The following is a 288,358-nucleotide window of genomic DNA, read 5'->3' on the forward strand; positions in this document are numbered from 1 at the left end:
AACCACCAAAGAACACCGGTATCCACGATCTAGTATTCAAGTCCGTGTAAAAATGACTGGCTTTACTAGGACTTGAACGCTGGAATTCTCGACTTCCAAATCAACTGATTTGGGAAGACGCGTTCACCACTAGATCAACCCGGTGGGTTTAAATATGTATCTAGTTATGTTTATTTTGTCTGGCTTAGGTAATTTTCTTCAATTTCATTTATTTTATTAATAAGACATTTAATTTGTATAGACATTCCCTGTTCTTTGCAAATATGGCTTGTTTTTGGTAAATATTTATTTAAGGTGGATGACAGTCAACATATCTAGTTGGTTAAATAGAACCAACAAAAATTATTTTTGGAAAATATTAAAAAAAAAATTATTATTTAGTAATATTCTTATAATCTTATATATAATTATTATAATAAATGATGTTCCAGGATAACAATTCCGATTATAAACACTGGTTAAAGAATAAGGTAAAATACTAAATAAGTGTAGTTAATAAATTGGTTTTGAGTATAGAAAAATATTAAGAAGTTCAGTTTACCAGCTTTAATTTTTCCAAAAGTTCTTGGGTACAGTATCATACTTTGTAGATGCTGATTTACTGTACTCATTGGTCAGCCTGATAAATGATTTTTCTTAATTTCTAATGGTATCTATATAAACAGTCTATATAACCAGGTGTTTTTTTTTTTACAGACAGCTGATTCTTTGCTTCTAAAACACCCATAAATAAAGGAAACGTAACAGATGGACAGATTATTTTAATTTTTTCAACCTAATATTTTTAATTTAGCCTTTATTTTTAATACTTATTTGTTTTTAATTTTATATCATTACTGACGTCTTATATTTCCTAAATTGTGCATTTTTAAAAAAATCTGAGATTGTTTGTTTCTTTGTTTCAACGTGGTCTTATATAATCCTCTAATAACAAAATTTATTTACCTTTTAAATGTATAAATATTTCTATATATATATATATATATATATATATTTTTTTTATCAACAATTAGAATCTTACAGTGGTAACTCATGGTAAAAAATCATTATAGTCTATTACACAATTAATAACAAAGAAATACCTCACAGAAACTGATAACATTGTGTTTTTTTATATAATCCATGTAAAAGTATAATTTGCTGATCCTACATACGTCTTATTTAAATAAGGCTCAGTACAAAAAAAAAAATTCTACAATGTTTACAATAGACCTAGATGAAAAAGAACCTATACAATAAGTAGAAAAAATTGTTACAGGTGGAATGAATAAATCCATTCACTTCATACTTTTGCTAATACAGCTGGTTTTTTGTAATATTGATGTAAAAGTTTGGAATAAATGTCTTCTTACTCTAGCAAAAAGAGTTTGGTAAGAAAGAAAATTATTAAAAAAATAGCACAAATTTTAATTTATCAGTTGTAGTAAGTGGATTCTAGCCCCTGCACATCATTACTTCATCATAATAGCTTTTTTTTTTAATTTTTTTTTGTTACTTCTATTGTCTGCATTGAGTTTTTATTTTCATGTTCAGACACATTTTTTAAATATAACATTACACAATTTTCCAGCTCTTAACTCTAATAATTAAGTAAAACTGAGTAATACTTCCTAGATTAAATTCCTCAATGTAAATCATATGTAATGTTGAACTTCTCACCCCATCATTATAATCTTCTATCATTTCACATATAGAAACAGACAAATTCTTGTGCGCTGTGATTATATAAATGCATTAAAGCATACACTTTTAATTTCAGACATACACACTTCTGTGATCTCAACAGATGATTGCACGTATATCAGTTTCTGTTGCCATTTCTGCAATTTAGGAATCGCGAGCAATGAACAAACTGATGAAGCCGCTCTAGAAGGCTTGTTCTTAGCCAACCTTCATGAAGCGGAATGACTGTTTTGATTATATGTATTTTGTAAAAAATTGGATGAGAACAGTGTAGCACAATGAGTGGATGACCATTGTAGGTAATAAGCTTGATCATATTTTATTTATATCATATTTCGGCGGAAGTAGTCAGAATGAGATGATAGTTGTGAAGAAGTAATCCCTTGCTGTCTTTGTTAAAGACACACAAAATTGACACATAGACTTGTATGATTTCTTCTATAAAGACAACCTTCTTTATTCTGTAAATATATTGATGATTTACATATGTAATCTTGTTTTTTTTGTTACTTGTTTTAACAACTGTATACTATGCAATTGTATTTTCTAAGTCAAGGATTTAACATCCATTTAGCTTTCAGAATTTCTTTGTTTGTGATTAACCTTTTTTTAACTGCTATATTAATTAATTGCAGTATTTTAAATGCATCCCACTTTACAAAGGGACGAATAATTAATGTATTTGCTTCATATGTTTTGTTCTATATTTTTGTTACTTCTGTTCTTTGTGGCTTTTCCTAAAACATTTTATTAATGAAATTCAGAGTTTGACTAAGTGTGATATTTTGTTCGTTTTGTTTATCACACTATAATAATCTATTACCTTAAAGAAAAAAATACATTAATTTGTAACGGATAACTTTTTTCTATTATTTTATATTTCCCAAATTCTGAAAACATTTAGAGAAAGTAAAAATAAATTAATTAATGAAAAACTAACTGCACAGCTGTAATTACATATTTATTTCCCGGCTAATATAGCTAGGGAGGTATGATTGAAAAGTCTTAAGACTTAGTTTATAATTTCAAAATGGCAGTACTTAAAGGCTATTGTTGATGTGTTAATACTAAATATTAACTTTAGAAATGTATAGCAATTAGTTTATTAAATGAGGCTTTGGCATTTGTCATTTATTCCTTAAATTTTCAGGGTGCTAAAAAATCATTCAAGATATGGAACTATCAAGAAGCAATGGATGCAGTTTACCATCTTACAAGGGACCCGCTATTTAATTGAATAGGAAATTTCACTTAGTACAGCTATTTTAATTTAAATTGTATCTTTTCATTAGTACCTATACAACATATGATTCTTCAACATTGATTCTATGAAGTTTCTAGAAGGCTTTCAGATTTTAGAAACAATGCTAAGCCTTGTAGGTAAATCGCATACACTTCACAGCCATAACCAGGCAACACCTGAAGTTCACATCATAAGACAGTATGTATAAGAAGGGATCTATGGCAGCAGAATCAATAAGATTTTCAATCGGCACTTATAAACAACAATCCATTACTTCTCCTCGTTAATTATAAATACTGAACCAAAAAAATTATAATGAAATCAGTAAGAATAGATGATTCAGTATTAATGGATTACATAGCTAATTTCCTAAGATTCCAATATCTTCTACGTGATCTTGATTATGAACATCTCGGCTACCAAAAAATATGTGCCAGAATGATTACATAACTACTGTATTTTTGCCTTGTAAAACGTCATGGGGAAAAGCCTTGAATTTCACAGTCTATGTAAATGAGAAATAACGAAATTTTTTATCATATTACTAATAATGAAAAACAGATCTCTGTGTAGAGTGTCAGATCAAATGTTGGGTATTGTAGTGGACACAGAATCTGGATGAGATATGTCTAGAGGTATGGAGTTTGCATATGCTTTTACAGCGATTTAATACCACTCAAACGGTTTTGATACAGGTTTAATCTTTTAGTTGAGTAGTAATCAAATCTATATAAAAATATCACATAAAATTTCCAAAGTTTAGATTTGTACAAAATTGGTTTTATTTATGAAATTACACAATAAAAATTTACAAAGATACAAATGCTGAGAGATATAAGTAAAAGAAATAAATAAAAAGGTATCAATTCTACAGTACATCACAAAACATAATAAGAAAATTATCAAATATATCAAAAAATGATAAACTGAAATAATGGTACTATCAAAAGTCAACATATTTTAACAATTCATAAATATGTAATCAAAATATCACCAACTACATAGCGATTGATGTTTAAATTGCTAATCGGGGTTGCGAAAATCATCACTGTTGTTCAAAACAAAATAAAGTTAATTATGCCGCTGTAAATTAATTTCCTTCCTTTCACTGAACAAGTTAATTTAAACTTAAAGAACCAAATTTCGTATGACATAAACAGCTTCATTATCACAACCACAAATTAGCCTAGTGTGATTGACATCGAGGCTATTTATCGGTTGACTAATTACAGGCATTAATGAGAATACTTCCATGCGATGCTTAGCAGCATCACTACTCAACCAAGGATTTTCTTCGGCTAGCAAAGACAGATCTGTAACAAACAATACATTGTAAGATTCAGATATATCCAATGTTGTAACATGATATTCACATGCCATGTTTTGATTATAATATTAATCATAACACACACATGATGAACTGGCTCATTACGTATAGGCTATCAACATTTTATCCTTCATGCCTTTAAATTTTCAAGGTATTAATTCTCGATATGTACTGGATGTAAAAAACACAATTTACTGTTTCATATGCATACAAATTAATAAGTTGAATTCACTTACTATATATTAATTTATGGTGTTTGGAATTTATTTACAATATTCTTAACCGAATTTAAGTATTAAATTATATTCAGATAAAGTTTATTTAACTTGTGAATTAATATAATCGAGAATGGATTCTGAGAACTTCTTATAATTTAAAAATTTAGGTCATGGCCAGAAAACCAACTGTGGATTCCCATTTGATTATAAGACTGAAAAAGGTAGCTCACAGTTATATTTAGGAATAGCATTGTAGAGAACATAATAAAGCTTTAGAGTATCTCTGACATAAATTCCAGTATTAATAGAAATGAAATTCCACACACCAACTAGAAATAAATGCATCGATAATGAGATGATTCCTCTAAAACTACATAAACACTCACCTTCCTCCTGATAAATGGGCCAAGGTGCTTCACTATACTAAAAGCAAACAAAGGTTCGTATGCAAGCAGCAATAATATATTTTTATAAAGTTACTGCTCAGAAGAAAATTAATTCAGCTATTTAATTTAATCCCCGATTAAATCAAATATTTCTTCTCCGGCCTACCGATCAATTACACTTGGCAACTTCCTATACATTCTGAAGGCAACAAAATAAAATCAATTTACACCTAGTTTTTAACTTTAATTCTTGAAAGTTATTTGAGAAAACTCTATAGAGCTCTCTAGCCTCATCAGAGAACTCTATTATTGATAATATAAGCAGATTGCGTTCTTCATTGACACTATCATTCCAATTTTGTCAATAATGTGGGCATTCAGTGTATTAACATTTAATGTAGGCATTCAGTGTATTAACATTTCATTGAAAGAATCTGTCAGTAAAAGTATATGTTTGCAGCATAGCTTTATATGGAAGTGAAACTTGCACGATCAGAGTACCTGAGAAGAAAGTATTAGAAACTTTTGAAGTGCGGTGCTATAGGAGAATGTTAAAAATCAGATGGGTGGATAAAGTGACAAATGAAGAGGTGTTGTGGTAAACTGATGAAGAAAGAAGCACTTGGAAAAATATAGTTAAATAGTTAAAAGAAGAGAGACTTATAGGCCACATATTAAGGCATCCTGGAATAGTCGCTTTAATATTGGAGGGACAGGTAGGGGGGAAAAATTGTGCAGGCAGTCAACGTTTGGAACATGTAACACAAATTGTTAGGGATGTAGGATGTAGGGAGTATACTGAAATGAAGTGACTGGTAATAGTATGGAATCTTGGAAAGCTGCATCAAACCAGTAAAATTATTGAAAACAAAAAAAAAGAATTAGTAAAAATGAGTCCATTAGAGGAGAAATAAAAAATCAGATCTGACAGTGCTGCAATAAACAGGAAATAATAGAAATTTGTTTTTTTATAATCTTTTGTGTAGCCAAAAAGAGCAGAATTAAAAAAAATGCTTTTAAATTCATACTAAAGGCTGATACTAAATCAAACTTCTTATGAAATGAAGTCATTCAAATATGCACAACCAATAAAACATTTTTTTTATAAAGTGAAAGTAGTGCTTTTCAGTAAGGTTAAACATAAATCAAATCGTATTATCAACTATCACAGACATTTCTTAATCATGAAATATGCAATGAGAAGAGCACAAATCATGAGTTTAGCACAGATGCAAGATTTATCTAAGTGTAATTATTTGTCACTATAGTTTAATGAATCTAATGACTTAATAGACAGTACAAATATGTGATTTCATCAGAATTATATATACGTTTTTCCTGACAAGAGAAGAACTGCTAATAGTTACAGTAGTAAAAGGCCAGATGAGAGATCAAGCTATTTATAATGTTTTGATTAGTTTTGGTTTAATAAGCAATGGAACATTTTCAAATAAATAAGTTAGTGTCCATGATGACAGACAGAGCAACTGCTTATGTTGAAAATAAAATAGGCTTCATTACAGAACAGACAGGTGTCAAAGATGCACTGCTTTTACAGCATGCCACTCTGTAAAATCATCAAAGTGCTGTTTTCAAAAACATTTTCAAACTTGGTTGTAATCTCATAAGCCGCATCAAAAATTCTGAACTCAATTTAAGTTATACACACACAAAGAATGTTTTACCTTTACCTTCAGAATGCAGAGATGAACATAAGGGATATAGAACATAGTAATGAGTTAGAAAATCAGCAGTGGTTATTGAAAGTAAATTCCTGTGTGATATAAAAAAAATAATCAAAAAAAGTAAATATGTATCTGAGGAATGAATCTTCTTAGGAACTTACACAGTAGAACTTGGCAGTAAAACGTTAATTCAGAACAGTTGAATGAGGTTTTGATAAGAAATTTTCATTTGAGGATATGCAACTTAAAATCAGACTTGCTTTAAAACAGCAGTGCTTAGTCAAAAGAGATTGTTATTTTGCTCTACGGAAAGTTGCTGAAATAATGTGGAGAGTTGGCAGTTCAGTTCAGATGCAGAACTCATACTGTTAACATGATACATAATCAATAGATTCAACCAGAACAATTACAGATTTTAATTTATACAACTCAGTTACATTTAATTATGTTAATTATTAAAAATTCAGTTTAGTTAATAAGCAGTGATTGACCATTAATAAAGGTTAATATTCAATAGCGATAAGATAATGTTAAATAAAGTTTTATGCAACTGAACTTAGTGAGATTCATTTGTTCCCCAACATAGATCTAAGTAAAATTAAGAAGAATAGATCTAAGAAGATCTGTTACAATATAAAGCAATGGGTAATTTAGGAAAACTTAAAAACATTAAAAGATTGACATTGACTGAAATAAAATGAACAACTCATTGCGATACTAAAGTGTCATGCATAACAAAACACCCAAAATAATTAACACATGTTTCAGAAACATAAAAATGTGAGCAAAATCTTATTTCTCATTTATTTAGTGATATGTTTGTTTATTTTATTTTTATCTACAGTGATTTTTCAGTCCTGTTACCTAATTGTTAATGTCTGGTGATTTTTTTCTAAGAAAGGGAAATTTTGTTTTGTGACATGAAGTTGGTAGCGCTACTCAACCGGTATAGATGCAGCAGTGCGAGTTGATTCTCCTTGAGCTGTGTAAACTTTTGTGCCGTTTCCATTCGTGCTACAAATAGAATGTCTTTTACCATACAACAACGAGTTTTCATTCTTGAACAATATTTTGCTACGAAATCATACGCGAGTGTAAAAGAATCATTTCAAATTAAATTTGTTGGTGTTCCTCTGCCAGAAAAAATGTCAGTTTCTAGACTAGCAAACCGATTTTGAGAGACAGGTAGTGTTTGTGACAGAAAACGTAGTGGTCAACTGACTCGCTTGACAGATAACATTTTAGAGAATGTGAAAACAAGATTGTTCAATTCTCCACGGAAAAGTTTATGAAAACTTTCCACGCAAATCGGTTTGTCATATTTGAGTGTTCAGAAAGCCGCTAAAAAATTGAAATTGTATCTGTATCGCGTATGATTAGTCCAAGAGCTTCAGCCTCCAGATTTAAACAACCGATTGTAATATTCCCGTTAGTTTAGGTCTCTTGTAAACGATAACGGAATTGAATTTTTAAACACAGTGTTCTTTAGTGATGAAGCTTGGATCCATCTCGATGGTTATGTGAACAGTCAAAACTGTTGAATTTGGGAGGTTGAAAATCCTAACGCTTTACAAAACAAATCTTTGCATCCTGAAAAAATTGGTGTGCGATATCTCGTCATCATATAGTCGGACCCATATTCTTTGAAGAGACAGTAAATGATGAAGTATACAGGAATATTGTGTGCCAATTTGCCTCACTCCTGGAACTCAAGAACAGTATTACTGGTTTCAGCAAGACGGCGCTACATGCCACACGTCTCGAGAAACCGTGGATTTTCTGCAAGAGTTCTTTGATGATCGAATAATAAGCAAGGACTTATGGCCTCCAAGGTCCCAGACCTCACATCTCCCGACTACTTTTTGTGGGGCTATATTAAGTCCGAGGCCTTCAAAAACAATCCTCACACTATTGATGAACTTAAAGTCAATATTACAGACTTAATCACGAATATTTCCAATGCGACTCTTAAAAAGGTTTCTGCTAATATGCTGAAAAGAGTCCGTGCGTGTATAACCGCAAGGGGTGGGCATTTTGAGCATATTCTTTAACAATTATGTAAGTAATAGCTTTTTATTAAATCTCTTTTGTAAGTAACAAATATGTTTTTTATTCCACCTAAATTTCCCTTTCTTAAATTACATTTAAAATTGGGTAACAGGTCTAAAAAATCACTTTGTATAATCTAACAATTTCTTTAATTTTGTACCTATTTGTATATATAATATCTAGAATTGATAATTCAAATAGCCGTTACTGGTTGACAAACATTTTCACAAAAATAAAGAAGAAAGTACTTCTTAATCCTAAAGGGTCTAACCATCCACGTCTTACATTATAACTAATCAATGATTTTAAATTCACTTCACAGTGCTGATATATAAGTAGAGAACAAATAAGCAGACAGAAGTAGAAGATTTGGTGAACTTTTTAAAATATGAGCAAGGAGCTACAATTGTTAGAAAAGATTTTCTTTCTTTCTAAGAAACCTCCAGATAAAGATCTAAAAATAAACAAAATGCAAAAACCAAATATAGTTTTAAAAAGGAATGATCAATAATAAAAAAATTAAGTAAAAAAATATCATTTAAATGTATAGCTGAACAGAAATTATTTTTTTATCTAACTGTATTCATATAATCTTTATTTGTAGTTTTACTTATTAGTAAGTAGTTCAGTAAAATGATTTAAAATATTTACCATTGTTGTGGCTGCATTTAACCCTGCTCATTTTGGCCAAAACATGAATTCAAAATATATTTTGTGTCAAATCAATTCTGTGTATGTAATACTGATTTCATTGGTTTTTATCTAATATATATTGTGAATGAACAATAATGTATTCTTATATAAAGAAAAAAAAAACACTGGTAATTTATAATTACTAATAAATAGTAAAACAATAAATAAAAATTTGGTATAAATTAATGATAAAAATAGTATAAATAATAATGAATTTGCCTCTATTTAACTTTGATTTCACCTAAATTTTTCATGCGTTTTTGTTAGTTGTACAAGTTAAATTATGAATGAATTAAGACTGTATTTCTTATATACAATAAGAGAGAGCATTTGACATTTTCAATGTAATTTACACACTCTATTGCATTTATTTTCTCTGTCTTCCCATTTGTGTTTTTTCAATAAAAATCTATAACTTAAGAATGTACTGAGATATTTTAATGAAATCTGATGTACATGTACCATACAACATCTACAGATTAAGTTTGAAAGCTTTACCTTTGAAAATTCCAAGATGACAACAACTTAACTTAAATGGTTAAAATGCACTGAAGAATGTTTCAAGATACTTTTTTAATCTATATAATTTCATACATTCTCGTGTAACAGCAGCCTTATATATCTGTGGTGTAAAACATTTCTGCAGTATTTAAATTTGTTTTCTAGAATGCTATATGCTGAAACAGTAGAGGATTGCTCCACCAGGATTGTTTGGAAAGATTTTAGCTTGACAGAGAGATTGTGCAAGTATGATGAAATGAGTGTGATATTGTTAAGTATCAGCCTTTAGATGGTGTGTTGCAAAGTTTCAGATGCAAACATTTAGTAGCTTGTTTATGTCAATTGTAAAGTATATAAGTTTTGAAATTTTCTGAAAAATGGATAAAATTCATGTTCAAACTATTATAAAATACTTTGTTTTCAGGTTTAACCCCAACAAACATACAAAAAGAATTAGATTTTAGTATAAAGAATTCACCTCTTTGTTTTCAATGGTAAAAATGACTGATGAATTTAAATGCGGTTACACCTCCACTTGATATGATGAACACTCAGGACACCCAAAAACTGCATTGCGAAACGAAATTGTCACAAAAATCTACAATGTTCTATTAAATGATTATAAACTAAAGTAAATGAACTTGCTGACAGCATAAACAATGTCCACTACATTTCACATGATTTTTTGGGTTTGAAAAAGATTTCTTCTCAATGGGTGCCACATCTGTTAATAGCCGAACAAAAACGCATTTGACTGAATGCTTCTTGAGAGTGTTTAGACTTATTCAAATTCAATTCTGCTGAATTTCTTCAATGTTTTACAACAGTACATTAAACACCGATTCACCATTACATGCCAGAGACTAAACAGCAGTTCAACAGTCGGTCGGAGCAGGTGAAAGTGCACCAATGAAAGTGAAAACAGTTCCATCTGTAGGAAGTCACGGCTATGGTTTTTTGGGATTGTTATACTGTACTGCACATAGGCTACCTGGAAAAAGGCACGATCATCACCCAGGAGTATTACGCTTTATTACTGGATCAACTGAACGTCTATTAGCTAACGATCGGCTAAATGTCAACATCTGGCCAAAAAGAAATCGCTCTTTCACCATGATGATAAGCCCGCACACCGGTCTCAAGTTGTTGCAAAACTCCATACCTACATTTTGAAGTCCTTCCACATGCGCATCGCTGGATTTGCTGTCCCAGTGATTACTTCCTCTTCCTGAACCTGAAGAAATGGCTTGATGAACAAAAATTCACTTCACTTCAATTGATTAGGTCAAGCAGAGAGAACTGCTTATTATGCACAGACAAATCACATAATACTGCGGGTATTAAATAGTTGGGAAGATGATGTATATGTATCAAATTGCCAGGTGACTAAGTTAAAAATTTTTAAAATTCCTGAAAAATCTTGTTTTCTTTTAGACTGAGAACTTCTGAACCACCCTCGTAGTTGACACCTATACCATCCACCCGTTAAGAAAATGCATTGATCGTTTAGAAGAGTTTCTTAATTCTAAACGCTGTCAAACTTGTAAATGAAATTTTGTAGGTAAAATAGCATACAACAGAATCTGTAACTAATTCTGAATGGAATTATAAACTAACAATTAAGACATAAGTGGCCATCATTGACATTCAATGCTGAATATCTTCAACTCCTACAAAATTTGTCAAAAATATGTCATCAGAGTGGATTAAAATATTCATCGTGTTTACAGTTAAGTAATTTAAAAAAATTAAAGCTCTAACATGTAATATGTATACAAGAATGGAGAGGCAGACCAGATAGTGCTTTAAATCAATGTTGCTTTTATGAAAAATTGTGAATGGAGAATTAGATCCCAACACGGTATTATTTTAACATGAAGAAGCGTAGTTTCATCTGTCTGGTAACATAAATTCCCAGAATGATGAAAATAATGGAACAGTGTGGTGTTTCTAGAAATTATACAGTGCCTTAACTGAATTTAAAGACTGAATGGTAACTTAATCACACAGTCTTTAATGAATACTACATATAATTAATTAACAATGAATACAATTCGTGTTACTTTCAGAAAGATGCAAAATATCATGTCATATATTGCTGGCATAAAATTATTGGGATTTTACAATTGAACAAACTGTGAATTTGAAAATTTGGTCAATGCTTTCACATGATTTGTCTATGTAATTTTAATCTCTGGCATTATTTAAAAATGACAGCTCAATTCTGTTTTATATATTTCAATGTTTGCCTTGTTCTATAGTTTTTACTTAATACACCTGCCTCTATTACCAAATTAACCAAATTTGGACCATCAACCTGATTTATCTCTACAAAATTCTGCTACAAATTTATTTTTCTCCTGTTTGTCTTAAGAACTCATTTAAAATGTTACTGACCAAGCTACTTTTGAAAGGACATAAGTTTCATCAGTGTTAAATGCGTAAATGACTTTTAAATAAATCAACATTACCGGATCCAGAACTAATTGCTGAAGATCTAGTAACAGAAGCTGTATTCCAGTGCCATACTTCTCCGCTTACTGAACAAGTAAATACATGTTCAGGCCGATCAGGATGAAACTGCAACTCGCTGACTGCAAATAAAAATAAAATATAATTTTGTTTTAATATTTTTAAATAATTTTTTATCCATACAGACAACAGAAATATACAATAAACATTATCAAAAATAAAAATAAAATACCTAAGTCACATCGACTGTAAAAAAATTAACAAGGGAAAAAATTTAATCCTCAAGTTAATTAAAATTTTAAGGCTGGTAAACACTTTCATTCAATTCCACTGTAGTAACAATTTTTTTTTAATCCGTAACATGATAAAAGAGGAGAAAGGTAATTGATATTTAGGAGACACAGAAATACATTGGAGCCAAATAAACATACATTTATTAATAATATAATAAAGATATAAATAACTTCCGTAAAATTTCCTGTAATTGTTTCATTTCCATACTACACAACAGTATAATGCTGACATTTTTTTAAAGGCGATGTTTTTACAATTTTTTTGTTATTTGCAGTCTTTCACATGCCATTTTCCAAGTCTCGCTATCACTCCAAGCATCCATATCCAATCCTCTTCTACTCATTGATTCCATCAAGCCCTCAGCAGACGTCCATGCCTTCATCTCTCATCAGGTACCCACTCCAACAATTTTCGATGACACTGGTATGGCTGTGTTCTACGTACATGTTCATTCCATCTCAATCTTCTCACCTCTATATCCTCCAAAACAGTACTCATCACTGGAACCCTCTAAATTTCCCATCCGAAATTCTAATTTCTTCATTCTGAATATGTTGTAATCACGATATTCCCACACTTCTTTGCAAAACATCTATTTCCACCACCTCCTTATCACTCTTCCTCAACTCCCATTTTTCTGCGCCATACAGCAATACATTCTGAACTACCGAGTTGAATATCCAACTTCATCTTCATCTTTCCGTCCTTTTGCAAAACAGAACACCATACCGAGTTGCACTTCTTCACAGTCAAATGAGCCTGAGCTAAACTCCTACGTATATCAGCCTTACTTGTTCTATCCTTAGACACAATAGCTCCTATATATTTAAAATCTTCTACACCTTTAACCCCTTTACCGGTATTTGACGGAATATTTCAACATAGCTGATGTGCACAATTAGAGCCTTTGTCAGAATATTTTGATGTCAACTTTTTATCCGGTTTTAATTCACTATCGTTTTATATACATTTTTTTTATTAGTAGTCTTCAATGATAGATAGCACTAGCTTTTAGTTTTTAGCAGTGTACAATGAGTATCTGTGATTGTAATTAGCTGACCCGACTGTAATAGTGAGCTGTTTACTTACGATGGACTGTGAGCACTATCATTTGTTATTATATCGCAAAATTCTATAAATATATTAGTGTATAAGTGAATAATTGTGTAAATATTTTGTATAAATGTGTGAATATTGCTTGTTTGTATATGCTTTATATATATTTTTATGTAATTTGTTTGTGGTAAACCATTTTTATTATAACAATTAATAATGGCATCTATATCAAAACATGTTGACATTGTAGATCTAATGACCAGTTGGAATCTGATTAGGATAGTGACGGTAGTGATAGTTTTGATGCTGTTTATGATGATACAGGGTTACTACTAACTCAGCCTGATAATGATGATTTTATTGATCGTAATCAAGAAGTTTGTGCAGGCGATTCAGGTATACTTAATGTAACAAATATTGAATGGGTAAATTACCATGAATGACATTCTTACTGTAGGCCTTCCAATTTCATAGGACAATCTGGAATAAATGTTATTCCCAATCCAATGATATTTTAATTGTTTATAACTGATGAACTGGTACACATGATCACAAATCTTATTAACATTTATGCAGAAAATTTCATTACAAATAAAGATTTAAAACAGCACTTGGGATTCCAAGGCTGGAAACCAGCGAACAGGTCTGAAATATTTCTATAATTGCAGTACATATTATGCATGGGCTTATCTGGAAACCAGAGGCAGATAAATATTACATAAAGAACCACTATTTTCAATTCCAGGATTTCCTGCTGTTTTACCACACAGACATTTGAAACTTTTATCCCAATCTTTGCATTTTACTAATAATGTTACACCCCAAACAAATAGTTAAAAAGTTACATAAAATCAAACCGGTTCTGAATTATGAAAACAATAAAATTTCAGCTAGTTACACTCCACAAAGAGATGCTGTAAATGAAAGCCTTTTATTAAGGAAAAGTCAATTGAGCTTTGTACAATTTATAAGAATTAAGTGCGCTAGATTTGGAATAAAAATTTATATTTTGTCTGAATCTTCATCAGGCTGTATTTATAAACTTCTTGTATATACTGGAAATGAAATAGAAATAATAATAAAAATTATGGGCACACTACAAATGCTGTGATTACTTTGATGACAGATCTACTTCACAAAGGATACTGTGTGTATTTGGACAACTTTTATTGTAACCCAGAACTAACTATTGCCCTAAAAGATAAGGACACAAATCTGGTGGGGACTGTTAGAAGAAATAGAAGGGTGTTCCTAAACATTTTGTAAACCAAAAAAAGTGAAATGATAGCATTGGATGAAAAATTGGAAAAGTTATGTTTTTAAAATGGTGTGGTAAAAGAGAGGTGTTGTGTTTGCCAACTGTTCATGAAGTTTCTCCAGATGAAATAAAGAGGAAAGGTAAAGATGTCACTGTTCCATTAGTTATAAACAACTATAATATATACATGCGAGGAGTCAACAAAATGGACCAGATGCTTGGCACATACCCTCTTGAACATAAGTGGCAGAAAGTACGGTACAAGAAGGAATTCAAACTCCTAAATATGTATGTACTCAACATTGTATTTCAATGTGTGTGTAATTATGAATGCAAATATGTTGTATAGTAAGTGTAGAGGAAAACTAACATCACTAAATTTAGAGAGGCTTTAGTTAAAGCTATGGTTGATAAAAATTTTATTGAGAAACCAAAAAAAGGAAGGCCATCTGTTGCAGAAGACCCATTAAGGTTACAGGAACGACACTTTCCTCAATACGTACCAACTAATGGAAAGAAACTGGATGCCTCGAGAAGATGTGTAGTGTATACTTTCAATGAAAAAAGTGTGACAAAAGATATCAGTGTACAGAGTGTGACGTAGGTCTGTGTGCAGCACCCTGCTTTAAAATATTTCACATGCAAAAATATTAAAATTTATAATTTGTATAAAAACTATAATTTTTCCTTAGTAACATGTACGGATATTTACAATCTCATCAATATCATGTTCAGATAAATAAGTTTTTTTATAATAGTAATAAAATACAATTTTCATGCAAAAAATTGTTTTTAAATTACATATTAGGTCATTATTAGTCAATATACATACATTAAAGCAAAATAAAAAAAGATTAAGCAAGATAATATGCATTTCTGTGAAAAAAAGAAACTGTTAAAGGGCTAATAAATACTGCCACTGACATTTAAATCTTCCACTTCTCCCCACAACATATATCTGGTTTTGTCAAAAATTATTCAATACTGTGAAATGTTGATACTATTTAAAAATTCTCTAGAATATACAACTGATAATTATAATAAAAAAAATTTCTAAATCTTTATTAAACCACCACAGTCTAACTTTAACAGTACTACTTTTAAACAGTACTTTTTTACTTTAAACAGTACTACTTTTTTAACAAATTTCTAAAATTCTTACACCCAAAACTTTTTACTGCACTTCCTATTAAAATAAAATTAGCAAGTTCAAACAATTCTTTAAAAAAATACTGAAAGACTGGCTTTAATCATACGGACAAATGAAAAAAAATGTTTACGATTGTACATGTTTATGTATACATGCATTTCTTTCTCCTTTTTTTTTGTTTATATGGAACTTACTTTTGTTTGTCATTCACAATTGCTTTTGTGTACTTGCAAGTACAAAAGCTTAGATATAAAAGAACAGGTACACAAAATTTAGGAGTATTTTTATTTTTAATTCACTATATAACTCAACACTTGTGCATGGAAATATGAAATTGAAATCTTGTAGCATGCAAAAAATGCCATGCTTACCAAGAACCAAACCTGGGGCCTTCTGGATGAAAGACTGTGGTGCTATCACTCTTCCATTAAGGTTGGTAATTATAACACGATTTTTTCTTTAGCTATGATTGTCTTATTTATGAATGAGCTCAAACACAGTATTTTTTTTTTATTGTTGATTTCTGTTAACATAAAAAAAATATGCAATATTCATTTTTTAGAAAGTTTTTGAATTAGTAATTTTTTTTCTAATTTAAGATGAATGTTTATGAAATCAGTTGAAAAACAGACTGCAATTCTATATTACATATGTTAAATATTGTAAAAAAAGTTATAATACATAATAGATAAAAAATCAATTGGATCATCAAGAAGAAAATCATTCATAAAATGCGGATGGAATCCTTCCACTACAGCTTGAACAATGACAGATTACTAACACTCTGTCTGCACATCTTCAAGCAGAAAGATTAAAGATCAAGCAGACGATAAGTAACGGTTCATTCATATTCAGAAAATTATTTTTTCTTTACTACCTCTACATAGTCTGTAATTGTTTTATTAAAAATTACATTCAGAGTTATTTTTCATTATATTTTTATTTATTATGCTGATGAAAAGAAGTAAATATTTAAAATAAGAATCAGTTAAGTAATCTTTCAGTTTAAAATTAAAAAGCTTTTTGAATCCATGTATTCATCATTATAAAATATTTTATTATCAGATAATTAACACCATTACTGCCACAAGTAAAATCTGATCGTTTGTAACTACTAACTGAATAAAATATTGATTATAGTTAAGCTATTAAAATAGATGCATTAATTTACATATCAATTAAAATTTATCATTAATGAACTTGAACATTTAGAAAAAAATATTATACTTACAGATATAAATAAAGCACATGCATGAATGACAGGTAAGTTTTGAACAAGATTAAATTTATTTAATAAGATGAAAAGCTTATTATGTAAATTGTTAAGTTTCCTATCAGCTTTCCACTTTGGTTTTCATGAATGGATTGAAATATGGATTATCATATTTTAAGTTATAATCTTTATTTCAGATTTTAAATAAAAAATTTCAAATGTGTCAGTTTTACGAAGAAACATTTTATAATATTTAGTCCATGTATATTGATAAAATAAAAGAAAAAGATAATAATGTACCATTTTTATTAGTCAGGTCAGCAACTGAAAGAATATCATACTCTTTCAAAGGAACATGTTAGTAGTTTCAAATCTGGGAGAGGAGAGCCACCAAGAGTTTTTGTAAGCAATTCAGACCAATTTTCAGAAGCTGTGATAGCGATGTTATGTATCAATTATATAAAAGCTTTTGATCAGAAAAAGAATTGCTAGGTTTATTAGACTGTTGGCTATTTTGAGAGAAAAATATTATACTTTAAAAGTGTTGAAAAAACTTTCTGGTGGAAGAAAACTTATAACTGAATATTTATAATGAAGAAATCATAATTATATCTGTGAGGAATAATTTTCTTCATGAGATTCCACATAAATTTAGTCATTTTCAAACCAAATAATTTTAGCTTAAATTAATGTTTTTTAAACAGTATTTTAAGAACTATGTAAACAGTACTTTACGTGACGGATTATGAGAGAATATTTTTTTGGAAATAATCTGAAGAAACTTTTTACTTTTTCCCTGTTTAGCCTCTGGGAATCACTGTCAGGTATTACTTCAGAGGATGAATGAGGATGATATATATGACTGTAAGTGAAGTGCAGTCTTGTACAGTCTCAGGTTGACGATTCTGAGATGTGCGGTTAATTGAAATCCAACCACCAAAGAACACCGGTATCCACGATCTAGTATTCAAATCCACATAAAAGTACTTAATCAGTAATCTTTAGTAATCCTCTCTTTAAGCAATCCTTAGAAAACAACTGATTATTGACTACCTTATAAAACAACTGTTATCACTAGATATTAAAATACTTTCTTTTCTTTTTTATTATTTAATATTTTATTCTCAATCCGTTTCAATAATGTATTTTTTATACTTCCTTACATGATTTAAATCAGATTTATTTTTTCTTGAGCAAGCTGCTGTACTGAAGAATGACCAACCAGTTTCTTGGGTCAGGTCATCCTTAAACGTTAACCAACGTAAGATGTTCGTTCACTCACACTGCTATAATCTCTTACAGTGAGCAAACAATAAAATGTTTCTGAGCCGCTCATAACTAATTTCTCTTGAATATTTTTATTCATTTTCAGGTGAAATATCATTCTATTTGTTCAATGGTTTTAGATATCTGCTAGGAGGCGATGTGAAATCTTAATTTAAGACATTCATTGTTCTAATCTTGAAGTGTTTCATTCTACCTACAAATGCGCACTTGTTTAGCATTGTTTTACAGAAATTTAAATGTCCATACATTATTTAGAAGTTATATTTATTAACTAATTTTCCTGATTTCAAAAATTTTATACTGCACATGGCTCCAGTTATACATTAATACAAATACATATATCTTAAACAGAACTGAACAATTCGTTAACAAAGTAAACCAAAAATTCTTGAATAAAACAATTATTTATTTTTTAAAAATTACATAAGGGACATGAACAAAGGTAAAAACAGTTAAGAGGCTAATAATAGATAAGCGATAGTAATTACATGAAAATTGAATAAAAAACTGCTGATGGAAGTTTAAGGGAAAACTTTCTGCAGAGACATACCAGCTTGTGTGTGTGCTGACAACAGTGTCACTGGAAATGTGTTCTGTCGTAGATCCCATACAGTCAATGCACCATCTTCACCACCAGCAAGAACCAAATGACGTTGTGTAGGATGATGAGCAACACAACTGGCACCGATCTAAACGAGATCATGCATATAAGAAAGGTGCAATCGCAGATGCATTTGACATAATGTATAATTATAATCTATTAACAAATATAAGAAGCCGGGTAGAAAACCCAGGTCACTGTGAAGCATAAAATACACTCATCAAGGGCAAAATCGATACCACTATCAACTTACTGGAATTATTTTGTGCGATTGGATCGAAAAAGTATCAAAAAGTTATATGAAGAACTTAATTCTAATGAGAATATAAAAATGACTTCTACTTATTGTTTTAAAAATAACCTAGTCAGAATTTGACCAAAGCAGTTGAAGCCCTTGACTACCAGTACTCGTGGTTCACCTAAAATAAGTGTTACAGTTCAATAGTTTGGCTTAGTGCTATTCAAAATCCAACTTGTAATGATTCTGAAAATCCTTTTATGATCATGAATTATCTATCTATTTATGATTAAACCTTAAATAATAGTAAAAATAATGATGCAGAAATGGTGATTACTAAAATGTTGAGCATTACTTTGTTAAAATTAATTAATTTTAACAAAGCTTAATGCTTTTTTTATTGTTTACATTTTTTGTGCTTTTTTAAAGATTTCTGCTTCTTCAGAATGGTAATTGTTTTAAATTTAAAAAAAAATCTTAATACATTTTAAGTAATGTATCTGTTATCAAAGCAAAAAGAAAAAATATACAAATAAAAGAGATGTTTGTGAAAGTGTTTAAGCTGTTTATTAACAATAAGTAGAACATACAGATAGGTATTTAAATACTAAAAGTTATTACGATAATTTTTATGATACCAAACAAATGTTTAAGAAAATGCATATTAAACTGATTCTACAACATTTTCTGTTGTAGACTTAATATTCAAGGGTACTTAACCTTATGCAATTAAGGTATTAGACATTATTTTTATTATCAATACACCAGAGTTTATTCACACAAGTGTGGAATTCAAGATATTTATGAAACAATACTCGATTTGTGAACACAGGCTGGACTTGTTTTTTTGAAAAAAAAATCTGTAATGTACAATGCAGCATTGAAGGCATCAAATGGGTCTTGGAGTACACCTACAATATTGTGATGTCTCCTGGGACTTTTGATCACATTACTCTAGATTAAAAAGTAAGATATACAAGAAAGAATACCTTTTTGTTAATTTAACATTTGTATAAAATAAGTAAAAAAGAAAGTTTGTATAAAATAAACTGATTCTCCTTATTTTAAGGAGTTCATATCACAAAATGACATCAATATAATATTATTTGTTATTTATAATAATTAATAAGTTGAGTTCCAAATTTCAGAGTAACACTATTTGTTCATGTAATTTTTACTGAACTACTGAATTTTAAAACTGAAGAGTAGTAGTTCATGGATTTTTGTATCTGCATGTGTCCCAGATAAATATGAAACATAAATCATGTATAGTATATTTAATTACAAATACATAAATCGTGTAGAGGTATTTATATTTCACATTTATTAAATTTGATCGAAGCTAAATTTATTCTTTTAAATAATTACAGGCTGATGCTGACACTGTAAAGATTTAATTATTTTTTGATGAGAGAAAACTTAACAACATGGAAGTAATAGCATAACTGACCGGTAATCAGGATAAATTAAAGCTAGCTCAATCTTTTCTCCAAATTGTTTGCTGCTTTTTAGTTACATAAAGGATAATACTGTAGTTCAAAATCATTATTTTTGATGTCTGGTATCTGAACCGATGGATTATGGCTAAAATAAGACCGATTAATTTAGTGTACACTGTACTTTATCATGAGAACTACAAATCATAAAAGACAGAAATGCAGATACAAGGCATATTAATAAAGCAAGGGTCGTCAGCTTATATTTAAATATTAGTGGGTTTCATGAATATAGGGCCATCTATCGACTACTTATGAAGCAATTGCAGTTATTTTGATGAGTAGTTGTTTGCCTGCCGGTGAATGAAGATTGTAGAGTCTGCGACAATTGTTTCTCCCGCCATCTGTGAAGTGCGCACTATGATTCAATTTTTGTGCGAAAAAGGATCTTTAGCTTCTGAAATTCATTGGGAGTTGGGCCTAGTGTAATGACTTACAGTAATGAGTGAAGGTAAGGTTAGACAATGATGTTGAGATTTTAAAAATGGCCGCACAAATGTGCATGATAAATAGCAGAGTGGAAGGCCCAGTATTCAGGCCAATGAAATCGTTGAACAAGTGAACCAAAAACTGCAATGCGGTTGGCAACTGATGATTAGTGCTCTGGCTGATGAATTTCCACATGTTGGACACACCTCTGTCTAGACAATTGTCACAAAAAAGATCAGATCATAAATTGTATGCAAGATAGGTACCAAAAATGCTTACTGACCAATACAAAGAGCAAAGAATATGAAGTGGATGGAGCTATTGACAAGATGGAGATGATTTGTTTTTCTTCATTGTTACAGGCGATGAGACATGAAATCCTACACCAACGTAGAATCAAAACAACAGTCAATGCAGTGGTGCCATTCAAGCGTCCAAAAACTTGAACCTTTTTCGTATTCGAGTTGAAAAATGTTGACTACCATTTTTTGGGACAAAAAGGGTGTCATTTGGTTGATTTCATGGAACGTGAATCAACAATTACAGCTGATGTGTACTGAGAAACGTTCACCAAACTGAGACATACGATCCAAAATCAACAACACGGGAAACTGTCGTCCAGTGTAATCCTCTTTCATAACAACACGCGTCCTCACACTGCTGCCTTAACCAAGAAGAAAATTCAAGATTTTTGTTAGGGACTTTTTGACCACCCTACATATAGTCTTGACTTTGAATCTAGCGACTACTTTCTCTTCTTGCATTTGAAAAAGTGGCTTGGTGGACAACAGTTTGAAAACAACGAGGAACTCAAATACTGCCACTGTCAACTGGTTCAGTTCCCAGATGGCAAACTTCTATGTAGAGAAGTTAAAGAAACTGGTGCAGCATCACGAAAAGTGCTTAGAACTGAATGGCAATTATATGGAAAAGTGAAGTAGATATGTAGTAAACTAAAACTGTACGTAAAAGCCTTTCTCGTGAGTTAAATTTTGTTTAATGACAAAATGGTCCTTACTTTACTAATATACAATAGAAAATAAGATCATACAATAATGATTATACAATATTAAGATCATACAATAGAAAATAATAACATAATCTTAATTTTTATAATGCTTTTTTTAAATAAATTTATTTTATTACAACCTCAGACATGGTTTTATATTATCTTAAAAAAGAAGATAAATTAGTAAAATGTACATACAAAAAATGTCAGACTCTTACACCACTAGATATAGATAATAATAATAACATATGTCAAACCTGTTCACCAGACAGCATGAATGTAGAAATAGGTTTATTGTTGGCACTACGTAAATCCCATACTTTCATATGACCCCTAAGATTACCAGTCAGTAACTCATTATGTTTTAGAAAACAAGTACATCTCAGAGAACAGCTATCTGCATCATCTATAAAAATAAAATTTAAAAAACAATTTAATAACCGCACAAATCAACTAAAACAGCAGATCATACTGTTATTATACATGGAATTAAATGCTATATACTTCAATATTTGAAACAAATAACAAATTTATATCTTATGGATATAAATTTTGTGCCAGAAATTGTTTGGATGGCTTAGAAATCTCAAGTTATTTGAAAATGTACATAACCTGAACACATCAGAAAAATGTTTTTTCCAGAAATATTTTGGGAGCATGTTGTGAAGTGATTACAGTAAAATATACATGAAATGAAGAGCAGCATGATTCTATCATGAAGTCAGACTATCATTTTGGTATAAAGTTCCTCTAAACGCAAACAGATAACATTGCTAAGAAGTGTATAATCCATTCATACAGTTTATCAGAGATAGACTGCAATTAAATGTAACAGGGTCAGCTGTACCACACATTTAATGTTCTAAACCTAGGGTACCAAGATGAAATCAGAACTTTTAAGTTTACATCAGGCACACTAATAATCAAATGATACTGATTTGTTAAAATTAAATACATCAAGGAATAAAGATAGCAATTATAGAATTTGAAATAAATTTCATATAAATAATTTAAATCCCATGCAAGACTCCATGCGCGAGTTGCAGTGCAATCCCTGGCAGCTCGCGAAGTCATGTTACCGGCCAAAGCCATTGCACGTGCTGTCCAGTGTGCGGGTTTGGTGGTCGTGACCACACTTTAACATCAGTGGCGACTTACCAGGCTTTCGTGGATACTCTGTTTCCAGATGCTCCGGAAGGTGAAGCAGAAGTCTGCGTTACGGCAAGTGAGACACCATTCCCTGGTGTACGTGCTCTGGAACCCGTAGTTTCTCGAATGGCACTGAGAAAGACACCGGGGATTGACCAACTTGACCCGGATATTTTCTATCATCTGCTGCCTGTCACAAAAGAGCTGCTTTGCTTGGCAGACTGTTCCCAGGGTGCCTAAACTGGGGTTGCTTTCCGACTTGTTAGAAGGTGGCTTTGGTGAGGGTGCACTTAAATCAGGAAAGGATCTGAGTGAGGTCAGCAGTTATCGACCCATCAGCCTCTTGCCGGTAACCGGCAAGTAGCTTGAAAGGCTGGTTGTGGAACAGCTCTGGAAAAACATCGATACGAACTCATTTCTAAATCAAGGCCATTATGGCTTCATGAAAGGGGTTGGCTCTGAGGATTGCATCTTAAATGCTCTTGCAGTTGTGGAAAGCGCCGACTGTAAATATGTTTTGGCAATTTTTATTGATATAGAGGCAGCATTTCCTTCCTTGTAATGTTCTCGTAGCCCTGCAGGTCGTAGTACGTGATCACTTGTCGAATTGCACGGCTCTGTTTAAGGATGCACACCTAGTTGTGACAAAGTCCGTCACCAGGGGAAGCCCGGAGGGTTCCATTCTCGGTCCCTTGCTATGGAACCTGGTATTTGACGGATTTTTGGGACTGAAATTCCCGGAAGGAGTCGAGCAGGCGACTTTGTCAACCGCAGAGGACTGGATGGACATTCAAAATTTAAGGATTTCTGTGCCCAAGACGAAGTTTATACTTCTCAAGGGTGCAGACAAATTATAATACAGTCGTAGCCCCCGTATTAAGTATAAAGGCTGTGTAATCGGCCGAGTTCGAATTCATAAGTATCTAGGTGTTTAGTTCGATGAGAAGTTGCTGTTTAGCAACAACGTTAGGCAACGCTGTTAGACAACGTGCGGCGGACGCTGTCTCTGTGATGCACAAGCTTTGGAGGATTGCTCAAAAAGGATTACAGACTGTCGGGCCATCATTTGTACATGGTGTACCAAGGTGTCTTCGAAAGTATGACCTCTTACGCGGCGTCCTTTTGGGCGCATAGTTTGAAAAGAAATCGAGCACTTACTTAAAATTTATGAAGTGCCCAGCGCAGAGTCTGGTATTTTTAAAACAACCTCCTACGAGGCTACTACTGTATTGGGAAAGGTTCTCCCAATCAATTTAGTGGTGAAAGTTCAGGCAGCCATGTGGAAATTGCGAAGAGGCAAGGAGACCAAGGTATTTGGCATGTGGTTTTGAGCCGGGTCAGTACCGGAGCGGAACGGTGATCTCAATGCACCGGTTCTAAATTTCAAACAGTTGGCATTCAGACAACAGGGGCGTGACAGGAAATTACTGTCTTTTTAATGTCTGTCTGTTAGGTAAGCTCACTAGGAGCTATTAGATTATTGGTCGCTAAAGTATTTTTGAGGCACAGTAGCCGTTTTTGGCATGGACATTTGGCCATATGCTCTAGGGCGACCGAATGGGGTGGTGGCGGGAGAAATGTCAGTTAACCAATTATGCGAAATGAGAATCTTTAGTTACAATTCAATGTGTGTTCTGTAAGATTTAACTGTGATCTTCTAATTAACAATAATATTTATTGATGGCACAATCAGTCTAAAACTATCGGATGTCTGTGTAAAGAGGAAAGTACAGGGCAACCAAGGATGTCTGAAGGAAATGTAGAATATGTCAGTGCATTTGTCCTCATAGTCCTAGTAAGTCTATCAGGAAGGCTGGCCATAATTAGCAAATCTGTTGAAGACAGGGTTTTTACAGCTATTTTAGGCTTTGAAGCTGACCGACTACACTGTGTGTGTGTGACTTTGTGATTAAAATGTTGCAACATTAAGACTTTCTTCATCATATTGTCATTAATGAGTCAATATATCGTCTTAGTGGAAACCTTAATGTACATAATGCCCATAACTATGGGTCAGAAAATTCCCATAACTTTTATAATGTGAAAAGGATTTTCCAGAGTTAAATATTTTCTGTGCAATATCCCAGACAGCAAGTTCATGAACAATTTATTTTAGCTGAAGTAACATACACGACTTTTTCCTCAATTGCATGTCCATCATTTGGCAATAAAATGGTGCGCCTACCTGCTGGCATAACTCTGTATGGAATTGGTTGAAAGACTTTTTTCCTCAACAACTGGATCAGTCAGTATGGACCTGATGATACAGCTAGTTTGTGGTGGATTCCAAGGTCACTTGATCGGGCTCCATATGATTTTTCCCTTTGGAATTATATGAAGGATCTTGTGTATATAGCTCTGCAGCCTACTGATCTACCAGATTTGAGGCACAGGATTGAAGCAGTTTCCATTTCTCTAAATACACTGGTTAAAGTACGGAATGATTGCTGCAATCAGTTGGATATGTGTGCCACATGATGAGAGATGTTCACATTGAACACTTGAAGGAAAAAACTGTAAGAGTTAATTTTTCATTTTATTTGAGATTCTTTACTGTAAGTCAAAGTTAAGAGATAATTAAATAGCTTCAAAATCCTGATGTCCTTTTTTGCACAATCTGTAACTATGAATACATATGTAATTAATAATTAAATCATACTGCTAAAGCTGTCAGATCTTAAGAAACAAAAACTTATTTTTATAATCAAGTTTTGCTCGACTCTTAAAATGGAAATAATCAATCAGTAGTTAACATCTCATCTTGTTAAATTTTTGTTAATATAACTGACTATTACTCAAAAGTTTTGTTTTATTTCTGTTTAAAAGAACTGGTACAATAATTTTTTTAAAGCATTTTCATTTTTATTATAATCTGTCATAATTTTTTAATTTTAAGATGCTGTAGTGTATTCCGCATAACTTTACTAATTGCATGCTGAAAACACAATCACGAAATTTATGATTAAAAAGATTGTGCTGTGCTTTAATTTATCCTACATTTTCAGCTTTATTATCTTGATTTTATCTTTCAGATTTTTTTATTGTTATAATAAAATTAACCCACCTTCACTCACTTTAAATCAGACTACTAAAGCTGTTGTTGCTTTAGTTGCTGATCTTTTCTTTCTTTCTTTCTTTTTTTTAGGTCTGCTGAAAAATATTTGTATCTATCTTGAAGGAATTGCATCTACAAAATTGCAAAAGGAATTGCTTCTTTTAAATTTTATAAAACACTGTTTTTTTTTTTTTTTGTTTTACTAAGACACAAAAGGATCTGACTGCCAAGTATTTTCTATCTGGAAATATATTCTATCTGTGAATGGTTTTCTTCTACTTCTTTTTATTGCTATTTAAAGCTCATGACAATTACATTATTTATCTAGTTTTATAAATCACTAAATCAATCAAAAGAACAATAAGTGTTGTTCAATAATTAAAGAAAAAAATGCTCATTGAAAAATGTTTATTTATTCAATGACAATGAAACTTAATGCTTTTAAACACAATTCCTGGCTATATCTAAGCACTTGTCTAGATGTCTTGATTCCAGTAGTAAAGAATCGTTCACTTCACTTATGAAACAGTCTTAAGTTGTTCAGTATTGCTGAACCAAGCACCACGTAAAGCTCACTGAACTGGTCTAATGGTTAACTCGTCATCACAAACCAGCTGATTTTGAAGTCAAGCGTTCTAAGGTTCAAATCCTAGTAAAGTTACTTTGAATACTAAATTGTAGATACCCGTGTTTTTTGGTGGTTGGGTTTCAATTAACCACATGTTTCAGGAGCGGTCAATCTGAGACTGTAAAAGACTACACTTCATTTACATTCATACACATCATCCTCTGAAGTAATACCTTATGGTGGTTCTGGAGGCTAAAAAGAAAAAGAAAAAGTGCCACGCAAAAATTCTTTGAGAGGACCAAACAAAAAACTCTGATGGTTACAAAATGGAAAAGTAAGGTGGATGCGGCAACATTTCCTAACCCCGTTTCTGAATAACTTTCAATGTCTTGAATGGCATGGAGGTGGGAGTTATCATGCAGATGAATTACATATTTTGAGAGAGAAACAGGATGTTTCCTTCTTATTGTGGGTTTCACTTTATTTTCTAGCGCATCACAATAGTACTCACTGATCGGTTTGCTTGGCATTTCTCCCGCCACCACCTCATTCAGTCGCCCTAAAGCATAAGACCAAATGTCTGTGCCATAAATGGTTACTGAGCTCGAAACAGTTTAGCAACCAGTGTCCTAACTAGCTCCTAGAACTAACCTAAAAGCATGAGCGGAATAAGCAAGGTACCATACAACACTTACTTGCATATCCCACCGCCCATTTGTCATATTCTAAAATGTGTAGGCTCACCGCATCGACTACTAAAATATATGATACCAAATAATAAATAATCTATCTTGTCAAAGAAAGCAATTCGCTGCCACGCCTAGGTCGCTGAATGTCAGCAAGTACCTGTCCACAATTACAGCACTTGGAGCCTTAATCTGACTGGAAGCCAGCCATATCTCTCGGTTAGCCTAATGTTGTTGCTAAACATCAACTTCTCATCAAACAAAACACCTAGATACTTATGAACTCGAACTCGGCTGATTACACAGCCTTTATACTTAATGTGGGGGTTATGACTGTTTGATAATTTGTCTGCACCCTTGAGAAGCATGTACTTCGTCTTAGGCTTAGGCACAGAAATCCTTAAATTTTGCTATTTGCATTTTGCTTAAATTGGTTAATCCCAGTGCCTTTCTCAGTGCCATTCGAGAAACCACTCGGCTTATATCTACATGTTCCACAGCCAGGGAATGGTGGAAGGCAATGTAAACTATTATCAATATTAAGACAAAAATATCAACGCTGTCTTCTGCTTCACCCTCTGGAGCATCTGGAAACAGAGTTATAGGAACACCTGGTAAGTCGCCACAGATGTTAAAGTGTGGTCTCGTCCGCCAAACCTGCATCGAACACTAGTCAGCACGTGCAATGGCTTTGGCCAGTAACATGACTTCGCAAGCTGCCAGGAGCTGCGCTGCGACTCGCGCATGGAGTCTTCCCAAAACTTGAATTTGGCTTCCTTGATGGTATGAATGTATTCATTACGGGCGTGTCGGTAGATCCGCGGACCCTCAGCATGCATGTCATCAACGATAACCCCCGTTAGGGGGCGACGCTTGTATCTTCTCCTAGCGGACCTAACTCTTGCGCACAGCACGCTAAGGTCAGAAGACCACCACTTTTTCCCGGGTTTCCGCCTGCGTTTAATAGACGGCTCCCCGGAAGCAGCGGTGATGACAGCTCCAGGCACTCTCCGGTCAGCAGACTGGCCACTACCTATGGGTCCGTCCATTGGCCTCGGCCGCCGTAGGAGCCTCGGCCAATCGCAACCCTATCACAGACAGTCTTGATGGCCCGGCTGAATTGTTCAGCCAAGTACTCACTGACGATCGTATGAGTATGTAGTTCTTTCATATAATTGTAATAAATTAGGCCTTTATAGTTTCAAAATATATTAGCATTTCTTTACCAACAGATGAGTAGGTGTTAGATCCCTTAATGTGGACCATAAAACCTTAGGTAGGTTTTTCAGCGAGTATGAACTGTATATGCATAGGTGATGAATTGAAACTATGCCTTGTTTCATATTGAATTATTATTTATTTCTTGTCGTCTTGAAATTTCGATAACATATAATTGAACATCTAACATATAACGTAACATACATAATTGAACTTAATATGCAAGTACACAAATAAAATAAGCATCCATCCAGACTGAATATACAACACAACCGCTCTGGGTCAGATTCGGCGCCAAATAAATAGAAGTCGCTATATCATAATGACTACTCCCTCCTTGCGGTATTGACGTAGGACATTGTACGACCATAGCTTACCGGAGAGTTCTAGCCCTTGCTAGGTAGCAGCAGCCGACGGCAAAAGTGGAACGTAACAGTAGGTTATGAATTATTTCTTGGGAAGCAAACTCAGAGTTTCATTCCACACTTTGACGTTTAGATACCAGCTCAAAATGAAGAATCCAGGTTTCATCACAAATTATTATACGATCTAAAACAGCATTACCTTCTATTAAAAACCTCTATTTAGCTTGCTTACAAATGTGAACTCAAATGTTTTTTTAATTTTGAGTCTTGAAACTCACCTTGAACAAGTTCTGCAGTAATTCAGCCTATCATAGATAGTGGAATGGACAGTGCCAATACTGACACCACAAATTTCAGCAATTTCCCACATTTTATGTGCCCGTCCTTGCAAATAAGATCATTAATGTGAATTTGCAGAGTATCAGCCAAAACTTCCACTGATTTTCTACTATAATGAAAATTGGTGACTCTTGCTTTGCCTGATTTAAAATGTTCAATTTACTTATAAAAATTCCATTGTTAATGTACTTTTTACCAAACTGTTTTAATATCCACGAGCAAATTTGTATCGGTTTAACACCTTCAGAAAAAAAATCTTATCACAGTACACAGTTCTACTACGGTACAATAAAATAAACAGAAGAGAAGTTATAATAATGGAAATTCTTTTCAAACATCTTCAAGGGTAAGTCAATTATTATCCACAATTTTGTTATATTTTTGTTTATCTTGGTAGTACTCTTGTGTTGCGTAGATGACGCATGCGTGGTTTAATTGTTGTTATGTCTGTGCAGATTTGATGCTGCTAGGTTAGTTCCATTATCGCTGCTCTGCCGTTAACCATGGCTGCTCCGCTTTCTGTTTGCACCAAAGAAGAACAACGTTCAGTGAACCGTTTTTGTGGTCGGAAGGTGTATCAGGGGCTGAAATTAATCGAAGACTTTCGGTACAGTACGGGAAGAGTATGTTGCCGTTACCAAGTGTCTACGAATGGATTGAAAGATTAAAAAATGGTCGTACAAGTGTTATACACGACGAAGGAGCCGGACAACCGTTTACCGCCACAGATGAGGAAAACATTGAGCGTGCACGTGACATTGTTTTCTTAGACAGACAAGTAACTATCGATGAAGTGGCACATCATCTGCAAATTAGTCACGGTTCTGCCTATGAAATCATCCACAACAGACTTGGGTTTCATAAAGTCTGTGCAAGATGGGTCCCAAAACAACTAACACAGTCATATAAACAAACGCGCTTGGACATCTGCCAAAAACATTTGGATCGCGATGATAACGAACGGGACATCTTCCTAGACAGCATCCATCACTGGTGATGGAACACGGATCCATCGTTTAGCCGGAGAGTAAACGGCAGAATATGAAATGGAAATATCCAAATTCGCCCTGCAAAAAAAAGTTCAAGACCCAACCGTCTGCAGGAAAACTGATCCTTACGGTTTTTTGGGACTCACAAGGCCCAGTACTGGAAATTATGAGGAAATGGGCATGACAATAAAAAGTGCACGTTACAGTGAGACGCTTACTGCCTGCAATTTGAAGCAAACGCCGAGGACTGCTGTCGAAAGGTCTGTGTTGTTACACGACAATGCCCATCCATATACTGCTGCCCACACTGCTGAAACACTCCAGAAACTCAACTTTGAACTACTGGCTTATCCTCCGTAGTCCTGATCTTGCCCCTTCTGACTACCACTTCTTTGGTCCACTCAAAGAGGCATTAAAGGGCCGTCGATTTATCTCGGATGAAACAGTGAATGAAGCGGTGCATTCCTAGCTCGCAGCTCAACCTTCTTTTATGAGGGCATCAGGAAGCTTGTGCAACGATGGACCAGGTGCGTTGAAATACAAAGGGACTATGTTGAAAAATGATGTACATGTACGTTTCCTATTTGTATTGCAATAAAATTTATAACTACAATGCGGGTAATAATTGACTTACCCTCGTATTATTTTCTATTTTTCTTTAATTATTGAATGACTCAAATAAGAAAAGTTTATATGTAATTTAAAATTAAATGGCAGTTTTGTAAGATCTCATTATGATGTTGAATATAATGCTCAAAATATAAAATAACTGCAGATAGCAAAGCAAGAAACGTAGAAAATAACACTATAAGAGTTGTTGTTCTGTTTATATTTATATTAAGTACTATAACTCATCATTAATTTCACAAGTGCTCCTGAAGCAATTATACATCTAGTTTGATCGATTTCAGTTTTCACTAATAAGCCAAGATTTTCACTATCCTTCCTTAACATCAATAAATAACAAATCATTTCAATTCTAACTGTAATTAGCTTAAATAAAAAGGCTGAAATAATCAATTATTAAAATGTATAAATTTAAGGGTCATTTTTACAGGACTGCCAAAAAAAGAGTGTAATGTATTTGTAGTGTAATGTATATTTGTTCCGCTGCAGCAGTTCCAACGGCTGAACTGATTATTATGTAAGCCTGCTTTGGAATCCTTACGTTACAGGGAGTATCATAAGTTATAAAATTTTTAATTTCTAATATTTATCTCTGTACAAATAATGCAGAATGTAACAACATTGCAAAGCCAATGATGCAATAACAATAAAAACTGAGACCGATTGCAGACAAAGACTCAAAGAATTACATGTCATATTGTGATCATTTTGTTCCTGATGTTCAAAATTTAAAATGAATGATCGTTAAAAATGCTCCCTTAAGTAATGTAGTGGTTGAAGATCAAACATCTCAAACTACGATTGAAATTTTAGGTAAAGTGCTGTCAGGGTTGAGCGCTCAAGATCAACCATCATTTTGCACAATAATGTATAAGTACTAGGGAAGACTAAGAGTGACTTTCTAAGTAAGCATAAGCAGAACATGTTATCTAACAAACTACACGGTTCAAAAGGAGTTAATCACATTTTGATTTGTTCCCAGAGTTAAAAGAACTAATACTTGAATAATATTTTTTCCCTGATAAGTTTTCTGGAGCAGTTACCTGAGCCGAACAAAAGCGGTACCTCACTGGAATGCAAATATTCTGAAATGTTGGGTAGTAGTCAATAAGCAGGAGGTTGAGTATATAGATTGTAAAGTGATATTACCTGAAATAAGATATTCTTGCACATAAAAAAAATAATTAAATTTAATGTCACCCATACCTTTAACCAAGTTCCAACAACAGTTCTCTCTTCCAAATATCCTATCGATTATCACCTTTAATGATGAAATGTTTCACAATTTTCCAGTACATTATAATAATTAGATTACTAGAATTAATTATTACACGAGATATACCAGAATTATTAAATAATTATATAACTAATGTTACAGCTAAACAGATAAAAAAAAGAAAAAAAAAGAAAAGAGAAAAACAATTAACCTATGACTCTTAACAGCTTTTCATGATGTAATGAAAGCAAACTGATACGTCCATCTTCTCCTATTGTTGCAACATCTTCTTCAAAAGTAGCCAACCCGGTACAAGAGCTCTTATCACCAGAGCTGTAAATAAAATAAAAACACCAATTATTTTAAAAATTTGGCACAAGAAATAAAATAATTGTTAAACAAATTTTTAAATGCGCATCGACTAAATTTCAAAACTATTAAAAGAGAAAATGGATGAAACTAACCGGACAATAGATCTAAAAACATTAAGTTTTTATAAGATTAGTTGCAGTAACTAATAGACTAATAGACGCAGTGTCTATGAATCATGAAACCTTGCCGACGGTGAGGTGGCTTAAGTGCTCAGCGGTACAGAATAGCTGGATTGAAAGTGGAACTATATTGGAGCGGTATCTGTTGAGATCCAGACTAAGCAATGATTCCTGAAAGAGGGATGCAGCTCTTTCAGTTGCTGTAAAAGACTTAAAATGGCCATATCAACATCACTCAGTCTTCTGAGTACTGCGCAGCTGAAAGCAATATTTTTATTCCAAGAAAATGTAGCTCTCTGCATTTAATGTAACAAAGATGGAGGCACCTTCCTCGGTAAAATATTCTGGAGGTAAACTAATTCCTTGCTTGGATCTCCTGGTGAGGATTGCTAAGGAAGGGGTCAATAGAAAATTAAAAAATCATCCTATGAGTTGGAGCGTAGAATCTTAGAAGCCTAAAAAACATCGGTAGTTTAGAAAATTTAAAGAGGGAAATGGGTAGGTTAAATGTAGATGTAGCAAGAGTTAGCGAGGTTCGGTGGGAAGAGGAAAACGACTTTTGGTCAGGTGATTTTAGAGTAATTAATTCTGTGTCAAATAAAGGGTTGGCAGGAATAGGTTTTGTAATGAACAAGAAGATAGGGAAGAGAGCAGGGTATTTCAAAAAGCATAACGATAGCATCACTGTAATCTTGATAAAATCAAAACCTAAGCTGACAACAATTGTTAACGTCTATATGCCTACAAGTTCCCATGATGGCAATGAGGTAGAGTATGTATATGAAGAAATTGACAAAGCAATTAAACACTGAAAATTTAATAATAGTTTGAGAATGGAGTTCTAGCAATTTCGATTGCAACTGAGTGTTATCATCTTTATATACATTAAATTCTTTGATGAAATACGCTTTTATAATTTTATAGCATTTTTTATGGAAATCAGTAGAGATCCAACAAGCTAAATTAAAATTAATTTCTCCCTTAAAAAAGTTCCAGAAATGACTAGTGGATTTGTGCCCTTTGAAACGATTTTGTATAATTATTTTGTTCGCAATTTTGAAATTCTTTCACATCATTATTACATAAATTTGTAGCGTTAAAAAAACCCGTATTCGTATCGATAATTAACTTGAAATCACCAAAAATACCGTATGAAAAGTTATCTTTGATCACTTAACATATATTAACTAGATTCGTTTTATAAAATTTCTAAAATAAAATAATTTTTAACATCAATAAAATGTTGGTTTTAATATGTTACTTCTTTTATATATAAATTTATAAGAATTTCTAATATTTTCGATAAACTGAATAGCTTAAATTATAACTTAAGTTTAAAGAGACAAAAAATGGGGAATCGATTGCATCAATAGAAGGTTTTGGGAAAATATTTTTACAACGATTTAATGGTCTTACACAATCAGATTTGAATGAAATTAATAATTATAAAGAAGTTTATATAGTATATAAGGGGTTAAAGAAAATGAAGAACGGTCATAGTTATCACGATGTAGAATTTAAACGCGGTATTGATGTTAAAGAAATTAAAGAAAAAAATGAATAAACCAAAACCACTTCTCCCCTCACCAACTGATGGTGAAATTGATATATATATATATATATATATATATAGATAGTAGGACGCGGGAATTGGATGATAGATTGACAGGTCATTTACAAAAACATCAAGATATGTGAGAACAACAGAGTTTGTTGGAACAAGATTTAAAAATTTCAGATTACGATTCAAATATACTAAATTAATTTAGTTTAGCGATTAATATAATAAATACCTTCGCTTTCATAGAAAATCCATTAAAAATTCATAAACATCTATATGATTTTTATCGCTAACATTCCAAGATTGGTTTAATAAAGAACCACCTAATGCTTGTTTTTCATTTGGAATTTCAATACACAATAAAAAATCAGAAACAGAAATGTATTTTTTAGTTTGTATTTCAATTCAAAATACTGTTCAATTAAATCTTGAAAAGCACTATCAATAGACGATCGATTGTCAACAAAAAGTTGCATTTTTTCCAACTTGGAATCTTTAAAAATCCCTCTTGGGGAAGCCTTGAAAATAATCTTTTTTATATATTCACAGTTTAATATTAAATTTCACTGGAAGAGTACTTCTTATATAACATTTAATATCATTTTGTATGTTATCTAAAATTGTAATTAAATTGTATTCGTTAGGTAAATTTTTATAACAGAATACTATAAAACGGTTAGACGAGCTAGAATCGTTTGATAACTTAACTTGTTCGAATTCCATAGTTTTTTTACTCACAGATTAACATTTATTTTTAAAAAAATAATACTTTATTTAAGTTATGAATAACAAAGTCACTATTTAGATAATTCAATTTTATATTGATAATTAGCTTAAAATCAGTGAAAATACCATACGAATAGTTATCTTTTATTTGTTCGTAAGATATATAGATTAATATGCTACTGCGCATGCATAGAAAAACTGAAATTTACATTAAGTAGAGATCAATGATCAATGCTGTTGTAATAGCTATCTAAACCAATACAAAAAACAACTAATTTAATGAATGCTTGACAGTTGCTGCGGGGAATCCCATGACGACATAGACAGTCTAGTTTGTTGTAATAAAATACATTTATAACAAACTATGAATTGTGATTTAGAAGCTGTTTGATCATTAAATTTACTGTAATTTGCGGCTTTATATGAAATTATTTATTTTCGCAAATCTGAAAGACCATATACAATAAAGAATCATTAAGTGGAAAAATTATGTTTGCACCCCGTTTTCTCTGAAAGTAATGATGACCGATTGATGCAGAACCTCATCATAGTTTTTCTTAAATTTACAAGATGAAGGAGTAGATTTATTGAAAAATTCAAAGTGAAAAGTGGTTTGAGGTGAATTGACACATGTGAATTTTGCTCGCACTAGTATGTCAAGAACAGTAGCACCTAAACACATGGGGCTAGGGTCTATCGTTCCCTAGGGGATCGCAAAGTTACCTTTTGGTTTAGCCTTTCAAAATCGCATCAGAATTGGTGTAGGATGCACCGATTTCGAGATATGCCATTTTTTTTAATATTTATCATGTGATGAGAAAAGTTGATAAAAACAAACAATGATTTTGAAGTTTGAACCATAAATAATGATCATTGTATACATAAATAATGATGAATGATATAACACTTTATCACTGAAAGTAATAACCTACATCATCATCATCATACATTTAAAATTAATCACGATGTTTGCAGTTAAAACATACGTTTTACTACGCATTTTTCAGTAAATCAACTATTTCATCATGTAAATTTAACGTGAACACATATTCATCATTGAAAGTAGCTGTTCTTTAATGTATCAAATAACCCGTGAAAAGAGACCCTCAGGCTCTGCCTCAATTTCATTGTTGGTTCTTCGTTGTAATTTTGGAGGCATCTCAAACCGGTGTTTTACCATATATTCTGCAGTAAATCCACTCTTTCAGTGTGAAAATTTGATTAAAAATATGAAGTAATCATGGAAAACAGACCCTAAGGTTCTCCCTCAATTTGCTTGCCAGGAATCAAAGGTCGAATTAAAGCAGAACTCGAAGTTTCTATACTACTTGCGAGTTTTTCCTCTTCCGGACTTCAAAAAACACCTCAAAGGACACCATTTTGGAACAGTAGAAAACATTTAAAAAATGTAATCAAAAATCTTAAGAATATTCAGATTTCTGAGTTAGTTCCAAACATTGCTATGAAGAGTGGGAAAATCTTTCAAAGCATTGTGTGGCTTCCCAAGGGAACTATTTTGAAAGCGATAGAGTCCATGTGTAACTGGATTGTAAATAAAAAGTTTTTCTGAACCAGTCTCATTACTTTATTTACCGAGCACATATAAAAATTTGTTAAAATTAATTAAAAATTGTTTCTTACTATAATTTTTTTATTATGACATTTCCTTTGAAGACTTCTTCAATCGGTTTTTTCATAAATTCATTAATTCAAAAAATGAATTAAAACTTTAAAACTGTGGTTTTGTTATTTCAGTCATTCAAATAAAAGAATCATTCTGTTGATAGTATTATAATTTACAGGTAGATAATGGAATACGCCGGCCTCTGTGGCGTGAGTGGTAGTGTCTTGACCATTCATACAGAGGTTCCGGATTTGAATCCCAGTCAGGCATGGCATTTTCACATGCTACATTTGTCATTCATTTCATCCTCTGAAGCAATATCTAAAGGTGGTCCCAGAAGTTAAAAAAATAAGATAATGTAATACAGTGTCATGACAGTATACTGCAATACCGTCAGAATAATTATTTTATTTCAATAACTGAAACTATATTTGTAGAATCTATATATTTCTGCAACTTAAAAATTCTTATTATATTTTTTAACTAATTTAAAACATATAATCCTGAAATGAAGAGGTTTCTGTTAAAATATTCAATGCAGATCACAAAAAAGGAAATACATGAAACAATTTTTAATTAATTTTAACAATATAACATACTGCTTCTAAGATGCAATTAAAATGATTTACTGACACATATGCAGAGTAATTCAAAATTGCACAATATTTAGGACATTAATATAAGCCAAAGGTCTTATAAACATAATGTCTAGAAATGCTGTGTTTAGGAATTATAGCTAACAAATATTTCACACTGATTTTAACTCCAAGAGTAAAACAAAGCCATAATAAAATTCTTGGACCCCAAATTAAGGGTCAAATTTGGTGGTTTAATCTGTTTTTTGATCTGAAAAATTGAAATAAAACAAATTCTAGAACTGTATCTTTTAGAAATTTTCAGTATTGCAAGGAACAAAAAATTATAAATGAAAACAATTTTTTTTTCTTTTTAGGTTTGCCATAAATTAACTTAGTTTATATTATTCAATTATTGAAAAACAGCCTTTCCTAAAATAAATTTAATCTTATAGTAATAAACAAAAGAAAACATTTTAAAATGTTAAAAAATCCAATATTATTGTCAACTAGTATGACATAAAGTTTTTTATTTTATGACATTTGCAACAGTTTACTGCAGCGGGACCTTTTCAGCACACTATATAAATTAAATGACAAATAATGAATATTTTATGAGGCCTTGTAACCGATGAACAATCTTATTTAATCTCAAATAAAAACAGAAAACATATAAATAAATCATGCAATGTACACTTACCTAAAAAAATGTAAATCATCCCAACGAACAATATTTTTAAAATGAGTATTTGGGGCTCGAGTCTTATCAACAACTTCTAACAATTGAACAAAACCTGATGAAGATGACACAAGAAATTTGCTTGCCGTCACAAACTGAAATGAAAAATTACTGTAAAGTAACAATGAAAAACACCTTTATAACAAGTAATTAAAAATTTGATCTTGAAAATTTACCACACAACTATCCATACATTTTTTTTATTGCATTTATAAAGAAGTTCCTTATGCTATTCTAAACACTTAAAAAATAATAAAACCAAAATTAAAAAAAAAAGTTACTTTTCAAGAAATAATGGTCAGTACGATCACAACAAATCAACTAACGGTGTGTTCATTGAATGACGTCATGATATATACTTAGTGTAATGAAAAATAAGGCTTAAGATGCATATTTCTTATCTAACGTAGTAAACTGTACAAAACTTTAAAATGTTGCAAGAAATGCTTTCATTTTGATAGCAATTTTGTCAAACATTGGACAGCAGAAATGGAAATTTAACTTGGTAAGGAACTTCAGTAATATTTTTATTTAAAATTCTAATATGATTGTTACTGCAAAAAAAAAAATTGTGATAATTACCTTAATTTCTGTGACATCTCCTTCATGTGGGTGTTTGTAAATCACTCTGGGATAAATATCTGATTCATCTTCTTCTTCTAGACCAGTCAGTGGTGGATATAACCATAAGATCAGCTTATTTTCCTAGGAAAAAAGATAAAAAAATGTAAAATTTAAAACTGTATAATAATCATTAATTAAATATATTTTTTTTCCACGATAGTCGGCGTGAAAATTATATAAAACAATTTTGCCTTAATGTCAAACCAAATTATTTTATATTGACGTGTATTAAACTTACATCACAACATTTTCATTTTCTCTTGCTCTTAGTTGACTATTTTCAGTGAATGATGGTGCCATTTTACACTAAATAGATTGGGTTAATCCATTTGAAGTGTCCCAAAAAAAACATAAGCTGGTTGCTTGACCAATTCAAAAAAATGTAAACTTACCCGCTTTCAGGATATTATAACTATTGTTTTTTACTTTTTTATTTAAGCAGTTTACCTGTTTTGTTATGGTGCGCATACCTACTTTTGTGACTGTAAGGGTTTATGAAAAAAATCATAACTAAAATACTATTGGTATTCTAAGGATGAAACAAAAAGTAATTTAATCATGTTTTCTCAAGGTAAAAGATTGGTCCAGTGGTTTATTGGAGCATTTATTTAGTGAGTTGAAACTGTATAGCTTTTAACGGGTTTTTCATGATTTTTGAGGTTATAACTATTTTATTAGTACAGTACACAAGAAACGTTTTTATTTGCCATAAACATCTATAAAAACACTACAAGTTGTGCAAATTTGAGATTTTTATCATCAGCCCCATCAGATTTATTTGAAGCTAAAATCTGAATTTAAAAAAAAATGTAGTGTTCAAAAATTCATAAAACTTTAGGAGTAAGTATATAACCATTAATATTATTTGTGATAAAAGCACTAACATATACCAAGATATAAAAAAAATAATTCAAACTGATAATTCAAAAAAATTATAAAAAGTGAAATTTCACATTTTTCATTTTCAAATTTATTGGTAATTTTCTCATAGAAAGAAGAGAGACAGGTAACATGAACATCTGAAGACAGGTAAATAAATACTGGATCATTTTTTACCTTGAGAAAATAGGAATAAATTGCTTTTTGTTTCATCCTTCCAGGACCAATAGGTTTTTAGTTATGATTTTTTTTCATAAACCCTTACAATCACAAAAATGGGTGTGCACACTGTAAAAATGGCCGCCACGAGAAAACTGCTTAAATAAAAATTAAAAAAAATAGTTTTAAGAAAACTATTATAACTATATAACAGACACGTAGGAAACAAGTGGGCAGTTAAAACTATTTTTGAATTGGTCAAGCAACCACACTTTGATCACTTCAAATGGATTGACCCACTGGTCAACAAAATTTAATTTTTTGTTTATTAAATGGGAGTGAATGGCTGATTCTTATAGTATTTTTTATGCTGATTTTATATATGTTAATAGATTTTTCTATCAGGCTCACATTTTTTGTAACTGAAATTTCTTTTGAAACAAAAAGTGTATGGTGAACGTAATGAAAATACATTACATGCATTTTGTACTCACCTAAAATCTATTTCTTTTGGAATTTCTGCTGTAATTTATTGTAGGTAAATCCCTTTTTTAGATTCCAACAACAGTCAGCTAACATTTTTCCTGGTATCGTGTTTACATTGTAGATATCTCCTGGTGAAAGCGTTCTCCATTTTCATAATTGATAGCGCTGAGACTGTTAGGGTAAAAATTGAATGTGAATGTAAGAAATGGATTTTGAGTGACATGTTACAATCAAAGTTCTTTGTGGTTTTGAAGCAGCTCACTCACAAGTTCTCTGTAGTACTGGCCTTATGGTTTCCAAGGAAGTTGTTTACCACATTTTGAAATGATTTCCATGCAGCAACCTCCAATTTATTCAAACATTCTTCAAATACAAGATCACTCATTAATCTTCTTATCTGTGGTCAAAGAAATATACCTTCCTTTAGTTTAGCATCGCCTATATTAGGGAATTTGTTTTTTAGAAACTAAAACCCTGCACCAATACAATCCATTGTTTTAACAAAATCTTTGAATAAACCTAGTTCAATGTGTAGTGGCGGAAGATAAACTTTTTCTGGTTTCACTAATGCCTGACAAACAACACTCTTCTCTCCTGCAGTCAGTACCTCTCTCTATGGCCGTTGCTCTTTCCTGTAATGGTTTTTCCTATCCTGATGTCTAACTCGCACAAAAAGCAACAGAACTTAACATGCATCCAAGTCCATATTGAAAAAAATGTATTAATTTTAATCTGTGAATCATAAATTTAATGTGGATCAGGATCGCTTATGATGTGAATAAAATGGAAATGTCTGTCAATGTCAGTTTTAAATTATTTTAATTTGAGATTTTTTGGGGCAAATTCAAAGAAATTTTTTTATGTGTCAATTATTCCACTGAAATTAACTTTAATTAATGCAAAGCAATCCCGCAAGTTAAATGTTTTCACTATTTTAAGACAGTCCGCAACCAACCAGCGACATTATTAGAAACTTGTTGAGAACGTCAGTTACCGGTTATCCATAAAAATTTGTGATGCTTTTTCGCTTGAACATAAAGTTGCGGTCCTTAATTTGAGAAATTTATTTGTTAATAAACTGCAATTAATTGATTTGGGCAGGCGTTTATTTACGTTCACGTGAATAAGAAAAACTGCCAGAAATTATGTTAAAGGTATTCTAAATGAAAAAATATATAACCAGAATTTTCAATACTAACTTTGTCATCCCAGCTTCCAGTTATGAAAGTTTCAGAATCCAACCCTAATTCAGGTTTCCATCGAACTTTATTAACTTTCTGAGACACAAAAGTTCCGTGTAAATTTACTCCCATTTCTTTTAATACTGTTCACCACAACATAACCTCAATTCCTTTCGATCACAACTGTCTCCCGCCTTCCGATAGTATCGGGAATGCGCTAGTTTAACGTTCAATCTCGATTGAACGAATAAACGTTTTTCGGTCTTACCGACAAACCTGCCGGGTTGGTCCAGTGGAAAACTCGTCATCGCAATCAACTGATTTCGAAGTCGAGAGTTCTAAGGCTCAAATCCTAGTAAAGACTTTTATTCTGATTCAAATGCAAGATCGTGGATACCGGTGTTCTTTGGTTGGGTTTCAATCAACCTCACACCTCAGTTATGGTTGAAATTTTTTTCTGTTTAGAAATCACAGTTAGGTATTACTTCAGAGGATGATATGTATGAGTGTAATTGAAGAGTAGACTTGTACAGTCTCAGGTCGATCATTTCTGAGATGTGTGGTTAATTGAAACCACCAAAGAACACTGGTATCCACGATCTAGTATTCAAATCCGCATAAGAGTAACTGCCTTTACCAGGATTTGAACCTAAGAACTTTTGATTTCGAAATCAGCTGATTTGCGACGACGATAACGAGTTAACCACTAGACTAGCCCGCTGGGCTAGTTATGCTCGACCTGAGACTTCATTTACATTCACACACATCATCCTCTGAAGTAATACCTTATGGTGGTTGTAGAGTAAAACAGAAAAAGAGCGAGGGGGTATTTACATGCAAAACGATTATCAGCCACTAGTAGTTAACCGAGTTAATCTGCGTGAGATTTCATACTCATCAACTTTGCACAAACTTTACTAATTCTTCCATTACATGGATAACAAGAAAGCTGAAATTTGGCGTGGCTATTTTCGAGGAGATTTATGGAAAGATTAAGAAAAATTATTATTAACAATACCGTAGGCTAAAATTAAATTAAGGTTACGAAGATTTGGCCAAGACTAGAAGAGCTGTAATGATGAAACCTGTTTTTTTTTTTTCATTTGAAGTGAAAATTTTTGTTTTACTCTCAAGGAAGTAGAAAGGAAATAAACTACTTATACTGTTTTCAGTTAGCTTATAGAGAGAAGAATAAACAAACGTTGTTTTTGTGAGCGAATTCATCATGATTATGCAGTCACATCCCTTGCGTCACTACCGATTCACAACATGGCCATATCTATATACAACTCCATAATCATTTGATCTATTCTTATGATCATCTTTGGTTCTCATGTTCAATTTTTGTGTTTTTGTTACTGATTTATTTACCCTAATGATATTTAAAGTTAAAATAATATAATTTTTTAAGTTTACTGGAATGTGAGTGTAGTGCATTCCTAGATCTGTGTCTGTACCACTTGAGTCATGTCATTATTTTCACACCATGTCTGATACTGATGAAGGATGCAGAAAAAGGCCCACAATTTCCACTTATGTTAGCAGTTTATTAACGTTATCTGAAATCAATGTTGTTGGATTATTCCATACTTCACTTTCATGAGCATTTAAAATAATGTGTTTTTCTACACAACTTAAGTGGAAATTGTGCTGCTTCAAAAAGAGTGATTTCTGAAGAGGACGAACTTAAGGTGGTATAAAAGATTCATCCTGACCCAGTAGGGGAAGATCTTGTGATGATCTCCATTGCCACACCACTTCCTCCATTTCTAGTCCTGATGGGCTTTATTGGACGTTATCTTTTAGACCCCTCTAAATCATAATATATCACATTAATCAGTTTGGCCTCAATCATGTCTAGTGATGCAAATGCCTCTGTAGACGTTTCCATCAGTGTGTTTATTCAATTTTATATCGCCTTCATATCAAACTTCTTCTAACCTCCCACCTACTTTAAGTTATAACCCTCTCAACTAACTGATTTGCAGAAGTGCGATTCCCACACCTTTCTTTAACACTGAAACATTCATCCAAAAACCATTCCCCTATCCAATTTTCATACTAAGAGTGTACTATCAAACATTTATTCATTATCTCTACTAAAAAAATTCAAATACACTTAAACAAGCATTGTCATAGTTGATTGCAACAAAAATTTTATCCTACAAATGCCTAATTCATTCAAATCCTTCTGATTGTCAAGACAATCAACAAATTTAATAAAATGCTAACAGAAACGTACACTAACTCTCTCTGATCCTGTCTGTTTTCGGAAGCTAGGTCAATGCCTTCACCCTCCTACACTGCAGCTCCATCACAGAATTCTTAATATCTTCCCAACTATATTCCACTCCCTTAAAATCCCAGCAACTAATATTCATTCTCTTTCGGTTTTTCAATTAACTTGCAAATCTAAATCAGAATTGATCCTTGCAAGTTCTCTAACCATTTTAGTATGTTCAGCTTCCTTGTTCTGGGTCACTGTTTATTTTGGCTTCTGAAATTAATTTTACAAGGTGTTTTCAGCTTCTTTTAGTGCAAAAAAATCATACTTAGGTGTCACCTGAAAAGGTAGTTTAATAAACTTATTATTTTATTCACTTTTTTCAATTTCTTCATTGTGAAATATGCTATCATTTTTTTTCTGCTTAGCAGATGATTTCATATCAGGTGTTTTGCAGTCTGCTCACTATCATCAGTTGGTATAGAACAATCCAAAAGATAAATCCATTCAATACCACTTTTTAAAAGAAGTTAATTTTATTATCAGTAATTTCTGAAGGGAACATTTGTTTGCATCATCCATCTGGTTCTGAATGCAAGCACAGATGTAGACTCTGCAAGAGTAAGATAGCATGATTCAGTCTTAGTAAAATTGAAGGAATATATTCAGTATTAGCTTCTTTCATACTTCAAACTGACTGTCTTGTTTTAAAAATAATTAACTGTTTCAGTAACTGTATTGATTTCTTAATCTTCTAAATGTAACTTTGGACTATTTCATCTGGTTGCAATATCGTAATGTGATTAAATTACTGTTAATTATAATTTTTATATATAACACTACCCACTATTATGTTTACTCATTAAATAAATTTAGAGCTGAAACATTTTAAGAAAAACAAATCATGAATAATTAATTATATTAGCAATAATGAAAATATAAAATGCAGTCGAGGCAGGAGTGTTTATTTTTCACAGAATTCATATCCAAAAATAGTAAAAGTATGATTCCTATGTGGCTAGAAATGCCAGCAGAAACAGATGTGTGTATTCATCTGCTGAGAACATAGAAGAGTGTTCATCTGAAATTAAAGGTGTATTCTTTAAGCACATTTAAGTAATCATAGCACTCAAGAATTTGTCGGTGTTTATATCTGGAATGATGAAAGACCATTAGGATGAGGTGAAAAGTTGAACAGTACGTATGATTTACATCCAATGAATCTGATTTAAAAAGTATTACTCTGACTTAATTATTTGGATTATGAGCTGGAAAAATTGTGCCAATGTTATGTTTAAAAATATGTCAACTTAAAAAAAAATAATCAAGGGAGGCAATGGAAGTAATAAAAAACGATTAAAAACTATTATGAGTCATAAAGAACAGTTAGCATTGTATGGAGGATGGAATTCACTCAGTACAAACTGATAAATTAGTAATCAAATTTGTGTGTTTTTTTTAAAAATAATTTTCATTCTTAAAGACTTTACTCAGGAACAAAGACATTTATTACAAATTTTTATTACATCTTTCTTTCTTAAAGTAGCTAAACATCTATCTAGCTATATTTTAGCTAAAGTATGAAAATGAATGGATTAATGATGCTGCATTCTATCCATAACACTATTTTTCTACCTACTGCAGATTTTTTCTTTCTAGGTCGATAGCAAACATTCTAAAAACGTTTTTTTTTAGCTGAGCCTTGTATAAATATGACTTCAGCGGCATCAACAAATTATGCTTTACATGGATCTTATAAAAAAAAAAACTTTAACAGCTTCTGTGAATATTTCTTTGTTATTACTTGTGTAGTAGACTATAGTCGGAAGGTGTATCAGGGGCTGGAATTCATCAAAGACTTTCGGTACAGTACGGGAACAGTGTGTTGCTGCAAAGGACTGTATACGAATGGATTGAAAAATTTTAAAATGGTCACACAAGTGTTACGCATGACGAAGGAGCTGGACGCCACAAATGAGGAAAACATTGAGCGTGCACGTGACAGGGTTTTCTTAGACAGACGAGTAACTATCGATGAAGTGGCACATCATCTGCAAATTAGTCACGGTTCTGCCTACGGAATCATCCACAACAGACTTGGGTTTCATAAAGTCTGTGCAAGATGGGTCCCAAAACAACTCACACAGTTGCATTAACAAATGTGCTTGGACATCGGCCAAAAATATTTGGATTGTGATGGTAACGAACGATAGTATCTTCCTAGACAGAATCATCACTGGTGATGAAACACAGATCCATCGTTACTAGCCGGAGAGTAAACGGCAGAATATGGAATGGAAACATCCAAATTCGCCCTGCAAAAAAAAAGTTCAAGACCCAACCGTCCGCAGGAAAACTGATGCTTATGGTTTTTTGGGACTCACAAGGCCCAGTACTGGAAATTATGAGAAAATGGGCATGGCAATAAACAGTGTGCGTCACAGTGAGACGCTTATTGCCAAGCTGAAGCCTGCAATTCGAAGCAAACGCCGAGGACTGCTGTCGAAAGGTCTGTGTTGTTACACGACAATGCCCATCCACATACTGCTGAAATGCTCCAGAAACTCAACTTTGAAGTACTGGCTCATCCTCCGTATAGTCCTGATCTTGTCCCTTCTGACTACCACTTGTTTGGTCCACTCAAAGAGGCATTAAAGGGCCGTCGATTTATCTTGGACGAAACAGTGAAAGAAGCGGTGCATTCCTGGCTTGCAGCTCAACCTTCTTTTATGAGGGCATCAGGAAGCTTGTGCAACGATGGACCAAGTGCGTTGAAATGCAAGGGGACTATGTTGAAAAATGATGTATGTGTAAGTTTCCTATTTGTATTGCAATCAAAATTATAACTACATTGCGGATAATAACTGACTTACCCTCGTATGTAAGATTTCAATGTGTAATAAAACTAGTTCACATAGACGCTGACTGATTCTCTGTATACATAATTTAATTCTAAATATACCTTCACTTCAAGTTTTGCTATGTCCCATGTATTTTTGACTCAAAATATTTATATTATAGCATACAACCTTTTGATTTATAAAAATTAATTAGGTTTATTCATAATATTTGAAGATTTCATTTATTTATTACCAAAGCTAATTCAAGAGAGATGTATCAGGTTTTATTTTATTCCCAGAAGTGAATACTAGTCAAAATTTTAAAAAAATATTTCATATAATACAGTAATTATTTTAAATTTTATGTAATTTAATACTTCTCAAATTTTTATTAAAATTATTCCAGTTATTTAAATACAAAAAAAACTTCTCCCTGCAAACAGGGTAAGTTCTATTTGAAAATAAAAGTTTCTGTGAAATTGTTAACAATTCTATTGCTTTAATTTTTATACCTTGAGATTTTTTTTCTAAAACCCATCCTCAAGGCAATCAAAAAAGATATACCAATAGAAGGGTGTAAGAAAACTTTCTGTGAATGTTGATTCAAATCTTATTTTTATACACATTGGTACATTTTACAAAAAAGCATTCTGAGCATGTAAATAAAAAAATGTTTTATCAAAACTGGGAAGAGGTTTAATTTTTTGTCCTATAATATTTAATTTATTTTCTTTGTAAGTTAAAAGTAAATTCGATGGGTGTAAATACCAAATATTTCAAGTGAAAAGTCGCAAAGATTACAAAGATTTCAATCATGCAAATTACTATATTATAAGTTCATTCTACAAATTTGATTAAAACAGGTTGTGCGGTTAAGTATATAAATCTCTATTCTGATCGGTGAATACAACACATCAGCAGTCGGTAGATATGCTAACCCCCCAACATTTGCCTGGATTAATCAAGGAAAAGAGAGATGAAACCTTGACCAAAACGTGTATAAAAAAATACACAATTAATAAAAAATAAGTGTGATTAAATCCATATTAAGTATTTAAAATATAAACACATGAAATAATCTATTTGCCAATCTTCATGGTGGAGTAGTCACATCTTGTTCTTTTATCCGGAGGTCCTGGGTTCAAGGCATAGCATTTTGAACATATTACAAAAATTCATTATCATCCATCAGTAATTATAAGTCGGCATAAGCCTGTTGTTACTGTACAAATAAACAAATAATATTAAGGCAGATTCATGAAGATAGAAAATATAAAAAAAAACTACAAAATAATTCTGTATTCAGGTATTAAAGGGATTTTTACAACATATTTTTACATATACACTGAATGAGATGCAGAAAATTAACAGTTTTTTTTTAACAAGTATTATTTAGAGATTCATTGACAGAGTAATATTGTTTCTAAAAAAAGAAAATCTTTTAATTGTTTTTTAAATAATGTTCATGCCATATCCCTGCATAACAGAAAAACAGGAATAATCTAAATAAACAAAAAAATTGATGCTAAAATCCTTTCACTTTTAGTGTGTGTAAGAAGAAACTAATTGGCAACCATTAAAAAAAGTCAATAGTTGACTTTTTTTTGTTACCATGTTTAGTTTTACCCTATAATCAAGATTCTGAAGAGTTACACAAAATACTAGCATCTAGTATTGGAAGGGGAGGAAAGAGGATAAAATTGGGCTTTTAAAATATCTCATAAATTATTAATGTCAAAAAAAGTTTTTAGATTTTCTTTAAAACTTATAGATAAAAAATAAAACTTTATTGTTGACAATAAGAAGCAGCTGAATTATTACAGTTTTAAGCTTTTCCATTGTTTTACTTGCTTTCTATGAAAAAGTGTTCCTATGCTAACCTTTTTTGATTACCTTTACAACTAAATTTCTAAATAAGACAAAAAAAAACTTGAAACAGAAGTTTTAGAAAGATAATTTTCCAAAACTTAACAGTTTATGCACAAATAAAATAAGTAAAACAAAAGTTGATAACATTAATATACATAAAAAACTCAGAAAAAACAGATCATAGATTAAAAAAAACCCGGATACAGTATATCCTACTTGCATTGCAAACTTAACAAGTAATTATATTTGGAATATAATCACCAAACAAATTCGATACCCCTTGAATATATAAACTTCTTTCTTTTCTGTATAGTGTTCGGAACCATCTAAGATTCAGGAGATGATATGTATGAGTGTAGTCTTGTATAGTCTCAGGTCAACCATTCCTGAGATGTGTTGGTTGATTGAAACCCAACTATCAAAGAACACTGGTATCCACGGTCTAGTATCCAAATCCGTATAAAAGTAACTAACTGCCTTAATCAGAATTTGAATGTTGGAATTCTCGACTTCAAAATCAGCTGATTTTTGAAGATCCGCACAGTATTTTATGTATGTCAGATGGGATGTAATTTCAAACAAAGATCATTGAACAATTGAAAGCCCTCCATATCAACAAAAAGCCAACAGTTAGTATCTAAACATCTCATAGATAAAAATCACAATCCAAAACCTTCTTATTCTACATATATACAAAAAAAAAGATTTTATCTTAATGAACTCAAACATTACCAAATAACACATACGCACTATAATTACGAAGTTAGTGAACAAACAGTTCAATTGCGTCATGGCTACAGTCAAAATATATGTCTGTCTAGTTAAAGATCTGCTAGCAGTAATATCAGGTGATAGCAATGTGAGAAAAGTATTACACTCACTGAAGATGGTCACAAAAAGGAAAAGTAGGTTATTAAAATTCCTACAGAATAAAATTCATCTATGTTTGTTATTGTAGAAGTTTATAAATAATTTTTATGTATACATAATATACTATATCATATATATCGACTTCACATTAATTAATATAAAAAAATAGAAATCCTACAGCTACACATTTTTTTCCTGCAGTAAGTATATTTTTTGCATAATACTATTGAGGTGTTAAACATTTAACTGCTTAATGTTATTCAGTTTTTAAATGTTTTATATTTGAAGCTTGAAAAGTTTCTATGATGAAAGTTTTATAGTAAAATGTCTATATTACATTAGTTATTTATGGTTTAAATAATAATACAAAACACATTTTTATCTCTATAATGGTGAATGGTTTTACTTGGAAAATACTTTTACAAGCCTTTAAAGATTCACTTTAAGATCTGTTTGTCAAAAATTAATAATCTCTGAAATATCTTCATATTTTACAATAAGTTATATAATTCTACGTATGCAGAAAATATGGGTATTGCAAATATATATATATATATATATATATATATATATATTAAAATTTGAATACCTAGATTTAGTAATTTCCTCTGGGCCTTAATGCTTAATATGCATACTTATGAAAATAGGATGAACTTTTTATGTTGCAATAAATAAATGTTACAAAACAGTTAATATAAATTTCCTTTTATAGCAATTTAATACATATTCAAAAAAATGATAATGTCATGAACGTCAAAACTGCTTCTGTGATAACCTGATTAAATATTAATTAAATTTATTATTTAATCATTAATTTTTATTTGTATAAATAACAGGATGTAAGGTTTGTATACTTACTTATTATATATGAGTATGCCAATGTTACTCTAAATCAGCTGATTTGTAAATTCCTTGTTTTTTCATCTCTTATTTAATTTGCTCTTGGGTAAACAGTGCTTTGGATTAGTTTATTTCTGTAACTTGTATGTATATATTATGTAGTTTACGAGGAAATTTTGTACATAAAACTAATCTGTTGAACATTAGTGCCAATGACTGTTCTCGAGATATCATTAGATATATCTATTTTATACTTTACATTATTAATATAGAAGACGTGCATGTTTCTAGGGACAAACATTGGTCTTCCTACCATTCAAAAAGGACTTGTCTGAATAACACAAACACACACACACACACAAAACCAAGGGTAGAGCTGCTATATGATAAATACATACAGAAACATATTTCTGTTAAAATGAAAAAAAAAATTATGTATCCTTACCTTATTAAATAATTTCATTAACGATAAAATTGTTGCATAATTGAATAAAAACATAAGCACTTACCTTACATGCATTCATACAGATACAAAGATAGTTGATATACATGGAAAATGGAATGTAGGCGTAAAGTATAAACGACAATGAAAAAGAAAATTTTAATTTGTATACAAATTACCTAATTTACAAATGAAACTATAAAATATAAACTGATAAATACAATGTATTCTCGATACTAAATTATCAGATGACATCAAAACTGTTTTGCTATATAGTCCATGAACAAACACAGACATACACACAACTAATTTCTAATGTAACTTATAGCTAACGTTTTAAAATACCATAACCGCCTTTATAGTATTATTTTTAAAGGTAGGTCGCCATATTGAATAAATTTTTTTAACAACATCAGATGCATTAGCTGTAAAAAAATACATTTCAGTTACAAATATGCGATACAAAAATTTAAACAATAAAAATGTATATTAATGTTATCTAAATCCATAAATTACAAAATAAGTAAAATATCAAGTGAAAAATAAGACCGATTATTTAATACTGTAACTAATGGCAATTCAAATGATAATTATGGAATAATGTAGCGTATTATTTTAAGATCTGGTGTCAACATATAATAAGTTGTATATAAATGTGACAAAATTTAACTTATACTTCACAGTTAATCATAACATATTTCAATTTTCAACTGATTTAAGAAGTCTAACTACGGTAACTGTGTGCAAATAATTTCTTACAAATGACATAAGTTGACATGGAAGTCAAAGTCAAAGTTATGAATGTACATTACAGTTGATAAAAAAAAAAAATACTATATTTTAAAAAGCCTTTCTGAGAGTTTTGCTAGTAAAGTTTTTGTTGTATTACCCATATGTGTATTCAATTTCAGATATTCAACATCTATATCTGTTTACTCTGTTATCACGTAGAATAATATAATAGCAGCATGGACTTCAAAAGAAAGTGAAAATTTCACAATAGCTGTTCAAAAAAATATTCAATGGATAATTGTAATCATTTAAATTTAAATATCCAGAAAATTTTTGCATTGTGTTTCTCAGGTAGATGCAACACTACTGAACGTATGAATAGAATTCCCATTAATGATAATAATAGTATCGAGCGATATAAAAAGTACTTCACGACTTTAAAAGGATACAAAAAATTATTGAGACAACTTACACATTTCGTTTAGATCTTATTTCATAGAAAAACATATCAAGTTTTTCACCCGATATTCACCTTGGTTCAATATGGCTTCCATTTGTAACGCTACATACAATCCACCTGAAGTCGATTTCATTCCAGACTGTAGACAGCAAGTTGGGCGTTACCTCTGCAGCAACAGCATTAATTCGAAGTCTTAGCTCAACAAGATTGGCAGGCAAAGACAGTACATATACCTGATCTTTAATGAAACCCTACAAGAAAAAATCTAGCAGGGGTCAGATCTGGGGAGTGAGGTGACCGTGCTACTGGACCTTCACAATCAATCCGCTGACCTGGGAGTTTGATTATCAAGAAAATCTTGGACTTCTAGGTGGTAGTCAGGTAGGGCCCCCATTTTGCTGATAGTAATGGCATCCATTTCAGGGATAGTCTAACTGAAGAATTAGAAAATTTTTAAGCGTGTCCAAATAAAATATACCATTACAGGTTTTGTTTGCTTAGTGCACAAAAAATATTGATCTTAGGGCTACCACAAAGGAGGGTCCCTAGTGTACTCTTTATGAAAATTATGTTGAACTGCAATTGCTGACTGCAAATTGTGAAACCAAAACCACAGCGAGCATATACTGCACCAGTAAATGCATCTATTTTTAACTACACTGATGACAGTGTAGATGGCTAAATACAGTACTAATAAACTATGCGAGTTGACGTTTGATGTGTTTTGTTATGAAATGAGACCTCAATCGAATCTATAAGTTATCTAAATAGGTTTTATATGCTTTTAAAATGGAGAAATCATTTTTTAATCACCTGGTATTTCTGTTGCCCATAAAGGAAAATTTCTCTGTTTCATTAGATAATAAATCCCTTGGGATGATCAAATTAATTTCATTTGCAGTAATATCAAAACATATGATTTGTTTTGAAGTGCCTTGATAAGAAAAGGCCTCTATGCTTCTATTGCTATTTTCAACAAATGCAAAAAATCTTGAAGCAGATTGAAAAATCTTCAAACCAATTTATTTTAAATGTTTCCTTTACAGAAATGTTATTACTCTGTCAATGGATTTTTAAATAATAATAATAACATCAGCATCAGCAACAACAACAAAACCCTAATTTATCTGGAACCCATTCAACCTTTACTATAAATATGTGCTCAAAATAATTCTAATTCTCAATAGTGGCTTCCCTGTAATATGAATTATTTTGTATCAATTTTTTATGTTTAATACATTTACCTTAACATTATTTCATACGTTTGTATTTGTTTAAATAAATAATATGAATAAATAAATTTATTTTTATATCTACAATTTATCTTATAATGACATGAACTACATACTGTTTTATTATGTACCGATCAGAATAAAAGACTTATTTACAGAGTTAATAACAGATGAGTTGCTATTGCAAAATGGCCTGAAGTTATCAGCATAAAATATAATGCATTAAATAAAATGTTTTTTATTTTGAACCTTTTTCTTTCTTTTTCCTGTTTAGCCTCCGGTAACTACCGTTCAGATAATTCTTCAGAGGATGAATGAGGATGATATGTATGAGTGTAAATGAAGTGTAGTCTTGTACACTCTCAGTTCGACCATTCCTGAGATGTGTGGTTAATTGAAACCCAACCACCAAAGAACACCGGTTTCCACGATCTATTATTCAAATCCGTGTAAAAATAACTGGCTTTACTAGGACTTGAACGCTGTAACTCTCGACTTCCAAATCAGCTGATTTGGGAAGACGCGTTAACCACTAGACCAACCCGGTGGGTTTTTTATTTTGAACCTGAAAATAATTATGATACTACATAAATACAGTTCTATCAGCTGAGGAAAGTCAACACTATAGTCATGCTTCATCCACAGTAATTAGTGTATAAATTAATTGTAATTAAATAATTTTTTTTTTCAATTTTATTGAAACTGGAACTTTTCATTAATATTTTTTTACTAAAAAACCTACATTTATAATACAAGTAGTAATTTCTAGCCTTTTCTTATATCTTGTCTTCAAATTCAATTATTAGCCTAAAATTTTTATATAAAATGATCTACACTTTTCCTGTACAACCATCAAAAACTTGAACGTAAAAAAAAATTATAAACCATCAAAATTATGAACTGCTAAAATTTTCTTTTCTTATAAATGAAGTTATTAATAAAGTTAATAAATTCAAAGGACTAAAATATTATATCAATAATATTGTTAATGTCAATTAATATTGTTAATTAATAACCATATACATTAATTAATGTAATAACCATGTGCTGATTGTAATATTTAATTTTAATCTTTTAATATTTAAATCCCTACTATACTAATAACTTTATACATCATTGCTGATGAATCTAAAACTAAAAACTTTACTTTCCAATAACTGTAATAAAATTGAAAGTCGTCTCATTTTATCAAAAATAATTTTCCATTAACTCCAAGATATCATTTCATCATAGAAATTTGTAATCTAAAAACTAAAGAAAAAATATTTCTTTTATACTTTAACTAATATGAGTAGGATTTTTTTGCAGCAAGGGATATTGATCCTTAATTTATTCAAGCACTTGTTCACATACGCACACACTTTCACTTACTAACATAGCAAAGGTGGTCCAACCATATATATTTGAAAAATGTTATGTCTCATAAATATGAGACAGAAATTTAATACCTATCATTTAAATTTTATAAAATACTATTTTCTTTTTAAACGTGCTCCTCATTTTCTAAAAACAAAAAATACAAGCAACTGTGTAATAGGGGATCCAATAAAATCATCTCGTAAATCCTTTCATCAATTTTGATTTTTCCATCCTGTCAATTTGTTAGTTTTCCAGTACATGATCCACAGTTAGGCTTGTATTGGTAAATGTATAGTTTCATGACATATTATAACAATTTCAAGAAAATCTGGCTGTTCCCTAATTTTTGCAGGATGTTACGGTAGATTTTTTGCCATTCTTCTTTTGTTCATATGTAAGCACTAACTGCATCATTTTCACACATACCTTATGTTAAATTTTTCATGAAAGATTTATCTAACCAGATCTTTAAGGAATATTTACCTTATCATTTTGAAGCTAAGACGTGAATATTTTTCATCATTTCATTGTCTTTGTAAATATTTTCTTCAGTTTTTTTGGAATGTTCACATGACCTGGATATTAATTTTTTCAGTATTTTTTTTTTTTTAATGACACTAAATCTCTTAACTATCAGGATAATTTGATAAGCTACCCTTAACAAACAGGAATAGCATGTTATGTATTGTATTTAACACAAAAATTAAAACAAAATTTAATTCTATTTTCACTATAGAATATAAAATCATTTTCTGATAGAATGCCAGTAATAACCCCTTACAAAACAGTTAATGACAGACTTAAAAATTTCACGGTCAAAACTTTCTCCCTGTCTTGTATCTGTTTTGCCATACGTGTAAAATAGAATTCAACATTTCATTACACACTTCTGCTATGTAATACACAGGTGTACATTGATAACAAAAATCAATTAATTTTCAACATTTTCATAATGTAGTTATAAAAATTTAGTAATTACACAAGTGTATGAAGAGATTCATTTTCTGATGAAAGCTAATAGAGAACATTTGCACCATTATTTATTTATTTATTTTTTTTTTGTAAATTATTAATTCAACACAAGCTTTACGCTTTTCCAAGGGGATTTGAAGTAGAAATGTTGAATAAATTTCCTGTGGCAAGTAAAAAATTCCATGCGATTTTCTTTTTCCTGTTTAGCCTCCAGTAATTATCTTTCAGATAACACTTCAGAGGATGAATGAGGAAGATATGTATGAGTGTAAAAGAAGTCTTGTACAGTCTCAGTTCAACTATTCCTGAGATGTGTGGTTAATTGCAACCCAACCACCAAAGAACACCGGTATCCACAATCTAGTATTCAAATCCATGTAAAAATAACTGACTTTACTAGGACTTGAACGCTGGAACTCTTGACTTCCAAATCAGCTGATTTGGGAAGACTCGTTTACCACTAGACCAAGCTGGTGGGTACCATGTGATCTGGATTTTCTGTTCTCACCCTTCACCAAAGAAATTTTCAGTACTGAACCATTTTGATCAGCTCCAGCAACAATCGAGGGTGATTATGTTTTGCATCAACTAAGACTGAATAATAATTTGTTAATATATTTCATCATGTAAATTACATGCACCAAAGATGAGAAAAAACATTAATAACATAAAACAAAGCATAAAAACAAAGTGACAAAAGTATTATAACTTTTGTCTATCACATCTTTTTAAACAAAACATAAAAACAAAATGACAAAAGTATTATAGCTTTTGTCTATCACATCTTTTTATTGTAATGAACTCAAGGCCATTAAGGTAGGAGAAGAGCTTATTGTATTCCTCAGTTGTGATTGGTATTATCAAAGTATACTACCTTACTTACTTACAGCTTCTAAAAATATGCATTACTTTAAAATGATAATCCAGATTGACATTCACTGGATAAAACATACAATTTTATAATAAAAACGGCTTCAGAAACCATCAACAATTCATTTTATAAAACTATCACTGGATCAATAGAATAAGCTATTGTTACCTGTATATGTTTCATTAATTGGATCTGTACTATAAGTGAAAGGCTGTTCAACTTGTTCAAATATGTCTTTTGCTATTACAGTCTGATTGAAATGTATGCCGCTGATTAAAGTTTTCTTCATGTAATTGAAAAACAGTTCCCAACGAGGATAATAATAATGGTGTATTAGACCTGAAAAATTAAAAAAAAAAACTGGTATTGGTAGAATGTGACAGAATAAATTTAAATGTCACAAATCAGATTGTAACATATGCTTTTTTACATAAAATCTAAGAATAGAAATAATAAAATGAATATCATAAATAAATCAGAATGAACTATTTAAATATTCAACCAGGGTGAATGTACAATTTTAAATGTCTTTATATGTTACAGGGAGGAAATCCCTATGGATGAATTAAAGTCTTGGGTTGCGGGAAAAATTGTTAACTACCCTGATGGATAGAATGTTCTTTCTCATTACTGACCTCTTTTTCTTATCCTTGATCTCTTCTTTTCCTTTATTGGTCCTGTGAGTATGGATCTAATGACCCTGTTAGCTTTTCCACAGGAGGATGACAGGGTCTGGTGTTACTGCCTGATGTAGAGCTCTGGTTTGAGTGTATCCCTGGAGTTATCCAGTAAGGGGAACTGCTGAGACTCAAGGACTCTAATTCCTATCTACTATCTGCACCCACAAGAATTAAATAAAATAATATTTTATTTTAAGAAATTTTTTGAACATAACAATTTTTTTTTGAGTTTTGATTCATGTAACTACAGGAATATCAAGAAATTCAGCTTCAAAATATTTTATTCATAAAATATGAGGTGTGTGAGAAACGTAAAGAGATTGGTAACACTGCGAGAGATCTGGCAATGCTGTGTCTACCAGTCTGTGCTAGACCGGTTTGTTCATCTCTTCCACACGCTCAGTACGAGTTTCAACTCTGTTCAGCCAACACATTATTTTTGACAGTGCCATCAGTGAAGTTGTGTTTTATGAAAATGGAGCATTGGAATTTTGAGCAACGTTGTGCAATCAAGTTTTGTGTTAAACTTGAGGAATCCGCGAGTGTGACCTTTGAAAAGTTGAAACAGGCCTATGGGGAACATTGCTTATCATGAGCACAAGTTTTCCGCTGGCACAAATCATTTTTGGAAGGCCGAGAACACGTTGAAAATCAACCTCGCTCAGGGAGCCCTTCAACTTCAAAATCTGATGAGAATGTTGAGCGTGTGAGGGTTCTTGTGAGATCAGACCATCGTTTAACAATAAGGATAATGAGTGAACAGTTAAATTTAAACACTTTCACTGTATATCAAATTTTGACAGACGATTTGGACATACGAAAGATTTGTGCAAAATCGGTGCTGAAAAACCTCACAACAGAACAGAAGGACAATCGAAGAAACGTGTTCGTTGATCTTGAGAGATTGACAATGATCAAGAATTCTTCAATTGTGTAATCACAGGTGATGAATCCTGAATATTTGAGTACGATCCTGAAACAAAGTGGCAAAGCGAAGACTGACACACTCCGTCATCTCCTCGACCGAAAAAATGTCGAATGAGCAAATCAAACATCAAAACCGTGTTGATTTGCTTTTTTGACAGTAGGGGTATCATGCATAAAGAATTTGTTTTTCCAGGACAAACTGTCAACCAAGTGCTTTACAAAGGTGTCCTTGAAAGCCTCAGGAAAAGAGTGATTTGCATGAGACCAAACATTGCAGATAAGTGGATGCTTCATCATGACAATGCCCCATGTCACACAGCCATTTCCATCATGGAAATTTTGACCTCATAACACATTCCTACGGTTCCTCAACTTCCCTATTCACCTGATTTGAGTTTTCCTTTTCCCAAAATTGAAACGTATCTTAAAAGGACGTCATTTTGGAACTCTGGAGAACATTCAAAAGACTAGTTAAAAGCCCTACCGGTTGAAGCCTTCCAGCGCTGTTACCAGGAGTGGGAATGACTCTGCCGGTGTATAGCTGCCCAAGGAAACTACCTTGAAAGGGATAATATTGTTGTTTGAAAAAAATAAAAACCTTGGTAAGTAAAAAGTCAGTCTCATTACTTTTCTTACACACCTCGTACACTTTTCTACTTACCAGCCCACTGCTTATTAGCATAATCCTTAATTTCTCCATTTGGTCCCCACATTGTCACTTGATTACGAGCATTTTTTTCATATAATTCAGATTCCTATGAAGCAGAAAAAATTACGTCAAATAAGAATTCATTCCATTTTAACAAATATTGTGGTTTAAGAAATAATAAAAGATACAGAAATATTCTTTAACTGGTTTAATGCTTCAATTTATTAGCACGCTGTATTATGTTAAGTATAAATATAAATCAAATAAGTAACTTTGCTGCTGATGTTTTACTAATAAGTTGGCACGTAATTAATTTTTAGTTGTTTTTGCAAAATGGTAAGGCAATGATGTTACATGGTATGAATGAGGAGTTTCTTACATACATGTAAAAGATATCACAGTAATATGTTTCCCTAAGACTTACTGAATCAGTTTCCTTTAAATTAATTTCCCCATTTTCTTTAAATGAGAGTCAAAAGGATAACGGAACCTGTCTTTTTAATAGGAAAATAATCAATAAAAATTTTTTTTTTCTTCTATGATCTCTTTTCACACTCACTCTGAACATTTCTATATGAAACGTAACATGTAAGAATCTTTGCAAACACTCAACATACTTAACTGCTGCCAGTCTAATCAGAAACATAATTACTGTTTCCTTCAGTTCTAACAGAATATATTCCACCTGAGAAATTTTCAAACTTCATGAAAGGGTAGAAATCAACAGCGATTAAGTCCAGGTTAAGGTAGAGGTTAAAAGTTTTCTATTTAAGATTTCAAGTACAATACATCTCCCTGACCTTTGTTAAGGAATTGTATTATTTGGCCAGTAATGTAAAGCAGGTTTTATAAGGAAGAATGGTAATGCCAAATGTCAATAATTTTCTTTTGTGATTCTGAACTGCCCACTGTAAATGTTTTTTGCATTTCACATGCGTGTTCGTTTCCTTTTGTCACAAACTTAATAAGCAATGGACCATTTAGGTCCCAGAGGACTGTTATCATGACTCTGGATCAAGTACACTTAAATTTCTTGGGTTTTGATCATGAAAAAAAGATTATGTCATTCCATCGATCGATGTTTGGTTATCAATATAGCATAGTAAACCCGACTTTACCCCTGTGACGTGATTAGAAATTAATTTCCTTCCTTTTTGTATCGGTTGAAAAAAAATTAGTGCAACATTCATTCATTTTCATGGTGTCAAATTTACGACACTGATTCTGACTGATCAATTCATTAACATAATGTAGCAAATTATCTGTAATAACAGATCATGGTAAATTCTTCCTCTCTACATTAAATTTTTAACACCATCATCGGGGATGGTTGATTCATCCATATCATCATAAACTTCTGTAATCTGTCAATGAATTTCAAGTAGTGTATTTTTATAGTAAGCTATGATAACTAATCGCTTCATATTCTGCATAATGTTCTATTTTACTGATAATTTTTAAAAGAATAAAACAACATAAACTTCTGAAGCAATGAAATTCATGAAGAATCACAAACAGGTTACTTTGATTGAGCTGAGCATGCAGAAGTCAAGATCACTGACCTGCATGGTAGTGATACATGAACAGGTGTTACTTTCCGTCAATCCTCATGGTATTTTTTATTTTATTGTACTAGTAGTACAGTTTCTTAGCCATAAAATATTTATATGGGTTTTCGTTACTAAGAATAAGTAGTTTAAAAAAATATATATATATTCTGATAAAAGTTTGCGTAAAAATAAAAATAATTAGTTTATATAATAATGTTCACACATTTTCATTGTTAGCTTGCTATAAATAAAAAAAAGAAGAGAATAACAAGGTAGGTGATAAAAATTAACATTACTGTCTAACAAATACCAAATTAAAAAAATGTGAATTATAATTACAAAAAAAAAGAGAAAGAAGAAAGCCATATATGATCTCTGATAGGGGAAGTGATTCTGTAGTTCAGATATAGCAACAGTGATTCACAAACGTAAATAATATAACATTTTTTACAACCTAACACATACCCATTATCTTTCATAAGGAGTTTAATAATCATTTGTTAAAATTCAAAATTTCTTAAATCTACAGACATATTAAAACCGTATTTATAATTTTAATTTATAATGTTTAGTCATTTTATTTTTCTTACACTACCACATTTGAATAATTATTTCTCAAAAGAATTTTTAGCAATTAAATTTAAATTAGTTTTTTGTATTAATTTATAAATTATCAAATTTATTTTTATTACTTTTATAAACAGACTTGACCTTTAATTTATGACTGGTCAATCTATGAAGCCTTATTATAATAATTTCCATTAAGATTTATAATAACTGGTTTATTTGGAATGCTAATAAGGAAAAGATTATGTGCTGCTGGCTATTTACACCTGTTTGCAATAGTATTATGACATATTGTTTTTATTACTTTGCATTACCCAAAACCTTTCATATGGAAGGTGTAAAAATTGGGTAAACAGAGGTAATGAAGACAGTATGTTGTAATAATACAGTGTACGTAAACACCTATGTAATACCAGTGTATGTAAACAGGTGGACATAAATAAAGATAAAGCATAAATGTACATGCTCTTGCATACCAGCACTGCTTTCATTTTTTATGTATTTTACTTATGCTTCAGAATATGCCTCATTATTTTATAAGTTCAATAGTAGAGATTAAATTTGTTGTTGGTATGCGTTTGCATCATGGAGTATAGCGTGCAATTATTATTATTTTTAAATTATAACTATTATTTGTAACTTTTGTTGAAAAATTACTTGCACAATTAGAATAATTAACATAACTTAATAAGCATGTAGAATTTTTGTAATATAGTAGCAAAAAAAAATGAATCATTTCTTCAAAAAATGTAAAAAAGGTTTAAAAAAAAAATATTAAATTTTCGAACTAAGAAAATCTGTTAAAGTAGTTGAAATAGCCACAAAAAGTAAATTGCCATATTTTACATTAAATACTATTAAAAATGGGACAAATATTTGATAGAATTAAGAATTGCTATATTAATGTTGTTACAAAATAAGAACAAGTGAAATTTGTTATACTGGAAATAAAATTTTATTAGTTTCCTTCTGTAAAAGTGCTACCTATATTTCATACGTTGAAATAGCAGTTAGGTAAAACTGAAGAAGCCTGTTTTTGTTTGAAAAGTATTGATTGGTTAATTTAAAAGAAAGCAAAGTACTGTTTTGTAAATCTGGATGACAGTAGAATACCAGATGAAACTGTAAATGTAGATGCTTTCACTACAAAAAAAATACGAGGTATATCTCTGAAGTAAAGACAGCTGGGAAATTTCTCTCCTTAAGGTTGGCAAATCTGTGTCATTCACGGCCACGCTAGTAATGTACACACGGCATTGTTATGTGCTAAGTTGTCGCGTAGTAGTATTTTTGATTACATGTTTGTTACTATGTTACAAAATAAACAGGAAAATCGATGTTGCTGCCGACTGTGAAATATGTGGAATCATACTTTTTTAAACCATCAAAACATTAAGCCGGCTGAAATTCATAGGCAGTTGTTTGCTGTATACAGTGATAATGTAATGAATGAAAGAAATATCTGAAAATGATGTGAAAGGTTTAGAAATAACAGAATTAATGTGCACGATGAAGAACATTTGGGGAGGCTCTTGGTAATCACCAAGGACTTGTTGAAACGCGTCGATGATGAAAAGATCTTCGCTCAACGATTTCTGATCTGGCCCTTCTTTTTCCTGATGTTTCAAGAGCTGTTATTGGTCGCATTGTTCATGACCATTTAGACTTCAAAAAGGTTTGTGCACATTGGGTGCCACACATCTTAATGGAATGTCACATAAAAATTTGAATGAACTTTGAAATTTTTGATGTGCTACATAGAAAAAGCTATGAGTTCCTTAATTCAATTGTTACCGACGATGAAACATAGATTTTATATTACACGCCAGAGAGAAAACAGCAGTCAAGTGAATGGCGTCATTGTCAATCACCAAACAGACCGATGAAGATCAAGCCACAGCCATTTAGACGCAAACTGATGGCCACAGTCTTTTGGGATCAGTTTGGCATACTGCTGATTGATTTCATGCCATGTGGAATGACTATAAATGCAGAAACCTACTGCGAAACTCTACCTAAGTTATGGCATGTCATTCAAAATCGGTGACGTGGGCGGCTGACCAACTGCATCGTCCTGCTGCACATGTTGTGGAATTTACTGTGAACATTTGGATGGGAAATTTACGATCATTCACCATATAGTCTGGACAGCTCCTTCTGATTACCATTTGTTTGGGAAATAAAAAGAATTTTCGGGTGATAAGCAATTCGTGGGTGACGATGAACTTAAAAATGCTGTTAATCAGTGCCTAAATGGAGTGGCAGCAGAAGAATATGACGAGGGTATATTGAAGCCGGTGTATTATTACGATTAATGTCTTTAATTCATGTGGTGATTATAGAGAGAAGTAGTACAAGGTATGTATTTTAAGAGAAATAAAAAATATTTATAAAGTTTTCAGAATAATTTTTTTTACAATGAAACAGTCTTTACTTTAGAGATAACCTCTTGTATATACTAACATAAAACCAAAAGCACTGGAGGAAAGGTTTAAACTCATTTGATAATAAATGTTAATGCTAAATGTCTCTACTTTCAACTTATGCCATTGTAGATGTGTACAGAAAAACAAGGAAATGGCCTACCTATTTTCGGTGCTGTGAAAGATGATGTAGAATCCTCTACCCAAAGTCAAGTCTGCAACAACAGGGTTGTACTGTGTTAAGGGAACAATTTACTTCTACCTGATTAATGATCACTCACCAAAACACAATTCAATGATTAGCAGAGATCCACACTATTTTCACAATTATTTGTAATTAATGGTAAATATATTTTTCTACTTTTATAACTGTTTTTCACGCATAATATTGTCACAGAACATTGTAAAACATGCATATTTAAGAAATCCATTTTTCAAACGTTTTTATTTCATACTCCACTCGATAGGTTTCAACAATTTTGAATATTCAGTTCATAGAAAATGGCATTCATAGTGAGCCTTTGTTTCTTGTAATATGATTACACATCCAATATTATTACAAAATCATTTGTAATGATTCATTTGATAAATTCAACACAGCGTTTCTGCAGTCACAGGGCACAAACAAATATGTATAGCAACTAATCTTAATTGCTGAAAAAAGAAAAACCTAACAGAAAATGTAGATTATAATAATATAAAAAAAGGACTGTCAGATCATTGTTTGGAGTCCATATCTATGAATCATCTAGACTGATATTTAGAAAACTGAAAATGTTAAATTAACTGTGTTTTATATTAGGAATTACAAAATTTGCTTAACAAAATAGTCACTCTTAAAAAAAAATAACAATGTCCACCTTTATCAAACCAGATAAAAATTTTGCATACAAGAGTGACATTATACTTCCACTGCCATTTTTAATAAATTTCTAAATCATTTAAACAATCTTCCAGCCAATTTATTCAATATAAAATTAAAAAATTTTCATTTTACAGAATTTTCATTTTATTTTATTAATGATTTTTTTAAGCAGTACTAATTAAAAAATTTAAAAACAAAAAATCTTGAATTTTTTTCCATCTTTATTCAACATGTACGTAAATTATTCAAATCATTTTCATTAACGCTTTCTGAATTGTGATTTATTTTATAGTTAATTTTTATATTTAAAATCTTCATGCAAAAACCTTACTGCAATTTTATGCGCTTGTATTTTAAATAATTTATTTGTACTTTTACCACATCATTTTTTATTTTACAATTAATTGTGCATTTTAATGTGCTGTTTTGCCAAAAACGTTTCCAGGGAGTCCCTCAAGCCACTCAAGCAAATGCTGTAGCAGTTTTTTTTTACGTGTGGTGTAGCATATCTATACATTTCTGATGTGTTCTATGTAATGTATTTATTATGCGCCGGTCAGAATAAAAGATTTATTTATTTATTTTTTCAGAATTATTTCATTTTCTCTTTAGCAATAAAAACTAGTTTTATTACATTTATAATACAATAGAATAAGATTATGTTGATATCACATTTGGCAGTAAACATGTTAATTTGCAGTTGATATAAAATATCTACAACAATAATCTATCACTTGGTAATAATATTTTTACAAATCTGTACTGTTTAATTTGAATTCTAGTTCATCTTTGTTGTTGATAAATTTCACATTAACTGATTCAGTGAATATATATGACCTTGCACCATTTTCAAAAATCTTCCAAATTTTCTTCAATTTCCAGCCACTGAACAATAAATTTATAAACTATATAGATCAGAAATTTTTCATAATTGAAATTAGAACACTTCTCAATTTAGTTTAGCAATTCAAACTTTGTTAGATTAATAAATGGTGTTCTCAGAGCCACTTACAAATATACTTCCTTTCGTAGTATACCTTGGTTTAGCCCCTTTTTATGTATTATGACAACACTTTTTCTCTAATTCTGTTTAGTGTGATAAATATATCAGAAACCAAATGAAAATAAACTTACAGAAATAAGTCAGAACACTTTAAAAATGCGTACAAATAAAAATTAATATTACATGAACAACACAATACAGAATGACAATACAAAAAGTTCATTTCACGCTTGCAATATCGATTCAGCAGCAATTTGAAAATCACAATTAAAACAAAAATTAAGTATAAAATATATGAATATACAAACAGATGTTGTTGTTGCGATAGATTTTGCTGACTCAATCCACGGTTTAAGTAGAAATCCTTCATTTGAAGAAAGAAGTTCCTCCATACTTTTTAGTAATGATAAAAATGTCTGACATTCTTCCCTGTAAGATAAAACAGATTGTATACAGAAGTATTCCATTTCATCCTTAAAACATAAAATTATCAATTAATTGAACCAATATATCTGGCTGTACTGAATAAAGACACTTTGAATGACAAAGACATTTATACTCAATAACTTACAAATTAAATAATAAATGTCCACACTCAAAATAGTATTAAAATCAAAATGTACTGCACTAATGTATTATGTTTGTAATGTATTATACGTACATACAAAGAAATCAAAGTAACTTGTAATAATCCATGAAAATATGCAGTACAATCTATAAACTAGTTTGCTAATCTTCAAACTGATGAACTGTCGATTTGTGATCGACAGTTCAAACTGAATCGTGACTAACGATTTACTTTCAAATTAAGCAAAAATTTTTTCTTTTAGAGCTAACTGTGCTTTTGGAGATCTGCATAATTAGCTCTGAAAAAAATTTTCTGGAAGAAAAATTATACATAATCTGAAAGCAATTCTAAATAATTTTTTTAATAATTACTATTTTTGTGTTAAAATTACTTATACAAAAAGGAAATAGTATGATGAGGGACTAATATTGCTTTTTCCATTAATTTATAAACATTATGATAAACACCGAGTAATATTCTAATTAAAATTTGCTAGAAGATGGTTAATTCAACTCAAAATACAATTTTACAAAAAGAAGCCACAACACTGACAAAATAACTGTTATGCTGTTAACATATGAAGACCAGAGGCATCCTCCTGTTGTATAATTATCCCAACAAATACTGCAATAAAAAGATTACAATACTCCATTTGAATTCAACCACTTTTGAGAGTAAATTTAATGGAACAGGAAAAATTGGCAACAACAGGAAAAATTTCAATAATAATAGATTATTATTATTAATAATTTCAAAAGATTATTAATCATAATAATAATAAATTATTATTATTAATAATCCCAAAAGACTATTAATCTTAGCAATGGTATATTATTAATAATTTATCAATTTCATCATCATATATATATATCTGTTGATCAGCATGATGTAATCAAACATCTTTTAATACAAATGTTGAAAAATATTAAAAATTACTTGCTTTCTAAAGTTGTGAATTGTGTTTCCAAAATTATCTTTTTGGCTATTTACACATCTATCATAAAGAAAAATATTTTTATTTGTTAAAAAAATATATCATATATTAGGCTGTATAAATTTATATATTCAAGAATGATAACAAAACTTACAAACATTCTTTGACATTTTTATTCATAAAATTGTGAATGATTTTCAGATAAGATTCATCAAGCAATAACTGCAGCGACTGTCGAGATAAATCAACAATATCATATAGCATAGTGTATGGCATATTCTCATTTTTTGGCCACATTTCCAGGGTTTTAATGCATTCATCCCAGGCAAACATCACATCGTTTGCGTCATACCATAACTGAAAATGCAAATTTATATGTAATTATATACTTATCATGTAAAATTAAATTCAGTAATAACATTTTTAAAGAAAATGAAATAAGAGATGTAAAAGTTTGAAAATATCAGTTTACCAGAATTAAGATCGGTCAAGTTTTCAAACTGTTAAATTATTTACCTCGTATCTCATAAAGATATGAGATACCCTCGTATCTCATAAAGATATGAGATACCCTCGTATCTCATAAAGATATGAGATACCCTCGTATCTCATAAAGATATGAGATACCCTCGTATCTCATAAAGATACGAGGGTATCTCATAAAGATACGTGAGATACGTGTTTAAAGGTAGAAAAATAAAATGAATAACAGATGGTAAAAAGATTTAACAAATTTTATTTGAAACTGAAGCTATTGTATGCATTTTATGATTAATAAATTACTGCTATTATTTTTTTAACAATAAAATAAAGCACTCAAATACTCACAACTATCCAAATTATAAAAATATATCCTCTCATTAATATTATATTTGTAAGCAGTATTATTACTATTATTAGTGAAAAAATTAATAATAATATTTCTATTATAACTGACATTAATTCTTTCATCAATATAATAAATCAGTTAAGAAAATAAAAAGAATTTTATATATAAACAATTATTAAAACATCAAACAAAAAAGTTATTTTGTTTTTTATTCAAATATTACCTAGTTAACAAATGAGTATTGTATGAAAAGTATTGGATATAAACACCCTGTAACTTCTGATGTGTGCTTGCTTTGGGGGGGGGGGGGCTGGATCTTTCAGGGAAAGATCCAAATAAGTATCCAGAGTAGTAATATTGATTTCTACCCATAGATTTGGCGTGTATGATATATCTGAGTGGCAAATACTTGCCTAATGCAGTTACACCAGTTGCTAAAAATAAATACCCGCTACTTAATTAGAAATATCCAGCAGTAAGGGACAAATACCCAGACTCTGTGATAAGCAGGGGGAAAAACATCCCTCGACACACCTGTAATCCGATCTGACCTAACACAATATGAATCTACCAGGACACAATTACATCAGACCAGGCAAGCCTGGTCCTACATAATTCATGCAGTCCGTTGTCCATAGACAATGGATGATCAGATTGAGCTTGAACATGATCTTACATATCAGAGAGCTATGGCCCACCATCAAATACACTCAGAGCTAAACAAGCTAACTGTGATTTTTCTGGAGATTTCTACTGGACTGGGTATTGACATAGTCTCATTGAGGCAGCACATCTGTCAGCTAAATACTCAGTCGAGTCAGCTGCTGGAGTACTACATCATAGAATGTCAAGAAGCCACACTGCAGATATGAAATTAGGTAATAAGACTCCTGTGAAAGTAATAAGATGGAGAGTAAGACTGAAATGCCAAGGGACTGCAATGGTACTCTATATCACAATTCAGACAGACAAACTGGTGTTTAACCGTCAACAGATTTCTATAGACCTGTAGATACTGATTTAAACAAATATATGGGAAGGTGCAATAGATAATTTAGCAGCTCTTCTGAGGGTACTGGTGTATAAGCAATAAGATCAGTTTGTTAACATGCCTCTGACATATATTCCTGCAGATACTGTTTCTTGGTATTTGTCACCTGTTCAATCTAAGAACCTTCCATCTACCCTTTGTTGCTTGCATTGCACAAATAATAAACTAAATGGTGAACAGTTCTTATCAGTAGCAGCAGGGTATGGAATAACCCACCGGATCGGTCTAATGGTGAACTCGTCATTGCAAATCTGGCTGATTTTGAAGTTGATAGTTCTAAGGTTCAAATCCTAGTAAAGGTTTCATATGTAATAGTATTTAGTATTAAATCAGTATCCGTGATTTAATACTAAATCACGGATACTGGTGTTTTTTGTGATAGAGTTGAAACCTGGATCACAGATATACTATTCAGATATTCCACGTTCCTTTGGAAATCAATTACCACTAAATCAGTATTATGTACAGCATTATAACAATGAGACAGGGAAAGAGACATTACTGAAATAATGCTTTCATTATTTTAGTAATGAAATATATTCAAATTATGGAACAAAGACAATAACTCCATATACAACGTAGTAAAAAACAACCATTATGGTCATCAACTTCAGTACAGATCAAAACCCAGTACCACTTCTGTTCCAGTTAGCAGGATTCGGGACAGGACTATGGAAAAAAAAGACGGAATAGCTAATAACCAAATACTGATTTTATTTAAAGAATTAGACTATCATGGGTGTATCTTGGATAAAAGATGAAATTATAATAGAAATGTTTAATGTAAAAAGACAGACTGATACAGGGAGGCACAACCAATCATATATTACATAGATTTTGAAAGTGGTCAAAATTTAGTATTAGGAAAATATGATAGATTACCATTAAGATTAACTGTAAAAAAGAAGAAACTGGTTCTACATACCGCTTAACAGAGAATTATTTATTTGGAGAAGAAATATAGTAATGAAACAAGAAATAGAACAAAAGAATGGAAAAGAAATGGGAATGGAAAAAAAACAATCCGTTTCCCAGCTATAGGACATGGTTATTCTTATAAGCCCGCTGATATAAATATTTATAATGTATTAATACCAGAAGCTACAGCTACGGTAGCAAGTGGTATGAATAAAAATTGTGCAAAAATTAACTCAGAAAATGGTGCAAATGGTAAAATAGATACATTTAATAGTGTAGTTAGAAACAGAAGTAGTCATCCTGATATAGTTACAGGACAACCCAAAGTACCAGACGAAACAGGGTATACAAAATTCATAAATAAAATTAGAATAAGTACATTATTACATTTAATACACCACTTAAAGCCGGACTCCCGTAACTTAGAAACAAAAGAGACACCAAGAAAAATATTTAATTTACCAAAAATATAAAAATCAGATGATATAATTACATATATATTATGTGTACCATATAAAGCAGATGCAGATAAATTTCTAATATATATGACAATTACTATAAACCTTTGTTATAAGCAATGGTTTGGTTATAACTGTAATACAGTTCTGTCTAAAACACATAAATGAACCAAAAAAAGAAATTATGAGAGGAGAATTATATAGGAAGAGGATTATAATAAAAATATTAAAAAAATGATTAATAAATATATTTTTTAAAAAATACCACTGACAATAAGCAACTTTAAAAACAATACCCCAACACCTGTACCTAAGGAAAACAGCCATCGGCATATCCCACACGTGCTATACACATGGTTTCACCAACATTATCTGCTTAACTCCGTTAAAATAAATAGAGCTGCAAAAACAAGCAAATGCCAGTACGATGACCAACAACCAAGTAATGGACTGCATGTTATATACAACTGTGAACATGGAGAAATTGTCTGTAATTGTATATACTGTGGCAATAACGATGAACAGCATATTGGATGGTTTACTCCATTAAGCGATTTCAAGAAATAAGCAATAGAAACCTACAAAAAAACCAGGAAATCATACAACTGGTGGGAAGATCAACTGTATACAAAATTTAAAGAAGACATTGAATAACAAGACAAGAACTGAAGAAGAACAACAGTTTGTTTCAAAGGATGTCAGACTTCCGGGAGCTTAACAAACCACGGGCATGACTGAACCAAATAGAAGAAAAAGAAAACTAACCATCAATCACCAACAAGAACAGGACAAAGATCTTTACTGCAGCAAGAAGATATGCAATTCTTCTGAAACTGAAACAAAATGAACGACCATTGAATTGAACAAATAAAAGATAACTGAGTTGCTACAGTCATCGATTCACATCTGCTGTGGAAACTAGATTCCGTTTTCCCATTGTTGGTGGAGAGGAACGGGCAAGTTGTCTGCTTGATGCTTGCCAATACCAGTTTGCAGATTACACGAAAAACATCACAAATATAATTTTGACATTAATATTTTATAATAATTATAATGTATACAGCCTTATATTATGCCGAGGTGCCTTAGTTGTTCATTGAACTTCATGGCTGCAATGTCTCTTCTAATTTCCAGTGGGTCTACACCAGTTTGCAGTTCCATTGCACCTATTGGATTGGTCCTGGTTAAGGATCGCAGAGCTTGAGTTTGGATTTTATTTAGTTTTCCCAAGTTGGTGCTAGATGATGCTGAGATAAGCTTACTTCCATACTCCAAGTCTGACGTAAGTTGTGTAAGTTTGAGTTAGAACACTTTTGGTGGCTCCCCATTTGGTTCCAACTAATCGCTTTAGCAAGCCAAGCTGCTTGCTTCCGTTGTACACTAACTGGTCAACATGTTTTTGTCCACTTAAGCTTCCTATCATACTCCTAAGTATGTAGCTGCTTTTGTTTCCTTTAAGGATCTCCTATTATTTACTAAAAACAGCTATTCAAATTTCTTAGTAGACAGGGTGAAAAGTTGAAATTCCGATTTATCAGTGTTAACTATTAGCTCGTTCTCAAAAACCCATTTGGATAATCTTACCAGGGCTTGATTTAATGCTGATTCCAGATCTTCTATGTTACTACTAGTAGCCCAGATTATCACATTGTCAGCATAGAGTAGAGTTTGAATGCCAGGGATAGACTGAACCGCTGTGAGTATATCGTTAATCATTAGGTTAATCAAAGTTGGACTGATTACTGAGCTTTGTGGTAATCCCTGCTTTGTCTGTTTAAAGGATGACACAGCCTCATTATATTCTACTGTTATGTAACTTTGATCTAGGAAGGAGCGGCTTGCTTTATACATATTTCCCTAAATTCCAAGGGGCTGCAACTTGCTAAGAAGTCTTCTTATTCAGACCCTGTCAAAGGCAGTGTGAAAGTCAATAAACGTTTCCAATGTGCTTTGCTGTCTTTGAAAGCCGTCCTTTATCTCTTGAGTCAGTCTGGATACCTGCTCAACAGCATTTCTATGTTTTCTGAATCCTGATTGCCGGTCAGACAGAATCTGGTTGTTTCCTATTTCCACCTGAAGTCTAGTAAGTAGCATTTTTTCATACACGTGAAAACACATCAAGTGAAAACATGTTTGTAAGTGAAATGGACCACAAACTTGCTGGCAGATCTGGTTCTTTATATTTTTTGGGGATAGGAATCACCTCTGCTTTGCATAATTCACAGGCATGGTGCTTTTTCCAAATGTTACTGAGAAATTTCAGGATGCTTGCGCGAGCTTTATCCCTGAGGTGTGTTAAAAATTCAGCTCTGATTCCATCTGGACCTGGACTTTTCCCGACATTTCTTTTGGGATGGGAGATTCTGAAACTCTTTCAAGGCTGAAAGAGTTTTATACCCACGGTATTTTTATGTCTTATATAATACACAAAAAGCACAATTAATATTATTATCTATGAAGCATGTTGAAAGCCCAAAATAAAAATGATTAGAAATTATTCCTAATAAAGTTTGAACAAATATAATATGTAATATTTTTTACTGACGCTAATTCAAATACATTTCATTTATTAATATAATTTTAAATTAAACAAATTGAATTATGCAGCAGTCTTACAGTAAAAATGCCAAATAATTGTTCAACTACAATATAAGTAGAAAAATAGCTTATTAAAATCCAGAAAAGAAATTTTTAAAAAGTTTAAAAATATTCAACCATTTAAAGATAATACTCATTACTTTAACATAAATTCAATCTGTACATTTTTTGGTATCTTAGATTTTTTGGATGCTAATGGACACAATTTAGATAAAAGGTCCCTTAGTTTTCACATGTTTTCAAAACATAACATTTTTTAGTTATTAATTCAGAACAGCTATTCTGAATTAATATATACATAAAAATTTTATCATAATATAGATTTGACTACGACAGGAAACAGATTAATTTTTAATGCCTTTCTCGTCTTAAGGAAATCTTGCACATGAAATATTGTAACATAAGAATTGATAATCATGTAACCTGATATATTCCTACAATAGAATTATATTTCTTTAATAGATAATTTATGAGCAAAATCCTAAATTTATTCTTTTTATTACCCTCATGTCAAATTGTGCAAAGTAACATTTGTATATGACTGTTATTAATACCAGAAGGGCATCAATGAGCCAAAAATCTTGATATTATTAAACAAAATTTACAGTTTGACAATGAAAGACCAGCAAGACTGTTAACATGCAGTACTATAAAATAATTCTCTCTTTAATTTTTACAAAGTGGTTTAGCACAAGTCTCTTTCCTGATCCAGGATTTCTTGGCTGAACACAAAATTCCCTACATATGCTAGGTTCGTTATTCTCAAGACACAGCACCTTGTGACTTTTTATTATTCCCCATGCTAAAGATATTGCTGAAAGGGTCCTAATTTGAAAGCTTAGAAAGACATAGAGAAGAATGTGATAGCATAGCTGATCGTTATGCAAAAAAGAGGATTCCCAAAAATGTTTTCAGAGATTGACAAGTCACTGAGTTAGGTGAATGGAATCTTAGAGGACTATTCTTTTGGAGGTTTTTAGAACTGGAAGCCAACAAATAAGCTACATTTTTTTTATCTGTCTAAGGTTATACATTCATTAACAGGTTACAAATCTTGTTCACAATCCACATAGGCAGGGTGAACTACAATGATTATACATTGCTGTTAATCCATTGTTAATACGATACATTGACATACTCATGAAGGGGTACTTTTACCTCACAGGCTAACAGAAAAGAACACACAAATTAGTGTTACTAAAGCAGAGATGTATTACATTCTAAGATCACTAAAAATTACTGAACATTTTCATTAAATTAATATAAATGGCAAAGTCCAACTTACATCTTGTTTAAGGTACAAATCAGGTGCATGAACAAAAATATACTTTCCGTGTTGTTGCACATTCCCTCTGTAATTATAAACACTTTTCTGAAAAATAAAAATTCTTAAAATTACTGGTAATAATTATTGTCAATATAAGTAGAATAAATATTAAATAAAGTGGATTAATCTGGCTTTAAGTTATGAATGTAGCAAGGACATTTATAAAGCTTTCTGACCAAAATCATGAAAATAAAGATGGTCAAAAAATAAATTTGATTTAATTTTGTAATAACAAACTGAAAAAAATTTATTTTAAAGTACAATTTTTCAAACTTGTCATGATATTTTTAGTAACTCATTTGACCGTCTGTTTTTTCACGTAGTTGATGCTATGATGGTACAGAGCGGTTTTATATGTTCATTACATTGTTGAAGCAACATTCCATTATTTAAAAATCCAAACATACTTAATAAATACAATTTTAAAAAAATCAATATTCTGTAACTTAAAATTTAACATTTTTAGCAAATCAGCAAACCTCTACACAAAGTGATCAACTATTTCAAGCAGAAGATCACTAATTGCATTGGATATTCAACCTAATATTTCCACTCACATCCATAAATACAAACAATGCATCATACAATCTACAAAATAACAGAATACAAGACATACTATTTTTAGATATTAGTTTCAACTCACCTTTAACAGCTGCCAAAATTTCTTAGCATGGGAACTATTCTGGCCGTAACGTCTAATAGAATAATTATCAAACCTAAAATTGACAAAGTTAAGTCATTTTAAAACTAGTAACTCTGAAAATATGAAATTTACTTAAGTTAATCTTTGGTCAGTGCAAACTTTATTTTGATCAAATCAGAAATTATAAGATATTAAAGGATATTTTCTAACAATGAAGTATAAAAAAAGTAAAGAAAATGCAATAAAAACACAAAATAAATAATTAAATAAAAAGTTGCCTTTAATTTTGATAACAATGAAATTTCAATTTATAATAAGGGCAAATTGCTTATCTGACAAAATTATGCTCATATATTTATAAAAAAAATATTCAAACATTAATTCAGAGAGAATATCTCAACACCTCTGTTGGATGAAAAGCTTGTAGAAAGTTCTATCCATGTTTATGTCGTAGATGTATTTTTTGTACCCTTAACAGTCAATTGATCTGGCTGAATGGTTTGCATTTCATTTGAATACTTCTACAGGCTGCATAATCCTGGTTGTTCCTTTAGGAAGAATGAACCTGTTCTTGGGTTTGTCTTTAATCATTCTTATCATCCATCCCTTTTCCTTTACCTTAATATTTTCTGCTCTATGCTTGGTTGTTTGATAATAGGCAGTGCTCTGCCAGCTCCATGCTGAGAGTCCTAGAACCTGTAGAGTTGTACATCCTTAGTGCGAGGAAATGCTTGTATATCCAGGGACTCTTTTCTGTTGGTGGTTGCATACTAACCTAATGTCTAATGATTTAAGTGCCTATTAGCTAATTCCAGGCATCTTTCATCTAAAATACAAAAAAGTACTTGTCGCTTAATATCCCTAGATTTCTAGGCCAGATTAATTAGAAGCAGTCAATAGAATGGTGGCTGGGATATAGAAACCTTGTGCTGTACATGCACATACAATATTGACTACTGTAAATCCAATTTTTGTGTTTTGACAGTTTCTAGTATTAGTTTTACTATTTATGACTGCCATTACATTTTAAAGCATAGTATTTAATTTATTCATTATTACTATTTAATTAATTTCTAGATACATTCAATACTTTTCTTTGTAAGCGAAACACATGCTTTGAGTTAACATTATTATGATAGAATATTCTTTATCAAGAGTTGAACATTGCCTAGCTGGGATGCTGAATAACAAGTGGTAAGTACTAGTTATCAAATTATTTGAGTAAATTGACCTCGTGATTGAATAAAAAACATTTTATTCATATTTAGATCTCAGATCCTTTTAAAAATGTGTGTTCTTCAGTACTTTTAAATTTTGGAGAATTAAAATTTTATTTTCTAAACTTTCTCACTTTAACTAATAAACTGTTTACATAGAGTGAGAAAAAGGTTATACAATCCTGAATTCATAAATCTACATATGAAGTGAAAAATTAGCTTTTATGTTGGCACTATTGGGTGGGTTGGTAATACTTGACCTTGTACTCCCCTATTCTGTCTGTCAGTACATTTGTGCAATATAAAGACTATCACGTGTTTCACAGTCTCAACATGCATTAGTCTTGAAAGTTATTTTAAAACTATGACTACTTTAAGTGCCATGAAGACTTTGCTGTAGCTTTTTCTCTATCAAACATACCCAATAAATCAACAATTTCACATATAATCGTTAGTTTTAGAGAAACGATAGAGAAAGAAATTTTAGTGAAAGAATTGTAAGAACCCGATCAGTACAAAACTCAATTATTACAAATGGTTTATGCATTTTATTTGCAGCAATATTCAGATCTTGGATAACATTTTCTTTAGTGACTAGGTGTTGTTTTATCCAAGTGGCTACATAAACAGCCAAAACAACTGTTGGTATTGGATTGCAGAGAACCCTCACATTTTCCACGAGAATACATAACATTCAGGAATGATCGAAGTTTGGTACATGATTTCTTCGAATAGAGACCCAATTTTTTTTTTTAGTGGGTCCAATATTTTTCAAGGAAACGGTAACATCTGAAACATACCAGCATATTATGACTAAATTCATAGCACTGCTAGAAGAATAAGATTGTTGGTTGCAGCAACAAATTCAACACAATCCAAACAGTGAATAATACAATGTTACTGCTACATGAACATGAGTTCTACTTATGCACAATGCACATGAGCTGCTGCATGCACAATGGTACATGAGTTCTTTGGGGAGAAGTCATTTCTTGTGGTCTATGGCCACCTAGGTTACCAGATTTATCTCCCATGAATTTTTTCTTTGGGTTGTTCATAAAAACGTGTTCATAAATATAATCCTCACAAAACTGATCACCTAAAATGGAACATTGAAGACAAAATATTAAATATCACTGGTGCAACCATTAAAAATGTGGCTGCTAAAGTGAAGAAACCTGTTGATGCAATGCACATTTATTATAACAAAATTACTATAAGTTTTGAACTTATTTAATATTTATTGGATCGAGTCAAAACATGAGCTAAAAAAAGTTAATGAAGTATATAAAAATTGTATTAAGAAAATAAATTTTTAGTTTTGTGTGTGAATTTTCAAATGCACACAAAAATTCAGAAATAATTTTTTCCAAATAAAATTTCTTAGAGCTTAAACAGTAAAATTAAGCAATAGCTAATAAAAATAATTTTTACCAACTGTCAAGTTCAGCAGGTTTTTTGCGCCATGACATTTCATTCATTAAGTCATACATTACATAGTTTTGGTTGATCCCTTCTGGAGTCAATCCTGTACCAATCATTGTTGAATTGATCATATTTCTTGCTTTGAATGGACCCTGAAAAATAAATAATGATTAATAAACAGAAAAAACATTTTTATTTTATTATTATATTACGTAAGATTCTGATGAATAAGTAACTAATAAAACTGAATAACTGGACTAATGCCCAGTTCCTGAGTTTAATTTTGGCCAAAAATTCTAATATGGGTAAATTTTTGCCTGCGCAGGTATTATTTTTTGGACAAATTGATATAAAAAAGTCGTTATCATTAGTTAAGAAGTAATTTACAAAATGGTCACATAAATGACAAAAAATTTGAATAACTTAAAATATTGCGATTTAAATAGATTTCTGTCTATACACTGAATATATTTATAAAAGGATTGGCCATGCAGCCAAAGCTTCCGGAACTTTTTCAAATAATGGAAAACTAACAGTCTACAGTAGCATGCAAATTAATCCAAACACAAGCAAAAAACAGTTTTTAACACCAGAACTGTACAAAAAAAGGGTCATATGAGCCAAAGCACATGCTAACTGGACCAAAAAAGATTGGATAAATGTTAAGTTTTCCAAGTCAGATTTTTATGTTCAGAAGCAAAGGGTTTCACATGTTAGAAAAGTATAAGATGAAAACATGCATCACCAGCTCATATCCAACAATCAGTTAAACATCCCTAGAAATTCAGTGGGGAAGAGAGACCAACATTCCACCGCATAAACTACTTTTAATGGCTCAAAAATGAAAAGACGCAGTAGAAAAATCACTAACTTCAATGAAACAGACAAAAATCACAGACTTTTAAATGAAAAATAATAAAATCCATTTTTAGAATGTAAATATCAATCCAGTAATAAAAGCATTGTTTGTACACTAAAAGAAAGAGTTTCAGCAATTATTTCAACTTCCAAAACTCCCCTAGATACCAAATTCTGAACCCTCGATAATCCAAATTTTTCGTAATCTGAACAGTCAAGGATTTTTATTAGTTTGGATTAACCAGGGACATCTGCATATATAAATATTTTTTTAAATAATTTTTATTTTTATTTTAATTTATTTCTACAATAAAATAGTATGAAAAACAATGCTACTTTATTTAATAAAATTAATCCTTTTTAGTCTATAAGCATTTTTATACACATGGAAAAAGCCAGGTGACACTGCAAGGTATCAAGATAGATTATATCATGGTTAAGCAAAGATTTAGAAATAAACTCATCAAATGCAAAACTTACCCTGGAGGAGACATTGATAGCGACCATAATTTAGTGATAATGAAATGTAGATTGGGGTTTAAAAACCTGAAGAAAAGGTGTCAGATGAATCCGTTTAATTTAGAGAAGCTTGAGGAAGAAGAGGTAAAGAAGATTTTTGAGGGGGACATCGCAAGAGGTCTGAGTAAAAAAGATAAGATAGAAAATGTAGAAGATGTATGGGAGAATGTTTAAAAGGAAATTCTTAAATCAGCAGAAGCGAACTTAGGCGGAACAAACAGGGAGAAAACCTTGGATTTCAGATGATGTATTGCAACTGATGGATGAACGTAAAAAATATAATAATGCTAGTGATGAAGAAAGTAGAAGGAACTATCGACAATTAAGAAATAATATAAACAGGAAGTGCAAACTAGCGAAAGAAGAGAGGATTAAAGAAATGTGTTCAGAAGTGAACATTGGTAAAATAGACGAAGCATACAGGAAAGTTAAGGAAAATTTTGGCAAACATAAATTAAAATCTAATAATGTGTTAAACAAAGATGGCACACCAATTTATAATACAAAAGGCAAAGTTGATAGATGGGTGAAATATACTGAAGATTTATACGGAGGAAATGAATTAGAAAATGGTGTTATAGAGGAAGAAGAAGAAGTCAAAGAGGATGAAAGGGGAGAAACAATACAGAGATCTGAATTTAAGAGAGCATTAAAAGATTTGAATGGCAGAAAGGCTGCTGGAATGAATGGAATACCTGTAAAATTACTGCACAGTGCAGGTGAGGAAGCAATTAATAGATTATACAAACTGGTGTGTAATATTACACACCAGGGGATGTTCCATCTGAAAAAGAGTGTTATAGTCATGATACCAAAGAAAGCAGGAGCAGATAAATGTGAAGAATACAGAACAATTAGCTTAACTAGCCATGCGTCAAAAATCTTAACTAGAGTTCTGTACAGAATTGAGTGGAGAGTGGAAGTGTTAGGAGAAGACCAATTTGGTTTAAGGAAAAGTATAGGGACAAGGGAAGCAATTTTAGGCTTCAGATTAATAGTACAAGGAAGATTAAAGAAAAACAAACCAACATAATTGGCATATATAGACCTAGAAAAGGCATTTGATAACGTAGACTAAAATAAAATGTTCAGCATTTTAAAAAAATTAGGGTTCAAATGCAGAAGTAGAAGAACAATTGCTAACATTTACAGGAACCAAACAGCAACAGTAATAATTGAAGAACATCAGAAAGAAGCCGTAATAAGAAAGAGAGTCCAACAAGGATGTTCCCTATCACCGTTATTTTTTAATCTTAACATAGAACTAGCAGAATGATGTTAAAGAACAATTTAGATCCGCAGTAACAGTACAAGGTGAAAAGATAAAGATGCTACGATTGGCTGATGATATAGTAATTCTAGCTGAGAGTAAAAAGGATTTAGAAGGAACAATGAATGGCATGGAAGAAGTCCTATGCAAGAACCACTGTATGAAAATAAACAAAAACAAAACGAAAGTAATGAAATATAGTAGAAATAACAAAGATGGACCACTGAATGTAAAAATAGGAAGAAAAAAGATTATGGAGGGAGAAGAATTTTGTTATTTGGGAAGTGTAATTACTAAAGATGGACAAAGCAGGAGCGATATAATATGCCAAATAGCACAGGCGAAACGAGCCTTCAGTCAGAATTGTAATTTGTTTACATCAAAAATTAATTTAAATGTCAGGAAATGATTTTTGAAAGTATATGTTTGGAGCATAGCTTTATATGGTAGTGAAACTTGAGACGATCGGAGTACCTGAGAAGAAAAGATTAAAAGCTTTTGAAATGCGGTGCTATAGGAAAATGTTAAAAATCAGATGGCTGGATAAAGTGAAAAATGAAGAGGTGTTGCGGCAAATCGATGTAGAAAGAAGCATTTGGAAAAATATAGTTAAAAGAAGAGACAGACTAATAGGCCACATATTAAGGCATCCTGGAATAGTCACTTTAATATTGAAGGTACAGGTAGAAGAAAAAAATTGTGCAGTCAGGCAACGTTTGTAATATGTAAAACAAATTGTTGGGGATGTAGGACGTAGGCGGTGTACCAGAATGAAACAACTAGCACTAGATAGGGAATCTTGGAGAGCTGCATCAAACCAGTCAAATGCCTGAAGACAAAAAAAAGATTTTTAAATATTTATACTCCTGAACTACTGGTAAATTGTTTTTTTACGATTTAACTTTCTCCAAAATAAATATGTTTCTTTTTTTTTTGATTTTAGACCATATTAAAACAAAAATGCTATTAATTACAGTTAAAATTTTATTTAAATTTCATTGCAATTTATAATAATTTCAACCCCCAATATCTCAATAAATACTGGACCGGTTTTCATCATTCAAATTTTATTGTGTTTGGAATTTTCTGTAGATTAATTTACTCTCCTTCATTTTTCTCTATGTTTAATAATTTTTTTTTTTTAAATTTGGCAGTATTATAAAGTAAGTTGTTTTAATTAGATTATATTATTAACATTTTTTTATTTTTTATTTTCATATTAATGTTTAGGTTAATGTTGAAGGCATCAGCTATAACCCTCTGTGGTATGGATCACTGATAAGAATTAAATTTTATACTTTATAGTAATCTACTGTCAGCATATTACATCATCCAAAAAAGGGCTTTTTAATAGATTTTATTTAATTTATTTCTACCCATTTAAAAAAAATATAATTTCTATTTTAAATATGAGAATTTCATTTCTAATATTTTCACTAGTCCTCCAAATTCCTGGGCCTTTTTCAATTAGTTGGATATCAGCCATCATGAGTTGTGCCTTGGCCACAATAGGATAAAGGAATGTAGTTGGTTCCTGCTCTAGATATCATGTAAATAAGTAATGTGTCCAGAATCAGCCAACAGGCCTTCTCTGGTCCTATCTTCAATGACAGAAAAATATCTTTTTTATAAACCTTTTAAAGTATATTCTTTATAAATGTGCTTTTTTAATGTATAAAAGGACTGAACCCAGGTTATCTGTTTTATTTTTGTTATTTATTTTTAAATAAAATTAAAACTGTTAAACTATCAAAATTCATTACAATTTTTTGAAATAAATTAAATATAAATAACGTAATTTTTTTCAATTTTATCACCCCTAGATTTCTTACAGTACCAATAATCTCAGAGGCCAAAGCCCACATCCTTTTAAATTTTTCATAAAATTTCTTTTTTATTGAAACAAAGTGGGGTATTCTAATATTTAATCACATTAATATTAGTCTGAATGGATTGACTCGCCTTATATTCTTACATTTTTGTTTTAACTTATATTTCACTTTATCGGTTTATTTAATATAACAATAGTATTTGTATATATATATATATATTTTGAAAAAATAACACAACCACCAAAACACAAAAACAGGAAAACATAAAAAACTAATACCAATAGCTGACTTTTGCGGGATCCTGCAATCATCAGTTGGTACACATGTCTATAATTACATTAAACAAAAAAATAAATAAAAACTTAAAACATTCAGAAAACATTAACACACTAACAACCACAAAATTTGTAATAGCACAGTGATTGGGTTTTTCTGTTACTGTATTGTGGTGGTAGCATTTTTATTTTTTGACTTAATTAGCACAGCGGTCATACAGGTCAATATGTTGATGAATTATTTGAATTTTCAAAAAAAATATATACACTGTCAAATATAAAAAACATGTACACTGCACTGTCAAATAAGTACTGGGAATTGTTAAATAAACGCACAATTTTTATTTATTCACCATATTTACTTTGTTTTTCAAAGTAGGTCCTGTTTGATACAACACACATATACCAGTGTTTTTTCCAGTCTTCCAAACACTTTTTATAGGTGCTTACCATGTCCTTCAGCTCCTTTCACGTATTTTGATTTATGGCTTCAATTGAGTCAAAACGGGTACCCCAGAGTGACAATTTTAGCTTCATGAACAGACAGAAATCACACGGGGACAGATCTGGTAAATATGGTGGTTGATTGATGTTATTTATTGAATTTTTTATCTTAAATTCAGTCACAATTTTCGCTCTATGCGATGGCACACTATCATCAAGTAAAATTTACGAATTTTTCTTCTATAAATCTGGCTGTTTGTAATGGATTTTCTCACGTAAACACTTCAATATGGCCAAATAGTATTCTTTATTGACTGTCTGCCCCTCTGGAATGAATTTGTGATGCACCAAACCACAAATATAGAAGAAAACAATGAGCATCACCTGGACTTTTGAATGACTTTGATATGGTTTTTTCGGTTTTGGCTCGTCTTTGGTCTTCCATTCTGATTGTAGACTTGTTTGCATGTCAAACCCGTAGACCCATGTCTCATCACCAATTATGATGTGTTCCATGAATATCGGATCAGAACTAGCACAGTCCAGCATGTCTAAAGAGGCCTGCTCACAGTAGGGGAGACTACTGTACCTTGGACCGCTTTTTCATATTTATCTTTTACACTTCACTGTAATGCGAAATGTGTCATTTTAGTTGCTTCTAGTAGTTTTTCAGCTCTTTTTTTACATCATGAAATGCAGTTTTTTTACAAATGTCTAACTACAAATATTTTTTTAGTTATTGTAAATTTGAAGCATAATGAACCATTGGACTAACGTGTACCTTGGACTAATGTGTTGTACCCTGGGTAAAATTAAGAAATAGGTTTTTTAACAAGAAATAAATGGATTTAAAGTCATATTTTTAGTATTTTATTGTAGCAATACACTTTCAAACTAAATATGGCAAAAAAGAAACACAATATCTTTAATCGCTTTAAAGCTGTAACTACAAGTGATTGATAAACAAAGGCCAATACTTTGGTAAAAAAAAAACTAAATAGTTACGTTATAATCTTCATTTGCAAAAATCACATATATAACATTTCTACTCACATCCTTCTGACCTGTGCAAAGAGAATGGGTTCATCGACCACAAGAGGTTCAGTTACACCATTTCTACCCACTTTGATCACTTGCCTTTAAAGAGCAACAATACAAATACTCTTTATCACAACTATCTTCATTACTGGTTGACACAAGAGATAGTTCACTTAATGAAGATAGTTCTGAATCAGATAACTCAACTAATCTTTTTCTGGGGCTTTTTTTAAGCTTTGTTTGTATGTCTCTTCTCATTGATTTTTTGAAATGACTGTCATAAATTTTTTGTAACTTTTTTAACTTGTCCCACAGCTTTTATGTACTTTTGTTTATTTGCATTCTGTTCTTTAATTGCATTTTTTCTGGTGAATCTGTTGCAATCATTTTTCCCGGTTTTCTTCTTTGCTTCCTCTTTTTATCCTCTTCAGCCCTAAGGTGAGGTTGAATTTCTTCAGGTGTGACAAATGTCTTTACTTCATGATTATTGTGGGTGTTGTACAAATACCACCAGAAAATCCAGGTACTGAGTTAGTTTTGTGATTGAAGTTGAAACAGAACAAGAAACCAAAGAAGCTGCTGATCCAGTATTCAAAGATACAGATTGCTCAGGAGCTGAAAAAAAAGAAGATGAACTGGAAGCTAAAGAAGTATAACATCCAGATTCCTCAGAAGTAGAAGAGCAAGGGGCTGAAGAATTAGAACAAAGGGTTGAAGAAGTAAAAGATGCCATGGGCTGAAGTATCTAAGGGCCTATCAGTTACGTAGGAGCACAAGAATTCATCAGTAAAAACTGATTCATTGAGGGGAAATATTCCATTTTACAGAATCAGACAAAACATTGTTTGAAGTAAATGCTCAAGGATATGCTATTCCTAACATCTTACAATTCTGTAGATGTCAAAAGTCTTCCCTTAGGTTATTTAGAAGCCACGCTTCGAGAGCTTTTTTTTTCTTTTCCTGTTTAGCCTCCGGTAACTACCGTTCAGATAATACTTCAGAGGATGAATGAGGATGATATGTATGAGTGTAAATGAAGTGTAGTCTTGTACATTCTCAGTTCGACCATTCCTGAGATGTGTGGTTAATTGAAACCCAACCACCAAAGAAGACCGGTATCCACGATCTAGTATTCAAATCCGAGTAAAAATAACTGGCTTTACTAGAAGTTGAACGCTGGAACTCTCGACTTCCAAATCAGCTGATTTGGGAAGACGCGTTTACCACTAGACCAACCCGGTGGGTTGCTTCGAGAGCTTGGTTATAATTTGTCTTCAATGGACAGTAAACAGAAATGTCTAAAGGCTGTAATTTATGCGAGGTATGAGGAGGGAAAGTTACCATCACAATACCTGTACCAGATGCCTTATCAAGGGTCTCATGAGATAGGTGGGTTTCATGACTGTCAAGTATTAATAACAGTCTATCTTCTTTTGAACATTTCATTGAGACTATAAAATAGTCCAAAAACTTGACGAATGATTTTTCATTGGACTATGCTGATGAGTTAGCACTATCAATGCATCCCATAGGGTCACCGATCAGCATTCTCTCTTTAAAATGAACTTGAAGAAAAATAAGCATGGGAGGCAACAAATTGCCAATTACATTCACCACAGCAATCATTGTAACCAGGAATCCCTTTTCTATCGATGTAGCACTGCCTACCTGTTTTATCCCTTTAGGAGCTGCTATTTTTGACTGTCTTTGGACAGTGCTTAAACCTGTTTCATCCAGATTCTAAATTTTGTCAGGTGGGATTGGACCATATCTCCTGTGCACTTCCTTAATGTTTTCAAAAAAATAGTTCAACATTAGTCTTGTTGAAGTTTGTCATGTGGCTGTTGGCTTCCGGATAGATAGTTGTTCTGGATGCCTTTTAAGAAAGTCTCTCATTCACTCCTCACCTGTAATCTCTTCTTTCTCCCATATGTTAGGTACTTTTTTATCATTAGCTTTCGCAAATTTAAAAGCTAAAATTTGTACACCCTCTTTTGTTAAACTTTATTGCATTTTAGCAACATTATTAATATAGGCTTGCCTCCTATCCAATAGGAAACACTTGTTTAACTGCATAATTGACTGAATATTGATACTCAACATTTCCTATATTTTTAAACTTTATTAAATGTAGTGTGTACCTACTAATTTTATATACCTTTGCTGCTTCTCGGTATGTCATTTTCTTTCTGAATCACCTGTACTGATAGCCTTAAGTGCTTTTTTAAATTTTCTCCATTTACTGGCTTCTGCTTCATTCCTATTTTGCTTCTCGACATGTTTGAATGCAGTCTGAATACCTAAAATAAAATATTATGTTGTAACGTCTTGTACCATAAGCCACCGGCCCAAGGTACATGGCTCCAAGGTACACGAGGGTTCCATTGCTAACAAATATGGCTGCTTCGATAAAACTCCTTAACCAATGAACAAAACAAAGTAACTATTTTACTCATTGAAAAGCAGGCTGTGTACAGGTTCTGCAACTAAGAATCCTTGCATGCAAACTAAGGCGAGAATTTCATACAATTCCAACTTTAAAAATTTACTTTCAACACTCAAAAACAACTATTTACTACTACACGCACAAAACACAGCAGACGCTAGTTTTCCACACTGTGCCAACTGCATACATTGTAATGAAGGTAAGGGTTACTGAAGATCCTGCTAGGTAGCAGCACAATCCAGAAATTCCAAAAGGCTCAGGGTACACCATGGTCTTGGTAAAACATCCTCCCTTACTGTTTTTAAAGAAAATTGAGGTCTTTTGGAACAAGCCATGTGACGACACATCTTATGCCCAAAATATCCACTAAAATTGAATGAACAACTTGTGAGAGATGTTATGGTCACAAGCTATTTCTCTTAAGCTGGAATGACGACTATTGAGCACAATTTCTTTCATATTTTTTGTTTTCATCAGTTAAAGAGGTCAAAGGTCATCCAAAACAAAGCATGTCTTCGACAATCTCTCGGCCTTCCTTGAATGTTTTGTATAAAACGTGTTTTTGATAAAACTAATTCACCATAAGCCTTTTCTAACATTTTTAGCGACTGAAAATTCTGTTTGCAACAAAAAATTTAAAGCAAGCTCTTTGTTCAATAATTTTCTTCATTGTAAAAATCGTGATGCACTACTGAAGTGAACTGATTCGACCAGTTGGTGTAAACAAACTGGTAGCCAAATTGTACTTGTTTTGGGCACTGTAATTAAGTATAATGCTACCATCTTACGGAATAAAAGATTTTAAAAAAATCATTAGCGCGGCCCTTTTAAAATACAAATTGTCGGTACTTTTCTGACAGAAGTATATTAAATTCTATTAATACCTACAAAAAAAAAAGCTTATTGGATAGGCCACATCTTAAGACATGACTGAATTCAAAAAGTAATAAATAATTGAAGAAAAGATTGCCAGTGTGAGAAGAAGAAGGATAGGAATGTTGGATGATTTGAAAAGGAGACAAGGATACTATAATTTAAAAGAAAAAGGTCAGGACAGACCATTGTGGAGAATGCTGTTTCTTGATACCTGTAAATAGACAGTTCCACTAAAGAAGAAGAAGAAACCACCTAGTACAGAATTAAATTTACCAAGAAAGTACTTTTGCGGGATACCGCATCCTCAATCAAGAGGATTATCATAGGATTTTGAGGAGAGTAAATTAGTGCATGACATCACTTATACACATAAAGTTTTAATATGAAACAGTATGTTGATGACCTGGTAATAAACAATGAACATCTAATAATATTAAAGAAATTAAATTCTTATAATGAAAATTTAGAATTTACATTTTAATAAATAATAACAGAATGTTAAATTACTTAGAAGTCAATATAAAAATAAACAAGGACAACCAATTTGAAATATCAGTATATACAAACCCTACTCTAATAATATAATAATTCATAAAAAATCAAACCACCCTGGTCTTATAAAATTATCATTTATACAAATAAGATTAATAAAGCAATCGAATACACACATAACAAAGAAAGTTAAATAATTAAACATCAACATTTTCAACATATAGCAGTTGAAAATGGATCTGATACTATTTTAATTAATAATATTTATAAAAAAGAACTATCAAAACACACTAACAAAGTAGTAACTACCTAATAACCAATACATAAGACACAAGAGTGAAAACATGTATATAAAGTATTATTCACTAATAATATCACTGAAAACATTACTAAAACTTACAATAATGAAATATTTAAACCAGCATACATACCTAATAACTACATAATAAAATATTTTAAAAAATAAATAAATAATATGTTGAATTTATAAAATTAAATGTAATGACTGTGATGGTATTTATAAAGAAAAACGAATAGATCTTTTAAAACTAGGTTTCTTGAACATTATGGAAGTTACAAAAATAATATATTAGGTTTATGTAGTATGACAGACCATCTAATAAACAGTAAACATTCCATTTCTAATATTAACACAGATTTAGAAATTAATAAAGATGACATAAAATTAAATATATTAGATAAATATAAAGCGTATAAATTCAAACAAAAATTCAGTTTGATAAACCAGCAGACAGTGTTTGAGGGAGACAATCTTGTAAACTGCAACAAGGTAGTAAACCTCGTGTAATAAAATATATAATTTCAATTATTTTAGTATTTCTATGTTTAATTTTTATTATGCAGTAACTGGATTATTTCAATCATGACTGATTGAAATAGTGCAGGATACTGCAAAAGTAATTCCACGGCAAAATTAAGATATGTCTTATCTCAATATTCTATACTAGGTGCTTTATATTAATAGAATTTAACAGTAGATTAGAATAATATGAATCTTAAAAAGATTAATTCCAGTAAAATAATATATTATTTTAAAATTAAAAACAAATATTTAAATCTACCAGATACAGTTCAAATAAAAGATAAGAACATTCACCTATCATAGTGCTTTCATTGCTTTACTCCATCTTCAGCAGACAAATTTTATAAATTACACACAATTATAAATTAAAATTTAAAAAAAATCATATACTAGTGTCATAATTAAAAAACTTCTTATACCTGCTACGGTAAGATAATTAATCTTAACATGGTAAATCTTACCGAGAATGTATATCATATCAATGTGATTTAAAATAATCATTAAACTTGTAATATAAAAGATAAAAATTATTGACAAACAGAAGTAGAGATTTGTTATTTTAATGTAGAGGTTATATATTTTGTGGTCCTTTGTTACTTTGGGTACACTATAAATTGCATAAAATTTGTATTTTTCTACACTGTAGCAAAGAATAATTTTAAGCAAGAAACTGTCACTTTACTCATTACACTATTAATTTTTATGGATTTTTTAAAATTTTATATAAACAATTTTTCTAAGTTCTATTGTCATTATACCTTAATACCTACTACTGCTTTCCTAAAATTTACATACCCATATATACATATGAAGAAAAATTCCTTCTTCAATACAGAAACAGTCTTAAACAACAGTCTAACAACTATGTTGTTTTATCAAAATTTGTTTTTTTTACAAAAAAAAAAAATAATCTCATTTTGGAATAATTACAACTCCACTAATCTCTATGGAAGAGTGATAGCATCTCTTATTTGAAAGGTTTTGAGTTCAAATCTAGGTCAGACTTGACAATTTACACATACTATAAAATTCAACTATAATTGGGTATAGTACTACAGTTATTTAAAAGAATATATAAATAAAATAACTTATTTTAGTAAAATCATCTTCTCTTTTCTTCTATGTAGTTTTTGCATGTTTTATGATTTTCCATGCAGAAATAATGTTGCAGTTCTAAAACATTTCACCACTTTTTAAACATGAAAGCCACTCATACACTTGAGTTTTTCTCATAACAGTATTTTTTTAACATCAAAATTTTTCAGCATCAAAATAGTTTCTGCGGCATTTTTTCCATGCACGAAGCAACACTCCACAAATGCACACTGTTCATTAAAATCTGCCATGATTCTTAAAAACAAGAAGCAGGTGAAACAGCTTTTACAAAAATTAATAGAGGTCAGACAAACCTTTCCAAATTGGCAGATTTACTCGAAAAAAGTTGTTGCTTGATACTCTCTAGCTGGAGAACTATGTACCACAGAAACTCCGCCCAGTGCAATGTAATTCTGGTTATTTTTGGATACCCCTAACTAATATATTAAGTGCCATGTAAATTAGTGGATGACTTTGCCATGTTTTTGTTATCAAAATAAATTGTACAAAAATTTTAATTACACTATTAGATTTATCAATAACATATATAAAATAAAAAACACATAAGTGTAATTTTGCATTTTATTTTCACAGTGTGAAGTATAAAATACATCCTTTTTAAAAGATTTTGGAAAAGTAAAATTTAAACAACTATAAAAAAATAGCTGATGGTGATAAAAAAATTGATTGAATTGAAATTATTCTAAAATGTTGGTCATCTTACTCTTTACTCACTTTTCTGCAAAGTATCAGCTAGATTAAATAGTTTTTAAAGCATCAATAATGCTTATACAAAAGAAGCACATTCCAGGATCTGATGGGCATTTTGTAATAAATTTGGTCTACCATTTAAATTATCAATGTAAAACAACTTTGACTACAACAGTCTGAAACTGAAATAAAATGATGAAGTATAATAGATTTGAAAGTATTTTATGAATTAAAAATGTGTATGTGAAATGGCAGTTCTCTCATTCAAATAGTCTGGTTGCAATTCATTACATAGCTGCAATTAATTTGTTTGCAAATTTGTTAACTGAAACTGTGGTGTACCAGAATAAAAGAACTGCCATTCCAAGTGCGTCATTTAATTCATAAAGTGGTTTCATATCTACGTCCATCATACAACTCCCATTTTATTTTGATTCCAAATTTTTATAGACAAATTTGTGTTGCAATGATGATTCCAGTGATACCAATTTCATTGCAAAATGGCCATAAAATTTGGAATGTGCTTCTTTTTTCTACAAAATATTATCATGGGCATTTTAAAAACTGTTTAATTGAACTGATATTTGGCAGTGATAAATATTTTACACGAACAAGTTAGATATCAAAAACTATGCTTTTTTTCTATTTTCACATCAACAAAAATAAAACAGAAAATGACATGTAAGTATTGTTTTATATATTTTACACAGAAAAGATTGACGCATTTTAAGGAGTAATTAATTTTTATCTACAATTTTTTTTGATAACACACTAACATGACAAAGCCATCTGCTAAATTATTAAAGATTCTTAGTACTGAAGAAACCCATTTAATTTTCAGTCTAAAGTGATTAAGATGAATTTTTAGAACTAAACTTAATCTTAGTTTGTCAGATTTTCTTGATTTATAAATACGAATATTACGTTTAAGATGAAATAACTGTTCAAAAATAGTTTGTTTAATTCCCATTACAAATAAATTCATTATATGTCTGTAAGTGGTATGGTGATACCACATAAATAAGAAAAGAAAAAGCTTGTATTAATGATCTGAATGGATTTTACCTCATTAACTTGCGTAACAGTTCCATGCATACCAAGTGTGCCACCAAAATTGTGTAACATACACCAGATAAAAGGCTGACCAAAATATGAATCTAATCTGCTGTACTGTGGATTCAATTCTCCCTGTAGATCCAGCACAACCATCTTACCCTAAAAAAGTGCAATAAGAAAATAATGCAATTGCTACAGTACAACTCCATTAATCAAGTTCACTCACTAGGCCTTACTTGCAAGATTAATTTAACACACTACGATGATCGGTTAAGAAACAAATAATAGGAGTGGTTCCTGAGCAATGTTTTATTTCTTTGGGGATGATTCATATATGTAATCATATAACTAAATTCATGAATGCTAGTTTTTAAAATATGAAGGTGATCCAGTAAGAAAACACAATTTGCACATAATTGCTATGGAGATCTCTTACCCAGTTTATAGTTGGTGTTCTTACTACTCTGAGAGTCATGTGTCTTGATATATTTCTTTATGAATAATACATAGATAAAATGAATCCTACTGCACAAAATCCTGCTGATTGTGAAGTATGAAGTGTTATTTGATTCTTTAAAGCTCATAAGCGAGACTTACCAATATTGACCATCAGCAAAATAACAAGATTGCTAATACAATATGAATTTAATGTGAAAAAAGTAGTCTGAAAAGTTTTGTTTATTCATTGTTAAATGCTTGGAAGGCAGATGCGTAACTCCTGATGTACTCTATACTTTTCCCCCAAATTTTTATCGATCTATTCTTGGTGAAATTTATGTTAATGTGTGGGTTACAAGATATCAGAAGAATGGGGTCAGTGCTGCTGTTTTTGCAGTGATATCATGCAGATAAAGATGATTTTCTCAAATCAGACAGTAACACATGATAAGACTGGATATCTCATTTCCTCAAAGAGCAAGCATCAGTTGTTTGAATGGACTCTGTGTGGTGGAGTAGTACCATTTCTGCCTTTCATCCAAGTGGTATTTGAGGATTTGAGGGGGCTCAAAAATCCCCTGGTTAGGGGTATTTGAGTCCAGTCAGCCAAGTCTGACCGGGTCCAAACATGTATCAGTTTTGGCAACTTTTACGTGCTATATAAATTCATCTCTCATCAGTAGCTACAACTGGACCAGTAATTGCTAAGATGAAATAAAAAATATAGGATCTTCTTAGTTGAAAATACATGATGATATTTTGTGACTAAGGTAATACCAAAAGGCACCAAAATAAATGCTGGCCAGCATTGTGAGACGCTTGAAAGATAAGGCAAACCATCCGAATATGGAAAGTTTCTTGCAGCATTATTCTTTATAACAATGCCTGTCTTCATGCTGAAATTTCATTCAACCCAAGCTGTCAAGTGATTTTCTGTGAGAGGTTTTTGATCATCCACCTTATATAGTGTGGATCTTACGTTGAGTGATTATCACCATTTTACTAGGTGGAAAATAATTTATCAATGATGATGTTGGATTGCAACTTGCCATCAACAATCAATTAAATGGAAACTGGTGGTGGACAACAAGAGGACCTTGAACCTGATAAATAGATATGATATATACTTATATGTAGATAATTATGTAAAGAAACAGATAAAATATACTGTGTGTCTAAAAACATGAAATCTTTTTTAAACTTATTAAAGCTAAATAGTCTTAAATTTCTCTGCATTACCGTTATGGGAAAAGTTATACCAACATTTAATTACAGGTATGAAAAGGAAGCCCATTAATTTTATATGAATTTCATCAAAGATTATTGAATGCTTCATGTAAAAACACTTGATCAACTACTATAAGAAATAGACTTACAAACCTTTTGTACGCACCCATTTCTGTTTCTATGCGCATCTTCTATTATAAAGTTATTAGAATATCTTTTTAAATTAATTACTGAATCTTTGAAGATAAATCTCCTTTGTCATTAGTACTTGGTGACTGATGTAGCCTCACATAACTTATTTAATAGTGAACATGTAGCAGTACTGGTTGTGAATTTTCTGCAGTAATGGAGGTGCTTATGATGCGCCAAAAATACCTGGTCTGTTTTTTCTTTCTAAAATGTATGACGACATTGAATTTTTTCCCAAAATCTTTGCTTTATGCAGATGATACTGCTTCAGTATCAACTCATTTACCTACTGTTGAAATTAATAGAATTCAAAGACTTTCTGTGGAGATTAAGTTAGAAATAGAAATTATTGTAATTACGTACAAATAGGAATTTATTATGAGATAAGATTAGAAAGTTTTTTATATAAAAAGAATAGGAATAGGAATAGGAAAGTATGATTCAATTTAGCCATAAAATGTGGCATCAATTAATTCTGTGTTAAAAAGAGTTCAGATATAACTGTGGTGCACTTGACAGATGTAACTGGCTTTATTAACACATCTTAGTGCCATATTCTTTAAAGTACATCTTGAATAAGCACTGAATCTAAAGTATTAAAATATGATGAGTTGTTTCAATGGACTACTATCGAATTTTTGTTATTGTTTTCTTTATGATATCACAGTTAATTGCTTTATAACGTTTTTTACATCATTGTTCATTATAACTAAAATTTAAGAATGACGACGATGTAATGACAAAGACATTTCTTTATCGGCGAATTCTGTTTCATTACTCTATTAAGAAATACATTTATTATAGATAATCAGTAAAATAGAGTGGATGCAATGTATATTATTTAAAATATAAACATTTATGTAAAAAGATAAACAAAATATAATAAACAGACAATAAAGTGCCATATAATAAACTCACATAAGGAACAGAAGTCAAAAAAGCTTCAGCTCTCTTTTTTGTCCAAAATAAAGCATTATGACGAAATAACCATCCTTGAAGCAACCTGAAAAACATATAATGTAAAATTTTATCTTTAGTTAATTCAGCTTGGACAGTTAAATATAAAATTCATAAATATTAAAAAATTTATAACAACTGCTTTTTGAATCTGAGAAATAGACAAGTAAGTAGGTTTCTATATTATTAAATTTAAATTAAACATGTGAATGCCAGTACAGAGATAAGACTTTTGAAAATATAAAATACATCATCTTAAAACAACATACAGTTATCAGGCTAGTTAAAAAATTACAACAAATTTCCAGACAAAATAATGGGTTGTCATATATTTTTTTAGTCAGTACTTCATCTAACTACAAACTTTATTTTTCTTGTTTTAATTTTGGATAAATTACCTGACAATCTGAAAGATCTTTCTCACAACAGATTTATTTAAAGTTAAGATAAAAAACTTTTCATTATCTGAAACATTACTCTATTAATGAATTTTTTAATAATACTAATCTATATATATAAAAATGAATGAATGATTGTCTGTCTGTATGTCTCTTATACCTTCCTAAACCGTTCATCCGATAGCGATGAAACTTTGGGGACTAGTTGGATGCATGCCAGGAAAGGTTTCTGAATTAGTTTGGACCCGCTAGTTTGGCGCTGGCGTCGAGATATTTTGAAAAATTGTATTTATGGTCCGATTTGGCTCATATTCAGAATACATGTTATTTACATGGAAAAAATTATCTCTGCAAAAAATGAACCCGCTAGATGGCGCTGGGGTTGAGATATTTAGAAAAATTATATTTATGGACCGATTTGGTTCATATTCAGAATATGAATATTAGTTACGTGAAAATAAATATTTTTGCAAAAACTATACCGCTAGGTGGGGCCGGTGTCGAGATACTTATGAGACAAACAAACAAATATACAAACAGACTTTTTTATTCTATATATATATATAAAAGGCATGTTCGTATGTGTGTCCGCTAAAGACCAAAAAACTAATGGACCAATTTATGCACGGGCAAAAGGGAAAAAGGTGGAAAGAGAAAAGAGGAAAATGGGAAAGGGTAAAAAGGAAACTGGGAGAGGGGAGAGGGAGAAGGTTGAAAGGGAGAAGTTGGAAAAGGGGAAGGAGAATAAGTGAAAGGTAAAATTTGTGAAATTCAGTTTTTTAATTTTTTTATCAAATTTTCAATTGTGTTCATTTAAACTCTCTCTCTCTCTCACTCTCTCTCTCTCTCTCTCTCTCTATATATATATATATATATATATATATATATATATAGCAATAGCGAAGCATTGCCGGGTCTGTTAGTTAGATATAAATTTAAATTTTCTTAATATTACTTAAATGAAGGGTAATCTTTTAATGCATAACTTGACTAATATCTTCAAAATTATTATTTTTATTTTGTATAGATTCCATTTTATTTATCATCTTTATAAAGTTGTATAACCACTTCTCTTCTTTTAAGTTAATTCTGGACTAGTACCTCTTCACAGTATAGCACACCTACCATTTCTTAATGTTATAAAAAAATTACATGTATACAAAGAATTAAAACAGTAACTATTAACTAAATTTTCAGTTAAAATTTACTGTATCATATAAATTTAGTATACTATGGTTATATTTAATGTATAAACAAATAAAATCATGTTTTTCTGAGTGCTGCATTGTAGCAAAAGGCAATCTGAACTTGTAGCTTCTACAGCAAAAAGAATAACATAAAAAAACCAATTCACATCTTAAGCAAGATGCTTAATAAAAGGATTACTCTGATGTAGTGAAACAAGTGAATTTTCACTAATGCCATTCAAATAGGAAATAATTTAAACAAAAAAACAATAACTGACTCTAAAAAAAATTAGCTTGGACTTGATTTATAACTGCAAGTTTATATAAGTTAAAAAAAAAAAAAATTAATAAACTGATTATTTAAAAAACAAAAATGGATCAAAGAGAATAAAAAAAAATTGAAGTAAGATGCCTTGCTTAAAAAAAAAATACAAGTTATTAACAAAAAAAGAAATAAGCTGACCCTTGGAACCCACCAATACCAAATAATAGAAAATCTTCCTACTAAAAATATAAATCATTCCTAATCGGATGATTTTAATTTTTTTGCATCGGTTTAATTTTTTGTTTAATTTATTATTTCTTTATTCTTATTCTTTTTACTTATATTAATCTTTTTATAATAGTTTTTTTTTTTGACAGTAGTTTATTTATTTTTTAATCTTTTGGTTACCCATACGGGCAATCTGTTTCCTACAATAGAAACAGAAATATCTTAGCTCACACCAGCGAGATGACAATGTGCTCTTGTTCCCGCCCTATATGCGAGCGTAATAGCAAACACATTAATGAAGTTAAAGTATACAGACATTGATAGTATCATCACAATGCATATTCTATTTTAATCATCGACTGGAATAAAGGAAAATTTAACTTGAAAAGAGGTTTCTTACCACACTGCATTTTCATCAGCAGATGACATGGCTTTATAAATACTCTGTCCCACAGAACGGAGATACTTTAAATCACCAGAAGATGGTGTCATTTCATTAAATGAGTCACAGTTATAAATATGATCTGTGCCAAACTGTGATATATACTGAAAGAAATAAATACGTCATGAGTACACAATTTCACTCATAGGCGCTAAAGTGAAAATTGTAAAAGTGATATTCAAATCAAATTAATTCTATGATAGGCATTTTGTATTACGCATTTAGACTTAATAATTACTTAAAGAGACTAATCTCTTTATTACAAAAAAATCCTGATTCTCAATTTCCTAATTTAACAACCAACATTTTCATTTCCTTGTACAACCATGAGCGTTTAATAGTTGTACGCGGCCTAGTTTTTTAATCTGTAACAATCTTCTTTTTTCTTTTTCCAATTTGTCTTAAAAATACTTTATTTAACCTTTTATTCTAAATTAAAATTGAATTAAAAAAAAGGTTACCGACTCATTATGAATGTCTTTTTTTTAGCAAATATGTGAAACTAGTTAACCCTATTTGGCAAATAAGACTGATTTTTGAGGATTCTTTTTTGCGTACAGGAAGTTTCCTCTCATTTTCTAACGGTCCTATTACAAGTTGACTGGTTTTAGTACAAGATTTTTTTTTTTTTAAATGAAAATGTCATTATCTATATAAACAATTTAAAGATACTTTAAAATTTTGTTATCATTATTGGTTAGTATTGCATTTTTACACCGTAATGATACAAATCCTGAAATCATTCTGATATTCTAAGAATTTTCAATATTAATTTCAAAATTAATATTAAATATTTTTCTATTATTATCAATTTAAAAGGTAAATTTTAATCCACTATAATAGTAATTATAAGAAGTAATATATAGGGAATATAATACATATAGGAAATAATATGATATGCAGTATAAAGGAACCCACATCTAACAAAACTACTCTATACATAGATCTTCAAATCAGCCGTTGTCACACAAAATAAGTACTTACACAAACAAGGTAAATAGAGTAATTAATTATACAAAGTATAATGAAAATAAAAATAAATTAAACAAAGAAATAGGTAATAAAACAAATTGCCATATATAATGGTTATGATAACTCTTTAGTAGTTAATATATATAATAAACAAATGTTAAAAATACTCATTTAATACCATTAAACAGCACCCAGAAAGTTAACAATGTATATCTAAAATAAGTAGGTACTGATAAAATAGTTGAACATATTGCAAAAGTTTATGATAATAATAAATTTAAACCTGCATCCCAGACAAACAACCACATAATAAAACACCTAATAAGTAAAACATAATGATTCATCTTATATTAATTTGAGTGGTATTTATAAAACTGAATGTAATGATTGCGCCCATATTTATATAGGAAAGGTCTCACTACTAGATCCTTTAAGGCTAGATTCTTGGAACATTTTAAAAACTATAAAAAAAGTAAACTAGGTTTTTCTAATATATCTGATCATCTGATTAAGACCAAACATACAATATCTGATATTAGGACAAATTTAAATATACTGGAAATTAAAAAAAATATAATATGAATATAAATAATAAGGGATTCGATATTTTAGAAAGATACTACATATACATAAATATGAAAATAATTTAAATATGATCAACTTTCTGACAAAATATGGGGATGACAGTATTTTGAAAGCTTCAGTAGATGTCACCACCACCTACTTTGATAATGAAATATAATTTAATATATTTCAATCAGTATAGTAAAGTAAATTCAGTTAAATGGACAACATGCATAATTGTTTTAATTAAAATTATTTTTATTTGATTTTATGCCTTGATGTCATATTTTTGCAATGTAAAAATTTTTACAATTTAATTTTTAATGTTAATTTTAATTAAGTTTTCATATATAACATTTTTTTTTTTTAATTTAACTGAATAAAAGTTTAAATTTTTAAAAGAAAAAGATTAAAAGATTTAAAATTTTAAATAAAATAAATAAATGCATGATAAGTTATTATATTTTATGAAGTTTGGAATGTAATTTGAAATGAATATATAAATATGTTATGCAGCTGATGATGCAAGTAAATCGCAAAAGTGCACCTGCATATATAGTGGAATGTAAGTCATCCTACTTAATTTATTCTGTACTTTTGTTGATCTAATAAAATAAATAAATATATTTGTATATAGTACAAAGGAGTATGATTCTTAAAAGAATTGATTTAAAAAAAAAAAGAAAAAAGTTATATAATATAAACCAAAACTGTAATTTTAAATGTAACTCCAGTTTTCAGTCATTAAGTAATTTTACGCCAAGAAAAATAAAAGATTCCTTAGAATTTGAATAGTTCTAAATGTTTGTACATCGGTAAAGCATTGTTACCGATGAGATACAGCGAGTATCTTTAATTAAAATAGTTTTCTTATTCCGTTTTGTTTTTACAATTATAGGAAAATTTCTGCACACGATTAATATTACTGGTGCACTTATAATCTGCCTGTAATTGTAATTTTTCCACTGGAAAATAAATTACTGAAAACTAGTTTAATTTTTGAAAGGAAATATTTTTTTCAGTATCAAAAAATGGCTATGGTATATATTTATATAAATATATTTTTTATAAATTGGTTTGGTACATATGAAAAAATTTCAGCTGCAAAGTTAGTAAGTAAAATCTTACAGCTAATCAAAGATGTAAACTTCTTTTGTGGGACAAACTGTAACATGAAACTTTGAAAGTGTCATTGTTTTAAACAAATTAACATTCTCAAATACGCTCCAAAACATAAAGAAGGTATACTTTTTACAATAATGGTGGATATAAACTGTAACAGAATCAGTCTTTTATCATTTACTCCTAGGAGCACAAAATCTTTAGTGGAATTAATTAACATGCAAAACCTAATATCACAGTTTAGTGGAAAATTTTATATTGTCTTTAAAAAAAACATATATATATATATATATATTTTTTTTTTCTATAATATTTTCTAATATATATATATATATATATATAGTAGAACATCACCTAGTGTTTTATAAAAGAAAAATAATCTAGTAATAATGATATCACTTACTTCATTTAAGAACAGTTTTCCAATGGTTTTGAACAACGGGTCCTCAGGAGATAAAAAATATGGGCTAAAAGCAACAAACAATAAGCACAATTGCACACATAATGAGATAAACATGTATATACTGCATAATGCAATTTTACAAATTAATTCCTTTTATTTGGGCTTATGGTACGGGTAGAGTTCATGGAGAATATCTGACATGTAAAGACAAATGCAGCTTAAACTACAAACATTAAATAAAATATTTCTGTAATATATTTAAATACACTACATATTATTTATTATTTTAGCGGCTACACAAAAGGGAAGTAATAGCATGCACAAAGATTCATAAAAAAAAGTTAATTTTTTTGGCTGAAGCAGCTTAAACAAAATATAGAAACAAATCTTTGTATCACATATTATTTACATGCTGCACATCTTGTAAATATTTTCAAATGACTTAATTTTAAGTATGTAATATACAGGTCTAATGAAAGCGCTTTAATGAATGATTTGATGTGATCAAAATAAAATTTTGATGAATTCAATAAAAAGTACATTTATTTTTATTTATTATTTTAATACCCGGTGTTACATAGTTACACAGTACAGTAGCACCACTGACACTGTGTCAACAGTCTCTGCAGAGATGCCAAGGCATCTGTAGGTAGTCATGTGTACAAACAAAAATAATACAAGAAAAATATTCAATGAAATAAAAAACTTTAAAAAAAATATCATCGATAATAGTCTCCTATGTATTCATCATTGTGAAATATCCTTAATTCAAGTTCATTCATTTTATAATCTTTTCTAATTTTTTTTTTTAATTTCTTGATGCTAGACTTTTAGTTTCAAGAGGCAGTTTATTAACACAAACGATATATTTATGATTTCTTCTACAAAATTTTTTATACAATCTCAATAATTGAATAGATTTACATTTTATATTAGATAAATTACAAGTACTTATATGGTTTAGGGCTATTTCATTGTAATGATGACACAAAGATTCTAATTTATATTTTTAAAATAAATTAAGCGGTTATTTAATATTTTTATTTGATTTTTTGGAATTTTTACTATTTTGTTATGTATACATTTTAATTGTTTCATCTGACTTTTATTAGCAGATGGCCATGCAATTATACCATTGCTAACAATACTGAAATAATAGGTTCCACACATAAAAGTAAAGAAATTTTGAATAGTCTAGATGCAAGGGTAGGGTGAAAAATTCCAGGCCTGGATAAGAAAACAACATTTTTCTCGGTAAATTTTGATTTATTTTTCAACACAGTCACCATTAAGATCTGTACACTGAGCTCAGCATTCCTCCATAAGAACACTTCAGTTTGGTACATCAATTTATCCAACTCCTTAAAATAACCATTTATAGTGGAAAAAACTTCAATGTTCGTAGAAAATATATTCTCTTCAAGCCATTTTTTTAGGTTAGGAAACAAGTGATAGTGATTGGGAGCCGGTTAAGATGAATATGTAGGGTGTTGGAGCAATTTTTACCTTAATTCATTAATTTTCGCCACTGAAATGACAAGTGTGAGGTGGACCATTATCTTTATGGAAAAGCATTTTTTTGCCAATGCAGTTGTTTTTACTTAATTTCACTGCCAAGATTCTGCAATAGGGTCACATAATATTCGCCATTTACTCTTTTTACTGAAAAATCATTTTTGCTTTCTTTGGAGCAGATTGACCTTTTTCAACCCATTGTTTTGTCTTGGGAGTGTAGTGATGAACCTAAGTCGCATCACCTCATTCTCCTAAATTGTGCCAAAAGAGACAAGTGCTTGAAATGTTTTTTTGGCATTGTGCTTGTTCAGGCCCAAATGTTCATGCTAAATTTTTGCACTTGATATGCCGACACTCTTCTAACAGCCCACCTGGTTGATGTTATGGTGAATTTGTCATTGCAAATCAGCTATTCAAAGTCAAGAGTTCTAAGTTTCAAATCCTAGTAAAGGCAGTTACTTTTATACGGATTTGAATACCAGATTGCTGATACTGATGTGGTTTGGTTTCAATTAACCACACATCTCAGGAATGGTCGATTTGAGACTGTACAAAACTATACTTCATTTACATTGATACAAATCATCCTCTGATGTAATACCTTATGGTAGCTCTGGAGCCTAAACAGAAAAAAAAGATTCTCCTAACTCGTCAACTGTCAGTCGTCGATCTGCCAAAACATATCATGTTTTCTATCATTCTGATGTAGTCACTTCAGAAGGGCATCAATTGCATGGTTATTGCTAGTGCATGTTCGACCCATTTTTAACTCTGTGACCCAGTGTTTAACTGTTGTATTTGATGGAGAAGAGTCTTGCAATGTCGTATCTTCTTTAGTTTCCTTTGCACTTGAGCTATTCAGAAAACAGTATTTAATTATTGCATAAATTTCTAGATTTTCCATTTTCAAAAAAAAAAAAAACATCCTAATTCTTCACTTTTATAGACTGTAAATGCTATACTAACTGATGCAATGAAAATCTTATAGTTAACTAATGAAGAATGGAATCATGCGATGCCATTCGATGCGAGTTCTGAGCCTCTGTGCGAGGCCCAGAACTCACATCATCTCATTGTTGTAGTCTTGTAGCCGACACCTCAATCTGCATGAAAATACCAACACCACCACTTTCCCTACTATCGACAAGATAGTCATATCTCTCACAGGTATAGCCTCTGAGTGTTACCGCATCTTGTTGTAATGGACGCGTTTCTTGTAAGCATATTATTAATGGTTAATGTGCACGCATCAACCTCTAATGTTCATAAAGGTAGTTAGATACAGAAATACAGATAAATATATGTGAAAAAATTAGTTGTAGGCAATTCAATTTTTCAAATTTTTTGTTTTAAAAACCTCCTTGCTCTGTGGTCAGACGGTTCCTCTACCATACCATCCAGTAGACACAGTGATGGAGGAGGAGAATTAGAAAAATGGGAAGTTGCAGACATCCCAGAGGAGGTGGTTGTGTGGGCTCCCTTAACAGGGAGCTTATTTTCTGGCTTACCACCAGCTGTATTTACTCCTCTTTGCAAGGGTAAAACTTTAGGGACAGGAACTTTCGGAGGGTCCCACTAATGTTAGTTTCACTAGCTGTAACTACTGACAGAAATAGTTGCAGGAAGTGAAACACCCTGGTCAGGTAACACCTGAACAAGCTTTTTCAGCTCATTGCAGAATCTGCACTGTTGGTTGCCTGCATTTACAGGAGCTTTATTTGATGTCATAGCGGCGAAAGAGACATTTGTTTTAACGAGGTTCTGAGAGCTGCATATCTTTTTATATTCTCTTTGGGCAGCTGGGAAAGAAATCTTTTGCTCGGTACAGATTTTTAGGACTGCCTTCTCTTCTTTAAAAGTTGGGCAATCTCGAGATCGAGCTGAATGTGTTCCACCACAGTTAACACATTTTTCTTCTTCCAGGCAGTTGGTGTCATTGTGACCTTCCTTTGCACATCGAGTGCAAACTGCAGGTTTGGAACAAGAAGTTGTGTTTTGACCATACCCTTGGCATTGGAAACATTGTCATGGGTTGGGAATGAAAGGTTGCCCCTGAACCGACAGATAACCCACTTTAATCTTCTCTGGTGGTACCAGAAGATTAAACATTAATATAAGGGAAGGTGTAGGTTTTTCCACTCCGTTCTGTCATTTCTTTATTCTTTTCACCTTCACAACTTCCTGGCTACGAAGTTCATAAGCAATTGCATTTATATCCATCTCCACAAGATTACGGCAAAAAATTACTTCCCAGCTGGTATTTAGCATCTTATGGCATATTGTACTTATGTTTATGCTGCCCATATTCCTGAGACGTAACAGGGAGTGACTCAGCTCATCATTAAAAGTTTCAGAATCGTCTCGTCTCATAGTTTTCTGATATTCTTTGGAGAACCAATAGAACCAGTTACACATTTGTTAATCAGGTAAGGCGAGACCTTTTGAAGGGAGTAACCCTCCTGACTATTCTGAAGAATAACAAAATAAATATTCTTATATTTTTAAATTGATTCTTTAGAATTCAGGACTCTCTTCTGCAGTAATATTATCCTTGTCAGAAAAAGCTGACCACGGTCTTTTCACTGGACTAAAATTGGAGGGTTTTTCAGATGGGCCACCAACCGCCATAGAAATTAATTGTGGACTTGAAATTTTGGTCCCACGAGTACCGGCGATATAACAGACCCCTCCTGCATAATGCATGCGTACTGGAGCTAGAAATAAATACAACTGGGTTTGCCTAGGTGCCTAGAGGACATCATTCGAGACTCATTATGTAGAGCCATTCACTCATCAACATGACAGTTTCCACCTTGGTTTACAGTTGCATTTTGTAAGATGTCACAACACCATTGAGTGTAAATGTAAGAAGAAGCAGTGTAGGATGTTGCTGTGTAGTTGTGTAGGGTGTATGTTGTAATTTGTGTAGCGTTCTTAATGTAGCGTATGTATATAGGGTAAAGTGTTCTGCAGCTCTGGGTGTAGTCAAAAGAAAGGCTGCAGAGGCTAAGGACATGGGGATGCCAACCCCCAAAGTGTTAAAGAGTAAAACTTCCTGTTGGGGATAAAAGAAGAACTGGTATCAATTTGTTTCTATTTTAAAATCATGAGTTACAAAATTTTTTTTACACTAAGCAAAATTCTGAAACGTTTTTAATAATATAAAGAAAAATAGAAGACAAAGGAAAAAGAACAAAGTTGTAATGATGCTTTACTCAGAACAGGTGTTTTAAGAGAACACTGTTAATTGTATCTACTTGTATTATGTTATTATTTTTATTATTTTAGAGCTGAAGTTTATCAGTTCATTTTCTGCAATTATATTTTTTTTCTATTACTTATATTAATAATATGATAAAGAAAACATACCAGCAGTATTTGTCAGAAAAATGGTTCCATTTTGGTAACGGTTCAAGAGTTGAATTAGGAAACAATCTGGAACAAAATAAAATAAACAAAAAATAATTATTAATAACTTCAACAAGACTTTGTTAACAGTTTTATTATTATATTTCATTAAAAATGTTATCAGCCAAAGGAATGTTTAAAAAGCACAAAATTAAGTAACATTGGTAGGTGTTATTTTAATTAACAAAGGGACATTACTATTGTTGTGTGTTCGCAACTCGATCAGGATACTGGGAAATTGACAATTGAAAATGTCAATTGTATAATTACAATTTATTAGTTAGTTTAAAAACATAAATAAAATAGGACAAATCAATAATAACAATGAGAATAAAAATAATAAACGACTCACAATAATAATAAAAATAATAACAATAATGGCAACAGCAAACAATAATAATAATAAACAAATAATCATAGTAATAAACAGTGATTACATACAAAACAGAACTTAAAGTAATCAACAGGATTTATTTACAGGTAGTTAAATATTGAAACCAGAATTCAGTCCCATTGACAAAAGACATTAGAATGACAGCTAATCTTAACACTTTTAACCACTAGTCTTGTATTAACAGCAATAGTACAACAGATAAGACAAGTATAAAGTTCTTCCACTGCAAATACCTTTGCTGTTCACAAATAAAACTACCCTAACAATTTATGAATGAAATTGAGTGCATTAACTCTTTCACTTACTGTTGAGGTAACAGTAACTCACTAAACTATTTCTTGTTTTCATTTGCTGTCCACAGTGGAATTACTTGTGACATCGCCTTAATTGTGTCGAACGTGTATGCACTACAAATTCACTCCTTCACTGACTCACCTAACTCCTCGCAGGATACTCTCTCACAGAACTCACATCTTGCAGACCGATTTCAACTCGTCTTTCCTGACGAGAGACATCTTCCTAAAGAGAGTAGGGATATAAATACTCCTATTGTCTTTACTTGCAAGACCAACTTGAAGCATGAGAATAATCATCCGCCCTCACATTTTTCCCATGAGATTCCAACTCTGGTCCAGTAACCCTTCTGTTGGAACAACATCTGTTTAGGTGTGTCAGCGAGCAGTATTACAGAGGACAACTGTTAAACGGACCTGTTAGCTTTACTAAAAGGGTTTCTTTTAGCCCCTTTCTGGATTCCTCCCATCATTATATTTTCTACTACTTTCTTCTTAATTGCCAGTAATCTGTTACTCAGGCCTATTATACCAGTCTCGTTAAAGTATCATAAAAAAGAACCCTACATTTAACTACATTAAAATAGATTTGTATTAGATGTATATATTTGAATAAATATGACATTATTGTATCAATATAACATCTGAATTGATAATTTTTCTTATCTTAAGTGATAAAAAATCATATGGAAACATCAATTGGTAAACTACATAACATGAAAATTATGCTATTTATATTTGTAATAGTAATGCCCAAAATCATGAACACATAAATAACTAAGAAATAAAAAATAAAATCTAAATTAAATACAACAAACTTGAATTATATTATTATTGAGGAAAATTTAAAACTCAAAATCACATCCAGCAACAACAATAAGTTCAAATAATAAAAAACAAAATATAATAAAAAATACGCCATGCTACCATACATCAATAAGCACAAAAATCTACCATTTCATTTTCCTGAAAGAAGGTTACAAATTTGCTTACAAAATATATAAGACCACACTAAACACTACACAGCCACCACACCAACAATACAGTGAACCCCAGAGTATAGAAATTAAACTGAACTGACTATATTAAGAACAATATAGGGCATCCACACTGCAACCACAGATATTAAAGCTATAGACAAAATAAGAATTGACTTTGTAAATTACAAAGTTTTGACAAATGACAAACATATGATCTCACACTAAGATATTACACATCTGAAATAGATGTCTGTTGTTACCATAGGATCTAATTCTGATATGCAACATGTAAAAGTCATTAACTTAACATAAGATCAATATGAAATTTACAACCATTAAGCTTTGCAACAACATACAAGTACTAACTAGTAGGCACAAAAAAGATTAAATATACTATTTGATTATATAGAAGATCTCCTAAACATTTTTTAAACAAACATCTCTGAAGAAGAAACTGCATATTTCATGTAGATGCCACTAACATGCATGAAAAAAGTTCCTATAAACATACATTCAAAAACATTTTCTTTCACATCAACCTGATTCTTTATGTGTTTGCAGTTTAACTGTAACTGATCAGTAAAGAAAGAAGAATTGTAAATTACAAAAGTGCTACAACAATAAATATAAATATAATAAAATAGTGTATAAGTAAACAAAATTGAAAAAGATTTGTTAACTAATCTGTTTCCAGGTTGAATTTTGATTAAATATTTATTAATCATGATAAATATTTTTATCACAACATATATTTCATATAATTATAATTATATGAAATGTATAATTTGCTTCTAATAAACACAATAATAATCAATACTGTCAGTGATTAACACTGATATATTAAGACTGAATATTACTACTTTAATTGTAATAGTAAATTAAATGCAGATATACTAAAGAAACCGTTGCTAAAAACAAGCACAACAAATTGATTACAGTAAACTTTGCAATTTTTACCATATCCAAGTCTATGCTTTCAACTTTCACCATATCCAACAGGTCAATACGTACAATTTCAATTTGTAACCTAAACTGATACATTATCCATTACACATCTAATCACCATAATGTAAATACTGAGCTTATTTCACATGTTAAATCATCCGGTACTAGTTCTCTTGTCAGTTGATCACTGCAATAGAAATATCAATGGAGTTACAATTTGTGAAATGTACAACATGAGGCAAATTTGAAAAAGAGAAGTTATTTTTAATGCTATCAAAACTTGTGCATGTACACAAGTACAAGCTCATAGAAATACAAGCATTTGTGCGCGCGCGCGCACACACACATTCAAAATATTAACTGTATATGAAACTTTACATCAAGTACAAAAATATACAAATACATACACTTCAAGGGTATGAAATTGATACATATCAATTAAAAAAATATATATTAAATGAATAAATACAATGTAGATCAGATATAATATTTAACTGATTACTAAAGATGTCCACCTTTAGGTCAGTCAGAAACCTTTAATTGACCCAAAATGGCACAAAACAACAGGACCATAACATTAATAAGGAGCCATATAATCGATTAAAAAAATCTGGAAACATGTTTTCATTCACCTAGAAAGTGAGATTTAGTTTTTTTTTTCAAAAAAGTAAAAATGCACATATTATTTTAAGTAAATACAAAATGTTTACAGTGAAGAATTCTACTGTTCAACATACCTTTTAAATGATCTTGGGACTTGACCAGCAAATGCTGGTAATACTGGAGTTATACCAATATTACGCATCTGATCTAAAATTTGAATCTGTAAGTTTATTGATCGGTCATGCCATGAAGAACTTAAAGGACCTCCCCATCCTCTCATGTTACCCATTCGACCCCTATAACAGAATTAAATATTAAATTTCAAATATTAATTAAAAAATTTGTAAAAACTCAAACAAACACAATAACATCAGAGTACCTCTCCTAAGAAGTCAACGTATAAATTCCTCAACACATTAATAAAGTTACATGCCTGTACTAATGGGTTGTTAGACTTGTTGCAGGTTATGTTTCAAAATCTGTTATCTACTTTGATTACAGTAAGGTGAAGAAAGTTGACTTTTTTGAGGTAAAGTGTAAATCAGGTGTAATTTATTGATCGCTGTGATAATTCATTATCTTAATGTTTTCTTTGAACAAGAGTATGATATCAAATTGATTCCAGTACGACAAACTGTGTGGACGTACTCATTATGTAATATTTGAATATTTTTTAAAGTATTGTTAAAAGAAACTGGAAATTGTTGAATCCATTGGTAGGACTGATTGAGAGTAGCGAGTATGTAAATATATTAATACAGTACATAGATTATGTCAGAAATGAGAGGATTTATTAATCCATGTGCAAAATAAGGAACTGTCCCAGCATCTGCCTAAATGCATCGAAATAAATCATGATAAAATCTTGATGAAAGCAGGATCACAAAATACATAAATATATTCATATTTATTAAAAAAGAATCAATATTTATGACCATAGAAGCTCCGATTACAGTAAGGGAAATTTTTAGAATAACCCATAGCAAAGTATAATCACTTCAGAAATCCTTTTGGTGTCACAGGTGCCCTGAAGCCAGTATCTTTTTTTATGATCACATTTACAATTTTTTTTTGCATTAATAAATTAAATGTTTCCCTCTGCATTTTATAAAAATTCTAAATTTTTCAAAGTTCAGTTCTTAATGTGAGCACACCCTTCTCATTTGTATTCACTCTCTGATACAAATGCAACCAAAAGCACCATTATGTGCTGATATAATTTTTTATATTTATCGAATGTAAATATATATGCCAATGCTTCATAGCCATGAGGTCATCAACATTTTCCGATACAGACAACACAAGAACCACGTTGCTGTCGTGTTACTATCAGATCAGTCTATGTTGCTTGGGTAGATTTTGTCTTAGAATGATTCATGTAGTACAGTATCCTAATAATTTCTTGTATAGGTATTAAATCAGAAACTGAAGGACACACATGTGTAGTATGCTCAACCTTAATTTTATGAATAAGTAATTTTAAATTCTTTAAGTATAAATTATTTTCAAGTATGTTTAACATACTGAAATATTTAGATAGTTTGTATGTGATGACTGCAATTTACATGATAAGGAAGTTAATTAGCGGTCTTGTTTGTATCTGCTAAAAATACAAACTGAACTGTGCTTTTAATCTACGTATAAATACGTTTTCTGCATATGGAAGTGCTGGCTTTTGTAATTATATGTTTTTGTAACTTATTAAACCTTTATTTATTAAAAAATTAAATGTTATAGAACCTCTTAAAGTTCACAGAAAAAAGGTCTCATTATTTTTGGAAATAGGAATTGATTATGTGTTAATTTATATTATTTGAAATTTCCAAGTACTAACACTGGATAAATAAGTATAATTATATAATAAATTTATTTTCAATTTACCATGAAAAAAATGCAGGTCCAGTGAAATATGCATCAATTTCAGTAGTTTTCATCCCCATTTTAACATAAACCCGTCGCCATATTTCTTCTTGGCCATTAAATGCTAATGCTAAATTGATACCATTTAACGCCATCCAATCTATTTCACGTCTCCAACGATCAAATGACCACCAAACAAAACTATACGATGTTGTACAAACATTCTGATAATATCGAAACCTGAAAAATAGTCAATAAAAGTTAAAGTGGTTAATTGAATCGTGTTAAATTAGAAAATAATAAAAAAGGATGACTTATTATATTGCAAAGGCCAACAACAGAAGAAAAATGATAATACCAAATTACTACAGATATTTTACCAACAAATATTATATACACATATAGCCTATTTTTCTAACAATATATGTTCTTTTATTTAAAAAATATATATATAAATCCCTACGCAAATATAGTTTAGAGCTATCATAATGGATAAAAGGGGGAGAAAATACAGATAAAATACGCTAGACTGACTGAAACAACAAAAAGTCATAAATGAGGTACAATTACGTAGCAGGTTAAAAACGAAAAAAAACATAATGCAATCTCTTCAACATCTTTCATTAGGAGTCACATAATTATTGCTAAGACTTCCTGCAACAATTCAACAAATAGAAACTACTTATTTATCTAAAAATTTAATGTTTTCAACAGAAAAAATACCCTTTCCATAATGTTCTATTTCTATACATACCTTGGACTGCTTTTGAGTTGACAATGATGATGTCAATCAAAATTATTAACCGATGATAAATCAGTGTTAACATCATGGAAACTTCATACAAAATGTAAAAGAATTATGAAAAATTCATTTTTATAGAATTCTTAATAGATTGCATACACCAGACCACACACCATACATCATATGCAATATGGGTACCGTCATGTACTCATGTCCTTAATTGAACAGCTGGCAAAATTTCAAACCATTCCATTGGCAACAGCACTTTACTACATATCGAGCAATGAATATCATCAAGTTTCACATTTCTTTTATTTAAAAAAATCGATAACAGACTCATAATAATCAGTCATAATTCGGTCCCAGTGTCTTCAATCGACTTCAAAATTTTAAATATATAGAATGAGAAATATATTGTTTATCTCATTACAGTATTAGCGTTCACTAAAAACATGAGGAAAATTAGGAGACCCGTATGAAGTAACGACTAGAGCACTGTTTATATGTTGCACAAATGGTACTTACTTTCTGATGTCTACTTAGCTACTCACTTTGAAGTGAATATCCCTTATTGTAATTCAATTATTTGGAGCACTTCTATTATATTATATTACTATTACTATTACTATAATATAGTAAATATATTATAAATATAAATGTGGGCATAATTTTAGGATCAGACTTTGTAACCTTTCTCCAAAATAACAACTTTAACAGTCGGATTGAGCCTGTACAAGGTACACCTGGATATATCTGGAACAAATAGGAGAATTTTGTCTGGTAAACTGAATCTAAGCAAACTTCACAGCTTCATTTTTCATCAAATTACACCTCATTAGATCACATGTATTGTTGTAACTCAGGACCTAGTCCCACCACAGGTGATCCCTTGACAGTCAACCATGAAAGGTCTTTTGAGAAATACTCTGGCTGAACCCAGCAATACAAGATCAGAGAAGGCAGCATTTGAATATGGTGGGCTGCTGCCACTTAGAAGATAAAATGCAATTGGAAGCACTGGAATGCCCTAACACCACTCACACACACACACACACACACACACACACACACACACACACACACACACACACACACACACACACACACACACACACACACACACACACACACACACACACACACACACACACACACGTGCATGCACAAATAAGAAAAATACAAGGTCCAAAATCAAACCGAAGCATCGACTACATTACCTCACATATTGTAAACTCACTCATTCAGACTGGTAAACTAAAAATAATAACTAGCCTAATTGACCAACACGAAATTCTCATCATGGGTCTAAGAAACACAAACCAGGACACCATGGAGCCTCAAGGAAATAGGCTCTCAAAGGTATATCTGGGAAGAGAGTGATGAAAAATGTTCAACAGTTTGGAACAGGGTTTTTAGTCAGCCTCAAAATAATAAACTCCATATAAGAATTCAAGTTATATTTCCCAAGAACACTCACCCTAAAAACATCTAATAAAATCTACACTATAATAAACGCCCACGCACTCACTTAATTCTCCAAAAGACCATAAAGAAACAGAAAAGTTATGGGATCTACTTGACTCTACTATAAAAAACATCCCCAAAAACCAAATTAAACAATTAATCAGAGACATTAATGCTCAACTAGGCAGAGAAAAGAAGAAACTGTGACATATTGGAAAATGGCCTGCCCAAAAGAAATTTAAAAAAATGGGCAGATACTTGTCAATCTCTGCAGAAAACACAACCTAATCTCGAAATCCACATATTTCAAGAGTAAACCTCAAAAGCTGTAAACACCCCAACTACACTAAAGGAGAATGGTAACTAGACCATGTCTTCATGGACAAACACCATCACAAGGAGATCTATAACATAAAAGTCCTCTGGGAGTAGACAAAGGCTCAAATCACTATGTAGTCAAAACTAAAATTAATTTACTTCCCAAAGAAAGCAACAAAACCAAGCCCCTAAAACTGAGAGAAAAATGGATCCTACCCGACTAATCAAGAATGAAAATTATCACAAAGCAACTGAAAAAATTACAATCACGGATAAACTCGAAGATCTAGTCAACAATCTTAAACAAATTGCAGAAAAATTAGCCCCAATAAAATCACGTAAAAGATATCGATTCTGGAAGAGCAAATGTAAATAAACAGTGGAAAAAAGACAAAGCATGGCTATTTCATCAACCCCAAAAATCAGAAACAGTCTTCAAAAATCTAGTAAAACTAAAAAAAGAAACCACTCAAACCCTAAGGAGAATAAAAAGACAACACAATAAAGACACATTGAAGTCAACAGAAATAAGAAGAAACAAAGTCGATAAAGCTAAAAAATTAACCTGGTACACTTGCAATAAAAAATCCCCATCAATAAATGCAAAAATAAGACACTATAAAACAGTTACAATACCAGAAGCCACATATGCAGCAGAAACACTCTTTCACCTGAAAGAACAATCAAAGACACACAGACTCCAGAAAATCTAAAGAATTGGAAGAAACTGCATCAATAACAAGTACCAGAAAGATGGGCAGCGTGGGTTGTGCCCAACAAAGAATAAGAACCCATCACTGATACCATGCATAAGAGGAGACTAGGATTCTTTGGACATATCCTGAAGAAGCAAGATTCAAGACTTCTGAAACAGCTAGTACAGAACAGTCTCAACTTGAAAAACACCAAGACAGGATGCAGATGGAGCAGAGAAATAAGAGTGGATCTGAAGGACTGAAGTAAATCAGCCTTACACCAATAGACACCACAGATAAGGTAAAAATAAACAAGAAAAATCAAGATCAAAAACACTCACTTCACACTTAACAAGAAAAAACTCACAACATGAACATTTTCAACACTAGAAAGGTGCACAAAGATCAGAACGTATGAAAAAGTACTGGGAGGACTGCAAGGTCGAAACAGTCCCATCAAAGACACTTAAGTGGATTGACTTTAGTCAATCCATTGAATGGATTGACTAAAGTGATCCTATGCGGTCATAAAAGATAATAATAATAATAAATATATATATACATGTATAATATAGTAAATTTCTATAATATAAATGTTATTATATTACTGTTGTACTGGAGCACTGCTTACAAGTTGCTCAAACAGTAGCTACTTTCAGATCTCTAATTACCTCCTCATACTCGTATTTAAGTGTATATCCTTTGTTATAATTCAATTATTTAAATGTAATAATATTGTGCCTTAAGTACAATTAATGAAATTTATATTATTCAAATAAATATAAAAATAGACATGTATAAAAACAAAAAGATTGTCAATTACTTAATTTAATTCGTTTAAAAGAAAGATAGTAAGGAATATGTATATTTTTAGTACATAATATTATAAATATGACATGTAGTACTTACAACATAATGTTATAAATATTTTACAACATTTATTCCATGTCTTTCAGATTATCAGTATTTAAAAATTTGATGTCATAACAGCCAACAACACAAGTAACTAAGCCATTTATGTGAACAGCTGTTTTGTGTTCAGCATGTGCATCCTGGAGGAACAGTTACATTATCGGCTTATATTAGCAGTTATCAACAATATCAGCTTCTTAATAACTAATGAAGCATTGTTGTTGACATAGATGAGGTTTATCAAAGATGAGAAAATATATCAAGAACTATTATTCGCTAGAAATTTAGAAACATGCAAAGGGAGAAAGATATATAATACCCTGGAAACATTTTGCGATGAAAAGGAAATTCTTTTGAAGAACATTATGTCAATTGCTATTGATAGCGCTCCAACTATGACAGGACGTCACAAAGGCTTAATAGCATACTTCAAAAATAAAGTTCTAGATGTGCTTGCTGTACATTGTGACATTCATCGCCAACATTTAGTTGCAAGAAACTTGAGTGAACGCCTGCATACATCGCTGCAATATGTTATCAGAACAGTTAATAAAATCAGAAGCAACTTGCTAAATGACGGATTATTTAGTCAACCTTGCGTTGCCGATGATGAATATTTCAACAGCTTGCTGTTTCACACAGAAGTGTGCCGGCTATCAAAAGGTACTTGTCTGACTTGATTTTACGATCTGTTTGATTTTGAGATAGAGTTCCTGAAAAACAAAGAACAGAGTTGTGCAACGATCTTATTACATCGAAGAATGATACTGCGTATTTGAAAGACTTATATAAATTATTTAATGATGTTAATCTCCGGGCTTCAAGGCGACAACTTGAACTTGATTAAAACAAAAAACGTTACTGCTTTGGTAGTCAAACTGCTATTACATAAGAAATATTGGCAGATGTGAATTTAATACTTCCTTAATTTATCAGCAGTATCCTTCACCAACGACGACTTGCTTGTTTACTCCTAACACTTGGAGAACCTCCACGGTGATTTCAAAGAACGATTCCTGAATATTTTATACATGGACATACCAAACTAGATGTTGGATCCATTTTTAAATGTTAAACACAGCAGAATCATCCCAGTTAGAAGAAGAACTTATAGAGCTGACAACAAATGAAGGAATAAAAATAAAATTCACGAATGGCTACCAAGAATTTTGGTTGCGAAAGCCAATCCTGCAACTGTACCCTGGATTACGGTCAATTGTTCAATGATTTCTGATAGCATTACTAGCGTCATATTTGTCTGAACGTGGATTTGGCTGCACGTTCCCAAACACAGCGACTTCGGCTGTTTTTAAGTAAATTTGAGCATAATATTAACAAACTTCTCCTCTATGAATCATGAGACCTTGCCGTTGGTGAGGGGGCTTGAGTGCTCAGGGATACAGAGTAGCTGGACCGAAGGTGCAACCATATCGGAGAGGTATCTGTTGAGAGCCAGACTAAGGAATGATTCCTGAAAGAGGGCAGCAGCTCTTTCAGTAGTTATTAGGGGCGTGAGTCAGGACGACTTAAACGGCCGTATCAACATCACTCAGTCCTCTGAGTACTGCGCAGCTGAAAGCAATGGAAAACTACAGCTGCTTTTTTTCCAAGAAAATGTGGCTCTCTGCATTTTCACATAGCAATAATGGAGGCGCCTTCCTTGGTAAAATATTCCGGAGGTAAAATAGTCCCCCGTTCGGATCTCCGGGTGGGGACTACTAAGGAAGGGGTCACCAGAAAATTAAAAAATAACATTCTACGAGTCGGAGCGTGGAATGTTAGAAGCTTGAAAAAGGTTGGTAGGCTAGAAAATTTAAAAAGGGAAATGGGTAGGACAAATGTGGATATAGTAGGAATTAGTGAGGTTCGGTGGGAAGAGGAAGGCGACTTTTGGTCAGGTGATTTTAGAGTAATTAACTCAGCGTCAAATAATGGGCAGGCAGGAGTAGGTTTCGTGATGAACAAGAAGATAGGGAGGAGAGTGGAGTATTTCAAAACGCATAGCGATAGAATCATTGTAATAAGGATAAAATCAAAACTTAAACCGACAACGATTGTTAACATCTATATGCCTACAAGCGCCCATGATGATGATGAGGTAGAGTGTGTATACGAAGAGATTGATGAAGCAATTAAACACGTAAAAGGAGATGAAAATTTAATAATAGTTGGAGATTGGAATGCAAGCATTGGAGAAGGCAAGAAAGGAAATATAGTGGGTGAATACGGGCTGGGCAAAAGGAATGAAAGAGGGGACCGACTTATAGAGTTTTGCACGAAGTATAATTTAGTAATTGCAAACACCCAATTTAAAAATCATAATAGAAGAATATACACTTGGAAAAAGCCAGGCGATACTGCAAGGTATAAGATAGATTATATCATGGTTAAGCAAAGATTTAGAAATAAACTCGTTGACTGCAAAACTTACCCTGGAGCAGACATTGATAGCGACCATAATTTGGTGATAATGAAATGTAGATTGGGGTTTAAAAACCTGAAGAAAAGGTGTCAGATGAATCGGTGGAATTTAGAGAAGCTTGAGGAAGAGGAGGTAAAGAAGATTTTTGAGGAGGACATCGCAAGAGGTCTGAGTAAAAAGAAAAGAATGGGAGAATGTTAAAAAGGAAATTCTTAAATCAGCAGAAGCAAACTTAGGCGGAATAAAGAGAACTGGTAGAAAACCTTGGGTTTCAGACGATATATTGCAGCTGATGGATGAACGTAGAAAATATAAGAATGCTAGTGATGAAGAAAGTAAAAGAAACTATCGGCAATTAAGAAATGCTATAAACAGGAAGTGGAAACTGGTGAAAGAAGAGTGGATTAAAGAAAAGTGTTCAGAAGTGGAAAGAGAGATGAACATTGGTAAAATAGACGGAGCATACAGGAAAGTTAAGGAAAATTTTGGGGTACATAAATTAAAATCTAATAATGTGTTAAACAAAGATGGTACACCAATATATAATACGAAAGGTAAAGTCGATAGATGGGTGGAATATATTGAAGAGTTATACGGTGGAAATGAATTAGAAAATGGTGTTATAGAGGAAGAAGAGGAAGTTGAGGAGGATGAAATGGGAGAAACAATACTGAGATCTGAATTTAAGAGAGCATTAAAAGATTTAAATGGCAGAAAGGCTCCTGGAATAGACGGAATACCTGTAGAATTACTGCGCAGTGCAGGTGAGGAAGCGATTGATAGATTATACAAACTGGTGTGTAATATTTATGAAAAAGGGGAATTTCCGTCAGACTTCAAAAAAAGTGTTATAGTTATGATACCAAAGAAAGCAGGGGCAGAAAAATGTGAAGAATATAGAACAATTAGTTTAACTAGTCATGCATCAAAAATCTTAACTAGAATTTTATACAGAAGAATTGAGAGGAGAGTGGAAGAAGTGTTAGGAGAAGACCAATTTGGTTTCAGGAAAAGTATAGGGACAAGGGAAGCAATTTTAGGCCTCAGATTAATAGTAGAAGAAAGATTAAAGAAAAACAAACCAACATACTTGGCGTTTATAGACCTAGAAAAGGCTTTCGATAACATAGATTGGAATAAAATGTTCAGCATTTTAAAAAAATTAGGGTTCAAATACAGAGATAGAAGAACAATTGCTAACATGTACAGGAACCAAACAGCAACAATAACAATTGAAGAACATAAGAAAGAAGCCCTGATAAGAAAGGGAGTCCGACAAGGATGTTCCCTATCTCCGTTACTTTTTAATCTTTACATGGAACTAGCAGTTAATGATGTTAAAAAACAATTTAGATTCGGAGTAACAGTACAAGGTGAAAAGATAAAGATGCTACGATTTGCTGATGATATAGTAATTCTAGCCGAGAGTAAAAAGGATTTAGAAGAAACAATGAACGGCATAGATGAAGTCCTACGCAAGAACTATTGCATGAAAATAAACAAGAACAAAACAAAAGTAATGAAATGTAGTAGAAATAACAAAGATGGACCACTGAATGTGAAAATAGGAGGAGAAAAGATTATGGAGGTAGAAGAATTTTGTTATTTGGGAAGTAAAATTACTAAAGATGGACGAAGCAGGAGCGATATAAAATGCCGAATAGCACAAGCTAAACGAGCCTTCAGTAAGAAATATAATTTGTTTACATCAAAAATGAATTTAAATGTCAGGAAAAGATTTTTGAAAGTGTATGTTTGGAGTGTCGCTTTATACGGAAGTGAAACTTGGACAATCAGAGTATCTGAGAAGAAAAGATTAGAAGCTTTTGAAATGTGGTGCTATAGGAGAATGTTAAAAATCAGATGGGTGGATAAAGTGACAAATGAAGAGGTATTGCGGCAAATAGATGAAGAAAGAAGCATTTGGAAAAATATAGTTAAAAGAAGAGACAGACTTATAGGCCACATACTAAGGCATCCTGGAATAGTCGCTTTAATATTGGAAGGACAGGTAGAAGGGAAAAATTGTGTAGGCAGGCCACGCTTGGAGTATGTAAAACAAATTGTTAGGGATGTAGGATGTAGAAGGGTATACTGAAATGAAACGACTAGCACTAGATAGGGAATCTTGGAGAGCTGCATCAAACCAGTCAAATGACTGAAGACAAAAAAAAAAAAAAAAAAAATTAAAATGTAATAATGTGTTAAACAAAGATGGTACACCAATATATAATACGAAAGGTAAAGTCGATAGATGGGTGGAATATTTTGAAGAGTTATATGGAGGAAATGAATTAGAAAATGGTGTTATAGAGGAAGAAGAGGAAGTTGAGGAGGATGAAATGGGAGAAACAATACTGAGATCTGAATTTAAGAGAGCATTAAAAGATTTAAATGGCAGAAAGGCTCCTGGAATAGACGGAATACCTGTAGAATTACTGCGCAGTGCAGGTGAGGAAGCGATTGATAGATTATACAAACTGGTGTGTAATATTTATGAAAAAGGGGAATTTCCGTCAGACTTCAAAAAAAGTGTTATAGTTATGATACCAAAGAAAGCAGGGGCAGAAAAATGTGAAGAATATAGAACAATTAGTTTAACTAGTCATGCATCAAAAATCTTAACTAGAATTTTATACAGAAGAATTGAGAGGAGAGTGGAAGAAGTGTTAGGAGAAGACCAATTTGGTTTCAGGAAAAGTATAGGGACAAGGGAAGCAATTTTAGGCCTCAGATTAATAGTAGAAGAAAGATTAATGAAAAACAAACCAACATACTTGGCGTTTATAGACCTAGAAAAGGCTTTCGATAACATAGATTGGAATAAAATGTTCAGCATTTTAAAAAAATTAGGGTTCAAATACAGAGATAGAAGAACAATTGCTAACATGTACAGGAACCAAACAGCAACAATAACAATTGAAGAACATAAGAAAGAAGCCCTGCTAAGAAAGGGAGTCCGACAAGGATGTTCCCTATCTCCGTTACTTTTTAATCTTTACATGGAACTAGCAGTTAATGATGTTAAAGAACAATTTAGATTCGGAGTAACAGTACAAGGTGAAAAGATAAAGATGCTACGATTTGCTGATGATATAGTAATTCTAGCCGAGAGTAAAAAGGATTTAGAAGAAACAATGAACGGCATAGATGAAGTCCTACGCAAGAACTATTGCATGAAAATAAACAAGAACAAAACAAAAGTAATGAAATGTAGTAGAAATAACAAAGATGGACCACTGAATGTGAAAATAGGAGGAGAAAAGATTATGGAGGTAGAAGAATTTTGTTATTTGGGAAGTAAAATTACTAAAGATGGACGAAGCAGGAGCGATATAAAATGCCGAATAGCACAAGCTAAACGAGCCTTCAGTAAGAAATATAATTTGTTTACATCAAAAATGAATTTAAATGTCAGGAAAAGATTTTTGAAAGTGTATGTTTGGAGTGTCGCTTTATACGGAAGTGAAACTTGGACAATCGGAGTATCTGAGAAGAAAAGATTAGAAGCTTTTGAAATGTGGTGCTATAGGAGAATGTTAAAAATCAGATGGGTGGATAAAGTGACAAATGAAGAGGTATTGCGGCAAATAGATGAAGAAAGAAGCATTTGGAAAAATATAGTTAAAAGAAGAGACAGACTTATAGGCCACATACTAAGGCATCCTGGAATAGTCGCTTTAATATTGGAAGGACAGGTAGAAGGGAAAAATTGTGTAGGCAGGCCACGCTTGGAGTATGTAAAACAAATTGTTAGGGATGTAGGATGTAGAGGGTATACTGAAATGAAACGACTAGCACTAGATAGGGAATCTTGGAGAGCTGCATCAAACCAGTCAAATGACTGAAGACAAAAAAAAAAAAAAAAATTAACAAACTAGTTAAAGCACATCAGATTCATCTTTCACATTAATGTAGTGTAATTTTTCAATTGAAAGCTTTGTTGTTTTTAATTATTGTATCGTTATACTGAATATGCTATCGCTATTGTTATATAACTATATATACATTTTTTTTTTGTTTAACCTCCAGGACCACAATTAGGTATTACTTCAGAGCCTGAGAAGAATGACTTGTAGCATGTGAAAATGCCATGCCTGACTTGACCTCCAGATGATACAATTGTATTATTTTTAAACAATTTTAATACTACTACTTCCAAATATGATTAAATATTGCCTATTGCTTATTTTTTCACTGTGAACATCATCTTTATTTTAAAACTTATGATAAAAAAGGTATAATTTTAATTTTTAACCAGATATTGAAAGAAAATGCAGTTCTTAAACAGTTGCAAGTTTTATAAGAATTGAAGATTTCCATTAAAAAAAAAGTTTGTCACCATATTGAAAAACAACAGATTCCATAAATGGTAGTAGGGTGTTTTTAACGCAATCAAAATTGAGGAAAAGTTCCCCATTTAAAGTTCTTCAAAGCTTTTCTAGTTTACAAATCCCAATGGCACCATACTTTTTTTTATTTAACCTCCAGGACCACCATTAGGTTTTACTTCAGAGGATGAGATGAATGATTTGTAGGAAGTGTGAAAATGCCATGCCTGATCGGTATGGTGGCATACTTAAAATGAATCATGTATAAATGCAGGAAGTAGTTCAAAAAGCTTATTTTACTTGTTTGATTACTACATTTTTTCAACATACACTTGAAAAATTAATTCCACTTCTACCTTTCTGTGTTCGGGTAATAATTAACCATTGTAGAAGATTACAATTAAATCCGTCAAAGATTTTATTCAAACCTTTCAATTTGTCACATTGCAAGAGGCATACACATCTGTGTTTCTGGTAGACTGATAGGTTAGAAAAGAATTAATAATGTGAAAATCAAAAATATAATAATACTTTTAGCACAGGTTTCACAGCCTGATAAGAAGTGGAGAGGGTAGGTGTTATATTTGACAGAATTCTACATTCATTTTTTTGTTTTTGTTGATATTACAATAATTGATAATTTTCTTTACATCGATTGACATAGAACACTGAGCTAGCTAGTACACCTCAAGTGTCCTAATGTTAATTCAGACCGTTCCATACAATTTAAAAAAACATTTAACTTCAAATATGCGATTTGAAATTAAATACAGAAATCATAATCGTTACTGAAAGTAATTTAAGTAAAAAAAAGAAAAGAAAACAATAATCATAATAATTCCTATTCAGGTTTGATAGAATGATTGCAATCAGTAAAGGTCTCATTTCAGACTGGCTTGAAATAAAGTGATAATATAGTATCAAAGAGATCAACAGAAAGAGAAAATAAAACAATAAGATATGAATGAAAAAACATACCAAATGAGAACTTTATTAAGAGAATAACATCATAAGTTGTTGATAATAAAATGCGGTTAAATACTGAAGTAATTAGTGAATTGTCCTACCTGTCATTTGCAGTCACAGTTTTATTAACATCTGGTAACACATCAGGAAGTTTTAACTGATCACCACTCCACGATACATGGCAATTACAATAATACTTCAAATAGTGATGGAAACCCCATGCTGCAGCGACACCAGTAGATGCTCTGATCTTAACAGATTCTGATTCATCAGTTTTAAGAATCTGACAAAAGTAATCATTCCAATGGTTAAAATAAAATATATATTTTAAATGGTATATAAATTATGTGAAAATTATTCTCATTATGAACTTTCAATAATCACTATACACTCTTAACAATGTTAAATATTACACTAAAAACTACAAAACAAAGGATAAAAGCGTACAACACAGAAGGTCACAAATAGATTTATTAAAATTTCTAAAATGAACTTTTTTAATTCAAAATTTAGCTTAGCATTCTATTTGTATAAAATGTTGTACAATTATTTTTTAACGTCTCATTATTATATTAAAAAAAAAGGAATTGTACAATGATTTTTTTAGGTCACATGGTACTTTGTATCTTCCCAAAGTTAAATATGCTATATTCATGTTCCTTTTCTCAGCTCCCTATTAGCCTACAACCTCGAATTTTTGCATATGTCCTTTTGGATCTTTTCTAATGCTGCTGACTTTTTTCCAGACACATAATTAGAAAATCCATCTGTACAAACAACTTTTGTTAATCTTTCCTTTAGGATCACAAATTTTGTTTACTGTCAAAATTTCAGACATCTATCTTGAACCAATCCTGAGAAAAAAAACATTTGTATTGAAAAAATCAATTTTTCAGAAAATTGAGTTTAAACAAAGTATGCGTTTTATAACTTGCCATACTGCTAAAACACTTCTGCTCCATATGATGGATTATCTGCATCCTCCTCTTCATCAGCAGTAGTTTTCTTCGATTAAATTTGCTTTTTTGCTTTCTTTATTTATATAGACATCTTGTGTTTCCCTTTTTGCATCTAAAAGAAGTAAATTGTCAAGTTCCTTCAACGCTTTTCTAGTGTTTACTCCGGGATTCAAAACAAAAGTTTTTGTAACACTCTAACACGCCCAGCATTAAAACTTATAAATCATGCATTCCAAATGAGAAACTTGTCAGTCCAACAAATACCGTTTTAGAGATATGCATCCACGTGATATGCCATGTTAGGGTTTTGTATCGGTCCATGCAAACATTTTACTAACAGCTATAGATCAGCCAAACTTTTGAATACTGGTTTGATTAATGTAGCTACTATTTGAGGTATGGAGTTTTTGTGTGAATATGGTTTTCCTTGTATTTCGGCTTTTCTATATTTATACCGACTTTGAACCCCAGTCAAGGGTTACGTGCTGGGTTTTTGTCGGTTGATGTAAGGTGAAAGTATATCTCGCCTAAATAGCCCGCTTCATCTGATCTACACTGGAGAGATTTTACCTGAGAGCATTACCATAATATGACTAAGTTGTTTATTTCTTTGTCTGGCAATCTACCTTTACCTGTAATTTTTTTCCTGACAATATAACATATTTTATTTTCAGAACATAACTTTCTCAGCAGGGACTCCATCCTCTTTTGAATGTGGCCTTTTTCTTATGTTAAAGAGTTGGAGGAACCCCATGTACGGGTGCCAAAGCAGTGTCGAACTTGCTAACAGGTTCTACAAGATGATATTAGGTGCATATGTATTCCTGCACGCTAGTGACTAAACCTCTATCTCTGGCTATCCCCTTCCTGGTACAGCTGGTGTGCATTTCATCAGGAAAGGGGTAAAATGCCCATACACAAAATCAAACAACACGCACTGAGTCACATACATGAAGATCACATAAGGCAAAAGTGCAACACACACACGCAACGCAACACAACTTATCAGCAACCACAAACTACACACATCACATGTCACATCCACCTCCTTAACAACCGATCAAAACTTACTTCAGCAAACAACAGTAACACATGAATCGCACACCACGTGCAGACACACACTCAGCCACTGACATACAACATACCACTTAACCACAGGTCACAATCAGATTCATAAGAGTAGTGTCCACAACCTCATCACGGCCAGGCGATCCCCACATGTGCGGGGAACCTCCCTAAATGTTCAGCCAAGAGCCTGTTCTCCCAAACGACCTCTGGCGACCCCTTCTTCGCCTGTCCCTGCACGACTCCTCCCAGGCATACAGCTCCTGCATTACTTTCCTGGCCAACATTGCTACGGGTGTCCAATTATTTGCACTTTCAGGCATTATTCGTTGCACTTCCCCAGGTGAAAACATATCCCTTTTGGCTACTGCATGCAACGCTTCACTCCTATGATCCTTGAATCTGGGACAGCTGAAAAAAACATTGTATGCTGTTTCATCCACACTCTCACAAACCAAACAACATGGGGAGTAGTCAAGTCCAAACCTATAAAGGTACTCTCTAAACCTCCCATGGCCTGCCAGAAACTGTGCAAGACAGTTATCCAGCAAGCCATGGGTACACCCGCACCAACCCTCTAGGTCCCTGAACATGCGGTACATCCATCGACTCTTCTCACTACCATCCCACTGTCTCTGCCATTTTGTCCACTCTTCCATGATGGAACTGGCCAATCTCCTTTTTTCAGCGGGTGTTACAGCACCTTGTTCTTTTATCCTCTTCCTACGAAGAATTTCAAAGTTTACCGGTAATATTTCCGCTCAGACGTCCGCAGCCTCGCGGGAAACCGTGCCGTGCGGTACGCTGCTGTGATTCGGAGACAGCTCCTTCTTTTTATCGTTCGACAGCACCCCTATATTTACCGTATTTAGTGACTCTTCGCCAGACTTCAGCACCATATAGTAGTACAGAGGACTCGAGGCCAGACAGCAGTCTCCTAGTCTGCTGGCTGGGTCCACCGCTATTTGGTGGCAAACAAGCTATTAGCCGCCTCACCTTTTCTGCCTTTTGTCATGTCACGTCATCATAACATGAGTGCCAAAGCGTAACCTCGCATCCACGAGGATTCAAGGCTTTCGGAGGGTCTCCCTTCTCTATACGCGCTCAACCGGCCCGTCCGTCGCCTCGCAGTTGAGTTTGCGGCCGTTGAGATAAGAAAGGATTATCCTTCGAAGGTATGGGGGAACTCTCCTGTTCACCAGCTAGGTCCAGATGGTACCGTGGGTCACGCAATTAAAAGCGTTGCGTACATCCAACGCCACGAGCACCCATAACTTCTTTTCACGAGTTGTTCTTCTCGCTATACCCACAACATCCGTCACCGCATTTAAGGCCGACCTCCCTCTACGAAATCCAGATTGTTTGTTCGAAAGCCCTCCTGCGTCCTCTATAGATCTAGACAACGTCTGTTGCAGTGTGCGTTCGAATACCTTAAGATATTGTATCAATCATTGCCAGAGGTCTATAAAAGGACGGCAGCACCGGATCCCCCCCTGGCTTAGGGACCAGTATCAGGCACTACCGCCTCCATCTCTGGGGGGTACACTCTTTCTACTAAACAATTGTTATACACCCTCAAAAAGGCACCGGGATCAGCCTCGGCCGCCACTTGCCCAACTGTTGCCCGGTCCCGGCGCCTTATCCAGTGGGATCCGTTTAACTGCAGCCACTAACTCCTCTTCCGTGTGAAGCGGTGGGAGATTCGCATCTTCTTCCATCTCCTCCAAAGTTCCATCCCCGTGTGGGAACCGTCCATCTATTATATTCTGGACCTCACCGGAGTCCAGGGTCAAAGGGTCTCTGGCTCTCAATACCCTTTTAATAACGGTCTGATACGGTGTCTTTAACAACGGTCCTAGATACATTCTAATTTTTGTATTCTTTCAGTGTCATTTGGAGCTGCTTCAACCACAGACGCAAAGCCGTTGCTGTCTCCATCTCCAAGATAAAATTAAAAAAATTCACAATCAAAAACAGGAAAAAATCAAAATTTCTTCCTTGAAAAAACTTTTCAAATCTATTTTTGTATCGAATAAATTTTTTTAGTCGTTTCAACATTTATTTCTTATAATTAAATATATATATTTAAACTAAAATCGTCAAAATTCCAAAATCGATTTTTTGGAATTTTGAGTACCATGTGACCTTAATTTAACGTTTTAACTTAATATGGCAAGTGTGTTGTTTGAAGCATGTATTATAACATAAATGTTATGATAACATGTTTGAAACGTATTGTTTCTCCCCGATAAAAAATCTGATGTGGACACCAGATGATGACTTCCTTGTAGGCCTGTTAAATTACGTATACACGTTTTTTTAAAATGAAAAGTACATAAGATTTTGTTTCATTAATAACTTCTGATATTTTGTATTTTTTTTTATTGTTATTATTGAATTATTATTTATCGTAAAATATTTTTTACAATCAGAGGTTAATAATTATTAATAAATCAATATATTTAAATTAAAAAAAAGAAAAACAGATGAAATCTGATTCGAACCGATGTGCCTTTCCCTTCTACGATCCAAAAATTTCATTAAATAAAATTTCATTTGGCTAAAACTCTGGAACCGATGAATATAAGTACCACTTATGATTAAACGTAATAAGCTCTCGATGAGGGCCTATTACAGAAGTTACGAAAAAGTCCAAATCAAAATCGTTTGGATTTTGGGCTTTTTTTGAAAACTTTTGGTCCAATAGATTGCACTCAAAAGAGGAGGTGCACAAGTAGATGTTACAAGTCCTGTATCCAAAATTTCAACATCCTACTTCTAATCGTTTTTGAGTTATGCGAAATACAAACGTACGTACATAAATACATACGTACGAACAGAAGTCACGCCGAACTAGTCAAAATGGATGTAGGGGTGGTCAAAATGGATATTTCTGTTGAAATCTGAAAAACTAAATTTTTCCCCATCGCAATACTTACTTCGTACACGAAAATAAAAAAGACTTTTTTAAAATAAACCGGCAAAGTACCGCGTGACTTTACCGGCTATGCCAGTCAATTATAACTTTCATTAAAGTAATGAAAAAAAACCGCATCTCATTTTTGTTCTGAAGTAAAATACAGATGGCAAAGGTACTTTAATTTTAACTGCCCTGTAAATTATGAAGAAAAATAAAAAAAAAAAAATTAAAATTAAGAGTTACAATTAAAAAACAAATTTTTTTTTTAGGAGGAGAATAAATTTTAACAAATATTTTTCTAAAAATATTCACGTATAGGTTACGCTTAACAAATTCGCTTAAGTAAAAAGTTTTCTTTAAATCTAACACCACACAAAATAAGAAATTTCAATCTTAAACGATCGAGACTGTAACATGATCTTACATTTAAAGACAGAGTCTCAGTCTTTAAACATTTCAATATCTCGACACAAAATGAGTAAAAATCCAAAAACTGCGACGCTACATTAAAAACCTCACAATTTGTCATAAAACCTTTTAATTTCCATATTTACGTGAATCAATACGTCGCTTAGATCGGGAGATTGCAGCATTAAAAACAACAAGAGTGGCTGAGAAACAGCCACTTTTGTGGCTGTTATTAAGCGGAATATTTCGGTTCGGAAAAATCGTAGAGACAAAAAAAAAGAAGCTAAAGCTAAAGTCTTAAGCTTTTAAACGATTTTAATGCAATTTACTGAAAAAATTTCGTTCGTGGTGAAAAGGGCTACATCTTGCAAGTGGATCTTGAGTATCCACAATAATTGCACGATCGTCACAAGGATTACCCTCTCGCACCAGAACGATTAGTACCGACCTATGATATGCTGTCCCTCTATTTGAAGGACATTAAGAGATGTCCCGTAAAGAAATTAATGACAACATTGTACGACAAGGAACGATACGTTTTACATTACAGAAATTCAAAGTTGTACACTCGACTAGGACTGAAAGTGAAAAACGTTCACAGAGTTCTGGAATTCTCCCGGTCGCCTTGGTTGAAACCGTACATCGACTTCAATACTGAAAAGCGTACACAAGCACTAAACAGTTTTGAAAAGAACGTTTTTAAGTCGATGAACAACGCGGTATACGGCAAATCCTTGGAAAACATACGAAACAGAATAGACTTCCAACCGATCACTAGCGAACGTAAACTGGATAAGGTGATAGCAAAACCGAGAGTTAAGGCTTGGTACATCTATAACAAGAATGTCGTCGGGGATATTCCTCAATCGTCCGATCTACCGTATTGGACATTAGCAAAACGATCATGTACGAATTCCACTATGACTACATGGTGGAAAAGTACGATGATAACATCAAGCTTCTAATGACCGATGCGGATAGTCTGATGTATCATATCGTGACCGATAAAGTTTACGACGATATCCTTCACGATATAGATAGGTTTGATACTTCAGACTACTCCCGCGAACACATGTGCTATAGTAATACCAATAAGAAACGACTTGGTAAATTTAAGGACGAGATGAATGGAAGAGCTATTGTGAGTTTGTCGGTCTTCGTGCTACGATGTATAACATTCTCGAATTCGACAAGAAGGAGAAGAATATTGCAAAGGGTATTCCTAGAGTATCAATTGCAAACGATCTTAGACACGATCTGTACAAAAAGTCTTTTTAATGATTCCGTTACGTACACAAGCGCGTACGGAATCATAAGCACTTTGCACAATATATTTTCTATTAACAAGTCAAAGAAATCACTTTCGCCTTATGACGATAAACGTTACATATTAGAAAATAAAATCAAAACGGTTCCATACGGGCATTACAGTATAAACAAAAGGAAACGTAAACTCCCACCCAAAAATGACAACATCACTCCGCAAAAGAGACGAAGAACCGTAAACGAAGTGCTCATAGCCCTCGGTCGTGACTATTGTAGTCCAAGAACCGTAAACGAAACCCTAGTAGCCCATGACCGTGACTATTGTTAACTTTTTTATCGTGCGAATATATTGCCTTTCTTAAAAACCATTATGTATTACTATAACTAAAAAAAAATTACGTATGTAATATAAAATAAATCATTGTATTGTATTATATTTTGTGTTATTTTTTCTGAAGTATAAAACCCTACATACCTCCTCATAAAACTTCTGAGCATTAATACTCTAAATTCCATTGTTCTGATAAAAAATTTAAAATAAATTCGGTTAATACTCTGGTATTGTTATGCCGAAATTCTATTAATAATTGATAGTAATCTTCTTTGAATAAAAAAGCTGCACCAGGTGGTGATGGTGATACCCTAAATAGAAAACGTAAATTTTCCAAGATTGTATTTAACCCCCCCCCTCCCACAACACTCCCGACTTTACCCAATCGACACTTAATTTTTACTCCCATTCCCGAAAAAATATTACATAATATCCATACTTAAAAAAAATACATAATAACCACAATTTAAACAAATATTACATACCTTTCTAGTAGTGTATAAATAGGAGTACGGCGTCAGTTTTGCTCTCCCCTTCCGCGGGGAGCGCTAGTGTCGCGTCCGCCATGTTGGTTTTTCCCTGTGGGAATTTCCCTTTTCCCTGAGCGGGATGTTTGAAATTCTGCAGGGTAGCCAACTTTGGTAATGTGTGTTCGCTTTGAATATTATTTATAATTAATTCCAAGGTTTGTACTGCTGATGATCAGCTGTTGTGTACCGGTCGGTTTGAATTAAATAAATAAATAATATTTAAAGTGAGAAAAAAACCAGATCGGCTAGGGATTGAACCTAGACACGGCTGACTGACTGACGCCTTAGACCACTCGGCTGCGGCGGCTTCCCTGTGCGGATAGTGAAATAAGTTGTATATAAGTCGCGGTCGACGACGGCGGCGGGCAGACAAGCGACCATCTTGCGACGTCACACCTGGCGCGCAATACGGTATGCCATCGTTTGACTGCGAGTGTGTGTGTTTGAAATAAACGTGTTTTAAGATATTCACCATATTGTCATAGAGTGCGATGACTGGGCGTGCGTGCGTCCACGGAGACAGACATCTTTACCGTGCACGATCCAACGCTCAACTGAATAAATGACGAAATGATTTTAGTTTAGGTGAAGTATTTTTTTTGTCACCTGCAATGCTGTCCACCAATCACAATGTCTGAAACCCAGTACGCACCTCCTCAACCTGTGATTTATAAAATCGCATCAAACCAGTTCACACTGGTGAACAACCGACCGAGTCGGATTAAAATGGATAATTAAAGAAAACGGTTACATTTTTTTAAATCAGTTCCTTTTACGTGTATATATAAAGTCTAAATACGTAATAACTCCTTTTTAATTTACTTTAAATATGACATTATAGTATGATATAAAAAAATGTTAAACAAATTAAAAGAAATGAAATATTTAATAATATAAAATAAAAAAATTATTAAAATATAAAAATGAATAAAATATAAAAATTATAAAATATAAAAGAATAATATATAAAATTAAAAAAAAAATGATTAAATATAAAAGATTAATATATAAAAAATGTACATCTTCATGTTCCATCACCAATCGTCATCATCACTGAAACACACAAACAAACAAAAAAAATTACTATTAAGTTTGTCTAAAAAAACATATGTTACTATAAATATTTTGTTTTTTGTTTGTTAGAAATCATAAAAAATGCAAGCTAATTTAGCCGTCGTCCGTGCAATTAATGATAATGTCATCCGTGTTCGATGGGACCTAACTGAGTTCGATGAGATATACCTTCTGTCAACACTTCAACGATACAAGACTGATATCCTAAACCGTTTGAAGGAAGAAGGTAGACGTTTCGACGTCAACGTAAAATGGTAACTATTTACAATTATCAATTATTGATTGTTATATTAACAATATGTTTTTATTTTACAGTTGTAAAGAAAAAAATATATATAGTTGTAAACATACTAATACTTTTTTTCTTTTTTTTTACAGGTACGTTGCGGCAAATGTCGAACTAACAAAGCAGACGCCTCACGAAGGTGGAGTAGAGACGGCATATACAAAAGTATATTTGCACGTAAAGACGAAAACAATCGTAAACATGGAGGAGAACACCGTCGTTGTTGATGACCAGTGGACGGATTCCGTCGAAAAAAATCACCGAGACGTTAACGAACTTCATCAACAATGGATCAACAACCGAGAGTTAAAGCTTGGTACATCTATAACAAAGATGTGGGAGTAAGTCTGAAGAAAACGGAAATATTCCTCAACCATCCTATATACATCGGATTTACCGTATTGGACATTAGTAAGGCGACCATGTACTAATTCCACTATGGTTACATGGTGGAAAAGTACGATGATAACATCAAGCTTCTAATGACCGATGCGGATAGTCTGATGTAATCATATCGTGACGGATAACGTTTACAACGATATCCTTCACGATATAGATCGGTTTGATACTTCAGACTACCCCCGCGAACACATGTGCTATAGTAATACCAATAAGAAACGACTTGGTAAATTTAAGGACGAGATGAATGGAAGAGCTATTGTGAGTTTGTCGGTCTTCGTGCTACGATGTATAACATTCTCGAATTCGACAAGGAGAAGAATATTGCAAAGGGTATTCCTAGAGTATCAATTGCAAATGATCTTAGACACGATCTGTACAAACAAAGTCTTTTTAAAGATAATGTTACGTACACAAGTTCGTACGGAATCAGAAGCACTTTGCACAATATCCATTCCATTAATCAGTCTAAGAAGTCGCTTTCACCGTACGACGACAAACGATTCATTTTACAAAACAAGATAAACACAGCTCCATACGGTCATTACAGTGTAAATAAAACTAAACGTAAACCACGCCAAACCAACGATAACCCAAACCATCTAAAGAGACCAAGAATCGATCACGATGTCCTCATATCCCACGGTCACGACTATTTCTTTTAATTATTGCCTCTTTTTTGTACAATCAGAATTTAAACTGTAAATACAAGTAAAAAAATATATATGCTATAGTATTTATTGTAGAAAAAAATATATATGTAAAGTTATTAAAAGAAATCTAATATAAGAAGTATAGACTTAAAACATGTAATATATATAACGTAAGAATAAAAAAATAATTTCTTAATTGAATTGAATTTAATTTTTCTTAATTACTTGAAAAATGTAGTTATTAAAAAACATTTATTATATATAACGTAAGAATCTAATATAAGATTATAGACTTTAAAAAAACATGTAATAAACAAAAATAAAAAATGTAATATATATATAACGTATGAATCTAATATAAGATTATAGACTTAAAAAATGTAGTTGTTAAAAAAAACATGTACATAGATGTAATAAACATACACAAAAAAATTTAATATATATAATGTAAAAATAAAAAAAATTTCTCTTAATTGAATTGATGTGTATTTCTTATTATAACAAAAAAAAGTTATCTACTTACTCACTGTCACTGTCACTATTTCACGAAGGACTCTCCCATAGATTCTTTATGTTTACCGATTTGCGGAAACAAATTCAACTGCCACGGCACCCTGGCGCGACTGATATACTGCTCAACGGCGGTTCTGGTGGCCCCAAGGGTCCTTAAACAAACTATAAACGAGACAGGTAGAAGAAAGAAAGAAGGATGTGGTATTGATAGGTTGCATTTTTTAATTTCACGGTCTTTTGAGAACCTTATCTCTAATTTTAATATCGGGGCCCTTTACACCCCGTAAGTGTTGTGTTGTACTTGTCTTTTGTGTCTTAATGTTTTGTGTAGTTTGTGCTTTTAAATAAAATGTAAGGGCCCTTCACTCCTTACATATGTCGATCCAGATGGTGATAGTAATTTCTTTTAAAGATTGTGACGAGGGCTAATGACCTTAGCAGTCGATGCCCGTAAAAATTCAGATAAAAAAAAGATAAACGAATAATAAATTTAACTAATAATAAATGAATATTAGGTCAGTGAAGCACAATACTAATGTGAAACGATGATGCGCGCAGCTAATATATAAATAAGTGAGTAGAAGATAGAAAATGTTTTATGTATGTATATTTCTTCTGTCTTTGTTAATCGCATATATAATAGTATACTATTCCATAAACACACACACACACACACACACACACACACACACACACACACAATAGATTAGTTATATATAATTTTAATTAAGTAAAAAAAGGAAGTCAAGTTTATTTAATCGCAAAAGAAAAAGAGACGGCAAATAAATAGTCTATCGTTTTCTTTTCTATACAGTTAATAAATATGTTTTTTATAAAGCATCAGAGAGATAAAAAAAAGAAATATATTACTGTACAGTTCTATGTAGTTTAATCGCTAAAGAAAAAGAGATGGAAAAAAAAGTCTATCCTTTTCTTATATATACAGTTAATAAATATAATTTTAAATGTGTCAAAGAGAGAAATAATATTTTTTTGTTAAATGCAAATAAAAAGAGAGAGAGAGATGTTACTGTACAGTTGGTTTAATTAAAATGCAGTTTTCAAGAGAGAGAAGTAATACTTCTATGTTAGATGCAAGTAGAAAGAGACAGAGATATGACTGTGCAGTTGCTTTAATTGCATGCGGTTCTAATGAAAGAAAAGAATGGGGAGATAAACGCACTATATATAACAGCATTTTAATAAAAAATATCGTATGGGGCTCAGACAAAGAGACATTATTGAGATTGTATAAAGCATTGGTTCAATCTAAACTAGACTACGGATGTATCGTATATTCATCCGCTAGAAAGTCGCACTTAAGAAAGTTAGACGTAGTTCATAATAGCGGAATAAGATATGCAACAGGCGCTTTCCGCACAAGTCCGGCGGCTAGTCTGATGTCTGAAGCCGGAATAATGCCACTACATTATAGAAGAGAGATCCTTTTGTTAAGATATGCAGCAAATGTATGGGCTTTCCCTGCTCACATAAATAATAAATTGTTTACGAATCATCCTATGGCTGCAGTATATGAACATCGTGCTACCTATTCCAGACCAACCGGAATTAGGTACCACGAATTAAGAAGAAAATATGAAATTGCTATACCAGAGACACTAGCAATTTCTACTAGAGAAATACCGCCATGGCTCTTGCCAGCGGTAAATACAAATTTGGATCTCTCTCAAGGAGAAATAAAAAAGAAACCAGCAGTGATCATCCAGCAGGAATTTTTAGCAACCGTCAGTAGTTACAAACATATTAGAATTTATACTGACGGTTCTAAAACCGAACATGGTGTTGGATGCTCGATATATGTAAATGAAGAAGCCCACTTTTGGAGACTGCCAGATGTGGCCAGTGTCTACACGGCAGAACTCACTGCAATTCAGCAAGCTCTTCGCTACACTGAACACTATTGCGAAGAGAGAGTGCTAATATGTTCCGATTCATTAAGTGCACTCGTCGCAATTCGGAACAAGAACATTAAGGATGTCTTAATTGCAAACATCCTATCCATTTTATACGTTTTAAATCAACGAGGACAGCGATGCGTATTTGTATGGACTCCGGGGCATGCTGGTATTACAGGTAATGAAATCGCAGACGAAGCTGCCAGAAAGGCAACAGTCTGCGATGATTTGGATACATTTCCTGTAAGAGTGGCAGATGTTAAAAACCGTCTAAAAAACATAGTAAAAAACAAGTGAAACGCTGAATGGAGGAGTTTAAATACAAAATTAAACTCAGTTAAAACTTCTCCTTATAAATGGAAAAGCGACTTTAAGTTGACTCGCCGAGAACAAGTAGCGGTGACCAGACTTAGTATCGGTCACACGCGATTAACAAATTTATATATGTTAACCGGCGAAGTGAGACCAATGTGCGGTGTTTGTAATAAAACACTGACAATCAAGCATCTAATAGAAGAGTGTACCATATATGAGGACCTCAGAAAGAGGTTCCGTCTTACAAATAATATTAGTGCTGATCTGGATAATGGAAATGAAGAAAATATAGTTGCATTTTTACACGCCAGTGGACTTCTTAAAAGTCTATAAAATGGAAGTTTAAAGCTGTGGTAAAAGATACTCTAAGCGGTAGTATTATATATACATATAAGGGAGTCTCGAAGCGTGGCACGTATAGTGACGGGAGGTAGCCCTCTTGCCTAGGCCATTTTGGCTCACCTGCACTCAAGAGCAGTGAGTCGGGGTGTGTCCAATGATGGCATGGGGGACCCTCAAGGGTGGATTGAGGGCGCGAGGCTATGAGTGTACGCCGTGCATGCCTACGGCCTGATATAAGAAGGATTCAACTGCCACGGCACGCTGGCACGACTGATATACTGCTCAACGGCGGTTCTGGTCGCCCCGAGGGTGCTTAAACAAACTATAAATGAGACTTCGTAGAAGAAAGAAAGAAAGATATGGTATTGTGATAAGTTTAATTTTAATTTCATGGTCTTTTGAGAACCTATCTCAAATTTTAATATTGGGGCCCTTTACACCCCGTAAGTGTTTGTGATTGTCCTTGTCTTTTATGTTTTAATGTTTATTTTGAAATTTGTGTTTTTAAATAAAATGTAAGGGCCCTTTACACCCTTACATATGACGATCCTGATGGAGATAATAGTTTCTTTTAAAGAATGTGACGAGGGCTCATGACCTTAGCAGTCGATGCCTATAAAAATTCAGTTAAAAAAATAAATAAATAAATAAAATGTTATATTGTAATTGCAACATGCGGTTTTTTCTTTGTCACTATCTAACGGTTAAAATATTATTTCTTTTAATAATTTCGCAAAATCGACTGGAATTACGGCGAAGTCGTATACAACGACGATATCATGAAGGCGTTATGTTCGCAGTTTGCCACGATATACACCAAAGAGCTGGAGAAAATGGAATTTTTGCGTTGGTTTCATAAAGATGTTCGTCAGATACCGAACGACGCACCGAAACCGAAATTAAACTTTATCGTGAATTGTCCGTACCACGCCGCGCACAAGGCGAGTGGAAAATGTGCGCTACATTCTGGTTGTTTCTACATGGAGTGGTTGAAGTTGCGTAAAAATCCGTTGGATCTTGTGAGGGAAGCCGATCGATTGCGTTCGTTTGTGAACACAAACGCAAAAAACAAAGAGGAATTGGCAAAAACGGTTATTACTATTCCTTTAACGAATTGTGTATAAAATGTTGTTGGTGTAATGAAATGATGGATGTGCATCACCACTCAATTCGTTGTCAAGACTGCATCAAGGAAAACGTTCCGCTTTCGTTTGAACATGTAGTTCCACGTCGAGAACCGCTGTAGAGCTGTCTGCTGCAAGATGTTGATGAATCAACATCTTTGGTTAAAGATGTCAATTGTAGTTATAGCCTCCCTTCTTGGCATTATGCCAGGAATATTATTTATGCTTGCACTGAATCACTTAAAAAAAATTGCAAAAAAAAAATAAATAAAAAAAAATAAAAGGAATAAAAAAAAAATTCGAGTGTTTTACAGTAGGCCTATTGGGGAGAGATTTCACTCACGTACAAAAAAAAATCTTAACGCGCCACGGTTACTACCTCGTGGGTGGTGTGGAAACGTAACCAGATTTAAAGACCTCCCGATGTACAATTTCATCCCCAGTTTAGCGATGGATGTTGATATAGCCTCATCGGTGTGGACGATTAGATTTTTTCCGAATCGACGCGTAAGAATGTTGCGTCATCTTATGAAACTTACAACCGCTGCGTTTCCACACGCAACAAGTATAACCGCAGACGTATACCTCTTCAATACCGTTACAGTGGTTTTTAATTACGATGCTACTTACGCTGAACTTTACAACGGATTACAAGAATATTTAGACAGTTTAAAAATCGATACCGTAGACGGAATGTGTAGACATTATATTCGATATAGTGGTTGTGGTGGGGGGTACGGTATAATATAAAACCACAAGGCAGTAGACAATCATTCAAGCCTTAACGATGGAAGTGTCCACATGGATGGTGACTTTCTTACCGACTAGTCCGATAACAAATCTGAGCATTTAAAGGATATACTAACGGTTCGATTTCCGATTTCAATAATTACAGAAACTGAGACTTTACCAAATAATGTACTTTTAGAAATACCGTACAAAACACACATTCAAGATATTGAAAATGAACTGACAGATATGATTGATTGGATGTGATGAGCGAGTGTGATATGTACATATTTTTGACAAAAAAATAAAAAACTTAACGAAAGAATCGCAAAGACCAGTCGTAACTTGAACGATTACAAAGAAATATTGTTTTTCTGTAAAAAATTATCGGATTTGTATTAGTGATGGAGAAGACTTTTACCGATTCGGTTAACGAATTGAAGTTTATTGCATCGTATATTTGTAAATATTGTTTTATGATGCTTGTTGACTGTGGTGGTGGTGGGTGATTATGATGATAAAACACATGCTATCGATTGTAAGAAATTCGACTATTGCGGACGTGGACTACCACAATAATTGTGTTCGTGCGATTTGATTATTGAAATCGGGAAAAGAATGTATGAAAAGAATGTATTGTACGTGCAAATAAATACGAAGTGTTACGGGAAAATCCGTTTGCCTGTAGAGTTATCGGCGGTAACGAACTCTACCGATTACTTTGCAAAATTGCTGAGGGGTGTGGAGGGGATATAAATATCTACACGGTACCATCGTTAACCAATCATTTGAGTGTAAGCTCTGCGGGTGTGATGATGGATGCCATATCATTTGTTAACGCTTTCAACGATGAAGATTGTTTTCTCAAGAAAATACCGTGGAATAAGTTGTCCGATCTTCATGTTGGAGTAGACTATGTATTGTTGGATATGAGAAAGGTATTTACACCTTTATATGAGTATCGTATTTGCGCCATATTGTACGACACCGAAGCGGATGAACTTGGTTGCTTTCGAATCTATTTAACACTGAAATATACAAATAGATTTACCGATGACGAAATGATCGTTGTAAGACATCATCCGATGAAATTAACTTATTACGGAATGAAAGAAGACGGCTTCACTGAAGATTTAAAAGTTAGTTTGTAAAACTATACGTTGAGTGTTTATAGGCCTCTCGTGGAGAGATATCACTCGTTAAAAAAAACTCAAAGCGCCATGTTACATACCTCATAGGTGGTGTGGAAATTGTAACTTTCATTCACTTGTCAGACCTTACAGTGTTCACTGCTAGCGTTTGTTATGTCTATCGAGGAAAGAAAAGTACGGGAATATATAACTGGTGTTCAGTCGTTACAAGCATAAGTTGGCAAAAACTCTTAATACTATTCTAACGCGTAGTAGTGAAATTTACTAATTCGGATGAAAGCACCATAAAGAAAGATCAAACGTATCAATTTTTAAAACAATATAGTGCGTTGGTACCGCAAAAGTTTTATGTCGTTTGTGTTTGGTCTTATCCGAATATTGAAGAAGAAGATGATGTATTTGAATATTCGATTGCATTAGATAATTACATATTTGGTGTATTGGCAGAATACGTGATCGTAGTGGACATGTAATGTGTAAATAGTCCTTTTAAGGACTATAACACTTAACACAAACAACACACATACACACAAAACAGAAACACTTTAAACCCCCATACAATAAGTTGTAACTAACTATTGTTTTAAAACAATATTTAATTGCATTTATTGAATGTAGTGGTTCCAAGGCTCGTGGCACGATATGATATTGGATTTATCTCCTATGAATTGTGTTAAAAAAGGTGAGGAGAGTGTTTACATTTAGTTTAAGGTGGACCTGAGAAGGACCGATTTTTTGGATAAAAGGATTGTTATCTTCGTATAGGTTTATATATTTTATCATATTCAAAAATTTTGTTTTAATTTTTTTTTTCTTAAAAGATCTTTGGTACATATATGTATTACGTACTGATTCAAAATAATCATATACTTCATCAATATTAGAAGAAAGGTTTTCAAGTGTATCGCTCTCTATACGTACACTACAAATTCTTCATCTGCTAACAGATCCATTTTTGAAGTGGAAGTGTACAAGTTAAACTTCACTATTTATAAAAATTGGTAGGATGTGGTGGGTTGAAAGTGTTTTCTTCTTTTATAAGGAAAAGATTAATTTTTTTGTTTTAATCGGAGTCTAGCGGATGTGATTGTTGATAGGGATGTCAAAACATGTTCATGCGGTTGATAAGCAGCGTTTTCTGTAAAGGAAACAAATAAGGAAAAAATAGTTGTTAAAAATTGAGCGGATGTGTGGACAATAGATAAGCAGGTCAAAACATGATTGTGTGGTTATTTAGCATTATCATAAGGAAAATAATAACGATTTATATCTACTTGTTCGTTGACAAGCGGATGTAGCGGGAGTATAAATAGCAACTCGTATCCGTGCTAGAATCATTCTAACAGCAACTCTTGCAATAGAAACATCACCATGACTGACGGTTACAGAAAAGATTTTATTCAGCAATTGAATAAGCAACTTATTGCTACCAACTTCGAAACAAAAAGCGTTGGTGATCTCACTATCGGTAAACCTTATGAAATTGTATGGTTAAGGAAAATCGCTACACTTTATGGGAAGAGCATAGTATGTCGTTTACGAGATGGCGAAGAACCATTTAACTTATATTTACCAAGACGTTTTACCGAAACGCTTAATGAGGATGAATTAGAAACAATGGTATCTATGAAATTAAAACTCATATTTAAAGGACTAATTGGTAAAGCTATCGATGTAGCATTCGACTATCGCATGAAAATAAACAAGAACAAAACAAAAGTAATGAAATGTAGTAGAAATAACAAAGATGACCGCTGAATGTGAAAATAGGAGGAGAAAAGATTATGGAGGTAGAAGAATTTTGTTATTTGGGAAGTAGAATTACTAAAGATGGACGAAGCAGAAGCGATATAAAATGCCGAATAACTCAAGCTAAACGAGCCTTCAGTAAGAAATATAATTTGTTTACATCAAAAATTAATTGAAATGTCAGGAAAAGATTTTTGAAAGTGTATGTTTGGAGTGTCGCTTTATATGGAAGTGAAACTTGGACAATCGGAGTATCTGAGAAGAAAAGATTAGAAGCTTTTGAAATGTGGTGCTATAGGAGAATGTTAAAAATCAGAAGGGTGGATAAAGTAACAAATGAAGAAGTATTGCGGCATATAGATGAAGAAAGAAGCGTTTGGAAAAATATAGTTAAAAGAAGAGACAGACTTATATAGGCCACATACTAAGGCATCCTGGAATAGGCGCTTTAATATTGGAAGGACAAGTAGAAGGAAAAAATTGTGTAGGCAGGCCACGTTTGGAATATGTAAAACAAATTGTTAGGGATGTAGGATGTAGAGGGTATACTGAAATGAAACGAATAGCACTAGATAGGGAATCTTGGAGAGCTGCATCAAACCAGTCAAATGACTGAAGACAAAAAAAAAATTGAATGCAGGTTCCAAGGCCCGCGACATGATGTGGTAATAAATTTATCTACTATCAAATTATGTTGCAAATGGTGAGGAGAGTGTTTAATACATTGTTCTCATTTTTGAAAATGTTTCAGAATGCTGTTGTCAGGATATCAGATGATTTTTCCCGCGTCGTGGGGTGCGGAGACTGTGACGTTCTGATTGGTAGAGAGAGTAGGACGTGGTAAGTGTGGTGGGGAGTAGCATATAAACACAGTGTAACCGGATGAAGTAGTTCTCAGTAGTAGGCCGGACGGAGGAACTATGCCGTCTGGCCGAGGATCTACTGATAGACGTGATACTGTTGTCTGAGACGTGCTTGAACCCAAACAAGCAACTGACCCTTCGGAACTATTTTACATATAGGACGGATAGGCCAGTTCGACCCGGATCTCGCACCTCTGGTGGAACTGCGGTTTTAGTCCACAGACGCCACATGCATACGCGCGTTGTTCTTCATACAAACGTGATGGAGCAAACGTGTGTGCATGTGGAGCATCTGGGCACGGTGTATCGGCTGGTTTCGGCTTATAGCAAGCCGAACGACGCGGTAACCGGCGCAGATCTGGATGCCGTGCTGGAAAATTGGGATGGGCCCATGATACTCATGGGCGACCTCAATGCCAAACACGTGTCATGGAACAGCATTCTGACAAATCCGAATGGCAGATTGCTGTACGAAAGGGCGAGAGCCCGCCGCTTGGTCGTCGTAGGCCCTGAGGTGCCCACGTTCGTGCATCGCTCAGGCAGATCTAGGCCTGACGTGCTGGATATCGCAGTCATGAAGGGGGGTACCCTCCCATTCATGATTGAAACGATAGAAGACCTCAGCTGGGACCATTCCCCTGTCCTGTTGGAACTAGGACAGGCAGGGGGTGGCCGAGATCCCCCGCCTATACCCCGAAGGTCAGTCAACTGGAAAAGGTTCTACGAGACCCTCCAGCGGGAGTACAGGCCGGTAAATCCTGAGCTCCTGAACACCCCGGAGGAAATCGACGACACTGTCGGGCGCGTCACGTCGTCAATGACCGAGGCCCTGGCAGGCAGTTCATCGGCCAAAACTCGAGCAGTTGTTCGAAACGACCTCCCTCCTCATATCTCCGAAGCCATAACGGAGAAACGACGACTGAGGAGGAGATATCGAATCACCCTGTCCCCCGCTGATAAGCGGGCCTTTTATAATCAAACGGACAGGGTAAAACAACTGCTGACAAGCCATCGAGAGGATTCGTGGAACGAATACCTCGCCTCGGTCTCTGACGACATCTCCTCGGTGTTCAGGTTGAACAGGAGACTGCGAGAAGGGAAGAAGCCTCGCCATCCGGTTGTGGGGCAGCGAGGTTTTCTTGCATACTCGGAGGCGGAGAGGGCCGAGGTATTCGCCGATACCTTGGGAGGAGCAGTTCACTCCAAACCCCCCTCCATCCCCGAACGACGAGCACACAACCGAGGTGGAATCCTTTCTTGTAGATTATTTCTCACAGGTGGAGGACCAGAGATTGTCCAAGTCACTGAAGCGGAAGTTTCCGCAGCCATTAAGGCCACAAGCCCCGACAAGGCCCCGGGTGTCGACGGGATCAGCGCCCGTGCATTCCGGAACATACCGGCCTCCGTGATCACAGCAATTTCGGTGATATTCACGTCCATTTTGTACGTTGGATATTTCCCGAATTGTTGGAAAACGGCCAAAGTCGTATGTTTACATGCCGGCCGTGATGTTCACATGCAAGACACGAAAACCGACCAGAGAGCTGGAAATCTCAGGGGAGAAAATCCCTTTTGAGAAAACAGTTAAGTACCTGGGGGTGGTGTTGGACAGGCGGCTTACCTTCGGCGAACATGTAAATTATGCGACCCGGAGGGCTAAGGCCGCCAGAGCCTCACTATACCCAGTGCTGAACAGTGCCAGCCCACACCCACTGGCAACTAAGCTTCTCATTTTTCGGCTCTACGTACTGCCGATTCTAACATATGCTTACCCGGCATGGGGGGCAATGTTGAGCTCCTCGCTCCAAAAGAAGATCGAGGCCGTCCAAAACATCGCGTTGCGGACGATCTTTGGAGCTCCGTGGTTCGTCAGGAACGCCACTCTCCGATCTGATGCGAGATTTCAATCCGTGTCAGAGGTGGGGGTGGCGCAGGCGCGCAGACTGTTCGGGAGAGCGGCTGTGTCCGAACACAGTCATCTTCGGGACATCTGCAGAGAGGACCCAACTCCGACAGTTGTAAGGAAGCGGCCTCACGCCGTACTGGACGAACCACCGTGATGGTGCGGTGCGGTAGCCGAAAATCGACAAACCAGGCTTAGGGGCCTCCATATCGCATGAGCCATAAACGGAATAGTGCGTCAGACGCGTTTCCGGGGTCGCGAGTGAATAGTTTTTTCGCGAGTTATATAGTTTGAAGACTTCAAATACGGTAAGTCGCGCACAAAACAAAAACGCGGTCTAAAAAAAAAATTTTTTTTTTTTCTCGCGTTTGTTTTGTTCTGTTTCTCTTGTTTCAGAAACGGGAGAAACGTGGATGTGGAACGACGCGTCGTGCCGTCTCATCCTGCCAGTCGAAAGGAAAGTAAAAATTAATTTTTTTTTTTTTTTTCTCTCGTGTGTGTGTTCTGCTTCTTTTGTTGCAGATGCCAACAGCCACCACAAAAACAAATGGTTTCTTCACTGCGGCCACGCGGTCCACCCAACCCCTTCTCAGACACACGCGTGTCTGAAGGTTAATAATTACGTGGAGAGAATAATTACTGTTTACTTCTTTCCAGAAAATCGCCGCCCCAAAACCGCGATCGCGAATAGGTATCACCATCTGTAAGTTAAACTTACAGTAAGATAAAATAACCCAGCAATTGCGACTCCTCCGGAAAAGGGGACGCATTGCTCCCTCCTTATAGCTAGTGCCCCGTTGTGGCGTATTCCTGCTAGCCTATTAAAGAGTTAGCACCGAAAGGACTTCAGTGGACGGTCTGAAGGGGAATTACGTCGGGAGGACAGGCTTTATAAGCCTAGCCTTCCGCGGTCGGCCCATGAAATGGGTTCGATAACGCTGGTTTAACAACGGATTGGAATGCAATTAAATCCGTCTTAAATTCACTAAAATAATAATAGACAAAACTTGAAAAATTAGATCCGAGATTAAAAAATAACCCTTTTAAAAACAAGCCCGATTAGAAAGATCCAGCAGCAAGGGACTCTGTCCAGGTTCTGCGATAAAGTAGGGAGTAATAGACTCCTGCCAACTTTGCATTCCATTCCATGAAGAATAGTTTATTCCTTGGGAGACACTCGAGGTGTAAACATCATGATTCCTGTTAGACGCAGATGTGCGCGTACGTGTTGGTGATCAACGTCTGACGCCTGTGTTTTAAATTAAAACACAGTTACGCATATGTTGTCGACTTAACTGAACACGACTTCGATAAAAACGGTGATAACCTATTGGTGAAGATAATTTTCAATGCTGGCGATTTCGGATGTGGACGAAAATATTATTGCGAATTTGAATGCGGTGATAAAGCTATTGAACTTATTGACAGTAAAGAAGTGCTATTTTCCGGATTCTACAGTGACGATGGTAACGTAAAGGCGTTCAAATTAAATCATTCGTCGAATATGAATTTGGACGCGAAGGTGTTACACGATCTCAATACGTCTCATAGAAAAAACAACGTACTCGCTGTAAACGTGTATGTTGCAAATAAAAAAAGAAGAGTAACTTCTAATGTAGCGACGGACGGAGGACTTTTCTTCAGGACCCGCAATGAGGTAGATTGTTCTAACAACTGTGGTGATGATACCCAACAATCTCTTGGTGGCGTACGACACGGATGAAAATTCAGAAATCGATTACGTTAAAACCAATCGATATATAAGAGGACGTCATATCACTTCTTTTTATTTTATTTTATACAAAAATACGAAACGTAAACAAAAAGACGAAGAAGAGGATAAAAAAACCGTCGTTCATCGAAACTTATTTTTAAAAAATTTAAACAGTTTTTCTTAAAAAAGTCCTTTTAAGTCCTACAACACAGTACACAAACAACACAAAATTACACACATACACAAAACAAAAACACTTTAAACCCCCATACAATAAGTCGTAACTAACTATTGTTTTAAAACGATATTTATTTACGTTTATTGTATGCAGTGGTTCCAAGGCCCGTGACACGATATGATATTCGATTTATCCACTATCAATTGTGTTACAAATGGTGAGAGTTTAACAAATTTTAGGTTTTTTCAAATAAAAGGGAGTGGTACGATAGAAAAATGCGTGCAAGTTTGCAATATTATGTTTATGTATGCGAAACATTATTTCTTTACTTCTTTACAAGAGCGTGATGTTATAAACGATAAACGCAGATGATGAGTAATGATAAACTTGCACAAGAAGGCGGGAATCGCATACATACATTAGAGAGTTATCTTTATTAAATGGGATTTTTTTGTTTCACATAGATGTGCTTTCTTGTACAAGTTTATCATTACTCATCATCTGCATTTGTCGTTCACAACATCCCGGTCTTGTAAAGAAGTATCATGAAGACGATATAGTCGAGTGTTTTGTAGACCTCTAGGGAAGAGATCACTCGTTAAAAAAAATCTCAATGCGCCGTGGTTGCTACCTCCTGGGTGGTGTGGAAATGCAACCATTTAATTTTTTTATTTACAGATAAGCGTGTATGTGTGAACCGATAATATGTATAAGGAAAAATAGTTGTTAAAAATTGAGCGGATGTGTGCGGACAATAGATAAGCAGGTTTTTTCCTGTTTTATAAGGAAAAGATTATTTTTTTAATCGGAGTCGAGCGGATGTGAGGGGTGATAAGGATGTCAAAACATGTTCGTGCAGTTAATAAGCAGGTGTTTCCGCAATTTATTTCTGTTTTCCTGTTTATAAGGAAAAAAGGGTCACGCGTAGGCCGGACGGTTCGTCAGTCGGGCGCCGCATCCCGCACGGTAAACATCTCTCTCTACGTCGCTGCGCTGACGCACGCACGCAAACACCGCCTCCCGGTGCACGATCTACGACGAGAACCTCTCGAGCGGCGACGCCTCCCGACGCCGTCGCCTGGACGACCAGGATCATCCTCGAGGTACGTCTAAATTTTTTTTCACAGACACCACCTCCCGGTGCACGAGCCACACGAAGACCTAAAGCGACCGCCTCCCGGTGTACGATTTACGACGAGAACCTCTATCTCTTCTTCGAAGCAGCCGCCGCCTGGGCGACCTGGATCATCCTCGAGGTACGTACGTCTAAAGTTTCACACAGACACCACCTCCCGGTGCACGAGCCACAACGAAGACCTCAAGCGGGGCGGGCGAAGCCTGCTGGTGCAACGACTACGACGACTCTGATCATCCTCGAGGTACGTCCGCGTCGGACAGTCTAACACCTCACCCCGCGTCGAGGCGACGACGACCAGTATCATCCTCGAGGAACGTCTTTAAAAAAAACAGGTTGGAAAGACTGCGCCGCCTCCCGGTGCACGATCTACGACGAGCAGGATCATCCTCGAGGAACGTCTTTTAAAAAAAACAGGTTGGAAAGACTGCGGGCTGCAGCGCCACCGACGTCACAACCCAAGATGGCCGACCACCGCCATCTTGGCCGCCATTTTCCAATATGGCGGACGGCCGCCGTTTTGGATGACGTCACTTCCGGCGGCCGTACTCCTCTTGATTAAAACAAAAAACGTTACTGCTTTGGTAGTCAAACTGCTATTACATAAGAAATATTGGCAGACGTGAATTTAATACTTCCTTAATTTATCAGCAGTATCCTTCACCAACGACGACTTGCTTGTTTACTCCTACCACTTGGAGAACCTCCACGGTGATTTCAAAGATGGATTCCAGAATATTTTAAATATCGACATACCAGACTAGATGTTGGATCCTTTTTTAAATGTTACACACACCAGAATCATCCCAGTTAGAAGAACTTATAGAGCTGACAACAAATGAAGGAATAAAAATAAAATTCAAGAATGGCTACGAAGAAGTTTGTTTGCGCAAGCCAATCCTGCAACTGTAACCTGGATTACGGTCAATTGTTCAACGATTTCTGATAGCATTACCAGCGTCATATTTGTCTGAACGTGGATTTGGCTGCACGTTCCCAAACACAGCGACTTCGGCTGTTTTTAAGTAAATTTGAGCATAATATTAACAATTAGTTAAAGCACATCAGATTCATCTTTCACAAAGCTTTGTTTTTTTAATTATTGTATTGTTATACTGAATATGCTATCGCTATTGTTATAGAACTATATGTACATTTTTTTTTTGTTTAACCTCCAGGACCACAATTAGGTATTGGTTCATAGGCTGAGAAGAATGATGTTTAGCATGTGAAAATGCAATGCCTGACTTGACCTCCAGATGATACAATTGTATTTTTTTAAAACAATTTTAATACTGCTACTTCCAAATACGATTAAATATGCATTTTAATTGCTCTCATTTAAAATGTAAGTTTCACCTTAGAAATAGCCATGTTTAAAAACAGTAATAGCAATTATTATTTTTAACAGACGGTAAGTTTAAAAACTTTGATTCTCAATGCGGGCGGCGGGCATAAAAGTTTGAGAATCAATGGTCTAGATCATCGATTCCGAAAGCGGTCAAGGTGGATCCCCAGGGGTCCACGGGAGACTCGACGGGGGTCTACGTTGGCGTGACAAAAAAATGGGGGGTTCACAATTCTTAAGCGGGGGTCCACGAAAATTCATCTGGTTTCGATAGTGAAGAACTAAAAGGTCGGCTTGACTTTGCGTATCGATCTAGGCAGATAATGTTTTGAGAAGCTCAGCGACTGTTACTTGTAAAAACTTGCATATTACATATTCAGTACAACGAACGTGTCGAGACTTGCAAAGCGCCGCCGCTGCCGTCCGCAACGCTTGTTCAGACGTGCAAAGGGACGAAATACGACTTGTGGTGTGTGTGCTAGCAATCTTGCGTGAACTTGTTTGATTCTTCACTAATATAAAATACGATTGCCAAGGATAAACGTTACTCGTTTGTTTCCGGAATTTCGAAAAAAAAGTAAAGCGAATAAATGTTAGCGTTTGCCAGTGTCGGAAAAAGTAGTAAGTACTTACCTGCTATTTTGTTATACTTACCTTTATTTTATTTATTTATTTGACGATTTATTGTACACGTCGGGAAACAAAAAATGCACAAATTACAAAAAATACGTAGGTACAAAAGGCGACGCTTATTCCTAAAAGAAATCTCTTCCAACCCGCCTGCGATAAAAATATATTTATGTTGTAATAAGTATATTTGTAATGTTTGCGTGTAGTAGGTACGTATTAAAAATTAAATACTGAACAAAGCCATTATTAGAGACTTCCCTAAAAGAACAGAAAGCCGAGAAAGGTTGAACTTTTTATCCCTACTTTATTAGTAATATTTTTTTTACCCGACTGTGTGGTGGTTCGCTAATAATTATATACATTTATACAACGTGTTACAGAATAAGGGTTACAACCGGGAGATGATATGTTCAGGATCAGTTTTTAAGTCGATTCTAATAGTTTGTTTTTATATATATGAAAAAAAATCAGTAAAAAGTGGTCAAATCACAATATTGAAACGTGGCGCGTGGCGCGCGGCGCGGTCAAAGCCGCGGGGGCTACGCTACCTACGCGACATCACAATATTGTAATGCGACCACTTTTTACAGTCTCCGTTTAAGGATTTATTCATTTATCCCAATTAAGGATTTAAAAACCGATCCTGAACATACCATTTCCCGGTTGTAACCCTTATTCTGTAACACGTTGTATATTTTCATAAATTGTACCCGTCTTTACATACTCGTAACGTGCATTCAAAGTAATAAATAAACGATTAAAATCGCAGAGTTGTGATATCAAAATATCGGTTATTTAAAAGTATTTTCTATAGAATTTACACAAATATATCAAAATATAATTAATGAAAAAATGTTTTACATCGCATTAAAATCGGTTCAGCCATTTTCATAAAACTTTATTACGGATCTTACCGATTTGATCGTTTTTAATAATTAGAATCGGTTTGCCGCTGGTATTTTATTCAATTGCAATAATTAATTAATCCTATTCTGTTAAAATAGTCATATCCTGTTAAGTAAGACCGCCTTGAGATTACTAAAACAACGTTTTTTTTTTTTTATTTACCGGTAGGCAACCGATACGAAACACGGCTGAATCTAAGAAGAAATGTCGACTGAACAGTGTTGATTATTTAAAATTTGGATTTCTTCCATCAAAGGCAGACAAGCGATCGCCTATATGCCTTTCGTGCATCAAACTTTTGAGCGACGACTCTATGAAACCGTCGAAGCTCGAAGATCATCTAAGAAGGTGTCATCCTGATAAAATAGGTAAAGATTTGAAATATTTTCAAACATCGAAGGAAAAATACGAAGAGTCCTACCGCGCAGAGTATGTTCGCTTCAACGTCTGAAAGTAACGACGATGGCTTGCGGGCATCGTACAATATTTCATTACTTATAGCGAAATCTGGAAAACCGCATACCGTCGGAGAACGGTTAATTTTACCGCTGTCGAAGAGGTTTTAAAAACCGTTCTGCACAAATCTCCATTTGTACTCGAAAGAATTCCTTCGAGTAACAATACCGTATAAAGACGTATCGATGAAACGAACTCCGATATTGAAAGTTTCTCGTGTAATTATCTGCAAACAGCTCGTTTTTCTATTCGACCGGACGAGTCAACAAGAAGCGGTTATATTAATGTATTATTTAGGATAAACATATCGCTCCATCGATACTTTCTTTTTTTTTGAGAGAGAAACAATGAAAAACCGTCAAAGGACTAAAACTTTCCCGAAGCTGTTTCTTATGTTCGGCAAAATTTGTAGAATGGAAGCGGTACAATAAAATTAAGCGAGTAGAATCTTTTACATTTAAATTAAAATCGTTATTAATTATTATTCTATTTTTAATAATGAAAAAAACAAAGTTTAGTGCCTGAATCTAATCGCTCTATGAAATAAACAAAAATTGTGAATGTTATTATTAAATATTTAATAACGGTTACAATATTAATGATTATCGTTATTATTAGTGAAAAATGTTTTTATTGATTTGGCTTATCGGGTGCAAGAAGCATAATAGATGCAAAATTGCAAACATCAAAATTTTCAGTAAAAAAGGTTAGGTCCTATTTGAGTCCCTTGACCGTATTATGTTTTTATCTCAAAGATTATCAGAAGAATAATAAAAATTCTGGGTCTCAGCGACTATTGACCAAATAATATTATCAAAATTACACTAAAAAAAAAATATTAATAGTTAGTAAAAAAAATGTTGGTCCACTTGATCGCCTTTACCTCATATAACATTTTTAATAGCTACAACTTGAGTAAAACATAAAGTATCAGAAATCATATATATATATATTTTTTTTTTAATTCTTACATCAGAGACCCCATGAAATCTGACAAAAGAATTTTTATGTACGATTTAAAAAACTTTTTTTTTAAATTCCCATGTTGTCAATTTTAATACAAAACAGTTGAATTCACAGTCTTGAAAATTAAAAAAAATTGATATTTTAAGTACAGGTACGATTCAGAGCCCTTGTTTTTTGCGCTTAAACATTTACTTATCGGAATAATTATTATTATCTTCAGTAAATTCATTTGATCTAGTGCGTCGTTCATAAGACTACCAAAAAATTGGTTTAGTAAAAAAAAGGCGGGTGGTGCGTATTCGTTCCACGGGATTGAAAATAACACCAAAGTTGGGATATATGTAGTCAAAATTTCAAGTTTTCTGGTCGACGGGTTTTCAAGATACGAGGCAAAAACCGTTTATAAATAATAACAAATATCGTTCCCTACTTGTAATTTCAATTAATCAAAATATTTACAACTTTAAACGAGTAATTTCATCGTACAAAAACTCAATTTTCCGTGAATAATACACAGGAAATAAAAATTGCGATAAATACCTCCCCTTTTTTTCAGTTTTGTCCGAACTTTGACGTCATCGATGTCATTTAATTTCGATTCAAATATCGGCTAATGTATGTATGTATATAATAAGGATTACGTGTTTTTTTTTTTGTTTTTTTTTAGTTTCTTATTAAGACCGTGTGGTATGTCATTTAACGATCGGTTTTAGAATTAGTTATTAATTGTGGTTTTATGCTTATCGTAAGGCCACCGGAGTCCTGAAGTCGGTTCGTAGGCAAGCTTCCTATCAGATATAATGCAAACATAGGCTCTTCGATCTGAACGCTTTCAGCAAGGAAAACCTAGCGAGATTGGAGTCGCATTAATACAAACAACAATCAAATAAAGGGCAAAATAAATAAGTAATAAAAGAGGATAATAGGATAAATTGAGGAAACCCACCGGGTCGGTCTAGTGGTGAACGCGTCTTCCCAAATCAGCTGATTTTGAAGTCGAGAGTTACAGCGTTCAAGTCCTAGTAAAGCCGGTTATTTTTACACGGATTTGAATACTGGATCGTGGGTACCGGTGTTCTTTGGTGGTCGGGTTTCAATTAACCACACATCTCAGGAACGGTCGAACTGAGAATGTACAAGACTACACTTCATTTACACTCGTACATATCATCCTCATTCATCCTCTGAAGAATTATCTAAACGGTAGTTACCGGAGGCTAAACAGGAAAAAGAAAGAATAAATTGAGGAACTATACGGTCTTTTTCAGGGCCGAGTTAGAAATTAGGTTTGTTTGTTCCTAGGACTTTTACCGTGGACATTTAAAATTTTTTTAAGATTTCACAACTTTTTTGAGAATTAAAATGTAATTTATTTTACATTCTGCTTTACTAATTTCTTCTGAAATTAGCATTAAAAAACTTATCTAGAATAGTAAGATATTTTTTTCTCCTTAAGCTCTCTCTTTCTCTCCCTTTACCTTTTGATTTTTTAATACGTTTATTACTATAATTATTTCAAGATAGTTTAATCTAATGGACTTAAACTCATCAGAACAAACGCTAATCTTTTAGCAATAGTTTAAGTTTTATTTCCGCAAACCGATAAATATTTAAATTCTTCTTTTTGATAATTCTGTTTTTACGCAAATTAGAAATGTGGATTTTTTAGAATAAAATAAGCGGGGAAAGAATAGCGTAATTTTTCCAACTCTGTCCCTAACAAAGGAGAGAATACAAAGTGATGTAAAGGGAAAGTATAGCAAGCGGGCGAGCGACATTTGGGTATCACGGTTTTCCAAATGCCAACATTTCAAAATCTCCTCGGTCCAAACTTTATAGAAATTTCCAGAAAATATGTACATGCGTTGACCTGTATTTATATTAATATCTGCAGTCCGGCTAAATATAAATTCTTTGAAACTACTAAAAATTTCTATACGTGCGACAGATGACATCAAATTTTGGCCAAAATTAAAAAAAGGTGTTTAGTACGATCGAAGCGCTTATTTAAAATTGCAAGGATTTTAATTAACAGAAATTACAAGTAGGGGATGACATTCCCTAATATTTCTAAACAGTTTTTGCCTCGTAACTTGAAAATACGTTGAAATTTGGCTATACTACATCACCCGATGACACAATGGAGCATCATGTACGCGTATTTTTTTTACCAAACTAATTTCTTTTTTAGTTTTAATGAATGACATTATACTGAATCCAATCGACTTACTGAAGTAAATAATTATTCTAATAAATAAACTTTTAAGGTCTAAAACCTGCATCATAACCTGTTTTTCAAGTCGTTATTGTTATTTAAAGTTTTTTATTAGGTAGCTCTCAAGCAAAGGAGTCTATGGGCTCTAAATCTTTCACTTTTTTTTTAAGCAATTATATAAAGATACAGTTATTCTGATAGAAATATCATTCGGTCAAAATGTTTAACAAAGAATTTTGATTTTTTCTCAATTATACTTACTGTATAATTTTAAAGATAAAATCGTCATTTGATCAAGCGAGTCAAATAGAAGGCAAAATATTTTTATATTTTTTCACGATTTTGAACATTTTTATATTTTCACAACTGCACTTCTGATCGCGCAATTGCACTGCATAATTACAATATTAAGTATTGAGATTTAAAAACACTGTAACATATTTTAAATAAAATTCTCTCTAAGACAAAGTCAGGAAAGTTATGTAACCTTTTGCCACATTTTTTCCATTTATTACTGCTCCTCATTATTCATATTTATGAAAAATATATATTTTGGTTAGTGGGATGTACAAATGCAAAAATGGTAGTAAACGAATTTTTTCACTAAGTTAAGTACTAAAAACTTTGCTGCATATTTACATAAATAACTACCAAAAGAAACTTACATTGAAAGTATCTTTCCCGTTACTAATTAAGTTTGGATTAATACCGACATCAAAATATTTAACTTTATCGCCGATTAATCTTTGAATCAAATCTTTAACGGCGACCTCTTGACAGCTCGCTGTTGAGAGTTCTTGAGAAGTGGAAGAAGGACGAATAAATTCATACGAAGAGGAGAGATCTGCAAAAATAAACAAAAAATATTAATACATTATAATTATTGATAAAATCATGCTTTGACTTTGATTTTAAATTTCAAGGTTCTAACAATAGATAGCAGCTCATTATAGATCCTTGAAACCAAACTGCGAAAACTGTTCATTTTACTAACCTTGAAATACAATCGTGGATTTAATAGACATGAAACACAGCTCTGATGGTAAACGGTGAAGAGTTTTGTCCTTATGTGGAAAAGGTGAGGATAACCTTTTGATGACAATTAGAATGCTAAGCCTCATAAAGATCATTCCACATTAATCCAGCAACTGATTTGAGAAGATAATATACAGTGCCTTTTTTTGGGACTAACAAACAAGCACATTGTTATAAGCACCTGCATGGCCCCATCACAGTAACCCTTAATTAAATACCTGCGGTCATTATCTATCTGAGTAGTGGTCCAGCTTAGGTGGCTTTAACAGACAGTAACTTGATATCCGATTTGATTATGATAGTAACTTCGACAGTTTTCAAGGTTTTAGCTTAAATTTTTTTCCAAATCTCATAACTTTTTACTAGACATAACGATCAGTTAAGACTGCACTATGCATTGCAACAACATTTGGTGCAATCTGCAGACGATATAATTGGGCAGAATAAAATGAAGAACAATAGGTAACACAATATAAAATGCTATTAAAAATCCCTGAGAAAAGAAAGGGCATCAATCTGAAAGATTAAAAGATTATTTCAAGAAAAGTATAATTTCTGAGGCTATTAAAAATCAAACCTTTCTTCTTTACAAATTAGCTTAATTAGATTTTTTTATTGTGTAGATTGGTTAAATGGTATACTAGCTGAAATAATATAATTAGTTAAATGTGAAAACTAATAACAAAACTGGCTACATCATGCTAAGTTATTTTGAGATAATGGGCAGTTATTTTTATTACTGAAAATTTGACAGCATTACAGTACATTTTTTGTTTGTGTTTTATAATTCAGATAAAAAGTGGGCAGATTATTTAAATATTATTCAAATTAAATCATCATTTCTAAAGTTATTAAGGAAAAAGCATGGGACATGGCAAGTTTTGATAAGGATGATTGGACATGGCAGGTTCTGTTTCTAACCTCTGCAAACTTAGATGGTTTTGAAACTAACAAAAAAACTTCTAAAATTATATTACCCTAAAAAACAACCATTTTATTCTTAAAAACGAAACAAAATTAGTGTAATTAAATAGAGAACAAAGAATAGATAGAAATTACCTTTTGAAAAATTATTGATACGCTTGAATTACAACATTAAACATAAAATAGGTTTTTAAATTAAACAACCTTAATACATTAAATTGCCTTCAAAAATAATGATTTACTTGAACAATGTAAATAATTTTTTTAAATAAATATTATTAACAAATTTTTAAATATGAAACATTTAAACAGTGGGTTCTTCATCTTGATATTCACACAGATGTTCTTCCTCGCCACAATAATTTCTGCAACAACTACAAGAATGTCAATTACATCTTTATACCACTGTGAAGTCTGTATTTCTCACCGCTCATTACCAAAACAATTTGTCAACATCAGTAAGTATTATCTTTTTGTCAGCATTTCCTATGTCAACTTCATGTTTCTTCATATCACTAATGGATTTCCCTTTTTTACATATGCCTTTATAGACTCCAATATCTAATCTGCAGTTATATTCACCATATATGATGATTCTACCAGAAATCTTACTTCTTTTAATAAAGAATCACTTAGGCATTGAATCTGAAATGCTAATACTTTGTGTTCTTCAAAACTGCTAGTTTTGCTGATTTCCAATCATAAATATTTTTATTCTCCATGTTTAACAGATTGAAGATTGCTAGGTATTCATCTGGTACAATCATTGTTCCTTTTTTCTAATATCTTTCTCAATGTGTCCAAAGAGACGTGATCTGATGGAAGAAAAGACTGAATGACCACTGGAAAGACCAAACAAGCTGTTTGTACCAACTGAGGAGCATTATTAATTAACCAATTGAAAATCATAGCTATTATGGATGTATTTTTGTTTTTACCCTCACATCCGTCAGCAAACAGAATAACTTCATTTATTTCTTTATTGATGGTTGTGTTGCACAAATGATGGAAAAATTGCGGAGACAATTTCATTTGATGACTTGGCTGCATCTGTTTCCTTCCAAACGTATAAAAAACCATTGTCCTTGTTTTGCCGAGTTTTAGAATTTCCTATATGGATTATAAGGTTATAATAGTAAAGCCTGTGGGAATAATAAAAAGACTACTGGTGTGAACCTTAATTAATATTAAGAATTTTTGTACAGTTTACTTCTTGACGTAAAATATCATAAAATGCTGAAGCTCTCAGTTTATGAATACTTAGCTATTATCATGTGTTGGGCATTCTCCATTCTCAGACTCATCTTATCTTTTTATTTGTTCCTTAAGCATAATACAACATGAACAAGCGTCAGTTGAAGTTTACCAAAAACAATCTTGAAATTTTCACTAAAATATAATTTTCTAACTTGTACTGATACGAGATATTAATATTAATGTGAAAAGTAGTATTTTAAACAATAATTTATAAAATCGTGCTTAAATATTTCTACAACTTTTCCCAAATAAAAACAAATTGTATAAGCTCGGGAGGACATGAGTTTTGAAACATTATTTGAAGCATTCATTACAATATAAGAAGGACATGGTTGATTTTGTAATTGATTGAACATGGTAAGTTTGAAATTAACTACATGTGAACTTTGCCTATTAGAGGAGATGGCTATATTTTTTATTGTCGATTTTAAATAGTATAAGACATTTATTAACTTCAACAGCCTCTGATTCTACGGCAACGGTTACCAACTTCATATGCTATAACAAAATCTCAATTTTTCTAAAAACTGGACATAGCCAATTTTGTTGTTAGTATAAACAAATTCCTACTTCATTATTTAGGTTAGAATTTACATTAAAAAACCGGGCAATAAATAGTTGCGTAACTTTTCCAGCATCACCAATGTAGACAAATTTTATCAATCAATATAATTTATACTAAAAAGTAAATTTACGGCAAATAGAATTTTTTTTTATTTTGAAATCATTGGATATTGAATAAAAGTTTTAAAAGAAAATAAGTAATTCAATCAAAACAAAATGTCGAGCAATGTTAATTAATTTTTATAAGTACGTCAGTTTTACAACTTTTCTAATGCATACTGATTAAAATTAATAATATATATAGCAAAATTAATTATACATAATAAATAATACAAAAGGTACCTTCTTTAGAAAATATGAATAAACATGTTATGTCATCAAATGTCATTAACAGACATACAACTATTAACGAATAAGCGTTTCCCGCCATGTTCTAAGATGTTAAGATTACCGTACCACTAAACAAACAGCTGATAATTAATAGACAAACTTCCTGCATGACATGATAAAAAATATATTCAACAAATTATATTACACACGGCGGCAAAATTATTAGTAATATCAAAGATATATTGTAAAAATCCTATTTTTAAAATAAAATATTATTTTACTACAGTATAAAAAGAAGGAAATGACCGAGGCGCTGAACGAACACAACACTAATCAAAGTTATCGTCATCCGTAACGGAAGGTTGTTACTAGTAATGGGAAGAATCGTGAATGAGTCGTTTCTTCAATTCGATTCTTTATACTGAACGAAAGAATCGAGAATCGGTTTGCAGTAAAACCGATTCTTAACAATAAATTGGATAGGCGACAGGAAACCGAATCTTTCTCAATTACGATTCATAGCAAACCTCCTACCATACCAAATTCTAGCTTGCGTTTGTTTTCTTTATATCCACACGTGACGCATAACTTATTACATTACCATCACTAATGTTTATTGAACATTCGGCAAATTTATTACTTTTTTTTTTTTTTTGCCTTCAGTCATTTGACTGGTTTGATGCAGCTCTCCAAGATTCCCTATCTAGTGCTAGTCGTTTCATTTCAGTATACCCTCTACATCCTACATCCCCAACAATTTGTTTTACATACTCCAAACGTGGCCTGCCTACACAATTTTTCCCTTCTACCTGTCCTTCCAATATTAAAGCGACTATTCCAGGATGCCTTAGTATGTGGCCTATAAGTCTGTTTCTTCTTTTAACTATATTTTTCCAAATGCTACTTTCTTCATCTATTTGCCGCAATACCTCTTCATTTGTCACTTTATCCACCCACCTGATTTTTAACATTCTCCTATAGCACCACATTTCAAAAGCTTCTAATCTTTTCTTCTCAGATACTCCGATTGTCTAAGTTTCACTTCCATATAAAGCGACACTCCAAACATACACTTTCAAAAATCTTTTCCTGACATTTAAATTCATTTTTGATGTAAACAAATTATATTTCTTACTGAAGGCTCGTTTAGCTTGTGCTATTCGGCATTTTATATCGCACCTGCTTCGTCCATCTTTAGTAATTTTACTTCCCAAATAACAAAATTCTTCTACCTCCATAATCTTTTCTCCTCCTATTTTCACATTCAGTGGTCCATCTTTGTTATTTCTACTACATTTCATTACTTTTGTTTTGTTCTTGTTTATTTTCATGCGATAGTTTTTGCGTAGGACTTCATCTATGCCGTTCATTGTTTCTTCTAAATCCTTTTTACTCTCGGCTAGAATTACTATATCATCAGCAAATCGTAGCATCTTTATCTTTTCACCTTGTACTGTTACTCCGAATCTAAATTGTTCTTTAACATCATTAACTGCTAGTTCCATGTAAAGATTAAAAAGTAACGGCGATAGGGAACATCCTTGTCGGACTCCCTTTCTTATTAGGGCTTCTTTCTTATGTTCTTCAATTGTTATTGTTGCTGTTTGGTTCCTGTACATGTTAGCAATTGTTCTTCTATCTCTGTATTTGAAACCTAATTTTTTTTAAAATGCTGAACATTTTATTCCAGTCTACGTTATCGAAAGCCTTTTCTAGGTCTATAAACGCCAAGTATGTCGGTTTGTTTTTCTTTAATCTTCCTTCTACTATTAATCTGAGGCCTAAAATTGCTTCCCTTGTCCCTATACTTTTCCTGAAACCAAATTGGTCTTCTCCTAACACTTCTTCCACTCTCCTCTCAATTCTTCTGTATAAAATTCTAGTTAAGATTTTTGATGCATGACTAGTTAAACTAATTGTTCTGTATTCTTCACATTTATCTGCCCCTGCTTTCTTTGGTATCATAACTATAACACTTTTTTTGAAGTCTGATGGAAATTCCCCATTTTCATAAATATTACACACCAGTTTGTATAATCTATCAATCGCTTCCTCACCTGCACTGCGCAGTAATTCTACAGGTATTCCGTCTATTCCAGGAGCCTTTCTGCCATTTAAATCTTTTAATGCTCTCTTAAATTCAGATCTCAGTATTGTTTCTCCCATTTCATCCTCCTCAACTTCCTCTTCTTCCTCTATAACACCATTTTCTAATTCATTTCCTAAGTATAACTCTTCAATATATTCCACCCATCTATCGACTTTACCTTTCGTATTATATATTGGTGTACCATCTTTGTTTAATACATTATTACATTTTAATTTATGTACCCCAAAATTTTCCTTAACTTTCCTGTATGCTCCGTCTATTTTACCAATGTTCATTTCTCTTTCCACTTCTGAACACTTTTCTTTAATCCACTCTTCTTTCACCAGTTTGCACTTCCTGTTTATAGCATTTCTTAATTGCCGATAGTTCCTTTTACTTTCTTCATCACTAGCATTCTTATATTTTCTACGTTCATCCATCAGCTGCAATATATCGTCTGAAACCCAAGGTTTTCTACCAGTTCTCTTTATTCCGCCTAAGTTTGCTTCTGCTGATTTAAGAATTTCCTTTTTAACATTCTCCCATTCTTCTTCTACATTTTCTACCTTATCTTTTTTACTCAGACCTCTTGCGATGTCCTCCTCAAAAATCTTCTTTACCTCCTCTTCCTCAAGCTTCTCTAAATTCCACCGATTCATCTGACACCTTTTCTTCAGGTTTTTAAACCCCAATCTACATTTCATTATCACCAAATTATGGTCGCTATCAATGTCTGCTCCAGGGTAAGTTTTGCAGTCAACGAGTTGATTTCTAAATCTTTGCTTAACCATGATATAATCTATCTGATACCTTGCAGTATCGCCTGGCTTTTTCCAAGTGTATATTCTTCTATTATGATTTTTAAATTGGGTGTTGGCAATTACTAAATTATACTTCGTGCAAAACTCTATAAGTCGGTCCCCTCTTTCATTCCTTTTGCCCAGCCCGTATTCACCCACTATATTTCCTTCCTTGCCTTTTCCAATGCTTGCATTCCAATCTCCAACTATTATTAAATTTTCATCTCCTTTTACGTGTTTAATTGCTTCATCAATCTCTTCGTATACACACTCTACCTCATCATCATCATGGGCGCTTGTAGGCATATAAACGTTAACAATCATTGTCGGTTTAGGTTTTGATTTTATCCTTATTACAATGATTCTATCGCTATGCGTTTTGAAATTCTCCACTCTCCTCCCTATCTTCTTGTTCATCACGAAACCTACTCCTGCCTGCCCATTATTTGACGCTGAGTTAATTACTCTAAAATCACCTGACCAAAAGTCGCCTTCCTCTTCCCACCGAACCTCACTAATTCCTACTATATCCACATTCACCCTATCCATTTCCCTTTTTAAATTTTCTAGCCTACCAACCTTTTTTAAGCTTCTAACATTCCACGCTCCGACTCGTAGAATGTTATTTTTTAATTTTCTGGTGATCCCTTCCTTAGTAGTCCCCACCCGGAGATCCGAAAGGGGGACTATTTTACCTCCGGATTTATTACTTCTGATTATAAAATATTTTCATTAACTTTACTATTTAACTGAGTTAATCTTAAACAATTAGACCAATAATAAGCATTTTAATGCTAAAGGTTCGGAATTTATTACACCACTTTTTTAAAGTTTTTTCATTGACATTTGTATGGAATGAATTCTTTTTTGGAAAGTTCATCTTCCAATGATTCCACATAAGAATATTCATCATTGCTTAATTGAACCTGTTTTGGTGTACTTGGGATAAACATTTCATATACTCTACAATCTGAAACTTTCACAGGAGCTATTTATTTCTAAGTGCTTTCAACCAGTTTGTTCTCTTTCAATGATTTGATTATCTGTTCATACTTCTTTTCTCTGAACTCTTCAGTCTTATGAATATGAAAAGACTTGATTTAGTTTTGAGTTTCTTCCCAATTTTTTCAAGAGAAAGTTTTTTCGTAGGTCTAGTTGGTGATATCAAACCATATTTGGGTTCGGAATATTTCAATTCTTCTACTTCGCATTCCTGTTCCAATAATCTTTATATGCTTTTTCTTTTGGCCTTCCCTACACATCCTTAATAATTTATTTTCTATATTATTAAGACTCATGTCTTTATCATATAGATAAAAATATTTTAACGCTAATCGCTTCACCTAATTCACGTTGATATTTACTGTTATGAGCTTTCTTTGTCATATCAATCGTCAAGAAACCGTAAGTGTTTTTCCAACAATTAGCGCATTATTTCTCAAACTGATTTAATGTTAGTTCAGAACTAACATAATCTTCAAAAATTATTTTTTTATAATATTTACTATGTCGAAAGATGTAAAGAGAATTTACATTATTTCTAATCATGCATTAATCTAGAAGGCTAGTTCTGACTAAGAAAAACAAAAGAGATGTTTTTCTCTACCTCTAATGAAATAATCTTTCATTTTTGTTTATTCTTTCATTAAACAATCATTGAATATATCTAAAGAACATTTCTCACACTCACTTTGCAAGAACTATAAAAATTAGCAATCATTTCACCTGCAGCAATCTCTATATTTTTATAATGTTTTTGTAAATCTAGATATGCTCTCTGACTAATGATTTACTAAAACATATAGCTAGATAATTTTTAATCCATTTTTCTCTTATAAATGAGATGTAGCAATAAATTTGTTTTTCCATAGCCAGAGCTGATTACTACTATTGCATGAACAAATTGTGGCAAGAAAGTGTAATTTATATGTATCAGAATTTTCAAATAATAATAATAACTTATATTGTCCTCGAACAGTAGTTACAGCACTGACTTATCATTCAAATAATATACTTGACAGAGTTGTATATAATGAAGAAAAGAAATTAATTAATCAGACAAGGTTGAAGATTACACTATGAATTGCCAAGAGACTTATTCACAATACTTGGAGTGTACTTTTAGGCAGTGGTGGGCACTAACAGGTTTTGCAAGATGTTATTAAATGTATGTGTGTTTCCTGTGCACTACAGACTAAACCTCCACCTCTGACTACCCACCCTTCCTGGTACAGCTGGTATGAATTACTTCAGGAAGGGGGAATACGCCCTCACACACATTCAGACACCACAGTCGACAGACACGGACCTCATACCCACAAGATAAGAATGGTGTTGTGTTGTATTTTCTGCCCCAATGTACGCATCACTTACAGCCTCTTGATTAAGCTTTATGAAACCACCAAGCATTTTTTATGATCAGGAACTATCCATCCATTTTGTTAAGGTCGAATCCAGATCGATTTGTTTCCCTGTTCTAGATTGCAAAGTTGTATGGAAATGGATTTGTAAAAGCTGCAAACATGTCAAATCAATGGATTTCTCCTTACTGGAATTAGCTTGTCAATCAAGGAGATTTTAGTAGTCATGATTATGCACCTTCTCAGAATACAAACAGATCATCAGCTGCCATTGCCACTCCACCCATGATGCCCCAGACTGTGTCATCAGAAGCCCTCGATCTGCTGTCACAGGAAGCCCTCAGCCTAATGCTGCTATTGAAAGCTCCCAACCTGCTGCTATCTGTGAAACACCAATTTCTGCAAAACATGTGTGTCCTATGCCAGAAGACATCCTACTAATTCCCAGTTGCAGTAGCCTCCATTTATAAAAGAAAAGTTAAAAGCATAGCAAGATTGCAGTTTTAACACACACTGAACAAAAATGAACTGCAAATCGAAAAATTATAAAATTAATTTTATAATTGATAAATTAAATTATAAAAAACAAAAGGCTAAGAAGAATTTATAAAAGAATTTATCAAACATAAATCAGAGTAAAGAACAAAACAAAGATAAAAATAAATAAAACAAAACCTTAATGAAAACAGTTGCATTCTCCTTTGTCATCAGAATCTTCTAATGCTTAATGTCTTTATTGTGGTTATTTACACTCGCAGTCTATGGAGGGATGGATCTAGTGTTGGAAGTATAAATGATGGACTCACTGCTCCTGTGCAGGTGAAAATGAAGATGATGAGTTAGTTCATCTTTGTGCATTACTCTAAGATTAACCCCATCATGCCCTAACAGTGGTCTCATCTTTCTCCAACTGGTGGTGTAACATGACGTTTTGTGTTACTAGCAGAAAGGATACTTTTTTTAGTTAATTTAAAATGGAAAATAAGCTTGTTTGTTTTTAAATATGAACAATAATAACAAACAATTAATTGTAATTTTTTCAAAATTTTTAAAGCATTTTTTTGACTCTGTTAACCCTAAAGTATTAAGCATCCCATCTTGTTCCACTCTTCCCTATTACTATATTTTTAAAGAATAAGTGACCATTCTTTTTAACAAAGATTGCACATTCATATATATAAGCGCAATTGAAAGTTAACATTTTTAATTTTCTAAATATTGGTTTACATGATTCAAAATTAGATGATTGAATTAAATGATCCCATTTTTGGCTAAATCTCATTTTTATATATTGAAAACTTGTTTTGACTTCAAGAGAGCCCCAAGAGATAATATTACACTTCACATGAGAATATACATAAGTATAATAAACATTTAATAATGATGACAAACTTAGCATTTTTAAGATGCTTCTAAGCAATTAACTTGATTTAGCTTTGTTCTAAATGAAATTAATTTGATCACGCAAAAGAATTTATCATCTAATATAACATCCAGAAATTTTGCTTTATAGACAATAGAAGTGTTTTTAGTAAAAAATACCCATACAAGTAGTTTTTAGAATTGGAAACAAAGAGCTATGGCAGGTACATACCTGGCATAGCTCTTTGTTTAAAAACATTTTTTGAGACTAAAAAGAATGTTTACTTTATATTTCTAATATGTGTTTAAAATTATAGTTTTAGTAGCAATTGATGTTGCATTGACTTGTAATGTGCATAAATATGGGTCAAGGAGGGATGATCATCATCAGGTGAGTGTAAATCTAAATTTTTAAAATAAGAACCCATATATTAATAGATTATTTTGATAAATAAATTATGTTATAATTTATAAAGCATTATATGGAAAAAATTTTAAATGCCTAATTAAAAATTGTACAATTTTGATTTCACTCAGTAGGAACTACTCATCTTGAAAATTAGCAGGTTTCTGCATTTATTTATTATTTAAATTTATTTGTTTATTTACAAGTTATTAATTCAAGACTTAATTTTATTTCATAGTTATTTCTTATAAGCTCTATATACTGACAGAACTACAATAATTGTAATGTATAAGTAATTCCATTTTTTATTGTAATAATGTATTATTTTATTTGCATTTTCTGTTTATATGCAATTGCAGTTAACAACTGTAATTATGTTTTGACAGTGGTAATTGTAAGTTTTATTATCAATAAATAAAATGATTTCATCCTAGTTCAGAATAGGCAAAAAAAAATTTCATGTACAATATTATGCTAGAAGTTTAGAAGTACAGACTTTAGTCTTTTATAGGTAAACAACAGGCCGAGGAACTTCAATCGACTGTACAAAAACTGTATTTTACGAAAAAATTTATTACCTTTTATTTGGTATAAAAATTAATAAACAAATTAACCTACAGTAAATTTTTCATCAGTTTGTACTGTACACCCTATAAAAAATATTCGGAAAGCTCATTAAATTTTCAGTTCTTTCGTTTTAATTTTCGTATTTATGAAATGTAATTATGGAACAAAGTAAAGATTTTACATTATTTATGTATTTTAAATTTATATATATGTGTATTACTGTGCGCGTTACTTCGTTTATAACATTCAGTTCGTACCTATAAAGTAATAGCGCTTCATTTTATTAGATGTGTTTTGTATTCGTCGCACCAGCAATAGCTTCGCTTGTGGAGTTCATATTTAATGTTATAGGCTCGCAAAATACCTAACAGCTGATTGTTAATCTGTTGATGCGTGACCGACTGTTGTCTGTAGATAGTTTGAAATGTGTTTCTACAATGACATTACGTTAAATGTACTTTCTTCAGTTATTTAACCTAAGTGTTTTTTATTAGATATTCTAATAACCACTGTAGTTTGGAAATTTTCTCCTGTTTCTCGGGAAATTTTATGTAACAAGTTCAACGACTGAAAATATTTTTGATTCTTAATTTACGAAACACTTAAATTAATCTTTTGATGTAAGACATGATTTTAATTTAACTTTTCATTGATTTTGAGGTTACCAAGCCTTATGAACAGGAGAATTTGTACTATTTTATTCCAATAATTTTAATATTTGTTCTTATTTACTTCCTTTTTGTACTCAAAATGTTGGCAAGGATTTCTTTCTATCCATCTTTGTTGTACAATGTGGTTATGGAAAAAGTTTCAAATCGGCAGTGGTATGACAGAATAGATGAAACCGTTATATTAGGTGCACTTCCCTTCAAGACTATGACAGAACAGGTAAATGTTTATTTCATTAAAATTAAATGCCGGTTTCATAACATTACACTATTGTATTGTTATAAATACATTTTTTATCTTGTCTGAATATATAAATTTAATGCTCACCGAGTAAATAATGTTTGGTTAATCTGAATTAATTTTATTTCCGATGTCTGCTATCAATAAATATTTAGATAGGTACATTTTAAAAGTAAGTTGTTAGTTTTATGTGTTTGTTGAATGCACTAAATAAATTAGTGTTAGTTTTTGCTGCTTTTATGATTATAGCGTGTTATGTTAGGTTTGGCTGTCACTGTAAGGCAATATATATATATATATATATATATATATATATATATATATATATATATTAGACAACAGCCATGCAAACTGGATATCATTGCAGAATTCTTCAATTTGATGGAAATTTTCATGTTGATTACTTTACTTTTAAAAAATATTTAAAAAGTTTTGCAGTTAATTTAAATCCCATGTTATGTATAATGTAAATCTATAGTGAAGTTATGTATTTTTTGATAGTGACATTCTTAATTCTGCTGAAAACATGATTAAGAGAAGGCTGGTACATCTGACTACATTGAAATAGAAACTAAAATTTTGCATCCTTTTATGTAATGAATAATTGGGAAAAAACACATTAAAAAATTGAATAAATAAAACTGTTTGTTTTGCTTATAGAAAACTTAATGTAGTCCTTACTACACATTTATGAAGGTTTTCTTAAGGTCATAAGAGATTCAAACACCATTGCCAGCCTGATCTAAGTTACTGCTGAATATTAAAAAAAATTTTACCCCATTTTGGCTTCATAATTCTCTGTTAAAAATAATTTTCTTTTTACACATTATAAAAAAATGAATATTTGTTTAAAAGTTGGTAGATTATATGTATATATTTTATATATATATATATTTTGCATGTTTGTGTGTGTTAAAATGAGTAAAAATCTGATAATTTAATATAAAAAAATGATACTGTATAAATCATATATTGTATCTGGTAAAATTGTATTATTTAAGATAATGAAATTTAAGTGGAGCCATGCAACTAAAGAATGAGTTGTCTGAATACCCACTTTATGGGACTAAAATGTACTTTCTGATATTATAACTATATAATAATAAACAACAATTATGAATACAGTGCATCACCTTTTTTTACCTACTAAAGCTTTTATTAGAAGTTAGCCAGTTAAGCAGAAACAGATCTCTAGATGCAGTTCTGAAGATGAGTTTGATACTCATCTTCAGAAGATGTACCAAGTATATCAAATACTTCGTACTATTACTATTGTGCACATTCATTGTGTTTACAGTTTATTGTATTCACAAATCAAAAGAGACAGCTGTGTAGCTTTTTTTTTGGATGATTTCAAAATCTGAAACAAATCCCTTGTAAAGGAAATTTGAAACAGGAAAAACGTTTCTAACCTCCACTACATAAAATCTTTTATTTCTTGTTGCTGTACGTGAAAGGGAATTCTGATTGACAGTTTTGTTAAAAACTGGAATGTTACAATCATATAGCATTACTATGAGAATATTTCTGACTAATCTTTGAAGTAAAAAGTACTTGAAATTGCTAATGTGCGTTATGGAATGCAAATTTTTTGTTCCAATTTTTTAAAATTTGGAAGATTATTAATTCTGTGAATTTTTGTTATTTATTACTTGTTGTATTCCTACAGCTCTTGGTGGGCAATGGTTTCACCTTGGTTTTGCAATGATTGGTTTTTTACAGATTGGGCTCTACACCAAACCCAACTTGGAGGACAGGGGCCCTTCTTTTAGGGTTACCTGAAAGGGTCCTTGATGAGGGGCAATGAAAATTATACAAAAGGAACTAACTAATATTGCTTTAGTTTAACGGTTTAAAACTTTCATAATAATCTCAGCTGTTTTTGCAGCTTACCTTCATTGGCAAGTGATGAAGTTTTCATATTATCATGAGCTGATTTATCATTGGTGGAAGTTATATTTATGAATTGATAAAAGTATGTTTGTCTACTGTCCATTTAATACATTTTTTGTGTGTTTATATATTTCATAATATTCAATTAGATAAGATACCCTTATAAGTGTCAGTGTAATATACTGAGATGTTGTGAATATTTGTGATTTGTTTTTATGAGTTGATTGGTAAATATTGCTATAGAATGCTTCTTTCTATATTTTCAGTATATCTTAAAAATGTTATCCACCTTTTGTTATAGAACATTATGTGACTGGAGCAGTTCAGTTGATATAATCCAGGAATATTGTGCTTGTTCATTAATTGTATTTTGTGTAATGATTTTTTTTGTTTAGTCTTGTTCAAAAGGCTAAATTGCATCCAGCTTTGTAAAATTTGTGGGTTGTGTTCTGTGATAAGTTGTATTTTTCTTTTGCTTATGTTTTTGTTGGGAGCAAGTTGGTCATGTTGTGTACATTTTTTAGCGATACTATTTTATAAAATGAATTCTATATGATCTTCAGGTGATGTGGGGGTGTTGAGTAATCTGTAATCTGTATAATGCTTCTAAAAGCTGAGTATTTGTGAAGTTTGATTGCCTGGGGTCCTATGAATATGCAATTCGTTTTGGTTGTTGGTTTTCTGTAAATTTTTAATTTTCCATTGGTTGCCTTTTGTAAAGGTATAATCAGGAAAGGCTTTTGTTTTGTTTATATTCACTGTAAGGTTTAATTTACAGTTTATTCTTTTTATGTGTTTTAATTGTTTAGATTGTACTGTGAATATTACAAAAAAATAAGCATTGCACTGAAAACACAATTATCAAACATACATTAGTACTGAAATATAAAAATGAATGTTCTGATCGCACAATATTCTGCTACAGATAAATAAGACAAAAATACAATGTGTGCGTATAACTACCCTTTATCAGTTTTTGCCATCCAGCTTATACAAATATGTACTTATTGACCAACATCAATTATAATCTTAATTTCTATATGTACACAAAAAGACATTCAAACAATATGTTATTTTCTTCTATATAAAATATACTAACAACGATGTGTACAGACACAGTAGAAGTCTAATATAATGATTGATCATGTTCTAAATATAGTCCTTAGTCCTGCGGTTCTAACCTGGGAGGGGAGGCGTGGACTATTATATATTGTTATTGTTATATGTATATTGTTATTATGTGTTGTTGTGTTCGAAAGTTTTGGCTTCAGATAGTATGAGACCAATAAAAATTAAAATGGCACTATGAAACTGTACATTCTAAATACATTGGAAAGCCCATAGAATTTTTTCAAAGAAAATTAAATGAGAAATATTCAGAAGCAAACATCTAAAAAAATACTTTCAGTTACACAAACGCATTATTGGCTTCATATCATGTCTGTTACCGAATTGCGAAATGTATGAAACCACATGCAATAGGAGAAACCCTAATTTTACCAGCTGTTATTGATACGGTTAAATAATGTTTGGTGAATCGTATGTAAAACAGATGCAAAAAATTTCTCTTGCTGATAATACAGTTGGAAGGAGAATCAATGATATATCTGAAGGTATTTGCAGTCAATTAGTTTCTCAGCTGTGTACTTAGAAATTCTCCATTCAAGTAGATAAAGCAACTGGTAAAGCTAAAGATGCCCATTTAATTGCATAAGTTCGATATGTTGTGGAAAATAATATATTATTTATAAACCCATTCTGGAAAAACTTCATTCGTTGAGTTGTTTCTTATAATAGACAGTTTTTTTTGGAAAAAACGACTTAATGTGGAATAATTGCATTGGACTGTGTACCGACAGAACTTGCTCACTGTTCGGACAAAAAGCAGGTCTTTAAGCATCGGTTAAAAAGAACGCACCACATGCTATCTGGATGGACTGTGTGCAACACAGAGCAGTTGTAGTGTCAAAAAATATGAGCAAGGAACTGATGACATTTTTACAAAAGTTATAAAAATTATAAACTACATTAAGAACAGCCCTTTGAGAGCTAGGCTATTTGCAAAGCTGTGTGTTGATATAGAAGCTATACCTCACTTCTTTATTATTGTGAAGTTCACTGGCTATCTTGTACAAAAGTGATTCAAAGGGTGTTCGAGCTCAAGGAAACAATAGCAACTTTTCTTGAAGAAAACCACCTTGAAGAGGCACATTTGTGGATGAATGATAATTTTATTACTTGCCTGTTTGGTTGAAATTTTTTAAAAATTGAGCGGTTTGAATTAATCAACGCAGGGATCGTAAATGCATCCCCTTGTTCAAAGAGACAATGTAAAAGCTTTCATTAAAAAGCTGAATTTATGGAAATCAAATTTACAAAAGAATGAGTCGGATATGTCTTCACTTTCAAAAGGTTTCTGGGCCACAGCCAATATTGAAGCAAGCAAAAAACTTTTTATCGGATGGTTTAGTGCTGCATTTTGCAAATTATTTCAAAGATCTTGATTTTGCAAAGGTTTTGTGGATACAGAATCCATTTATCGACGATGAAAAAGATGAATTTAAGTTGACAACCATTATAAAAGAAAAATATGATAGAATTATCATGCGATAGCTCGCTGAAACAAAAGTTTCAAAATGAAACCGTAATTCAATTTTGGATGAATCTTAGTGGAGAGCGTGAATCTTTGTATTTCAAAGCAATGCAACTGCTTCAACTGTTTGTAATGTCTTATTTATACGAGACTGGCTTTTCGGCACTGACTACAATAAAAACCAAATATTGAACCAGGTTAATAGTGGAAAAAGCATTATGAGTGGCACTCTCCACATTGCCTCCAAGGTTTGATAATTTTGTGTCGATAAACAACAACCCTCGCATTACATTTTGATGCAGTAAATGTAGTTTAATTAGTAATGTAATATAAAAATAAATATGCATGTTTGTATTGTTAAAGCAAAATCTTGTTATTATTCTGTTAATTGTAGTTTTCAGTATTTTTTTTTGCAATAAAGTTATTATTATTTAAAACTTGTCTATATTATTATATCTATTAAAAGATAGGGAGGTGTAGAAAAAAAAACTTTTAGGGAGGCGCAGGAAAAATAATTTTTTTAGGGAGACATAGTAGCATAAAGGTCGGAAACCACTGCCTTAGTCAATATTAACATCAAATGTTGGATGATATCACTGTGGTAAACAACATTATCAGTTTTTGGAGAAGACCACAACAGCAAGTGAAAGCTTTGGGATGCGAGTTTAAAAACAATGTTAAAGTGATGGTTTTGTTATTAAAAATTAATTATTTTTTATGAAGTAATATTCTGTCTGTCATGTCACTAAATGGAGATGTGGTAATGTATGATTAATAAATTGAATAGGAGTGATGCACATTTAGGTTATCTAGTTATTTAAAAATTAATATAAACAAATTTTTTTTAAAAGGAAGTGGTATTTTTCAATTGCTGTACTACAAGTTTTAAATTCATTATTTTGAATATTATTTATTTAATGGCAGTTCTTACTGAAAACCTACAGCAGAACCTTAATAAGGCCTTTTCTTTTCAGCTGTTGTATTGTGGTGTGCGACACTAAAATTTTTTTCTGATTTTATATTACTGGATTTTGTTAATTTCTGGAAATAAATGACATATTTTTTAAAACTAAGATTGCATTTGTAAATATTTATAAAATTTACAATTTATATTTGTAAATATGAATGAATGAAAATCTTATTGCAGTGAAAGCTGATAGTCAATTTTTGTTGTGAATAACTCATTCTGTCTTTTGAAAGAGGCCCAGGATGCAGTTTTTTTTACGCATAGAATTAATTATATTTTCACTTTTATCATATTTATTGTTGCTTTATTCTTCTGTGGTGAATTAGTCTGGGACACATTTTTCGAAAAAAAAATAAAATAAATTAATCGAGCAATTTTGATTAAACTTTTAATAATTGATTTTACAAAAAGTACTTGTTTTAAATGTTTTCCTGTATTTATAATACAGGCGGGCTTACAGCCCGCCTTTGAAAATGTTACATGGCTTATGTTTTATTTCACAGCAAAAAACTGTTTCACTACAACAAAAACTTTTATAATGAAAGCTCCCCAAAATATGCAACTATAAACCGTTTGTATCAAGAAGTATAAATCGTTTGAGCGAATGAATTGCTAATATGCTGCACGCAACCATCTGGTGTACACCACCATTGGTCTGTTCTGCACCAATAGCAGCTAAAATAAAAATCTGAGCACATGCTACAAACAAACCCGCACACATCCTTTTTTTATGGAGAGTATGCGTGTCAGGAAATTTGTTTACTAAAGAACAATTCTGTCTTTAAAAAATAAATCCTTGTTCACAATAATAATATATTTACATTTTTGGTGTAAAAATTTTCACGATTTAGTTGGATCATTAAGTTTTGTTTAAGAAGTGATGGTATAGTTAATTAACATACTTCAGTTATATTATCGTAATTCAGCTTAAAAATTTGTAGTTTTTGTTTTGTATTTTTATTTTTTGTTACCAGCTGATTAAAGAAGAAGGTGTTAAAGGAGTTATATCAATGAATGAGGATTATGAACTTAAAATGTTTTCTAATAACGGAGAGGTAAGCGACTATTTCTAAATTATTTGAAGTATTCAATGTATGTTTTTTATTATAAGTTGGATAAGTTAAGATTATTTTGCACAGGTTCATAATAAAGTAGATTATATGATTTAGTTGATAATTTATTTGTTTATTATTTACAACTGGACCTGTGTGAAAATTTTGTAATTTAAATTTTTATAAAAAATATAAACAAATCACATTAACCGAGTAAAAATTTATTTCTAAAAAAGGAAGGAAAAATAAGTACAATGATTGAAATGTTACAGTAACAACAAATTTACAGAACATGAGAAAATATGAAAAATAGAGCTGTTTCAGAACATTAGTACTGATTTTGGTTTTATCAAAACGACCAGCATGGTGCACATCGGTGGCAATTGGACACATCAATGGGCTAGTGAAACAATTTTGCATTTTGAACACTTTTCACTTTATTTTTTGTATTAAATCTGTATAATGCACATCCAGGGGTAATTGCCTATCCTGCAATACCACATTTATGAGAGTTTGTGTCGTCCTTTCTTAGTGTGTTTGTAGAGAGATAATTTATTTATATAAACTGATTTATAATCAAGAACCATTTATAGTACACTGTTAAAACATGTAAGAATTAAAAATGTGATACGATTGTTAAATAATTATTATCAGTAGTTATTATAACTGAATTAACAAAACCAAAACTATCGAAACAAAGTATAAAACACACATATAAAGACAAAATTTATATGTTGTTAAAAAGTTATAAAAGTCCAAAATTGTGAAAAACTAAAAAGAAAGAAGTTAATAAAATTTAATGGTTGATGGTGTAGCTCATTTTGTATACATTATTTAGAATCGCTAAAGTAAATTACAATGTTTTTAATTTATGTTATATGGCTTTTTTCATCTTATATTTTTGTTACTTTAATTGTATTTTTGTTGGTAATTTCTTTTTTCCCCAAAATTCCATATTATTAGATGTTATATATTTAAACTTTACTGGATGTGATTTTTATTAATTCATATTGATTGTGTTTACATTTGAGAGTTATCTTGTAAGTAAAAACGGTTCAGTATTTTCTCTTGCACTGAGGTCAGCACAACTGTACCGTTTAAGGTTGACCAATTTATTGACATGGTTTATTGAAGTTTTCTGCTTGCTATGTCACTCAGAAATCATTTAATATAAAAATTAAATGAAAAGACCGGTTACTGTTTACGTGTTAATATGATAAATGAAAGAAATATGTGAAAATGATATGAGATGTTTTTGGAATGGTAGAATAATATGGATAACAAAGCGCATTTCAGGCGACTCTTTGACCCTTTTTTATCACAAACTAGAATAAGTTTGTTATTACTGCAATAAAAAAAGCATCAAATCACCTTCTTGGAATAGGGATGTTGTTCCTAAACTTTTCTGAGGTGTGGCACCCTTTCCGAGTCATGATGCCCTTTTTCAATGGCGCCCTGCGCTAAGTAAAAATAGAACTACTTGTAAGTAAGAAATAAAATTAAATAAAGCCATTTATCTTCACTATTTTTTTACTTTATTAACATTAAATTAATAATTATAAATGTCTTGGTTCCATCAATTACGAAGCTTTTACAATATTTTGCAGCACCCCTGTGAAGAGGCCATGGCTCCTCGGGGTGCTAAGGCACACAGTTTGGGATTTACTAGACTAGGGATTGATTTATTTCTAGTCGCTTCTAGTTTAGTGTGTAATAAAATTTTATCAAAATGTAGTCTAGCATTTGTGCACGAGTACAATTCATGTTAACAAACAAATACCAGTGGGATGTATTGTGTTAAGGCCTTTTATGTGGTATTAAAAAGAAGATGATGAATTTCTTGCTTGATTCAGTTGTTACTGGAGATATATGAAATTATTGTTACTAGTGTTCATAGCACTCTTGGAATGAAATGCCAGTCACTTGACTATTCCCATTACTTAAAAAACTGTGGTCTGTGATTTATGTAAAATCTCACTGGAACAGTTATCCCACTGTTATAACATTCTTTAAACATTGTTATATTCTTTTATAACGTTATAACATTCCTTTAAAATTAGAAAAATGATGTACAGGGTGGGCGGGAAATCCCTGATCACTAATAAATCCAGCGTAATCGGGTTCTACTGCTGCTGAAAAATTTGGGAAGGATAAGCTGTGGTTGGGCTTATAAGCCTGGTGTGTTCATTCATGGTGGGGTGATCTTAATCTCAGTGAAGTGTGGAACTATGGCGGATATGAGTGCGTTCACTGTCGAAGATAATTTGTTAGTTTGTTTGTGGGTCGACAAACATCCACAAACTGGTAAAACATTGGAGAACATTACGAATGACTTCTTTGTGCGTTTTAGGAAATTGTTACCATCTCAGCAAACGTTACTGACATGGGAGAAGAAGGCTTTTGCAACAGGAATTGTTCTTGTGCCACACAATGGGAGGCTGAGACTTGTGCTGCGGTGGAGACATCGATTCAGTAATCACTGATGAAATTAACATGCAAGCATTCTGCAGAGTTAGGTATTCCAAATGTGTGTGTGTGTGTCTGTGCACGTGCGTGCGCACATGCTATTTATGTACAAAAATTCCCTGAAATATGAATTTCACGACTTGTTCTACAAATAAAAATTTACTTCAGTAAATTATCCGGAAACTCTTCATTTTTAAGTTATAGCATGCAAAACACCTTATCCTGATTTTTGATTCTAGGCTAAATTGAAGTCATATTGAAATTCTTTGTACTTAAATTAAGGGGTACATATTATTGTTTCGTAAGGTTTTTGTCATGAAAAATTGAATAAAGGTCCCAACTGTATTTAGTAATGTTTTAGTTAATTATAAAAACAAAAAACTCGTGTCCCAAAACACTTGTAGGTTTGATATACAATAACTTTGTTAAATTGCCTGTGAACAAATAAGCTTTGCAACAAAATTTTAGAAAATATAATTCTGAGAAAATTTTATAAGTAACATCAACTTAACATTTATAAAGAAGAATTTGAAGAAATTAGACTTCAATTAAAAACAAAATAGACTGAAACATGATAGAAAAATTCTACATTCTAATTTTAAATCAAAATAAATATCTAGAAAGAAAATCATATATTAAAAATAAATAAAATTTAAATAAGATTACAGTTTAATATATAATATTTAAATTTCATTGTTTTATGTTAATAATGATCAGAAATGTAAATTCATTATTTCAAAATAGTTTTGAAGAAATAAATTGAGAAATGTTTTATTTTGTAAGCAGGCAGTGTAATAGCTGATCAATAATTGTAGTTTGTGTACTGCATTTGAAAGAAAATTACATCGGTTTTATATAATTTTCTGGAAATGCTTTTCAGTTTTTATGCAAAAAATACATAAATACATTCACATAAGTTTTTTTTTACGAGTATTGTAATGGAAATAGGCCGGCTGCACATCATTAATGTCATGAAAGATTACATAATAAAAGTTTCAAATCCATAAAGCTTTGCATCAGTATTTCAATGTTGACACGCAACATAATCTTTTTCTCTCATGTAGTATGTTGAAAATGTCATGGCTATGAAGTACAGAACATAATTAGGTAAGATCAACGTAGCCTTGGGATCAGTACTAGACGAATTTCAGATCACACTTGTTTATCGTTTAGTACAGTATGGGTAATTCTTCATAAAGAAAATCTCTACATGTACCGCTTGCAGGAGGTTGAAAATTTACCACCTGACGACATTTCACTGTGTTTAAATTTTCTTATTGGTTTCAAAAAACCTTCACAAGGTAAGTTTTACTTTATTTATCGTTGCAGTTTTTTCAAAAAAATGGAATTAACAATTTGTGAAAAAAATCATCATTAGTTTCAAAAATTCACATGACAGTACAAAGTAGTTTCCAGCACCGGTTTTGTGTTAATGCTTGATGTGATATTATTGGACTGTTTAGTTTTGAAGATCATATAGAAAATGTGTAGTTAAATTTCTTAGAAAATAATTTACCACCTCCCTTAGAAAACATTCTACTGTACAAGAAACAATGTTTCAATGTGATGAGGGTTCTCATCACATTTTGTCGAGAAGTTAGAAATTATTTGAATATAAAATGATCAATATGATCAATGAATATGAACAAGTCGAACAAGTGAGAGATAATTGATTAAGTTTTTTAGTGTATCTGACCTAACGCCAATAGACTATTATTTTGGGGATCGTTTGAAATTGTTACTATACCAAGAAAATGTAACTAAAAAGGAAGAGCTAGCGATAAGAATTTTCAGTGTAATTTAAATTAAACGAAGCAATCCTGTTGCATTAAGAGAAATCATCCAACACATTTTAAATCGAGTTGAATAATGTGTAAACAATGAAGAAGGGCATTTTTGAACAGTTATAATTACAATGATACTGTTTTGAATACATTAATATTGTAAGTATAAATACATTTGTTTTTAAAATTTTATTTTGTTTCTTTGATATTTTCCAGTACTGAAAAGATTCTTGTTTTGTTTAAAAATAATATTACAGTGTTTTTCTGTTGCATTTCAGTTTGTTTTAATAAAACTCAAAATTTCTTAAAATAATATCTCTTAGAATGAAATTCTCAACAAATTTTATTCTAAAATTTTTATTGTTTACTTACAATTTAAGAGATTATTGTGTGCCGTAACAAAATTGTGTTTTGCAGTATCATTTTTTTGTTTTACAATAATTAAAAAAAAATAAGTTATAGACAATAGTTTTGTTGGGGCCTTTTTATTCATGTTTTTCAGATTAATAACCCTAAGAACCAAAATTTTCAGTAAGACTTTATTTTGCTCTTAGAGCAGAAATTCATACGCCTGTTTATAATTATCAAAAAGCAACCTAAACAAGAAACATTATAAATTATCTGATTTTATGTGTAAAGAAAGATAATACATTCAGTAAAAGTTAGAATTAATGCAGAAGGATGTTTAATGTATGAGCAACACAAATTGCGATCTAACTGTAATTCCAGTTAATTTATTTCCAAATCTTATTTTGCGCCGAGTTCTGACATTTGGTTTTAGAATATCTTATTCTCCACTGAATTTAGAGAGAAGGAGACAGCGGTAGAGATGTCATCAATTGTTCAGTAAACAGCACTGATTACAGAATGTTGTGTGTTTTAAGAATTAAAACACACAACGTTTGGCAGCTTTAAATAAGCTGCCAAACTATAATCCCAGTGTTTAATAGTTTGTCTTCAAATTATTGAAGCAGAAAAGATTATTAAAAAAGTTATTTTAAAATTATATGAAATATGTACAGGATGTGCAAGTTTCTATAAACTACACTGTAAACTATAAACACAAGTATAGAGTTAAAAGAAAAAAAAATATGAAAAGAATATATTATATGAAAGATATGTGTAGTTTTTTGAAGTTAAGAACATTTATTTTTATGCTATTGTTTATTGTTTTGAGGTTATCAATAGTATTTTAATATACATAATTGTATATGCTTAACAAATTTCACCTTTTGCTTTTAGTTTATCGTTATAAATGGTTATAAATAGTATGTTCTTTCATTGTATTGTTCATAACAATAAATACTATGATGAGTTACTGATAGAAAATTGATAATAATTCTTTGTCAATTTTGCAGTGAATATTTTTTTTGTATTCTTATTTTTTCTAGTTTTGTGTATTTACTGAAAATAACATTGCTGACTACAAAACTGCAACTTAAAAATTATTTATTTATTATTATTTGCAACTTTAAAATTATTATTTCTCAAAAGATTCCACATTTTTATTTGTCTGTTATTTTACATTTAATATTTTCTATGTTTACCAGTTAGTTACAATGTATGTTATATTTTCTAGAATTTTTCTAGTCTGCCTTAAAAGAATACCAATTATGTCTGGGTTTTTTTTTAATTAAAATAAAAATCAGGGCAATTGACTCATATTTTCATTAGAAAATCATTTTATAAAAACTAAAATTTTGAATTTCTTGTAGCTGATATTAGTTTAGAGTTTGTTAGACCTGATTTTATATTTTAGTGTAAGAAAAGGTTTAAAATACTATTTTGGATGCTATATTCTTATTGTTTAATTAAAAAATGCCATTTTAAAGCTTACGAAAAATCTTTTTAACAGTGGATTTGTTTAAGATTATTAGAAACAAGTTGGCAAAAACCTTATTTTTTTTAAAATAAAAATGTTGTACATTGTTTAAATTTTGTTTTTCAGAAGAAAGTAAAAAAAAATTAAATATATTTGTAATTTTATGGTTTTTAAAGAATATAAATATTTTTATAAAAAAAAAAAATATATATTTTAGACCAAAAAAAACTTTTCTTTCCTTTTTATATAAAAAGTTTTTTTATAGCTGATCAATTTCCAAAAATATAAATATGTTTTAAATGTGTACACAAATTTTCATTGATAAATTTGTTTAAATTTTTTAAAAATTTAATTATTTTTTGATACAGATGCTTTGGATGTGCCGTAAGAAAAAATTACACAAACATGAGTAAGTTTTTAAAAATGTTGATCAAGGGGTTTTTATATACCTTCACCACTTTTCTCTTAGGGAATGGGAACAATGAAATATTAAAAGCAATTTCGCTTGAAATATCTTTTATTTTGAATGATTTCCATCCCTCTGAAAAATAAACACAGTTTTGTAATTTACTTAGCAGATGCGCTTTAACAAAAGATTTTAGCACTCAAAAATTTCAAGTACTTGCCTAAGAAATTTTGTCAGAATTTCCTCTGAGTGAGCTTTTTTGATAAAAACATAATTTATACTGTTAACTTAAGCCGATTAGACAATAAAAAAGTTATTTAAATTCTGTGCTGTTAATCATACATCAACTACTATTTCTTCACTCACAGTAGCACTGAAATGTTTTACTTTCCTCTTTTATGTGTTTTTGCCTGTTTGTTCAAATTTGCTTGTGTAAGGGATGTGTGGCCATCTCATTAATGTTTTGTTCTTTGGATGATTTTTTGTTGAGTACTTATGGTATATGCTCTGAATAAAAAAATTGTTTAAATAGAAATCTGAGATACTTTTTATCAGAATCTCATAGTTAAGAGTACTTACCAAATTTTTAATTTCTGTTCAATGTATAATGAAAGCCGATGCTTAGGCTTACTGCCTAAGGAGACTTTCCTATAGGTTTCTAGGTCTTCTGGTCTCGGTACCTCTTTTGAATTTAATCCCTTAAGGATTGGTTTTTAATCAAAATAGGTTTTGCTCATTGTTCCCCACAGAGTCTTTGGAATGGCTGTTAAAAATTTTAGCTTTCTAGCTATCCAGGATATGAGAAAATAGCTTTTGGGCAGCAGGGAGGATAACACCAAATATCTCTACTTCTTGTGTGATTGGGAACAATAAGGACCCAAATTTTAAGTGTGTAGTGGAAAACATGCTATGAAATTCCAAGACTTGGGCTGTACGATGAGCTTGGCGGTACATTTTCTGGATTCTCATATCGATTACTTCCCCGGCAATCTTGGTGCTGTAAGTGAAGGACAGGGTGAAAGATTTCACTAAGATATAAAGGAATTGGAACACAGATATCAGGGAAGGTGGAATGTGAACACGATTGCAGACTACTGCATCCATAGAGACAATCCACAAGCTGACTGCAATAATAAGTGTGGCTTGAGAAGCATTGAATGGAAAAGAAAAAGGCAGTACAAGTCTTGTAGAGGTAAGAAAATGTACAAATATGCTTTCTTCAAGTCCTATTACTTTTTTTATAAATAAACGTTTTCCGTGAGGAATACATATACAATGTGCCTTTTTCCATCTTTTTTTTTAGTATTGTGAAAATTTTTTACATGATAGAAAAAAATGGGGGCCTTATTTGAAATTGGCGCACGAAATAACATAAAAATAAGTTTAAGTTATCAAATTACAAACAACTTTCAAATTCCTTAATTTTGTTGAGCTGTGTTTTATTGCGGTACGGATAAGATAAATATATAGGCAAAATTTAAATTTAAATACTTCATTATTTACAGGAGTGGCAGAAGAATGGTGTTGAATTTTTGCAGTTGAGTACTACAGATATTTTTGAAGTTCCGTCACAAGAAAAGTTGCTCAATGGTGTTACATTTATTAATAAATTTGCTAACAGTAATTTTACAAAGACTGATGATACTAATAAAACCAGTACCGTATATGTGCATTGTAAGGCAGGACGAACTCGTAGCGCTACACTTGTTGGATGTTATCTTATGATGGTATGTATGTTTTATTATCAATCTCCTAGATATGCTGTAATAATAATCTTGTGTAATTAGAAAGACAGCATAGTTCGTAAGAATTTTTTCTAATTATCTAATCGGTAATCACATGGGTAATGTACCTTCAATTGAATGGAAGGATGCAAAATCTTAATCTTTATAATTGTTTTGTATAAATAATAATAACTCTTTGTAATGTACAGGTGTCCGTAAAAGATTACCCTGATTTAACACAATTTTTACAGAAATTTATCTTAAAATGTAAAGTTTTATCAGTGCCTCATCACTTTAATAAATCTAATATGTGCATCCTCAGTGCTACAATTAAACAGTTTAACATAATTTCAGAAAAAGAAATCCATTTGGTTTACGTCTGGTGAGGTAGGCCATGAAATCAGTACGTTCCTGCTGATCCAGTGATCTGGATATGTTGTAATTAAGGTGATATCTGGTCAGCAAGTAAGTGCACCAAGGATGATACTTGGTTGCCTCTCTTGCAACTGGGGAAATGCATTACAATGTCCAAAAAACATGTTAAAATGTATGGTTTATGCTATGAAGTAATCGGTATAATCTTAATTTTTCTTTCTATTTTAATAAAAAGTAATTATTCTTGTGTTATATGTATCATGCTTGTTTATATATGTATTGAATAAGTCTTTTTGTGACTAAACCATATATAGTCCATCGGTTGAATGTTAAAAGTAGTATTAGGAGAAAGAAATAAAACTTTGTTTCTTTTTTTAATGAAACTCAAACATTTGGAGGATGACCACTCATGTTGTTAAATCTACACTTTCTTAAATAGATTTCTTCTGTTATAACCGGTTACCAAATTGAATTTACAAATGCTGACTTTATTTACCGTATTTATATCACAAAATCATGTTTCTTTTTAGAGGAAACCCTGTATAAACCAGTTTTTAACTTTTAAATATATGCAATAAGATTTGGTTCTTATTTTATGTGAAACTGGTTGTGTATGCGGTACGGTAAATAAATAACAGGTGTGGTATGCATCTATATGCGCTGCAGGCCATATGATATTCTTTATTTTGTACTGATGAACAATGGAGCTAGCTCATTTAAATAAAATGCATCATTAAAATAAAAATATCAGAAATAAGAACATTGCACATGAACAAGAAATGTAATCTGTATTACAGTAAAATGAACATTTTATAGCATAAAGATTAAATATTACAAACTATTTTTACTAGAATATTTTTTCATACAGTTAAAAAAAATTGAAATTTTTTATAGTTAAAAAATATATTGGGAAATTATATGTTTTATATCCTAGACATCATGTGCAAATTCCAGTACTACAAATCTGATAGCACTGTCCATAAGTTTTATCGAGTCCTACCTTGAAAGTAGTTTATAGTTTGTGCAGTTCCAGAAAACATTTTCAAATAGTAAAATTGTTACACTTTTACACAGGGTTCCACAGGTTACTTTTAGGACCACTGGTTTTTATTATTTATATTGATAATTTGCAGCCTATTTGGTTGCTAGATTAAACATTTTGATATAATTTCTTTCTTTTATATACTCCAAGTACTTTTATATCTGAAAAAAATATTAAACTTTTCAAAACAGATAACGAACATTAACATTTTTCAAGAAGTAGGATTAACCTGGAAACAAGTATAAATATTTTATAAGTCAGAACTAGTATTCAGTGTATGGCCAGTAAACTGTGTATGGTAGTTAGAAATTTACAAAGTATACAGTTTAAGAACAGAGTAAATTATATTCTAATATACAACTGTTCCTGTGTGTTTTACAAGAATTTTCCTATTTTCATTGTAAAAAATATTGAATTATATGTTCCAAATTAATCATAATTGTTATCAGTTTTTGGTTTGTTCCTAAATATATGTTTAATCATCTTGTATTCTTTTTTTTATGTATATGTATAATATATAATTGTGTATGTGGGTGTGTGCATGTGCGCTTGTATTTGTATGTGATATATTGTTATGCATTCTAGTAATGTCTGTAACAATTAATGATAATCTATTTTATTCTGCTCCATCATTTACTCCTCACTATTAGGAGTATTTTATTAAAATACCTTTTTCAGAATCTGAGGATTTCAAAACTACAGGCGATTTTGAAATCTTTGCACGTTTCATCCAAGGTTGTATCAGACATTTAACTGTATATACTTGTAATTGATAAATTACAAATAACAGATAAGTAGATAAAATATAAAAATTAATTTATATTAATTTTTTTTTTAGAGACATAAATGGAATCCAGAACAAGCTGTTGAACATATGAGAAGCAAACGACCACACATTCTGCTCGGACCAAGACAGTGGGAAGCATTGAATCGATTTCATAAAGACCATATACAATTGGCACAACAGAGTGGACCTGTTTGATGAATGTTCTGCCAAATAAGTGCCGAGTACTTTTTTAAAGAATAATGGTACCAGTACAGTATTTATGTACTTATTATTTTTGCTAGATAATTTAATATAATACATATAATTTCTGAAGATATTTCTAATTTGATGAATTATTTCAGTGATCGTATAATCTCAATTTTTCTTTCTATTCTAATAAAAAGTAATTATTCTTGCGTTTATATATTTCATGTGAATAAGTATTTTTGTGACTAAATCATATATAGTACATTGGTTGAATGATAAAAGTGGCAGTAGGAGGAAGAAATAAAAATTGAATGTTTTCATGAAACTTTCAAACATTTGTAGAGTGATTGCCCATTGTTAAGATTGTTGAAAATCTTAAATGAAATGTATTCATTCTCACATTAAGTCATGAGCTGTTTGCAGCTTTCTGGCAAAATATTCTTAGAAAATTGTGAACATCATCCAGCCTACCTTATTTGATTTACATATGATAGTGAGTTTGTTTGTAATAATATAACCCTTTATTACTCAGATTTTCTACATTTTTGATCGTAAGTGGCTCTAATTTGTAATCTGCAGGAGCATTTCTGCCCAAACATAAAACTTGTAGCTTTTTTTTTGCAGTGGAAAAAATGTTTATCCGGCATAATCTGAAATCGTAGAAATTGTATTGCAGTTTCATCAAGATTGAAAATTTTCTTGTTCACAATGCCCCTTTGGAATAACAAGTTAACTATCCAAAATCTTCAGTGCATGTAGCAGCAGTTTCCCCAGTCAGTTTTATGTTATGGCAAGCCAATTTTTAAAATTTATAAACAATGTGAACTTAGTGTAAAAGATCCTGTTTCCTTCATAAGATTTTCATAAAACTGGCTCTTTTAAAATTACTGGTCTAGAAATTGGCTGATATATTGTTTGTGATGCTTCATATAGCTAGCTTACAGTTTTTCATTTTTTCAGTTACATTTATCATAATTTTGTTATTTTTGGTAAACTAATTTTAGTAGAGGTTTGTACAATCTTATGAAGAGAATTGGCAATAAGGTTATTTTTCTTTAATTTTATTTTATACCAGTAAAATTCTGTTTCTTATAATTAATAACTCTGTTATAAATAATTGAATGTAAGAAAAGTAATAAAAATTACATTTACAATCTCTGCTGAAATTTAACAGTGAAAAAATGAAATTTCCTTGTCTATATTTTTCTCTATGGAGGCATAGATCTAAAATAATGTTTATCTGCTTGTTATTATAATGCGGGTCTCGAATTATTAGGTTTTTTTAACAAAAAATCACTATTTCTGCATTGTTCATTATGGGCAAAATTAATATAAATTATCTAATAGTATTATACTAATAATTAAAATACATTTGGAAAGCTCTAAATCAGATACATTTAAAAAGATTTAATGTAAAATATATAAAACAATTAAATGTAAATAGTGAATAATAGGGGGAGGGGATCTAGTTTTTTATTACACACAAAATTGTTTTTTTATCTACGTATGCTAGTTAGAAGAAAAAAAATTGAAAATTTAATAGAACAAAAATTACAGTAATGTAATGATTATTATTTACACATTTGAATCATTAAAAAAAAATCAGAGAGTGATAACATTTTGTGTGTAGTATTTGCAAATACTAGGCACTTTCCATTTCTTGCATTTGTATTGTGTGAAGAACGTAATTCCCCTCATCCTGATATCTTGGAGGATTCTTCATTTCTTTTTTAGTAGGATATTATTCAATACTATCAAGCCTTATTTCTTCAACATAATCCACCCTTCATCTTTTTTTGAAGGTTCTATGATGCTTTAAGAAGATAGTCTTCCAGATTGAACACTCTTTGTAATTTACTTGAATCAGAATATTTGTAATATTCGCTTGATTAATAATAATAATAATAAAATGATATTTTTTCTGGTTTTGTTTTTTATATTATCCAACATTAACCATTTCAACATTCATAAAATGGAAAAATATTCTTAATTTTAAATGTAACAGGTAGCGTGCAACCATCATATTATTCGTAGCCACGCCATCCATATATTTATTATAAGTAGAATTTGAGTGCTTCATCTTTTGATTCAATACAGCAAAGCTTGATATTATATGCATTATATTATCATCTCCCCAGCAGACAACTGGAATATTTTCTCCATTGTTCGAACCTTTACCACACTTCTACCCCTAGTCAAACCTCTACCAGACTTAATAAGCTGTTAAGGATCAGTTGATTTCTGATTCCTGCACTGCATAATCTATTGGAGTGTATTGTATCCACAGTACAGATTACTTTAAGAGAGGTATTAATCATTAAGAAGTGGACCAGCTATTTTTTATTTATTTTAATACCCAGCTGCACAGAACAGAGACATTGTGACAGCAGTACTCTGCAGATATGCCAAGGCACTTGTACGCAGTTAGGTATACAAATACAAAAAATAATAGAAAAAAATAAGGCAGTTGGAGAAACAATTGGACCTTCAGTTCACTGATTTTTAGCAGTTGCAACGAAACAAGATTTTTTTTCACTAGAGTAGTTGTTTTCTTCTTTTACTTTGCCGCTCAAACATTGCATTAAGTTTGCATAGTGCTCACCATTGATTGTTTTACCCTTTTCAAGGTAATCGCTAAAGATAATAAATTTTGCATCCCAGAAAACAGATGCTGTAACCTTGTCGGCTAACAAAGTTGTTTTTGTCTTGTTTGGGGATGGTTCACTTGATCCTGTCCATTTTGACTGTTGTTTACTTTCAGGACTGTAGTGGTAGACCAAGGTCTTATCTAGTTATGAATCGATACAAAGATTTACTGGGGTTTTGCTTGTATATAGTACAACATTTTCAGTTAAAACAGTTTGCTGTTGCAACATTCACTCGAGCACTAGAACAAACATAGCACCCACCTCTCACTAAATTTCTCCATGCCCAAATAATTATGTAAAATATTACCTACACGTTCATTTGACATTTTAACAGTGTTAGCTATTTCACGCACTTTTAATTTGCGGTTCCCCAGCACAATTGTCTGAATTTTCTTTATAATTTCAGGAGTTGTGACCTTAACAGGGCATCCGGAGAGTGGTTCATCATCAGTGTTTTTGCGACTTTTTTTGAATTCAGAAATCCACTCTTTTGTCATTGAATGTGATGGAGAAGATCGTTTTAATGTTGAATCCATTTCATATTTGATCTCAAACAGGATTAAACCTTTCAAATAAAAGTACTTTATAAACACGTGTTTTTCCAATTTCTCCATTTTCATGAAAATAACAAAGGCATCTTTTTCAATTTACCTGAAATTTGGTATAGAAGATAGTGAAGGATATACTATAGTTTCTTCAGATCTGTGACTTTTTTGTAGTAAAATTCTTGATTTGATGTGTTTTATTTATTACTAGTGAACCTGACAATGCTTCGCTGTTGTTAAATTTTTAGTTATGAATTAAATAAGTTTTTTGTATTATATTTGACAAATTACGTTACAAAACTAATAAAATGTACAATATCAATTCGATATTAATTTTATTTCAATTAAATAAATCAAAATCATTGTAATGCTCTGGGATATATGATATTTTTGGTGATTCCATTGGTGCATACATAAACAAATCGCTAGGTTTTCCTACATGGGAGCATTCAGTGTATAATTGACCGTGAGAAAAATAATGGATTTCCCAAATTCAATTCGCATACTTGCAACAATTGACTTTGTGATTTGTTTATTGTTATTGCAAAAGCTGGTTTAATTGGAAATTGGAATCATTTGAACTGGAATAGCATATCTGTTGGAATCACTAATCCGTGATAGAAGATGCATATCTTCTCCTTTGAATTTGCCAGTTAAGATTGTTGCTTCCATGACTTGTTTAACAATTTTTTGACTGCTAATCTGGTACCATTGCATAGACGGAGTGGGTCAATGTTTCTAAGAATTATAGGAACACCAGTCTTTAAATTTACGGTATGTGGTGGCAATCCAGGTAAATCTAGTGAATTCAAGAACTCAGAAAATTTACTGCTTCATCTTGATTCATAACAGTATCTACTCATTTATAAGTAGCTGTTTCACCTAGTAACACATGTTGATTGTTGATTTTAATAACATTTTCATCCGTGTTTTTTGCAGCTAATATTGCACATTCACTTAACCATAGATTATATTTGTAATGCTGTGTGACATCTGGAAATACACATTGAATCGATTCTTCTTTTGAATGTATGCTAGTATAAAAATTTAATGGTAATTTAATGCACCCCCATTGATTCATCGATTGTAATTTTGCCATTTCCAGTATCTAATAATTGTTTCGCAAAACATTCTGCAGAAGCATCATTTTGCAATTGAACAAGCATATTTGTTGTTAATGTGCCTCTACAAATTTAATGGTTTTAAACACCCATTAAGTTCATCAGCTAGTGTTGAATGCGGTTTAACAGGTAATGTCTAACTAAAATCACCTGCTAATAATATTAGTGCACAACCAAATAGTTGTTTGTTTTCATGTAAATGTTTGAAAGTTCGATCCAATGCTTCCAACAGTTTTTTTATGTGCCATTGTGCATTCACCCCAGACAATTAACTTGCATTTTGCTGTACGTTACCCATTCCTGATATTTTTGAAATGTTAGTGTTTCAATGTAATCACAATTTAAGTGCAAAATGTGATGTTCAATCAGCATCATGCTGCAATTCCAGATGATGTGATTGCCAATGTGATATTATTTTGTGAACATATGGTTGCCAATATCAATGAAATGAGAAATGTTTTTCCTGTGCCGCCTGGTGCATCCAAGAAATACATTCCACCATATTGATAATTTATTACTTTCATTATCATTTCATAAACTCGTTTTTGCTTGCTTTTGAAGTAATTTTTAAATATTTGTTTGTACATATACATTCGATTTATTGATGTCGAAGCATTGTTAATGATGTAATTCACTATCAAATATGACATTAACCGATCGATTTGGTGATGTTATCCCCAGTTGACCTAATGCTTTATCCACAATTGCCAAGCACTTGTTTTCGATCAAAATCAATGCTTCATTATACATTTCCAGTGTGAATGACATGTATGTGGTTTAATTTTAAACACCTTATACCTAGTCAATGCAGAATGTCATCGGTCTTAAAATCCTTGTATTTTTCTCGTAATTCTTTTGGAGGATTTGATGGTAAACATGTAGATAATATTATTACAAATAACATTATATAATACATATATTATACATATTTGTAATATTATTACAAATTGAATTGGATGAGCAGAAATTGACGTATCTGCAAGTAAACTATTCCAGTGTGAATCATTTTTAAGTAAGTTCAAATTTTGACATGCTTCTTGATATGATGCATACAAATAACGATCAACCGTACCTAAATTTTGACATGATATTGGTCCACGGACATTAACCAATAATAAATGCAAATAACATTCTGAATGATTCGGATGATCGGTATATAATCTTCCCAAAGCAGTTGTTGAAAGTAAATCTTTTTGACCTTCAACGGCTTTTCCTTGTTTGCATTGTTGAAATTCTTTTTTTGGTGCATTCCAAGTAAAATAAGTTTGTATTTCCGAGTATAACAATGTTTTGGCAATAGTATCAGTTTGTCACAATGAAAAAATGTATTTAATTTTGTTGGTGGTGTTGTTGCTGATTTTTCTCGTAGATTTTCTGTTGTTAAATAAACATGTTGGCCATTTTCAAGATGAACTTCTGTTGTTAAATAAACATGTTGGCCATTTTCAAGATGAACTGCTAAATGAACAACTTTTGGGTGTCATTCATGTATTGGAAATGACAAAATTTGCCACACTGCTTCATTGCTACTAACATTCCATCCCATTTGATATTGATTGATTTCATCAAAAGATCGATTCACTTCACGCTCCAAAAAAAACCAAAAAAAATCATTTCTTTTGTGGACATATTTGCAAATATGTCTAATGGATTTTACAGAATTGCAATATTCAACATCGATATGTGCTTTGAAAGGTTTTGATAGAAGCGGTCAATATGGTACAACCCAAATGATTATCGGTTTTAATTTCTTAGTTTCTGATTTTTAAGATTACCGATTACCATTTTGATCGGTTGATCGATGAAATATTGTGAATAACCGTTGTTGCCGTTAATAGTTTCTGGAAGCAATGCCCTTGGATAACATTTTCTGCATTTTCCATCAGCCATATATGGTGAATTCTTGTTACGGACAACACATGGACTGTGAATCTTATTTTATTTTTTGTGACACTTTCAAACAATCCAGGATCGACAGTTATTCCAGGCACTTCATTTTTACATTTTAATACTTTAAAATAACTGCTAACTTTATTCATATTTTCAACAACAACTCAATGCAAGTTTTATACAGTTTCAGAATTATACTGAAGGTATCAAGTGTTACCGATCAATGCAATCTATCATTTTCATGTTCTTGTGATAGGGTAAATATTAGCGGGTTAGCATAAAAATTGGGAGAACATTTTTTTTTTATCTTTTTATAAATGGTACTCATATGTGCACTTCAAGACTATAATGTAAAAATTTGTCCGACATAAAGACTATGAAACTGCATATGCTGATATGCTGAAAACATTAAAGTTTAAAAAATTATTTTATTGCTAAGAATATTAGTTTCAAAAATAGTTAAAATTAAATACTTTTTTCACAAATACTTACCTGAAATTCATGAAAATTTGTAAATTTATAGATTTTCATGATGGAAGTTGTAGCAATAATGTAAGTTTTAAATGAAACAGATTTGCTTGATATAGTTGTATTATTTCAATTTATCACAAAATAATGTAATGTAATGTAATAATGTAAAACGTAATTATAACCTATATAACAATATAAGTAACTAATATCTAATGATAACAAATATTCATTACAAAATCAATATTATAAAAACTTGAACTTATTAGATAAAATAGCTTCTGACAAAAAAGCAATATTAGGCCCATAATTATCCATTTTTTTGTGATACTTATAAAAGCAGTTGTTTTTCATGATGCTTGAATAAATATTGCATTCGATGCATTTTATTCTACATAGTGATGTGGAGCCTACATTTTGATGCAAAATCATCATCTTGATACTCGGGTAGATGTCTGATATTGTCATAACATACATCAGAACATGGTGCTGGTATTATTTTCCTCTGTTTTGGCTCAGATAGGTCATTATTTTCAGCTGTTAAAAGTGAAGATGGCACACACAGCTAAAGGTGCTGAGATTTGTTGTTTTTTTTTTAGTCTTTCCTTTGCCAAGTCTGTTTTTGCCAGTAATGCACCAAGTTGAAATCGGTACTGCAATAGTGGCATTTGATCTTTTGCAGATTTATTATTTAATTTACAGCTGCGTTTATCATTAGTCAACGGTTTATAATGACTAAATTAGTGAAATGGTGGTAAATATGCACTGGTCATTTCTTAGTTCTGACAGCATTCTATGGCATAAGTCAGTATCCTCCATGTTTTTATTATAAAGCCTAACTACTGCTGGTTGCGGCACCTCAATTTTAGCTTTATCTTCTTTTGATCATCGTTAACAAGTAGATGTAGGCTCACTGTCAATGCAGGATGACAAGAGAAGAATACTCTTTTGTCATCAACTTGATGATACCTATATATCAGTCGATATTTACAACTTTTTTAAACACTTCATTGCCTTGTCATCAGACGATTTTTTTAATCCTGGACCAGCGCTATTTTTATTAATTTTATTTTTATTAACCAGCGCTATCTGATAAATACTGTTATCTAACAAAGATTCTACACTTTTGATGCCTGTAAAAAAGTAGGTCCGGATATATTACACGTCTAAGTGTTTTTGGTACAATTTCAGTGAGTAATTTTACAACTGCTGCACCTAGTCCTAATTTTTTTCAGTATCATCGACTAACTGCACCTTGTCCTACATAAATACAGAAATTTAGCTGTAGGCCATCAGAGGTTATCAACACAAATTTTTCAGACATAATGAATTTGGTTTAGATGGAATGTATTGTCTCATAGCACATTTGCTAGCAAATTGAATTATCTGCTCATCGACAGGTAAGAGGTAAGTGCTTTGATCTCTGCAAAGACTGACATATTTTACGAATGATTTTTTCTGATTTATAATTGGTTGCACCTTCCATAACTTATCATTATTGTTGGGCCTTACTCAATTATTTAGAAAATGTATACGGTTTCGTAAATTAAAATAACGATCCCTAGGCATATTTTCAGCAGTTATGGTGACTTAATATAAATGTGCTTGTGGTAGTTCCCAATGATCTCATAATTACTTTGATTCCTGTATGTCTAATTATTTCTGAGGTTGAAACATTTATCGATTTTAAATTATTGTTCTGAACAAAATACAAGTCAGTTTGCTTGCGACTTCAGAAAAGAAACTAAATCTAAATATCCATAACGTGCTTCTATAACACTTTTTGGAAACTCAGTCGGCTTCAAGTTCTTCATCCTCACAGTCAACCAAAAGATTTTTCATCCTGAAACAAAATTAAAAATCTTGTTTCAGAATTTTGTGGCTAAAAATAAAGAAAATGATATAACAAATTGTTTTCTCATTTTCTGTTTCTGATAAAATGATAAAGTTACTTTGTAACTTTCCAAATGCTTCCGTGAACACAAATTTCTTCAGTTGGGCTGACATTTTGCTCTGTTATTGAATGTTGATTCAAAATTTATTTATCTAACATATGTACCTCTTCATCCAACTCATCGCCAGAGTTATCAAGATCACTTATATCACTATTTTACAAGATTTCATCAACAATGAAAATACAACATGTTGATTTTAAAAACATACTAGAAATAAATTAAAAAATAAAATGGTCTATGAAAAAAATGTAAACAAAAAACAACGCTTAATGTTTAAAAAATATGGAAGCCTGTTAAATTAACACAAAAGTTGCTTGCAAAATAATGGCTATATTTTACAAAATTTATGCCAAATTTTCAATTTACACTTTTAATAAATATACCTGTATATTTAAGTTAATTTAAAGTTTTAACAGATTTCCAAGTTCTAAAGATTTAATCTGTAAATTATGAATACCGAATGAAAATATAAACAACCTCAGTTGCACAATTTTTGTACATTCGAAGATACTCGTGTGTGCACCTTACTTTCAAGGTCGATATTTATCTGTTTTGCTAATCAAATTACATGCTGATATAACCATATCGATAATGCATTTATAAGTTTGCCAGTAATGAAGAATTACCCTGGCCACAGTACGAGCATTGAGCAGGATAGTCTAGTAGTGGGACTACCATCTTAGATGGCTGATGAAAAGCCATTTGTCTCTAACTCAGCAAGTTCATGTTTTTATGGCAAGCTATCCTATTTGGTATGTTTCATTATAAAAGTATTTAGAAGTGCACCTTGATGAGAATTTCAGATTCAAGGCAAACTTTCAGTGTCGCAAAGAGGGCGTGTGATGCATTTTTTAGCATTCATGGGATGGTCCATCCTGATTAGGGATGAAATTTCCAAACAATGAGAATTTTATATAAAGGTGTATGCGAGGTGAATATGCTATATGGAAAACCAGTTCGGGCAAACAGAATATACAAAACATACCGTGCGTGATATTCTGTTTTATTGTTTAATTCTAAAGCATCATCAATAAATACAAGCTGAATATATAATTTAAAGTCGGGATATAAGCAAGCTTGCAGAAAAAATTCAAGAATGTTGGTTGTGGAAAAAAGCGTCTCCAGGGAAATCTCAGAGGGTTCTGTTCTCGGTCCTCTGCTGTGGAAGTTGTTATTTGATGGATTTCTGGGTTTGACATTTCCAGAAGGGTTCACGACGCAGGCTTTCGGGGGGGACTGTCTCCTTTTACTTTGTGGTAATTCACGACCGGGTGCAGGCGGTTTTGTCAACTGCAGAGGGATGGATGAATATTCAAAATTTAAAGATTTCTGTGCCCAAGATTAAGTTTATGCTTCTCAAGGGTGCAGACAGAAGCATTTGACATTCAGTCAAATGATCACCTGATGTTTGACTGTCCTGCTCTTGGTTTGGGGGGGGGGAGAGACCGGGCCACCCTGGAACTTAGAGGTCAAGGGGAAAATTGTCCACTCAAAAGCGGCGAGTCAATGTGGCGAGAGCCGCATTGTCAGACCGTGTGTAAGTTCCTTGATGCGGTTGCTATGTTCAGCCGACATCAGTAGTTTACCTAAGGGAAAAGACTCCTACAGCACTGTTGTGTGAAGGTAACCTAGAGATATATATGACTGACCACAGGCCAATTAAGGTTCCAAGCGATTTAATATGGTAGACAAGTACTTGCTTGACACGTAGGCCGGAGGTGTATGGCAACAGCGTTTGGTCAATTAACCACACACCTCAGGAATGGTCGAATTGAGACTGTACAAGACTACTCTTCATTTACACTCGTACATATCATCCTCATTCATTCTCTGAAGTATTATCTGAATGGTAATTATTGGAGGCTAAACAAGGACAAGAACATTAAGGATGTCCTTATTGCAAACATCCTGTCCATTTTATATATTTTAAATCGATGAGGACAGCAATGTGTATTTGTATGGACTTCAGGAAATGTTGGCATTGCAGGAAATGAAAGCGCAGATGAAGCTGCCAGTACAGCTATAGTCTGTGATAACTTGGATATATTTCCTGTACGAGTGGCCGATGTTAAAAATTGTCTAATACTATAAGAAACAGGTAGAGTAATAAATGGAGAAGATTAAATACAAAACTAAATGCAGTTAAAACTTTTTCATATAAATGGAAGGGTGACGTGATGTAAAACTCGCCGAGAACAAGAGGTGGTGACCAGACTTTCAATTGGCCAAACACGAATAAGAAATTTATATTTGTTAACCGGCGAAGAAAGACCAATGTGCAGTGTTTGTAATAAAGCACTTATAGTCAAGCATCTAATGGAAGAGCATACCATATATGAGAACCTCAGTAAAGGGGTTCGGTTTAAGAACTAATTTTGCTGCTGATTTGGAAGATGGAAATGAAGAAAAAATAGTTGCGTATCTGCAAGCCAGTGGACTATTAACAAGTCAATAAGCAGATTTAAGCCGTGTTAAGGAATCTCTAAGTGAAGTAGTTTAATTCTATAGATAAAAAAGGGTGTCTTGAAGCATGGCATGTATAGGGTCGGGAGGTGTCCTCTTGCCTAGGACACTCAGGCTCGCCTGCATGCACGAGTGGAGGAGTCGGGAGTCAGGACATATCCAAAGATGACATGGGGGGACCCTTGAGGGTGGACAGAGACTACAGGGCAAAAGATATGCACAAGACGTGCCTAGAGCCAGGTAGGTCAGGACCGGAAAGGGCAGCATTTCATTTTCAACTTTTAAATTTTCTGATTTAACCAAGTCAGACTCTTCAATCGCTGAAAGATATTTTTTGATATCACCATTACTAATATCAAGCAGTTCTCCAGTTGCAGTAAATCTGCTTGCTGTAATAAAAAGCAAATATGAATGCTACAAAGTAAATCTCTTGATTCGCTTAACACACATAAATAGTGCAGTCACAGTTAAATTATTACTAATATTATTAGGTGACTTTAATATGCCAGGTTTTGCTAAATGTTATCAAAAAATGCTGCTATTCACCTTTCAGATTTTTCTACAAATTAACAATCAAATAATTTGTTAAAACTCTTGCGCTAATTCTCATGATTTTGTTTTTTCTAATCTTACTGACACTGATGTTAATACAGGTTATGGTGAAATTTTGTATCATAATAAACATCATTTACCTTAGAGTAAACATTACCTACAATTTTGAATTCTAATCTTATAAATATAAATATAAGATTAACATAAATTCTTACCAGATATAAAAATATAAATTTTATAACATTCAACATTTACTAAATGAGAGTTTGATAGTAAATAATATTTATTTATTTTTTGTACTGCCACGTAATATTTAAGTTTGTGCATGGAACATGGAAGCTGAATTTTGCAGCATATCAAAAATACCATGCCTGACTGGGATTTGATATTAATCACTGATACAGAAATTTCTTTAAGGAATTGCAACTATGTATTAATAATATTGTTGATAGTCATGTACCAAATATACTTATACAAAAATGTAATTATCAAAGCGGTTCTATAGTGAACTTATTATCACAGTTATTAATAAGAAAAATTTCCATAAGCTTCAAAAATAATATAGATCTACTTATTATTAAGACTATTTAACAACAGTGTATATGTAAAATTCTTAGTCACAAAGATTTAATTTTTAATTATACTGTTAAAGTTGAGGAATCTTTATCTAATGATTCCAAATATTTCTTTTAAATCTACTAAAAAAAAATGATGACAGATCTTCTATTTTATGTACTTATGATTTTCTATTCACGGGTTTCATGCCCATTTATCTGAATTAAATAAATAAATAAAGTTAAACATTTACACTACATTTAATTTAAGTTAAACACTTACAGAAATTAAAAAAAAAAAATCGAACATCAATTACTCAGCCTTTGCATGAGGATAAAAATGGAAAATTAGCTCTTAACAACAAAGAAAATTGGAAAATTATACAAAGTACTTCAAAAAATTATTATGTTGTTTGAGTCTAGCGGATCCATTACTGCCACACACCTCGCAAGCTTATCAGTCGATACAATGTTATATCATTAGATGGTTTACTTAGTTTGATTGGTTTCAGCTATTTTCCATAGATTCAGAAAATATTTATTTTTGAGAATGGATGTAAAGCAATAATAATTAAAACTAGCTAAACAAGAACGTTATGACGATCAAAGTTCACATTGTAGGTAATTTATGAAATAGATGGTATATGAACAATCTCAAAAAAAAAATATGAGTATGTGTATGTAGTAGTGGAGATTTATGGGTTGAAGCACAAACTTTAATGAATTGAATTAATGAACTGAGAGTCTCTGTGTGACCTGGGTTTGAAATGAATGATTCATATCAGTCAATTGAATAATATTACAAAAATAATACAAGTAATATTAAAAAAATTTCTGTAACAACAAATATTTGTTTAGCCATGGGACTTCCAGCGGGGACTGCGTGTGAGGCTAGAGTGATGAGATATATGAGCACCTCATGGGAGGCTAGACCAATCATTACCATCACTGGTAACAAACAGGATGCCCCTAGGGCGCTGTTTTAGGAGATGCAATGTGGTGCTGTTATAATATCTTTGCACACAATCATACGATTTTCAAAATTCAAATGGAGAATATATATATTATAAATTATAAACTTATAAAGGTACATATTACACAAAGCTGCAGTAGATGGCAGCACTTTTTCAAATAATGATAATGAATAAATAATTCAAATCCAGATAGTACTGTAACACTGACTGGCCAAGGTACATGTATTTAATCTGGTTATATATTTAATTTAATTTTTACTAAATTTGGTATCATATTTTATACATGTAGTTTTTAATTTTATTTTAATTTTTAAAATATCAAAATTTTTATATTTTCTTGATAAAACAGTTAAAATAAAAAAATTACAACTGAAGATGTGGGTTTCAAATAATAAATAAAATACTCAAGATGAAAAATCAATTTAATTAATAAGTATATTATAAAAAATGGGTACAAATTACTTAAATTAAATAGTTTAATAGTAAACAAAAGTACTAGAATGATAAGTTATGACATAAATAGAAAATTAATAAAGACCTGAAATGTATAGATATTATTATAAACATCATTAGAAATATATGTAAACAAAATTATTTTGAGTTTAACAACAAATTTTTACACGCCAGATAATACTTTACCCATGGGATTTCCATCATTGGCCGTTATGGCCAAAATTTATTTACATGAATTTGAGAGTAGAATAGTATATGGTATTACCCGCATTTATAAAATTCAATCACGGGTTTGATACGTGAATGATATTTATATTTTGGTAATCTATGAACCTATTATAAATAATGAACAGTTAATAATTTTAAAAAACTTAATTCTTATAATAATTTAAAATTTACATTCGAAACTGACAAATACAGAAAAAAATTTTTTTTAGATGTTGACAGAAATTAGTAAAAGTAATAAAATTATAACTCATGTATATAGAAAACCAACAACTAATAAAATAACTATTAACAAAAATTCAAATCATCCTTGGGCGCATAAAATTAATAATAAATTTACAAACATGTTAAATATAGCATACATTACACACATAATAATAAAAAAAAAACTAGATTAAAGTTATTACAATAAAAAATGGATAAAACATGTCATTAATTAATATAATAAAACCATGTTGATGAAAATATTTATATAAAATATTGCTACACTAACAACAATATTGAAAATTTGGTTAATGTCTAAAATGATAAAAAAATAAAATTTATAGACCGTACAATCACATAATAAATGATTTAAAAATCCATACTAATGATAATGATCTCAATAGCTTGTGTAGTATCTATAAAATAACATGCAATGATTGTAACAAAATTTATATTGGAAAAACTAGTAGATCCTTTAGGTAAAGGTTTGCAGAACATTTTAGTAAAAAAAACAAGTTAGGTTTCTCCAATCTTGCTAATCAATATTAATCTTAATTAATAAATGGTTTGATTAATGTACAGACAGAATATCAAAACCGCCTTAGATAACCGCATATTTATATAATTTAAATAAAAATTTAACATATTTTAGTACAGAATTGTATGTGTGACTAGTCACATATAATAAAAAGTTTTAATCTTTTTAACTATTATGACTACATGTTTTTATATATTTACAATTATACGTTTTAAATTTTAATGTGTGATTTTTAAAAAGAATATGTTTTATTAACTGATGATGAGGGAAACCCTCGAAAGCACTTTTATATAATAACAACATGCTTACGGTGAGGCATTATTGAATTTTGTACTTTTGTTGGTAACAGTACAGAGGGGAAATGCGGACAAATACAATAACACAAAAAAAACTGATTTTTCTAAGTTTATATATATATATGTTTGTCTGTTGTTAATGCATCATGCGAGAACCAACTGCCCAATTACTTTCAAATTTGCAAGATACATTCATGTTATCCCAGAGAAGCTTTTAAACCATCACCCGAGGCCCTAACTCCCTTGTAAGTTAAGATATAACTTAACTTCGCCCCCATGGTGGGTGAAGTTATGAATTAAAGATACTCATTAAGGAAAAAATAAACTAATCCTTTTACTTCATTATTATATTTCTGCCCTTGCAAAGAAATAAGTTAAGAATTATTCATCGTCAAAGGTGTTAGTTACTATAGTTCCCATTATTCTACCTATTTAATTTAGTTCCTTTTTCAGATTTCTCTAAAGCCTGAATACTGTAACTATTATTTATCAGTATTATTCTCATAACCATGAGAATAACATACAGTGCGGGAGTCTAGGATATGGAGTCATCTGGGTAGATGGAAATGGCAAACGAAGCAAAATCTGCAGATGTCCAGGACACCAGTACCCCTGGAAAATTGGGAATGGCAATTGAAGCGATGTCTGCAGCCATGAGGTAGACCTTGAGGTGCCCCCGAGTTGGCTCTGAGATTCACATCGGCTAACCTGAGCCTCGAATGGTCCAGGTTCTGGTTAGACAGCTAGTCTCTTATAAGAGACCTAACGTGTGTTTAATCCCTTTGGGCAACCAAGTTACAGGGTTACAAAATTTAGAAAAAGTTTTAAATGATTATTTTTGAATATACACTTTTAATAACATTATAATACTGTACAAATATAAAACCCTCTGCGCTACTATCATATTTTTGAAATTGCACTATCAATAACTGAAGGCAAATGTTCACAACAAAAAACTGAAATTATTGACAACATTTTGCATCAGGTGCCTCTAGTATGATTTCTTTAGCATTGCCGCATCTTTTCCTAATGTAAATACAGAATTAAATTTTATTTTATTTTCATTTCAATAATAAAATTATATGTCACAACTCTGTTGAATCTGCATCGGGTTAGGTTTTTATTACTAACTTGATAAATATTAAAATATGACAAGCGATTACAAATAACAACCGTTTACCCAGAGCTTATTGAAATGAGAACTCTATCAAAAAGTTAAAATACACGCATTTCAGATATCACTGAAGTTTAAAAACAACACTTTTGCCCTCAAACGTTAACCGTTTATCATTCACACACAACTTAATAAGTCGATATTAATTAAATAGAAAGAGAATTAAAAACATTTATTTTTATAAGAGAACACACGTGTGCACGCATACACACACAAAAATGAAATTAACAAGAGATTAACCCATGTTTGTTATAATATCCAATAATTATAAATACTTACCATGACTCAGATAAAATTACATCTCTTCTTCTGTCTTCACAGTGTGTAAATAATTTATTTCAAGTTGAATGATTTTCATGTTAAGATTAATCTGCGGTGAAACTTCATCATTTAATGAGATCTCAGACTCCTTTAAATAAGATAAAAGAAAAAACCTTATTAAAATGTGAAAAACTAATTATTATTCGACAAATAGTCTTTTTTTATTCTGAATGTAACTTAATAATACCATTATATAATTATATTATGTCATCATAAAATAAATTAGTAATAATAAAACAGATTATACGATAAAAAAAGATGTTTGAAGTCTATACAAATTTTTTATAAAAATACATGAAATAATGTTAAGGTAAATATTGAAAAATAAAAAGTCACAAAATGATAATTCACAATTAGAGGGCACTATTGAAAATTAAATACATGTTGATCGGAATTCAGATAAATTGAGATTTTTTTTTTAATTAGTACTATTTAAAAATTCATCAACGGAAAGTTGTTTCCATAAAAAAAATGTCTAATTGTATTTTAAATAAATTGTTGGAAGATTTTTCAAATGATTCAGGAATTCAGAAGCACACAAAGGCCCCTTTCTTGTAATCTGAAGTACCATGTCAAGTTACGCGAAAACAGTACTGTTGTACGGTTCAGTTTAGGTGGATGATATTGTTATTTTTTTAAGAATAAGTGATAATTGTTTTTAGTAAAGATTGCACATCCATAAATATAAACCCAAGGATCTTTAATTTCACTTATAAACACCAGTTAATGATCAGACAGCCCAATTTTCTATCTTAAAAGCTCAATCTGAATTTGAGGGAGTGCCAAGATTTGATATAAAACTTTATAGAGGATATATGTAGACATAATAAACATTTCCTACAAACTTCATACTTCCTATTGACTGCAAAAACAAATCAATCTCTACCAGTCTGTATACAGATCAAGAATAAATGATTGAATGAAAACGACGGTAATTGTTTTATTGTCATAAACATAAAACAAAAAATTGACCATTATTACAAAAAAAAAGATTGTAACATTTAAAAACTACTGTTGAGAGACCCATTTTTCTTGTTTATTGATAATAACCATGATGACTATAACAACACATGCCAAGTCTATTGACTTTTGAATGCGCATCATCCTTCTAAATAATTGTTATGATTTTTCTCTTCACACATGAGAAATATTCTAGTGTAAATATAAACATGTTTTACACCAAATTAATGTTCAATTTCAACAGTATGATAGTACAGAGGGTTTTAAATTTGGATGGTATAATAACATTATACAAAATGTATATTCAAAAAATTGTCATTTAAATGTTTTTTTTTAAATTTCTGTACAAAAATCCCATGACCTTGTAACTTGGTTGCCCAAAGGAATTAAGCACGGATTAGGTCTCTTAAAAGAGATAGTAAGTGTCAACAAGTATTGCTTTGTCGAAGTGAAGGTTAATTCCAAGAATATGTATTAAATTTAACCCAATACCATCCAAAAGGATTTTTAATTTGAAAGTTGTTTAAAAAAACTTCCAGATTGTTGGCATGCAGATATAAGAAATATGACGAGTGAAAAATCACATATACAATCAGACAGAATAAAATTATTTTATTCTGTCTTTAATAAACGAGTAGAATTTTTGCTTTTGCATAACTAAATGCTAATTCTCTTATAACATCATATCAGTAGATTAGCTTGCTACCTGTACTTTAAAAGGTTTTCAAAGAAATTTGTACAAAAGATTGAAACCTTTTTACGACAAAACATTTGCCTACCGGTTCGGCTTTCAAACAGATCATAGTACCATCCAACAGATTCATCAAATTTTCCCTAATATTCAGACAAAAAGTCTGCTATGCTTGTTCTTTTTGATATCTGCCAAGTCTTAAGAAGTGTAACATGCTGACCTTTTTAAAATTAATCGACATCTACATTATCAGTTTTTTAACATTTTCAGTTCTTTTTTAAGTAATAGATATTTCAAGATTACATTCGAGAGTGAATTATCTCTAATATTTTCCGTAACTGTAGGCACTGCTCAAGGAAGTGTATTCTACATGGACTTCCAATATGTGCTTGTTCTCACAACACTACAATAGCATATTTTAAGCGATTTGCTTGTAGTGTGTAAAAGTAATTCACAAGTTCACAGCACCTTCAAGAAGAGTTAAACAACATTGAAGCGTAGCAGAAGTTGTGACAAATAAAGTCTAATGAAAATTAAAAGTACACATTTTAGTTATGCATTTTCAAAGCAGCAACTTAAGTGTTCACCAAAGCATTTTAGTGAATACCAAAATGTTTTGGTATTTACCTTGACAAAAGTCTCACATTTGGAAAAAAAGGAACAACTGAATACTACTAAATTTTGTCAAATGTACTGGATTCTAAATTGAAACTCAAAATTATCTCTGAACAAGATTATTATTTACAAAGCCATCGAAAATTTAATCTGGACTTACGGCAGAAACATTAACAGAATCTAATATTATGTATACAATACAAAGTTTTACACATCATCACATTACAATAAACCACCTAATAATTTCATTGGCACCGATGAGAAACAGCTGCGAGGTAGACTTTATTTCCTTACAACTTTGTACAATACGAATAACAATGTACACGATTCAAGATACCTATAGTTACAGAAGAAATCTCAATTTGTTAATCAAAACTCAACAGTCATCCAAATGTTCTGACAGTTAATCTTTGACATTTATATCTAATTGACCTTCTTTTAAAATTCAAGGTCTTTAAAAGTAAATCATTTTATGAGAAGTATGATGTAAATAAGAGTTAACTTTTGCTGTTGAGGTTTCTCCTTCAAGACAGTTGTAAACATTTATTCACCTCATTTATTCATTGTCCTGAACAAATGGATTATAGGTATCTACTTGCATTAAAAAAAAAACTTTATACAGTTGTTATTTATTTCAACCACATTCCAAAATATGTTAATACGATTTTAAAAAATAAACCGCCTAATAATGTCATTTGGAACCAATGAGAAACAGCTGTGAGGTAGACATATTTCCTTACTCAGTTACTGTCATGTCGTATCTGTACCAGCGAGTACGATTTGTTCTCGTATTGTGATGTCGTTGATGATGTCAAGCAGATGATCTTTGTGTGTGTTAAGTAGACAAATCCTAGGTGTTGTTGAATGAACCACCGGGTTAGTCTAGTGGTGAACGTGTCTTCCCAAATCAGCTGATTTGGAAGTCGAGAGTTCCAGCGTTCAAGTCCTAGTAAAGGCAGTTACTTTTAAACAGATTTTAATACTAAATCGAAGATACAGGTGTTCTTTGGTGGTTGGGTTTCAATTAACCATGCATCTCGGATATGGTCTACCTGGGACTGTACAAGACTACACTTCATTTACACTCATACATATCATCCTCAGAAATAATACCTGATGATGATTCCTGTAGGCTAAACAGGAATAAGAAAAGAAAAGGTATTGTTGAGTAGCCTATAGTGTAGGAGTTCATTAAATGGTACTTCCAGAAGTGAAAGGTGTTTTAGTGGTGTTATTTGTGATTTTGGTAATGTAAAGTGTTAGATTACGTAAAATGAGTGTTTCTTAAGAATCATACGAGTGAGTGTAATTTACTTTTGTGAATTAATGAGTAAATGAGTAATCACGTCTTCAGTGAAGTGTATTTACTACTGTCATAGTGTTCTTTACGTTAGAGTGGCCAGTTAGATTCGACAGGATTGTTACTGTCATTTTTGTAGTGTACAGCTGTGGCAATATTCTAAACAGGTATTGCCAATTGGAATATTTTCTAAGTCTAACGTGAGCTATAAGGGAAAATTCCTTCTTTTTATTTTCAGTTATCTCCGGACCCCCTGACTTCCCCCAAATCATATCCCAGATTTATGGAAGAAGATATGGAGCCACAGAATTCATTTCTAGCTGCTATGACAGAAAGCGTTCTTCAGTGATGTCTAGGAAGGCGTCTGATGACAAAAAAGAATAAGTCCAACTAATGGATGTTGCCTCTGGCAGTAAGGATACAGAGACGGTAGTCACTGGTATAGATGTTAATTAAAGGGAAATCGACTGAGGTAAATGGTGTTAAGGCAGCTGACAAGCAACAGGCAAGTGTGTCAGTTGAAATGGATATAGTTAAGTCGACTCCCGGTAGAGGATGGTTAGTGGTAGAAAGGCTACATGGTGCTCTTACTCAACCTAACATGTAGCCTTTCTACCACTAACCATCGAACAGAGAGGATGTGTTGTTTCTTTGCTCCATGTTTTTTAGAATTTTTATTGGTTTTTCAGTTTGGACTACTGGAACTGTTGGTGAATATATTAGTTCATGTGTTTTAAAGAAAATAAAGCACTATACTGTGTAAGAAATATGAAAAAAAACTGATGAAATAATAGTGCCCAAATGAAAATGTTTATATGAATGAAAGGTATGTAAAGTAATTTTATCAGTTCTTTTCTTACATGATTACTGTAATTTATACATAATGTACAATAGGCTCATATAAAAACATCAGTCGCAATTAAGTGAATTTTTATTCTGTAGGCCTAACAGATAGTGTACTTTTTATTAGTAATTAGAAATTTATTTCACTTTTGTGTATCAGTATTGTACCTCTAAATCACAAATCACAAATTTTTCCAGAGGGATGAATTAACGGGTAACGAACAATCGGGGTCCTATTATAATTATAACCTAATTGAAAACTTAAACAGTCTACTGCAAAACTGTCAACTATCCACTGTTCTTATTTATTAGTATCGTAGAATATGAATAAGAAAATAAGTATTATTATTTTTAATAAATAGAAAGATAATCATGGAACTTATGCAATGTTATCCAACCGAATGTTTTTTTATCGTATACGTCATTACTGTTAACTGTTTTGAGTATTTAAATTATAAATTCAGTAATTATTGCAATTATTTATTATTTAAATAATCAAAACATTTATGTTAATTGGTCGAGGTTAGCGAGCTTAGGTTAAGTTAATTTATAACTATAAACAGCAAACCTTTGGATTATTGTCAATATCGTCCGATATAACCATTATATTATAAATATAATTTAACGAATTAACCTACGCTCACTAACTTAGACTATTTAACACAGTAATGTCATAAAAAAAATCTACTTAAATTCTATTAATTTATGTTAGAATGGTATAAAATTACTTACTTAGTCAGATAAACAAAAGTGAACACCACCAAATAAATAATACTTATATTATAATATAAACCCCTACCTCACAACGGTCTTAGACAAACGTTCACACCACGATGAAAGTAACAAGGTGTAGCATTGCGCACAGTATTCGGCGCGCATGCGTATACGCTCGTCCCAAAATCTCATTTTCTACCGGGTTATTTGAACATATAAGTAAGGGATTTTGGGACAAAAGTTTTTAGTCGTACAAAAATTTTACAAAATTTTAAATACATGATAATGATTAAACGAGCTAACAATCGAATATTTATGAATGATTATTCACTTTCAATATGAATTACTATTATTTGGCACTGATAAAGTCGTAATATTTATTAAAAATAATAAAAATTTTTTTTAATAATCCTTAACAAAAATAAATATTTTATACAAGTCTATTGATTCTTAAGAGTATTGAAATCGATTGTTAATTAAGATAAAATTCAAAATAATGAATGAAAACCTAAACAAACAAACAAACAGGGGACACATCTTATGAAGTGCAACTGACACTAAGTCTTTGTGTAGCGTGTGTGGCTCTACGGTAACGACTCCTTTTGCTATTCGTGGGGTTCGGTATCGAATCACCGATAATTTTTTTTATATATGTTGTCTAATATTACATTTTTTTTGTTATTTTTAAAACTTATTGTCAATCTTGCGGAAATTATAAGTACATAAAATATTACACAGAATAACTTTTCACTTAAACTGAGATTTTCACGTATTTAATTACGTCTAATAATCAGTCTTCCTAAGAAAACTACTGAAATTAATTTATGATAATGCAATTCTACTTGAAAATAAAAATTTAAAGCAAAATTAAAGCATTTTTTGTGAAAAAAATTATTAATAACATTTAAAAAATACATTTATAATAAATTATATTTGAAGTAACACCGTATTGAATGTGACTGATAAAAGCACATGTTTAGCATACGAGAAGCCCCATCTTAATTGCAGCAATATTTTGGTCATCCCTTGCCGTAAAAGTTGGTCATATCAAAAATTGTTTCAAACAAAAGTTTCAGGTAATGTTTAGAGGGGAAACGATCACTTTAAATCGATTCGATACTGTGCCTATTAAGGGAGGTATGATTTTTTGTCTTCGAAGCCCCATTTTTTTCACCCGCTGGGCCAACGGTTGGTGATATCAAAAAACTTTACTTAGATAAGGTTTAGGTCCTTATCCGAAGAATAGTAGGAACTTTAAAGAAGTTCGATATTTTACTTAAGAAAGTTATAACGATACTTGGATTTTTCGAAAAAAACCACCCCATTTCCACCTCCATGGTCCGTTTTTGCCCATTATGTATTCGACCGAGATTTTGGGTCGTAATATTATGCAACAATTTGAAAGTGATTGGCGCAATATTACGACAGTTATCGCGTCCACAAGAAAGTGAAATATATATATATATATATATACGTATATATAATAGTCTATTTAAATGTTCAGCTTTAAATAAATGGTATTTCAGATTAAAAACCTAGTGCAGATTAAAGACATTTTTGAACTGCACTAGGTATTTAAATTTTAAATCGTTCAAAACCAGTGGTTTCTGTCTTTTAAATATTCTAATTTGGCATAAAATTTGGTTTATTCGTGGCTTATTCATTTGGTTTATTATGTCTCTATGGTTTATTCGTTTGGGATATTTTTCGTTTAGTTTTACAAGTAGAATTCGAAAAAATATTGCCAGCCCAGTACTTTAGAAACACTCTGTATACACATACGTAATCGTCCCTATTAAAAATTAAGCTCTATGGTTTATTCGTTTGGGATTTTTTCGTTCAGCTTTACAAGCAGTAAAATCCGAAAAAAAATTGCCAGCCCAGTACTTTAGAAACACTCTGTATACACATACGTAATCGTCCCTATTAAAAATACATTTAAAAATTAAGCTCTATGGTTTATTCGTTTGGGATTTTTTCGTTCAGCTTTACAAGCAGTAAAATCCGAAAAAAAATTGCCAGCCCAGTACTTTAGAAACACCCTGTATACACATACGTAATCATCCCTATTAAAAATTAAGCTCTATGGTTTATTCGTTTGTGATTTTTTCGTTCAGCTTTACAAGCAGTAAAATCCGAAAAAAAATTGCCAGCCCAGTACTTTAGAAACACTCTGTATACACATACGTAATCGTCCCTATTAAAAATACATTTAAAAATTAAGCTCTATGGTTTATTCGTTTGGGATAGTTTTCATTTAGTTTTACAAGTAAAATCCGAAAAAAAATTGCCAGCCCAGTACTTTAGAAACACTCTGTATACACATACGTAATCGTCCCTATTAAAAATTAAGCTCTATGGTTTATTCGTTTGTGATTTTTTCGTTCAGCTTTACAAGCAGTAAAATCCGAAAAAAAATTGCCAGCCCAGTACTTTAGAAACACTCTGTATACACATACGTAATCGTCCCTATTAAAAATACATTTAAAAATTAAGCTCTATGGTTTATTCGTTTGGGATATTTTTCGTTTAGTTTTACAAGTAGAATCCGAAAAAATATTGCCAGCCCAGTATTTTAGAAACACTCTGTATTCACACACATACTCATCCCTATTAAAAATACATATAGAAATTAAAATTATTTGAAAGTCGATTTTTTGTTTAATGGAATTAAATTTTAAATATTTTCGTTGAAGAACAAAACGATATAAGACAGGTGAGGAGTTTTAATTTTTAAATACCTGCTATTTATACAACGCCATAATCCATTTAAAAATTAAATCTCCCTCAATGTTGATTTAATATTTAAATACCGCGTAACTGTTTCATTCTTTATTTAAATATCTTTTTCTTTTTTAATATTATTTTGTGGAATAAAATTCAACTATCTATTTCTTTTAAAAAGATATTTTAATATTTTTCCTCTGTATTTTTTAATTTTTAAAATTGTTTTAATTATATATATACACAAGTTGGGAAAATTTAGTACTTTTTAACAGGATCTGAATTTTTGGAAGAAAATCGCAAATATCTCGAAAACGCTCGGCCCTAGCGGTCTGAAAAATTTTCTAAACACCCCTGGACGAAACCCTATCCGTTGCCGGCGGTTCCCGTCAGACGATAATATTTTCAAGCGCCCCCGGGGCGCCGTTCGGAAATCCGGTAGGGGGTGCGACGGGGTGCCGCCGTAATATCTCGGCAACCGCCGATCCGATTTTTACGATTGAAACGGCGTAAGTATCGGCAGGTCGAGCGCTAACTTATCGGGTACGCTCTTGATCGACCGGATATTGGTTATCCGGAAATTAATCGTTAAGCCCTATAATATGATCGCACTCACCCGATGTAAAACGTACAGATCAGATCTTTCGCTAAATACGCTCAAACCTGTGCGCTAGCGAAGCTGCAAAGTATAAACTTATCGAGACTGAAAGTAGAAAAAAAAAAAATATTTTTAAACACCACTCGTAAACGCACTAAAATATAAAAAATAATTTTAGGACTGTATCTCAGAACGGATTTGACGGTGACATGTAAGATTATGTGAAAGTCACAGCTTCAGATTCAATATTTGATGTTTTTGACAATTTAACCGTTTAATTACACCTAATGTTCTAAAGATTATCACAGGTAGTTATTTTATTTTTTAATTATTACTTAATATGATACATACTAGAATTAACAATAAATATATATATATATATATATATATCGAATATAACGTAAAGTGGAGGACATGAAAACAGACACAAAATTACATCAATTTTCTCCAATAACTCGACTATTTGTAAACCGATTTAAAAAAATAAAATGACATTTTGTTCATAATAAAATGCTTAATATTTTAGCAAATAATAAATTTTTATAAAAGTAATATATACGGAGATATAACGGATTAAAAAATAAACATGGCCGCCATTTTGTAATTTTCGAAGGTATTTGAGTCCTGAATTTTTGGTAATTTTTAACTTTATTACCAAATATTAATAAAAATAACAAAATGGCGGACAGGGAGAGAACGAAGGAGAAATCGCCAATTTTCCTAAGTATATTTTTTGTTTAGTTTTACAAGTAGAATTCGAAAAAGCATAGCCAGCCCACAGTTTTAGAAACACTATATATATATATATATATACACACACACACACACACAAAATAGTTAGTGAAAAAAAAAATTCAAAAACAAATAAAAATTTAAAGTAACAATAAAATTATTATAAATACGTTTCATAGCAACAGTTCAAAACATGTAACTGAAATAAAACTCATAAAGCAGAAGACAGGTAAAGACGTATACTACGTTCCCAGGGCTTGTCAAAGGGTGGTTTGTGCCGTGAAACCGTGGCACGCCAACGGGTGGTTGAGCACCGGTTGAGACACTGGGCTTATTGAACCTTCGGGTGACAAGCAGGATGTTTCCGGTATATCGCCCGGTCAAGGCGTTTGATACCGGGTGACTACCGAAAGATAAAAGCCGCGGCTTAGCCGTGCATTGCACGCGATTAAGATAATCCGAATCTTAAATCGGAGCGTGTCGCCGACGCGCCTCTGAGCCACGGGTTCTTATCTTTCACCGGCAAGCAACAGATTGTCAGGACCGGTATCGTTCTGCTCGTCAACGGGTCACAAGCCTAAGGTAAAAATAATAATATCGGTCGGTTGAGCCGCGGCTCACCGATAAGCGACATATATTTTATTAAGGTAATATATTTAAATTGATCGGTGAAAAAATATCGAACTCTTATCAGGGATTAAACCTAAGACCGGCTGATTTAGAAACCACTAAATTAATTTTGTATGAACATTTTTCCTTATTTCAAGTTGTAGAATCAGTTTTTTATTTTATTTTCCTTTCTCCTGAATCACTATATATAAATATATATATATATATATATATATATATATATATAGAGAGAGAGAGAGAGAGAGAGTGAGACAGAGAGGGAGAGAGCGGTAGAATTAAATAAATGAATTATTTTTAAAGTCTAAAAATTATCTAAAATGACCGCTAGTACCGCCACACACGCGCGAATAATATAATGTATGCGCGCGCACTCTAGTTAGAATCATCGAATTAAATAAACAAAAAATATTATCTTTAAATAAATTAATAAATATTTCAAATTAAGTTGTGTGCGTAAGCCGTGCATCACAGAAAATCCGCGTGACGGGAAAATCCTACAACTGTGTTGTCACCTTTTTTGCGGTAGGTGTTCGATTGTCATTAAAATAGATGCTATATTTCAATTTTCTGTGCGTTACATGGTAGGGTGTAATACAATTTAAGCTAATTACAATCAAGAAAGGAATGTTTTAATAAAAATAGAAAGAACAGGAGAAAAAAATCAAAGAAGTGAATTTAAGGTTCGGCTTTTTATTTAATGAATTTATTGCGGTGTAAAATTTCTTATACGTATGAATAAATTCAATTATAAAATTTATACAGTCCTTTATTTTAATTTATACCCTCAATTATGCGATTATATACAAAATAAATTGAGGGGGTGTCGAATCATATTATTAGTTCTAAGATCTGTCTAAATCTATTTGGGTATCTTTACGGTTTACCAGTTTGTTATTTTATTATTTTTTCAGCGAAAAGTAAAATACCTTTGCTGTGATAAAATAATTTAGAATTGCAGAAAGAGGTTTTATTTAAATCTTTTCAAGAGTTACGCATTCTTGACACGATTATATTGAATCGCGTTAAAAATGAAGGAAATCTTCCTAGTAAAGTTACTTCGATGTCACAAATCATCAATTTTTCATGTATATAGAATTCAAGTAAAGAAACTTCGCGTGTGAGTGTTCAGGTGGCCGATTCGCAAGCATCTCCTGTATATGCTGATGCATATAAGAAATTACGCGACGATAATATTCGGTAGCAACACGCGCCTCTCGTACAGGCACTGGTGAACTGCAGCACCCCCTATTTTCACTCGATATTATCGATAACATTTAATATAACGATTCCTTTTATACGTGTACAATATATAATCCTTACGCTTAACTTCAGTAGCCGTGCCGCGGTTTATGAAAACATACAAAAATCTTTATATGGAACTGTGAGCTTCACAGTTACAGCGGCGTGCTGTTCGGCTATTCTACGCATGCGCGTAAAGAACACTGAACGATGCTTTGGGGGAGAGAAAGCACTGTCGCTCTCGCAGTTCTGACTCTTGCGTGCCGGTAGAAGGTAGTTTTGTTTTTACTCCGCGCGTGTGTGGAACGTTCCTCGTTCGTACCCTTTTCTAGTTTAGTCGGCGGAAGGAATACGAAAACGGTTTAGTTGTTTTTCAGTAGCGATCAGAAGATGGTGTAAAGCAAGAACGCTTTGATCGCCACAACCGTCCAAAAATACGCTGGAAGGGCAAAAGAGAAGGCAATTAGTAAAAAATAACTAAGTATTTGTTTCTGTGCAATACAAATTTAAATTAAGCACCGTTAGACTACAGTGTTTTTAAACCGACATTTTATTAAGTTATTATCTAATAATACTAAAAAATATTATTCGTATTGACATTTTATTATTTATTCGGTTAAACCGAATTCGATTCATTTTTATCGGTTCTTTTAATTTCCATAAAAATTTGATCACGGCCTTGAAAAGGTCCAGAAAAGGTTTTTCTGGAGCAGCACCCCCAGTAATTTTAAGTCCGAGCCGCCATCGGAATCGATGCTTGACTAAACCCTATTTAATTTCTACATAAACAGAGCCTCAAACACCACCCGGTTTAAAGAAAAATAAACAGATCTAAAAATAATAAACATTATAATGATCTGTGTAAAGACAGAGATAAATTTAGAAAATCGATTTGAAATCTACGTTTCCAGTGAAAAAGAAAAAAAGAAGGTATAAACCTGAACAGATCGACCGAAGAAATGTGACATTTTGGAAAGCAAAAGAAATCAAAATTTTGGAAACGTGATCTTTAGTGAACAGAGGGTAAAGAGAAAAAATCCGGTATTATTTACTTCGAAACCCACCCCCCACCCGTTCAGAGATTTAATTTTTTTTTTTTTAACTTGAAAATAGTTTTTTTTGTATTCCTCTAAGTTATGGTACTCTTTCGATTAAAAACTTCAGATTTTCTCCATGAAGCCTCCCTGATGTACTTGTGTCATACAGGAAATATCTGATCTGGACACCACATGACTTCTTTGTACGCCAGTAAAATTATTTGTATTGTAAAATTATTATTACAATCAGAGGTTAATAAATCAATATATTTAAATAAATAAAAAAATATGTATATGAAATCAGATTTGTGCTTTCTTGTAAGATCCAAATATTTCATCGATTAAAGTTTTATTTGGCTATAACTGTGGAACCGATGAAAATAAATACCGCTTATGATATATCGTTGAAAAGCTCTCGATGAGGACTTGCAGTTAAGAAACCTCAAAAATCCAAACAAAAATTGGATTTTGGGCTGTTTTGTACATTTTTGGTCCGCTTGATTGCAATCAAAACGAGAGGTGCACAATTAGATGTTACAACTGTTCTAAACCCAAAATTTCAACATCTTACGGCTAATCGTTTTTGAGTTATACGAGATACAGAGGTCACCCCGAAACTAGTCAAAATGAAATCAAAGATGATGAAAATGGATATTTCCGTTGAAATCTGAAAACCGACACTTTTCGTGATCACAACCGCGAAAAAACGGTGTAAAAATTACACCGTTTTGTAGCAGAGACATTTTGACAATATAAATTCTCTATGCCTAATATTTAAAAAAATTTTATTTGAGGAATTTTTATAACTTTTACGTAAGACCGATATGTAAACACAACTTTCCATTAAATTGTATTATATAATTATTTATTTTAGGTGTTTCTAAGAAGATATTTGTTATCCTAGATAAATAATTTTACATTATAATCTAATGAAATGAAATTAAACGGTGTTAATCCTTCTTTTTATTAATAACTGTTAACGGTAAATTCGGTATTTTATTCATCCCTTACTTAAGAGGTAATTACTAGGGGTAGTTACCAAATTGGCTATTTTGTAAAATGTAATTTTATATTATTTGATTATTATAGAATTTTATTTTTACTTATCGTTGCGTAACCGTGGAAACAAGAATCACTAAATAAATATAATACAAACACAAGTTTGTGCTGGATTTCTACTGCCCGATCTGGATTGTCCTAGTAAATACTGGACAAGAACGGACTGGGCTCTTTCGGACACAAATTACCCGATATGCAAGGATCAAGGATCAACGACACTGTAGTCGATAAAAAAGTTATCGTGATATTTTGTTTTTTTTTAAAAGCCCCCGATTTCCACTCCCACGGTCCGATTTTTCCCGTTAACGAACTCGACCGAGAGTAGGGTTCGTTCTAATTTATTTATCGATTTGAAAGTGATCGGCTCAAAATTACGGCAGTTACGTCCACAAGAAAGTGAAACAAATATAAACTTTTAACCTGACGGTGGTTTTGGGGTCTGAAGGTTATGAAACGCGAACGTATATCGAAATTTTCCCGAAGTCGAATCATGATACCCGTTACAATAGGTAACTTGCTTATAAAATCCATCTAATAGCAAAAAATTTATTTTTACAATAAATATTGGCTTTGGTTTTTGGGTTTTTAGCTGTGACTAATCGAAGAGCGTGTACCTGAGTGTGAAACTCAGTATTTAACAGCTTAAATTTGAGATACTTTAGAACTTTGTAGCGTAGGAAGTTCACCTTTTCCTTTTTCCTGGAAATTACCGTTCAGAGGATGATATGTACGAGTGTAAATGAAGTGTAGTCTTGCACAGTCTCAGTCCGACCGTTCCTGACATGTGCGGTTAATTGAGACCCGACCGTGAAAGAACACCGGTATCCACGATCTAGTATCCAAATCCGTATAAAAATAACTGACATTAGTAGGATTTAAATGCTGGAACACTCGACTTCGAGATCAGCTGATTTCACCGCTAGACCGACCGGGTGGGTTCTATGAAGTTTACCTGGTCCTACAAAATCGGAAAACTGATTTTCACCACCTACGAATGGCCGCCAGTTTGTCCAGCGGGAGATGCGATGGGATGCTTTTATGATATCTCTGTAAATAATCGTCAGATTTTCAAGATTCGAACGGGGTGTTTGTTAGGAGACTGAAGGATAACTTTGGCATACGTCACCTAAACTCTCGATCTAACAGATAACGGTTAATCGGAAATGTTATCGAAAAATGAAAAATTATTTATTTAACCGTATAAATAATAAATAATTCGTTCGGCGCTGCATTTTTCATTATTGAAATCGAAGACAACATATTATGAATTATACAAAATCTACGCCAAACCAAAACTACTGAAAATTTCTGCTAAAAATTCTTCTTATAGTGTAACTGCAAACTAAGAAAGATTTTTTTTTTAATTCCGAATTTAAGTGGTAAAATGGGTGAAGTGAAAACATTTTTAGGCGCGTTGTACGGAGATTTTAGGATAGACTTTTCCACGGGGAAAAAAAAGAGCCGACTCGTAATTTACACGATTAAGAAATCACACGTTCAAATTCAACGTATTAAACGGTAACAGACTTTAAATTTTACCTAAGAAATAAGATGAAAAGATAATGAACTTGCCGCGCTAGGTTGCATTGTATAGAAGATTTTAAATAGAAATTAAAACTTAAAAGCAAAACGTAAATTTTTGTATCGGCACCGACGTAACTGGAAAAATATTAATTGTTTGCCGGGAAACACCTTAATTATAACCGAGTTACATAATTAAACGCTAATATTTACATAGTTGGGCGAAAATTCGTAAACTTGAATATAGTAACCCCGATTGTTACTATTACAACAACAACAAAAAATCATAAAAATTGGCAGCCGTTTTACAAAAATGGAAATAAATTTTAATATTTGAAATAAAATAATATACTATTCTGTTTAAAAATGAATAACATGAAACGGGAAATTCGTTACAAGGAAAAACCTAGATTATAACTGCCAAATTCAGTTCTCTTATCAAAATGATATTTTATTTAAATTTTATAAAAAAATAATATACTGTTAATCAATAAGGAAAAACAGTTTTACAAATGCAATTCTATGAAAAAAAACACAAACAAAAAACAGTACACGCGCGCTAGTATATATAAAATTTTTAAAGCGTGAAAAATCAGATAATAAAACATAGGTTAAATGTATCATTAAATATTTTATTAGTTATCTGTTTGAGAATAGCTTTGTAATTAGAAAAATCTTCAAGAATCACTCTTCTATCTCGCCTTAGAAGATTTCCCTTATCAGGAATCGAACCCAGGACTTTTAGTAAAAATGTTTAAAACTAAACCGCACATCTGTGTGTACTTTTTAACGACTGACAATGAAAGAAAACAGTAACGCGTACGTTTTTATAACAACAGGATATTAATAACTGCTACACAAAGCTTAGACAGTATTAAAACGGTGTCCTCAGTCGAGATTTTGGTTACAAATATAATAGTGAATAATTATTAATAACGTTACCAAAATATTGTAATTTAAACTCGTTTCAACTACGTCTTATGTTACCGAGTCGGGGTTGAAACTACTCAAATTTTGTAAATTTTGACTACAGACTCGCTAAACCTTGAACGTTATTTTTATTATTATCTTTATTTAAGAAAATAAACAAGTAGCATATGTCCAGAGCCGGGCGCTAGTTTCTACTTATTGTTAAAACAATTTAATAATACAACTAATAAAGACGACAATATTTAGAGAGATATTTTTCACTTCGATATTTCATCAGTCATCTAAACGTCTATTAAAATCATACATAGTCTGATAATTTGGTACTAATAAAATTCAGCCTAACTGTAGTACTGCAATTATCAATTTTATTATACAAATAACCTTTTCGCTGTCTTCTAATTAAGACAAATTAGAAAATTAGTGCGAAACGTACGATCATTTTAACTTCATAGCAGAGTTAATTTTTCGAATTTTCGTTATTGTATAACGCTAAAAGTTTATTAATACGCTGTTTTAACTAAATTTTATTTAAAGATTCTATTTCATTTCTTTTTAATGGTTTTTCCACAAAAGTTAATAAAATATTAACTGCAATTTTGTTTTTCTTTAAATAAACTAACAAGAGTAGAATTTTCTGAATTACAAACGCCAAACAAAAAATTACAAACAATTTTAACAATTAAGTTAATAAACAATACGGTCTTTTTTTTTTTTAGTTGCCGACCTAAATTTTACGAGTAGAAGTATATAATTAAATAGTCCCCAGACATAAATATGAATAAATAAATAAAAAATGTTAACCGATTAAAATTACGACTAATTAACGAAATTTATTTAGTATAATTTTAAAATATGATGTTTACTTAAGGTTAAAAACACAAATTAAAATATGAATTCAAATATGAAAAACATAACGGTCGGCGATGAAAATTTACTTGATTTTTGAAACTACTTATTAACGTCTCCTCTTTTTCGTCGAACTTTCGAAGGGATGACATCGTCGTTGTAGATATTACGTAAAAATTACTAGAAATTAAGATAAAATTTGGATAAGCGTATTTGAATGCGACATTTATCTACGCGAGAAAAACAATACGCAATTTTTAAAAGTATATTCAATCGATTGTTCAGTTTTAGTGCAACAGCTGTTTTTGTGCAAGACAGACGAGTCTAGTGAAAATTTATCTTATACCGAATATCACCAGGTATTATATTGTAGACTATATTATCTATATACTATATTGTTTATTATCATCTTAGTACTGTCTCAAGAAGGAATATTTTTATTCGGTGTCGTTTTTAAATAAGCGACATAACCATCTATTGAGCGTTGCTACGGACCGGCTGCAAGCTGTTATTCCTAGCAACATGTAAACTATAACCTACTATCTCGTGTTAACCCTAACCTACAAGATAATAGAATACGCGGGCTTCTAAAGTGTTCTGATTGGGACTCCTCAATAGGCGCGGTGTAATTTAATAAGAAACGACAATCGATAAAGTGGCTTTTCAGGAGTAGAGAGTGAAAGCGATATTACGGATTTTAGTGCAAACCCTCCCCGATACTAGTATCGGGCATTCAAAACGAAAATGTTAGTCGGCAGAAGGATGAAATTCCAGCGGCAAAAAAAACGCCGACGTACAAATTATACTGAACCTAATATTCGCGTACAATCAGCTAATATCACGAACCTACTTTGGCTGTTATACATCAAATAAATTTAGTCTTCTTGTTAAACACTGCTGACAACGAAGGTAGTCGTGCAGAATTATTAAAACCTGAGCCTATTTTTGTAACAGGCGTTAATGCGATAACCGAATTGAAAAATTTTCTGTCGACAATTATTTTCTAATTGTAATTTTATTAAATATAAACTGCAACAATGAAATCGGGCCGCACGGTAAAAGTTCTGCCGGTTGATATTGAAATATATAATATTATAACGTCAAAAATGCTCGAAAACAATATCTGTCATTATACATATAAACTTGAGACGTGAAAGAGCATACAGAGTAATCATGCGAGGCGTGCATCACTCGCTAGATAAATCGGTAATCGTTGGATTGAAGTTAGGCCACGAGGTTAGAGACGTTATTAACGTTCTCGATCGTCAAACGAAGGAACCGCTTTAATTCATAGATTTGGAGCCCAAATCTAATAATAAAGAAATTTTTGACGTGAAATCTCTCGCCTATACGATTGTAAGCTTTGAAGTTCCGTATTTTAAAAAAGAAGCGGTCCAGTGCAAACGTTACCAACGCTTTGGCCGTACCAAAAATCGATGCAATCGCCCGCACCGTTCTGTAAAGTGCGGTACAGATCGTGCCACAACAGTCTGTTCTAAGGCACCAGGTTCCAGCTTCCTGCGTCAGCTGCGGCGAGTTACAAAGTGTGTAAAATCTATCGATAGTATAAAACTAAGATCTATTCTATCAAACCCGCCCTATCTTCAAGAATTGTAACTAATAACAATTCTACTGATAATAATAATTATACTAACGTCAATAATAACGATTTGAGTGCTAAAAGAGAGACGATCGTGTAACGAACTCTAGTAACAATGGCTTTCATAATTATAATAGTAGTAGCGATAATAATGAATATAATAATAGGCTGAATGAATATGTCTGGTACTACATACAATGAAAAAGTTAAAATGAATTGTCCCTACGATCAACAAACTATTGATAACCAAAAGTTTCACGGGCCGATGAACGTCCTGGACCGTATGTTGCAAAGATTTGAGTGAACGCTTCAAAATATGAACTGGACTATTCATGAATCGTATTGAAAAAAAACGATCGACTGTCTGAGATCAGCAATCTGGAATGATAACGGGTTGTCTGATAAAAAAATAGAATCAAAAGCTGTTTTAAATATTATACACGTAATGCTTATATCTGAAACAAGGTTTACTAACAGACATTCTGTCAAGTTTCATGGCTATACAATATACATATATGTATTATGCTAACTGTTCGATCTCCCACTCTGTTTAATAAATTGACCAGTAAACGACGTTTTCGAGATTTTTTAGTACAAGGTTTGGACGTGCCTTTAAAATCACCCGCCCATGCGGATAATGCAGTACACGAATCGACCAATTTTATTCAGTCAGCGGTACGGGCCCTCAATCCCAATCTGGATTCTGCTCCCTCCCCCAGCTCTCTTTTTTCCTGTTTAGCCTCCGGGAATTGCCGTTCAGATAATATTTCAGAGGATGAATGAGGATGATATGTATGGGTGTAAATGAAGTGTAAGTCTTGTACATTTTCAGTTCGACCGCTCCTGAGATGTGTGATTAATTGAAACCCGACCGCCAAAGAACACCGGTATCCGCGATCTAGTATTCAAATCTGTATAAAAATAAATGCTTTACTAGGTATAAACGCTGGTACTCTCGGCTTCCAAATAAGCTGATTTGGGAAGACGCGTTCACCACTAGACTAACCCGGTGGGTTAAATTAATATATAACCTATAATATCTTTTTTTACAGATAATTTACCGATAAAGTACTGAAGTTACTTTGTTATTACAAAATGCAAATCTGTTTTTAAAATGCAATCTGGTGGTAAAAAAGCATACGTAGTTTAAATTAGATTGAATTTTTATTTTATTTTTTTTACTCTAATCTGTTGTATTATAATTTACTTTACTTCTTTTTTCGTAATTTATTGTAATTCAAATTTTTCATTACTACGAAATTAGTAAAATAGTTAAAAAAAAGTGTTTGTTAATTAATTCTTATAGGATGTTAGTATATTTTTTCCTAATCTATAATTGAATATTTTTTATTAAAATAAGAATGCAAGATGCATTTTTATTGCTAAATCTAACCTTTATTTAAAACAAAGTTAATTAACTTTTTTTCTTTAAATTATTTTCTAAGTCACTTAGTTTCGAAAATAATGCGTTACACACTGGGTTTGTTCTTACTGAACTGTGAATTTAAGACAAAATATAAATAAAAATTGCATTTAAATGTTAAATTTACTAAATAATAAATAAATATAAACTTTGATTTAAACGATTAAACACTTTTTCAAACAAAAACAAAGCAAATATTAATTTTAAAATAAATGATTTATCGTTAACGATGCCCAGTTTTTTACATCCTCTCTCTTGCCGCCATGTACAAGCCTTTCTGTTATATAGTTTTTTTATATACTATTTACTTGCCCTTGAATCGGTTACATACAATAGCGTTTGCGTCTTTGTTTTAACTACTGTCAGTTTTAACTGATTTTTTTTTTTTTAGCACAAGCGGCAGTGTAATTATAAAAAGATTTTTAGACTACATGTATCTTACAGTTCTATACTTGTTCATCAATAATTTTATGTATATACAAAACTCTTGACCGAACAAATACAAAAAAAATTTCAATAAAAAATTCTTTTTTCAGGCTTACTAGGGAATATAGAATAAGATATGTCTTCACAAAAGACGAATATATATTTTAAATATCGATATACCGATTCAAAATGTTCATTACGATCGCTAAATGGAATGTCTAGTTAATAAACATCATTACTTTTATAGAAAATATTACTCTTAATTAGTTTAATTAGTAATATTAATGTAGAGATATTTTACTTACATCACAGTCTAAAACAATAAATTAAAGAATAACATTAGAATATGAATCGTAACGCTACAAGAATCCAATGATGAGCCGATTACGTTACGTTCACATAAGTTATAAGAAAACTTTTCTCAGGATTACCAGAGGAATTTCCGCTACAAAATACATGAAATTATCATTATAATCATTCGATCTAATGAACAGTACGCCTTGAACATCTATCATTTTTATTTTCTTCCGGGAAACTGGTCAGATTTGACCACCATGATCAAATTATGCTTTTAATTTAAAAATGATGCGGTATTAAAGGCATTAATATGAAAAAAAAAATCTGTAATACAACATTTTGCGTCTCAGTTTTCCTTTTTATTTTCCAAATGAGGTTTTTACCGTCCAAATTACATTGTATTCCCGTCACGCGTCCTTTTTCTAATGCACGGCTAACACACAGACACACGTGCGCGCGCTTACCGTATTTCATTTCATTATTAAATGATTCATTTCATCGATTCTTTAAATTTCGACCTCTTAAGTAGGGCTAATTCGGAAACTTTTGTAAATTGTTCATTTGGCGGAGATTTTTTTATAGTTTTTTTAAGTGCTCATCATTTTTTTTAAAGCTTTATCATTTTTATGTGTAATATGAGCGGTACTCGAAATAAAATTATCCGTACAGGCCATTCTCAAGAAACGTAAAAGTGAAGCGAGCGTTCCGTTTAAAATAAAAAGAATATTTCTACACGTAGTCGATTAACTTGTAGTAAACTGTAAAAAAGATTGTCGTAAAATGAGGAAAAATTTATTATTACTTTCAAACAATTTTTCTTTTAACTTTCTCCAAAAAATACTTCTACCAGGGAAAACAGTCGAACTGAGAATCTATTTTTTTTTTTTTTTTAGATATTTTAAACGAATGGTATTGAAAAAACCCCGCTTACGAAAGTTAGAATCGTTAATCGCCCCAGTAGTTAACAAAAAAAATTTAAATGCAAAATAATAATAAACCGATTTAAAAAGGAAATTTTTTAAATTTTGAAAAGATGAGGCATTTTGTATATATTTTACCGTATAAAAAATCTGATGACACCAGATAACTTCGTTATACGCCTATTTAATTACATATACACATTTCTTTTACATGAAAAGAACATAAAATTATATTTCATTAACAAATTATGATATTTTTTTATTATTTTTTTTATTGTTATTATGGAATTATTATTTAATGTATTTTTTTTTAGAATCGGAGGTTAATAATTATTAATAAATCCATAAATTTAAATTAAAAAAAAAATTATTTGGCTATAACTTTGGAACCGATGTAAACAAGTGTACCCTACTTATGATATATCGTTGAAAAACCTTCAAGGAGGGGTGCAAAACTAGATATTACAAAAGTCCTAAATCTTAAATTTCAACATCCTACAAGGGAATCGTTTTCGAGTTATCCTGTTCGACTAGGATTAAAGAACACATCGACTTTATAAAGGACACAAAGAACGATGTAATTTTCCCACACATATTTTGGAACAGAATCGTAATTATAACCCAAACAATTTTATTAATATTTTCGAATACTCTAATAATCTTTATGAAACAAATATTTTAGAAAAATTTGATTTGTGCTGTAACTCGTTACACCTATTAAAAAATCCCGAAAACTGTAGAAACTTGTTTTTAAATATTTAAATGAAAATTACATTCATCAAAAGCAAAGTTGATATCTTCATTTGTTACCGACAAATTAAAAAAAAAAAAAATATATATATATATATATTAAGTTTCATTGTTACTCCGTTATAACTCTTTATATTCGGAATGTTTAAAAAATCCATTTTATTGAAATGGAACACCGCAAGAAGAACATATACTCATTTTTGCTGGACGTTGACGAATCAGTGGATCATTCAAGACATATTCTTTTATACACACCGAGTGATATTTAAGTACAGCTTTTTGCTGCGTATCGAATAAAGTAAGAAATAAAAGAGGAATTGTTAACGGTCTCGCTTCGATTGTTAAATTCTTTACTACCAATTTAGATGCTATGATGGAGAAAAATATAAAAAATTGTTAGTACAAATATTATTAGTTTCATAAAACAGTTATATAATCGAAGATAATTTTATGAAATTACGTAATACGTAAACGATTTTGTCGAATTAGAAAAATTAAGAAATTTCGTGTATCTATATGTAAAAGAATTAATTAGTAAAATAAATTTATAGATTGTCTAATTTTACATCCGGTATCCAAAATATAAAATAATTATACACCTTTATAAATGTATTTCAGTTTATTTAAATATTTCTCCAAATTATAAATTCGTGTCTACTACTTTCAAGATGTTATAATGACTGAATGTTTATTTTCTAATGATCCCTACGATACAGATTTTATAAATATATAATCGTTTCATTTTTAACTTTATTTCATTTTTTTTAAATTATTTTTACTTGCAATGTACAATTTTTTACTTCTGTTCAAATAAAGCAGTTAAGAACATGCCTTTGATAATTGCACCTGCGGTTAAAGGTGTAGTCCAAATACTGAAAACTTTAACCTAGGTCGGTAACCAAAAAAGCTTTAAATTAACCCACCGTGTCGGTCTAGCGGTGAACTCGTCTTCGCAGATCAGCTGATTTCGAAATCGATAGTTCTAAGGTTCAAATCCTACTGAAGGCCTTTAATTGATCGTGGATACCGGTGTTCTTTGGCGAGTCGGGTTTCAATTAACCGCACATCTCAGGAACGGTCGAGCTGACACTGTACAAGACTCTACACTCATTCATCCTCTGAAGTAATAATATTACGTGGTTTCGGAGGCTAAACAGAAAAAGAAAAAAAAATTTTAACGATTATTTTTTATATAAAAAGTTTAAAAAATAGGTTGCGTTTCAATCGCTACCGAGATACATATTATTCGATAAGACTGTCTGCTATTCCTTCCTGTAATAATCCGACTGGATTTGGATTCACATTTGATAAACGTGTACATATTGGCCGTTAAAAAAGTAAAAACCTACTTTTTGCTAGGAGAGGTTTGCACACTCGGTCCTGAGTTCGATTCCCGGCTTGATTTCACGATTATTTTATTCGTATAAAATTTTGTTACTTTAATCTAGTTTACTTTATCTAGTGAAAGGTTATCTTAAAATAAAAAAAAATAAATATAAACAAAAATGAGATTACAGTAGGATTAGAATCGCTGAAGAGAAAATATTACGATATAGAAATACGATAAAATACAAAATACCTGAATTTGAGGAAAAAAATTATTTTCGTAAAATAACTGACGTAATATTTAAATTGACAGGTATATTAATTTGCAGATATTAATTTTAAATACATTTACTTCACTTTATATATTTTAATGTTATTTCAGCTGTAGAAAGGAAAAAAAGAGATTAAAAATGTTAATTTAAGAATACTAAAAACATCGCGAACGTTCGGATAAATGAACGAGACAAGTCGGTAAACCGAGAATCTTATAATTAAAATCCCTATAATAATTCGATTTTAAATAACAAGATTAATCCAAAAAATAAACCGGCTTTCCTTTTTTATTGTACTGGTACTTAAAATAAGTTATTTTACTTTGTAATCTTACAAAGCAAATTTTTATCTAGCGGACCGGCATTAATTTGTACGAATTAAATAAATTATTGTATTATATTTGACAACTTTTATTATGAAAATAATAATATTAATTCGCTATTACTTTTCTTTCTTTCTTCTTATGACCCCCGGAATGTTTACTACAGTTTAAAACTCATCGTTATCACTACTATATAAATTAAAAAAAAACCGTGTAAATACATAACCTAAAACTTCTTTTACTAGATTTAATGTAGTTTCATATATCGAGAGATATCGTCTATATCGAATGTCTGTCTAAATCGATCGGTGTAGTTCATAAAGCGATAAAGATAATTTTTGCTTAACTCTTAGCTAACCGATGGTACTCACAAATACCAGAAATATTTTTCCAATATTCAGTTTTATACATTCAGTAAAGCATGCGAGAACTCGTCGGTACTTACAAGTATCGTTTTAATTACTGAAAAACAGTAAAAAAACTAGTGTTGGCAGCCCTGAAAAATGATCAAATGGCTGTTAAAAATGTTGTTGCTATGGTTACCCCCTCCTCATAATCATGAGACCTTGCCGTTGGTGAGGGGGCTTGAGTGCTCAGGGACACAGAGTAGCTGGACCGAAGGTGCAACCATATCGAAGAGGTATCTGTTGAGAGCCAGACTAAGGAATGATTCCTGAAAGAGGGCAGCAGCTCTTTCAGTAGTTGTTAGGGGCGTGAGTCAGGACGACTTAAACGGCCGTATCAACATCATTCAGTCCTCTGAGTACTGCGCAGCTGAAAGCAATGGAAAACTACAGCTGCTTTTTTTCCAAGAAAATGTGGCTCTCTGCATTTTCACATAGCAATAATGGAGGCGCCTTCCTTGGTAAAATAGTCCCCCGTTCGGATCTCCGGGTGGGGACTACTAAGGAAGGGATCACCAGAAGATTGAAAAATAACATTCTGCGAGTCGGAGTGTGGAATGTTAGAAGCTTAAAAAAGGTTGGTAGGCTAGAAAATTTAAAAAGGGAAATGGATAGGATAAATGTGGATATAGTAGGAATTAGTGAGGTTCGGTGGTAAGAGGAAGGCGACTTTTGGTCAGGTGATTTTAGAGTAATTAACTCAGCGTCAAATAATGGGCAGGCAGGAGTAGGTTTCGTGATGAACAAGAAGATAGGGAGAAGAGTGGAGTATTTCAAGACGCATAGCGATAGAATCATTGTAATAAGGATAAAATCAAAACCTAAACCGACAACGATTGTTAACATCTATATGCCTACAAGCGCCCATGATGATGATGAGATAGAGTGTGTATACGAAGGGATTGATGAAGCAATTAAACACGTAAAAGGAGATGAACATTTAATAATAGTTGGAGACTGGAATGCAAGCATTGGAAAAGGCAAGGAAGGAAATATAGTGGGTGAATACGGGCTGGGCAAAAGGAATGAAAGAGGGGACCGACTTATAGAGTTTTGCACGAAGTATAATTTAGTAATTGCCAACACCCGATTTAAAAATCATAATAGAAGAATATACACTTAGAAAAAGCCAGGCGATACTGCAAAGTATCAGATAGATTATATCATGGTTAAGCAAAGATTTAGAAATCAACTCGTTGACTGCAAAACTTACCCTGGAGCAGACATTGATAGCGACCATAATTTGGTGATAATGAAATGTAGATTGGGGTTTTTAAAAACCTGAAGAAAAGGTGTCAGATGAATCGGTGGAATTTAGAGAAGCTTGAGGAAGAGGAGGTAAAGAAGAGTTTTGAGGAGGACATCGCAAGAGGTCTGAGAAAAAAAGATAACGTAGAAAATGTAAAAGAAGAATGGGAGAATGTTAAAAAGGAAATTCTTAAATCAGCAGAAGCAAACTTAGGCGGAATAAAGAGAACTGCCAAGAGAACTTGGGTTTCATATGATATATTGCAGCTGATGGATGAACGTAGAAAATATAAGAATGCTAGTGATGAAGAAAGTAAAAGGAACTATCGGCAATTAAGAAATGCTATAAACAGGAAGTGCAAACTGGCGAAAGAAGAGTGGATTAAAGAAAAGTGTACAGAAGTGGAAAGAGAAATGAACATTGGTAAAATAGACGGAGCATACAGGAAAGTTAAGGAAAATTTTGGGGTACATAAATTAAAATCTAATAATGTGTTAAACAAAGATGGTACACCAATATATAATACGAAAGGTAAAGTAGATAGATGGGTGGAATATATTGAAGTTATACGGAGGAAATGAATTAGAAAATGGTGTTACAGAGGAAGAAGAGGAAGTTGAGGAGGATGAAATGGGAGAAACAATACTGAGATCTGAGTTTAAGAGCGCATTAAAAGATTTAAATGGCAGAAAGGCCCCTGGAATAGACAGAATACCTGTAGAATTACTGCGCAGTGCAGGTGAGGAAGCGATTGATAGATTATACAAACTGGTGTCTAATATTTATGAAAAAGGAGAATTTCCGTCAGACTTCAAAAAAAGTGTTATTGTAATGATACCAAAGAAAGCAGGGGCAGATAAATGTGAAGAATACAGAACAATTAGTTTAACTAGTCATGCATCAAAAATCTTAACTAGAATTCTATAAAGAAGAATTGAGAGGAGAGTGGAGAAAGTGTTAGGAGAAGACCAATTTGGTTTCAGGAAAAGTATAGGGACAAGGGACAAACCAACATACTTGGCGTTTATAGACCTAGAAAAGGCATTCGATAACGTAGACTGGAATAAAATGTTCAGCATTTTAAAAAAATTAGGGTTCAAATACAGAGATAGAAGAACAATTGCTAACATGTACAGGAACCAAACAGCAACAGTAACAATTGAAGAACATAAGAAAGAAGCCGTAATAAGAAAGGGAGTCTGACAAGGATGTTCCCTATCTCCGTTACTTTTTAATCTTTACTTGGTACTAGCAGTTAATGATGTTAAAGAACAATTTAGATTCGGAGTAACAGTACAAGGTGAAAAGATAAAGACGCTACGATTTGCTGATGATATAGTAATTCTAGCCGAGAGTAAAAAGGATTTAGAAGAAACAATGAACAGCATAGATGAAGTCCTACGCAAGACCTATCGCGTGAAAATAAACAAGAACAAAACAAAAGTAATGAAATGTAGTAGAAATAACAAAGATGGACCATTGAATGTGAAAATAGGAGGAGAAAAGATTATGGAGGTAGAAGAATTTTGTTATTTGGGAAGTAGAATTACTAAAGATGGACGAAGCAGGAGCGATATAAAATGCCGAATAGCACAAGCTAAACGAGCCTTCAGTAAGAAATATAATTTGTTTACATCAGAAATTAATTTAAATGTCAGGAAAAGATTTTTGAAAGTGTATGTTTGGAGTGTCGCTTTATATGGAAGTGAAACTTGGACGATCGGAGTATCTGAGAAGAAAAGATTAGAAGCTTTTGAAATGTGGTGCTATAGGAGAATGTTAAAAATCAGATGGGTGGAAAAGTGACAAATGAGGTATTGCAGCAAATAGATGAAGAAAGAAGTATGAAACAATACAACCCAATGACACCAATAAAGCGTGGATTCAAATTATGGACCATTGGTGATATGAAGGGCTATGTAAAAAAATTTAGAATATATCAGGGTAAAGACGATACACTGCAAGAAGAATTTGAAAATTTTTCATTGTGTGAACGTGAAAGAACATCTTTCAAAAGAAGAATGGGGAAAATCAATAATTATTATTTTCGATAATTTTTTCACAACATTGGCCTTATTAGAAAAACTAAAAACTGAAAATACATTAGCTTGAGGAACGATTAGAATGAATAGGAAGGGTGTACCACGTGATATTGTACATGATAATGAAATGGAAAGGGGTGATAGTGACTATAGAATTTCATGTAGTGGTATAAGTTTTTACAAATGGAAAGATACTATAGTAGTTGCCTTTGCTTCAAACTATCACAGTTCTGAAATTAGTAAAGTGAGCAGAAAATTCCATGATGGGAAAAAATGAGATGTCTCTGCTCCACTAGTAGCTGCTGACTACAATTCATATATGGGGGGAATTGATCTCGCTGATAGACTACGTACAGTTTATGGAATTGATCGCACTTGCAAAAAGTGGTGGAACAGATTATTTTGGGGTTTATTGGAAATTGCGTTCATTAATTCTTATTTTAATATTCAGTGAAATAGATGGAAAAATTCCATCGATTGACTTTAGACGGTCAGTTGCACGAGGGCTCCTGACATACACTGAACCAAAAAAGGGTTCAATTAAACGTAGAAGTCTTGAGCAGCTTCAAGATGTTACGGAGGGAAATCGTGGTGTCCACTGGCCAGTTTTTTCAGACATTAGGAGACGGTGTGAAATATGTGGCATAAATGGCATTCAGTCTCGACCATATAGCAAGTGTAGCCATTGTGGAGTTCATTTATGTTGCAATGACAAAAAAAAAATGTTTTGTTGCTTTTCATAACATAAGTAAAAAGTAAGACTGTAAAAGTATGGTAATACTCTGTAAATAGTTATTATAAATGTATAGTTTGTGGTAATGTATGGTTTTGGTGTTTATTGACTGCTGTCAGAAGCGTTTCAAAACTTTTTTGTGTTAAAGTGTCATGTTGTTTATTGTTCTAAGCCTGAATAGTGATTTTCAATAAGCAGATAGTTGTTTCATGCAGTAAGAAATATTTTTCTAATACATTTATTAGCATAAGAACTTTTCCTATACATTTCATTTACAAAATTGTGTGTGTAACATAACATATTATGTTTAAAGAAAAGAATAATACTATCTAGTAAGCTAATATCCACTACATGTAAAGAAAATTTCTTAGTCCTTATAAGTTGGCCGAGTGATATGGCCTTATAGCATCTCAGAGCCCAACGGTATTTGTAAGTACCAGGCTTAAATTTCAGCTAATTTGTTAAAATTCTTAATATAAGTCATATCCCTGCTTAAATTAATTCCATCTAAAGAGATATTCATCAGGAAAAATTAAAAAAAAAGTTATTTCATATCATGGTCAGCTAAGGGTTAATTTACAATTTATATTGCTTAACAAACCAATTTGGTATTTTGTAAAAAAATAAAAATAGCATTTTTATATAGTATATTATAAAATGAAAATGAAACACAGTTAAATGTTTTGTACTATGCTAAAATAGCTCATTACTATGTAAGATCGAAGTATAACTTAAATCTGAACAAACAGAATAAATTTCATAATTACTTTTTGATAGTATAAATAAAAAAAATTTCATACTGAACAAGGGCAGTTTATCTTTCTAAAATGGATAGCTAATTTATTAATCACCAAATGTAGACACAGGCAAAAGGTTTTGTCATTAACAGAAATCCAAACAAAAAAACAGAACTTTAATAGACTATTGATACCCGAAATAATTAAGTAGAACACATTTAAATAGAAATAATACGTAAATAAAAAGTTTAGTCTACAATAGATTAAATAACCCCTCATCTAGTGTATTGGTACTTACTTGAAATCAAATTATTTTAGTTACACATTTTTATAAAGTAATCTGTACTTAATTTTAATTAAAATAACAAGAATAAAAATATATTTGGCTAACCTAAAAATAATGATTTTGGCCAATGATGAAACGTTAGTTCATTAAATTCCCATAATTGCTGCCGAAGTTAACCAGTAATCACATTATTTGTGTACTATTTATCTTATTACAAATATTATTATTTGAAAGAACTTACCTAGTTTACACGTAGAATTATTTTCTAAACGGTTTTCTAGATTCACGTAAAATACATCTAATATACTGAATACGATAAATACAAATAATCAAATAAACAAAATTTGATACGATTTTTAAAACAAGCTTACAGATATAAAGACGTAAAACATTATTTACTGTATGACAACGTTATTCGTTAATAACACTTTTAATAGATTAATAAATTATCAGAAAGAAAATGTAAGCTAATATTATTATTATTTAAGATTTGTTTATTTTTTCTTTATATATCTTTCTCTATATAGTCTTATTTGTATTATAGATGTGCTGGGCTGTACTGTGAAATACGGTGGCCGACTTGATGAAGTAAATTTGGAAATAATAGTTTTATATCATAATCCCCTTATGTACTATTCATTAATATTTTTTATCATCTGTATTAAAACAAATGATCTTGTTGTGTTTTTTTGATTAGTTACTAAGAGGATACGGTCTAAATGCAATTATAAGGTATGCGTGAGTAATTTATATTAGGTAAATTGAATATTAGTTAAAAAAAAATTGAAAACCTTACTACCGTTTGGATTCCTTGGTTACGTTCCTTTGTTAACGTGTATATATACACTAAAACGTATATATACGTTTTAAAATTTGGTTTCAATTATTTGTTATAATTATAAGTTATCAAATGTTTAAAAAAATTAATATTAAATTGATATAACTGTAGGTGTCGGTCGGTCGCTTGTTATGCGAGATGAAACAGTGCAGTAGTGTAGGTTTAGTGCACATTTTAGACGGTGTGCATTTTCATAATTTTGCTATGACGGTTGAAGAATTTTTTTATCGTGAAGCTAAGGTTGTGTGGGGAGGGAGTGACAGAGAAATTACGTATGTGACGGTATGGAATCTAGCGGTCTTCTAGGGTTGATTGCCAGTTCAGTTTGGATACTCGTGTCTGTGTTCACTCATGTTTAACTACTATTATTATTATATTTATACATTGCTTATTTAAAACATATGACCCTCGTTGTTAATCGAGGTAAGAATTTTTTATATATATTATTTTAATGTTGTTTAAAATAAATGTCATTATTTTTGTTTGCCTGTTGTATCCAAACTTATCACGTAATGAATTTTAAAATACAATTTGCACTCTCTTATTTTTACAAAATAAATTAACTATTTCGTATACCCAAACATTTCTAACATTGTTTTATAATACCGGCGAAATAATATCCCATAAATAAACAAACAGAAACAAATTACGGTTATAAATTTTAGTTTAATCGACCAATAAAATAATTCACCAAGGAAATAAAATTATTGCACGATCTTAACGTAACTGAGATATACCAAAACAGGTTAGTTAGTCAAACATATTTTGGTCCTCTGATCACGGATATTGAAGGTTCTACAATTCAATACTTAATTCATAATTAATACCAGGGAAAGGATATTGGAAATATTGCAGCAATTCATGTTATCATTTTAATTTATTCATTTAATTAATATCTTTATTATTATCAAAAACAATTGCTATACAAAGAGGGTACTTTCATTAACTTAGAAAGGATTTAACATTTCTTCAGCTATCTAAAATTGTTTAAACCGGGTAGTGAGCACAATCATATTTTTGGTATTGTAAGGTGCTTGAAACAACTTTTATCAAATTCCATTGGTTTCAAGATATTATGGAGATTTTAATGTCTTTTATTCATTAACAATAAACAGAAATTAAATTTTCAAATACCCTTTTATGATGAAATATTATTTTTGAGTTCTTATATATTTACAATATAACAAATATTAATGTAAGTTTTTTTATTGAATTTACCATTTTGTTTCAATTCACCATCACTTTCAACCGGTTATGAAGAATGATAGAAACATAAAAGAAAATAATTTTTAATCAATATTAATCTGCTTATTTATTTAGATAACAATAAAGAAAAAAACATTCTTTGGAAATTCAATACGGGCAAAAGAACAGTTATAATGAATTAAGTTTCTAAGGTCAACAATTAATGATATAAACCATTAAGGTTAGGAATGGATTTGACCAAATATAATCCTGATCTAGTAATCAATTATACACCAGTATGCCAAATAATTTATTAAAATTTGAATTATCATTTATTTTATGGGTTACAGAGCGAATATGCTAATGCATATAAGTTTTTGCTAGGTTATTTTCAGTATTCAATAAAGATCTTAAATGACTATGAAAAGGTAACGTAAAGGGATGTTCACATCAATCTAGGATTTAAAATATTTCTTAATGTGGCTTCTAGTTGTGATATGTATTATAAATTTGACATAATAATTAATAATTTATGACTGATTATAATTTATAAAATTTATAATTTGTGACATTTATTAAAAATTCAGTTTTATTAGTATCATGTCAAAGATTCATTGATTATATTAACAGGACTTCAAATAATTGTAGATTTTAGATTTAGAGTTGATTAAATAATCTTTAATAGTACAGAGATGATCTGATTATAATTCAATGTTATTTTGGTAAATTTGGAAGTTTACTAGGTACTTTCAATAATGAATCTATTGATTTCTTATTTATAAATAGTACCGTGATTCGATCTGTGAAATTTTGAAATTATTCATGGCATGCAGGTGTTTAAAATCCTGATCAATTCCTGTTATGCTTTTTGTGTTTCATTACTAAGGCTTATTTCAAGCTTTGTCTCTCTAACAAAACTATCCGTCTGGAATTACTATCTGACTTGACTTATTTTATTGTAACCTTTAAATCGATTCACATCATTTAGTGGTATACCTAGTCTTTTCTCACAACAGTTTTGACAAAATTTATCGTTCATAATTTAATTATTGATCATTATCATTGAAACTGTTTGTGTACAGCTATTCCAGCCGCGGTGTAACACATTGGTTGTGGTAATAGAATACACTAATTGCCAGATAAATTATGGATAATACATAAGAATAGTAGAATAATCTTTGTAATAATGTACATAATAAAATGGAATGAAAATTAAACAGGCTTAAACCTGTGTTCAAGATTGTTTGTCCTACAACACAACATAGATATTTCACGCTTTTAATTGTGCTCTCCCATAAGTCACCAAAATGGGCTGATGAGGCTGGAATGAATGACCAAGATATATTTTGTTTGAATGAAAAGATGAATGTTTGATTTTAGATTTTCTGAATTTAAGAATTTAAATAGGTCTTACAAAATATTCTTGGCAGAACGGATGGACCATTATCGGAAAAGATTTTGGTAGGAATACCTCTTTGTGAAATAAATCTCTTTAAGTTTCTATGAATGACTACTCAAATTGGAGACTTAATTCTGTTGCACAGACAGAATGGATGGAAAGGTACTATTAAAAAAGAGAAATGATTTTACTTTGTTTTCATTTGATATTTGAATTAGACATATGTTATAGTTCTAAGTGCTTATAATTTATAGTTTGTTGATTAGTAATCAAGAACATTCTGAAGATAGATACTGAACAATTGCAATTGCAACAAATCAATTTACCGTTGTTTAAACATGACATTCTTAATATTTAATGACTTATCCACACTCGAAAAGATTAAACATTCAAAAATTACATTATTTACATTTGTTGATAAGAGATGAAAGCTTTAGCCATTGCTAAAAATCTTCCAATTAACAAATGAGAATTATAATATCACAACTTACTGATAAAACAATGAAAAGAGAATCACATTTCTTCATTTGTCAACTCACTTGAAGCGATGAAACTTCCAGTTATATTGGAATTCATTGTAATTCAATTTCTAACCTCAGAGCTAGTTTATAATTCTGGCCGACTATGGAAGAAAAGATTATCAAATAAGAGCTGTCCAAATTTTCAAGAGTTCCTAGAATTTGAGACCACATGACACATCCTTTAAAATTTTAGAAGTACTACAACCTCACAATTCACTACTGGAACAAGAATCAAACTGTAAGAATCAATTTTGAAAACTCTATCATCAGTTAAAAAAATGCTATAAATTTTTTAATTTATCTGATGAATGAAGAGACTAACAAAGATAACCCACTCATTCATACTGACAAAACTGATTTTAAGTTCTCATTTGTGTATTCTTGTTTGACTCAGGCAGTCAAACTTTTGCACATATGTTTTCTCGCAAATCGGGACTTCAACTCGATACTTTATATACTTATATTTTAATCTGAGCCCGATTTATTTAAATCTTATTTTGCCAACTCCGGCTAGATATATTACAACAATTCTAATCTCAAAGGGGAATATTCAGCCTTTAGCAAGAATAATATGCAAGATAAAAACTAATTGATTTCTCTTCATGATACACCATTGATACACACATTTTGTGGCGTGAATCTCCAGATCAACATTTTGCACTTAGAACTATAACATATGTCTAATTCAAATATCAAATGAAAACAAAGTAAAATCATTTCTCTTTTTTAATAGTACCTTTCCATCCATTCTGTCTCTGTGATACAGAATTAAGTCTCCAATTTGAGTAGTCATTCATAGAAACTTAAAGAGATTTATTTCACAAAGAGGTATTCCTACCAAAATCTTTTCCAATAATGGTCCATCCGTTCTGCCAAGAATATTTTGTAAGACCTATTTAAATTCTTAAATTCAGAAAATCTAAAATCAAACATTCATCTTTTCTTTCAAACAAAATATATCTTGGTCATTCATTCCAGCCTCATCAGCCCATTTTGGTGACTTATGGGAGAGCACAATTAAAAGCGTGAAATATCTATGTTGTGTTGTAGGACAAACAATCTTGAACACAGGTTTAAGCCTGTTTAATTTTCATTCCATTTTATTATGTACATTATTACAAAGATTATTCTACTATTCTTATGTATTATCCATAATTTATCTGGCAATTAGTGTATTCTATTACCACAACCAATGTGTTACACCGCGGCTGGAATAGCTGTACACAAACAGTTTCAATGATAATGATCAATAATTAAATTATGAACGATAAATTTTGTCAAAACTGTTGTGAGAAAAGACTAGGTATACCACTAAATGATGTGAATCGATTTAAAGGTTACAATAAAATAAGTCAAGTCAGATAGTAATTCCAGACGGATAGTTTTGTTAGAGAGACAAAGCTTGAAATAAGCCTTAGTAATGAAACACAAAAAGCATAACAGGAATTGATCAGGATTTTAAACACCTGCATGCCATGAATAATTTCAAAATTTCACAGATCGAATCACGGTACTATTTATAAATAAGAAATCAATAGATTCATTATTGAAAGTACCTAGTAAACTTCCAAATTTACCAAAATAACATTGAATTATAATCAGATCATCTCTGTACTATTAAAGATTATTTAATCAACTCTAAATCTAAAATCTACAATTATTTGAAGTCCTGTTAATATAATCAATGGATCTTTGACATGATACTAATAAAACTGAATTTTTAATAAATGTCACAAATTATAAATTTTATAAATTATAATCAGTCATAAATTATTAATTATTATGTCAAATTTATAATACATATCACAACTAGAAGCCACATTAAGAAATATTTTAAATCCTAGATTGATGTGAACATCCCTTTACGTTACCTTTTCATAGTCATTTAAGATCTTTATTGAATACTGAAAATAACCTAGCAAAAACTTATATGCATTAGCATATTCGCTCTGTAACCCATAAAATAAATGATAATTCAAATTTTAATAAATTATTTGGCATACTGGTGTATAATTGATTACTAGATCAGGATTATATTTGGTCAAATCGATTCCTAACCTTAATGGTTTATATCATTAATTGTTGACCTTAGAAACTTAATTCATTATAACTGTTCTTTTGCCCGTATTGAATTTCCAAAGAATGTTTTTTCTTTATTGTTAATTTATAGTTTATAATATTAAGACAAATATCAATTAAAGCCTCCATTACAAGAATTGGAACATTCACAGAAATTTTATACGCCAAGGTCACAGCCACACCTTGCAAGTCAAATTACGAAATCTGCTTGAACTGTACTGCAAATATGATTCCATTTGATTACAATTAGAAATGAATGTTGATAATTTGACTATAGATCTTGAACAAGTCTAAGAAAATCTATGTGACATAGGATGTACGGCGACATTTATCGAAGTTATTAATCAACATAATCGTTTTTGAATATGTAATTAAAGATGTAGTGGGTTGTAGCAGTTGGCAAATGTAAGGTATTGGGCAATGGCGTTGTTACGATATTTGTGGTCTAGGAGTAAGTTTTTATAAACTTTTATTTCGTTTGTTATTGATTGATTTAAATCTAGAATTATGTGTGCGAGATCCCGCGTCGAATAATTCTATTAGTTTTTCTTTTACCTTTTTCTTTAAACGACTGTGGTAAGTTGTTCGATATATATATATAAATAAGATAGTGCAAGGCAATTATAACAATATTATTTTATGAACGATTTTCCAGACGTCCGGTCATACGGACGTTGGCATTTTTCAAACAGAATTCTCAATTCGTAAATACCGGACCTTAGCATTTTTTGAATAAAATTCTGACGTTCGTAAAACTGGACGTTGGTACTATAAGTTTACATTATTGTAACGTAAATATGCTATATATCACCAGGCTGAATATGTTCTAGGCTCAATCAACTACTAATAAAGTATCTGTTGTCTTAATTTACCATTCTATCTTAACTAAGTTACTGTAATAGCATATAGGGATTCTTGTTTCCTTTCCAGAAGATTTCAAATAAAACCAGTCTCATTTATTTGTATATTCAACTTGAATCTTATAAAATCAAGAATGTAAATCCTTTCCAATTCTGGTTTAGTACAAAATACTATAACTTAAATATTTAATAATGCTCTACTCCCTTTTCTATTTTACAAATAACTGAGTTTCTTAGTTATTAGAAACTAAGAAACTATATAATTATTATATATTTTGAAAATATTAAAATAATTTTCTCAACTTGTTGGTTGTTTGGTTAGGAAATTAAAAAATATGATCCAACCTTCAAACTTCCACATTTTATTCATTTTTTACAATGCAGAACCATTTTTTGTAACCTTTACCCCGTAATCTGGTTTCTTTCTTCACTCTTCACTTTAAAATTGGATTTTATATATAATTTATAATTGGAATTTATATATTAAATTACAAATTTTATATATAACCTACCTTTGTGTTTTATCCATTTTGTTGTCACTAAATATGCCAGAACTTGAGGTTATTACTTAAAAGTGTGGTGTTTAACAGTAACATTAGGTTTATTTCTATTCAGAAAAGTTAATGTGCATTTCTGAAGGTCTGTGCATACTTGATGCTTCAAGTATGCGTCAGCACAAAAGCTTATTTACTTAAAATGTTTTTTTTTTGTTTTTCGTAACTTTGTATCATATATTTCTTCAAACATCCTGTCTAATATGTTCTTCTGATAAAGCAGTTTGACATTTAAATCGCATACTGTAGTCGCCTTGGGTTTGGAAACTAAACCCTAAATACAGTAAGTCTCCTAGCGTGTAGCATATTCTTTCTTCACTTATTCTTTTACATTCTTATTCTCCCATTATGCTAGTTTAAATCTACAAGCAAGGCAATGCTGCAAAATATATCATTAAATAGAATGTGGCAGTTTTTCAAGAGGAATATTGAAAAATCACCAGGTAGGTGAATTAAAAAATGGGTTGAAGTGTTGAATCTCAATTGCTAATAAATACAGTGATGTTATGCTGTAATTCTGCAATAATTTCTTCTATAGCAATACTGTTCTGATGTCTTATTCTTATCAGATGTCTTCTGTTATCACAAATTAAAGAAAAACTGTAGTATATTAGGAATAACTGTCCTGACCTCCCTAATTGGTTTCAGCTTATGAAAAAAATGTTTACTTCAATGTGTAATATGTCATTACAACAGGTGATTATTAAATCAGTTTGGTATGCGTGAATAATAAAAAGGAACCGTATTGCTTGAACAGTAATAATTAATTTCATGTATTGAAATTACCAAAAATGTAAGTAAGCATTTAATCTGTGAGTACTACTAGATTAATCTATAAAAGATGAAATTTAATTTCTGAATTTTTAGGTTTGCTGTTCTTTATTTAATTTTGTTTGTTTTCCTTGGTATTTTACAGCCATCAAATTTTTGTGAATGAACACAGTTTAAAGTAATTAGTAATAAATAAGAATATTTAAAGAATAATGAAACTGTTTTTTTTTTTTTTTACCTAGGACATTATATTATTATTATTATGCTTTTACGGCCAACATGGGACCACTTAAGTCAATTTTAGTTGGATCTTTTCTGAGAAAAGCGTGTTATTTTACTCTTCCGAGCTGCCCAGTATTTCTTCATCCGTTCAGATCTGGCTTTCTTTTCTTCATCCGTAAACACCCTCTTCGATGTATTTTGTCGTTTGTCTGTCTTTTGTTTAAATCTAATGCTTTTATCTTTTAGCTTTGTAATTTTTCCAGTTTTATTCTGTAGGTCAGTCAGGGAAATTCCCAATTCTTTCATATCTTCTCTAATTTCTTTGATCCATCCTACTTCTAGCTTTTGGAACCAGAGCTTTTCAATGATATTTCTTGACAGTCTTGTTTCCGGTGTCCTTATGAGATGACCAAAGAAAGAGATTCTTTTTTCCACATAGTATCAGTAACAGGCTCTATTTCTCGATACATCACCTCATTTGGCACAATCCACCAGTGGCCTTCTTTTTGGTGTTTTTTATTGATACACGTTCTGACAATTCTCCTCTCTATTTTCAGAATTTTTTCAATTCGGTTTTTCTGAGTGATTTTGAAAAGGGTCTCGCTTCCGTAGGAGACTTCTGGCTGTACTACAGTTTTATAATGTTTAAGTTTTGTTTTAGCAGAAAGGCATTTTTTGTTATATGTTGACCAACTTAATTTTTGGGATTTAATCATTTTATTTGTCCTGTTTTGCCATGTCACTTTTTCATTTAAATTATAAGTTATTATTTCCCCTAGATATTTAAATTGTTTTACTATTTTAATTTTCTGATTGTTTACCGTAATGTGCTCTATTACCAGAGGATCTATGGCCATTAGTTCAGTTTTTTCGAAAGAGATATGAAGCCCTATCTTTTGTGCTAGGTTTTGAAGGCTCATGATTTGTGTTTTGGCTTCTTGAATATTATTTGCTAAAAGAGCGAGGTCATCTGCAAATCCTAGGCAATTTAGTGTGATGGAGTTTTTCTTAGTACCCATTTTTATATTTTTGGGATTTATTTCATACCATTTTCTCATGACAAATTCAAGGGCGCAGTTAAAAAGGAGTGGTGAGAGGCCGTCTCCTTGCCTCAACCCAGTTTTTATGTAGAAGGGTTGAGAGAGTTCAGCTCTGAATTTCACTCTGGACTGGGTATTGGTTAAAGTTAATTTTATCATGTTTACGAGTTTAGGGTGAAGGCCCAGGTTTCTCAGAATATTCAGCATGGATGGTCGGTGTATACAATCATAGGCCCTTTTAAAGTCGACGAAGGTGATTATTAGTTGTTTTTTCCGTCTTTTATATAAGTCCATCATAAGTTTTAGGGATATTATTTGCTCCGGGCAACCTCTCCATGGCCTAAATCCCCCTTGGTATTCCCCAAGTTCCAGTTCAAGTTGGTCTTTGCATCGGTTGTATATGATACTCGACAGGATTTTTTATGTGCAATCCAGGAGAGATATGCCTCTGTAGTTTTCCGGATTAGTTTTATCCCCTTTTTTATGTAATGGATGAATGAGGGCTGTGGTCCAGTGTTCTGGAAGTTTTTCTTCGTTCCATATTTTCACGAGGCATAGATGTAGGGAAGTTTTGACTGAATAAACTGATGAGTGTTTCCAGAGTTCTGCGAAAAGCTGGTCTTCTCCACTTGCTTTGTAGTTTTTTATTTCATTTAAGGCTGCGAGAACTTCTTGAATTGTTGGTGGGTTGATATTTACTGGTGAAGTTTTAATTGGAGTTTCAGTGTCAATCTCAAAAAGCTCTGGGGTGTCGTCACAGTTGACGAGTCTATTGAAGGTTTCTGCCAAAATTTCAGCATTTTCTTTATTGGTGTGGACCATATTTCCATTTTTTCCTCTCAGCATATGGTTGGGTGGTTCATATCTTTGAAGAGCCTGACCAAAAATTTTATAATAGTCTCGGAAGTTAGTTTTCTTGGAACTTTCTTCTATTTGCTGAATCAAGTTTTTTTGGGCTTGTCGTTTGGTTCCTCTTATAATTTTCTGAGTTATTTTCCTTTGTTTGGTGAATTCATGGTTAGATTCTTCAGTTTTCTGGGTTTGGTGGTTGATCCAAGCCCGGTGTCGGTCTTTGACTGCTTTGTCACATTCTTCATTCCACCATTGGTGTTTTTTTCTTGGGTTTATAGGGGCTAGTTCTTCAGCTATTTCTTTCAGTTGGGATGTCAGTTCTTTTAAATTATTAGTTAATTTGATTTTTTTTGTTGTTTCTTCAAAGATGGCATTGTTTATTAATTTATGTGGATCATAAGCTCTTTTGTTTTTAGGTTGGGATTTTTTCTTTTTATGCGGGGTGAATTTTATTTTAACTTTAATTAAGTAATGGTCCGATCCAGTATCTGTTCCTCTCAAGACTTTCATTATAAATCTCCTTGTGATAATTCCGGTCCATGCAAACATGATCGAGTTGCCATTCCCCTTTTTTCCAATCTGGGTGTTTCCAAGTCTTCAATTTGTTTGGTTTTCTCATAAAATAGGTGGATTTTGAGATCATATTATGGTTTCTGCAAAATTCGACAAGTCTTTGGCCGTTCTTGTTAGTTTTCTTTTGGGCAGGTCATTTTCCGATAATATCACGATATCTTCGTTCTTTACCAAGTTGGGCATTAAAGTCCCCTATTAAAATCTTGGTGTGGGTCTTATTTATGTTGTTTGCAGTTTGGTCAAGAAGTTCCCAGAATTTGTCCATCTCTTCTCTATCTTTTTTAAGATTGTTTTTGTCATTGGTGGGAGCATGGACATTTATTATGGTGTAGAATTTATTGGCTGATTTTAGGGTTAAGGTTGAAATCCTGGGGGAGTAAGACTTAAATTCTACGACTGAGTCAATTATTTTAAGATTGATTGCAAATCCTGTTCCGAACTGTGGGCAATTCTTCATCACACGTTTCCCGGGGATTCCTTTGTAAATTCTGTAACCCTGAGATTCAAATGGCTCTCGATCGGTGTTTCTCATTTCTTGAAGTCCTGCGATTAGGATATTTTGTTTGTCCATTATGTCTGTTAGAGTTTTTAGTTTGCCGGGTTGAGTTAGATAATTAATGTTGTGAGTGGCAATGTGTTTATTTGCGTGTGTCTTATCCTCAATTTTGAAGTTGTGTTGTTTTTGGGTGTTTCCAAACGCTCCGATTCATTGTTATCTTTTAAGCAGCTGCCCACCGGATCCGAGTGCAGCCTTCTCTGGTATTTACCAGACGGTGGATTTTTTCTTAAAAGACCTTCCATATTTGACTTTCAAAGGCAAGTCAGCCTTGGGTGGGAATAAATTCCCGAGTTACAACTCTGGATGTGATCCAGAGAGGTGATTCCGATTTAGTTCACCAGTAGAAATCTCCACGTTTCTAACTGGTTATCCAGACGAACCAACATGGAGGCGCAAACCGATTTTCTTAATTGAGATTTTAAGTATGGAGAAAGTTTAAATCGGTTCCGGAATCATTTCGTCCAGGACATTATATATAATGATAGTTTACAGAAAGAAAAAGGTGAAATGTTCAACCACCCCCCCCCCCTTAATTCTCTGTACTATATTTTAACCTGTTTTTACATTTTAATCAACTCTGTGATTTAATGGCATTTTTGATTTTCCAACTGATTGCACTCCATTGGATTCATGTTCAATCCACCAATTGGAAAGTGTTTGTAGCCAATCGAGTTTCAGAAATTACATAAAACAGTTGACTTTTAATGCGAAGTGGCATCATTTTGAATCACCTTCTAATCCTGCCGATATACTCTCAGGGATGTCTTCTGGAAAAATTAATCAATAAATATGTTGATTATTTGAAGTTTGAATGATTATAGACGAATATGTATTAAGTTTATGCATTATTTATTGATTGAATACATTTGTTATTGAAACATTTTTGATTGAATTTTGGTAATTTTATTTGTCATAATTGCAATAACACATTGAATATATTTAGTAATATTATGTTAATAAATTGAATAGAATTGATGAATACGTTGTGTGTAACCGTACTACTACATATCATGTCTTGTCTACAATAAAGTCAGCTGAGCGGCGAGAAAAAGAATTACGACAATTAAAACTGCCATTACAATATTTTTAAATGTAAACAAAATATGATATAAAAACTTAACGTTACTGCCCGCCAAAATTGGCAGATTTTGAATATAAACTATTGATATTGAATATAAACATAAATAATTAAAATATAAAGAATTTTATGTAATGTAATATAATGTAATACAAATATGATACAATTTTGAACAAAACATAACTGACAAATAATACAAATATTAGGTAGTATCATAACACTTAAGATTTACATAAGTAATAAGTATAACAACATGAATACATATAAAAAGAACATTGAATAAAAACTTACATTTTAATTAATTATCTGATAAGGGTAGCAGACACAATTTATGTATTGGTCTACGAAATACACCATTTGATGTACGAATGTCAACAACTCTAACTAAATTATCAGAACTCATGAAAGCATGAGTAACAATTCCAGATTTCCAAAATAATGGAGAAGTATTGTCATCACAAATTAAAACTAAATCGCCCTCACACAAATTTCTATTAGGAAAACGTCATTTATTGCGTTGTTGCAGTTGATGAAAATAATCTTTAGACCATCATTTCCAAATAACTTGAATAAATTTCTGCAATAATTGCCACCTACCTAAACGATTTCTGGAATTTCGGAAAAGTCTGGGTCAGGAAATGAAGTAAGAGGAGAACCGATTAAGAAATGGCCAGGAGTAAGCGGTTCAGGATCTTTAGGGTCATTAGAAATAGCAAAAAGTGGGCAAGAATTAAGACATGCTTCGATTTGAGTTAAAATTGTATAAAATTCCTTGAAGGTAAGAATGGTTTGTCCAACGACACGGCGAAGATGAAATTTAACACTCTTGATTCCGCTTTAAGTGAAACTTGGACAATCAGAGTATCTGAGAAGAAAAGGTTAGAAGCTTTTGAAATGTGGTGCTATAGGAGAATGTTAAAAATCAGATGGGTGGATAAAGTGACAAATGAGGAGGTATTGCGGCAAATAGATGAAGAAAGAAGCATTTGGAAAAATATACTTAAAAGAAGAGACAGACTTATAGGCCACATACTAAGGCATCCTGGAATAGTCGCTTTAATTTTGGAAGGACAGGTAGAAGGGAAAAATTGTGTAGGCAGGCCATGTTTGGAATATGTAAAACAAATTGTTAGGGATGTAGGATGTAGAGGGTATACTGAAATGAAACGACTAGCACTAGATAGGGAATCTTGGAGAGCTGCATCAAACCAGTCAAATGACTGAAGACAAAAAAAAAAAAAGATTCCGCTTTCCCACAAGCCACCTCGCCAGGGCGAGGAAGAGGTAATAAATGACCATTTAAAATTTTGAGAATTTGAGAAAGATTGAATAGCCGAATTGAAGTCCTTCGATTTAAAAAATTGGAACAATTCATAAAGAGTGTTCCTAGCACAACGAAAGTTAGTAGCGTTATCTGAATACATTTGATTACAAATAACCCTGCAAGCAATAAATCGTCTTAAGGTAGCAATGAAGGATTCAGTTGTTAAATCTGAAACAATTTCTAAATGAATAGCCTTAGTAACTAAGCAAATAAAAAGCGCAATATAGGCCTTTGAAAGAATTTTAGATTTCTGCCCGCCATGGCGAATCATAATAGGGCCACCATAGTCAATAGCGCAACTAGAAAAGGCTCGCGAAGGCGTGATTCTAGAAGAGGGTAATTGACCAAGTTGCTGAGATTATCAGCATGAAAACGAAAACATTTTAGGCATTTCCTAACTATAGAATGAATAGCTATTTTTGCATTCACAATCCAAAATCTTTGACGAAGAGAACTGAGTTAAATGGAGTCCAGCATGTAAAAGACGTAAATGTTCACTGTGGATGATTAACCTTGTTATGTTTGCATGAGGATGTAGTATTAATTGATTTTTATCGAAAGACAAATTAGAATGATCCAGTCTACCTCCTACACGAAGTAAACCTTTATAATCTAAAAATGGATCTAACGAACTGAGTTTACTTTGTTTCGAAATGAAACATTGGTTTGAAGATCATTAATTTCAGATTTAAAATATACTGACTGAGATTGATGAATGAAAAATTCAAGAGTGAATTCTAATTCATTTGAAGACAATGCATCAAATTTTCTATCGTTAGTAGACTTATGCTTAATATTTTGAATGAATCTAAAACAATAAGTAAAGACACGAATTAGTTTAGACAGCGATGAGTATTTCTCAGTATAATCAGTAATATTAGAGGTCAAAAGAGATACTTGAACAGTTTGACATTTTTCAACAAGGCATTGAGGATCAACGTTTGTTTCAGTAGAATTAAAGTGATGATTAGTTGGCCAAGAGAAAGAATCTTGCAAAAGCCAGCTTGGACCATGCCACCGTAATACAAAATTCATTTTTCCGGAAGACATCCCCGAGAGAGTATATCGGCAGGATTCGAAGGTGATTCAATATGATGCCACTTCGCATTAAAAGTTAACTGTTGAATTTTTGAAACTCGATTGGCTACAAACACTTTCCAATTGGTGGATTGACCATGAATCCAATGGAGTGCAATCATGGAATCAGAATATAAATGAATTTCATTGATTCTTTCATTTAAAGCTAATGTAACTTGATTAAGTAAACGTGATAAGAGCAAACAAGCACAGAGTTCAAGTCTTGGAAGAGTCATGTGTTTTAAAGGGGCAACTTGTGATTTGGAACACAATAATTACATGAAGCTTTATCATTACAGTAAGTAATTCTAACATATATACAACATCTGAAACCCTTAAGAGATGCATCTGCAAATCCATGGAGTTGAAAGGATTTGATGCTACTATCAGTGTTTAACCTTACACATCTCAACATTTATAGAACTAACTAAACTTAATTGATTGTATAAAATTTGCCACTGCGATAGTAAATTATCGGGTAAAGTATCATCCCAATTGCACTTGACTAGCCAAAGGCTTTGCATAAAATGTTTGCAAATAAAAATATAATGGGTCCAATAAGACCTAATGGATCATAGGTACCAGAAATAATTTATAAAATATGTCTTTTAGTGATTATTTTAACTTCCCTTTGATTGACTTCATAAGTTAATTTATCTAAGTAATTATTCCATAATATACCTAAAGTACGTATGTTTTCATTTTTATTTAATGATATAGGTGTATTTAATAAGTACAGTATCATCAGTGGAGAAAACAATATTTTGACAGTTGGAGAACTACTTATGAAGGGGAAAGCCATACTGTTTTAATAAGTTACATATATCAGTTTTTAACTGTTTAATTTCATGTACACTATCAGCTCCTGTAATAAGGTCATCAACATAATCATTTAATATGGCTCTGCAGGCATTAGGAAATTGATCGTTATTGTCATTGGCAATTTGAACTAAACAACGAGTAGCTAAAAATGAGGCACTAGTACCATAAGTTGCTGTTCTTAAGGCATAATGCTTTAAGTCTTGTTCAGGGTTTTCACGCCACAGTATTCTTTGCAAATTACTGTCCTTCTGAGTAACTAGAATCTGTCTGTACATTTTTGTGATAGATGTGATAACATAATTATGGACTCTAAATCTTAAAATAATTAAAAATAAGTCTTGTTGGACCGTAGGTCCTATCATTAGTGTATCATTTAGAGATAGACCATTGCTGGATTTGGCTGAGCCATCACACAACTCTTAGTTTGTTTGTTAAGCTTGTTTCCTTGAAAACAGCGTGATGAGGTAGATAAAAAACTTCTGAGTCAGGTATCAATAAATCCTTTGAATTAAGTTCAGACATATGACCTAGGTTTATATATTCATTAATAAAATTAGAGTATCCCTTCTTAAAACTAGGGTCTTGAATAAGCTTACGTTCTAATGACAAAAATCTATTTTTGGCATAATTAAGAGAATCACCAAGTTTGATGTTATCTGATTTACGAGCTAATGTAACTATAAATCTACCATCCTTATTTCTAATTGTATTTTCTATGAAATTTCCTTCACATATTGAGTTATCATGAGAGGTTTGTTTGACTAAAATAGGTTCTTCTACCTCCCAGAATTTTTCTATCTGTGATGAAAAAAGTTTATTGTCATTACGAATGAAAAAGGAAGAAACGGAATTGTTGCGTGTAACATTTAAAGGAAGGTTTCCAGCTATTATATATCCTAGTCTTGTTTCTTGTATCAAGGGGAAATTCTGGTTACGTACAAATTTATTCGGCAGAATAAGGTTTAGGAAGTACTGTGCACCTAAAAGGACATCAATATTTGAAGAAATGTTAACGTTTGGGTCCGCAATAAATAAGTATTCAGGTAAATTAAGATGAGATGAATAAAATGATTCAGCAGGAAGATTGTCAGGTTAGGTAATACACCACAAACAATGTCTAATGTTTGTGGTGCAGTTATAATGCTAAGTTTTCATAGCAAGAGTATAGTTTAACTGTGACACTGTAATTTGATTGAAATAATGAGTTATTAATTCCAGAAATTGGAAGATTATTTTTTGTTAAAGTTAGCCCAAGTTTATGAGCAAATTCCATTGTGCAGAAATTGGTTTGACTGCCTGAATCAAGCAACACTCTACATGTCTGATAATTTCCATGTTTGTCCACAGTATTGCACAGAGCAGTAGACAATAAAACATTTTTGTTTGTTTGTAATTTTAATGCACGATAAGTATTATTTTCAGGCTTAGAGCTAGATTTATTAATTTCCTCTGTATGGATTAAGGAATGATGCTTTTTGGAACATGTTTTACATACATGCTTATTCATACAATTATTTACAGAGTGACCTGTTTGAAAACAATTAAAGCAACACTTATTCTGGACTAAAAATTCCTTGTGTTCATCTACTGTTAAATTAAGAAATTTTTTACATGTATATAAATAATGATTGGATTTACAACATAGTACATTGAATAATTTTTGAATTTACATGGTAACTAACTAAATTTCTTCTGTAAATTTTATTTGTATTGTTATATTTCCCTAGACCTTTAAAGGGTTTGTTAAATACTTGTTTGTTAAAAGAGTGAGTGTTATTTGATCGGGAATTATACTCAAGTTTAGCTGTAACATTTTCAAGTATTTGTCTTCTATTATTAAGAAACTCAACAAAGTTTTAGAAATTAGGAAAGTTTTCATTAGAAAGTTTCTTTCCAATTTTTGCAAGTATTTTTGTCTAATTTTGGTGCTAGTAATTGCATAACAATGAGCTCATAAGGATTTACAGGTAAATTCATTGCCTCCAATGAACTTATACAAGAATTAATTTTATTAATAAAATGATCTAAATTATCTGCAGATTCCTTTTCAATGAAACCAATTTTTAAAATATTTTGAATAAGATGAACAGAGATTATGTATTTATTATCATATCTTTTTTTAAGGAGATTTAAGGCGACTGAATAATTTTCCCTTATAATTAGTAAGTCCTTGATGATATTAAGGGCCTCATCTGTTAAAGATGACTAAGTAGTGTAATTTTTTAATATCGGATAGGTCATTTCTAGAATGAATTAAGTCATTAAATGTATTAAAGTAATGCTGCCAGTCAAGTAAATTTCCACTAAAACATGGCAATTTAATTGGCTGTAAGAGTTGCATTTGATTATTAATTGGTTTCATATCGGTAGGATCTGAATTATCAGGAGGTTTTAGACATTTTATCTAACAAAGATTTTAATTTACATTCTATGTTACATAGATTATCTTCAGTTTGTATTCTGTCTTCAGCTGTATCCTCAACAGCTGTATCCTCAACTGAGACTGAATGTCATCATATTTAACTTGTAATTCTAACACATTTCTTAATTTTATTTGTAAAGAATATATCTCATTTTTTGTGGGGTTAAAATTATCAAGAAAGGTATTGATTCGTGTGATTGATGCGTTAATTATACCACGTTTTTAAAAAATTCCTTGCTATTAGTCTGCAAAGTTTTACTGTTGAGTGTCTCCTGGTCGGTCATTTTGAATTTAATTATATTAAGGTAAATATTAATAATAAGAAATTGACATAATAATAAGAATAGTAAAATTAATTAATAAGATGAACAATGGGTTACGACTATGATGAATGTTGATTCTCGTAGCTCCTTGTAGATTGTCATTTACTCGGTGAACCAAGATAACACATGAAAACACTATCCAGTTCAATTTGGAAATTTCTGGCACATCAATTCCACTATTGCTTACACCTTTATAGTTAAATTTCACTGCGCATAATGTTTGTACGCATTACAGTTTTTGGAGTAGCTTGTATAACTATACGAATGAATGCCTATACGAATTAAGTCAATTTTCAAACTTACAATTTAAAATTAAATACGTCGTATTGAATACGTCGCTGAATTCAATATCCAGATTGGAGGGCCAATAAATATGTTGATTATTTGAAGTTTGAATGATTATAGACGAATATGTATTAAGTTTATGCATTATTTATTGATTGAATACATTTGTTATTGAAACATTTTTGATTGAATTTTGGTAATCTTATTTGTCGTAATTGTAATAACACATTGAATATATTGAGTAGTATTATGTTAATAAATTGAATAGAATTGATGAATACGTTGTGTGTAACCGTACTACAACATATCATGTCTTGTCTACAATAAAGTTAGCTGAACAGCGAGAAAAAGAATTATGACAATTAAAACTGCCATTACAATATTTTTAAATGTAAACAAAATATGATATAAAAACTTAACACCAACCATAAGTTAAAAATTATTTTTTTTAATATAATGAAATTTTCATTAGTGACAAATCTACGTTTTGGAGATAATTTAATGAAAAATCCTTTGGTTTAAAACATCGCAAGCATCGTGTCATTAAAAAGTTGTAGCGATTACTTTAATACTAATATAAGAAAAGACTGAAAAGATATTTAAAACTTAAGTTGAATCAATAATTTCATTATAAAAGACTAATTGAATAATACTGGATATTTTGTAAAAATTAATAAATTTCAAATATGAAACTTTACTTTATATAATTTATAATCTATACTTTATATTTTATTTATCTTAAAAATTTTTGATTCACATCAAATTTATCCATTTTATGAAAAATAAATTAATTTCATTTCATCTTTCCACAAAGTCATTTTATTTTCCAGAAGAAAACTGGCATTAATCGATAACACAGGGAATTTTTCGTAATTTCTATGTTGTGGGTATACTGCTCAACCACACTCATTCTTGTAAGTTGTCTGTGTGATGTGAGGTTATTAGATATTCGTTATTTAAGTTATCATTTTTTTTGAAAATTTATTTAATTTTTTAATAAAAAAATTTTAGATTGCCTTTGACAATTGTTTCTCTCTAAGCATATCAGTTGGACATGCAGATAGCTTCTGTGTGTTGTTTTGGTCAAGTGGCAGTGAATGCTATTTTAAAACAAATTAAAGAAACTGGTTAATTTTCACTTCAAAGGAAAGGAAAATGTCAAAAATTTGTCAAACATGTCAAATTTTTCACTCCAATTGCAATATGCTGATTTAACAGAAATAACAGGTAGCCTACTGACATCTACCTTTGATAATATCGTATTTTATTTTGCCTCATAATCAGTTTTTTGCAGATCCTGAATTTATTACATCAAATAAAATTGATGTCCTTATTGGAGCACAATTTTACTTAAATTTTATTAACCTACAAAATTAATTTGAAAATTTCTCCAAGAAACCAAATTAGGATATATTCTTACTGTTTGTTTGCTATTAAAAACGATTTCTATGTTTTTCATCTCATTACCGATTCAGATAACCTAAATGGAGTTATTCAATTAAAGAACGATATCTCCAAATTATTACAACAGGATGATTTGTCACATTGCATGTGGTATTCTAACAATTGCAGTACTTCTACGTCTAATCATAATTTATCCAACAAAAAGTCAGAGTCAGATTCACTAAATTTCCAAATCACTCATTAACAGTTTTAAAATTTATACTAAAAGGAATACTCATTCCATCCCAGCAGGTGTCTGTGATCCTCTAGGACTCATTGGCTGTATTATGTTATCATACAAACAGTTTATGCAGTCATAAAGATACCTGAAGTTGACTGGGACAAAATATTATCCAAACCATTTACACAATGGTTTTCACTGTATAATCAACTACATCTAATTGAGTCATTTAAGATAAGTAGATACATTAATTTTAATAATAGTAAAATTCATTGTATTAAATTACATGGATTTTCTTATGCCTGTATTAATGGCTATGGTTGTTATATTTATATACACACTCATACTCCAACCATGTAATTACATCTAATTTATTATTCTAAATGAAAGTTAGCCCCTTGAAACAAATCATATTACCCAGACTTGAACTCTGCGGTTGTTTACTATTTTCACGTTTATTTGTGAAGGTTGTATAACTGCGTTATACACTTTGATGAGATACACTTATACTCTGATAACATTATAGCACTTTGTTGCATTCATGGTCATTCTTTGAATTGGGAAAGATAGGTAATAGTTTCTGACATTCAACGAAACAATTAAATTACCAATTGGTATTACATCAAATTCTCTGATAATCCAGCAGACACATTGTCTAGAGCTTTTTCACCAAGCAGGTTATTTGATATGTCACTATGGTGGTGTGGTCTTCCTTGGCTATTACAATCTTCTTCTCACTAGCCAATGGATCGTAATATTACATTCAATGATGATAATTTAAATCCTGAATGCGTATTCGAAAGGCGTAAAACTATATTAACTTGATGTATATCTAATGTTGTAAATGATTGAACACAAAGATTTTCATCTTTACATACAAACAGAAACATGTATTTCAATGGGATAAAGAATCAGGTCATTGATAAACGAAGTAAGTTTAATTCACTAGATCCATTTTTGGATGATTTAGTTCTAATCTAATCTAACTGTCAACTGTGAACACTTAAGACTCACTCTTACACTGCGACAGAGATACTGGATAATAATGCAAAAAGAATCATTTCGTCAATCTTTCATGTGTTTAATTTGCTTAAGATGTGATGCAAAACTCAATCCCAACAGCTTTGTCGATTGCTGCCTGGTAGTGATTCCTTCCTGAACATTCTCTTGTGCAGTAGATTATAGTCGCCCAATTATAATTCGTCATGGCAGGCAGAGATCTAAAACATTGAGTAAGGCTTGCATAGCGCTTTTATGTTTAGCAGCCGCTAAGGCTATTCATTTAGAGTTAGTTTAACTTTCATTCTGTTAGAAATATTTTGTATCAACATTTAAGATCAGACAAATTTAAAACAAATACTCAAACCTTTTCTACTTCACAAGGAATTTCTACTGATCATAGAGACGCTGGCTCTCTAGGACATCAGGTTCATTTTATTATTGGATGTAAAATAAATCGGTTCTTAAAAAGATGTTAAAAGTATTTATTTAAAGGGATTTCAATTCTGTTATAAAATGTAACTTAAAACATTGAATCTAAAAAAAAATCTAGTTACTAATACTACAAATATCTTAACAAATAAGATATACCTAAATCTATTGTAAATTTTATATAAAAAAAATATGCTTACTTACAAAAATGAGTGAGGCATTTATTGAAAATATTATTCAATCAGCGGCAAATGCTTAGAATTCTGTTAAGTGCAATAAGACACGTATTTGAACTGTGAGAGAAAGGGTTGCGACACAATTTCAAAACTAATTCCTGGAAGGCAATGGGGTTTGCAATGAGATTTTGCACCATACCATACTGCCAAAAAAGTAGAAAATGTTTTCAAAGAATGAAACATTAAGTGCTCTTGTGGTTAAGCAATCCCACAAAAACTGACCTAATTAATCAGTAATATTGTTATGGTTTCATGATAAAGAAATCAAAAAAATTTAGTATACTTGTTGCACGAGTGATTAATAATAAAGAAAAACATTAATTAGATACTCACAAAGTGTACAGGTATGATTTTACCTTAATTAATTTTAAAGTTAATAAATTTTTTATTAAATGTAAGCATTCGGATTAATTTGCTTGCTTAAAATAAAAATATATTTAGCATTTACGATTATTTTATTTCTGTCATTCTAATTTAACTTTACTGGCATAAAAATTTATTAATATTTAAGCAATTTGGTGTAAGAAACTTTATTTATTATTCTCTTTAGTGAAATAAAATTTAAATTTAGAGGTGAAGAATGAAGTTTGATTTGAAAAAAAAATTAGGTTAGTGAAATTGCATTTTGTTTTTTATAACAAGATAGCACGTTATAATTTTTAGTGGTATCAACAAAATTTCATTAGCAATGCAATTTTTCTCAAAATTTATTATTTACAAAAGTACTAATAATAATAATAATAATAGCTATTCTTTGCTTTCATATTTTCCTATTCTCTTAGTTATAATAAATTCACACACAAATCTATCAATTTCTCTGCAGGATTAGAAAACCAGAATATTGTAATCCTTTCTGTTATGGTCAAGGAAAGATTAGAAACATAAGTATTAAATTTTTTGTGAATGAACAGAGTTTAAAGCAATTTGTAAAAAAGAAGAATATTTATTAAAAGGATTAGGTTATGTGAAACTATTTGTTTTTTTTACTTAGGACATTATAGATAATTTATATCTCTGATTTAGTGGCATTTTTTATTTTCCAGCCATAAGTTAAGAATTGTTTTTTGAATAATAAAATTTTCATTAAAGTGACAAATCTGAGTTTTACAGATAATTTAAGGAATGGGCTTTAAAACATCACAAACATTGTCATTGAAAAGTTGTAGCAGTTACTTAAATACTTCAAAAATAAGAAAAGTCTCAAAAGATCTTAGAAGTTCTAAGCTTAAATTGAATGTTTCTTAACTTTATTCAAATATACTTAAGTTGGATCAGTAATTTCATTTAAAAGACTAATTGAATAATACTTAAAACCGTATGGTGATGGATATTTTGAAAAAATATGAAACTTTACTAATTAATATAATTTTTGATTCACATCTATTTTATCCATTTTGTGAAAGATAAATTTGATTACATCTTTTCAAATTCAAGTAAAGTTGAATTAATCGATAACCTTCATTACTGTAGCATGTAAATTAATCTGAACACAGGGAATTTTTTGTAATTTCTATGTTGCGGGTACACTGCTTGACCACGCTCATTCTTTAAGTTGTTTGTGTAACGTGAGGTTATTAGATATTCGTTATTTAAGTTTTCATATTTTTTTGAAAATTTATTTCATTTTTTAATACAATACTTTTAGATTGCGTTTGACAGTTGTTTCTCTCATGCATATCAATTGGACATGACAGATAGCTTCTGTGTGTCGTGTTGATCAAGTGGCAGTGTATGCTATTATAAAACAATTTAAAGAAACCGGTTAATTTTCACCTCAAAGGAAAGGAAAATGTGGCTGTGAAAGAAAACCTTCTCCAACACAGGATCAATCATAAGCGAGTAAAAGTAAACTTTTATGACAATTGTTAGATGCCTAATTCTTGCAGCAGGATGGAAAGCTCATCAGGCTGCTGAAAAGTAGCATTTATCTCCAGTAATGTGCAAAAAACTGCTCTTGTGTGCTAAAGAATACTGGACAATGCTGTTTTTCCGACAAGACATATTTTTATGTTTAGGAGCAGAGCAGCGGGTTCTGTACATTAAAAGCATTAGATGAAAATACATCACTTGCTCAAATCCAGCAAACAACCTCAGGAAAATGTTTTGGGTTTGTTTCGGGTGTTTATATTTTAGAGTGTTTAAAGTAAGCTTAGTTCACTAAATCCATTTTGGATGATATCTCCTATAATAACATCCTATCGTCTTTACATCTCAGTGTGAACATTCCAAAATTTTCAACTCTGAACACTTAAGACTCTTACACTGTGGTGTACAATTAACACATCATTTGTTGCAACTGAGATACCGGATAATAATGCAAAAAGAATCATTTCGTCAATCATTCATGTGTTTAATTCGCTTTAGATGTGATGTAAAATTCAATCCCAACAGCTTTGTCAATTACCGCCTGGTAGAGTGATTCCTTTCTGAACATTCTCTTGTGCAGCGGCCCAATTATAATTCATCATGGCAGGCAGAGATCTAAAACATTGAGTAAGGCTTGCATAGCGCTTTTTATATGTTTAGCAGCCACTAAGGCTATTCATTTAGTTAGTTTCTGATTTGACTTTAATCATTTTTCCACCTTCAAAAGATTAATTTCACTATTTCACTAGATATACCTACTAATATATTTTCTGACTAATCTTTCATTGTTTAAACAGAATGTTCAGTATGTTTAAACAAATATTCAAATCTTTTTTACATCACAAGGAATTAGTCGGTCATTAATTCCTCCATCTCCTTATTTTAGTGATTTGTGGGAAAGTGCAGTCAAAAGTGTCAAATATCATAAGTCTTAGAGGAATATCAATATCATAGAGGAATTTTATACAGATTGAGGTTTGTCTTAATGCTTGCCTAATTTTTGCTATTTCCACTGATCATAGAGACACTGGCTCTCTAGGACATCAGGTTCACAGGTAAATTTTCTTATTGGATGTAAAGTAAATCAGTTCTTAAAAAGATGTCAGTTTTCAAGATGTTTATCACAGATTTATCAATATTGTGAGAGAAAGGGTTGTGACAATTTCAATTCCCTGCAAGGCAACGGATTGTTGAAACGAGATTTTGCACCATAACACACTGCCAAAAAAGTAGAAAATGTTTTCGAAGAATGAAACATTAAAGTGCTCTTGTGGCCAAGCAATCCCACACAACCCAAATGAAAATCTTTAGGCAGTAGTAAAAAAACTACTCGGAACGCAAAAACTGATGTAATTAATCAGTAATATTGTTATGGTTTCATGATGAAGAAATCAAAATATGTTTAGTTTAATCGGGTATGTTAAGTGATTAAGATAATTAATATGTGAATAACTAATTAATATGTTTTTCTTTATTCTTAAAGTGTACAGGTATGATTTTGTATCAATATAAAGTTAAATTTTTTTATTAAAGTTAATTTTTTTTCTGAATTCGGATTAATTTGCTTGCTTAAAATAAATATTTAGCATTTAAGAGTATTTTATTTTTAATGTACAATCACTCTAATTTAACTTTGTGTTTTACAGGCATGAAAATTTATCAATATTTAAGCAACTTGAATGTAAGAAACTTTATTGTCCTGAGTGAAGCAAAATTTAGATTGACGTGAAAAATGAAGTGTTTGCATTAAAAAAAAAATCAGGTTAGTGAAATTGCATTTTGCTTTTTATAGCAAGATAGTACATTATAATTTTTAGTGGTAACAACAAAATTTCATTAGTACTAATTACAAAATTATTAAAGCACTAATAATAATAATGATACCTATTCTTTGATTTCACACTTATCTATTTTTATATAATTGATTAAAATAAATTCACACTCAAATCTATGAATTTAAAAGAGGCCATAAATATTACAAACCTCTTCAGGATTAGAAAACCAGAATATTGTAATCCTTTCTGTTATGGACAGGGAAAGATTAGAAACAAGTATGAAATTATTTCACTGAAAAACACAAAACGTAATTAAAGAAAAAGCATTGTTATTTGTAATTTTAATGTGCATTTTTTGTCAAGTGGCAATAGAAATGAATATTACTGTAAATTTGTTAGACAAGCCAGACATTTTATAAATAATGGAATTATAGTAATGTATTTCTAAACAGTACCACTTTTGATCATTTTTGGTTACTACTGGTGTTGTTCTCCCGATAACAGGGTTAAGATGACTTGTCTCCACAGTTCAGTATGTCAAGACTCAAATCCTTGATGAGAATTTTCGGTTCAAGGAATGTAGCAAAAAATGCTGATGCTTTTTATGGAATCGGTTATTCATCCTGATTGGGGGTTGAATTATCCCCAATCCTTTACAAAGGTGTGGTGTCAGTGAGACAATTATGCTATATGCAGCACCTGTCTGGGCTCACCGCTTGGCTTTTAGGTGTTATGCAGACATTTTGTTACGGGCCAAGCAACTCCTCTTTCTGGCTGTTATAGGTGGTGTTATAGAACAGTCTCGCGGGAGGCAGTCTGTGTTATAGCCGGAGTCAAACCAAGATATCTTAGCTAATGAACATAAGGAACACTGCATTTCCAAGGTAAATAACCTATTGACATCAGAACGAAAGTAGGAGAAGAAGACTGGAGCCTTGTTTCTTGGCAGGTCAGGTGGGATGAATCCCACACAGGTTGCTACACGCATGGTATATTTCCTATAGTGTCTGTTGCAGGTGCGATTAGATGGGTTTCCCCCAGTCAGTATATCGGCGAGTTTGGCTAGTTTTCATTTGGTTTTTTTTTTTTTATATTTGGTAGTTTTGAGTCAATGCCCGGATTTTGGGACTGAAGATACAGTGGAGCACGTCCTGTATTGTATGTCTGTCTCGATATGAGGTCAAACATTCACGATCTGTTAGGGAACTTGAGAGAATGCATTCCTCTCTGGATCTCCATATTAACTGGATGATCCGCAAGGAGTATTCTGTAGTGGCTGGTTTTCTTCGAGCCATTTTCTTTGTTTTTTCAGTATGGTTTTTTTTTAAAGAGGTGGAAGAGAACCCCATTTACGAGCGCCTGAGCAGTGTCGGGCTCACTAACAGGTTTTGCAAGATGTTATTAAATATGTATGTGTTCCTGCACACTACAGACTAAACCACCCCTGGCTACCCACCCTTCTTGATACAGCTGGCTGATGTGCATTACTCATGGAAGGGGGAAATACACCCTTACACACATTCAAACACCATAGTCAACAGGTACAGTTGGTTTTGTAGGTCTGCAGAGGGAGTACAGTTGAGGTATTTGATCACGGCAGGATCCCGGGTGGCTAGGGTTCCGGCCTGGGCATTGGATTGGTTTGAGGTGGGCGTAATTGCATCATGCCGCGGTTATATCGGTATTGTTTGATTCGATTTGGGGCTTTTACGTCGGTGGCATCCTGACCGATTACTGTGAAATGTAATCAGAGGGTCTAAAAAGACGACATCCAGTAAAGCCCCTCAGGGCTTGGAACAGAGGATGTGGTGTGGCGACAGGTGACATTACCGTTCTTCCCCCTACAGGGTTGGGATGCCCAGATAACAAACACATATTGAATTTTTTTTTATTGAATATGATGTAATATATGATATATTGAATATGAATAATATATCGTAATATGATGGGTTAGGGATTGTGATTGTTTTCTATAAAGAAAACAAGTAAATTCTATAAAGAATTTCAATCACAGTATAGCTACTATCACAGCTCCTTTTAAGGAAAAAAGGTGCTGTAAATATTTTATGATTGACATTGTAGTGTCCCTTTTGAAGAAGTTCCAGGTCAGTAAGTTACTTTTTTGAGTAAGTTTGTGAGATTTAGTGCTCTCACAACCAGTATAGAGTATTTAACAAACTAGTAACATTCCATCTTGGAGATTTAGTAGTAATTAATTTATCAATGCAACAGCAAGAATTGTTAATGATTTAAACAATTACAAGACAGTTATTTATTAATTTCTAGCAATACACAAAAATTAATATGTTCGATGCGGTGCAGTCATCTGTATTCATTTCATTATTTTTAAAATATTCTAAATGTTTTGTGTATTCTCATAAAAATTAAAAATACTTTATTTATTAATTAATAATAATTTAATTATTTATTTTAATTTTATTTTTAATTTAAAAATTAATTTTTTTTTTTTTAATTTCAGTACTGAAGAAGCATATGAAAGCAAGTTTTCTGAAGCTAAATATGACAATTGAATCTCATATTTAAAAAAAAATTATAAAATTTATATAAAAAATGTATATTCCAATTAAAACAATTTGATCACATAAAATATTAATTTATTGTGTGTTTTAGATTTAATATACTTTTGTTGTTTGGAAACTTGATTCAGTATTTATAATAAGGATTCTAAAGTACAGAAGTAAGAAAATGTGGAAACATGATGTTGATATTAATATAATTTTATTCTTTTTTTATTATATAAGTAGAAGTTCCTTCCAACGATTCGAAAATATTCCACTTGCTACATTACATTAAATGGTAGCTGCTGTAAAGTAGCAACTTATTCACCCTCATCTTTGGTTATATAAATGTTTGTTATATATTATGTTAATCTACATCAGAGAGGACATCTGTGCATAACGCCTCTGCTAATATATTTGTTCCGGACAATAATGCGAAAGTTTTTTCACACTACAAAAAAAAACTGCATCAGTATAATAATTTTTTTTTTTTTTATTAGTCTCATCACACAGTTTTAAATTAGTAAGGATTTTATATATCAGATCATTTTATGCGGTATACATTTGAGATCATTCTCTGCACCTCACACAAGAAATTGATTTTCTTTTAAAAGTATTTTTGTCATTTGCTTTCAAAACACCGGTAATGTATGACTGAATATCATGCAGAGTTTTTTTGTACGTTTTATGCTCAGTGTTTTTTAATTAGACACTGTATCAGTGTCGTGAAGAACCGTGCAGGTATATGGTTGAATAGTGATCTTTACCGAGGTGTATAATTTTTGATACATTAATAAATGACTTCAGCAAAACAACTCTTCAGCAGCTACAATGCTTGATAATACTTGTTCGCCGATATGTTGATAGAAGATAACGCAGGGATGTTATGCGACATTTACTAAACTGCTGACACTCGACAACGTCAAGTCTGACATCCAATTGCATAGCTATTGTCTAATGCTCGCATGTACAACAATTAACACAATCTGCTATTAGTGTTATTAGGTTTTACATTTAATATCTGGTTTGGAGGACCAAAAACAGTCAGCACCTTCCTTGAATCGTTCAAGGATTGCAATTGTCAATGATGTTTGATGTACTAAATAATTATTGAATTGTAAATAAACGATTAAAAAATTATTACGCATTCACAAAAATGTAAAAACTTGAATGTCTGATGATAGCCGTTGAAAATGTTTAGATAAATTACAAATGTACACTTATAGTTGAGGTTGAATTTAATTTGAATATAAAACGCATCAAGATTGTAATAATTGAACGCGTTAAAGAATTGTTACGTGTGAATATTTAATAATGTGAATGTTGCTGTAATGAGTGGAGAAAGCCAACCGATCTATAAGAAAACACTTTTAACTGGTATATCTTAACAAGACATTATTCTAATTTGTAATATGGCTAAGTTAAAAAGCACCTTATAAGTTATAAGTGTGCATCCTTGCCTTACAATTTGTGTTTCAAATATTTCTAGATTTTCAGTTTGTATTCTCACTTTTCCTGTTATCAATTGTATACATTTTTAATCGGTCGTATGATCTTATTTTTTATTTTAGCTGATTTCTGCTAATGAATGTCTGTTTTCTTAATTTCCATTGTTACGTTAAGTTTCAGCGGTTTAAATAATTTTGTATTTGAAACTGGAAGTTTTTGATAAATATTGTGGTAAATCATAATTTTATTTAAGCGGCTACATGAATCTCTAACTATTATAGAGGAGTCGCTTAATGCTAGTCGCGTCTACTACATCTCAACAGTAAACCCCATTTTTAATTACTCTAAGTTTAGTTTCTATACGGTGAAGTAAATTAATGCCCTGTCCTATTACTTTTTTTTGTCATTTTGTTTATTTGTGGTTATCCTATTTCTTATAAAATGTGTTGACTAGAAAATTTTTTGAAGAAATATTTGTCATCGGAAGCATTTGTCAATTTTTTTTGTAATTATTTTGTTGTTTGCAACTTTTTTTAGTTCAAAAATATTTCTTTGTCGAGTCGGGAAATTTCACTTTTATCGAGAGAAATTTTCCTTTGTTTATTTTAAGTGTAAACTCTGTAAAGGGGTATGTAAAGGTTTATAAAGACAGAGTTTACATTTGAAATAACTTTTACCTTTAAATCTAAAAATACAGTTAGTTTGCGTACATGTAATGAATGCGACTTGCATTATATTTAATGTACTTTTTTAGTTTTCTCAAAACTATATTTTTACACAATCTACCGGTTTTCTCGATAACCAATAAAGATTCTTACCAGGTGTTTTTGGCTGTAAATTATACAGAAAGACGCAAGGGGTTATCGGTTTAAAAAAGTTATTATTTTTTTCAATGAGTGAAAACATTGTGTTTTTTAAATTCAATTTTCACTTTATTAATTAAATTTTGTTTAAGAGTTCAGTTGTTTAAAAGTTCAATACAAAATTATCAAGGTCTACTATTCACGTAACATTAGAATACAACACATTCAAAAATAGTCTAATATTGTTTGAACTGGACAAGTAGTTGGAAAAAGTTTTACTATCTGAATCTTATCTTTAGGTACATTTCATAAGAAAGCTACCTATTTTAATGGGTAAAAGTTCAAAAAGTGTATATATATATATATATATATTAGCAAAACCAATTCTTTTGTTATTGTATTTGTCCCTATTTTCTCCTGTACTAATTACACCAAAGGCAATAGTATAAAAAACGTTTACCCCACCGACAGTACAGAATTCAATAATGCTTCTTACCTTATGCTTACTGTTTTTTTCTTCATAATAGCGCTTTCAAGGGTTCTCCTCATCATCAGTTAAACTTTTTTCTTTTAAACAATCGTACATTAAATTCAGAATAAATTTGTAAACGTGTAAAAATATCTAGTCATATTAAATATTATAAAATTTAAAAAAAATTGAGTACAGTACTGTACGTGTGACTAGCTGCATAACAATTTTTTTTTAATTTTATAACCGATGAGGGAAATCCTTGAAAACACTATTACCAAAAAATAAGAAGCATTATTGAATTCTGTACGCTTAGCGGTAAACTGTTTATACTTTTGTCTTTAGCATATCTATATCTATATATTTCACTTTCTTGTGAACACGGGTAAAATCAGACGATTAAGGTGGAAATGGGCGGTGGGGCTTTTTCGAAAATAAAAACCAATATCGCTATAACTTTCTTATTAAGTAAAATATCAAATTCATTTCGTACCATTCTTTGGATAAGGGCCTAAAACTTATCCAAGTAAAACTTTTTGATATCAAAAAACTTTTTTTTGATAATGCGTTTACCGGTTAAGATATATAAATTTTTATGCTTCATTTCCTGGTTTTCCATGGCGGTTATAAAAATATGTTCACATAAAATAATAAGGCTTAAATTAAATTTTATTTTAAACACTTTATTAATTTATTTAAAATGTATTGGCTTTTGGTCAGTACAATTTTTTTTTAAAATTTAATATAAAAAGATTCTGTTTTACGATGAAAAAAATTAAATTAAAATTCTTAATTTTTTAAGTTTGAATCGGTATCTGCAGACGACAGAACATAAATATACCTTGTATTTATTGAAGCGGACGTAATTATTTATTTATAATAGAGGCTGAAAGATGTATTTTTTTTTTAATTCACTTCTCGGCAAGCGATCCAAATTATTGAAAATTTTTAAATTGTAAATTTCTACGGCGTTATTTAAGATTGAAGAATTCTATGGCTTTAAGACGTTTAAAGAATATCGATTTGACTACGCCTAGAACGAAAATTTGTTTAAGGTTTAAAGTTATTTTTCAATATATTTTGTTTATGTTTGTTATCGTATATATTTCAATAAGAATTTATTTAACGGCAGAAATTTTTTCCTAAAACGTATCTGTAGTTCAAATTTGATATCGATGATGAGGGACATTATATTTAAAACTGTACGCTAATTTTTTTGTGGTGGACGTGTATATTTGTAGATCTTATCTAAAGTATTTTTACAATGTAATGCGTTGACATTTATGTATCTTAAATTTCATTTTACTTTTTGTTTTGTAAATTATTTATTATCGGTTGTTCTCTTAGAAGAGTAACCTACATATCGTTTTGTATTTTGAATTTTTTTCACTCGCATCGGAGGACTATAAATGAATTTATTTATTGAGATATCAATTTCATTTTCTGATTTATACGTTTCACTATTGTAATCGGCTCGGTTAAAACAAAACATAGAGAGATTGCAATCGATATCTAACGCGCTGTAAAATTGATAAAATATTGAGATTGAACATTTGATATTTCTTCCCGTAAAAATCTACATTATAAATAAATATTTTGAAAAATTTGTCTCTATTGAAACGTTTCATAATTAAACGCTTAAAATTATTCTACGAAAAAATAAATTGTTGTAAAACAAATTTCTTAACGCAAATGAATATACCTTATAGCGCTTATTCGGTTTATGAACTGTTATTGTAAGTCATTACTTATTTAAATTCCTCAATTTGCTCTTTCAGTAGATTTTTTTATTTAAAAACCTTAGGTAACTAAAATCCTACATCTTAATAATTCAAGGGGATGGATCTTCTCTTGAGGCTTAACAAGCCTCGCTTATATTTTAATTCGGCTCCATAATTCTGTTACCCGGTTAAAATCGGATTGTTATTCTAATTAACGGAAATTAATGACCTTAAAATTAAGAAAATACAGCAAACTACATTTACCGCACAAATAAGGGACACGGATGTCTGAACTGTAATTAAACAAGACTACAAAAGATGTCAGGGAATTTTTGCTATATCATATCAAGATTATTTTGTTAATCTTCCTTCCTTCTTATCAAACTTAATTTTCTGTTAACTTTTTGAAATCGTATTACTTTCCGATAGCGATTTCAGAATTCAGTTGTAAGTTATTTTTAAGTTAAAAACTCAGTAGCAGTAAATGTCAACATTAAAAGTTTTTTCTTATCTTTGTAATAATTTTTTATTTATTTACTTATCGCTTTATACTGTACGTGTTATAAAGAAGTGGGATTTACAGTTAATCAGATCTGCAATTTACAATACTGTGAATTCTTATTAATAGTTGTAAATAACCCTTCTATCATGATTACCGTGTTATATTATAAAAGCAGAATAGAATTAAATGAAAAATCTGCATTTGTCAGCGTCAAATTTGAAAAAACAATGAGTTAATTTATTTGTTATCACAGGATGAGTGTTTTTTATTAAAACAATATTTAATTATTTTTTACATTAAAAATCTTTCGCTTTTTTTTTGTGTGCTCCATGCTAGAAAAGCATATTTTTATTGTACATTAGCAGATATATATAAGATCACCGCACGGTTTTTATCTGATTGCTGATCGTGTATCACCTGTTCACAGGAATAGTAAATATTATTCCCGCTCAAAAACTTATTAGCCAGTAGTTTTATTACGCACTGGAGTTTTGATTTAGTCAAAATTAAGAAAAAATGTTTTCTAATGTTACGTTCTTTATTTTTTTCGTTGAAATTTTATAAATTCCGAGCCGGTAAATCAGAAAAACAATCGTTTTAATAAATCGAAAGATGTAAATTATATTTTTGTGTTGTTATTGTGGTTTTATTTTTTTATCTTTTGTTTAGATAATTGTAAAAAAAATGTAATATAAAAAAATTGTTACGAGAGAAATGCTTACCGTATAACCTTCAAAAGTAAAATTCATTAAAATCAGTATCGATGAGGAATTTTCCTTATCGTTACTGAAATAATTCATATTAACTACTTAACAAGGGCCTATTTAAACACATTTTTTTTAACGCTAAGAATTAATTAAACGCTAACAATTGAATAATTGTATTGTAAGAACATGTATTTATTTTATATGTAAATTTTTATAATCGATCGGGAAGCCAAGGAGAGCTCAAGTTGAAATGTTTTGAGTTTTTCATATCCATAAAAAATAATGTTTCTTCAAAATCTGTACGCTAATCTGTCATGAAATTTGAATATTTAAGAATTTAAATTTTTTAAAGAGGCTTATGTACCTTATCCCCTAAAAAAATTTGATCGCTACATAATTTATCGCATTTGAATTTTTTACCTGCCCGTGAAGGTAAATCAAAATATTTAAATTTAGTAGTTTATTTATAGCTATTTGAGCTTACTAAAGGCCTTGAAACTTCTGACGCTATTATATGCGTCTTGTTTAAACTTCTAAACGATACGCGTTTTGAAAAACCATTCGTTCAAATCGTTAATCGCAATATTTATTTTAAGTGAAAAGTGAGGTAGCAAGTACTGTTACCTAGGAGGCGATTTTGATTTTTATTAATTTAGGCGATAGTAGGTCTGAGGAATGATTTTAAAATACCTTATCGGAATGTTTTTTACTTTTCATTAAAAGTAGAACGCGATTTGAAAATCCAAATAATTTCATTTTTTTAGTTCGCTATAAGTAAATTGCGTTTGGACATTTTTGTTAACTAAGGGGTGTTAGTAATAACTTCTTTTTTTTTTTTGCTTGATGATGTCGCTACATAAGCTTGAAGCTTATGTATGGGATATGGAAAATGGAATTTTGTAGCGTATGAAAAATGCCTTGCCTGACAGGGATTTGAACCCGAAACCTCCAGATGAAAAGCTGAGATGCTACCGCTCCATCACAGAGAACAGAGTTGTTTTCCAAATTCTATAACGCCGTGTGTTATACTCTGCTTACTGAAAGTAAAATGTTTTAAAAAATTTTATTTGAAATTTTTGTTAATCGGGGGCTAGCTCCCAAAAAATATTGCAATATTTCAGTATTTGTCGAGGGGCTAGAGCGATTTACTAAAGAAGGATAGGTCTTGAAACTTTCTGAACGATAATATTTTATTATTTTTTCCTTAAAGGAAACGGCAGGATTTGAAATAGAATAGTCTGAATATCAAAATATTTAATTTTCAGTCGTTAATTGAAGTCGGTGGGGCTAAAGCACAGATGAGGGAGACGTGAAGAGTAATTGGTATTCATTACTCTTGAATAAGTAGTTTGAATATTTCATTTTTATATATTAAGGGGACTGTGGACTACACAGACCGGGAAAACTACATTTTTTAACATTAAACTTGGTTTTTTTTTTACTACAGGGCAGAGTAGATATAGACATATGCGCAAGAACAAATTAAATAATTATATTTTATTTTCAATTTTAGGGGTCTAAGAGAGTTTGGTAAACTTGGACGTATTAACTTTCTTGCACGATCCAGAAGCTAGATGCGTATCATAAAAGAAAGAACGGCATGAACCCCGAATGTAATTTTAAATTTTGGTCGGTTGAAGCGACCAAGGAGAGCTATTAATTAGAACATTCCACATATAATTAATTTTCGCGCTTTCCTCTGAAAGTCGAATGCATTTAGAAAATAAATTACTCGAATATATGTATCGTTTAATAATTAAAGGGGACCACGAGTGTTAGGATATCTGGAAGTAAAGGAGTTCTAAATCTATTCGTTGTACTTAAGTTTTTTGGCTCCTTGAACCGAAACTGTTATTTTTCCTCTTAATAATCTAAATTTTACCGGTATTACATTTTTAATCGAGGGGAACAGCGCGCCTAAAATTTTTTGAAAGTTTCTTCTTTAGAAGTCATTTAAAAAAAGAGCGCTTCAAATACTACAATATTTCATTTTTTCCCAATATTTATTGTGCAGAGTGATTTTGGGAGAGAGGGTTCAAGGGATTTCAGACACCGTATCGGTCGATGATCTGCTTCTGGAGATGTCAACATTTTTGCGATAAACAGGCTCAGTAGATTTTGAGGTTATCTTAGACAAACGTACTAACTCTGCCTTTGTATAACAGGGGGCATATATTAAATACCTTTATCAAAGTTCAAGTTTTTTATTACGGAGATATTTAACATACTCGTAAACCGTGTATAGAAACACGAACAAGCGGCCGACTTTATTCTTGTTTTATATAGTTATACACCCCCGTGGGGTGTTTTATCTGTTCAGTTTATAGTGAAAATTGTATAAAACTATCAAATTTTTAACGGCAAATTGATCAAAATTATTTCAGAATAAAACAGCAATAAAACTTTACTTCTGTTTAAAAGTCGTGAAGAAAAACAGATATTGTTCATTACTGTATGTAGTTAGTTAGAAATACGATGCTAACGGTTACCGTTACCAAAAGGCTTAAAATAAACACAAAATTACTTTAAATATCATTAAAACTAATGAAAATGCACAGTAAAGTACTATTATGTCCTTATAACATTTTTTTCTGATCTCTTAGCGGGTCATCCCTCTTTAATATTCAGATTTATCACTGCTTTTAACTTCATCATAAATCCAATATATTTTTATTTAGAATATCAACTCGAATTTCATACGTGAAAAAAAATCGGTTGTTTATTTAAACAACAATTTTACAAAATGATCCTTTATAATAGGCTAACACCTATAGATAAAACAAAAAACAAATTGTGGGAAAACCTTGCACGATGGAATTTAAAAAATGGTTTTCCCATTTTCAAAATCGATTGAAATCGCTAAATAGACTCCAGACAATTTTAACATCAGCAGACCTGCATATCGGATCGTAATTTTTCTTCGTGTATATTCGTTTTAGATATAATGTAAATAGTAGTCGTGTGGAATTTCAAGATAAAATGCTGGGAAGCAGGAAAATTTTAATTTCCATCTAGGAAAAATAAAACTCCTAGATGACAATTTTTTTTTTTTTTGTCTTCAGTCATTTGACTGGTTTGATGCAGCTCTCCAAGATTCCCTATCTAGTGCTAGTCGTTTCATTTCAGTATACCCTCTACATCCTACATCCCCAACAATTTGTTTTACATACTCCAAACGTGGCCTGCCTACACAATTTTTCCCTTCTACCTGTCCTTCCAATATTAAAGCGACTATTCCAGGATGCCTTAGTATGTGGCCTATAAGTCTGTCTCTTCTTTTAACTATATTTTTCCAAACGCTTCTTTCTTCATCTATTTGCCGCAATACCTCTTCATTTGTCACTTTATCCACCCATCTGATTTTTAACATTCTCCTATAGCACCGCATTTCAAAAGCTTCTAATCTTTTCTTCTCAGATACTCCGATCGTCCAAGTTTCACTTCCATATAAAGCGACACTCCAAACATACGCTTTCAAAAATCTTTTCCTGACATTTAAATTAATTTTTGATGTAAACAAATTGTATTTCTTACTGAAGGCTCGTTTCGCTTGTGCTATTCGGCATTTTATATCGCTCCTGCTTCGTCCATCTTTAGTAATTTTACTTCCCAAATAACAAAATTCTTCTACCTCCATAATCTTTTCTCCTCCTATTTTCACATTCAGCGGTCCATCTTTGTTATTTCTACTACATTTCATTACTTTTGTTTTGTTCTTGTTTATTTTCATGCGATAGTTCTTGCGTAGGACTTCATCTATGCCGTTCATTGTTTCTTCTAAATCCTTTTTACTCTCGGCTAGAATTACTATATCATCAGCAAATCGTAGCATCTTTATCTTTTCACCTTGTACTGTTACTCCGAATCGAAATTGTTCTTTAACATCATTAACTGCTAGTTCCATGTAAAGATTAAAAAGTAACGGAGATAGGGAACATCCTTGAGATGACAATTTAAAAAAAAAAAATATATTAATATAAATACGGCTAATATTTTTCATATATAACAGAACACAATAAAATACCTAGATTCCCAAACGCTATTCGTTCTGATCTACTCGCTGCTGTCCCAAATAAATTAAATACCTTATCGTAACTAAAAAATACTTCACGCTAATAAACATTTAGAAAGCAGCTCATAAATTTAGAAAATATAACCGCAATGAAATCTTGAGAAGAAAACTTAAAGCGGTCATTCGTAATACTATAATCGAATAAATCCAGTAACTCAAGTATACGAAATTAAACTGCAATGACTGCACCGTTTTCTAAGATCGTAACTTAACCCGGTTAATATAAAATGAGCAACGCATTTCAATTTAATAGATTTTACGAATGTAATCTAATTAAACCAGGCTATCAACAGCGACTGAAAGTATTAATAAATTTTGTTCGTTTGTTAGTAAATGTAATAAAATATTACATATTTAAAAATTATATTTGCGTAGTGTAATTTGCACATTTTTATAGCCGATAAGGTGTATTTCAAACTTTGGATCTAAAATTACTAAAAATATACATATATATAAATAAAAATTTGTATGATATTAAATATAGCGATTTTATTAATAGGTTGTAAGTACTGTTATTCATTATTATGAAACAACGCTATTAAAATAATTCTGTAGTGCTCTGAACAGATTTGAATTTGTGAATTCATCGCAAATTAAACTAATTTTTGATAAAAAAAAGTGTAAAGTCGTACTGAATGTAAAATGTAATAATTCTATTTATTGTGCTTAAAATAAAAAAAAAGATTTACCGTTTACGTATACGTTAACTCGGATTACTATGCGAATAAACATTAACCTTTTTTTGATACTTTCTCTGAATTATATGTAATTTAATTTTAGCAGATCAGAATATTTTTTCGACGCCTGTTAATTACTTTTATAAACCGGCATTAAATGCAGTAATTGACAATATAAAATTGATATTACAATTATTATTTGAAATAATTGTTACAAGTAGTCATATAGGTTATCAATAATGTGATTTGTGTACTTAATATTATGTTATAATTTTATCCATCGTTATATCAAAAGTAATTAAAAGTGTGCCGACTTAAAAACTGCAGTTACTTTAAATGCGGTAATGCTAATTGTCATTATCGCTTTTCCTTACTTCCATAAATGTTAAAGTAGGCAATTTTTTTCGTTTAAGAAACGTATTGTTTAATTTGTGTAAATATGTTTTCATAATTGTCAAACTTAACGATAATATTCAAGGTTTCATGATCTGATCCGTTATTTCAGCCACCGCTACAGTCGCATCAGTCGTTCCATGAAGTTTGCACGATGGTAAAATTCATTTTAATAACCTTTTCTTTTTCCTGTTTAGCCTCCGGTTATTACCGTTAAGTATTACTTCAGAGGATGATATATATGTACGAGTGTAAATCAAGTGTAATCTAGTACAGTCTCAATTCGACCGTTCCTGAGATGTGCGGTTAATTGAAACCCGACCGCCAAACAACAAACATTTAATAACCTAGACCGGTGTTTCTCAACCCGGGGGGACGTGAAATTGGACTACGTGTAAATAATAAAATCATTTTTTGAAAAAAAAATCATTATTATAAAATTTATACCTAGATTTATAAGTAAACACGTAAAGAGACGGTTACATTTGTATTTCATTTAAAAGTTTCTCCGTACACGGATCTGTGTAAGAAACGCACAAAAAAGCAAATTATTTTTAAGCAATGAGAGGACGGCAAAAGGGATTAATATTTTTAACGCCTCTGCGACTAAATTTCCATATTCACTTCAGCGAGCGAGCCGAAGATGTATCTAAAGATTTTAGGATATGAATTGTTATCGTAACATTTTATCCGGCACGCGTTTCGACGAGCCGATTGTGAATCTCAACCGGTAACTTAGCGGCGGCAACAATGTTTTCACTAAATGGATTCGGTACCCGTCTCTTCGAGAAAATATTTTTATCTTCCGGGAAATTATTTCCTTAATTTCAAGAAATATTTCCTGAAAGCTCACACAAATGCACACGTTCATGCTATCCAAACTGCGGCGGATAGTCTTTCTTATTCGTCCAAACGTTCTCGATGTAATCAGAAGCGAGTGGAAACATATCAAAATTTTTACTTTGAAGGTGAATAATCCGATATCGAGCTTCTTAATGAAAGCGTGAACTTTGTCGTTAATAAAATGTTTGTATCATCATATCCTTGTAAATTCACATTAAATGTGAAAATACATCTTCTAAGTAGGCCGACTCGTTATTCTTTAAAAGCGATGAGAATGGCATTTGTGTATCTTGAAAAAATATCGTCTTGCTTGCGATTCCAATAACCGGTTAATCCCCGCGATAACAATCTGATTTCTGTACGGAAGAGAGCTTTTCTTTTCACCCGTTTCATCACGTAGTTTAGCAAACAGCGTATTCTGCGATTGTTGATTTTCAGTCAAATTAATTGTTTATATTGTTTTACAAAGAATTTCAGATTTTCCCGCATAATTTTTGCGGTAAGAGCATGTCTGCGAAGGAAGCAGCGCAACCGTTCTGCCCTTGGTGTAAGATGATCTTTAATTTTTTCAGAAACCCACTGTTCTCTCTTGTTATCGATTTTGCACGGTCTCTACAAACCGCAATAAATTTAGTTTAGTCTACGTTACGGTTTTTAGCAGCTTCATAAATAACGACAAAAAGACATTGTACTGTTGCACGACCAGATATTGATTTGCAAAACAAAATATTTTCTTTAAAATATGAAATGTCTCTTGTCCCGTATATATGTTATAATTTATATACAATATGTATAGGTATTTCGGGTCGTATGTAATATACTACCTACAATATATAGGTTGTTATAAATGAAATATATCTTGTCCCTATGTCGATGATAGCGACAAGATCGATCGGTCCCTATCGCTTTCATATCTCACGAAACATACGAACCGGGAAATTTTTGCCGAATTTGTAAATTCATCCAATCGGATACTAAAAAATTCACTTTGTGAATTATCTAATCGCAAACATCGGCAGCAATGTCATCGATTCACCTTGATTCTGTGTCATTAGAAAGCAGATTTTTTTTGCTTTTTGCACGCCTATCTTCAAGCCTTACATCACCTTATAAGGGTTAAAAACACACGCGCATGTAACATTCAGAAAAGTCAAAACTGTTATAGATCATATCATAACTGTGTCTGCCTTAAACGAGGAACGTAAATTTATAAAAAAACTAAATAAAAAAAATTATTTTTACATAAAGCATTTTCATTAACGTAAAAATGGTATTTTGTTGAATGTTTTTATTAGAAAATTTCAAAAGGTATATACAGAGACCAGGTTGATTTTTTTTTTCTTGAATCGCCCGTGATTTCAAAATCCATCACCGCTCGGTGATCTAGCCTTTTTGATATTCCAACACTGTTAGTTCCACGAAGCAAATATAATTACGCTATTTTATGTGAAAAATTTCAACAAGATTTTTTTTTCTGTTTCCCAGAACGTTCGGTAAAAAATTACGGTACTCAAAAAGGCACGAACAAAATATGTAATTAACTACGTAAAAAAAAAATAAAAATGTATAAAATACTACTTTCTCGATTTTTAAAATTTTGATTTTTTGAAGATCGTTTAACAATTTTTAAAATATTTACGGGTGATAAAGTCGTCTTGATATAAAGGTAATTTATTACGCGTTAAAAGATGTATATATAAACACGTCTACCGCTAAGTACGAGCTGAAGCGTAATTTAATGAAGAAATATTGTATTTATGCGTTCCACACGGTCAAAGCTTTCCAAATTTTCTCATTTAAAGATAAATTTAATATCTATCTAATTATTTTTTTATTTAAAAAATCTGTCGCTTAAGTTACACGGCAAGACTTACGACAGCGAATAAACTGTATTATTTTGAATAATGTATGTTTTATAAGGCCATCAAAAAAAAGTCAAGTTTGAAAGTGAAACCGATACGTTCTATTAGAGTAACTACAGGTATAAAATAAAAATCGAGTCGATGAAATCTGTCCGAATCAGATTTAAACGGTAGTTTTACTATTCTACGCGGCAAACGGTTCTGAGCTGGATGATGGGTTAATGTTTGCTATGTTAGAGGGGAACTAGCTCGGTTGGCTCATCTGCTCCGTTCTGTCATCGGTACAGCCATGAGCGAGCAAGCGGTTCTGTCGTCCGTCGCACAACTTTTTAAACTAATGAAGGCATTAAACCGGCATTTAATTTTTAATTTGTTTAAAGGTACAGTTTGGGAACGCTACATCGCCCCAGAACCAAGCGTTCTGGGAACCGGACGATTAAGCACCGGCAAAAGTGTAGAAAACTAAAGTCGCGGTTGACACCCGAGGACAAGTCTCACAACCGATGCATCCGTACTGTTTGAGCTTATCGAACGTGATCGCCGGTTCACCGTTAAAGAAATCGCATCAGAAGTGAAGTTGAACACGCCAAGTTTGTTTACGTCTCGCGCGGCAACAATAGATTATAAATGTTAATACCTAATATAAATCGGCTGTTCATATAACCTTACGTTTAACTTTACACTGTTGCCGCTTCGGCTGCCAAAAAAACCAGTCTCGTTACTTTATTTACAGACCTTGTATATATCTACATATACAGATCGTAACGCAAAGTTCACTCGGGACTTTCATAACCTATTCTGCTCGTGAAAATAACGGAAAAAAATAATATAAACGTATTTCCTAAATTCCTTTGCGATTTACAGCTAGTAAAAGATTTCAGCTACCCCGGTACGGTCGAATGGAAATTTTTAGGACGTTAATTAAGGAATAGAATTTGTGATTTCTTATGGTTCCCGACTAAAAAAATCGAATAAAATAGGTCCCAGAACCCTATCTGTAGTATGTTTTGAGAAATTTGGGGTGAAAATCAATAAATTGTGGTAAAAAATCTATTTTCTTTACGTACAATAACTTTGTTAAACGGATAATTTACAATTAAAACTTGTAGAGAATTTAATTTTGAACCGAACGAATAAGTTCAAAAAAAATTAGAATTTTATTTAGAAACGGTACATTACTACATCTTGTCAGAAAAAATACTTATTTAATGTAAACAAAAACCAAATTCTTTTTCGGTAACGTTAAAAATTTTTAAAAACCGGAAATTACACGATCGTAAAATAAAAATTACTTTGATAATATTTTTTTTTATTAATAACAGAAACGCATTAACTATTTGAAAAATTATTATTTCAACGTCAACAATAGAATAATAACAGCCGATCAACAACGCACAATATTGTTAGCGTTTAAATAATTCTGTAAGATACATTAAGTATATCTGCTACTGTGCTGTCGTTAGCGAAGGTATTTTGTGAATTTTAGTTTGAATGCGATCGGTTTGCCGTCCAAGTGATGCCGTACTTATTTACAACAGGGGGATACGATGTTCATTTTGGGCGTGTGTAACGGTAATGCTACAGCTTCCGCGATAGAATATGAAACACCTTTTCCGAATTTCAGGATTCCAGATTCCAAAACGATTAGCGCGGCTTTTCTCAATCTTCAGGATTCACTACCTAGTAAGCGAATCGGTATTATTCGTACCGGCTACGAACATTTTATCCGACATGAGGTGTTGTCGATGAAATTATTATCGATCCGGTAAGGCATCTTTGTAAGCGGATCGGAGTTTTGCGTTCGACGGTTTGGAGGACATATATACAAAACAAATTTTATCCTTATCGTAAACAGCCAGTTCGACATCTACACCGAGGAGATGTTGTCAACTGCCAGAAGTAAATCCCCATGAAACGGTAGAAAGCAATTTTCAACTCCGATTTGGCGGCAATGCACGGTGTTGAAATTATTTTTACCCTTCTCCACCCTTTTCAAGGTCGAATTTAAAATATTTTTTTTTTAGATATTTACATGAAAATTACACGTACCAATGATCAGGATGATATCTTCATTTGTAACCGAGAAATTAAAAAAAATAGTAAATTTCATTGTTATTCCGTTTAATTGCTGTAAACTTGGAATTTCAAAAAATTATTTCTTAGCGTGCAGTTACACAGTAAGAAGAATATGTACGTAAATCTTCATCGATTTATCTTCAGTAGTTTTTGCTGAGCGTTGGTGAATCAATCGGTCAGTCGGTTTAGTAAGGTTGAAAAAGTTATGTGTATATATATATATATATATATACAAAATATTGATTTTTTTGGACTGGGAGCATTGTTATGTATGAATGGTGGCCTCCTTGAAATTTAAAATCTATTTTTTTTTTAAGAATCTTTGTGCGTATCTATGCACATATGTATGTTGGCCTGTATTTGTTCTTTTAACTTTTGATCCCATCGACCGATTTTCTTCAAGCTTGCTAGACAGGTACTACCTTTGGGGGGGGGGGGAAATATATTTAATTTTTGCAAAAAAATGGAAAAAGGGTAGAGGGTGTTTTGACCGAAATAAAATTTATGTTGCGGTTGTCACGAAAAACAGTCAGCAGTGTAGGAAATAAAAAGTTATTTTAAATTTGGCTATAAATAATTTAATCTTTTTTTTTCGATAAATTATTTTTACATCCTCTACAAAAAAAATATTTCGAAGCCGGAGTTTTATGTAAGCTTTTACCGACTTACTTCTACCGGATTTTTATAATGTTGTCGGTATAGAACGCCCATCGTCACATCGATGTTCATTAATTCTGGTATCAAACTTTATTTATCCGTTCAGAAAAAGAACCGCTTTTCGATCGTTTTTATTTCTTACGGGTTAGTCAATCTCATCAGTACAAGCCTCATGATATCGCATGTTTTGCTCAAAAGGCACTACCTAAAGTAGTGTATTAGTCGCATAAGATGTCGTAAATAAAACGATTAACTATAAAAATAAATAATAAAGCCCATTTAGTTGACGGTACCATTAAAGGAAACTGTTGCTTTAAACATTTAATTTAAGATTAATCTTTAAAGATTTTATAATAATTAGCAGAGAAATTAAAGGTTACATTTCTCGAAACAAGTTACGACGTTTCATTCTTCTATATATGTATTAATGAAGAATGTATAAATATAAATAGAATTTATAAATATTAATTTACCAGCAAAGTAGTTAATAGTCGATATAAGAAAATTAAATTGACTGTATATCGGACACTTTCGTGACTAATCGTGTGTGTTTTACCCCGAAGAAAAAGATTTTTCTCGCATTTGCGTGATACGGCGATCGATTAGCGTCGTTTGTAGCACTTTTACATCTCGAATTCGGATGGTACTTAGCAGATTTGATTTTGTTTTTCGATATCGTTAATCGGTTTAGCGTTTCTTATGTACAGAAATTTACTTTTTCCGTAAGTTTCTCGACTCGATCGCATAAAATTCTTTCTGATTTTATGCACACAAACATTTTTTCTGAACACAATAGCACGAATCTGTTCTGTTACGTTTAGTGTTGTTCCTGTTAGCATTTCAGTATTCTTGTATCGCTTATCGGCAGATATTGCGTTAACTGTTTTTTTTTCGGTTTGCTGTGTATTTGCCTGAGCGGTAATAGCAAAATAGTTACAGAACTCTCGTCAGCCATAGTTATATCTATGTGGGACGGGTTTATATGGAATCTATATGTACACACACACACACACACACACACACACACACACACACACACACACACACACACAATATTGCAGTTGTGTGGTTAGATGCTTACCGAGTATATGTATAGACTCTGTAAGCATCTAACGTACAGTCATAAACCATATTGACGGTGCCACTTACAGTTACTAGTTATAGCGTCCGAAGCCATATTGGCGATACATCAATCACTGTTTTATTAGGCTGCACCTCGCTTGACAAAGATGCGCGACAAACAGAGTGTCGTAGTGTTTTCGGATAGAGCGCCGAAGGTTTCAGAACTGATTTTCAAATCCATAGTCCCGATTTCAGCGACTTGTTTTGGTGGGAGCAGTCGTCCACATAGAGAGGATCTTTTCTCAAAACTCTGCTTACGTATAAGCCGGTTAGCTGTCTTCTCTACCGTAATACGACTTCTGGAAGCGCATGAATTCCTGTGCATTTACTGGTGACGCCTCTTCAAGTCATACGGTTAGCGAACCAATCTCAGATACACCATCAGATTCTTCAACCCGTCTGAAGAATCAGACGAGGTCATCGGTTTCTTAAGCCGATTTTTTTGCAAACGTGGGTTTTTCTTTGCGATATGGTCTTCACGGTCCATATGTTACTGTGGCTCTGCATCGTCGATGCCCACTCGTGCGTGCCCCGTTTGTGGAAACCGATCGGTAGTTTTTTCGATTCGAGCATCTTATCAAACACCCTCTGAGCGATCGGCTGAAGGTAGGAATTTCCCAAGTAAATCTGGTTACCGTTAATCGGGACTGTGTTCGAGAACGGTAGCCGTGATAGCTTTGTTGTCGTTATCGGCTCTGATCAGAACCGATTTCCGTTTCGCCTTGAATATGGCCTTGAAATCTTCCGCGAAATCCACGAACATATCTAGCGATACATATTAATTGAACCCACCGTCTTCATTCAGATATATGTTGCATCGTTTCTGAATATCTAACTCCCATTTGCTGCGGCATCACTGCGGTCGTCTCGCAACGGTAATGTATTTTTTACTGTGCTCTTAATAAAGTCTTGATCTTAGTCGCTTCTATACGTTCAGTTCGTTACTGATTTCACCGAACAGAAAAGCCGCCACGTTGTTATGTTAATATGGCGTTACTTTCTTTGTTGTCGGTGATGTTTACCGACGAGCCTTTGATGTTCAGAAATTTCTCGCGTTCAGTTGATTCTTAGAGGTCCTAATTTCGTTTCTGTTATGTTAAGCGACCGAAGCAAGCGGCGATTTGCTGTGGTTTTCCTTGTAGATTATGGAATCGTTTCTGGTCTCGGTGTAAAATTTTTACATCCCGTCTGTTGAGTAAGGAATTCCGTTAACGGAATTCCTTTGTGTATTTTACGTTTGTGGTTGTTTTCATACTTTATTCTATAAAATTCTCTTCATGTTTCCAATACTTCTATATCCGTATCGGTTTTCCTGATCTTCACGGTTCTGGCCCGTCTTATAAATCGTAAAAATATTTGTTTTTTTCTCCTGTAATTTCTATTTGTAGACAAATTTCTTCTTCTCTCCCTCAATTTAAACTTTAATTCGTACAACCTTATACCGCCAATCGGTTAACTGGCATTTCTCCCGCCGCCACCCCATTCGGTCGCCCTGGAGCATAGGCCAAATGTCAGTGCCAAGAAACGGCTACTTTGCCTCTAAAAACGGTTTAGCGACCCAAATACCTAAAAGCTCTTAATGAGCTACCTATCAGCGTGAGCGGATTAATCAGGGTTCTATTCACCACCCGCTTATGTGTCCCAGCCGCTCACTTGTCAAAACTTAAACTAAATGTATAAAAAGACAGCAATTTAGACTGTCACGCCTCGGTCGCTGTATGCCAGTTATTATCTGTCCACCATTTAAAACGCTTGGAGCTTATATCTGGCTGGTGGCCAGCCATTATCTCAGGAAACACATCCCACAGCGGCGCTATAGGAATCAATATAACCAGAATTAAACAAAAACTCTAGCGATGACGGTTGAACACCGCAACCTCATCGAGGAACTCTCACACGGTCCGACAATGCGGCTCTCGCCACATTGCCTCGCCGTCATATGCTCGTTCGACTGGACCTCCCCGCAGACACACAACTCATCAGCCGCTAGGCGAAACCGAAACAGATATTGCTTCAAATCCAAATGGTTGTGAGCACCTGGACACTCGCTGCCCTTAAAAATGAATTTGAGGCGTACCATTTCCCCAAATCCTGTATAAACCTATACAAGGATCTTCCCTTAGTCGTGGTGTACCATTCAAGCTGCCATGCCTCCATCGCGAGGCTCCATAGTATCTTCCGCAGACGGGAAACGGGCAACTGAACGAAATTTAGCTCCGGTGCATTGTGATCGCCGTTCCGCTCCGGTTCTGGCCCGGCTCGAAACCGTATCCCAAATGCCTCGGCTTCCCGACCTCTTCGCAACTTCCACATGGCTGCCCGAACTTTCACCACTAAATCGATCGGGAGAGCCTTTCCCAATACGGTAGTAGCCTCGTAAGAGGTTGTTTTAAATACACCAGTGCATACTTCATGGCTCTGCGCTGGGCACTCCTTAAATTTTGAAGCGGTGCTCTATTTCTTTCCGACCTATGCGCCCAAACTGGCGCCGCGTATGCGATCGTACTTTCGAAAACGCCTCGGTACACAGAGTATCTTTGGCGGCCCGACAACCCGTAATCCTTCCGAGCAATCCTCCTAAGCTTGTGCAACACAGAGACAGCGTCCGCCGCAACTTGCTTAATACGGTTACTAAAAAGCAACTTATCATCAAACAAAACACCTAGGTACTTATGAACCCTCACTCGGCCGATTACACAGCCTTTATATTTAATATGGGGGTTTCGACTGCATGATAATTTGTCTGCACCCTTCAGAAGCATAAACTTCGTCTTGGGCACAGAAATCTTTAAATTTTGAATGTCCATCCAGCCCTCGGCGGTTGACAAAGCCGCCTGCGCTCTACTTTCTAGCTGCGGTCGTGAATTGCCACGAACTAAAAGGAGACAGTCATCGGTGAAAGCCTGGGCCGTGACCCCTTCTGGGAATGTCAACCCCAGAAATCCGTCAAACACCAGGTTCCACAGCAGGGGGCCGAGAACGGAACCCTGCGGGCTTCCCCTAATGACGGACTTTTCCACAACTAGGTGCGCATCTTTAAACAGACCCGTACGGTTAGACAGATAGTCTCTTTAATGAAACCGTATCGGCCACGATTTAGAAAACAGCTCATATCGATGCTTTCCTCGAGCCGTTCCACAACCGGCCTTTCAAGCGACTTGCCGAGAACCGGCAAGAGGCTGATGGGTCGATAACTGCTGACCTCACCAGGATCCTTTCCAGGTTTCAGGAGTACCCTCACCAAGGCCACCTTCCAGCAAACCGGAAAGCAGCCCCAGCTTAGGCATCCCGTGAACAGTCTGCCAAGCGGCTCCCTTATGACAGGCAATAGATGATGAAAAATATCCGGGTCAAGTCGGTCAATCCCCGGTGCCTTCTTCAATGCCATTCGAGAAACCACTGGGTCTATATCTTCGGGTTCCACGGTCCGAACGTCAGGGAATGACCGTGTTACAGGCTTTGGCCTGTAACACGTCTTTGCGAGCTGACAAGGATCGCGCTGCGACTCGCGCATGGAGTCTTTCCAAAACTTAAGTTTGGCTCTTTGAACAGGAAAGGTTTTATAGATTTTCAGATTTGACAATTTACAGATTGTTAGCCGATAATTTTTCCTGATAGTATATGCTATTCTTTTTTAATCGTAATTCGCAATGTAGGAACATTCGTCGTACAGCACCCTCGCATTCATAACTATTACATTGATACTCGCTATCCTTCCCCTCCTCGGTCCCGTAATCTAACCTCATCTCTATCAACTGACCTTTCTAAATTTTAATGGTTAATGGCTATCTATTTTTTTTTGCATCGTCTTCACCCATTTGAGTGGGTTTTTCTATTTAAAAATACTTAAGTTACCGGCCATCATTTTTAATTAAGTTCTATTTCAGTCAGGAATGGTTTATTATTTTTTTTGTTCGTCCGGACCACCAAGGATATGTTTACATAATAGTTTCGAACTTTACCCGATATCTTTTTACTCTGTTGTTTTTCTTCCCGAGTCAACTTTCTTTCGTTATTCCCCTTATCCTTCTCTGAAAAATTAGATTCTTTGATTAATTTTCTAAATCGGTCGTTATTCAAACAGGTTTCTTTGGAGATTTTAAAAGTTTTAAGATCGTTTTCTATTTCTTTAAATCGATTAGTTTTAATACAAGTTAAATACTAATTTTGTTAATCTATTTTCGCTCATTCAGTATAAATACCCGTAAAAAACTGTAATCTTCTCCGGACGGTGTCTTTTTATTTTTTCTGTATTTTTATAAATTTCTGTTTCGCTTTTTACTTTATAAATTCCGTCCTGATAATCGAATATATTTCTTAAACATTTTTTTTTGTATTTTAAAAAGATCTTTATCCGAAAATGTTTGCAAACAGTCAGCGCTATATAACGCCATTTTCTGCATTCTCCCTTTTAGCTTTCCTTTTCTAGATTGTTTCGCGTTATTACTTCTCCGAGATATTTAAATTTTGATCCTCTTTTAATTTCCTGATTTTCGAAAGTCTTTAATGTTTGTAATTAATTTTTTTTTTGTTAGAATTTACTGAATTTTTGTAGTAACTTATAAAAAAAAATCTCATCGGATTTTTATGTCACTAGATTTGACGTCTTCGTATTTGACTCCACCGGATTTAGATTTACTGGTTTGTTTTGTTTTTTTTTGCGTGTAGAAGGGGAAAGCTCTACCAGCCACCGTATGCCCGTACGTACGGTAGTGTGTCGAGCTTTCACCGACTAAAACCCCCCTCTTCAAAACATGATGCCGAGACCACCGTTAAGGTATAAAAGAATCATACGGGTTATAATTGGATTTCAAACTAAATTTTGAACAACCTTTTTATCTAATCTTACATCATCAAATCCGAGATATTTGATGAAGTAAGATTAGGCAAAAGGTTTGATGAAATCAGTGGCTTTGATGGATAACCCGTTGCACATTACTTAATAATAAGACAAACACCAAAAGTATTGGCATTATTACAAGTAAGGGCACCACGCTTCTGAATGTAATTTGTCAAATTATCATTAAAAATTTCAAAGAAATTACAATCGGTTATATATATATATATATATATATATATATAAACAAGATCTAAATATTTAATAACTAAAGTAAGTAAAATTTCAAACATTATTAAATATATTGTTCTTCCTATTAGTATAAAAACTTTTAGTAAACTTACGATCAAGCGCTAAAAAATATATCTATTTAATAAATATATTTTTTATCACGTGATCGTAAATCTAAAAAAAATAACCAATGTTTCGATCATTTTTAAATATTCTTTTACCTCCTTTATCGTTACCGGTATACGAGTAAGAAAAGAATGAAGTTTATCTTAGAAATTTAAAAATATTTCAGTAGGTTTGTATATTGCTAGATAATTTAATTAAAAATATAATACATTTACTTTTATTTTAGAAACATTTATCCGGTATTAAGTAAAACGTAATGTATTTAATTTTCGTTATTCTTTTAATAAAAACACGGCGTAGTCGCATCATATTTAATATTTAACTTTTTTACATTTTTTGTCGGTTATTATTGAGAATAAAAAAGGCTGTTACCGTAGTTATTGTATCGTGTAAATAAATAATTCGTTGATTATATTTTATCCAAATGCGTACTTTTACTTAATTTTAATAACGTTTTAGAATCAATAATAATATTATATTATAATAAGTTGTGTTTTTTTTAACGGAGGAGGGGAACCTCTACCGGTCACCGTACGCTCGTATATACTGTAGTGTCGGGCTTTCACCGACCCCCTCCCCCTCATCACATGATGCCGAAATAACAGCATCATATGGGTTAAATTTTGCCCTAGTTTGACTTCCGATAGAACTTCATTAAACCTCTAGAGATTTAATGACGTTAGATTAGAAGTCAAACCAAATTTTGCCCCACGTTTGACTTCCAATAGAACTTCATTAAACCTCTAAATATTTAATGACGTTAGATTAGAAGTCAAACCAAATTTTGCCCCACGTTTGACTTCCAATAGAACTTCATTAAACCTCTAAATATTTAATGACGTTAGATTAGAAGTCAAACCAAATTTTGCCCTACTTTTGACTTCCAATAGAACTTCATTAAATCTCCAGAGATTTAATGACGTTAGATCAGAAGTCAAACGCATTCACTGATAAGCCATCGCATATATATTGTCAACAATAACACCCACACGAGCAAACGTGTTGGTGATATTATATCAAATATTAATGGTACCTTTCTAATTGCAATTTTTCCGGTTGCTAATAAGCATTCGAGAAGCATTACAATCGGGTAGAACAATACGTACCTGTTAAAAAGATCTAAAAATTCAATAACCGAAATAATTAAAGTTTCAGACTTTATTAAATTTATTTTCATTCCTATTAATAGGATAGAAAACAAATTGAATAAAGGTTTCAAAAGTTTTAGTAAAATTACGAGCACATAATAAGTAATATAATTATTAAATAAATGTATTAAATCAAAGTAATAAATGAACCAATCATCTATCATTTTTAAATATATTCTTAATGTCCTTTATCGTTACCGGTAGAGGAAAAGAATGAAGTTTATGTTCAATAAGTTGTTTGTTGCTAGGTAATTTAATTAAAAATGTAATATACATTTATCCGGTATTAAATAAAAATTACTGATTTTAATTTGCGTGAATTTTTTAATAAAAACACAGCATTATGGAAAAGCGATTTTTTATTATATAGATTTCATTTTAAGTTGAACGCTAACCTCATTTTCTGCATTCTCTCTTTTAGTTAATAAAAGATGAAATTTTTTTGAGCTGCTGCTCATTTGGATAACTTGAATTTAAGAAACGCATAAAATAATTGGAAATAACAATAAGTATGCTCATAATAAAATTCAATCGTAGAAGATGATTGCAGAGACGACCGAAAACGTTTCGAGTAAGTAATTTAAAAAGTTTAAAACATGAAATTTTGTTCGTCTTTTAGATTTAAAGATTATTTTTTTATTTATTTGTTATTATTACCGATGACGTTGACAAAAATGTATTGAAAAGAGAAAAATAAGCTTTATTGTAAGGGTTTTCATGCGGCATTTGAAAGAAGAAAAAAAGAAAGAGCCTCGCGTTACACCAGTCAGCCGACCATACAAGCGAATTTTGATCTATGTAAGTTGTAAAATAACATTAGTTTTATTAATTCCGCCCGTCGCCGCTAGTACTGCCACTCCCTCGCGAATTAAATACGGTATTCGCGCGCGCTTTTGTTAGAATCGTTGAATTAAACGAAAAGATATTATATTTAAATAAAATAACTATTTTAAATTAAGTTATGTGTGTAAGCCGTGCATCAGAAACAACCCGCAGCTATTTAATTTTTATAAGACGTAGGTTTTATAAATTACTTTTTTTTGTACGAATAGTGTTTTATTTTTGTAAAGCTATTAATAATTTACATTATTAACTTAATTCAACCTTTTTGGAGGTTGAATTATCTTATTCTAAATGATTCAATAATAATTTGTAGTTACATAAGAATAAGGCTTTTTGTGTAAGTCAAAGTAATGTTATTAACGGAAGAAAATATCAAACAATAAGAACGATATTTTTCTTAATTAGATTAAAAAATAACTGAAAATAAGTAAATAATTTACAAATTAACCTTATATGCCGATCTCTGATGGAAAGTGGTAGCGTCTCTGTCTTTCATCCATCCATAGGTTCTTGAGTTTGAGTACCGGTCAATCGTAGCATTTTTTCACGTGTTAAAAGTCATTATTATCAATCAGAAGCTGTTACGAGGTGCCAACCAGAATAGAAGGAATATAGTGTAGTTAATTGTTATCAATTAAAAATATTCACCGAGAAAAAAAATGTAATAATTAATAATTAAATTTATTTCTGTCCCCCTTTTCAACAGAAAATATTTATGAAGTTTTCCTCGTCAAAGATCTGTGTACTTTAATTACCGTTTTTACTATTGTCTTTATAATTTATTTTCTTTTTCAGGTTCTATAAAGCCTACGAACACTGCGGGGGTCCTGGCTAGACGGAAACGGCGAGGGAAGCGAGCTCTGCGGCCCTGGGGGGTCGGCTCCGGGAAGTCCACAAAAGAATCCCGAGGGCCTCGGGGCCGGCCCTGGGTACCCTTGGGTCGGCCCCGAGGCTCGCGTGTGCTGACCTGAGCCACGAGTGTCCAGGGGGAGCTCTGATTGGCTAGCCTTTCAATAATTCTGGTGACTTAAATGAAACGATGAAAAGGCATTCGGAATGGGATTACTCAGTATTACAAGTACGTACTTTAAAATATAGCCGTGAAAAGTTTTATAAAGCATCACCTGATTAATGGAATGGTTCGACGGTAATTGAAAGACAAAATAAAAATTAGGTTTATGTATCAGCTCGATGGAGAGAAATATATTGGGGTTAGAGAGAATAACAGAATAAAAAAAAAAATCAAGAAGAAGAACAAAGATGTGATAATTGTAATTTTAAAACTACAATGAAGCTGAGTTGGATAACCATATCGATCAGAAAAAAACTGGGTTAGAACGACGGTAGAATGAACGCTGTGTAATGAAAGAAGAGATAAAGATCATTGGAAAACAAGATAGAGACATGAAATTTGAAGATCGTGTTTATTAAGAAAGAAAAAGAATGGAAAATATTAAGAACCCTCGCCAAAAAAATAGGACTGGAAAGAATATTTCTTTATAATTATCCTTATTAAAACTATTATTAGTTTCAATTAATTCTCCTTTCTTCTGAACGATCAAAATTACATTGAAATGTTACCGAATTACAATCTATTGTAATAGGTAATTTTATGATTGCAAGAGTTTTGCGGTTAAAAAAAAGAAGAAAAATTCTTACAATAAACGTAAATAAATAAATAAAGAATAGTATTTAAATTAAATAAACAATTAAATTGATCGCTACATAATTTTAAGAATACTGAAAAAAATCTTCATCTGATTTGAATAGTGTGTAAACTTTCTTTTAAAAGATTCAAAAAGTTGTAGAAAATAACAGCTTGGGTGTTGGGTACCACCTTGGACTAGTGCTTTGGACAATAGCATGTTTTTGCAACTCGTTGTCGGGATGGCCAGCTGCAATGTCTAGGGATGTTGGTTACCCCTTAGAACATTTATTGACAACTCCAGCACTTTAAAAATCAAATATCCCTATTACAGAGGCCTGGTAGTCAGAAATGTTTGCCCCATTATACCTCGCATAGTTCTGCTTCCTGAGAAGGTAGCAGATTCTGCTTGCTGGGAATTGAAAACCAGCATGGTTTTTTAAATTTCATGACTTAATAATCTGTACTGCAGTCAGAGTTGATCTGTCTTGAATGTGTTGTAAGGAGACCTTACAATACATTCAGCCCTTTAGTCAGTGGAATAAGAATTATCAGAACCTACTGAATCGAGGGTATAGCATGCAGAAAGGATATAACAAGGGATCATCTTGTTTATCGGTATTGTAGCAAACGTGTTAACACATTTTTATGATGTACTTGTTTTTAGGATTAAATAACAAGAAATTTAACATTTTTTCCAGCCAACTTTTTATTAATGATCTGATGATGTCTAAAAGTAGTCACTGAAAGTGCTATAAGTACCTTTATTTTATATAATAATAAAGCTTTTACATTTTTTTATCTGTTAATAATTATTTTGTTTAATTTTATAGTTGTATATTCAGACCTAAAGATGCGGTTTGTTCAACCATTCCTTTATTAAATCTGATTATGATAATTTACTGGTCTGGCTTCATTTGCTTAATTTGACAGTAATTATTTTTTAATGATTATAATTAATTTGGTTTACCTTTCTCCATTATATTTAAAAACAAAAATTTTTTTAGACATAGGTTGGCTTAGAATATTGATGCACCACAAAACAGCTGGTTTATAATGATTCTAACCTCAACACCATTGGTGGATATAAGATTCCCTTGTGTTTTGATGTACTGCATTTTGAAATTTTCTAGAAATAGTGAAATCATTGTGTTTGAGGAAGGTACAGTAAGTTTAATTCATTTTTTGGTACTTTTTAGGAATTTGATAGAAAAAAAAATAAAATAAAAATTTGTTTTTAATTAATGTAAAATAACAATAATTAACATTATTGAATTTAGTTTACAAATTACTTTTGTTATTAATAGGCTGTATATAATTAGTGTATTTAGCTTAAATTAGATGAGGTTAGCGAGTGAAGAAAGCATAGGTTATGTTTTGTTAGCTTATGTTGATATTTGTTCATTAGATGTACCATTAGTCACTACACAAAATTACCCCATCAGTCGCTACACAAAATTATAACCAACATAACCTATGCTTACTTTTTCTTACTAGCCTCATCTAATTAATATTAAATATAGAAATTATATACAACAGTTGTAAATAAAAATGTGGCTGTAAATTCCAAAAATGTACCTACTTTTTCTGCAATTATTATTATTTTTTAAATAATTGTAAATGGCACTAATGATAATTTTCATCTCAAATTCTTTAATGTAAGATATGTGGGACACAGATTACAGAGTGTCTTAAGCCAGTCAATTTTATTGTATTGTTATATATTTATACCAAGTGATTCAAAAAGGGACTTCACAACTTTAAAAGCTTATAAAAATTTATTGAGATAACTTACAGAATCATTTGAGCTCTCATTTCATAGAAAAAAAATCACATTTATCACCCGACATTCAGTTTGGTTCGATATGGCTGCTATTTGTAATATGATATATATCCCACCTGATTTCATTCCTATTCGATTTCATTCCAGACTGTTGCCAGTTAATTCGAAGTTCTAGCTTAACAAGATCACAGGCAAAGGTGTTACACAAATTCACTCTTTTATGACACACCACAAGAAAAAATCTAGCAGGATGAAATGCGGATCGGGAGGTGTCATGCAATTGGACCTTCACGACCAGTCCACCGATGTTAAATATACAAAATATATAGTGAGGTGGTGCTATCAGCAAGACGCTGATAGTAATGGTATCTATCTTGGTCATCATTGTCTAACTGAGGAATTAAAAAATTTTGAAGCCTGTCCAGATAAACTATACTATTTATGACTGCCTTCTGGAAGAAGAACGGACTGTTGTGTTTGGAAGAACTTTTTGACAAAGGTCTGGTGCCATGAGTAAATTGTATGCCTACCAAGAGGCTCTACTGTTCTCTATGAAAATTACGCTGAACTGCAGTTGCTGAATGCAAATCATGAAACCAAAGCACACAGCGAGTACGTTCCGCACCAGTAAATGTATCCATTTTAACAACACTTAACAGCACTGGTGGCTGAATTTAGTACTAATAAACTACGTGAGTCAAAACTTGATGTGTTTTGCTCTGAAATGAGACTTCAACCAAATCTGTAAATTCTCAGTAAATTTTTATACGCTTTTAAAGTTGTTAATTCCTTTTTGATCCTGGTATTTTTTCGGTACGGTAACTTGTAAGGCCATAAGACTTATCTTATTGCTTAGGGCCATAGGAAAGAAGAAAAGCTTGTTATTTAAAGCTATTACTTACGTTATTAATTATATTATAATGTAATAACTAAAGGTAATTAATTTATGACAATAGATTTTTAATTTCATTTCTTGTATTATTTATCATTTTTCTTTCTTTGTTGAATAGAGTAAAAAAGTTGAATAAACAGCTCGATAAACTTCAATTGCAACTTGTAGAATCCAGGTCATTAAGTAGAGATTTAAAAGTTCAACTTACTGAAGCCTGTGATTATAAGATAATAAAAAGTAAATACCTCATTGAATTTAATTAATAAGTATTAAAATTTTCAATAATTGATTTACGTTACTAATACCGTAAAATGCATACAAGATATATTTCATCAAGTGTTATCATTCCCTTCGCCTGTATTATTAAAATTAATAAATTAATTATGCTTGGAAAGTGAAGGTTTGAGTTTGCTTTTTATTTATTTTCTTAAATCTGAATTTTTATATATGAAGAAATTTATTCAAGGGTAGTAGTTGATTTGGGATGTTAATATATGGGAAATATTCCTGTAAAAATAAGTTAGGAATTGCTTTGTTTTAGGAATGCAACTAGTGAAATATTTCACTCTGATCATGCACCAAGAATAAAATTAAGCTATACTAAACAGTTCTTGGGATTCAAAATTAAGGGGCAAATTAGATGGTTTTCATTTTTTTTGACCTGAAAAATTAAATAAAACGGATCCCAGAACTACATCTCTAGTCATTTTCAAGAAAACTTTTGCAGTCTAAAAAGTTTTATTTGAAAAGAACTTTTTTTTTGGTTTGTTGAAATTAATTTTGGTAAATTACAACCGATAAATAAAAATGTAATAAATAAAAAAAGCAAAACTTGTTCAAAACTCTATTCTGAGGAATTTGACATAAAATGAAAAGAAAACATTTGATGATAATGGAAAAATTGAAACCTTGAAAAACTGTAGGATTATTCTTCTTTTGGAGAAATCTACTGATAAGAAGGTGGTTTTTTTGCTCACTCCTACACAAGTGAAATGAGGAGCAAACCTATTTTTATTATTTTTTTTTTTATATGAATGTGTTCATTTGAGTCGAAAACAACACTAAAGTTTGTTAGGAATACTTTTCCAAGAAGGTTAACAGAGTATTGAATTTACTGCCTCATCTTTTAAATCGCTTATGATAGAATATGTAAATTCAGCAAAAATGATAATTCCAATATTTTATACGTAAAATATATATTGGATTGTTTTTAACCACCTCTAAAAGGGGAAACTGGAATTAGAGTATATTTGATATTTCCATTGATGTTGTGGTCTGATTGTCACCAAAGCTCGAATTCAGTTGTGAAAGTAATTTAGGCTTTGGAAAGTAAATATTGAAATCTTGTAATAGGCAAAATAGGAAGGCACAATCTAATTTCCATGGTTTCAAGAATTCCCTTTTATATTTTCACTCAAGTGAGATAAATTAGTTAAAGGGGTTTTGCATTATCAATTAATATTCTATAAGCGCTGGGAACATTTAAATTTATATTTTCCTACTAATTGTTGAGGTACTAATTCTATGTACATATGAAGAATAAGCCAACTAAATCGGCCAATACAATTTTTTAGCTTCAGCCGTTTGTTGAATAGCTTGATTGTAAGAGTTTAGTGAAATTATTTATGAAGAGTTATTTGGGAAAGGAAAGAAAAATTAGTTTGGTTAACCATTTCCAAAGGATTATAAAAGAGATTTAAATTAAGCATAACAATTGTTTATCAAAAAAACAAATAATTCAGCTAGTTGTAAATGCAACATATTGTTAATTTACACTATAAAATTTTTAATGTAAAATTGTGCATGCTTATATTGTTCTGATGGATCGGTTTGAAAATTCCAAGTTTTCAAAATAAATGGTCATTTATTTTCTGTGTAATTTTACTTAATTAAAAGCATTTTACAGATGACAGCCTTGGAAACAGGAAAGAAAATAGATGAATTCCAAAAGAGGTTACTTGATTCAGCATTCGTTGTATTCGTAAAGTGATGCATCTTAAAGACCAGGTGAGTTAAAGTTTTATTATTTTTCTTCTCTTGTCATAAACAGATTGAATACAATTAAAATTAATATTAACTTTTTACAGGTCATTGGTAAATCATTAGGAAAGTAGTTCCTTAGAAATGCTTACTTCAATTGACGGTTGAAGTTTTTTGATAGAAATATTAGGTGTACTCTATAAACTTTTATTTTAGTTCGGCTGTATTATAACTGTATTATAATTTTGCATGGCCATACCTGTATTAGAATGATTTCACTGATTCTTTTCTATTAAACAGTTTTTGTAATAAATAGCCTTAGGCACATCCTGAATTAATGTTCTACAGTAATTAGCTAGCATGTTAGTATTCCATTTCTCTTTATAACGGCTTTCAATCACTGAATGTCTTGGTGGAAACGTTCACCGTGTTCATCACTTATGTCTTCGAGGTTGTCTGGGAAAAAATCCAGATGCAAGTGGAGGAAATGTGTTTTCGAAGACATTACATCCGATAGCTCTGTATGAAGTAAGAAGTTGATTAACAATATCGTGGAAATTGTTGGATTTTTGTTTGCCATGAAAATTTTTGCAAACATCCTAAAATGAAGCCCAACTTGCACTTTCTACATTAATTAACATTGATTGAAATACATCACTTTGACCAAATCTTCTCTTAATTGAGGACCAAAAAATATTCCTTCTTTTAATTTTCCTTTACTTACATTCAGAAATTTATGCCTGAAGTACAAAAATCCGGAACTATTCTTCTTCATTGCTTTTACAAAATTTTTCATTAGTCCTAGCTTGATATGGAAAGGGGGTAAATATATTTTTTGGGATTCAACTAAGGGGTTGTGAATAATATTTTTCCTATTTGGAGTTAATTTCTCTCATTTCTTCCACTCTTTGGTAACATAATGTTTATCCCTAGCAGCTCGGCTGTCCCATTCACAAAGAAAACAAATGTACTTAGTATAGCCTAACTGCATGCATAACAAAGTAGCTATAACTTTCAAATCACCAGATATGTTCCAGCTATGTTTTTTATAATTTATTTTTTCATGAACGTCTTTCATCACATCGTATTATGTCTCTTCCAAATTAATACTATAAGCGATTGATATCGAAGGATATTTGTTACCATTGTGTAGTAGAACCACTTTTAAACTATACGTGGACGAATCTATGAAAAGGCGCCAGTCCTAAGGTTTATGAACTTGTCCTAAATACAACATAACCTCATCAATATTTGTGCAATAAACTAAATTATTTTCATCAATAAAGTACTGAGAACGTTCTTTTTGTCGGCTTTGAAAGCTCAAGATTTTTGTATTTTTTTGAAGTAAATTCCAACCTTGCAGTCTTGATCCTAACAGTTCAGCTTGATGTTTTGATAAATTTAAATCCCTAACCGAGTCATTTAATTCACCTTGTGATATAAGATGTGGCTTATTGGAAAATAATTCAAAATTAAAATCATTGTTGTCTTCTTCAGTATTACCTGATTCTTCATTGCTGATTTCGAAACGTACAATCACAGTTGACTCAGGAACTGGAATAATTTCACTGTGAGGTACAGGCCTGATTGCAGATTGCAACGAAGGATATTTTAAAATGTTTTAATTTTTTAGAAATTCCAGATACACAAAACAAAAGTAACAATCGGTTACATGATGCTTTGGTTCACGGCAAACCATAGGTATTCCAAATGATAAAGCCTTCCTTGTATCTTTCAGCCATCCTCTTAAATATACAGAACAATTAGTGCATACTATATGAGGAGCTCACGTCTTATCCTGATCACCAATTTTACACTGAAAGTACAAATGATATGCTCTTTTAATTAAAGGTGTAACGTTTTTTCTGTTGGATTTTATGGTAAACTCGCATAACAAAAAGCATACAAAAGGCATCCACATCATTTCCAGAATTTCAAGACATTTGACACTGCACTGTTAACAAACTTAAGTCAGCAATAAGACTGAACAAAATTAATTCATTCCTAAATTCAGTGCTTAATACAACAACACAGTTGTGTTTTCAGTTACATGTTTTGATCTGCACAGACATGATTATGAATCTTGTCCATGAAGGCTCACTCTTCAGTATTAGATATGATGTCATAATATGTGACTATGATATGATTTAATTCTTTGTCTATACAAAGTTTACAAATTGTGTTAACAATTTTAAACAATAAAAAATGAGAACAAAATACAATATAGAAGCATAAAATGCTAACTATATAATGCTAAGTTCATATTCATTTTTAGCATAAAAAACAGATTAAAATCATGTATCACTTTTTTGAGAAACAAAAATGATGTTTATCAGTGTGTTATTTAAAAATAAATATAATTTTTTTCTTTTACTTCTCTAATAAAACATTATTTGACCTACTTAATACACTTGTTATCTCATATTTGGTTTGCTGTTTGGTTGCATAATTAAACTGTACTGCAGCTCAAAAAAACAACTTTTCACATAATTTAATTGGAAATGAATGGGTCACCTCATTACATTTGATTTTGTGGCAAGTAACTTTTATTTGTTATTACTTATTTAAATTTTCCAGCCACCATCTCAGGTTCTCAGGTTGCTATATGTTATGAAAACAAAAAAATTTAATAATATGTTGTAGTAAATCCCTCTCAGTGCTGGAACTATACAGAAAAACTAATTATAACATTCTTTGTTATATTTTTTGTAGTTTGGTATATTTACTTGTCAAATATGTTTTGTAATATTGTAGTTGGTAATTTTGTAATTCTATTTAATCCATATTTGTAGCTTAACATTTGAACAAAATTAGTTAACATTGTTAAGTTAGTATTATTAATTTATTTATTTTTAACAGGTTCAACAACTAGTGAAACAGTTGAACAAGAAAGATCAATGCGTGAAAATTCAATTCAGTTGCTTAGAGATGATTTAACTAATACCAAAGCAAGTTTAGCTGATTGGCATCGTAGAGAAAACCAGTTATTCCTTTAGTTAGTAAATAATTTATGTGAAGAGTTATAGGGACCGATGATTTTAAAAGTAAAATAAAATATACAGAATATGAT

General features: G+C 31.8%; 3 protein-coding genes and 1 long non-coding RNA gene across 6 annotated transcripts; 1 reads left to right on the forward strand and 3 right to left on the reverse strand.

Moving 5' to 3' along the window:
- Positions 1–3,684: 3,684 nt before the first annotated feature.
- Nup43 (nucleoporin 43) lies at positions 3,685–41,850 on the reverse strand. Its single transcript, XM_075367673.1, has 8 exons — positions 41,564–41,850; positions 38,799–38,921; positions 38,178–38,311; positions 32,712–32,833; positions 22,546–22,694; positions 19,066–19,204; positions 12,257–12,379; positions 3,685–4,239 (listed from the first exon to the last, which is right to left on the reverse strand). The coding sequence occupies exons 1-8, from the start codon at positions 41,675–41,677 to the stop codon at positions 4,055–4,057; spliced, it is 1,089 nt and encodes a 362-aa protein (XP_075223788.1). The 5' UTR covers positions 41,678–41,850; the 3' UTR covers positions 3,685–4,054.
- An 8,925-nt stretch (positions 41,851–50,775) lies between these two features.
- Naglu (N-acetyl-alpha-glucosaminidase) lies at positions 50,776–155,369 on the reverse strand. The gene is made up of 18 exons (XM_075367675.1): positions 155,030–155,369; positions 151,573–151,751; positions 120,965–121,146; positions 109,035–109,253; positions 107,288–107,449; positions 103,900–103,965; positions 99,016–99,079; positions 95,913–96,058; positions 93,396–93,480; positions 90,633–90,782; positions 76,898–77,040; positions 74,247–74,319; positions 73,562–73,648; positions 66,577–66,779; positions 65,229–65,349; positions 58,525–58,618; positions 56,425–56,595; positions 50,776–51,055 (listed from the first exon to the last, which is right to left on the reverse strand). The coding sequence occupies exons 1-18, from the start codon at positions 155,115–155,117 to the stop codon at positions 50,967–50,969; spliced, it is 2,322 nt and encodes a 773-aa protein (XP_075223790.1). The 5' UTR covers positions 155,118–155,369; the 3' UTR covers positions 50,776–50,966.
- Positions 155,370–162,904: 7,535 nt separating this feature from the next.
- PTPMT1 (protein tyrosine phosphatase, mitochondrial 1) lies at positions 162,905–182,529 on the forward strand. 2 transcript variants are annotated; one of them, XM_075367677.1, is made up of 5 exons: positions 162,905–163,489; positions 169,938–170,018; positions 177,999–178,220; positions 180,473–180,663; positions 182,410–182,529. In XM_075367677.1, the coding sequence occupies exons 1-4, from the start codon at positions 163,352–163,354 to the stop codon at positions 180,614–180,616; spliced, it is 585 nt and encodes a 194-aa protein (XP_075223792.1). In that variant the 5' UTR covers positions 162,905–163,351; the 3' UTR covers positions 180,617–180,663; positions 182,410–182,529. The 2 variants fall into 2 exon arrangements, with proteins under 2 accessions (XP_075223792.1, XP_075223791.1); XM_075367676.1 differs by having other exon boundaries at positions 162,906–163,489; positions 180,473–182,529.
- A 4,879-nt stretch (positions 182,530–187,408) lies between these two features.
- On the reverse strand, positions 187,409–226,657 carry LOC142325650 (uncharacterized). 2 transcript variants are annotated; one of them, XR_012756583.1, is made up of 4 exons: positions 226,457–226,657; positions 219,767–219,992; positions 196,947–197,076; positions 187,409–189,122 (listed from the first exon to the last, which is right to left on the reverse strand). It is a non-coding gene; the product is annotated as an uncharacterized LOC142325650 (long non-coding RNA). The 2 variants fall into 2 exon arrangements; XR_012756584.1 differs by lacking the exon at positions 226,457–226,657 and adding an exon at positions 226,228–226,332.
- Positions 226,658–288,358: the final 61,701 nt, after the last annotated feature.

The sequence above is a fragment of the Lycorma delicatula genome, chromosome 5 (genome assembly GCF_047948215.1).
Source record: "Lycorma delicatula isolate Av1 chromosome 5, ASM4794821v1, whole genome shotgun sequence".
NCBI lineage: Eukaryota > Metazoa > Arthropoda > Insecta > Hemiptera > Fulgoridae > Lycorma > Lycorma delicatula.

Excerpts from the sequence above, each read along its gene's own strand:
- Nup43 (XM_075367673.1), bottom strand. The coding sequence starts at position 41,677 with ATGGGAGTAAATTTACACGGAACTTTTGTGTCTCAGAAAGTTAATAAA. Across the intron at positions 38,922-41,563 it reads CTGGAAGCTGGGATGACAAA|GAAAATAAGCTGATCTTATG; the intron begins GTTAGTATTGAA and ends CTTTTTTCCTAG. Across the intron at positions 32,834-38,177 it reads GATGATTTACATTTTTTTAG|CTCTGGTGATAAGAGCTCTT; the intron begins GTAAGTGTACAT and ends TTTTATTTACAG.
- Naglu (XM_075367675.1), bottom strand. The coding sequence starts at position 155,117 with ATGGCGGGAAACGCTTATTCGTTAATAGTTGTATGTCTGTTAATGACA. Across the intron at positions 151,752-155,029 it reads ATTCATATTTTCTAAAGAAG|ATCTCTCCTCTTCGTATGAA; the intron begins GTACCTTTTGTA and ends TTATTTTTGCAG. Across the intron at positions 56,596-58,524 it reads TGCTAATAAGCAGTGGGCTG|GTCTAATACACCATTATTAT; the intron begins GTAAGTAGAAAA and ends TTAATTTTTCAG.
- PTPMT1 (XM_075367677.1), top strand. The coding sequence starts at position 163,352 with ATGTTGGCAAGGATTTCTTTCTATCCATCTTTGTTGTACAATGTGGTT. Across the intron at positions 163,490-169,937 it reads TCAAGACTATGACAGAACAG|CTGATTAAAGAAGAAGGTGT; the intron begins GTAAATGTTTAT and ends TTTTGTTACCAG. Across the intron at positions 178,221-180,472 it reads TTGGATGTTATCTTATGATG|AGACATAAATGGAATCCAGA; the intron begins GTATGTATGTTT and ends TTTTTTTTTTAG.